Below are 243,793 nucleotides of genomic sequence, written 5' to 3'. Positions count from 1 at the left end.
TAGTGGGAGTCTTTCCACTGACTCCCACAGGGGGTGGATCAAGCCCTATGTGAGGAATAAAGCACTGTGTATTACGTGTAACCAACCACACCTCTCCCCATTTACCTCCTGCATTAAGAACTGCATCTTTTGCTTCTATGATAAACCATTTACGTGCTCCTGCAAATGAGGGTTAGGAGCATCCCAGGAGACAGATGAGGCAAAAATATTAATCAGAACAACATACCAAAGTTTATTGATTACTTCAAGCAGAAGTTTCTGTAACGAAAAAGGGCAAGTTGCATTCATAAAAGATAACATTCACATTCAATATCTGTTATATAAAGCAACACATGTATAAAATTGTATTTTAAGTGGGGAGGGGAGGAAGTAAGTTTGCAGTCCCTTTTTTTTTTTTTTAAAGAAGCTGAAAAATGTTTCTTCTCATCAACTGTGTTTTAGATACACCTTTTTATATGCAACCATATTTAAAAAAAAACCCATAGCTGAGAAGTTGGATGAGTGGCACAACAGTGATACTAATTATATCTTCCACTGGTAGGTAGGTATGCAAATTTGCATTTCAATTTGTATGTAATTCCTGACAATTTATACTATCCTCATACAAAGATTAGTTTATGAAAATGTTCACTAGTACTGTGAGCGAGTCTAGTTACTTTTCTTAACTTTCTGTGTCACTAATCAGTGTGATTAATCTGCAGGGAATTGTTAGAAACACTAACCGGTTTCCTTCAAGATTTTCCACCTATAAGCTCTGACTGACCTTTTAGCTCATTACTGAAATGTGCCGTAACAATACAACTTGTATTGTTTTATATGAACAACAATCACGGTATTACTGTGTTACTGTCAAATTATTGTCATTCTGAGCTATCTAATCTTTGGCAGGACCTCAGCTGCAGGACCTCCCTAATTCCAGAATTAATTCTTCTGTTCTCTCTTATACCACAGGTCCCCAAGAAGCAACAGATGTGGGGTTTGCTAGTTTTGAATCCGGAGGGTCATACCTTTACCTGGTGTACATCAGCATAGCTCTACTGGAGTCCGTGGACCTACACCAATACACTAGCTAAGGCTCTTGCTCAAGATAGCCAGCCTGCATTTCCAACACTCTACAGCTGGTCTTCTAGAGGTCTGGTGTTAATTCCAGCCCATCCTTGTGGATCCTCACATCAGTTTTGGTTTCAGATGTACATCTACAGTGAATGGTTCACTCTGCACCAGAATTAATTATTTGGAGATGGAAAGAGAAAAATTTGGTTCCAATCAAGCTTACTCTTAAAATGCAGGATAGTTATTCCCCCCTTCCCCTTCCATCAGTACTCCTGAGCACATGCCGCAATCCTGCTCTTGCTGAAGCCAAAAGGAAAAATTCAGCTGGCGTCAGCTGGAGCAGAATTGGATCCCAACAACGCAGAATGCTACACGAAACAAACCAGGAGGGAGGCGGTCCGCGTCGGACTTGGAATGGTCTCAGATCATTGGAAATCTGCCTTTCGGTGCCCACATTTTGAAGATTATGTAAACATACCAACAAACAGAACTGTGCATCGAAGCAGAAAGCTCAGAGTTGGCGAACAGACCATATTGTCAGTGTATCGGGTGGATGTGCCCCTCGTCCTCGAACGTGTAGGCACAACATGTTAGCCATCAACACTGGTGACCAGACAAGAGCTAAGGCTCCCTTCTGGTCCTGTGCGACGAGCCAAAGGAAAAAGGGCCTTGGTTATAGGGACTATGAAGGGGAATGCAATCCCCGCCCCTGTCCTCAGCAAGGAGGGGCTGAGCCGTGGCCACTTTTGCCGTGAATGGGGCTGAGCACTCCCCCATCCATGCTGGGTCTTGTGGGTTGGACACCCCACAGCTCCTGAGGCCTGCTCACATTTCCCCCCGCCCCATGTTGAGTAGCACAGAGCAGTCAGGACGTGCAGGGGTGGCAGAAGCCTCTCGCATGCAGTTTCCGCTCCTTCCCCTTGCTTTCCATGAATGGCAGGCTTTGTGTGACTGCTTAGATATAGATGAGGGTTTGCCTGCAATTACTGGGGGTAGGGGGAGAGAACTCGATCCAGCTTCCCCTAAGGAAACGTCCCAACTACTTCAGAGGCAGCAGGAGAGAGGCCAAGAGACTGAACAGCCGGTCGGTGTTTTTTAAAACCAAGGCTATTACCAGGCATAGAATCAGGTGCGCGGCTTTCTGATCACAGAAGCGCCAACTCCTTTCCAGCTTTAGAGTTTCCAAACTTTTTGAAGGGAGGGAAGGGAAAATCATTTTTTGCAAAATTCTTTTCTGTTGTTCATCGATATTTCATGGAGATGGGAATTTTCTGTCCAGCCCTAATTTCTAGTCTCTCTGGGCAGGAGCAAAGCAAAGCCTAAAGGTAAAATTGTCAAAAGTGCCCAAGTCCCACTGACTTGCAATAAGACTTGGGAGCCCCAGAAAATGGGACTTGCATACCTTGAAAATTTTTACCCCAAGTCTTTTTTTTCCGCTTTATATGGCACAGGGACACCTGGGCCATACAGGATGATGGGGGCGTCAACCTGGTGGAAAAATATCATTCAAAAAATAAAATGCCAATTGCACTTAATCTGTGCTCACTCAGGACTTTTTATAATCATAGTATTGTTTTCCTGCACAATAAAAAACAACCAGAAGTTGGTTGCCCAGCATTTTACCTTTATGCTGTGCACACGTGGCATTATTAAATCAACATCTTAACGTGCAATTTTAAAAAAAAATCTGCGGATTTTAGAACCCAGTAAAATGTTACTCAGAGAGCCAGATGCATTTATTCACTTATTTTTAAACTGACCTCCTCTTTTGTTGATGCAGATCATGAAGATTGCAGATTTATCTGGTATTATTTGCAAGCACAGTCAATGTCAATGGGTCACTTAAGGCCTGGTTGTGACTACCATTCAGGTCTTGAAGGTGTCGAAACAACGGCAATTACACTCTGAAACCATTCACAGAAGTGTGAGCATAACTACAGAGGCCCAGTTAAGCTTGGGCTGAAAACCTGCCACAACAGAACTTTTATTTAAGATTCTTTCCTGACTAAGGAGATTTTCATGAGTAATAAAGAAATTCTGTGTATTTTCAATACAGAAGGGGAAAGGGTTAGTTATTATGTCTTTCTCCTGTTCCAGAAACAAATCTGGTAACGTGGAAAAGAAGTCCTGCCATATGAAAACTTTTCATTTCTGAGGAGCTGATCAAAATATTTGTTCAGGCTGACACATGCTTCTGCATTTTAATAAACAGAGAACATTTAACAGCTCTAACCCTGCTGTTCGCAACTGGACATTTCACACCATCAACAGCTCAGTCCGTCAATATTTTCAAGTACTTCTGCTGCGTGGATTTAAATGCTGAACTTTTCTAACAATCACTTCCCGGCTTCAGCTGCTGGTGCACAACTCTCACGAGCAGCCACGGGAGCTGTGCAAGATGACAGAACACGGTTCTAATTTCGGGTCCAACCCAACTTCCATGATGGGAGCCTTTCCAATGTCTTCCACGGGAGTTGGACAAGACCGTGATTAAGCAGAAAGGCTGTGCTACTTCTTTGGTCAGGCAAAAGAATAAGACTTTAGTGGCCATTCACTGCTGTTGGATGAATCTGTAATGGAGGAACCTCCTTCTATTCAGTGGGCATAAGGAGCATCCATGTGTCTCTAAAGTTTCTATTGTTCCATTTTTATGGAATTCTAGACGTCCTTTTCTCCACTCCCGATTCCATGGACTTCTTATGTCCCAGACTTTTCTATTTTCAGACTTTGAAAAAATAAGGGCCGCAGCTGCTTGGTCAGCAAAGCTGCTTACAATACGTGTCATTTTAAAGGAGAACTGTGAGTTCAAACACACGGCTTGTCCTGCGGCACGACAAGGTGCAGTGTTTAAAGTTGTTGCATTTGAGGTACCCTGAGATGGTATTGTTGTGTCAAGTTAGTAACAGCGTCTTTGATCTTCATTTCAGAAATGTATCCATTCTCCATAGGTTTATAGGACAATAGCATAGGCAGATTAAAGGGTACAGTCTGTAAAATTAGAAGGGAAAAGATGGTTTACTATAATCTTTACATTCCAAAAATCATAGTTGTGTTATTCTAGACAGCCAAGTATTAGAATTTGCTAGGAGAATAACAGGAATGGTGATAAAAAGACAGTGATAAAATGCCAAACTGCATTCACAGTGAAGGGGAGAGAGTACTGTGACAAATGAATTTGCACGGTTTTCAAAACGCTACATTAGGTCAAGGATTAACTTCTGACTTGCTCTCCCCTGGGATTCTCATATTAATTCAGTCCAGCTGCACCTGGTACCACACTGATTTGTGAAGGGAACCGATCACATCTGATCTGATGTTAATGCAGGCAAATATTTACCAAGAGAAACTCCTGTAATATAGGAAGGATGGGATCTTTCCCAACGAATAGCACTTAGTAGACTAGGGGGAATTTCCTCCCTTTTTTAAAGTTGATTTTTTTCCTGGCTGCTTCTGGTCTAACATTACACATATGCATAGAATGCACAGCTCCAGTCGAATAGGAGGTGAAAGAGGCTGATATCCATCAAGAGGTGTAGAATAAGGCACGAAAAACTCACTGGCTAGTGTATGTGACCTAAAAAGCAGAACATTTAGGAAGCAATATGCTTCCCAGATGGAAAAATTATTGCAGCATTTAACAACTGAAGAAGTGCGTAATGTCTCTGTGGGAAGATCCTCAGTCAGATCTGAGTGATCAGATGGCTGAAGCTGGCTACAGGCATAAATATTTGACATGCATGTAACACCCCTTTTCCATAAGACTTCTCCCAAAGTAAGCAGCGTGGCACACAATTTAACAACCACAGTCTGCTGGGATTGGAAACTGGGCTTCCAAGTAGCCGACATCTTGTTAGCAGGATTCCTAGAGCAACCAACTATGCAAAACGTGAGGCTCAGATGATCAAGCCATCCTTTGGCTGCTGGGTGTCTGCAACACACTGGTGCTCTGATGGGACAGGGGCTACTGCAATATCAGGGTTGCCATCACTGCTTCGGTGCTCCTGCACTGCCCCCAGGTGAGTGGGGAGCACAGACCTTCTGCAGAGGCTGTATGCCTCAGGGCGTCCACACAAAGATGGGCAAATTATTTGGACCAATGACGCCCTCAAACATCAAATATTTTTCATGGATTGCTGAAAATGTGGAAACAGCCTGTTTTCACTAAGAATTTTTGGAGTGGAAATAGGTGCATTTTTCTGTGCCTCAAAACCGTGATAACATTTAAAAACCTAGCCATCTCTATGGAACCTGGCGTAAAACAAAAATCTGGGTGGCAGAGAACTGCCCCAGCTGGTGACACATTTCCTGCAAAATTCAGCCAACCACAGTGTGACTTTGCCCCACTCACCACTGCAGTTCAGAGAACACTCAGGGGTGCAATGGGATTCCAACTGACTAGCAATGAGATTAGCAGACCTCCGGGCCTAGTACATGTGAAAACCTCACCCCAGAGCAGCCTATAGTCCTATCAGAGGAGGTGGGCCATTTGCAGGTCTATTTATTTAATCTGGTATGCTGACCAGGCTGCGTGGTCTATCAAAAGAGGAAAAAAATTAAAGACAGCAACTGAGCCAAATGAATCAGACTGCTTGAAAATAACAGCATGCAGCATCCCTAAGTCCAGGAGGTTGTAGAACAAGGGTTCTCAAACTGGGGGTCAGGACCCCTCAGGGACTTGCAAGGTTATTACATGTGGGGTCGTGACCTGTCAACCTCCACCCCAAATCACACTTTGCCTCCAGCATTTATAATGGTGTTAAATATATATTTTGAAGTCTTTTTAATTTATAGGGGGGGTTGCACTCAGAGGCTTGGTATGTGAAAGGGGTCACCAGTAAAAAAGTTTGAGAGCCACTGGTGTAGAACAATCACGGAGTTAAATGGAAGTGACATTTTTATTCTTAGGGCTCTGTTAATAAGGGCATTTATAAAGGGCAGCACCCTCCATTTTTAGCCCACTGGTAGACTTATAAGTAAGCAATCTTTCATTTGGGACAAGACCCCCTCCTTCCTCAAAGTAAGTGTCCGAGCTGGTACTGAGAACAGCAATCCTTGTTTCAGTACAGAATAGTTACACTAAGGAACAGCAGGGTTAATACTTGGGAGTATGAACATCCAGACTAGCACAAATGTTTACTAACGAAGACCAGTAAAAGTAGGCTTTTTAACCTGGAATCTATTTGCCTCAATGGCTCCCTTACTTGCAAATTTATATACAAATACCTTAGGAGGAACAAGAAGACACTTGTAGCAAGGTTGCAGCTTTGTGCTGGCACCTGGCACTGCCTGGCTATGTGACATTTCTTCTAAGTGTGAATGAAATTTGGCACTTTTATCGATTTCTACAGCTAGAGGCATAGAGAGTGATTCTAAATATGATAATTAAAAAGCCAAACATGTACTATAGTAATTATATGTCTATATACACACACACACAAACACAAGTGTGCTGTACATATAATCAAATACAGTACATGTTTAGATTCAATTCTGTTCACATACATTAACATTTCTTTCTCTAATTCTGACAGAAAAGCATGCACTTACAAAAAACCAAACCCATAACCTTTGAATTGATCCAGATGCAATAATGGAGTAATTTTAATCATTGGGATTTGGACATTTCATTACAAATAATTGAGTATTAAAGTTTTATGATCACTGTTAACATAATTTACTGACTGTATGTTCAGTCTCAGTTGTCTCAATATTACTGAAATAAACTTGGCTTATGCCAATTATACTGTGCATTTTAATTACATACAGTGGGAGCTTGGAACTCTAAAGAATCTGCACACATCTACTGAGGTTCAAAAAAGTTGTTTAGATAGCTCCAAAGATTAAAATGTACACCAAGCATTGCACCTTTATGTTTTGCAAAGACAGGTGCCCCACACCAACAACTGAGAAGATTATAAAACCTATATTTTAATTGATTTTTGGAACATTTGGTTAATCTGTGCCTTTAAAACCATCCCAATTCTTTTGGACAGGGTACCTGTTACTATACATTAGACTCGTCTGAGAATGTTCTTAAAAGAAGAGGTCTGACAGAAGGTCTGGACGACAGTGAATCAGATTCCTTCCTATTGCTCAGTTTTTTCTGTAATAGTGAGGCAAAAATACTTGAAGCACATGAGAAATGTTCATCTACCCAGTGGTGTAACAAATAAAAGAAGTCTTATTGAATCATTCTGTAAGAAAACTTTAAGTTAAATAATCAAAAAGACTAACCCAAGACATGATTTATAAATGCCAAGATTATGAAATATTGGCCAAATTTTTCAAGTATGAGTGCCAAAGAGTAAGGCACCTTTGGTGAATATGAGTGGTGTGTGCCACAACTTTGAAGATCACCCCCGCTTATTTAGATGCCCAGTTTTGAACATCCAAGTTTGGAAGTTTCTCAGAGAGGGAAAGAATCCATCACCCTCTGCAGTAGTATTTTTGGACACTGAGAAGTATGTGGCAAACACAGCAAGGTGAAAATGAAACCAGCTAGGAACATGCATAAAATGCTCTGGTATCTTACCATCCCCATAGAGAGCAGCTGCAACTGAGAATTGCACTCAGCATAACTGGTACAAAATCTTTGTTTATTTTGTCGAAACTTTATAGCTTTACGAATAGCAAAATACATTCTTTACTGTCATGTGAGTAAATATTGTTTTGCTAGCCAAAGGAATGTGTTCAAGAAGTCACTGCTAGCCTACGGAATTGGCCAAGTGCGAGATGGACTGTTTGCATACAAATCAAGTAACTGGGAGCACAATCAAAATAAAGTAGATTTTTGTTCCCATGTTTCGAAGAATGCTTTATCTAACGCACTCAAACAGGCTCTATGGGGGAAAAGTGGGTATGTAAAGACAGGGAAAGATCCATAGTTATTTCTCACAACTCCATGAATTTCCATGGAGCTGCACTGGTTTACACTAGCTGACAATCTGGTCCAAAATGCAGATTGTAAGTCCCCTGAGGGTGTAACCTGTCTTACGTCTGTCTGTCTGTCAAGCACCATGCACACCTATGGGTCGTATTAAATAATGAGGATGCATGCAACAAGCACAGCTGAGCTGATGTGCAGCAAGTTGTTGTAAAGCTTTAAATAACGGGATAGCGACACCAAAGGGAAAGGGGTAGACAAAATACATTTAAATGAAAAGGTACCTTTAAAAAACCGTTTATTGCACAAGCAGATCTAAAAACCACAGGTTATCATGGTTATGCATTCGGAGAAGGAAAAAACAGCAGCACAAGCAAACCTGTACTGATTGAGAAAGGAAATCACCTTATTCATTCCAAGAAAAGCTGTGATTGCTGGAAGTTTGAGAGAGCATGAAGATAGTGGATGGTCCTGAAGAAGGAAGGCGTTTCGTTACCTAGTTCGCAACAGCACAAAAAGGTGGAAAATGGCAGCAGAGAGAGAGAGAAATGCAGAAACCAAAAGAAAACATGAATGCACTTTGCATTTCAAAACACTTGCACAGAGAAGCATTGACAAATACAGGCCGAGTGAATAGCAGTGCACTGAAGAGAAACATTACAAAATGGGACCGCTCCAGGGGAAATCCCAGCATGGATTTTGATAGGGTCAGGATTTCACCCGCCATTTTTCAAAGGAGAGACAGGAGTCACTGCTCTTGCTATTCAGACGCACTGGCTTTTGAAATCTTAGCCAGCACGTTGGAAGTTTAGGCACCTGAATAAGTGGATTTTCGACTGAAATCAGTGGAGGCTGCGGCTCCTCGACGCCTTTCAAAATCAGGCCATTTACTTAGGCGTCTAGTTACAGATACAAGCGTCTAACTTTAGACCCTCATGTCCAAAACTCTTGACTACAATTTAGTATTGCTCTTGAAACATAACATCTTGAAACCCCCATCTTGTCTTTTTTATGTACATACACACCGGGGTGGCCAAACTTACTAACCCTCCAAGCCACATAACGACAATCTTCAGAAATTGGAGAGCCGGCACACAGCTGCCGGGGCTCGAGGCTTCAGCCCCACTTCTGCTGAAGGAGGGAACCACCAAACTACTATGTTGGATGGTAGGTGTCTTGCTTGCCTGTGTGAGCACAAGGGATGAAATCCTGTCCCCAGTGGGTACATCTACACTGCAGACACGAAGCCTGGGCCCTGACTCAGTTTGAGACCAAGCTCCCCTGCTGTCCACACCCAAATCAGTCTGACGTGAGTCAGCGAGCAGTCAGAACCCAGGTTCTATGACCTGGCTAGGGCACTGGGTCAGTCCAAGTCCTGGTGTGATCTGGGTCCAAGCCCTGTTATTTTGCAGTGTGGACACAAGACAAGCTGCAGACCCAAGTCAGAAGGGCTGCATGGTGCCATATGGATGTGTTAACACAACTGTGATACCTAGGTCCAGCAACTGTAAACCCAGGTTACAATGCAGTGTGGGTGTTAAAGCACAGGCTTGGATGCACCTAGTTCACAATCCCAGGTCCCGCAGTCCCAGGCTTAAAGTGCAGTGTAGACACACCCCAAAGAAGTCAACAACAGAACTCCCAATGACTTCAGAGGGGTCAGGATTTCACCCTTGGTGAGGAAGTTCTAGCCAAATCAACAGCGGCCCGGCCACAGCTTGGTCAAGGACGCACCTTTTACGCACAGACCAGCCAAGGGATTTTCAATGACTAACTTTTGGGACACAATGCAAAGCTGGAACAACACCCCCCCCCCACCAAACTCTACCCCAGAAGGAAATCTTGGCACCAGACTCCTGATCTACTAGATGCTGTCACCTAAGTGCCTACAAGATCCAAATCCTGCTCCCACTAAAGTCAATGGGATGAGGTTTTAGACCCGAGTGTCTTTTCAATCACCAGACTCATTATACCACATTTCTCCCACCTTGAGGAAACTTCCTCACCACCACTGCTGAGATTAAACCATTCTTTTCCTTTGAAATTGGCTCGTCTAACTTCCTAGAAGTCATTAGGTTATATTTTTAGGGTCTTAAACAAAAAACGAAAAAGAAAAGAAAAATTCTAACATGGTGACTCAAGGTCTTAAGAATTGGATGTCACCTACCACCCACCAAGCTGGTTAGCCTTCCTTATAAACTGAAGGGAACACAGGATGAGGACAGATTTTTAAAGAAGAGTCAAATACTGGGTTTCTCGTCTTTGTTCTGACCCATTAATGTTCTCAGAACCAATGTAATAAAGAGTTAAAAGGAAAACAAACACAGGCTGTTGAAACCTGTCTGATAAACATAACAAAGATTCCAACAGTTTTCATTGCTTATAAAATTGAACACTAATAATTGGTTTCACAGATTTTGTTATTTCATAGGCACATGTATTGCACTATCAATATTGTGCCAAGGGAATCTAGCAAGTGTTTTAAGGAAACATCTTTAAGACTTTGATATTTTTAGATCTAGTTAAATACCAATTTTTGGTCAAAATACAGAGACCAGAGAAAAAAATTACCCTGAAAGAAGTGCATAGAGCTTACAGTAAAGTCATACAGGATACCAGAGAACCATGAGAAAAATCTCTTCTTCCTAAACTTCAGTATTTGAAAGTAATTTTACGATTTCATTGAACACAAATTCTGATGAAACTCAATGTAACCATTTATGTTTTAAATGACACTAACATTCTTTTACATTTCGGGTCATTACATTACTAATGACTGCTTAGTAACCTGCTGCTTAGAGATGTGCAAACAGAACGTTGAACCTAAATTGCTAATATACCCCCTCTGAAAATAAATACATGAGTTATGGGAGGAACACAGAATGACAGGCTAAAGTAGCTGAGCATTAGCAGGTGTTAGTAAAGGAGGAGGAGGAGGAGGAAGTGGTGGAGGTGTAGAAGGACGCGGCTAAGAGCTCTGATGTGATGTTGCAGAGATGTTTTTAACGACTGCAGAAGCACATAGCAGGGAACATGAACTTTTCATTTTCGTTAACATAGAATCATATGACTGGAAGGGACCTCAAGAGGTCATCTAGTCCAGTCCCCTGCACACTCATGGCAGGACTAAGTATTATCTAGACCATTCCTGATAGGTGTCTGTCTAACCTGCTCTTGAAAATCTCCAATGATGGAGATTCCACAACCTCCCTAGGCAATTTATTCCAGTGCTTAACTATCCTGACAGTTAGGAATTTTTTCCTAATGTCCAAGCTAAACCTCCCTTGCTGCAATTTAAGCCCACTGCTTCCTGTCCTATCTTCAGAGGTTAAGAAGAACAATTCTTCTCCCTCCTCCTTGTAACAACCTTTTATGTACTTGAAAACTGTTGTCATGTCCCCTCTAAGTCTTCTCTTCTGCAAACTAAACAAACCAATTTTTTTCAATCTTCCCTCATAGGTCATGTTTTCTAGACCTTTGATCATTTTTGTCGCTCTTCTCTGGACTTTCTCCAATTTGTCGACATCTTTCCTGAAATGTGGTGCCCAGAACTGGACACAATACTCCAGTTGAGACCTAATCAGTGCGGAGTAGAGTGGAAGAATTACTTCTTGTGTCTTGCTTACAACACTCCAGCTGATACATTCCAAAATGATGTTTGCTTTTTTTGCAACAGTCTTACACTGTTGACTCATGTTTAGCTTGTGGTCCACTCTGACCCCCAGATCCCTTTCCGCAGTACTCCTTCCTAGGCAGTCATTTCCTGTTTTGTATGTGTACAACTGATTGTTCCTTCTTGCACCATCTTCCATGCACTTTCTAACCACAGCTGTGCTGGCTTTCAATGTTGGGGAAGTAGGCAAAGATAAACTGGTGCTTTTCACCAACATTCAAAGACAGTTACCACCATTAAAGCTTGCAGCAGACAATTTCTATTTTACAAACAGCCCCTCCCACCACTCTTCCCCTTCTTTTAGCAGAGTGAGACTGGCCTTCAGGAAAAACTGCATCATGCATGGGAAAACCCAGTGTCTTTCTTGAAGAGACAGCAGGTAGTGATAAAGAAAGAGGACAGCCTGGTGGTTAGGGCTCTAGGCTAGGACTCTAGAAAACTGGGTTCTAATCCCAGGTCCACCACAAACTTCCTGTGTGATCTCGGGACAAGTCAGTTAGCCACTGTGTCTCAGTTCCCCAGCTGTAAAACAGGCCACGGGGATTACAGTGGATGAGAAGCTGGATATGAGTCAGCAGTGTGCCCTTGTTGCCAAGACGGCCAATGGCATTTTGGGCTGTATTCGTTAGTAAGAGCATTGCTAGCAGATCGAGGGATGTGATTATTCGGCACTGGTGAGGCCACATCTGGAGAATTGTGTACAGTTTTGGTCCCCCCACTACAGAAGGGATTTGGACAAATTGGAGAGAGTCCGGTGGAGGGCAACGAAAATGATCAGGGGGCTAGAGCACATGACTTATGAGAGGTTTCAGAGTAACAGCCGTGTTAGTCTGTATTCGCAAAAAGAAAAGGAGGACTTGTGGCACCTTAGAGACTAACCAATTTATTTGAGCATAAGCTTTCATGAGCTACAGCTCACTTCATCGGATGCATACTGTGGAAAGTACAAAAGATCTTTTTATACACACAAAGCATGAAAAAAATGGGTGTTTACCACTACAAAAGGTTTTCTCTCCCCCCACCCCACTCTCCTGCTGGTAATAGCTTATCTAAAGTGATCACTCTCCTTACAATTTGTATAATAATCAAGTTGGGCTATTTCCAGCACAAATCCAGGGGAGAAAACCTGGATTTGTGCTGGAAATGGCCCAACTTGATTATCATACACATTGTAAGGAGAGTGATCACTTTAGATAAGCTATTACCAGCAGGAGAGTGGGGTGGGAGGAGGTATTTTTTCATGCTTTGTGTGTGTATAAAAAGATCTTCTACACTTTCCACAGTATGCATCCGATGAAGTGAGCTGTAGCTCACGAAAGCTTATGCTCAAATAAATTGGTTAGTCTCTAAGGTGCCACAAGTATTCCTTTTCTTTTTATGACTTATGAGGAGAGGCTGAGGGAAGTGGGGTTATGTAGTCTGCAGAAGAAAAGAGTGAGGGGGGATTTGATAGCTGCTTTCAACTACTTGAAAGGGGATTCCAAAGAGGATGGTGCTAGGCTGTTCTCCATGGTGGAAGATGACAGAACATGGAGCAATGGGCTCAAGTTGCAGTGGGGGAGGTCTAGGTTAGACATTAGGAAACACTATTTCACTAGTCCTGGAATGCGTTAGCTAGGGAGGTGGTGGAATGACAATGACACAGGAGTGACACAGTGAGAGACAGGGAGCCTCTCACTAGGTGCAAATGGTGCATTGCTACCCTGAAATCTCTCAGGTGTTTAGAAGAACGGACGCGCCTCTTCCAAACAAGGGAAGTGTTGTGGTATATTCTCTCATTCCTTACCTGATGGTTTTTCCTTTTCGCATTTTTAAAAACTACTAGAAGAATCTCCGGGAAAAGGCTGATAAAGATAAGGAGAATTATGGCCAGCCAGGCTGAGATGGACGTCACCATATGAGCAAATATAAAATACATTCGTTGCTGCTTCAAGAAAGGCCTGAAAGAGAAGGGATACAAACAGGCTCAGACAATACAATCAGCCACTGCAGTTTTCCAGCGAGGTGAGATTCAAATGAAGATTAGCACTTTCACGGGACACATTTTCATACGGAGGAGGAAGGGGGATGTCTACATGTGTAAAGAGGGCAGCGCTTGTGCCTGCAAAGATCCCCGTTGCCGCTGCTTTTATTTTACTCTCTCTTCTAATTCTCATCTGGCTGCTCCGCAAACTACTGAAACTACTCTAGAAGCAAATAGTAGCTCCCTCCCAGCAAAGGCTTGGAGCTTCTTTTCCAATGCCATCCTCCAAGCCAGACACTATTTGTCACAGTCACTCTCCAGCTCCATCCTTGAATTCTCTCCTGATTCTTCTCCTCTTGCTTCTACATCAGCAACTCCTTCTCTGCTCTGCTGCTGTGTGTCTCTCAGACAGTCAGCTTTTGCCCCTACTTGATGTAGTTTCAATCACCATTATCCATGCTGAGGGCTCCTGAATCTCCCTCACTATTCAGTCTCCCACCTTTGACAGTCCCACACCTCCTGCTGGCCACCCTGTGTGGACCCACAGCTTCCCCCTCCTCTTCTCAATCACAGGCAGATGCGTCACTGCCCTCCCTGGAATGTGATGTTTTAGGGCTTGTCTACACAAACACTGAGTCTGTGGCAAGCTGGGGTTTGAATCTGCTCCCACACTTCAACTGCCTATGTAGACCCTGCTGATGCACATTAACAGTTCATTCGTGCCCTTTGATCTAGTCCTCTTTGTAAGGAAAGCAGATAAAAGCTCAGTAATAAAGAGTTATTGTGCATTGCTGGTATGGGGTAGATTCACAGCCCAGCTTGCCGTGAACTAAATCTTTGGGTAGACGAGCCCTTATTCAAACTCTTTCCTCTTCTCCATTCAGACAGGCCACCTAACCATGTCTGTTTTCCCCCTAAAACCACAACTCTAGGTGCAGCCCTTCCCTCTCCACTCAGCAGCTGAAGCCCTTGTCCAGGCATTCAGTATCACACCTTCCTCCTCAACTCCTGCAACGCTGGCATCCATCGTCTCCTGCCTTTCATCCTACTCTCCACCAAGCCAGCCAAAATGCTGCTGCCAGGTCATGCTCTCCTGCTACTCTGACCACATCACTCCAAGGCCCTTCTCAGCCCCGCTACTGTCTGCACCTCAGCTCTCATGAGTGTTACTACTCTGGCCGCCTGCTGCCTTAGATGTCCCTTTTGTAACCGTCTATGTCTCAGCTACATATGTATCCGGGCTTTGCTTGCAACACTCTGCCATTTTTCCTGTTAGCTGCCGCCACCACCTTCTCCTTCAAAATCTCTCCTTCGTGCTCTGTTTCTACCAGTGTAAAAACAGACTAACTATTGAAATCAGTCGTTTCCCCTGATTTCAAGTGGTGAAACTCAGAAGAGAACTCAGCGAGAGGGTCTCTTTTCGTTACCTCTCATCTTTCCAACAGACAAGCTAGATCAGGTCAAACATCCGTTAAATGCACCAATGCGCGTATGTTACATTCAGATTGTGCTGGAGTCAGAACAGTATTTTTGCAGCTGGCCAGAAACTCTGGGATTATGTAAAAAAAGTTAATCCTGAATCTATTCCAACTGCTTGTTGGAAAACACCCCCCAGGCAGGGATTACTGCTCTCTAAACACACACAGTTTCATCTTACATTGCAATCACCTCATGCATTTTCAAAACATGTTTACTTCGGCTTCTCTTTGAAGACATTCTCAATTACCTAACTAAACGGTAGCGCGTGTGTAATAATTAGACTCTTCGGAGAGTCATCGCTTGTCATTTTTCCTGCCTGTTTTTCTCTCCTACCCCTATTCCCTTATTTTCCGTCTCATTTTTGACTGGGGGGGAGAATTTTCAAAAGTGCCCAAGTCTCAATTTCAAAAGTAGGCACATGGGAGCCGAAGCCCATTGGCTTTCAATTAAATGTAGAGTCTAAAGAGCCTATAGCATTTTGAAAAGGAAAACTCTGAAAATTTTATCCTGATCTCCACAAGGCCAAATCAGCTTTCACTGCTTTTAAGGTTTCCCCCATATGTTATCTCCTCACTATTTCTCGGTCATTAACATTTGCTATGATCTTAATCCCTGAATACTAAGAGCAAGGCATTTTGATGCCATCTCTAAGAAGCAAAGACAAACACTGACTTCTGAAATGAGGTTTTACCTTGTGTAGTCTGTACAGTAAAATGCACAGAACATTAATATTAAGGAAACTATTATTGAGAAAAGTTACCCAAAATACATCATTTTACCTGAAACTTGGACTCAAGAAGAGCTTTCTGAGATGGTTTTTAGTGGTGGAAGTCCAGAGACTCAAGGCCCCCAGAGGGTTAATTGTATCTTTCCACCTCTCCTGATGACAGAGGGGAACTGACAGATGCATGGGAAGGAAGCCTCATACATAAATGAGGACAAGAATTCTAAAGCATCAGTTGTTTAGCATTAGCTCAAAATATTTAGCTATGCAAAGTAAACGCTCCAGTGGAAAATTCATGAATTTCAGCGTAATGAGATAGCTGGTAAGATTACAGACAAACATCTGTTTAACATCTTAGAGTCCAGAGCAAACGATGCCCGTAGCCCTGAAAGTTACCTGAGCTTGTTTATTAGCAGACAGAGACTGAAAAATGGACCCAGCACCTACTGGCTTGTGGGCAAAGCCTACAACTCAGGGTGCTGTCCCTACCAAATAAAGGAATACAATGGCTGAGTGCTGTTTATTGCAGGGGGACTCAGTCTGAAGCATATTAAATAGAAAGTTGCCTAACAAGTTTAGTTTACTCTGGTTCACCTGCTTTTGTTAGACCCGTTGGGTAAAATGCTAGTCCCACTGCAGTCAATGGGAGACAGGCCTGTCTCTTCCTGGCTTCATTCCACATTTTCCCCCTTACGGGGTATCACAGAGTATCAATTCCTGCATTATTTCCGTTGTCTGCTTCCTCTGTTCTCCTTCCCCCTCCACTAGCATCTTTCCCACAGTGTGTGCTTCATCTCCACTACTTTTTCTCTCTCTCCCCCTCCATGTCACCCATCCACCCACACAGCGTTTGAAATATTTACTAGGACAAATTAAGATGATGGCCTTAACATCCAAGAATACCCCCAGGTAAGAAACCAAACCCCCTTCTTCACCAAAGCTCTTGGATTCACGCCAACGTGTCATTTGTTTGCAAGCTCCATCTTTTGTAGACCCCAGCGAATAGGTGTCTGATCAATCCAAACTCTTCTGGCCACTGGAAGGGGAAGGCCCCCATTCCCCTACCTTCCCTACCCCACTACACATGACCCACAGCTCCCTGGTTGCTGCTCAGGTAATAGTGGTCTCCACTAACCTACCTACTAGCTTTCCCTAAGGAGTAGGGAAATTTAACCGGGGTCTCTTAAGTGACCCTGTTTCCCACAGGGAACTCACAGTAGCAGCAGTGAAAACTGACAAGATTCAGTGTCAATTTCCACTTGGTTACGACATGGGAAAGCCATGAGCAGCAGCAGCATTAGAATGGTCTGTCTGAAGACTGAGGAAGACAGCTCTGCATCATATCGCATGTGAAAGGTTAGGTTTACAGCCAAGGGGCTAGAAACTCCATTTTTGTTTTTAAAGGTAAGCTTTGCTTCTGTACAGGTTGATAGAAAGCTGTTCCAAGCAAGTACGATCACCACAAGCAAGTGGCTTTTACAAGCTCTGTTAATACACAGTGAGAGTTCCTTGACTTATCTCAAAGGATAATGAATCACTAATTCCACCATCACAAAAACAAAACAGAAAACAAAAAAAACATCCCCAGCAGTTAGGTATTACTGCAGTTGCCATGAAACAAAAAATAAGACAGTTTCACATTTGGAAACCATCATCTAAAGATGTTCATTAGCAGACGTACCAACTTTAAGCTCAGTCTGCTTCTTGGTGATTTTCTTCCACACAGTTTGCACTATTTGCTGTATATTAATCAGCATCTGATACTAAAACTACTTACTGATTTTAGGGATCTACCATTTTAGATTAACAACATTTCCCACCCACAATCACTCGATTCCTGCAGTCTCATCACACCCATGAATTCGGCCATCTCTTTCACACAATGCAAGCACTGCACAGTCACCTAAAGACAAAACAAAAAAATCACTGAAAGAAGAAAGATACTTGCCAAATGATTCCTCCCCAAAAGAACGAGAAAAAGACATAAAAGGCTAAGGAGCCCCAAATCACAAAGTGGTTCATCCAGGTCCAGAATCGAGTATCTAACGCTAGCTATATAGGTGAAAACAACAAATGGAATAGTAGTTAGTTACAAAGTGTATCTCCAGTGCCATATATATCACAAATTTTTCTTCACATGCAGTAGAGAGTCTCCTTCCATTCATGTAGATGTCTAAATTCACTAGTCAATTGTCTCTTAGCAAAGGTTCACCAATGGAAAAACTTGATGTGCACATTGGCACAACACCGACAAAAGACCCTCCCTGATGAGCTTTAAGTCATCACTGAAAGGCTTCACTGAAAAAGCCTGACACCACTCAATACTCCATCTGGGAAATGACTGTGTTGTGAGTATATTCTTCCCACACGCACCACTTGCTCTTCTGAACAATGGGTCAGAAAACTCTTGTAAGGTCTTTGGTGAAAAGGCTGCATCTTTGATGCCTAATGATGCCTGGGAATTCTGTGGGGAACAAACCGGGGGCTGACGGATGTAACAACATGATGCTCTCTTGCTTGAGGTAACGGACTGGCAGGCAGTAGCAGACTCAAACCTCAAACCATAATCTAACCTTTACAAGGGGACAAAGACTGACCCTTTGCCAACGCAGGCTGTATATAGCACACAGTTCACTGCACCCTGGATCCTTGATAAAGACTTTGGGTTCTACTGCAATACAAATGATTAAATTATTATGATTTGGCAAGTGTATTTTTATGGCAGAGCTCCAACTCATTGAAAAATACTGGAGCCAAGACTGGGTAAAGAAAATTTTTCTGTTGTATCTCTCTCCTTTCCTGAGCTGAAAATCCCAGAGGTGAAGGTAGGGAAGAAAAGGCAATAGAACAAATTCATAAGTACTAGGGGAGAGAACAAACCCACACATGAAAAATCTAGACGAGACTATAAATTGTGAGAGATACATTGTACAGTAAAGAAATGACGGACATTTTAAATATACATAAGAATCGAAGATCCAAAACCTTAAGGAAATAAATGTCACTGGTACATTATAGCATAAAGTGTATAATTTTACACTACCGTACACACAAATTTATTTCCGCTATCATCTTTCAATGGCATATTGAAAATAAAGGAAAGTTCTAACCTTCAGAGTGACGGTGAACACTAATATAGTGAAAACAATAGTTCCAAACGTCCAGTTCCCAAAAACCTGAAAAACACATTAATCGCCATATGTATCTCTTTGTCTTGTTGGAAAAACAAAACAAACTACACAATTAGTAACTAGAGTGGGTAAAATTCAGTCGAGTGACTTATTTTAGAGTCAACTATACAAAGTTATGTGCCACCATATGCTCTTGTAAATCTAGCTGCCCATTACAATATTCCTATGCCATGCAGTACCATACAAACAATTAACTTGTTGTGACAGTAACAAAATCTTCTACCGACAGCCATGTTTATCAAGAACGTAAGTCACTTGGACCACCTGTAGTTAGGTGATTTACTCAGTTTGTGCTTTCTTATAATACGGAACCCATAACAGTAGCCGTACTTTTCGTGTAACTTTGTTCCATTTACTGAACATACTGATTGATATTTTCAAACTAGAATATTCTGAGTTTGCTTGTTTCCAGATACTAGTGACTACGCACAACAAAGAAAAGCAGATACTGCATATATATCCGAATGATGGCAATGAATGGGACAGATGCTTACCACAGGCTGTCAAGATCTGAATGCATACATTAAAACAGAAAGTGAAATGCAAAAGTTTTAAAAAATGCAAAAAAATTAAAGTTAATAGGAGCGAAAAAGGATTCAATTGAACATACATGGATATTATGATTAATTGCTGGTAGTAGTCCTTACAGTCCTAAGTAGTTACAAAACAAGACATACCCACTTAGCTCGTTTTCAGAGAGTCACGCAGGCTCAGCCTCTCAAATCATTTACAGAGCATACTAGCGCAAAACAAATTCATTTGAACAGAACAAGAATGATAATAGAAAGTCACCCTTGACGTATGTACGGGCGTTGCAATTACAGTACACTGGGTTAACTGTGTTATAAAATGAAACTTATAAAACTTTTCCAAACATTCTATGCATACGTGTTTTAGATCTACATGAAATCAACCCACAATCCAATAGCTTCTCTCAGAATATCAACTTTCGAAAGAGCTCCTTTGGCATGGTTAAATTTCACGACAAACCAGAAGGTTTGAAGTTGACGGGCCTCATCCTGCTATCATTCTGCACACAGAACTCCCCCTAGAAGTTTTGAGCCAAGTCTAAGTAGGAGATGGTCTCATGGGTTTGACAGCAATCACATTTGTATATGGGGTTGTTGTACCTAGACAGCATAGCCATTTCTAAATTGTTTACATGGCAAGCTGGAAGAGGCTTCACATACAGAGAATAAAAAAAAAAAAAAATCTTTCCTAATTTGGTTTACAGATCTAAATTATTCCTGCTCTACTAAGGGAACTCATGACTCCATCATAAGACAAGACTCCAGACACATTCCACTGACTGATACAAACACATACTATACAACGTGTACAGAAACACACACACTAATATAGTCAACGGGTTTATTTTTATTTTTTTACCTTTCCATTATCTTCTAATGATGAATTTTGAAAAAGAAAGTAAACTCCAAAGAAAAACACAAGTCCTTCAAAGGTGCCTAGAAAGGTCCAGTATAAGAAAGGCTTCCACTGTAACATGGCATTATCGGAAATTTTCCTGTCAAGAAACAGAGTGGCATGAAAAATCACTTTCACTTGTTCAGAATCTTTCCACTGACTTCAGTGGGGGTTGAATCAGGCCCTTCATTTTGGTGGCGAGATTTGTGTGACACAAAAGTAAGTGTCTCACTCTCGGGAGAGAGCACAAACTATCTGAGAAAGCTATGACCGCTGTGGCTCAGCATATTAATGCATTTCCCCCCTTTCACTTTCAGAGAAGTCACTTCAAACCCTGATGCAGTCCAAACTGAAGATAGTGGGTTGCGCTATTATTCTATTCCCATGTTACAAAACTACTGCACAACTTAGCACCTGTAAATTTCAGCAGCTGAATTTTAAAAGAGGGCAGTAATAAAGGAGTAATTGACATGATCAAATGAATTGCTAGCCTCTCGCCATTTGCTCCTGCCTAACCTACATTTTTCAAAAGGTAAAATTTCCTCAAGTTCAGAAACATTAATCCTAGATATTGTGGAGCTAGCTGCTTTCCCTTGTTAAGGAAAATGCTCGGGCTGACAGCAACCTGCTGAACTGTATGCAAAATGTACATGAGCATGGGGGATTTTGTTGGGGCGGGGTTAATTTAGATACGAGATCTGGCACTTAAAACAACAGTCATTACAGGGCTCTGGGACACTTTCACAGAGGGCTCTGCTGATGTTGTTGTAGAAATGAGCTCCCTCTGGTGGAATATCTCAGTGTACCATTTCTTCTTGTCCATTTCCAAAGAATCCCAGAACAATGCACTTATACTAGAGGAACGGAGAGATTCCAAGCACTGCAGGCTTTGATTACTGCCATCTATAAGTAACAGTTGCTGGATAGAAAAAAAAACAGGTTCTCCCAAAATCTCTAGGAAATATACCCCCCCATTCAAGAGAAGCTTTTATAGTCTTTTTATTATTATTATTATTGCTGGGATTTGGAGGGTTAGCTGGAGCTAGAAAAAACAGAACAAAAACCCAGCATGTAAGTGAAAAACAGCAACTTCCCCAACCCCCTCCCCTTATAACTATAAATATATTACTTCAATTTCCAGCAGGCTGGATTCTGCAAACAGCTGTAGCACTGAACTATAATTATCGTTCATAACACAAAAAGAACAGGCGTACTGGTGGCACAAGTCCTCCTTTTCTTTTTGCAAATACAGACTAACATGGCTGCTCCTCTGAAACTGTTCACAACCCAGAGGCTTACTTCAGTCCCATTATGATGTGGCAAAGGCAATGCAACAATAAGCCGAAAGAGGAAGACGTTCTGTAATTTGTGTTTCTGAGAGAAGGTCGTTTCGTAACGGGGCTAACACTTGAGGTCAGGAAAATCAACGGAGCTTCTTTCCTGCACGTTTTATTTGGTCTTTGCATGGATGTCCTGCAGCGCTTTTTCATTCACAGGATTTTTATAAAAAGAAAAGGAGTACTTGTGGCACCTTCAAGACTAACCAATACAGTGGCTCAAAATTCAAGCTCTGCAGAGCAGCCACTCGGCATTGCCTACAGCAGTTGAACTGCAGTCACTTTGTAGTCAGCCACACAGGCAAAGTCACGAGGATTCAAATTAGAGCCAGCTTCTTGTAAGATTAATTGATTTTTCTTTCAGGCTCGCCTCCCTTTGTATTCTCACCATTCCCTAGCCAGTCAGGTGAGTGCATTTGCTACACAGTGTTCAGCAAGGGTCTAAAAACATGCCATGGTGTTTTGCCAAATGGAAGGAGGGTAGCAGAGGACATTTGCCAGTCAGACACTTGAGCACCTATTTCAAAAGCAGGCAAAGTCCATCGCATACGTTTCCTTTTTGAGATCTAAGGCAGATTACATTCTGACTCCACACGAGTGCCTGGTGAATAGTGATAGCTGGCTCCTGTCTGGGACAGGGCTGTTGGCTCGAACAGGCCGCTGCTACCATGACAGATGCCAGCCATACAGCTTGGCGCACTTTCCTGTCCTGCACAAATACCACAGTGACAGACACAGCGTAAGACCCCGAATAGAAAAGAACGGCGCAAGCCTGAATTTGTTTCACTCTAAATGCGGATGATAATCTCTGCAGTTTACTTGGGGGCATGGGCAACCGGAAAACTGGGATCAGCTGTGTGCTGACAGTATGTTAATAAGAGAGTCTGAGAAAAAAGTGCCTCCTTTAGCCAGTGATAAAGGGATTGCGACAGGTGTGTGTGTACACCAGCGGCTGGTGGAGAGGAAGGGGAGGGAGGGAGAGAGAGAGAGAGAAGATTGGAGAATCTATGCATTTGGTCTCCCATGAAAAACCATAGGCTCTCTGACAGCCTTTACTAAGGAAGGTGGCAACCCCCCAGAAAAGAAAGACTTCTATTAACCAGCACTTTTCCCTAGCAATGTTTATACTTTGTTCCTGAAAGCTATTGTGGGACCAAAAGTCTTTGGCATTTAGCACTTGAAGTGCGGATTAAGGCCTTGTTGAGGGAAATGTAGGAAGACATGGGGAGGATTGGGAATAAATTAACACCAAGTACGGATCTAGCTCCCTACATGCCAGACTTTCAGAAATATGCATCTCTTTGAGTGAGTGCATCTCTTCTCTCCTCATCATGACATGCCTTCCGCACTCCCATCACCTGCTCGCATGTCACTGGCTGACTCAGGAATAATACCCACTTTGTACAAGACACGGCAGTAGAGGGGCATGCTCCCTAATTTCCCTTTCCCATGGAAAGTGAAATTGCAGTCATAGCACGGCACACCTTTGCACCAATACAGCAATGAGCTTCTGCCTTGTTTAAATGTATTGGAGAATGCTACAGTGAATGAGGGCCCCTTCAAAATGGCTACAGATAAGCCACAGGACCTCAGAGTAACACGCTAGTTCCAAGACTCATCTCAAGTGACAGAAGGACCTGAGCCTTTTCGGTACTCTTCTGTTCCCTCCTGCCACTTCGCAGAGGCGGGACTGGAGTGTCTGGAGATCAACAGTGTCAAACGTTGCAAAATTAATCTTACTAACAAGTCTTAATCTCTGCCAGAAAGTTAATGGCAAGAGCATGCTGGGAACTTGCAATACCCTTTGTTACTTACATATACAATCTTGGATCTGAGGTCAGAGTTTCAATGTTGATATGCTGCTCCAGTAGACTGTAGGCCAGGATAGGTAGTGATGTGAAGCAGATGTTGTACATTGTAAGGTAAGCAGCATCATACAGAGGCTTAAAAAAGGCAGAAGGGAGTGAATAATATTAACAGAAATGTCCCCCTTTACTTTAAAAATTTCCCACTAAAAAGAGAAAAAGCTTTCCTATTCTTACCCTCCACACACACAGGACAGTTCATATTCTTGTCAAAGCAACAAATGAATGACTAATTTAGCCCAATTCATGCTTGAAGGCAACAGGGTTAAAGGCAAGTTGTATTTGCCTTTACCGCTGTTACAGTTTAATGACAAAAGTCCTGTTTCTGCCCCAACTGAAGTCAAAAGGCAAATTTCCAGCAAGCTTGATGGCTGCTGGATCCAGCCCAGTGATACTTTCAGATTCCAAATTTAAAATGAGGTTCCTTCTGTTAATCAAACACTCCCCTGCAGTCTCATTCTTCACCTTTAATATGGGAGCTGGAAGGTCTAGTATAAAAGCAACTCGAAAAGAAGTCTAAGAGTGATGTGGCTGTCATTCTGAGTATTACCAAGAAGCAGGGATCTCAAAAAGACAGTGGCTGAATTTGTATCAATTTAATACAGTCTTTCAGCCACTTTCATTATGTTCCCAGTCTTTTCGCTCAGGTTCAATGAGGGCCACTGGAAAGTTGAGCTTGAGAGCATACATGGGAGGCTTTGTCAGTGAAGCAAGCCTTTTTAGGTTGTAATTAAAGAGCAGTTGAGCCCATGGGATTAACAAATTAAAGTGGCCTGGTTAAAATCTTGGACTTATTGTTTTAGGAGTGCAGCATGGGAAGGTAGGAGGCAAAGTGATTTTAGAGCAGCCACTTCCTACCTTGTCAACAGCTGCTCTCTTGTTTGGATTCTAATTAATACAGTTGAGATCTCCTAAACCACTTTAACAAATGCACATGTTCTGTCCTCGGCACCTGCTCTCTGAAAGATTCCTTGTTAGACTACGACCAAGAAAAGCCTCTTTTTGTTTCAATGGAAGTCATTTTCTAATTGCCTGAATGGTTTTGCTCTTCCTTCTGATTGCTCCTGGGGCAACCCAGAGACAACAAACAAATGCACAAATGAGCACAGGAACCCCAAACTGTTGTTCCAAAACCTTTTTTGTTTTTTATGTTGGTCACATCATCCCACCTGTCACAAAGTTCTACACAGCTGGGGCACTCGTTTGGACTAGTCAAAGACAGGTTCACTATTCTATTTGAGACTAAGTCCTCAACGGGTTCATTATTTTAAAGCTTATTGTTAAAAAATAAGCTCCTCTACTTAGTCCTGTAAGAGACATTTTTAGTACAAGGAGATACAATACTGTGGCTTTGTTCTTTTATAAAATAGAGGAAGTGATGTCAACATGAGTTAATAGCAAGACTTTCTAAAAACGTTCTCCTTTTACTTTTGGAAAATGCCCACCTGTGCATGGTTGGAAAAAAAAGAACAGTTTGGAAATTCTTTTTTAAACAAAAAGTTATACCTCAAATATTTAATGTTCCAAATCTGTTGCTTAGCAATTAGATTACAGTTTCCATTAAGTGGCATCTTTGATAAAGTTAGTTGGAGAGCACGCAGGATAACAAAACCAAATCTCAACTATGGAATTTCACTTTCTGACAGTTTAGAGTGTGTTTTTATCAACTTGTTACTGGAACATACCTGTTGCGAGAATCCACAGAAGAACTGATATAAAAATTGTGGTAAAATGAAGCAAAGGTTCTAGAAAAAGTAGAGACAGATTTTAGTAGAGAAGCATCTTGTGTTCTTAAGAGCCGTTTGATTTTTAAATATAAATCTGAATTATGCTTCACATTTACTGTATGATCATATAGAAAACATTTAAGGCTAAAAATTTGGCTACGAGACATGAAGCTAATACTACTTGGATTGTAAACTCTTTGGACCATCTCTTTGTTGCTATGGAAAGACAAACAATACAGCTTTAATATTTACAGTGGGCACTTTAATATTTACAGTAGAACACTGGAACAAGCCCTACAGCAGAAGATTAACACACAGATTGTGTACAGCCCGTAACCGTAAGACATATATTACTAACTATACCACTAATGATGTATTTTTTTAAAGCTACAAAGAAAAATGAACTACAAAAAAGTACTACAAAACAAACTTTAGTGGGCTTTGCAATTGGTCAGGGAAAATGCCTGAGTAGTGTTCAATGACACAAGCTTTGTTAGCTGACTGGAAAATTCTTACCTTATAGAAGAAATACTGTACAAGGTGTGCTATTCTCACGTAATATAAATGCCCGTGTCCTAGTAACAATTTTCTTAAATGCTTAAACCTCGGCACAGCATAGTCACTGTTTCTTGCTGCCTGACGACCTTCTTTGCCTTTTATACCTGAAAGACACATAAATGTGGTGAGCGATTGACAGGGTGCTGGAATTTAGATTCAGACCAGCCACTTGATTTGCTAACACAGTTTAACCTTCCAAATGACAATAAATATATAAAAAAAGACTTGCCGATTTCATAACGTTTATATGAAGGAAGCACTTGTCACCTCCCCCAGGATCCCAACGTGCTCGGCAGACTGCCATTCAAAACAACAGTGCCATTCTGGGGCGGAGATCACCAGACAGGTGAACTAGGAAGTAAAATCCTAACTCTCCAAGGATCATTACTGTCCTTCACAACAGTACGGTCTTTTATTTTGAAGTTCTTATCCAGCAGGCCCTAACAAAATAAACTGCAAGGAATGGAGTTTATCAGATGGTTAAAGAGTGGGAGTTGAGTTTTGCCTGCATCCTTGCCAGCATTTAAACATGTAGTTCTATGCATTCTAGTTATTTCACTGCAGATACTTAGAATACTAAGCCTTCCCCCTTATATAGCTGAGCTCAAGACAGCTGATTTTGTTCAACTGACAGGTACATTTAGTGAGGAAGTCATTTCAATGGCCAGGAAGGATGACCCCATCTTTTCTCTTCCATCCTTCCCGTCTCAGTGACAGTCAAGTTCTCTAATGTTTCGACTACCTCTGGCAGCATTGGAGAAAATCTCAGATTGGTTCCAACATGAGATCAGTCATAAGAAAGGGGCGAACACATTAACATCATTGGAAATCAATCTTTGGAAAGTAGATTTTGATCCACTGTGGTGAATTACAACCAGCTGTAGGCAGCAAAACAGCATTCCAATGAATTTACAAACATCCAGTTAAAGAATATAGGCCAATTTCAGCACACCTGGGCTAATCAGGTGCTAATCCAATTAAGTTTTCAGGCCCAAAGCTAGCAATGATGAGAAGAGTAGAGAAAGTTATACAGTTGGTTTAACCTGGTGCCCAGTCCTGTTTCCATTGCCATCCACAGCAAATCTCCATTGATTTCAAAAGGGGAACAGAACTGGGCTTGAGTGGGATACAACAGGAAAAGCCAGAGAAAGGTGCAAGAAAGCGGGAATGAACCAATATTATCTCACACCTTCATCGCTTTGACTGCTACATTCCCTCCTTGCAACAATTTGACATTGAAATTGCACTCATTTTATACTGATTGCCAAATTGATGCGAAAGCATTATTTTGCCCCTTAAATCTGCTGTCTGACAAACTGATCCATGCAATTTGCATGACCCCTGAATTGGGCCCTGTATTTTCTGAATGGAAAATGTAGCTTATTTACTTATAAATCGGCATCTTGCTTTAAATAAAAGTTTCCCATGTACCTTGAGCAAGCAGCAAATATTTTCTTCGGGAGGAATCCTGGCTATTTTGAAGTCAATGGCAAAAACTCCCATCGGCTTCAATGGGCCCTGGATTTAACCCTTAGCATTCAGAAACAGTTGTTATATTTTACAATCCTGTAATCTAAACCCTTAAGAATTGATTTCTCATCTTGCAAACATGGTACAGGCAGAACATGTTTAAAACCTTTCATTGGACAGCTCTCTCATATTTTCAGCAGTGGGAAACTGGACAGGCATTCCTTGTTACCAGAAAATCCCTGGCAAATCCCTGTACGCTGCACGAAGAGTGTAGAGCCATGTGTTTAAAGATACTTCGAGTGCATCAAGGACCTAGCATCAATGCTTCATGGGTCTGATTTGGCTCCTGCTTTATTCAGAGGGAGTTTTGTCAATGACTGCAATGGGAGCAAGGTCAGGACATGTGAAAGCGAAGGCGTGAACTGAACAATAAATAGGCAAGGCTGTAGGCTAAACAGACTTGGGCAAAGTTTTCAGAAGTGCCTCTGGGGCACTAATGGGTCTGATGCCCTGTTTTACTCTATATCAAGTAAACAAACCATCAGCTTCTACATTTCCATACATTATTTTCCAACTACAAGGCTTAAAGGCCATAGTACATTCTATCTATTTTGTATTTTACCTATTTTCTTCTTATGAGGAGGCAGTGTGGCCTAGTAGAAAGGGACTCCAGAGACCTGGGGTCTATTCCCAGCTCTGCCATTGACCTGCTGGGTCACCTTGGGAAAGTCACATCCCTTCTCTGTGTCTCAGTTTCACCATCTGTAAAAAAGGGCTAATGATACTGAGCTCCTTTGTGAAGCGCTTTGAGAGCTATTGATGGAAGGAGCTGTACTAGAGTGAGGTATTATGATTTCCACACATTTCTCACCTATTCCAACATGTGCTTCCAAGATCATGCTAACATCATTGGCACCGTCTCCTACTGATAGTGTTATTGGATTGCCCTTGGTGTTTTTCACCATTTTAACAATCTAAAAAAATTCAAATACACAACAGGTCAGCAGAAATGTCCAAAGAGTCAACCGTTCTTTCAAGCACTCTTGAATAACTCAGCACATACAGTACTGGCCAGGAGCCAACAGCCTCACAAGTGTTTTTTTCTGGTTGAAAAAAGTAAGTCAGATCGGCTTTTCAACAAAGTGATTCAAACTAATTCACACCGGGTTGAGATTCAGTGCAGCCTTCATTTTAAAGCCTGTGAGGATTTTCTAGTTGTCCTAAAAGCCCACCCAACTACATCCAATTCCAGTTAACACAATCCAACTGCGGCCAAGCGAACTGCAACGGGTCTATTTTTTTCCCCTCTTTTCCCTTTTAAGCAGTTTAAGATCGAGGCCTGAAATAATCCCACTGAAGCCAATGGGAGTTTTATCATGGTCATCACCAAGAGCTGGCGCTGAATTAACTTTGTAGAGCTGAAATGCCGGGATATAAATTAGTGGTACCCTTCCTTCCATTCCAAATGTCAGACTCTGCCCTCAGTTACAAGGAGGCGACTCCCACATGTGGCACTAAGTCATGTCGCAGCTGGTCACATCCTATGTACCTAGAGCAGTGCAGGAAATACACGGTTTATGCCCTTTTTGACACTTTAATCAGCTGTTGAGGAAAAGTCAGAAAATCCGGTTCTCAGAGCTTGGAATGGAATTAAATAGATTAGTCTGTCCCTTTATTTATAGGTGAGTTGAACATCAAAGCTTTTGTAAAAATAGTTTCAGGAAACAGTCCGTACATCTATGAAAGACAAGATTGTGGCAGAAATACACCATAGCACTGAAAAGGCTCCAACACAGCCAAAAAATAAAATAAAGAAAGAGTCAGGTAAGTGATTTTTGTTAAATTTCATGGTTCAGGAGACAGTCTGTTAAATCAAAGTCATCAGAGGATTTATAATAGACTTGCTGAAATACCTCTGGTAGCATCTGTCCTTTGGAAAAGGAAATCAGATCGCACTCGCTGAAGGTCCAGTTGCATGGTACACATTTTTCATACTTACATGATTTTTTCCTTTTTTTTTTTTTTTTTTTAAATTAAGAGGTTTTACTTGTATACAGCAAGACAGCTTCACTTTAAGGTACAGAACAATTGCTTCTCACATCAGAGTAACCACTTAGCCTTGTTTCCGGTGGGAACCTTTTGCATCTAGAGCAAATACATTCTGGAGCATTATCTGTGCTTAGGTATTGGAAGACAGCTGCTGGCCCAGCTTGCAGCCTGTCAAGGAGCCAAGTTCTGCACTGACTTATAGCCCGTGCAACATGTGTCCAACACCTCTGAAAAAAATCAAACCACTGTGTATAGATGCCTAAATATGGATTTTGGAGCCCCTCTATACACACGGAGATTGGAAAGTTTGGAGCTATGATCCAAACTGCTTAGTTGTTTTAACTACTGAAGTGTGCTGCAAATAACACTCAAAACAGCATGTAGCCGCTGCCTCCTGCAAAATGAGCCCATCAGCGTACCGATAGCACCTACCTGGGCTTTCTGCAAAGGAGCCATCCGACAACATAGAACTGCAGCACATTTCAGGCAAATCTGTAGAAAAATGCTTTTGTAATTACTGGAACTGGAATCCTGGGAAGGATTTAATATCAGCGACAGCGTTGAGCCATCTACAATCAGTCCATATTCTTGACTCACTGTCCAGCTTCTATAATACAAACAGAACAAGACGACTTGAAAGTCTGAGCCTTACATTTCAAAGAAGTCAATTTAGTCGTTTCTGTGTTATCTGAGCAACAAAGAAATGGTTTCGAAATGTAAACAGGTCTGATTGCTGGAGGTGAGTGTGTGTGAGCGTGTGCATGCGTGAGTGTGCGCATGCTCAGTTAACTCAAACGGCTTGCATTTAAAAGGAAAAACAGGGCATGCCCAAGTACTGCACAGTTATGTTTGAAAAATAGGAAATAGGAAAGCCGGGGACTGTTTGCAGGATTGGGGCCTCTCTGCCTATAATGTGATTCAGGTGAGGGACAGTCATCCTCCCAAGCAGTCCCCCTGAAATCCAGAGCTCTTCCCCTGCATACATGGAATTGCAGGACCGAGGCAAAAGGACCCTTCCTTCTAAGCATCTTCACCGAGGGCAGTTATCCAGACATAAACTGCCCACATGCTCTCTCGCACCTTTTAAGCTTTCCGCTATTTTTGGAGAAATCCTGCAGCAGCTTTTTATGATACTCTAACAACAGCTCGTGTAATCGATCCTCTTTCCTGTTGCTGTCTCCCATCGTTTTTGCGGTCAGCTCCAGTAATTCGGTGTTTGTCTGGAAGAGCCTGGAGGCATAGCAGGTAGATTTTGCAGTTTCCATCTTGTCCCCGGTAAGCACCCAGACTTTCATGCCTGCTGTTTGCAGGGCCTCGATGGTTTCCGCTGCGTGCTCCTGAAGTCTGTACATTGAGGCAATACATTAGCCATCTCATTTACCTTAAAAATACCATTTCTCCTCAGAATTCATTGAGAATGATTTGTGCGTGTTACAATGAGCCTGGGGAGGATCTAGGTCTGAAAACCATCAGCCTTTACTACCTCAGATAAATGACCTAGAGGCAGCAGCAGACAAACCACCCTAGCTAACAGAGGGGGACAAAAGTCCCACACTACATGAGTATGGCTTACAGATTGCTAAGCATTTCCACTGGGAGCAAATAAACCCACATGTTGTTTACCAAAGAATGACTTATGTACCAACCATGTCATCTCTAGCTAAAACCAGCATAGTACTTCGCCAGCATAGTACGTCGCCAGCGGACGTTAATACCACCAGTGCTATGTATCACACTTTGCACGTGGCTGAATCAAAAAACCCACCCAGCAAGGCAGCTTTCAGATAAACTTTAAACTGAAAGAAGTCTGACTCTATTGCAGCACCCTCTGAACAAATTCCTGTAGGAAAGTAGGCGGGAGTTTTGTGTGGCAGAGTATGGGGTAAAGTTTGATGGGCAGTTAGACCCAGGATGGGCTTCAGGAATGGGTCCAATAACAATACTTTTCACGTAATAAATCCTATTTATTTTAGCAAACGTTAACCATTTAATCCACAAAAGCTGACAGCTTTCCTCATTTTACATTTGGGAAAGATGAGGGAGAGATGTTAAATTGTTTGCTCTAGGTCACAGAGGTTACATCTATATGGCAACTCCCACCCCTACCTCCCCTCCCCAGAAAACAGGCAGTGAGTCTCATAGCATGGAGAAGGGGGCGGGTTTCAGACCCAGAGCTCCAGCTAAAGCCTGAATGTCTACACAGACTCATGCGACGTGCTGCCTTGAGGGGTTCTTTGCTGTGCAGGCACGGCCAGAGGGATTTAGGGTTAGAGCCAGGATTAGAATGTAGCAGTTCCTAGTCCTACATTCAGTCACTTCACCCAACTCTTTGACTAGTGCCATAAAACGCAGAGTGAAAAATAAACGACAGCCTAATTTACACATACAGTTACTGCAACTGCACCTGAGTTTGTATTGGTTTGGTACATAAATTAGGGGCACAATGCTGCATGCTTTTCTGAAAAAGTAGGATTTATTGATTAAAATGTTAGAGTACTTACTGTTTAAACCAGTATATTTTTAGCAAATAGGCAATTGGTTTTGGGACGTGCCAGGAAATAATTGCTTTAGACATTCTGTCTTCTTCTTAGGACCAGCACATAGCTTTCAATAAGCACCATGGTGGATTGTTACGGCACAGACCGTTGCTCAATGGTCTCACTTTGGTCGTTCACCCACCCTTCCCTCGTTGTCCTGAAATTACTCTCAGGGTAATTTCAGACTGAGGGAGATACAGACTACGCTATTCTGAACAGCTACGGCATTCACATTTCATCTGCTTGCTTGCCACCGTCTTACCTGTCTTCCACAGCAGTAGCCCCAATCAAATGCATGTCGGTCTCTATGTCATCAAAAATCCTGGCCATCTTTTCTTCTCTGTCCTGTAGAGCCATTTTTGCTTCACTGAGCTGTCCATCAATTTTTTTATAGTCCTCTTGAGTTAGTTCTTTGAAGGCCACACAAAGAGTTCGATATCCATCCTTGAAACAGAGAAGTGGATATGTGCACTAAAAAACACCTTTTAAACAGCCCCGACCATAGAATTTTCACTTTCTGCTTCTACAGGTCACTCAGTGCCTGCAACGATTGGGTCCAATGTTAGAAGTGATTCTACATCTTAAGGACCATTTCCTCTTTGTTTATATATTAATCTCCACACACGGAAAACCTTGGACATAGAACATCACAATATGTATTATAAGCCGTGGAACTGAGCATCTTTAGCAGTAATAAGGTCACGAGAAATACGAAATTGTAAAACAAGGCTGTTTTAAAAACCACTGCAGTGTAAGAAGAAGAGGACCAACCAGAAGAGATAAGAATGAATACTAGGACTCATCTACACTACTCGCTGGACAGGCGGGCAACGATTGATCCAGCGGGGGGGGGGCCTCAATTTATCGCATCTCGTATAGACGTGATAAATCGACCGCTGAGCACTCTCCCTTCGACGCCAGTACTCCACCAGAACGAGGAACGCAAGCGGAGTCGATGGGTGAGCATCAGATATTGACTTACTGCAGTAAGTAGATCTAAGTAAGTTAGATTTATGATCTAACTTCACGTAACTGAAGTTGCGTATCATAGATTGACCCCGTGCGGTAGTGTAGACAAGCCCCTAGTCTTGGCACATTCAGAACTAACTATAAACCTCTTCTCTCAATATAGCTCAATTTAGATAAATGCTTCTCAAAACAGCACACACACAAAACAAAACTAGAAACTGATTCAAGGATTTCTCCATAAGGCTAGCGAGGAAAAAAAAGAGAGAAAATGTTATTGTTATTTTTAACTCCTTGGGAGATGATTAGATCCTACAGGATTCAGGATCATATAAGCAGATCAGAAATTAAATGAAGTTGGAAGCCAGAAGAACAGAAAAGGAAACAAGTCAGATATGGACTTCAAAACAACAAGAATTAAAGCTCACATTTTCCTCAACCCAAGGTCAGAGCTTTATCTTCAGAGAAAGGCTTTCTTCCAACAAGGACAAACCTAGTTTCGTGTACATGCTTACCATTGCATTACGTTCTACGTGCACTTTAGTTTGTTGTATTTCATCTTGTTGTACTCTTGGAAAAATAGAAGAGTCTGCTCCTTTACAGAATAGGAGGAACTTTCCTAAAACAGAATTAAAAAGAAGATTGAAGCATTCAAAATGTGTCAAGAGATTTAAAGGCCATTGTCTTCAATGTGCTGTAAACTTAGATGGAAAGAAGAACTATGGCAAGGTTGCAAATGAAGCTGTTATAGGCAGGGCTGGAAATGCTATTAAGGTTGCCACCTATTATTAAGGATGACACGCCCCAGTATAAGACCACGCTTTCAGCTGCTTATAACTTTGCCAAACGCTAACCATCTGGGCTGTAATTTTCCAGGCTGTGGGTGTCTGCCTCAGGCTGAATTTTTTGACGATTTTAGCCATTTCTGAGAACGAACGCTCTAGTGCCTTTGGAACAGAATCTGTCCCCAATGATTCTTTCTGCACTGGGCACACTTCAGCCTGAAGCTGAGCATCACCTTGCTTGCCACTGCAGCTCTCTGCTGCTATGGGCCATGCCAGGTCAGCACTGAGAGCAGGGAGCCCCCATCTTTCCGATGCTCTCAAAGCCCCGCCCTGGCTGGATGTAGGCAGCATGGAGGAGCAAGCTGCCTAATTTGAATCCAGAGCGGGCAAGAGCCAAGGGTATGGGGGGGAATGGGACAAATTAGGTCACCTTAATTTGACCCTCTTGTGCGTATACATTATGATAGAGCCTTTAATGATGTGATCACATATTTTTTCCACAGGACCCCATCTGTATTCAGTGCATGGGACCCTGCTATGGGGATGAATCAGGGCTGTATAGTGAAGGAGGCTATTGTTTGTAGGTTCCCTGTTTCATTGGTTACAGAAGCTGGAAGGGGTGTGAACGAGGCCGGGGACTGCAGGAAGAGACAAGAGGGTCTCGTGGTTAAGGAACTTTAATAGTGTCCTGGGGAATTGGGCTCTACCCTGTCTCTGCCATCATCCTAAGTGATGCTAAACAAGTCACTGAAACCAAGCTTTTCACAGGTGGTCACAAATTGTGTGTTGCTTATTTCCTAGATGCTCCATCTGAGATCCTGGAGCTTGATTTGTAGAAGAGCTGAGAACTCATAGCTGCAACTGAAGCTAATGGGAGCTGTGCTTTGGACATATAATGGGCTATATAATGCTGAGTGCTCTCAAAAATGAGGCCTTATGCATTTCATATCAGGTGCCCAAAATTATTGGACACTATACTCTCTGTGTCTCAGCAGCCACAGCTGTAAAATGGGCTTAATATATCCCCTCATCTCACAGGGGTGTCGTGAGAATAAGTTCACTAATATTTGTGAAGCACTCAGGTACTCAGCGATGAGCGCCATAGAAAAGCCCAAAAGGAAATTATTAATTCTGTATTCACTCATCCTGGTGGTCAATCAATTACAATTCTGTAAAATAAACAGGGGCAAAAATATATGCATCCAATCATAAGAATATCCAATCCCAGGAGTTTATCTTAGAGATTTGCTCTAAATACTTCAATTCAGCATCTTATAAATGGTTTGGAATGTATTCTTTTTGATCCTGCCATCTATCAGCTGTTTCAGATGTATTACAGTATTCCACATTCTATGTACTCAGGTCTCTGAGTTGTGGTGCAGGTGGATGCATGCACATGTATTATAAAGAGGAGATATTAATAGCTCTGAGGACCCATTTCTATGGCCTAACCAAGTCAAATCAGTTCCCAGGGATGTATATATCCTTGAGTTATTTAGTTGCCACACAGATACACTGCAACAAATTCATGCCTGGTGTAACTTCACTGATGTCAGGGTTACACGAGGGCTAGATTTGGTCCATCACAAAAATGGGCAAACGGATTGAAAGTCTTAACAAAGTTAGCATGCGTGGCAAGCAAACCCCACTGATAAATTAAAGATCTGGCATTGATAATTATTCTTCCCCCAAAGCTATGCCATAGCACCTAAAAACCAGCACAACTTCAGCTTAAAATAAAAAGCTGGTGGAGTTAGAATGTAGAAAAGCATCTGAAGCCACCAATTTCTAATTCTTTGGGCACTTTTAGATCTCTAAAAGCAATTTTTTTTAAAATGACCAATTGGATTATTTTTCAAATCCATAAAAGAAAATAAAAAATTGTCCTTCCTCACTCAGATCCCTTAGTTTGGGCTCAAATGGGGTACAAAATTGCATGGTCATGTTACAAAGGAAATGCTGGCAAATGCCATACTCCGACAAGACTGACATTTTTTTTTATAGAGCAGCAGAAGCATGTCAGAAAAACTGCACCTCGCTAGGACTCTGCAGTGGGGTTTCCTGTAGTGTTAGCATGGGCGTGCACAGTAAAGGTCTATCATAAATCCGACCACTGATCTCATTAGCACACTTCAAGGGCCAAGTTCTCATATGCAGGTGCCTCTGTGCTTGTAAAATGTGTACCAGTGCAGTGGGTGCATGTACAAATCAACAAAAAGCACACGCCATTACCAGATTTGCATGTGCAAATGAGAGATTTTTGGACGCTCAGGTGGCGTGCAAGTGAATTTTGCAGGTGAGGCTAAGGCCCATGAAATATAACAGGTTAGCTTTTCTGTGTTGTAATGGGAGGTCTTTAATACATTCTCAGTACAAGAGTAAATGCAGACATATATTTGATACACAGTGGTACCCACTGTTTTAACAATACCTGCACTGGTTTTCACAATAACACTCATCCGGCGGCGGACAGGATCAAAGTTTAATACATGAAGAAGCCGATACCTTTAAAAAGGAAAGAACAGAACTTAGAAATGTGAGGAAAAAAATTAAAAATGATATTCAGTAAAAGGTTGTAAGCTAGAAGAACATACTAAGAATGAACTGCAGAACTCTCTCTATGCCAGACTACAAGTATCAGGTGCCAGCTGACCAGTTTCCTTATTAAAGATATGGTACAGGTAGTCAAGCTACAAGTCATTTATACATGATAGGTGAACAATGCCCACTACCATCATTAAGAGCCACGTGATCAGATAGAGCGCACACAACTGCTGGGGCATTTCAGGGAAAGCAGGGCTGAGTTATTGTTTGCCTGAAAAGAATGCACATGGACATGTTATTTTCATTTTCTTTAAGACAGAGTCGCACTTGGTTTAAGATGCTTGTAAATTTAACAAAGCTGCCGCACATGCATTCACAGAGTATGGAGATTCCCTGTAGAAGTTGTTTATGGACCATTTTCTTGATGCAAGGCTGATGTGAACAAGCAAGATGTATGCTTGGTACATGATATCATGCTTGGCTGGGGCTCTGAGATATGCGACTGGCAACCACATAGCACCAGGTTGGTTGGAAGTGGGAAAAGCTAGTTAGGACCTTCATGAGCCAGCTGACTGCTCAGGGGCTGAAGGTCCTGACTGGAACACCCAGCTGTCAATCAGGGCAAGCAGCCTACTAGGTTGGCTGAACACCAAAAGCAGTAAATAGGAACTCTGAATCCTCCCTTCGTATGGAGAAATTCAACATGAAGAGAAGTTGCTAATAAGACAAGATCTAGGAGGGCATCTGGATCAGGTAGCTATCCTTCAAATGGTGTATATCCCTTGGGGTTTACATGAACAGTTGCCGCACGGTAAGGCCGAATTATTTTCAGTCCAAGAAGGGGTTAGGGTTGGAGCATGTTTATGCAAAGATTTAACTTTGTATGGTTGAGGTTTATAGTAGCATCAGCTCTCATACATTCACCATCTAGGAGGTTATCGCAATAATTCACAGATCCAAGAGAGTTTCCAGGTTTCAAACCGTGGTGCAGGATATGGTCAGAGGACCTTGTTTTAGGCTTTGGTTGATTTGTTATTCAGCAAAAGCTGCAACCAATTTAACCTCTCAGCCAATTCTCTGCTGCCAGGTGCTCTGTAATTCGGACCGGCTTTCATGCAGAGCAGCAGTGAGTCTGACAGCCCGTTGCGTTGTTTCCACCCTGCAGCATTTGCCGTTTTTCCTGAGTTTAATCAGCTGGCACTTGGCAGATTGTTCAGTTAGCGTGAGCAATATTCCTCACCACAATGCAGCTGCGCTTACTTTTCGATTTCGTTCTTTTGGTTTTGTACTTTCATGAAATCATTTTCATGTCCTAGAAAAGTGAAACCATACCTGTCAACAAACAAGAGGACAGAAGGACACTGAAAACACTGTTACATAATTTACATTTGTAACATTTTCATTTCCATATTCTGAAACATGACCTGGGCTACAGAATTCAGTCCATGTATTTCAGTAGCTCACCAGGCTATTCTCTGCGTTTCCTGACTTGTACAATCTTAAAGAGATGTGGATCATACCCTAGAAAACTCTGAGGTCTCTATAGGCCACGTGAATTAACACATGTGCATACTGTGTTACATTTATGGCAAAAATAGATCTGCTAGGTCTGCTATTATGCCTCCAAATAGTAATAAGGTAATACAAGTACATCAGAAAAGGCTAACAAAGGTGGCCTTCATAGGGGCTGCTTTGTCTCCTGCCACCCCAAAGAAAGAAAGTAATTTTGCTTTGATACACATGCAGTATTCATTGACTGCTTCTTCTACAATGTAACAGAACGTCCCAGGGAACTTGGATAGAGTACGGCTCTGTTTAATCAAGCAACTTGGGACACCATTCTACTTAACAGAAGCAACAACATACACTGTGACATGCAAGTTATGATTCCCAAACCTTTGCTTATTGTGAAATTATTCAGTAAAGATAAAAATATTGATTAAGCACAACTCTACTATGGGCCTGATCCAAAACCCACTGAAGCACAAAACTCATTCCACCCATGGAAAGACTCCTGTTGACTCCAGTGGGCTCTGGACCAGGCCAGACAAGAGTTTCTCCCGTTGTGCTTTCTACACGCTACAGTTCTCCTTGTCAATTACTGGCCTATGAGCATTTTATTATGAAAAACTCATAGGGCAACTTTTGGGTTCCATTAAGTCGCACTCAACAGCACAAGTTACAAGAGTAAGAAAAACCTTCAGTTCTGAAAACAAACTCAACGCCCTTACTTTTTGGCACCTTTTACCAAAGCTATTTCATCTGGTGAAGAGGAGATATAGGTACTGCACTCCTGGTTTACTATCAATCCATCCACATTGTCTCCTTCTTTGATTTGAACTGTATGGCACAGACACAAAGCACGGAGGAACAGCTCTTCTCGACACTAAGCAGAGTCAAAATACAGGAAATGAGTTAGTTAGCGTCTTTTCCTGCCCAGAGTACCAAACAGGATTAATTTTTAGTGATAACTAGAATAATGGTTATTTTTACTTAAGCAGCTGAATAATCACTACTGGGATTTGGTCAGAATTACCAACCTTTTAGGCTGGAATATTCAAAGGAACCAATGTAGGTTTGGCACCCAAATTCTAACTCCGTTAACCACCTTTGAAAAATCTCACCTTTAAATGGGAACTTCATTTACATGGTGTCTTTCATCCCACAGTACTTTAAAAATGTACCTACATACACCACCACTGAATTGCCTCAGAGATGGAGAGTAGCAACCAAACAGCACAGCAGCTAATAGGATGGGAAACTGAGCCAAGGACATTGAAGCAAAGCCGTACTCTTGCAAAACGTGGCCTTGTATTTTTAACAGCCCCACAATCAGAAAGGAGCTCTGTTCAAATGTAACAGAGCACTAATTCATTTTAGCAGGATGCAGGGGTAAATAAAGATCAAACAAGGCCGACAAAAAGATCAGCACTCTGGTTCAATCATTTATTTTATTGCAATGCGTGCAATGCTTCTAGTTCTCTGCTGTGATGCCACTGTAGCAAAGCTAAAGCTTGTCTTGGTTAGACAAAGGATAGGATTGATTCCTGAAAATGGGTATGTGCTCTCCCCTGCGCTTGTCATTACTGCTACACAAACTCAAGGTACAGTGTCCAAGAGTAATAGCTAAAGCTGGAACCTAAACCAAACCCTCAGATCCAAACCCTCCTGAACTTGGGGGGATGGACAGAGGAACCCAGTTGTTCACAGTGTCTCAAACGTGGGTTCTGAACACTGCCAAATTTAGAGGCGTTCAAAACCGGTGTCTGAATTTTTACACTTGTGCCCATCTCGAGTTATTGTTAGCTCTCAGAAAATTGGATCAGAGTGAAAATATAGAAGTTACCGAAGGCCAGTTCTACCTTTAGTGCTTTCCCATAATATGTCATGGGTCCGTCCGTGTGAGAGAACCCATCCACCTCTGACATTCTGCTGCTGTACTTATGCCCATCTATGCAGCACTCAATGAACTTCATGCTGTTTTCAGTAAGGGTTCCAGTTTTGTCTGTGAACACATACTCGACCTAAAAGAAAGGGAGAAAGTCACTGTTGTACTTTTTCTTTACTACATTCCCAGCTTTCATTGCTGTCTAAAAGAAAGAAGCTGTGGCAGCACTGAAAATAGGAGAATAACTGGCAACTTAATTAGTCAGACCTGATCCAGGAGAGAACCATTGGCACTTGCTTAACTTGGGCTTCAAAGTTTGGAGCAAGGTATATTAATACAAAGAAAAGACAATATTGCACCCATTCCCAGAACAACTTCTCTGCTTCCAATTCTTTACACAATTGCTCTGTTTAGTTTTTACAACTCTCAGAGAACCTGTCTTATGGCCCTTGATTACTCCCCCTCAACCATCTGTTCCCCCAGCTAGTCTCTCTCAGATGGTGCTGTACACAGCACTGAATCCAATAAAGCAACATATAAAAGACCAAAATTTAGATTTTTTTAAAAAAAAGTTTTGAGCAAACCTATTGATCTATACAAAACGTTTCCATTCATTTTTCCAACCAAAAAATAAAAAAACACAAAGAGAGAGATTCCATTTTTCTTTTAAACAAATAAACATTCCTCTGCAGTGCCTGAACTCAAATGGGGAGGTACCAAGAACATGGAAATAAGAGGGATTTTTATATCAAAGAAAATGGAAATTGATTTCACTGATTTTCACTGTCCCGGCTGAGAAAAGTGCAACAAGGAACCACATAGTATAACACTGCGGAGAGTAAACTGTATTTTGAAAAGCACAGCAGTTACTTAATCAGCACTAGTAGTACAAACCCATTTGTTTGCTTTATGGGAGTTTTATGTTGACAATGCCAATTAAATTAGCTAACAGTTGTTCCAAACGGAATGGTTTCAGAGTAGCAGCTGTGTATCCACAAAAAGAACAGGAGGACTTGTGGCACCTTAGAGACGAACCTATCTATTAGAGCATAAGCTTTCGTGAGCTGCAGCTCGCTTCATCGGATGCATCAAATTAAACGTTTTCTTTACAGGAACAAAAGTAGGGCGTGCTACACTGCTGTGGCTGACCAGAGTGAAACGTTAGCTACTTAAGAGTCCCAGCAGAGCAGAGAAAATAGTAGCAGGACAGTTGCATATCAAATGCATGCAGTGAAAGATTACCACTTTCCTCACTAACCTGCAAAGAGAAATCTTACAGAGAATTTTAAATTTTTAATTAATTTCATGAAAGCAAACAAATTATTGACATGCACTTAGGGTCTGACATTCTTCTGTGTGGAAACAAACCACATGATACAATTTCTATTGTACATGCAATTTATAAGCTCATCTAGTTTTCAGAAGCAAATAGTAGCACACTAACCCTAAATTACCACCAAAAATAGTTACACAGTTATGTCTTGACAGGTAGACGAGTGATTAGCAGACAGACAAAGGCTTTTAATTAGGGAGAATGATTAACTACTGCAGCAGGGACTTTCTAATGATTTTTTAGAGCTGCTGAAGGCTACAGTGCTGACACAAATACAGCAATCAGGTCTCTCTCTCTCTCGCTCCAAGGCCAAGATTATAACAGGGTTCAAAAAAGAAACAGATAAGTTCATGGAGGATAGGTCCCTCAATGGCTATTAGCCAGGATGGACAGGCATGGTGTCCCTAGCCTCTGTTTGCCAGAAGCTGGGAATGGGCGAAGCGGATGGATCACTTGATGTTTACCTGTTCTGTTCATTCCCTCTGGGTCACCTGGCACTGGCCACTGTCGAAAGACAGGACACTGAGCTAGAAGGACCTTTGGTCTGACTCAGTAGGGCCGTTTTTATGTTCTGTCCTGCCCTGCAGCCACATGTGACTTCTTTTTGTTTTAATTAATTTATAGAATAATGTTTTTAACTTCTACTTTAGATGTTCTCATTAAAAAGTTAAGGTTAATCTGGTACAGTGACAACAGAGCATGATTAAATCACTTCTAACAGACTTCCTCTAACGGTACCCCAAACCATAAAAATGGCTCTCAACCTTCCCAGACTACTGTACCCCTTTCAGGAGTCTGATTTGTTTCACCTCTCTTAAAAACTACTTGCTTACAAAATCAGACATAAAAATACAAAAGTGTCACAGCACACTGTTACTGAAAAATTGCCGACTTTCTCGTTTTTACCATATGATTACAAAAATAACTCAATTGGAATATAAATATTGTACTTCCTTTTCAGTGTTTAGCACATAGAACAGTATAAACAAGCCATCGTTTGAAATTTTAGTTTGCACTGACTTCACTAGTGTTTTTGATATAGTCTGTTATAAAACTAGGCAAATATCTAGATAAGTTGAAGTACTCACTGGAGAACCCCTACAGTACCCCTGGCTGAGAACCACTGCCATAAATCCTCTACTTGGATCAACACTCCAGAGCTTTTATGCCTCTAGATTTTGGATATGGGAGCATTTCCCCAAGCATGCAGAGGTTTCTAGGATGGTGAACAGAACCAACAGAAGGGAGGGAATTATATATTGTATACAAATCTAAATCCACACAAATATTGCACCAGAGCTTCCTATCAATAGGAAACAAAGCAAAACAAACAATGTCATCTGTCTCTCTAAGCACCAATCAATGACGATTGTTTCCTAATCAAAGCACAGATAGAAGATGAACCCACAGCCTTTGTGGGCAGGCATGGGGGGTAGGGGCCAGTATGCCTCTATGCTCCAGTGATTCTTGGCTGCTAGAAAAGCCCCTGGACATGGAAGGCAGCCAGATGAAACTAAAAGCAGAGACAAAACTGCTCTAAGTAGCACCATGGCCCAAATTAGCTTCAGTTCTGGCCCACAAGTTCTACAGGAGGGATTTCACTACAGCTGTTTTAGTCCACGGAAGAGTTGCAGTTTTACCATGAGACACTGTCCATGCGTCCAATTTTAACTTGGCACAAATAGGGAGCATGTTCTGACCTGACCAAGTTCTTCGTTGAGGTCCGAGGTATTCACCAGTGCTCCTTCCTGGATTTCTTCATCATACATCTCCTTATCCCAAGCAATAAAGAAGGAGCCCAAGAATTTTTGCATTTCTACAGTAACGTACATGGAGACCGGGATAATGAAATTGAACAGAACCATAAACGACAGGAAGTCTGTGAACATTCTTAAGATCTGTAAAGGAAAGGAAAAAAAAGGCAGTGTGTGCCAATCTGATATCCAGTTCAGCCAGACACAGATATAATCGACAATAGCAAATTCAAGATTCTAATTAGATTTTCTTCTTCAGTGGTGAAAAGAGAACTCAATATGAAAAATAAAACTCTAGAGAAAACTAAGGGTAATGGACCAAATTCTGCTCTCAGTTCCATCTTGGCAACCTCACTGACTTGCATGGAGTTGTAAAGGCATAACCGAAGAGAATTTGGCCCACGATGGCATTTTATTTACAACCACAAGGATCATCTAAGAATGTTCCATCCAAACACAGTTCTGTAAATATTACAGGCCTGATTCTGATCTCACTTTAAAAAGTTTAAATCAGGAGAAACTGCTCTGACGTCAGGAGTGCTACACCACCGTACTACTGGTGTAAGCGAAATCACAAGGAGGTCTCCTAAAACTCTGATAGGAAATAAGGTAAGTTGAGACACAAAGCCAACGTTTTCAAGCCTGGCTACCGAAAACCTCAAACACCTACATCCATATTTAGACACCGAATGAAAGTGGCCCCGGTCTAAATTTATACATTCAAGTTTGAAAACTGGCTGGAGTTCAGATATGCGTCAAGCATCTGCTACTGTGTTTAAGTATATCTAGGTGGCCAAAATTCTATTGATCTGTCTTTTGCCAGCAAATAAGAGGCAGCCATTTAGAAACACAAATAGTTGGCACACACGTTCTGTAGGAGAAGAACACCACTACGTGAGCAGCTTTAGCGTCTGAGTCCTCCTCAGCTGCGTTTTGCTCAACTACTCCCAAGCATTCTTGCACATAGGTAACAAGAATGGCACGTAGCAGCTGAGACAGGAAATAACTACAAGCAAAAGAAAAAAAGAGCTAAGAGATTGACAGTCCTTTCCTTGGTATGTATTCCAAACAATATGCAGGGAAGACAGGGGTTGGCAGATTAAACAAAACTGTCAGAATAAATAAGGCTGGAGGAGATCCTGAAACACAACCCCATTTACCTTGAACGCATCTCTTTCCTTTTTTGTCTTTTGGTTATACCATGGCTCATCATTAAATGGATTACTCTGCCAGACGTATTTCAGAGTGGTGCACACCGTAGCTTTACTCACTAAGATGCATAAATACACCATCAAGAAGGCGTTGATTGATCTGAAAAATAGGTTTATTTTTAAAATCCATGCAGCTATTTTTAATATTCAGTCAGGCAAGCAATCAGGGTTAGACTATTCTCATTTTTAAAAGGGAAACTCTAGAGTACTGCTTTTGACAGGCCTGATATTTAGGGTCAAAACCAGGATTTTTAATACTTCTCACCCAATAAAGTAAAGCATAAGCCTGGAGTCATACTTTTTAAAAGTTCTATTAAATGCTGTAGCTTTTTAGGAGACACGCTTAACCCAATATACAGATTTTCTACTCAGTGTATCGGAAACAAAAGGCAGCAAATGATGGGGTTATTTCTGCACAAGTGAACTCATAAGGAAACAAACAGTTTTTATAAACTTTTCTCTTTCTGAAGCACACTTACTTTTCTACAGCTGAACGTTTTTGTGATTTTCCTTGGTAGTTCAAAGCCATTTTTGTTTCCATTCCAGTATAAACCGCAACCCCTACAAAACATTAAAGCATTGCTTGTAATAGTTCCCTTTCTGAGTTGCAAGCCTTCCCTTCACTTGTCAGTGAGGCATATTAGCGTTTGCACAGTGCTTTAAGATTCATTATCCACAGACAGAGGTATTACCCAAGTGTTATGCATTTTATTTAAGCAAGGAACCCCCAATGGTATTGAATAATGCTAACACAAGTGCCACAATACATCTTCTGAATGCTGATGATAGGCATGAACTCCTGAATAGTTTCCCAGAGTATAATTTATTTCTGTATAAAGTTTGTTAAATTTAGCAAACACTTTAATCTATCACAATTGCTTGTACAAACTGATGGGGGGAGGGGGGGAAAAGAGAGAAGGGTAGCTTCATATAAGTGTATATGTGCGAGGGTATTAGTGGAATTGGCAAACAAATTTATTGCAGTACGGATTATTGCAGTTCGGATAGTTATTTTGAAAAGGCCTGGGTGAGGGGGAGAAGAGAAGGAGAAGTAAGGAGAAAAGCAGATACAGTACAAGATCCACTCAGAATGTGATATTGACAGTTAGCATCCTGTAAGTCTAACTGCTGACAAAAGTAAAAGGAAACAAATACTGGGAAGGGGAGAAAAAGAATCTCTGAAAAATCTAGACCAAATTCAGTACTGGTGTAAGCAGGTGCAAGTCCACTTCACTTCAATGGAGCTACAGACATTTACACCTTGGCTCAGTTTTAGTTCCCTAAAGGATAGTGGAACCATTAGCAGTAAGCAGCACGGAGTTTATAAAGGATACCTTTTTGCCAGACAGACAAACTTCACTGCTTTTTGGACAGAATTACAGGTGTTAGTGGATGGACATAAAGTACTGGGTGTACAGCCAATAATTTTCATAAGGGACTTGCAACTTGAGACACTGTAAAGGGGTCCCTACATGGCAGTGCTGATATGGGCCTCTTTAAAGGTGTCACAAATAGATCTGAATGAATAATTGATTTTTTGATTTTTATTTTTATTTTTTTTTGGTTTGGGAGCTGAACTGAAAAAATCTGATGTGATTCAAACCCAAATCATTCTTCAGAAATATTTTGTCCATCACAAACTAAAAACAATTCATTTTGAATCAACCAAAACATTCCAGGTCAATTCAAAAGTATTATGTTTTAATTATTTTGAATTTACAAAAACATTTTGGTCAACTCAAAATAGAACTTTTTATGGGGTGGGAGGGGGGCAGATTTTCATTTCGATTTGGCCCTGTTCACACACACACACACTTTTTTTGACATTTGAAAAACAATTCAAAAGTTTGGGAGCCCTGAAAAACAGCATTTTTCAGCAAAAATTCTATTTGCCAAAAAAAAATAAAGTGCCCAGCTTTAGTTTCAGGATGGGCTCTCAAAAAGCACAAGTAATTTCTGAAGATCCTGGTCAACATATTCAGATTTCAGTTAAACATCTGACACGGCAGCTCATGAAATCTTACTCTCAAAATCAATTCATTAACTTGTGTGTGAGCATGAGATATGTACAGAGCACTGAAAGCAGCAATGTAGATAGGACTTTTCCATCACTAGATGCTCCGACAGACATTTAGATTTGTTTGCTGACTTCATTCAGTTATCCATCAGAACGATCAATAAAAAGCTGTTCACCATAAATCTTCTTTGTATTTTTTAAAGTAGAACCCTTCAGCAGCAGGCTTTCGGGACCCAAAGACCTAAACACGGGAAGAGTTATAGTATCAGATTGCTTACAAACAATTTCATTCCACCTTGTGTATATTTTATACCCACAGTTAAAGCGAAAGTTTGTTTTTTTCTCTTACATAAGGGATTAGTTTATTCTCACTGTATTTTTGCCTTCACATCTATATTTACATTTGTGGTTTCTTATCTCTTATCACACAAAGTATTACTAGTATTCAGACTCTCCAATGTCTGACTCATTTCAGAATTCAAGCCGAGATTTTCAAAAATAAGTACCTGATGCTAGTGTCTAAAACCCATACTTAGAGACCTAAACAAGTGGACTCATTTTCAAGAGTGCTAAAAATCGATGCTGCTGTAAAATGTTTTACTTATTTTTTTGCTCCCATGTTGCTCAGTGTGTTCTATAATTCCTTAAAAAGAAAAGGAGTACTTGTGGCACCTTAGAGACTAACCTTTAAGTGAGCATAAGCTTTCGTGAGCTACAGCTTATTTATTCTTATTTCCCTTCACGACCGCTTGCCATTTCCACTTTTAATCCTAATTGGGTAGCAGAATTTTTAAAGGCGAGAAAAGTTTGTCAGGTTTCAAGCATCCCTCAAAAGTTCTGTATCGCAGTTAGTATTTGAGACTACCATTTCTCTCAACTTAAGAATCTGAGGGGCACATCTGCTGGCACCTCTGCTTGAACAGCGAGAAAGATCACAGGCAGGGTTAGAGGTGGCCATTTGGTTTTCAAAGCCCTCCTGTCACTTTCTGTGCTGTATAGGAGATCAGATTAGATCATCACAAAGGTCCTTTATGGCCGTAGAATCTATTATTATCTATTATCTTGTAACACTGTCCAAAACTCTTGGGTTAACGGACATGCTTGCTTCCATTTCCATCTGAAATCTATCTTTCACTGCTTCTTGGATTAAAGTTTGATCTTCTTCTCTACTTTAAAATTTGGCCCATTAATTTTGCAGCATTGTTGGTGAGTTGGTGCTTTCTCCTGTCACATATGTACAAAGATGTTAGGATGAAACATGCTTTTATAATACACAGCTGGAATAAACAGACTAAGTTAGTCATCTCTAGACCTTCTAGTGTGTCTTTTTCTTTCTGTCTGTTTGTAGAGTGTAATCTTATTAAGGCAGGGACTGTCTGTGTTCAGGCTTTATACAGCTCTGAGCACATGGCTGTACTCACTAAATAAATAGCAATAGGAAAAATAGTTTTGCAAACTTACGTACATATGTTGCTTTGAAAAAAAAACAAAAACATTTTGTGCACAGAAACAGCCTATTTGAAAGACCCACAATCAAAAACCTTCCCCTCAGGAAATCTACATTCTCACCCACCCTCTATTGTGTCCCAGTGATGTAGAAAATTTACTGGTCACCCAAAACACGGGCTGCACCTAATTAAAACCCGAGCTCTTCGGCAAAGTGAAGGGTGGGTTTGCTGGAGAGCAGATGTTGTGAGCACATGCCCAGTACATCACTCTTTGCTTCTTCTGGTTCTGTTTTAGCAAGTCAGCTGGAGTGAAACTGATGGGGGATCCTGCCCTCCAAGAGCTCAGAGAGCAGGGAGCCTGTCAGTTTCATTTATCTGCCAGCTCACAAGGATGATTCCAGCAGAGGTGATAGAGGATGCAGAGGGTTGCACATTTGCTCACTTCCTATAAACTCCCGTATCGGCAATCCCAACAAACCCAACATCCTGGGGCATTTGTTGGAGGCTGTCACAGCTGAAGGGCAAGGATTTTTAAGAGGGCCTGCTGCCCTCATAAGAACGGCCCTACTGGGTCAGACCAAAGGTCCATCTAGTCCAGTATCCTGTCTTCTGACAGTGGCCAGTGCCAGGTGCCCCAGAGAGAATGAACAGAACAGGTAATCATCAACTGATCCCTCATTCGGAATGACTGAAATTTTCTCAAGTCACTAGAACACATAAAACCAAACTGCAAAATGAAAGAAGAAAGGTAGGATAAGGAAGCTCATATTTCAGATCCATAAATCTCCACAACTCCTCTTTGATAAGAAGGATGCTAGGATCTATCAAAAAAGAAAACAACCACCACCTGCAATTAGTAACAATGAGCTAAGTGAACTAACCGGGCTACAGGCTCCTGGTTACTTCTGTAGATGTTAATTCTTCCAACAAATCTGTGATCAAAATATATAAGAGGACATTTGTTAACTAATGTTTGCTGCATATTTAATTACAAGGAGCCATCACAAACATAAGGAATGTGTCACAACAGGCAGGTGGGAAGAAATGAGCAGGTTAGCACACATCAGAGTCTTATGCTCTTAGAGAGACAGAGCTTTGGAAAGAACACATTACGCAGGTCATGATCCAACAAAGTACTTAAGCACATGCTGAGCTTTATGCGTGCAAGGAGCCCCATTGACTAGAATGAGGCTGTTCTCTGCACCTTGCTGAATTCAGGCCAGGGCACCAATGGCTTTCCATCCTTAAAATTGTTCAGGAAGGTAACAAAGACATGTTTCTAAGCAGGCTTACACCCAAGTTTGTAAAGGCATATGGGCTAGTGACACTCTGGTGCCCTAGCACCTCCCAGGGCAGCTGCTTTGCCTAGAAGTCAAATTTCCAGGAAGATTTGCCGGATGGCTCAGTAAATTCTCCAGGAACATCTACAAGTGTTACCATAAAAAGGCTTTCATTCCTTGTGGACAACATGATGACGACCACTCTTTTGAACTCCAAATGCAGCCTATTCAGCTGGAACGAGAATTCAGTGGCTCCCTTAAACTATGTTAGACGGGTACCAACGGCACTCTAGTTTGCCCGCTCAAAGGACACCAAGTGATGGACCAATGACAAGGACCAGTTGAGTACCAGGAGTAGTGGCTGTTCCCGTACTTACTTGTAGAGGTCAGATTGAGGCTGCTCACATTCAATTGTGGCAGTAAGGGAGTCGATGTCGTCGTCTGTCCGGAGCCCAATAGTATCTCGCACTGCGTAATGCGTCTAGGTGGAGAGAGCAGCAAGAGCTATTACAGAGTCACACAACTCCACTGAAGCACAATAACAGAGAAGGTCTTTGCTCAATGAGTAGTTATAGCTCATTACTTAAAACACTGATGTACAATGAGGCTTGTCTTAAGCGACCACTCAAGTAACCCATCAGTTGTTTAAGGACAGGGCAGGAGGACATGGATGGGTCTTCTAATGAAAGGCAGAACAGGTTGGAATTTAATATGCTTAGGAAATACTTTGGACTGGTCTGGTAAGACAGAGGGTTACTTAATAAGGGAGGTCTCTTGTACCTGCCAATAAATTATGAGAAATACTCCTCCTTCAGGGCTGTCCTAAGGCATGCTGAACTCCTCCAACACCTGTTTACTTCAAGAGATAGCTGCAACAGCTCAACAGGTGTTCAGCTCCTCTAAGGAAATTGCCCAGTTCTGCTTCTGAAGGTAATTAGAAGATAGCTCTGCTGCCAGGGGAGCAGGAACAGTATTGACAGAACCAAGAGCTATTCTTAGCATCAACTGCTGTGCAAGTTCCTTTCTCACAACTAATTGGAAAGCCTGGGAAGACTCCAATTCGCTATTTTAAAGTTCTATTTATAAAAATGACTTAGAGTTCTAAATTTCAGTCAGCAAGATATATTGCCTCAATCGGTCTCCATAAACACATTCACTAAAAAGCTTTCTCACTTTTTAGCCTTGCATTCCTCTTCCTGCAATTGATGGTTATAGTTATAGTGCACAAATCATAGGAGGGAATTAACAGCATTTTGAATATCAGCGTTGAATGATTTTATAGTAGAATGTCTGTGTCTTACGTCAAAAATTTCACACCCCCACCCCCACAGGACAAGTAAGCCTCAGTTACGCTGTTCTGCCATTTTCCCCACTCTTCTCCCTTGCCCCCCCAAACTCTGAGTTTTCTTCTTTGTTATATCAGCATCCAGGAAACAACCACTGATGACCAAGCAGAAACAATATAAGATGCTTATTGTAGAACCTTAGTGTCACATGTCAAATGCTCAAAGTCAGGGAATGTGTTCCGGTTCTGAAATTAACTTAGCCATGTTGCACATCCTTTTATATTTTATGGCATACATTTGAACCTGCTTTAATATAGGAAGGCTTACTTTAGGGTTGTGGCGCTTGAAAGCTCCACTCCTTTTTGCTAACCTATCCACTGAGGTTGGAGACCCAGTGCTACTTGGCTTGTGAAGTTCGTAAGATGCACAGGAGAAAGGCTCACTACTGCAGAGTTGGTGAACTCTATATAACCAACAATATTTCAACACAGAGACCAGCTTCCATGCATACATTTCTACATTACCTAATGGCTATCAGTATAGATATTAGCCATGGACCTGATCCAACACCCTCTTAATGAATGAAGATACATACGCCCACTGATTTCAGTGGGAGTTGGAAGGAATTCTACACTGCTAACATTGTTCCACAGCTACCAATGTTAGTACAAATTACTCCTGTGCATGAGTGAAACCAAGTTTTCATATCCTTAGAGGGGGGTTTCAACTGGGGGTGGGGGGGACAGGGAGAAAGGTAGAGGGAATAAATTAGAGAAATAATTCATCCTCAGTGAGGCCTACCCAACTGGTACAATTTCAAATCTCAGAGTTCAGCCCTTTTGACTCATGAATATGAAAAAATACATCTTAATTTTCTGCCAATGGGAACAGAGTATATTTTAAATGACTAGAAGGCTTTTTCTGCAAAGCAATCCGGAACAATTCACCTATGAGTTGATATCAAGCATGAGGAATCTCAGTCACAAAAAAGGGGAGAACTACACATAAGTGCAGAGAGAGTGAAAGCACAGAGTTATAGAATGAAAGCCCTGATAAAATCTCAATTGCAAAGGTCTCTACAGGTGACTGCTATAATAACCAGCTGAAACTGCAGTGATCTATTTACTAATTCATTAGATCTTTCTACATGCGTACAGAAGATGAAAGTGGTAACCTTCTTTAGCAGGATAAATGATACAGCATGCAGATATATCTGTCAGGACCAACACAGTTTGGAATAGTGCCATTAGGAATAGTTACTTAAAACACACAGACCCCCAAAAATAAAAAAAAAATCCATAGAGCACTTCAGCATTGAGTAACTGGATGAGAGAGGTTAGGAAATGGAAGCTAAACACAACCAATTCACAATCAGAATGTGTGATCCCAAAGCGTTCTCAAACTGAACTGGCAGACACACAGGCTGACTTCAACTGCAACTAAAACAAAAAAAACCTGAGCACAGAGGAGCCACTGCAGTGCATTAACTCTGCACTCTAGACTACTGCCTGAAGTGTTTTCATTCTTGTTACCTTGAAATTCGACTCGCCATCCAGACTTGCTGTCGTGACGTAACAGATCCCATCGTCATTACTCGATGCCAAGAATATCAGATCACAGGGGAAGGTTTCGTCTGCTTTCACTTCTACAACGTCTCCAACCTGGAAAGAATGCAACTGTGTTTTTTTAATGATTCATTTAATCAAGCCCTGAAGGAGATGACTGCGGTTTAATCGGTTTATCTTGTTTTATCCAAGTCTAAAAGAAAGGAAAGATCCTCTCCGATCATGGGAATTTGAAGAGCTTTTTAAGCTTACCACGAAAAAAGTACAGCAATTGTGCAACTATCCCAGATGATTTGCCACCCACATGCTAGAACCGTTGCTCAAAGCTAACCATCAATACTGCATAATGCTAGCAATACGCTACCTGCCTGTCTTACTCGGTCTTACAATGTTTCCATATTTAACAACTTTCACTCACTTCAGTAGGACCTCTGTGGAGCGATGGTTTGCAGGACAATGGAATTTGAAGTTTGAGGGCCCTTGGAAGGGGTTTAACAAAGCTATGAAATTATTTCAATATAGAGCAGAAATATTTAGTAATGTAGTCTGACTACAGATCTTGGCTTTTCTCCTTTAATTATCTGACAGTACGCTTGATGATTACCCACCAGAGCCCTTGTTCATATATGGAGCTCACACACATACCCTTCGACTAGACTTTCAAGTGGAAAGCTTTTTCTTCGGTTACGACTATTCTGTAGCAGCTGATGCATATACTACGTTTCCTCAATACCTAGCTTTGGAAAATACTTGTTACTGGATGGAGAGGACACTGCATCTGCTGTGAGGAGATGGAGCAGAGTGAACTTTCCTTTACACTTGAGATAGTACCCAAATAAGTAGCATTTTTTAAACGTATATTTTCTTGATTTTTCTTCCTTTCATTTGTTGCTGAGGGACCCTGAGCCACGCGCTTGACAATGTGTAACAGAACCCTCTGCTCAAAGACCTCACATCTCCCTCCGCCCCAAGAGGAAAACACAAGTCTGACCTTAAGAGCCCCTCAATGAAAACTGGCAAAGGGGTCACTGGGCTGTCACGGTAACTCTTGACAGGCCTGACAAACTCACTACACCTAGCATCCTGTTTTCACAGTATTTCTCCATAAAGAATGTCATATGAGGTCTACAATGAAAGCCAGGCTCATAGTGGTCATTAACACTGAGGTGAAATGTCTGTACAAATGCCATGGAAGAAGTTATGTATACACAGACTGAAAATACATTCCTAAAAATGTCTGAATCAAGATGGGGTTGATAAACAGGATTCTGCCAAACAAAGGACGTATTATCACCTGTCTCCCTTGGTCCACATGTAAATTAAGCATTGTAAAGCAACAGAATGGAGGCTCCATTTGCATACGAAGTCAGTATACCAAGGAATAACCCCCCCGGGGGTCATTCTGACGTGGGTGACCAACAATGAATTTTGGGGATATAAAGGGAAAGGCAAAAGGAAACCTCTTTATCCTGTACCTAACGAAGTGCAATTACGTTCATGAAAATGAGATCCCAACCTGCCCTGGCTGGAAGCACTGTAAAGGACCTTTGGGTGAGAAAAGATTGCTTTTAGACTGGTGGTTAAATTAAGTTTAATCTCTAGAAAGCATGTATTGATTTTGTTTCATATGTAATCCATTATCCTTGCTCACCATCTCTTAAATCTTAGCCTTTGATAATAAACTTAGGCTAGTTTTCACTATACATATATCTTAATAGTTAATCCTCCATGGAACCAAACAAGCTGGTGTGTATTCTGTTCCTCTGGGGATAGCTTACTCGGTATTACTGTGGCTTTGTCTACGCTGGCAATTGAACAACAAAACTTTTGTCTTTCAGAGGTGTTAAAAAAACCAAAACCACACACCTCCCAAAAGACAAAGGGGGAGGGGTGGGGAGTATTTTGTCAGCAGGAGAGCAGACAAACAGCGGCTACACTGCGTGACTTTTAGCGGCATGGCTGTAGCGACAAAGCTGTGTAGTGCAGATATAGCCTGTGAGTGTTCAGTGGAGAAGGGACAGAACGCTACAGGGAGACATTTCAAAGGGGCCTGGGGACTAGGTACACGTACTGGTAATCTGCAAGGCAACGCAAGGGCTGCCATAGCCCAGAGGAGAGAGGCTGAAGAGCTGGTGGCATCAGGGAGCTGCCACAAGAAAGACTCCCTCTTGCTGGAGGCTGGGGATAACAAGGTGACTCAGTCCTGGGCACCCCAAGAACTGTACCAACAAGCCACTAGCAAGTATTTGTTCTTCCAAACAATTCTATCCCAATATTAGAGCACCAAGGATAAATCTCCACCACAGATTAAACGAACCATCCCAGCTCTGTAAATTGAACTTGTTAGCTAGGGTCCCTTTCTAAGCACTCAGGATCATTCTCTCCCAGGCACTCTGGTCCAGCTCTGCCCTCCGACAAACAAAACTCCCTCTGATTTCAACCGGCGTGGCACACCTGTATCCAAGTGTAGGACTTGGCCTGAGAGATCAGCCCAACTCAGCAGGAACGCAGATTAGGGTAATAGACACCTCCTTACAATTTCACATAAAAATGTATAAAGAAAGTAGCCATCTAGCATTCTACAGTGAGAGGTGATAAATCAGCTAAATCTCTGCTAGCAGACATCTTCCCAGACGTCCTTGGGAAGCTAGGGATAAAGGAAGGACTGCCTGTTCCAGTCACAAATGAAAAATTATCAAAGATAAGTTACTCATCAGCCCCACCAGTGAAGTGCATGCATGGCAGCCTTTCAAAGAAGTGATCAGACAAAAGCCAAGCAAGCACCTGGTTATTAACTTGAATGGCTCGTAAGGTTTCCAGTCTGAAAACATACTGAGGTTTAGGGAAGAGGATGGAAAGGAAAAAAATAACAACTGCAGAATTAGGCCCTTAGCACAGTCAAGTATTCAGCCATCGCGTCAGATTCTGCTACCACATCAATGGGAGTTTTCCCCAATGTCTCACAGGTGCATCTCTCTCTCTTTCTATTAATGGTTACCTTGATTTTTTCGCTGTGTTTTTTCACTTGCTTTGCATTTTCAACAATGAAGACGCTGCTTTTATTTACTTCCTTGTCAGCTCTGTGTCTCAGCCAGTCCTCATAGCCCTAGACACACCAATATACAGGTAACACAATCAAGCCCAAGCGGTGAAGTAAATAAATAAATAAAGTTGTAAGAGAGAGGGAGATAAAAAAGCGAGTAAGTTAAATTGTCATCGGAGCTCCTTCATGCATGCCAGAACATCGACCAGAATAGCTCTGATTGAACCAAGTTAACTTTTAAAAACTTCAGCTATACATTTGACAGATTCAGAACAGACTAAAACACCACATACAAAACAAATCTACAGGCACTGCATGCAAGAAACATCTAAATTGCTGTGACATATTTCTATTATTCTCAAGATTGGCAAGAATATGCTGATAATGTGAATAATATGCTTAGTGCCCCGTTATTCTCACTTTTCCAGTCTAACACTGGAAAAGACTTTCTCTCTCTTCAGTCTCACCTGAAGAATACAAAAGCCAGATTCGAATTTTACTCTAGAACTCCCTTCTGCTCCTCAACTGATTCCCTTTACAAAAGTATCAAATAATGCAATTTAAAAAGGGGTGTGTAGGGTTAATTTTTTTTAATATTACTCAATGAAAGAGGTCTACAAATGTTCAGGACCAGATATTGTTTGAGTGGAACTATTCCAGTTTTTCCATTGACGTCAGAGTAGAAAAGAATCTGGATTTACATCATGCTTCTGTAACCTCCAAATCAGGCCCAAAGTACATTTTAAAAAAGGAAGAACTAAAATTGTAGGAGTGCAGTGAACGTAGAGGTAACCATCAACAGCAAGAGCTCACAACATGACTTTAAATAAATACACACACACACACACACACAGAAACAGACTACAAAAGCCATACCGAAAATGAGAAAATGCAATCATAAATCTACAAAAATTGGACAGAGACCTTAGGTTCAGCACAATATCCAAACTTACTTTTTTATTTCTAATTTTAAGATAAATAGATTTCACCTTGGTTGTGTTTCTCTAACCTTGGCCCTCTACTATTTCAAATATATGTAGAGTCAAGTCTATATGTCTTTATATGCCAAATCTCTCTCATTCATTCTGCCATGAACATACTTAAAAACCCAAAGCAAACACACACACAACTGTAGCAATTTGGTGCTCACCCCCATGCCCTCATGAATCGAAAACATTACCTGTTTGATAGCTGTAACAATAATCACAAAGAAAAGTGGAAGTCCACTGGTTATTGGGCTGGTTGGTGTATCTACTATGACCTACAGAGAAAAATAAATAAACTGGTGTTATAATTTTTTGAGGGAGTCACTATTAAATGCTATCGTTAGATGATTCATTCAACACATTCTGTATTAAGTAACACAAGCCCCAAATATGAACATGCTCGGGAGGAGTGGGCACTTGGAGTGTATGGGGGAGATTTACATAAGCACCTTAAGAATTGAGGTCTACAAATCCCACTGAAAGTCAATGAAAGTCTCCTAAGTGACTATGAAATTTTGATCCAAAGCAGACTGAAGCAGTTGGACGAGTTTCTGTATCAAACTGGGCCTAGAGAATGCCGTCTGAAAGCTTCTCAGTCACGCACCTTTGTGGTGGGCCTAAGCAAGGGGCATTATGGGTTCAAACCAGAAAGTTACCATGCACCTGTCTACAGACACACTGTATAATCTGCACCAAACATGGTCAGTCTCAGCCTGACGATCGAACAGCAGGGCCAGCACTGCATACCATTTTTAACAACCACACCATGGACCATTCTCTAGTACCATCAATAGAACCCAGACTGTAATTGTCAGAATGAACTAAGATGCATTTTCCTTGCTCCTCCTATTGTGATGGTGTCTAACTGGCCTGTTCACAAAATCCAATCATCTGCAAGGGGAGGCCCGGCTTCAAGGGTGTTCTACGTGCATGGACAGGGCAAGTGGGCTTAGTGCCACTGACTCTTTCCCCACAGGGAAGGGCAAGTGCCCAGATGATCCACTGGTTGGCTCCTTTAACAAGAGGGGAGGGAAGGAGCAGGAGGGTCGGGCATGGAGTGGGAATGGCAAAGCGAGGCAGGTCAATATGCCCACAGCGGGGAGCAGAACCCAGCCAGCCCTGTGAAGTGGCCAGCTGCGAGGGAGCGGGGCATAACGGAACCAGATCACTGTTCTGGCTCCACTACACCACTGTCTCCAACCCACAGCTCCTTTCAAAGGATGGGATGTGGATTCAGAAGCAGCAGTCAAGCCTTACAGGAGGGCTGGGTAGGCCACATTAATTTGATTTTTTTGTGGGACAGAGCTATACTTGGGGGTCAGTTGAATTCTGGAGGGAGTGGCAGGGTGTGATTTATTGAGGGGGAGAGTGAAACATGCATGGATTTGGGTGTGAAGCACAGGAGTTTCTCATTCAGGCTTAGTGCATGCATAATGGCTGGGTCAACTGTGGGGACTAAATCCAGGACCTCTGGCTCTAAATGCATAAAAGCTGCTAATGCTAGATCCACAAGACCAGGTCAATTAATTCAGATGTAGTAGAAGAGACTCTAACCTATACCTGGCCCAGCCACCGCATTCATAGAATCGTTATAGATCTTCTGATTCTATGAGCTTCCTAGAAAGAGACTGCATGAAGGTTCGAAAAGCTGTGTAAGGACAGGAAGAGGAGAGAGCAATTGGTTTGAGATCATCAACAGAGTTTGGCAGAGTTGTACCTCTCTTTTCTGCCCTAGGATAGCTTATGTGATGCAAAGAGCAACACGAAAGGAAGCTGCAGGAGTTATGTGGAATAAAGAAGAAGTTCACAATCTTGACTTTGCAGAGGACAGTGTTCTGTTGGACACAGAGGACAATGGCATGAAAAAGTCCTCTATGACAAACATAAGACCACCAAAGTAGGAGCAGGAATCAGCCGAAAGAAAACCAAGGCCAGGATGATCTCTGAAAGAGGAGTCGTCAGTGACGGTTCATATGTGACTGACAGTGAAGAATACGGTGTGGTTTATGAGTATGTCTATCTTGGAAGCACAATCAGTTCTGACAGCCACCTCCGCTATGAGGTAGAAGCAAAAACTGGGAAGGAAAGTGGAGCTTTTTGGAGACTGGCAAATATTTGGAAAAATAAGGAGATTCACACAAGAACCAAGATAAAACTATACACTGTCATTGTGAGAGCCACATTCTTATATGTTTCTAAATACTAGAAGTCCAAAACAGGCAACTTAACACATTCCACCAGATATCTTTGTGGGGAATACCTGGGGTCTGTTGGTGGAATAAAGTATCTAACGATGCATTACAGAGGACTGGCCAACAGACTGTAGAGGCAATGATTTGAGAAAGAAGGGTGAATTGGTTTGGGCATGTTGTGAGGATGTCAAAAAACTATATTCCTAAACAAGCCCTTGATGGAAAAGAGGAAGGCAACAGATGACATATTTAAAAAAAAAAAAAAAAAAAAGTTGAGAAAGATGTCCCTTTCCTGGAAACAGTGGAGCAAGAAACATGGAGGTGGAAACCCTCACGTGTTCACAAGGCACGAGAGGACAGAGCACCACGCCGTGTTAGTTTGGATTACACTTGGATGAGTGGATTTCTCGGACACTAGAAATGGAGTGCAAAGTAGGGATATCCCCCCACCAGAATGCTGGAGGTCCGAAGATTCTTTCTTATTGCCAAAACAGCTGCTAGAGAAGATTAAGAGACAAAGTACTGGACGAGGAAGGGTGAAGCAGCAAAACACAAAATATAGAAAATACAGTTTAAAAAAAAGAAAAAACAGCGACAGAGAGGTGGTTATTCTGGCTCCCCTCAGCCAGTGAAGATGGAGACAGTCCAGCAACCAAGAAACTGTCTTCAGAGAGAAGACAGTGCTGGGCAAAGCAGTTATTTGCTCTTAGAGCTGGGAGTCACCTCTACAGTCCTAGAGACAGAGCCAGGCCCTGGAAGGTTATCACTGGCCCTCCAAGATAAAGGCTAAATTTACATTAAACCAATTTTTCTGATAAAATAAATCCCTGGACAGAAGCATAAGCTCAGAACGTGACCCTGAACTGGCACAAGAGGAACGTCACATTTTACCTTCCGAGGCCTGCAAATCAGACTGAATCATGAAAAGAATGATTTAAACATGGCACAAAATCCAGGACTTGTCTTCACTGCAGTGTTAGCTCAAGTAACCTACCCTTGAGTTAATGCCTCTCAAGTTAGCTAGATGGGTGTGGTTTTTGTAAATGTGAAATAGCACAAAATTCACCCCTCAGCAGCAGCTGACCAGGCTTGGCTCTCCACTCCGGGCAGTGTGACTTGCAGCACTGCTCAGGCTAGCCCAGGCTCCCTGCTGTCATGACTGGAGTGGGGAGCTGAGCCGAGCCAGCCCCGTGGGTCAGGAGCCACAGGAGTTGTCGCTGTGGGGTGAGTGTGGGGTGGGCTCTCTCTGCATCCCCTCCCAGGGCCTCCTTCCTCCCAAGGGGCAGGGACAGAACCCTCCTCCCCCACCCAGGGCTACCCATCAGGTCACAATACCCAGCGTGGGAAGCTGAGCCCAGCCAGCCCCGCAAGGGCAAGCACTGCAGGGTGAGTGTGGGGTGGGGCTCACTCTGTGGAAGGGGGAATATATAAATGGAGATGGGGACGGGTCCCTCGGACTAATGGTTTTCAGGGCTAATGGGGACTGGAGCGGGTGAGGTTCAATAGGAGAGAGGGAACAATAAGAGGGCATGGGAGAGTTAGAAAAGGAAGAAGTCAGGGTTGGGAAGAGCCATGATGTCCCACGGGGTTTGTGGCACTGAATGGGGATGGAGATGGAAGGGTTATTTGGGGGCTGAAGTACTGGGTAAATTTCAAGGGGCAGGCGACCATAAGTAGCTGTCCAGGGCATTTGGGGGTGGCTAAGGGGGTGGGGAGTTTGCACCTGCACAGATGTATTTATAATGTGAGTGGTTCAACGTCTTGTGGAAAGTCACTGACATAGGTTTGGACTCAGATACCAGAATGTTAGTTTATCCAATACCATTATTTGTGGCTCATGTACCCTGTGGTTAGTGTAGGCAGGGGTTGTGTAGGCCAGTAGTCAACAGGCAGACTGCGGGCCAAATCCGGACAGCCAAACACTTTTGAACAGACCACAAAAGCTTATTATTTTTGCCTTATTTTCTCTGGAGCCTGGACCCTGACTATACCTTGACCAAGAAATCGAGACCTTGACAAAAAATAATTGACTATTCCTGACGCAGATTGTGACAGGTTTTTTTTTTTTTCCCCCAGAGGATACATGGATTGTAAGACAACAAACCACAGAAAGAGAATCTGTAGAGAACTCTTTTATGTCAGCTTTTAATTCCTAAAACCTTTCAATACCACGGAATAACACCTAATAAAATCATGTAGTATACACAAATTGGGATTTTTACACTGTGTTTATTTGCACATGGTCATTTGAGGTATTTTATTCATGTAAATGTAATAAAAAGAAATTCATTTTGTTCATGAAAAAATATTGTAAGAACAAGAAATTCCGCAAAAATAAAATGAAAAATGATTGAAGAATAAAAAGAGTGTCAGAAGGCTCTAAAAGTGAGAGCAGCCGCACTGCAAAACGTTACGGTGGCACACAGCAATCGGATTAGCAGCACAGAGGATCTGTTTCCCTGCTGCATTATTAGCTTGAGTGTCAGCAGTACTTCAGCTATAACCCACACCTCCGGGTGGATCAGCTACGTGGAGTATAAAACACCACTTAACTGGTGGGTGTGGATGGGAGTCAGGTATGGGGCACCACTACCTCGAGCTGACACTGCAGGGAAGACAAGCCCGTAGCAAGGAAAGCACATAGCAGGGCAGCTTTGAGACTTTAATTAAACAGTAGGAGGACCCTAGAGAATGGGAACTATCCATTTCTATTGACCTTATCATGATTCAGCCCAGTTTTTAGGGTATAGGAAGTGTGTGCTCATTGAAACAGGTTTATAACTAGGAGAAATTAAAGGAATCAGAAAAACTAAAACCACAGCAACACAAAGATTTGGCATTCAGCATTGGTTACATACTCTATGCAGAGCTGTTTACAGAATAGCCAGATTGGTTTATATGCACTGCTGCTGGTGATGTGATGGGGGCATAATCAGACAGCCGAACGGATGCTGCATTGGGGAAGTGAGTTTGGAGTTCAGACCAAACGAGTTCTAGAATGAGAGACAGAAATAACTAAGCATATTGCACAGGTCCCTAGCTGTCAGAGACCATAATCATCAGTACAGCTCCCCCAGAGAGCACCTTAAAATGCCAGGGGGCCGAGGGGAAGCATACTTGGGCAGATCGCTGCATTGCAGGCACAGAGTTCCCAAACTAGCATACACTACGTGAGTCATCCTATTTCAGGGATCCCGCTGATTGTGGTGGGCGGTGAGGCAGGAATAGGGATGGAGGCAGATGTACTGGGTGACAGAGGAGAGGGAAAGCGCAAGGGAAGTTTACCAGAAATGCCTCGTATTCATATAAACAAAAAGCCTCTGTTTTGCTGCATCTATTGGTGTTTCACTGGAGCTCTCATGAACAATAGAATCTGTATTCGTGGTTTTCAGTTCTTTGTAAAAAGCTACGTTATGCACAAAATGTTTCTTATCTGTCCCCAGGAAGCTGTTTTGAGACAGTCAGCACATATTAATCCCTGGAAATGGCCTTAAACTGTGATTTTTGCACTCTTTATGCAAAAACACCCCTAACAGAGACAGAAACGGTCCTGTTTGTAAGAAGCCAAATTCACACCACATCACCGTACAAGGAAAGCAATGACAACACCTGGCCATCTGAATGTAGCTAAAGTATTTACATTTACCAGTGGTAAATCCTAGACGGCTAGGGATTTTCAGAGATGGCAGTTGCGTGTTTGCATGCACACAGGGCCAGTTAGGCATCTAAGGTATGTCTGCGCAGCAAAAGCTGTGTATGGACTAACCCACTTAGTTAGCTTGAATCTGGCTAGCCCAGGTAATAATCGTAGTGAAGATAACCCAGCGTGGGCTAGTGAGCCCAGTGTGTACCTAGGGGCTGTGACAGGATTGTACTACCTAGGCTTTAGTCAATGGTGTGCTGTCTTCACCACTTTTGTTACCTGCACTAGCTGGATTCAAGTAGCTCAGGTAGGCAAGCCTGAGCATAGCTTTTACTGTGTAGACATACCCTAAATGACCATATTTATGAAACAGGTCATCCCCCTATCACAGAGAGTTAATTTTCAAGGTCTGCCTGCCCCCAAGCACAACGGTACAGTTGTTTTTAGTAAAACTGAGGCCCTGTGAGGTAAAGCTTTGAGCACATATAAACGTATAGTGCCTTCTGCTATTCCCACAGCCACCGACCGTAGAACCTCAGAGTCACAAACACCTTGGGCAGGGAGGTTGTTTGAAACTCAGAAATGTTTGTAACTCTGAACAAAACATTATGGTTGTTCTTTCAAAAAAGTTTACCACTGACCATTGACTTAATACAGCTTTGAAACTTTACTATGCCAAAGATAAATGCTGCTTTCCCTTTATTTGTTTAGTAGTTTACATTGAACACATCACTGTGCTGTATTTGCTTCTTTCTTGTCTCTACTGCTGCCTGTTTGCGTACTTCTGGTTCCAAATGAGGGGTGTGGTTGACTGGTCAGTTCGTAACTCTGAGGCTCTACTGTGCCAAGAGCTTGCCATGATGCATACGTGAGCCTATTTTGGTTATATTTTTGTTCATATAGATCAGGGATGGGCAAACTTTTTGGCCCGAGGGCCACATCTGGGAATAGAAATTGTATGGCAGGCCATGAATGCTCCAAAATTGGGGTTGGGATCCAGGAGAAGGCCAATGGGAGCTGCGCGGGCAGGAGTTGGGGTGGGGGCAGTGTGCAGAGTGGAGCCTGCTGGCTGCCCCTACACATAGGAGCCGGAGGGGGGCCATGTTGCTGCTTCCGGGAGCCATGTAGAATGGCCCCTGACCCTGCTCCCCAGCTGGAGCGTGGCAAGCTCCAGACCCCGCTCCCCAGCGGAGCTCGAGGATCGGATTAAAACAGCTGGTGGGCCGGATCTGGCCCACACACCGTAGTTTGTCCATCGCTGATACAGATATTTCATAGGGGAATTTCCATATTATTACCATATTCCATATACATCCCCTGGAGTACAGTCTTCCCTTTTGTGAAACCCAAAGGCAAACTTTTGAGAAAAAACACAGCAAAATAAAGATAGAAACAACTTCAGAATAAGCTTAACCTAAGACACTTGCCTTATAACTAGGATCCAGCAAGCAGTTCAACCTGCATCTGTATTTAGAACAGGACTTCAGCAGCATAGTCTGACTTCATTTTAAAGTAACTGAGTCCTGCTAGTATATGAAGGTTTTTGTTCAGCTGTTGTTTCTACCCAACTGAATTCCACAGTTCAGGAAGCACCAGACCATTCTCTTAGTCACTCAGAAGTATTTTCCAGTTCCTAAGCTGCCTATCTCCTTCATTTCCCCATGTTGTTAAAAAGGTGCTGACTATACATATCCAAACTCAGCTTTATTTGCAGGAGTTAATTTGCTTCAGAGGAGCAATTATCTAGATAATGGTTTCAGTAGATGAATCCAGGGAATGCCTTATTAATCAATCAAGCAACCAACTAAAAAGGTATTTTCATGACCGTATATTTCATGTGTGTTTTCAAGCAAAGAAACATTCCCTCCCCAACATGGACTTGACCCTCAGCCACTGAAGTCAAAGGACTTTTGGACACAAGGCCTCAGTGGGAGCAGGATCAATCCCAACACAGGACTGAATTCAACATATAATTCCTCTGCACGCCTCACTCAAGAGTCTGCTGAACCCTTCACTTATAAGGGAGCACTTAGGGCAATTCCATTCATTTAAAGGATCAAGGGTCTACCTTGAGAAATGCCATTTATGGCTGAAATGTTGGTGTCGATCAAGTTAACGTATGTTTAAATGAATGGAATTGCCCTAAGGGCTTATTAAAGATAAGTGAAATCTTCAGAAATTCCAGAAAGAAAAGTGCCTGGCAGCTGTCTGTTAGTGACCTGTATTAACAGTATCAGGTGTGTTTTTGATCTCTAATTCAATATGTGGGTTGTTTTCTTACTTTAAAACACAGTCACAGTATTTGGAACAAAAACAGAAAACAAGAAAAATGCTCTTTAATCCATCTGCATACAATCAATTTCATAGATAGATCCCTCGTCTATGTCTAAAAGGGGTACGCAACTGAACTGCCAGGAAATATGTCAACGTCACCCAGCTAGGTGACTAGGTACACTAACACATTCAGTTATTTCAGTCTCCCCAAACCCCATTAAGAGGGGCAGAAGATAAGATGTAATACTGTGACTTCAGACTATCAGGTATGCCGGAGGGACATTCTGACTTCGGCACATTACTCTGGTACATATGCAGGCCAAGTTCACTTCTGACAAACAGGAGTGGTGCCAATGAAATCCAATGGAGATGAATCAGCTAACCCCAGAAGTGAGTTTGTCCCTTTGTGTAAAACAGGCAACATTATGCACAGCCCACAGGAATTATGTTGGGATCACCTATTTCTGCAGCAGTCACTGAAATCTTTATGGCTGAAGTGGAGCATTACGCTTGATAACAATTTACAGGGCATCCAGTTTTTTTAAGCTGTAGCATAGCCAGATGCTTAAAAACCAGACGCTAAATGACCAAGGGGAGATAGCAAACAGGGGGCAGCAAACATAGGAGTTTTGAGACAGAGTTTGTAAGAGGAAGAAAGAATAAAATCACCGTGGTTCGAAAAGGCCCCATTGCGGGTGCCAACAGTGCTCCTGGCTTCTCCACCTGCACCTGTGTCTAGACAAAGAACCCGCCTATACCTAGGTCCTAGTGTGGGTTTGCAGAGACTGTGGCCTGCACTTCCCCAACACAGAAAGCCAGGCTGGGGAGACCACCCAGGGTGAGAGGTGCCTACTCAGGAGGCAGGCAGGAGACCTACAGGAGGAGGGGACTAGGCTGCGGAGCGTCCATTCACACAAGGAATTCATTGAAAATATGCCTATGGAGACCTCCAAGATGGAGGGAGCAATCCAGCTCGAGAGGACTGCAGCAGTACCATCAGGGAAGGACGAAATGGCTCCTTCACGAGGAGGAAGCTGGCTGCTGCCTACTTCCGGCTAATTCCCATGACTGGAATACTGGTACAGAGGGGACCAGCTTCTTCAGGAAGGACAAGCAGGGGGGAAAAAAAGGAGGAATGGCAAAGATGTATACACGGGCACTGAGGTTGAGACAGAAGTGGAAAACAGACCTGTTGAAAGTCTCTGGGTAAGGATAAAAGGGGTAAAAAACAAGGGTGATGTCATGGTAGGGGTCTATTATAGACCCCCTAACCAGGAGGAAGAGGTGGAAGGATCTTTTTGTAAACAACTAATCAAATCATTGAAAGCACAGACTTGGTGGTGATGGGGGGACGTCAACTATCCAGACATCTGTTGGGAAAACAACAAAGCAGGGCACAGATTATCCCACAAATTCTTCGACTGCATTGGAGACAACTTTTTATTACAGCAGGTGGAGAAAGCAACTATGGGAGAGGTTGTTCTAGACTTGATTCTGACAAATAGGGAACTTGGGTTGGGAATTTGAAGGTGAAAGTGATCATGAAACGACAGAGTTCATGATTCTAAAGAACGGTAGGAGAGAAACCAGCAGAATAAAGACAATGGACTTCAGCAAACTCAGAGAACTGGTAGGTAAGATCCTGTGGGAAGCAACTCCAAGGGAAAAAAAAGTTCAGGCAAGATGGCTATTTTTAAAGAGACATTATTAAAAATGCAAGCGCCAACAATCTCAGTGTGTAGGAAAGATAGGAAGAATAGTAAGAAGCCACCCTGCACTAACCAGGAGATCTTCAATGACCTGAAATTCAAAAAATAGTCATACAAAAAAGTGGGAACTGGGTCAAAGGATGACATGTATATGTACTATATATAATAGAACCACCACCACAAGCATGTAGGGATAAAATCAGAAAGGTCACGGCAAAAAATGAGATTAAACTAACTGGGGACATAAAGGGTAACAAGAAAACACTTTACAAATGCATTAAAAACAGTGGAAAAACAAAGGACAGAGTAGGCCAAGAGAAGACTGAGTGGGGGACATGATAACAGTCTTCATGTATGTAAAATGTTCTTATAAAGAAGAAGATGATAAATTGTCCTCCTTAACCACTGAGGACATGACAAGCAGTAAATCTTTAATTGCAGCAAGGGAAATGTAGGATAGTATTAGGAAAAACTTCCTAGCTGTCAGGATAGTTAAGCACTGGAACAAATTACCTATGGAGGTTGTAGAATCTGTCCCTGGAGGTTTTCAAGACCAGGTTAGATAAATACCTGTCAGAGATAGTCTAGATAATACTTAGGTCCTGCCTTTTGTGTAAGGAACTAGATGACCTACTGAGGTCCCTTCCAGTATACATTTCTATGATTCTATAGAGAATATTAATAAAAGTGAAGTATAGAGGTATCAATCAACTTAACCCCTTAGAGGACTGCTTTATTGCAGACTACCATATGTAACAGATCTAAGATTTAATTTACTAGATGACTGGGCTGAAGTTTTGCATATCTGGTTTTAACCAGTCAGTTAAGTATTTTTGAAAAACCACAATGTTCAGTTATAAAAAAAGTGGGAAATATACTTCACTGTGTTTCATCCGAATTTTATTTAAAAAAAAAATCCTCTTTTTTGTAAACATATTTTGGGAACTTCCCTGATTTTTCAGCTAACGTAACAGAAAATGAACACTCACATTTACCTGCATTTACCCTAATCCCAAAATCAATGCCCTCTTTACATAGAAATCAGAGCAGAAAAAAAGACTAATCTTATTACATCACGTGTATGTCTGTAATTTAGTACGTATAAAATCTCTTTACAAAAATCATACCCTTCTACATAAGCACACACACTTAGTAAATGCTCATCTGAATAGTAAAAAAATCCAAATGATGGACTGTCATAAATATAAAGGGAAGGGTAAACCCCTTTGAAATTCCTCCTGGCCAGGGGAAAGCTCCTCTCACCTGTAAAGGGTTAAGATGCTAAAGGTAACCTCGCTGGCACCTGACCAAAATGACCAATGAGGAGACAAGATACTTTCAAAAGCTGGGAGGAGGGAGAGAAACAAAGGGTCTGTGTCTGTCTGTAGTCGTCTTGGCCGGGGACAGAACAGGAATGGAGTCTTAGAACTTTTAGTAAGTAATCTAGCTAGGTATGTGTTAGATTATGATTTCTTTAAATGGCTGAGAAAAGAATTGTGCTGAATAGAATAACTATTTCTGTCTGTGTATCTTTTTTGTAACTTAAGGTTTTGCCTAGAGGGGTTCTCTATGTTTTTGAATCTAATTACCCTGTAAGATATATACCATCCTGATTTTACAGGGGGGATTTCTTTATTTCTATTTACTTCTATTTTTTATTAAAAGTCTTCTTGTAAAACACTGAATGCTTTTTCATTGTTCTCAGATCCAAGGGTTTGGGTTTGTGGTCACCTATGCAAATTGGTGAGGCTTTTTATCCAACATTTCCCAGGAAAGGGGGGGTACAAGTGTTGGGAGGATTGTTCATTGTTCTTAAGATCCAAGGGTCTGGGTCTGTAGTCACCTAGGCAAATTGGTGAGGCTTTTTACCAAACCTTGTCCAGGAAGTGGGGTGCAGGGTTTTGGGAAGTATTTTGGGGGGAAGGACGCGTCCAAACAGCTCTTCCCCAGTAACCAGTATTAGTTTGGTGGTGGTAGCGGCCTGTCCAAGGGGTAATATTTTGTACCTTGGGGAAGTTTTGACCTAAGCTGGTAAAGATAAGCTTAGGAGGTTTTTCATGCAGGTCCCCACATCTGTACCCTAGAGTTCAGAGTGGGGGAGGAACCTTGCCATGGACTGTGCACCTCTTCTGGCTTTATTGAAATCTACACAAACTGTAACATTACCAGGCTGCTTATTATATGGAGAAAAATGTATGGTAAGATGGGAGAAATAATAAAAAGAGTTTCAATCCTGCAGCCATTAACATATGTTTTACTCACATAGGGTACGTCTACACAGGAGCTGGAGGTGAAATTTCCAGTTTCAAGGAAAGGTACCGACACTAGATCTGACTGAGCTAGGGCACTAAAATAAAAGTGTAACGACAGTCTAGTGGGAGGGGCTAGACTTCCTAAATATGAACTCATCTGAGTATGGTATGTATTTGAGCAGCTAGCCCCTCCCTCTATAGCAGCTACATTTCTATTGTTAGCATGCTAGTTTGATCAGAACTAGCACGAATATGACTCCTCGAGATGGAAATTACACCTTCTAGCTCCAATGCAGATATATTTATGAGTGATCTCCTGGTGCTTTTAGTGTTAATAGGGCCCTTAAATTGTAACAATAGTCATCAGCACATGGTCTGAGATGGCCCCAGAAATGTTACCAGTTATGGTATTTTGAATGTGTGTGCAGGAGACAAAACATAGCTACTAAAAAAAGATGTCATACGCACCAGTAAAGAACCAGTCTTGAGTCTCAGTCCTTTATGAAGTTGTGTCTAAAGCTTTGAACAATTGGTTTAAAAAATAATAGAAATGTTGCAAAACTTTTATTATTTAAAAGTGCCCTTACCTGCACAAGGAAAATGATAAGGAAATAAAAGTTGGCAATTCTTCTAAACTGTTCAAATAGATTCTTCGGAAGAAAATTCCAGACCGTGTACTGCAGGGTGAAAGAACAGAGAGATAAGCTGGGCAAATATTACCAGCTCACAAATGTTCAAATGTCAACAGAACCAAAGATCAACAACCCTCACAAAGCTTAATTTACTCAGGGATTGAGAGTTAAAGAAGGGGAATATATGTTTAGAAGTTTCCTAAGAAATAAGATTTAGTTAATATATATTAAAAAAAAAAAGTCAAGTAGTTATATTGGATAGATGTATCCCTGCTATAATTTTACGGATGTTATACCCAGGACAGATTTGGCCCAGGGTGTTAGTTCTCTTATTTTTGAGCCTCTTCAGAAACTCACAATAGCACTAAGCAATTCTAACGGCATTTTTTAACATGCCTATCAGCATTGTATCTAGGCTCATTAGACTAAGGGGGCACTTTGTGAGTAGCTGCTACATGAATGCACAGGGGGAAACAGCCCAAGGAGTCTTCCTCTACTGTTTCTCTCACAAAGAGGCCAGACATCACTGAGGTCATACGTTCTATGGCATCAGGGACGAAGGATTCTTAACCCTTCTCCAGCCGTCGATGCATTAAAAAGGACAGGCAGAGCAGCAGAAAAGTGCCCTAAGAGCCGTGGACCCAGTCAAGGGAGAAATCCCCCTGGGCAAGGACTGAGGAAAATAGCTCCAGGTTGCCTCTTTAAACTCAGCAAAGGAAACACCGGGTGTGATGCTGGGGGAAGGGCTGCTGGAAGTAGCAGAGCTGTGGAGGGTCTAGGGAGCACTGCCACCCACCAGGGACAAACTGCTGTAACTCCGCTAGGTCCGCAGGTATGTCTAAATTATTCTGGGGCCACTTTGACCCCTGCAGAACTGGGGAGGCCACAAAGATGCGTTGCAACTCCATTGAGTGGATGTCTGGGGCCTTGCAGGCCTGTTTTCCAGTGGAGGGGAAACCTGCGGTGCCGAGTGTGGATATATTCGAAGATGAACACACATACAGCTGTCCTGAAATAAGACGGTCAAACAGCACACAGGGCAACGCCGCCTTTCAGGATTCTCAAACCAACATCCAGGCCTGGTTCACAGAGAGCAGCAAAATTCTCCTGCTGCTTGCACAGCGTCCAACCCCACCCCTGGGACCACAGTTTCTACACAAAGACCTCACTAACAAAAACAGCACCACCATCACCATGCGTCTGCCCAAGACTGACTGATTGCTTGCACATTAAGAAAGAACTTGGAACTCTATGTCTAACCGTGCCACCAGCAGGTTAAATCCAATTTACCCCCTGAGCTATGAATTCTGGGCTTCATCTCTTAGAGGTGTAACATACAGAGTCTTGCCCTGTATTCCATAACAAAGCTACTTGAATTCTTCATCACACTGGGAAGGCGGATGAGGAAATTCTGCAGCAGATCTGGATAAACTCCAACACGGAAGTTTTATCTGAATTAAATATGAACGAGAACACCGTTCCCACAGAGTGATTTATTTTATATTAAATTCAGCTCGTTTTTGACCTTAAGTTTTGGATTGCGTATGTATTGCAAGTTTTTGCACTGACAATGGCCACAGCATGGTAGAAGTTGGTGGGGGAAGAGAGAGGAGGTTTTCATAGCTGGGTGGGCAGCTACTGGGACTTCTGGACCATGGAAGTAGCTCGGGATGGTAGGATACAGACATTAGCTAGATGTTGCGACTAGAACATCAGCAGTGAAATAGTTAAAGGAGCATCTCCAGTGTGCCTTATTGCCACACAACCGAAGAGACAGGTGGCCTACATCTAGGGTGACCAGATGTCCCGATTTTATAGGGACAGGCCTGATATTCAGGGCTCTGTCTTATATAGGCGCCTATTATTCCCTATCCCATCCCGATTTTTCACACTTGCTGTCTGATCACCCTACGTACATCTACAAGGTCAGTGGAAAAATTAAAGCCATGCTCTGGACCACATGCTGTCCTTTATCCATCCACACCCATCCCTTCCTCTAATGTCAAGTGAAGCACATGGTCCCTCTGATGGGCAATAACTTCCCTATAATTGCACTCCTGTCTGTGTGAGGCCAACACACACATCCTCATAAAAGGCTGCAGTGTAATAGGACTGTAGCCCCTGAGACCCACACTGGGACTGAAGACAGACATATGCGCAGACTGACAACCACCAGATTAATTAAAAAGAAAAGGAGGACCTGTGGCACCTTAGAGACTAACAAATTTATTTGAGCATAAGCTTTCGTGAGCTACAGATCACTTCATCGGATGCATTCAGTGGAAAATACAGTGGGGAGATTTATATACATAGAGAACATGAAACAATGGGTGTTACCATACACACTGTAACCAGAGTGATCACTTAAGGTGAGCTATTACCAGCAGGAGAGGGGGTGGGGGGGATGACCTTTTGTTGTGATAATCAAGGTGTGCCATTTCCAGCAGTTGACAAGAACGTCTGAGGACCAGTGGATTCCACTGAATGCATCCGATGAAGTGAGCTGTAGCTCACGAAAGCTTATGCTCAGATAAATTTGTTAGTCTCTAAGGTGCCACAAGTCCTCCTTTTCTTTTTGCGACTACAGACTAACACAGCTGCTACTCTGAAACCAGATTAATCGTTCGCTGCCCGACCTTGAGTCTAAGGTTATTGCTTAGAAAAACTCAGTGAGCTTAGAATTAAACTGGTTCAACAGAACAAGTCTAGCTCTGATAGATCATAACACATTGGAGCTAAAAGCTTGGGTATGGAATAGACTGCGTGAAACTTCCGGGACTTCACTAAAAAGTCAATATTTGTACCCCCATTACAATTCTTTCCCACAGAAAAGCCGAAGTAGCTGTTTGACTCCTATATCGCACTTCCTCTTTCCACAGGCAAGAGCAGTGCCAGTTGTCACTTAAGCTGAAAAAACGTCCACCTTCATCTCTGCCCCATCCCACCCCCCAAAATCAATTTTTTCCCCCCTTTACTTTTTTTCTGTTCGGCCTGTGTAGCTTGCAGATGGAAACAAACAGTTTATGAAGTCAGCAGCAGAGAACTCTGCTTCTCCAATTGTTCTGGAAGACAGAATCACAATCAAAAAAACCTGTCGCGATTTCACTAAGTTAACTGAAGGACGGGTGGGAGGCAGGGTGTGCAGGAGGGGTGATTTTCTAATATTAGCTGACACACCTGCTTCAAAAGTCAGGTTAGTCCTAGTACCACCATGCTTCACCCAACTACCATTCGAACTCTAGCATGAGAACGAGCCAACGTTCTCATGAACATCTGCAGTTAGAGGTGAATGTGTTCTGCTCATTGGAAGGTGGGGGTCCGTACTTCCAGATTACGTACAATAGTTTTAGCAATACAGATTGAAAGCAGGCATCATGCATCAGACAACACTGAAGCAGGAGGAGGGTAGGGAAGGTTATCAATGTTGAGGTCTTGTATCTTGCAAGTTATCAGAGCTAGGGATGAATGCACCATTCAGGAAGTGCCCTCAGTCCAGCTGTGCTATTTTGCCACTGGGCACAAACATAAGAACTGCAAGTTCTGAAATTTAGACTAGTGTCATTTTCAATCCCTGGCTCCTTTGACAGACTACGGTCTAGATTTATCCCTGGCTAGTTTGCTGAAGACATGCAGTCGTGTTGGATCCCAAAGCCCTCCCACATGGGAGCAGGCCCATTAAAAGACTAACCAAAAAAAAAAGAAAACACCACACACCATACCTATTCCTGAGTTCAAGGGCTATAGGATAAGATTCACAGTAAATATATCTAGGGGTATTAGTGCCATTTACTCGATTTGTGCTTAGCAAAAAAATGCTTCAATCCTATGGTATAATGGACCTTTAACTAAAATTAACAGGCTAGAGCCTCGCTTCATTGATCATAGCCGCTAAAAGGGCTCCTCAGGGATCTAGCTGTAAGTCTCCTTTGTGCTGCTGACTTAGCAAATGTCAAGATCTGGCCCACTGGGTTTTTGCACTTCACTAAATACAATTACACACCAATACACAACATAACTACATGTTCCTTCTTCTAACTTTACACTTTGAAATCTGGCTTTCTTCATGGACTTATAAACTAGAGTATTGTCTGGATTCTAATTTTTCCAAAAAAAAAAAATCAATTATTCGCAAGTTGACACCCCCTCCTCCCCACAACTGGAGGTGGTTAGGGGAAAGAGTACAAAAATCAATGGGATTCATGCCTGTAAATAGCTTTTAGCGCTGCATGGCACACGTCAAAAGGAAACAATGCTCAAATAATGAAATTTTTCTCTCTGCTGTGAAGATAATCCCTTAAAATCTTGAGACTCCATACTCTCGCTTTTCTCTCTTTAAAAAAAAAAAAAAATCAAAGGAACTGCATACATGTTTGCTATTGGAATACTGCCTTGTTGCCTTGCTTGCAACTGGGTTTCTCACCTTTTTTTTAGGGGTGAGAAAGGGAGAAGATCACTGAATCATTTGTTTTGGAAAAAAATAACAACATGAACTTTAAAAGCAAGTTTAAGAAACAAAACTGGTCAAATAGATGAACTTTCTGTGTCCTTTAAAACAACAAGTCCCTTTTCCAAGAGTCGTGCTGACATCATTAAAGAAGGGGAGGAAGAGAGAGGGGGGAAGGAAGAGTCCATGTCTACCAAATATAAGAAGGACAAAAATCAATAGAGAAATAACTTTAAAAGAATCAATGGAGTTTGACACAAGATTAGTGTTTTTAAAATAATTCTAGTATTCACTAAAGAAACAAAAAAACCCAAATGGATAGTCCCCAGTGGCACAATCTTGCAGACCTAACGAAGAAAAGTCAAATGGAGTTTACCAAGTCAGCCTGCAGGAACTGGTCCCTAGCACAAAGTCAGTTCTGGTTCTAATGCAGACATCAGAGGGACATAAAAGGCAGCAGACATTTAAATTGTTTGGAGCAGAAAAAAAAAAAGCCAACTGTAACCTTTAAATTATAAAGTACAGTATGACTCAAGTCTGTAACTATATACTGGGCAATCCCAAAACCACCTTAGTAACAAGCTAAATATACATTCACCCAACTAGCTTAACAATAGCTGATGCCAGTTGTCTGACATTGCATTTCAATTTTTCCAAGTCTTTTGAAATAGCTTGATAGATGTCAAGTAAAATAAAATCAACCAGAAGGAAGATAGGTGTCATCACATTGTGTTTGCAATAGACAAATGCTATATTAATAGAGTACTGCATGGTTTCCTCTTTATTCAATGGAAAGGCCAAGTGTTAAAATACACACTGTACTAAGTTATTTTTGTCCTACTTGAAAAGAAAAAAAAAAAATCTAGAAGCACGACAGTTATCTGTCCATTTTTAAAATAACCAAACAAACCCCAAACGAAAACCTTGTAAGTCACCAATCACAACAGATATGGTCTTGCCTTTATATTTTCACTCTCCAAACAATGGAGACCCAGAAAACATTGAAGCAGGTACTAATCTTTGTGCCTCGATATTATTCAGCACACAGGGCGAGAACTCATGTGTGCATTCACTCAGTGGGCATTAATAAGGAAGAGTATATACAAACCAGTGGTTTGGTGCAAAATGAGCTTCCAAGCTGCTTTCAGATTGCACCAGGTAGATCATAAAGTAGACTCAGAAGGAGGTATCATAATATGCCCATGTGTTACTAACAAATGCAATTCTAACACCATTTGCACATCTCTCCTAAACCCAGGTGGGACATTTTGTGCAAAATTAGAGAGCAGAACATAACATTTCATCCCCAACCTCTCAATAGAGGGGTTCAGAGAGAAGAGTCTCTTTAATACAAGGTACGTGATTTTAGACTACCACCCATAGTCCTATTAGATTAACAGTCTTGGTTATTAAAACTCCTACCGCACCGGCAATGGAACAGCTGAACACTGGGGCAATTTCTTCCTGCGAAGAGCATTTTAACTACTCAAGTATAGATTTCTGAGGTTTTAAATGTCAGGAAGCCACGACTGATGATGAAATACAATAAGGTTGAGGAACAGGAACAGAAATTTGCAAACTTTCCAGCTGATTAAATGACCATAGTGCAAGGATTAAAAGAACCAACTTACCTTGGATGAGACAATTCTATTATCACAGAATTTCTGCTCGATGTAAGCATCTGTTTCTGAAACTGGGCGGTGGCCAACAAACACGGTGCGTGTACCAACTCGTTTCTCTTCGCCAGCGCACTGTCAGAGACAATAAGGTAAAGGCAAGTTAAGTCCCTGGCTCTCAAGTTCACACATTTCCATGCATGTGTCCAGATAACGAGTTCCACATGATTCTGATGGCTCCCACACAGCCCTTCTAAACTTCCATTGTCCTGGGCTCTCTCATTACAGCGTTGAATGGAATGGATGCAGTGTAGGAGTGATTATATTCACGGTCTCCTATCTCACACAAGGGGTAATTATTACTTTTCCAAATACCAGAAGACCACATTTACACCTTTATCAGCCTTTCCTGGTCCACTGCGAATGCCTAAGATATGTATGAGACAAAGTGGGTGAGGTAATAATCTTTTATTGGACCAACTTCTGTTAGTGAAAGATACCAACTTTTGACCTTACAAAGAGCTCTTTCACCAACAGAAGTTGGTCCAATAAAAGATACTACTTCACCCACCTTGTCTGTCTATTCTGGAACCAACATGGCCACAACAACACTGCAAATAAGATAGGTAAAAAAGCAAAGTTTTCCTCTACATCTGAGCATTTCTATTAGTGGCTGGCATCTCTCAAGTGGAAATACTCCAATCTGCCTGAGTTGCCTTAAACTCCTACGAAGAAGAAACCTTTCCACTTTCTGCTTCAGGAGAGGGGCAATACAGTTCGAGGGCTTTGTCAGTCATTGCCCGGGGCTCCGTAATGGGAGCTATTTTGAGCTTCTGACCTCTGAACACCAACCTTGAAATCTCTTCTGATCTATGGCCAAGTCATTTCTAAACATTTTTGGATTTGTTGTTTCTTTTTTAATCTTCATATGTTCCGCTAAAACATCAGTGTGTGAATATTTAAGAAAAATTCTTCTTAGAGCTTGTCTACAGGAGCACTTCCGTTTACGGCAAGATTGGGTATAAATCTACTCTGAACACAAGGCACCTGTGTGGACTCTGCTGCCCTGCACTAAAAGTCCCCTAGTGCACTTTCATCTGCTCAGGGTAGAAGCATCTGCAGTGCGCCAAAAAGGCAGGTGTTAGCTGTATTATTAGAGTGTCAGGAAAAATTAATTATTTTTTTTTCTCGTTTAAGCATTCAGGTGCTCAAGAACATTTCAGCTGGGTGGTGAGCACAGGCAGAGAAACACAAAAGGGACTCTCTACCGTTTCAAAAGGAAAGGTTACATTACAGAGATTTTTAGGATGCAATGCTAATCTTAACTTAAAGTCTCAGCAGACAAAAAAATATTGTTTCCAGTCCTTGGAGGTGGAAACCATTGAGGCATGCTGTGGCAGGCACGGTGAATGATGGCAACACAATTCGGACAGTCCATCTGCTGGCCAGGAGGATCATACCCACGTCTATGAGCTAGGATATCAGGACACTGGAGGGCCAGTCCAACTGGTATTAACCATACCACCGAGTCTTGAGATTTTATCTCTAGTCTCAGCATATTTGGGGTTTATCTTGAAGTCACAGCTCCCGGTGTCATGTGATTAAAAAATGAAAGTGGAGATAAAAGTACATTTCTAGCCTCCACGTTTTCAAAGGACAGATTGAGAATGTGGAACTCTGGAAGCTGAAAATCCCAAAGGAAATTTTTTTTTTAATCCTTTTTTTTTTTTGGTTAATTTCAGGAGTTTAAAGCCCATTATGATTTTTGAGGCCTGACTCATCCTATTACAATATTGGGTGTTTCCACACTTCCTGTGTCAGGTCTCTCAGGTCCATCTCTCGCATCTCACATGTTTCCCCTCTAGTTGCACTTCTCTCCTTCTGTGCCATTCCAGTTGAAGTATGTTTTCCTTGACGGCTCTCTGTGCTATTCTCCTCTTTAAACACTGCATTTCCCAGACGAACCCGCCCGAATGTGGAAAATCCATTCTGCTCCCAGCCCCGGTTCAGGAAATCACTACTAAATAAGAGAACAGCTCAGGTAGTCATCTGGAAACACTCCCATGTAATCCCAGTTTCATGCAGATAGTTGTAGGATTCACGCAATCCCATAGTTACACTTTAAAGCACTACATCAATGTCATGAGGCTAAAATATGGCAGGCAGATTTCTTTTTTTAAACCAGAGTGAGATGCTACAAATGAATTTTAACCCACTGTCACACCTTAATTAAAGCCACTCGACCGGATAGCCTTCATAGTAAAGAGAACAACAGGACTGCAGGGTATTTATAAACATGTCAGCAATCCAGGTCAAACATGAAAAGAATTTCTCTCATAGTTAAAACAGACCTGTTACGCTCTCTCTCTCACACACACACACACATTTCTCCAACCAAAACCAAAGAAAACTCTGATGAAAAATATTTGGACCTGGAAGCACAAAAAGACCTCAAAATAATAAATTAAAAAAAACCCCACACATTTCCAGAAGGATATTAGTACTAATTGTTTGCACTGTAGTGGTTCTCCGAGTCTCCAGTGAGGATCAGGGCCCCACTGTGATAAGAACTATATAAACCCACAGGAAGGCACAATCTTTGCTCTCAAGATTTTACAGTCTCCTTTGCAGATATGCCCCACTTGTCTAGTGGTGAGAAAGGCATGAGGAGACAGCCAAACCAATTACCATTTCATATTCTGAAATATTTGTGCATAAATCAAAATCAAACACTTAAGAGTCCCACTGCCTTAAATTTGCTGCTGGAAGGAAAAGTCAGAGGGTTAGCTACAACTCAGTCACCAATTTCATGTACACACTTGGAAATTAATCCAGAATAAAGTCGGGTGTGAATTTAAAGTGCAATAACTATTCCAGAATAGCTCCCCCTGTGGATGCTCTTATTCCAGAATAGTTTCGCGTAATCCTCTTTGAAAGCATATTAAGCTAAACCAGCAAATGGCACTCTCATTCTACACGAGAGCTATTCTAGAATAGCTATTACAGAACAGTTATTGCAGTCAATTTCCAAGTATAGTGACAAATCTTGCATTATCTTTAATTTACTTAGTCTTTTCAGTTCTTGAGGGAATATGCAACTACATGCAAGTCTTTTTAATGCAACGAAGAACGAACTAAAGATAATATATGTAAAAGGCAAGGAACCTGAAAGCTCATTTAGTGAGAAGAGCAACACAACTTGGAATAGCTCTTATAAGTTAAATCCCAACCAGTTTTAAATGACCTTGACTCAATTAAATAGCAGGAAAAAGTGGCTTTTACAATTTTGCAATTAATATTTGACAGCTAAATCGATACATTACCATAATACAGATATATACTGGGTATTCGTTTGTATGATATGGAAGACACCAGTAACCTGTAGCCCTCAGAAATTCTCTACTTGAATGTGGAAAGCATTGGATGTGCAGTATACTGTTGGGCTGACACATTTGCAGTGGCTTCTGATTGGCAACCACACGCAAGCTTCCTGGATGATTACAAGTGACCATTTTAGAACAAACCACAACAATTTCTTAATTAGGTTCCCGTCCTTTCTAAATTCCATCTCGCATGCAAGATTTTCATTCATGGACTACACGGAGAAACTCACAATTGCGTGACCTTGAGAATTCTGTTCCCAGCAGTACTAAGCTTGTAGTTTATCTCCTGGGGTCTCCGAGTCTCTCTTTCTTGGTACTTAATGCTATGTACTAGGAAATTTTAAAACATGTTGAAAACCACACTGCTATGCTCAGAAAAGCAACATCATCATCATCTTCAAAGCCACTTTTCTAAAATAATCAGAGAGCAGGAAGTATCTGCAAGCTGTACACCAGGGCAGCTCCAACTGAAACCAAGACAGGATGACTAGTTTTCTACTCCCAACAGCCTGACACGACTGAAAGGAAGGAGCATCTTTGCCCAGAGACTGATGTACCTACCAGACTCTAAACCCAGGGGTGGGCAAACTACAGCCCGGGGGCCGCATCCAGTCCTTCAGACATTTTAATCGGCCCTTGAGCTCCAGCTAGGGAGTGGGGTCCAGGGCTTGCCTCGTTCTGCACATGCCAGGGCTCCGTGCAGCTCCCAGAAGCAGTGACATGTCCCCCACTCCACCTCCTATGCATAGGGGCAGCCGGGGGCTCCGCACATTGCCCCCGCAGCTCCCACTGGCCAGCAACTGCGGCCAATGGGAGCTGCAAGGGCAGCACCTGCAGACGGGGCAGCACACAGAGCCACCTGGCCGTGCCTCCGCATAGGAGTCGGAGAAAGGACATGCCACTGCTTCTGGGGGCAGCTTGAGGTAAGCGCCATCCGGAGCCTGTACCCCCTGAGACTCTCCTGCACCACAACTCCCTGCCCCAGCCCAGAGCACCCTCCTGCACCCCCAAACCCCTCCATCCCCAGCCCTACCCCAGAACCCGCACCCCCAGCCAAAGCGCTCACCCCCTCCCGCACCCATCCCCCAATTTCATGAGCATTCACGGCCCACCATACAATTTCCATACCCAGATGTGGCCCTCGAGCCAAAAAGTTCGCCCTCCCCGTTCTAAACAGTAGGGATTTGCCTGATTCTGCAGAATGCTTTCCTGACGCTGTCAGAGTTTCATTTTGAATGCACCTGTATTCCTCCTCCGTGATCCCTCAAGGACCCTCATTTAAGGTTTCCGGCTCTCAGTCATCACCTCTTGTGGGTGGAGACTTGTGTCCCTCTTCCTCCAGCCTGGAATTTTAAAGCTACAGAGTTCACTGCCTTACACTGCGATCCCCCAGCAAGGCAGTCTGTCTAAAGGCACGTCTCCCTCTAAGGGCTGTGAGCACAGTACTGCCGGCAGTTAAAAGTTGCCACACGGCTGCTCCTAAGCAAGCACCTTAATTCTTAAGGCAAAAGCGTTCCAGAGAAAACAGACTAAAACCAATAAAAGCTAACCAGACATCACCCATCAGTCTTAAGGGGCCCTGGTAGGCCAAAGTCTTTCCAACCCTTCCACAAGGGATGGGGCCCTTGAACAGCAGGTCCTGCCAGTTTGCTGCATCAGAAAGAAGGCCCTGAGTCAGTTTAAACCCAGCTTTTTTACATCAAAAGCCCTTCCGTTGTTGTTTGTTTTTCCCAGAAACCAACCACTCTGAACCAGTCTATGCAAGTTCCCTCAGAGGGTGGTATCTCTCTAGAGGTGTTTTACCACTAAGTCCGTGGTTCTCAACCAGGGGTACATGTACCCCTATACTCCAGGGGGTACGCAGAGGTCTTCCAGGGGGTACATCAACTCATCTAGATATTTGCCTAGTTTTACAACAGGCTACATAAAAAGACACTAGCGAAGTCCGCACAAACTAAAATGTCATACAATGACGTTTATACTGCTCGATAGACTATACACTGAAATGTAAGTACAATATTTATATGCCAATTGATTGATTTTATAATTATATGGTAAAAATGAGAAAGTCAGCAATTTTTCAGTAATAAGTGTGTGCGACACTTTTGTATTTTTACGTCTGATTTTTAAGCAAGTACTTTTTAAGTGAGGTAAAACTTGGGGGTACGCAGGACAAATCAGACTCTTGAAAGGGGTACAGTCGTCTGGAAAGGCTGAGAACCACTGTCCTAAGTGATTCACTTTAATCACCTCCCACTGTTTTAGTTCTTGAAACAGTTGTGATAACCACCCCGCCCCTATGGAGTAGGCCACAATCATATATAAAATACCTGGCTCACAGGGATAGATGCACTTAATACAATATATTTCCCCAAAGATACTGCATTTGCTTGCAGTATCTGTCACAGGTCTAGACCACTTTAAAACAGAAAATTAAGGGTATTCACATATGTAGCCTGTATAGAAAGGGTCTTCTCAGATTTTGCTGAATTTTCCAGACTCAAGGCTTGGATTTTAAATTAATACAGAAACGTTTCCAACTTTTGCTTGAAGGAATTAACAGCCAGAAAGGCAAATATAGCACTCAGATACCATACAAACTCCTCTTACTCTTTTTAATCCTTAGTTTAGGTTGTTTGCTTTGAAACTCAACCCAACAGTGCGATACGTTGAGCATGCGCCGAATGGCTGGCAAACACGCTCTCTGCTGCTGCACCGGTACATAGCTAACACACTCTGGCTTCATGGCCTAACATTCCACTCAGCTCAAAAGCCCCTGCTGCAGGAAACGCTTCTCAAACCACACACAAATTCCAGACGCAGAAAAGGCACTTGGAAAACTCACGCTAGATTAGCGGTGTCCAGCATTAGCTAGGATCTGAGGAAAGCTTGCAGCATCAATGGCTATTAGCCAAGATGGTCAGGGATGCAACCCCGTGCTCTGGGTGCCTCCAAGCTCCGTGTCATTTAGTCCAGATGCCGGGACTGGATGACATGTGATGATGGCTCACTCGACAGATTGCCCTGTTCTGTTCATTCCCTTGGAAGCATCTGGTACTGGCCACTGTCGGAAGACAGGATACTAGGCTAGATGGACCGTTGGTCTGATTGTGTATGGCCGTTCTTATTTAACGTAAAAGCCAAAGCCATGCACACTGAGCAGCGCGGATGAAGTATGTCTCAGAGACCAGCGATCCCTCTCATGCTCACCCCACTTACTCCCCACCTCCGAAACCACACATGGGGTCAGGGTAAGGCCAGGACGTCAGAGAGCTGCTCTGGGAGTCTCCTGCTCAGCTCCTCAAGTTGCCCCTCCCCATGCTAGCAGAGGGGGAGATTTTGCCCTACCTATGAAAACTTACTTGTAACTGGATCCACGGGAGTTCGAAAAGGTGGGTTTTCACACGGGCAGATGTGCCCACACACCTCTGCTGGAATGCAGCTTAAATGATCAAGATGAACTAACAATACAGGCTGCCTTTCTGTGAAGAAAAGAGCTGAGTGAAACGGGCTCCAAAAAATACCAAGAGCAGCACACACGCCCCAAGCCTGGCTTCCGAGCCTAGAGAGCAGTTACAGAACGATCAATATAGCGCCTTCATTTTTGCAAAAGCCAACAACTGCAGCCAGTATCTCTACGGTTACGTAGTACATTCCATCCTCAAGCAGGTCACCAGCTATCCACGTGCAATGCAGCACTGTCACCTCTAGCAAGAGCTGTGGCTGTCAGACCTCTCTGGACTGCAGAGCATGAGAATGAGAGAGAAGCCAGGAAGTGAAGATTACTGCACTGAAACTAGAGAAGAAAGCAAGGCCACAGACAAGTCTGTTGTACTGACGAGGCAACAGCAAGCACCACAAACCTGAGATCCTGGAGTGAGAGGCAGAGCCATTCACACAATGCCTTCTAAAACTGAAGAAGAATGCTGGACACTAGGAAGCAAGTCCCACAGTCTCTTTAAAGGCTCCAAGAGGGAGCAGACTGGAGCCAAATATGGTTTGCTATCATCTCTTTAGTTCAAGAGAGAGGAAATGAAAGCTTCCTGCACTGCCAGAAATGCACTCAGGGAACTCTAACCAGGATGTTGCAAACTTCCCCAATCAGAAAAAGAAACAATGAAAAAAAAGGAAAAATCCCACTAACAATTTTATGAAACATACGAGGTTCACTCCATAAGCATAGCCCTTCCTTGTTTGAAGAAGGAATAACGTACGAAGCACACAATTCTCTAGTTATAACAAAGACCATGTCTACCAGTTAGACAGGTCTGCCTCTTCTTCACCAGTCTGCATTAGTGTCAGTATTGAGTTTTTCAATTCTGCTTTGATTTTTCCTCCTCAATTTTTTCAATTGCAACAGCTAGTATAAGCATAAACCCCCTGACTAACCTGCTGCACCCCAGAGATCTGGGCAGAGAATGCCACAAGGAGAATGCCATAAAGCTCTGCCATTATGTGGTCCAACCAGCCTTCTCTTCCCAGCCTGGCTTGTCCTGCTTTGCCCACTTTCTGGTGATCTTCTGCACTAAAAACCTCACTCTATCCCACGAAATTCCAAGGCACCTGACAATATAGTATGTCAACACCAATAAAGACACGCACAGAGTGTAAAAGAATAAATGGACACAAATCTGACAACAGGAATCATAACATTCAAAAGCCAGTAGGAGAACATTTCAATCTCCCTGGTCACTCAATAACAGACCTAAAAGTGGCAATTCTTCAACAAAAAACCTTTAAAAACAGACTCCAATGTGAAACTGCAGAACTGTAATTAATTTGCAAACTGGACACCATCAGATTAGGCCTGAATAAAGACTGGGAGTGGCTGGGTCATTACAAAAGCTAAACCTAATTTCCCCAATACTAATTTCCCCCCACTGTTACTCATACCTTCTTGTCAACTGTCTGAAATAGGCCACTCTCGTTACCATTCAAAAGTCATTTTTCCTCTCTTGGTATCCTGCTGTCAATTGAATTGTCTCGTTAGACTAACCTCACGCTTGGTAAGGCAATTCACATATTTTCATGTATTTATACCTGCTCCTACATTTTTCCACTCCATGCATCTGATGAAGTGGGTTCTAGCCCACGAAAGCTTATGCCCAAATAAATTTGTTAGTCTCTAAGGTGCCACAAGGACTCCTCGTTGTTTTTACAAACAGTTGGGCAACCCACTGCAAATTATTCTGATTTTCCAGTTAACATGTAAGCGAATGCACATACAAAATCTTCTATGTAACTAACAAAAGTTATTTGTTCATTTTGCTGTGTAAATGAAAGCTGCTATTTTGACAATGGCACTAAATACTTCATTATTTTACAAACCATATTAACAGGTTACTGACTAATTGGTTGTGAAGGCTTAAGGAGACCTTAACTACAGTGTTCTCAGCAATTTAAAAGCAGAGGCTGCTGTTTTTGTGTGTAATATACACATTAATATGTGTATATTAGCAGAGAGAGAGCGAGAGAGAGGATTTAGGGATTTTTCTACTGTATTTAATCAAGATTTAGATTTTGCTATAAAAACCAAAAAGAAAATACATTGCTTATCTATGAGTCAAGCGTCAGTCTCATTGTCTGGTGGATCTACCTGTTTTTTCCATGTATGAAAGGCTAGTAATCAGCATGGGAGTTACTATAAGAAATGTCACAGCTTCCCATGGCACAAGGCTCCTCCACAGAGGAGATGAATCACACAATTAGATTTTTCCACTGGCTGCATTATCACTCTCCTCTGTAAGTGGCTGGGTGTTTGCAGGAGAGGTCAGGGAACAGGACCTCCTGAATATTTTTCAGATTTATCTTGCACAGGTAAGCAGTGGCAGATCAAATGTATTTTTATCTAAAGAGCATGGAAGCCCGGATTGTGGGGGGGAGGGGGAGAGATGAGTCTGGGGGTGGTCACTTCATCATTCCCGCAAAAAGCTTAGGGTAGAAGATTATGCTGTCTGTTAACATGATATTGCATGCATTCTCTCCCTGCCTGCTGGAAACACCTGCCCAACAGGGAGTGCATGCAGAGGTCCTGTTAATGCTTGGACGCCAGGAGGATCGGAAGACACTGGCTGTGCAGATGTACTGGCCCTCCGTACAAGGGTTCCAGCAATCTGTGGATGCCCCGAGATCCATGGAACCTCACCACTGACCAAGGGGAAAGGGCGTCTTGGCAAGTGAGGAAGATCAAGCACCCTACCTGCTTCACTTGAGGATGACCCCCACTCCAAGGGATCCCTCTTGAGATGTTTCAGGGCCACCACCAGCACTCACTCCACATTCAATTAGTCTCTACTGTGACTTATGCTGCTACCTGTAGACCTTCCAACAAAGCTGCACTCACAGTTGAGCTGCTGGGGATCAGGACCACCCCAACCCAGAGCTGCAGGGCTCCACATAAAGCCGATGCTCAGTGGGTTTTGAGGGTATTAGAGGTTTTTAAATCAGGTTCTGATAAAGCAAAAGCTCTTTCACAAGTGTTGTGCAAACGGGGCTGGAGGATTAGGAGTTATTAGGCCAACATACATGTACAACGTGGGAGGTCTCAAATTACCCCAGCCTCCTCCTTTGGCTATTACAATGCCATTTGGACAGCTTCAGCCTCTGTACAAGGGGTTGGAAATAGATTGCATAAGCTTATGATACCTATGCTGACTTGCAGTATATTATTCAGACACTAGATGTTGCCACTTGCTGTAGCACATATGCCAGAGAGGGTACTGCTCCTGGTCAACAAGGGAGACAGAACTGGAGCTCAAGCTATGTAAATTTTCAAACAATTGTAGATATAGTTGTAACTGTTTTCTACAAATCAAACACCTCCTATTAAAGAGGAGTTGTGATTCCATAGATCAAGACACAGTTAGAGTGGCTTTGTGGACTCCCCATGTCCCCAAAGCCACCTCCGTTGAGGAGAAATCTTGCAGGAAACTTTGAGCTCAAGCCTACAGACTTTTATTCACTCACAGGGTTTCCTCCAGATAGGGACAAGCTGGTCCTATAATAATGAGGTAACAGAAGGACCAGAAATATGTGAAAATGAGATGGGAGTGAAGACAGAAAAAGGAAGAGAAACTGGGAAAGAAAAGCAGTCACTTAAGTCTCACTCTCACAATGTAGGACATTCCCCTCACCTCAACAGACCAACAGCCCTTATGGTGCACAAGACCAAGAAATGCAGGAACAGGTCAGACAGAAAACAAAAGCTTAGAATCTATTTCAGCTGTGTTCCCAAACAATTATCCTGTCTTCTAAGCTTATTTTAAAAAGCCTATCAATCCATCTGGAGGTCTTATTCTATGCTCACAGACACACTAATCAACTTTCAAACTTGAAGTTCAAACTACATTTAGAGTTCAAAGGGCTCCTTTTAAAAACATCAGCCTAGAAACAAATACCAACTGTATTTTAAGTATTCACTCTCCATTTGATATTTTAAAAGACACGAGTGTGCTGAAGCTGTTCCACTAAGAGTCTTTATGTTAGTCTGCCCTTCAAAATCCACCCTGTGAAAGGCAAAAAGAAAAGGAGGACTTGTGGCATCTGAGAGACTAACAAATGTGTTAGTGTGGCACCTGAGAGACTAACACATTTGTTAGTCTCTCAGATGCCACAAGTCCTCCTTTTCTTTTTGCGGATACAGACTAACATGGCTGCTCCTCTGAAACCTGTGAAAGGCACATTTTCAAAGCCATGCACAGAAGTCAGATGCACAACTCGCATAACTCAACAATATGATCTTTTTGCCTAACCCCCCTCACTGCTTTGAGTGTGTATTACTTAGCTGTATACATTACAACAACACCAGAGCACTATTGCTACAATGTATCACCGTTTCCATCATGTACAAATCAAGATAAGCATTTAAACAGCTCTCTCCCCCTTTCCTAAACTTCTCTTTTAAAATATTTTTGTGGATTATTGCTGTGTTTCAAGTGCCCGCTTTTGCAATAAATTACAGCTCGGGCATAAAGCAACTGGAGGTAATGGACTTACTATACAAAGTAACCAGTTTTGAGTTCCAAACCCTCATCTCCTTTGGTAAGCCTATGAGAGGACATCAGCAGAGCAAAATGTCAGGGCTTATGGTTTTCTTCAAATCATTTAAGGGTTGTGGGGTTTCTTTCCCTGCATAAGACAAAGGATCAAGTATGGTTGCTGATAACACGTATAACAAATGGAAAATTAGCAATTCCTATGTCAGCCAATGGAGGCACTGAACCAGGACTCAGGTTCAATCCCTCGTTCACTGGGGGGCAGAGTGGGACTGGGTCAGGTGGTGCTCCCTCCCCACCCTCCAGGGGTCTTGCCCAGGCCCGTCACAGACACACACACAAAGTTTGGGGACCAGTGTTACTCTAACAGAAACAACAAGTGGCGGCTTTCCTGAGGCTCCAAGCAACAGAAAGAACCACGTGGGGAATATATTTGAAACAACTAAACTAATCAAAACAACTTCTAAATTCACCACAGCTGTCTCTTCACTCCACAAGGTAATCACAAACAGCTGTCCTAGAAAAGGATCTAATGGGGGGGAGGGGGGAACAAAAAAACCCCAGACATTTTAGAAAGTGAAATATGCTAAAAACTGAAGATACTTACAGAGCACACAACAATACAAAGCTTTTCCCCAACCGAAGGGAGTTGCAACCTACCCTAAATATATCCAAAAGGTATAGGAAATATTAAGTCAAGTTATTCAGCTTCGAATTTCTGAAGTAACAGAACAGTTTTAGGCCTTGTCTACACTCCAGGGGAAATTCTATCTAAGCCACGCAATTTGAGTTACGTGAATAGCGTAACTCAAATAGACGTAGCTTAGATCTACCTACCGCGGGGTCCACACTACGCGACATCAACAGGAGATGCTCTCCCGTCGACTTCCCTTACTTTTCTCGATGAGGTGGAACACAGGAGTTGACGGGAGAGCGATCTGTAATCGATTTAGCAGGTCTACTGCCGATGCATCGATCCCCTGGTAAGTGCAGACAAGCCCTTAGTCTAATTACCCTTGTATTGTTGCATTTACCAACTGATGCAGAAGGGGGAAAAAAACTTTTAAAAATCAACAATTAAAGAACACGCACGCACACACATGCACACGCCCCCCTAACCTCCTTGGCAATTTTCAAAAGTCAGCTCATCTACAGCAAACTAAGTATCGGGGGGTAGCTGTGTTAGTCTGTATCCACAAGAACACCGCGAGTCCGGTGGCACCTTAAAGACTTAACAGGTTTATTGATTTATTTATGCCCAAATAAATCTGTTCATCTTTAAGGTGCCACCGGACTCCTAGTTACAGCAAACATGGCTCTCTGTCTGAGTCTGTTTTATTGCCACATTTTATCACCCCATTTTTATCATACTGCTTGTAGCAGGTTTTTACGTGACTGTTTGCAGGCAGTTACTGTTCACAGAAGTGGCATTTTAATTAATACCTGACTGCAACACTTCTACAAAACGTTTAGTAATTAAGTAACTAAACAGACTATTCTTACCCACATGGACCATAATGTCAGCCATAGTTCCTGATTTATAGAGAATTCCATAGCTTTTAAACCAATTTAGCTTTGACATCAAACAGGCATTTGATAAAATGTGAAAATCCAGGGAAGCAAAATACTGGTTTTAAATTATTAAAAAAAACCCTAGCAAAATCAAAAGGAAAACAACCTCTGCACAAAAGCTGAGCAAAGATCAGTGTGGTATGACGCAAAGCGCATTCAACTAAACCAAATGCTTTCCAGGAGGAGGGATCATTTAAGTAGGGACAAGCTGGAAAGTTTTTCACTTTCACTGGAGGGTATGGGGTGCTTTGATAGCAGATTCTAATTGAAAGGTTGAAGTCCAATGCTTTAGCAGAGCAAAGCTGGAGTTTTAAACAAATATCCTTTCACCTGTATTCAGGCTCATGCTCTTCATATAATTTTAGCCCGAAAAATATAGCCAAGGTTGCAACAATTGTAACACCAAATGCAAACAGCATTATATAGAATCAACTTCTTTTAACACAGGTGGGGGGGGGGGAACCAATCAGAATTAGTTATGCGGTTATCATCATACGCCACCATAATAAACAGATAAATAAAATATAGCAGGGAAAATATATTTCTTACCCAGAGTGAGGATAACAAGGACTTTTTTATATGGCTTTTATTGTGAAATATATCTCAATAACATTGTGCTAGCAAAACTTATGAGCCTGTTTGCAATCTCCTTCAAACCACCTTAAACTGATGTTACTCCACAGATTTTGAGAGAGTCATTCTTGATTCCAACAGGCCTTATCACCCTCAAGGTATAAAAACTTCAAAAGTCTGACTGTTCCAGGCTTATTTGGAAGGGATGTCCATTTCTGCTAGTGCATGAAACTTAATACAGCTGAACTGTAAACAGCCATTTACAGGCCGCCCATCCAGGGCGATCAGGCAGGGAGTTCAATTGTGGCCAAGAAAACAGCTTGCAATAAGTGCTGCATGGTTCAGACTTCACCTGGAGCAAGTTTCATGTCACCTCCTCCGCCCACTGTCCAGTCCTAACTAACCTCTAGCCTGTGCTTCTGATGTGATCTATTTTCCTTGCTACGGATTCTTGACCCGAACTTTGGGAGCAGCAGACAGGCCAGTGAGCCAGGGCAGGTGATCCCAGGGGCTGGGAAGGGTTCTGGCCAGGGAATCCAAGAAGGCATGAGCGAGGGAAATCTTACTGGCTGCAACAGGTGAGCGAGAGGTCTCAGGGAAGGGAATGTGCCCCAAGATCATGGGGAGGAGAGGAACACTGGGTTTGATCTTTTTGAGGGGGGCTCAAGAAGAAGGCTGATCTACTGGGGGTAGGAAGGAAAGGATCAGTGATTCTCTTCAGGGCTGGGGGGACTGGCCTGAGAAACAGGGAAAACTAACCAACCAAAAAGCTGTAGTTTTTGCCAACAGGTTTTTAGTGCCGTTAATGAACCCTCAGTGCTTTGAGGGTGTTTAGAAACACACACACACCAAGGGGCTTAAAACACTCAGCCAACTTCATCCCTGGTGCAACTCCATTAGTGTCACTGGCGTAAAAGCCAGGAATGAATTTGGCCCATCCATTATCCTCATGCTCTTCCCTCCCCACCCCACCACTATCCCTTGTTTTCACAGGATGGACCCTTTCCCCAAGTGTTCTCCAAAGTGAGACATTACTGTCACACCACCTCAGCTGCCTGGATGGCTGGGCAAGTCTTTAGTCCTTGGACTGTCTGCATAGCCTCTCCCTCTCCTGTAGAGGCAACAAGGCACACCGGTAAACAAGGCACTGAGCCTGCAAACAGAGGAGATACGTGCAGATTTGCAGACTTGGAATAACATGCAATTGGTTAACTAAAACAACAACCTGGGTACAAGGAAATGGGAACAGAGTGTTGGTGCAATAAGTCAGGCAACATAACAAATATCCAGTGCTTTTCATCAGCAGATTTCAACACACTTTCCAAAGGAGGGCCCCATTGTACATCTGGAGAATCTGAGGCACAGAAAGGTGAAGCAACTTGCCCAAGGTCATCCAGCAGGCCAGTGGCAGAGCCAGAAATAGAATCAGGGCTCCCGAGTCCCAGTCCAATGCTCTATCCACTAGGCCACGCTGCCTCAAATAAATGCTTTAAGGAAGGGCTGTTCTTCCTTTCAGAAACGAGGACTTTTACACGGGGAAAAAATAGTTTTAAAGGCCTGAGATTACAGGAAAAGTCGACTTGGAAAACAAAACTACTTAAAGGGAGGGGCAGGGATAAAACAAACTACAAAATTGGAACAAAGAACTTGACTGAGCACAACCCTTCTCGTTGCCAAGAAGGATCAGCTGCTCGCCAGGCTCTAGAAGGGGAGATGAACCCACTGAGAGCAAAAAGAAAAGGAGTACTTGTGGCACCTTCGAGACTAACCAATTTATTTGAGCATGAGCTTTCGTGAGCTACAGCTCACTTAGTCGGATGCATACAGTGGAAACTGCAGCAGACTTTATATATACACAGAGAATATGAAACAATACCTCCTCCCACCCCACTGTCCTGCTGGTAATAGCTTATCTAAAGTGATCATCAGGTTGGGCCATTTCCTGCACAAATCCAGGTTCTCTCACTCCCTCACCCCCCTCCCAAAAACCACACACACAAACTCACTATCCTGCTGGTAATAGCTCATCCAAAGTGACCATTCTCCCTACAATGTGCATGAAAATCAAGGTGGGCCATTTCCAGCACAAATCCAGGTTTTCTCCTATCTCCCCCACCCCCATACACACACAAACTCACTCTCCTGCTGGTAATAGCTCATCCAAACTGACCACTCTCCAAGTTTAAATCCAAGTTAAACCAGAACATCTGGGGGGGGGGGGGGGGGTAGGAAAAAACAAGAGGAAATAGGCTACCTTGTATAATGACTTAGCCACTCCCAGTCTCTATTTAAGCCAAAATTAATAGTATCCAATTTGCAAAGAGCAGTTTGCATTCTGATCAACAGCGAGCGCGCAAATGATGAGCCAAGCCTTACGCTTTGGAGACTTCACAGTGACCTGGAGGGAGACCGTGTTTCCTCTTCTTGAGGGTTTGGCTCGGCCATCTGATGGCCCTCCTGATACGTGCAGTTGAAGTGGAAGTGATCCATGCCATGTGCCTGGAAATAGTCTCTCAATCACAAACAAAGCGCTTTGATTCAAGCTGCTGCAAAGACAACTAGACTCGCAAAAGGAAACTACGGCTAACGGCCCTCAGGTCTCCCAATGGGAGGAAGGGTCACTGGGGCACAGTCTTACTGTAACCCCAAAGGATCCCAAAGTGCTTTAGAACTCCAGGCTCACACAGGGCTTAAGAACGCCACACACCAGCATGCCCTGGAAAGGGATGGGGAGAGAGAGAGAGGAGGAAGAGGAAGTGGAGTACAGAGATCTTCCTTCCTCCCTCCAGTTCAGAGACAACAGGGGTAGAACAGAGGTGGAAATGATTCTAGCTCTTTCCCCCAACCCCACCTCAGCAACTAAGCATCTTTGGAGAGTACAAGAAGAGAGACGTCTCAGCCAGCACATAGATGGGGGCAGCTCAGGGTAAAAGAAAATGCTCCTCTCCTCTGCAAGATGGAGGGATAGTGCCCTGGGAGAGATCCCAGCATCCTTCGCACTTACCAGCGGCTGTGGACGGTGGGGAGGATGGGCTCCTTTCCCTTGTAAGGACCTTCACTGGTGAAGCCTCCACCAACACCACCTTCCTCTTCACTACTATGGCCCCAGAACAATAATTTCAGAGATGACCCGTCTTTAAATGCTGCCCCGGTGAAGTCCCACAACCGGGGAGGAGAGTGAAAAGGGTTTTCCCTGACACGATGTACCAAGTGGGATCAGAGCACAAACCTGTGACCTGAGAGGATCTCTGGATTTGTACTTGTCAATGGTGCGGCCAGGGAAGATGAGCACGTGCCCTCCAAAGCCTGCAATACCCAGGAGCAAAGACCTAGGAATAACACAACCTGGGTATCGACACAGCTCAGGACAACGATGGTCAGTCTCCCTCTGTAGAACCATTGTTTACGGTTCGATTTAGAACTCCAGCGTTAGGCAAGATTAGAACCACCCCATCTCACAGCATATAATGCATGGGACTGTGCAGAAACTCCAGACTGACATTCAGTCTCTAAGCACTCATGATTATATCCAATACTGGGAGCTCAGCACGTTGTTAAAAGTTACCAGAAACTCATGTGATTGCACACGCTCTTCTCCAAAACACTTACCAAAAGCAAACCATCAGGGCTCCATGGGTGGTGGAGACAGGAAGCTGCCCCTTTAACCCGAGTTTTCTGCCACTAAATGACATTTAGGGCAGGATTCACTTCCGCTCCGTACGATTAGAGCGAATTGCAGCTTCACGGCGTAGTAGGGAGACCAAGGCATGGAGCCGTCACTGAAGAGAGCAGCACAGAACTTCCACCCTGTGCAAATGCTCTCAAAGCCAAAGGGGGTGAAGCCGAAGCTCCCTGCAGATTCCAAAAACTACACTTGAGGCAGACACTCCCCAAAGCCCAACTCTAGGTATTTTTAACTCCTTCCACGCAAGACATTTGGAGCTCCTGAACAGCCCAGCAATACAAGAGCAGGAAGCGCTGCGAGTGTACTTCTCTGTTTTAGACAACAGAACAGAGGAGTCTAAAGAGAGCGACAGTGGGAAACTGCTCTTCACCAACAACCCTGCCACCACTGCCCACAACTGCAGTGTCAGGACAGCTGTGTGTTGCAAAAGCCCATCGCATCCGTTACCACAAAACCAGCCACAGTCCCCAGAGCAGACACTGGGATGTTCTTCATTAATTCCTGCTGTTACATGGAAAACGCTGCTCATGCTGACATAGATGCCATGGCGTTTTGAATGAACACACTTGGACTCTTTCGCCTGTCCTGCTGGCTGGCTTGCTTGCGAAACCCAACACTTACATCACAGTCCAAGTAGCATTTTATTTTATTTTTGGCAGCACAAACTAAAAAGTTTGACCGCTGTGTTGACAGTATATGAAGCTCGGTGTCACATGACAACTTGAGAGACAAGAACTGAAGCTGGGTTTTAAAGAGATCCTGAAGGATGTACAGAAGTCATGAAGAAAATCTAATGTGGTCTCTTCCCTTTTCAAAAATCCAACCCCCTTCATGCTCAGCTCACATCTCCCACTGCAGCCATTTGCAGGCTCCCTCGGAAATCCAATAAGCATTTCCAAGAAAATCCAGTGACTTGATCCAACAAAAATGAATGCAAAGTGGCTTGGGGGGGGAAAAAAGTTCCAAGTTTGCAATTATCTAATTTGTCTCATCTGGAATGGCAATAATCTGCTGGGTTTTCAGTCCCTTCCCAGTTCTTTGAGAGCCTAGAGTTCTTGAACTATAAAAATACAAAATCTAAACATTCTGCATGGGATTCTGGTCAGTTTTTACTCAAATCTCTTCCATCGACAGCCATCCTCTGCTCCTGTCTGATTTCTCTACATTTGAACCAACAGGAATCTAATCTACCTGCATTGCCCAGGACACGGTTTGAAACCAACTTTGTTTCATCACCTGGAGCAGTTTTCTCCATATCCCATCGCCTGGAAAGTAGCCATACTTCAACCAAAAAAAACCTCCAAAAACACTTCTACCACCCAGAGGCAAGGTTGTGACCTGTCACAGTCAGCTGGTAAAGAGAGACTTGATTTTCAGAGCCTCTGACAACCTGCAGTAGAAGCACTTTCCTCAGTAATCTGTTTCCTGATCAAAGGGCTTGATCCCAAGGCCACTGAGTCAATGAAAACAATGAGGAGTCCAATGGCACCTTAAAGACTAACAGATTTATTTGGGCATAAGCTTTTGTGGGTAAAAAAACCCACTTCTTCAGATGCAGGGAGTGAAAATTACAGATGGAGACATTATACATGAAGAAAAGGGAGTTACCTTACAAGTGGAGAACCAGTGTTGATAGGTCCAATTTAATCAGGGTGGATGTGGTCCACTACCAATAACTGATGAGGAGGTGTCAATACCAAGAGAGGGAAAATTGCTTTTGTAATGAGCCAGCTACTCCCAGTCCCTATTCAAGCCCAAATTAATGGTGTTAAAATTTGCAAATGAATTTTAGTTCTGCAGTGTCTCTTGGAAGTCTGTTTTTGAAGTTTTTTTTGCTGAAGGATGGCTACTTTTAAATCGGTTATATAATGTCCAGGGAAATTGAATTGTTCTCCTACTGGCTTTTGTATGTTACCATTCCTGATGTCCAATTTGTGTCCATTTATTCTTTTACGTAGAGATTGTCCGGTTTGGCCAATGTACATGGAAGAGGGGCACTGCTGGCACATGAGGGCATACATAACGTTAGTAGATGTGCAGGTGACTGAGTCCCTGATGGTGTGGCTCATGGAGTTGGGTCCTCCAATGGTGTCACTAGAGTAGATATGGGGACAGAGTAGGCAACAAGGTTTGTTACAGGGATTGGTTCCTGGGTTAGTGTTTCTGTGATGTGGTGTGTAGTTGCTGGTGAGTATTTGCTTCAGGTTGGGGGGCTGTCTGTAAGCGAGGACTGGCCTGCCTCCCAAGGTCTGTGAGAGTGAGGGATCGTTTTCCAGGATAGGCTGTAGATCGCTGATGATGGCCAGTGGTGTTGTGTTATTTTCCTTGTTGGGCCTGTCCTGTAATAGGTGACTTCTGGGTACCCGTCTCACTCTGTTAATCTGTTTCCTCACTTCCTCAGGTGGGTATTGTAGTTTTAAGAATGCTTGATAAAGATCTTGCTGGTGTTTGTCTCTGTCTGAGGGACTAGAGCAAATGCGGTTGTATCTTAGAGCTTGGCTGTAGACAATGGATCATGTGATGTGGTCTGGATGAAAGCTGGTGGCATGGTAGGGAAGTATAGTGGTCAGTAGGTTTCTAATATAGGGTGGTGTTTATGTGACCATCACTTATTTCCACTGTAGTGTCCAGGAAGTGGATCTCCTGTGTGGACTGGTCCAGGCTGAGGCTGATGGTGGGGTGGAAATTGTTGAAATCCAGGTGGAATTCTTCAAGGGTCTCCTTCCCATGGGTCCATATGAAGAAGATGTCATCAATGTAGAGCAAGCAGAGGAGGGGCGCTAGGGGATGAGAGCTGAGGAAGTGTTGTTCTAAGTCAGCCATAAAAATGTTTGCATATTGTGGGGCCATGCGGGTACCCATAGCAGTGCCTCTGTCTTGCAGGTATAAGTTGTCCCCAAATCTGAAATGGTTGTGGGTGAGGACAAAGTCACAAAGCTCAGACACCAGGTGTGCTGTGGCCTCATCAGGGATACTGTTCCTGACAGCTTGTAGTCCATCCTCATGTGGAATATTGGTGTAGAGTTTCTACATCTACGGTGTACATAAGTTACGTTTTGTTTTTTTATTACAGCTTCAAATCAGCTGCCTTCTGGGAAAGAGAAGAGATAGCTGGCTTCAAAAGTTCGCTATTTTATTATCTTATTTCATTAGCATTTTCAGTCTGTGAAAAGGAGGCCCGAGTCTGACCTCACGGCTGTTCTCCAACAGCGCCAATCCCATGGCTTCAGTGGACTCACGCCCAATTTACACCCATGTAAGTGCAAGCAGAATCAGGTCAAGCCCTGCTATATTTAGTTCCAAGTTTCAGTTTACTGCAAAAACACCACACACAAAAGAGACGCTTTTCACCCTTGGGCTGTGAGACTGGGAAAGTCCCCGTGCAAGCGCAAATTGGGATGAATGAACTGAGAAATGAGCATGATTATGGTACTACACTTCAATAGTTGCAGTAACACATGGCTCACTTCATTAACCAAAGCAGGCTAGGGTGATCTAGGGAATCAGCACTTAAGCAATTAATTTCTTGCTTGAAAAAAAAAAACAAAAAAATACATCCCAGAAAACATGGACTTGTTAGTTAAAGTCATTCTAGTTCACCAACCACAACATTTCTACCCCTTCAGCCCCAAACACGGACTCTTTTTTCATAATTTTCCACAGCCAAAGTCGGCACTTATCGGAGACCACGTATTTTGTGCCTGCCTACCCCAGCCCCGAATTTGTCATAGTCCATTTATTTCCCCTGTTAAGCAACCAAAGTTTCTTATCTATTAGCTGCTATGCAAAGCATTTTATTTTACACAGCTGGTCTCAACCTTCAAGGCAGTTTCAGTACAAAGCCCAGTGAAAAGAGCAGAAGGGGAAACCCAGCCTGTTACAAGATACCAGCCACCCCTCTCTCCATTTCCACCCCCACACACGCACACACCTCCCAGGAACCCTCACTGCTCAGTCAGTCCGAAATTACAGCATTCTAAGATAGCTATGTCTATTTACACGTACATATGTGAAAACCAGTTTTCAGAGGTGCTGAGCCCCCAAAACTCTAGCTGCAGGCCACACAAGTTGTCTGTGCTCAGTATCGGCCCTGGGTATCTCAAAAGTTGGGAACCCCAAATTAAGACGTATTTGAAAAGGTCGGCCTAAGTCACTTTGATAGATTGGTCCATCAGCCCTCACAGACACAGTGCCGATCCCAACACATCATTCATGTTGTTCTAGCCAGTCCTTCAGCCACCTGGTGGCCAGGCTGTCAGTGGCAGTTGGCCTAAGTAACTTGCTGAAATTCATGCAATAAGCCTGTGGAAGCCTAGGGAAATTATCCAAGTCTCCCAGCTCTCTTCCACTGGCTCATTACTTCTATACATTGAGGATCCAGAAAGTCCTCTGTACGTACAGCAAGAGCTATTTTATAGGAGTCGATTTAGAGATGCTTGGTGCAGGTTTATGGCAACAGCAGTAGCTGTCTGTGGAGGCCAGTATTTGTATTACTGGCCCAAAACGTGGCTATGACTAACTTTGCTCACGCTGGGTTTAACTTCACTTGTGTACGTCATGGAATCTCCTCCGCCACGATACATAGCTTCATGTCTGGGACGCTGGTGCAAGACAGACTCCCTAAACCTAGTGGCAGATGTTCTCCCATCCCCTCAACGATCCTACTATTCCCAGGACGCAGGGCTTTTCTTCTCAAAAACAGGTCTCCTAGTTCCTTCTGAAGATTTATTTTATCTCTTTTTTTAGATAGTGTGGGGAAGTGTCTAGGTTTCAGGGGACACCTCAATTCTTCACATCTGTCAGGTGGACATGACCTCTTTCAGTTCAGACAGGAAGCCTTCAGCTTCCAGTGACAGAGCAAACATCCACCAGTCATCCCATTTCCCCGGCAATAATTTAAGGCAGTGGTTTTCCTGGCAATAATTTAAGGCAGTGGTTTTCCTACCTCTTCCTTCTGTGAGCCTCAGAGAGAGAGTTACTCTCATCCATCAATCGCCTTCCCCAGTTGGTTCTCAACGGGTTTCACTGGGGTTCTCATGCAGTGACCTACCGAAGTGTCCTGAATCTATGCCACAAATATATTAGTGATCAGCAATTGTATCAGGGCAATATCACACTGTAAGTAGCTCAGTCAGAAGAGAGGAATTTTGCACTCTACCTCCCGTTGTTTATCCTCAGGAAATCCTTTTGGCTCCGGTTCCTATCAGGCTGGCTAAGGCAGCTGTAAGCCATGCCCAAGAGAAGACACATGACCTCATCTGCCTCACCAGAAACTGACAAAGCCACCAAACTGAAGAAAAGCAGCTGCCGAAGAGCAGAGACTGCACCAAAGAGGAAAATAAAGTCACCCACAGGAAGCCTAAAGACTGTGTTAGCCTCAGTCTAAAGGCAATAACCTAGTGGCTGCTTCCAATCTAGGCACACGGCACTATTCCCATGTGTAAATGCTTTGGACATGAAAATTACCACCCCTCTGCCACCAACTGGCCTCAGTACTATACAGTCCTAAGAGCTTCTTTCACTGCAGCAAAAGCAAGGGTATTTCTCGTCTTATGTGCTCCCCTGTAAGGAGAGCAAGGGTCAGGAAACCTCTCAGAAAAGAAGTGGCCAAACCATCTACCATGACACTGGTTACCTGATGAGATATACCAGAGGAATCAATCCATATGGCACAGTCAGCTTCCTCCATACACTCCCACGAGCTTTGCTGAAGCTTATCTTTCTGGCGAGGAAATCTAGGCGTTTCTTGGCCCACAATTCATAAGACAGAAGTTTCTTGACACCAGACTTCCCTTCTAGTAAGATCTGAAATTACTGGAACATTTCATTGGTAACTGGAAAGTTCCATTTCCATCAATTCAGTTTTGTTTAGGGAAACAATCTTTCTGGAAGTACTGAAAATGAGCTAAATTTTCAGATAATTCAAATAGGACAAACCTCTGGACACAGGGTCTAATTTCAACACATTCACCTAAATGAACATTGACACGGTCACTTGGAGGGAGGAGAGGCGAAGGAAAAAAAAAAAAAAACCAAACAACAATGAATGGTCTGCTCAACAAAGCAAACTATGTCTAGAATAGCAATAGTGAATTTTCAACTTGGCTTTACAAAACTTGTTAGAGTTTGCCTGCTACTGAGTGGAAGTTCACAGTGGAATACTAGGCAATTAAAGTAACACTTTGACATCAGTAAAAAGAAAAGGAGGACTTGTGGCACCTTAGAGACTAACCAATTTATTAGAGCATGAGCTTTCGTGAGCTACAGCTCACTTCCTCAGATGCATATCGTGGAAACTGCAGCAGGCTTTATATATACACAGAGAATATGAAACAATACCTATTCCCACCCCACTGTCCTGCTGGTAATAGCTTATCTAAAGTGATTTCCAGCACAAATCCAGGTTTTCTCACCCTCCACCCCCCCACACAAATTCACTCTCCTGCTGGTGATAGCCCATCCAAAGTGACGACTCTTTACACAATGTGCATGACAATCAAGCTGGGCTATTTCCTGCATAAATCCAGGTTCTCACATCCCCCCCACCCCCATACACACACAAACTCACTCTCCTGCTGGTAATAGCTCATCCAAACTGACCACTCTTCAAGTTAAAATCCAAGTTAAACCAGAACATCGGGGGGGGGGGGGGGGTAGGAAAAAACAAGAGGAAACAGGCTACCTTGCATAATGACTTAGCCACTCCAAGTCTCTATTTAAGCCTAAATTAATAGTATCCAATTTGCAAATGAATTCCAATTCAGCAGTTTCTCGCTGGAGTCTGGATTTGAAGTTTTTTTGTTTTAAGATAGCGACCTTCATGTCTGTGATCGCGTGACCAGAGAGATTGAAGTGTTCTCCGACTGGTTTATGAATGTTATAATTCTTGACATCTGATTTGTGTCCATTTATTCTTTTACGTAGAGACTGTCCAGTTTGACCAATGTACATGGCAGAGGGGCATTGCTGGCACATGATGGCATATATCACATTGGTGGATGTGCAGGTGAACGAGCCTCTGATAGTGTGGCTGATGTTATTAGGCCCTGTGATGGTGTCCCCTGAATAGATATGTGGGCACAGTTGGCAACGGGCTTTGTTGCAAGGATAAGTTCCTGGGTTAGTGGTTCTGTTGTGTGGTATGTGGTTGTTGGTGAGTATTTGCTTCAGGTTGCGGGGCTGTCTGTAGGCAAGGACTGGCCTGTCTCCCAAGATTTGTGAGAGTGTTGGGTCATCAAAGAAAATAACAGAACGCCACTAGCCGTCACCTTCAGCCCCCAACTGAAACCCCTCCAACGCATTATTAAGGATCTACAACCTATCCTAAAGGATGACCCAACACTCTATCAGCCACACTATCAGAGGCTCGTTCACCTGCACATCCACCAATGTGATATATGCCATCATGTGCCAGCAATGCCCCTCTGCCATGTACATTGGTCAAACTGGACAGTCTCTACGTAAAAGAATAAATGGACACAAATCAGATGTCAAGAATTATAACATTCATAAACCAGTCGGAGAACACTTCAATCTCTCTGGTCACGCGATCACAGACATGAAGGTCGCTATCTTAAAACAAAAAAACTTCAAATCCAGACTCCAGCGAGAAACTGCTGAATTGGAATTCATTTGCAAATTGGATACTATTAATTTAGGCTTAAATAGAGACTTGGAGTGGCTAAGTCATTATGCAAGGTAGCCTGTTTCCTCTTGTTTTTTCCTACCCCCCCCCCCCCGATGTTCTGGTTTAACTTGGATTTTAACTTGAAGAGTGGTCAGTTTGGATGAGCTATTACCAGCAGGAGAGTGAGTTTGTGTGTGTATGGGGGTGGGGGGGATGTGAGAACCTGGATTTATGCAGGAAATAGCCCAGCTTGATTGTCATGCACATTGTGTAAAGAGTCGTCACTTTGGATGGGCTATCACCAGCAGGAGAGTGAATTTGTGTGGGGGGGTGGAGGGTGAGAAAACCTGGATTTGTGCTGGAAATCACTTTAGATAAGCTATTACCAGCAGGACAGTGGGGTGGGAATAGGTATTGTTTCATATTCTCTGTGTATATATAAAGCCTGCTGCAGTTTCCACGATATGCATCTGAGGAAGTGAGCTGTAGCTCACGAAAGCTCATGCTCTAATAAATTGGTTAGTCTCTAAGGTGCCACAAGTCCTCCTTTTCTTTTTGCGAATACAGACTAACACGGCTGTTACTCTGAAATTTGACATCAGTGGAATTGTAATGAAAAGTAAAATTTAACCCAAGAGGTACAACTCTGAGATGTAACATCACTGCTTGGCCTAACAAGCAAGGAATAACATAGCCTTGTCCTAACACTGCAGAGAGCCTTTATATAAGCACGATAATCAAAAATATTTTTAGATTATTATTTATAAAATGGTTATTTTCTGTATCATTTCTCAGCACTGTATTGTTTTTTCTTAAACCAAAACAGCAGACACAGTATAATCAGTGCCCGGCCAAACTTACTTTTGTTACTTCTGACAACCAAATTTCTAGTTTTGCTGTCCAAAAGTAACAAAGAGAACCCTGGACTTATTAACCTGTCTACTATTAAGTTCCCTAAAGATATGCTTTGTTGATTTTTATTTCTCATGCCACAGTATAAGGAAAGAATGTGAACTGCAAGAGCACATGGCAACAATATTACCATCATGCAGTTAGACATCTGAACACAGTCACTGCAAGAGTCAGGAAGCAAAGAGAGAGACCAGTAAACACAAACGCCTTTAGAAAGGTTCTCTTCCCATAGTGGCCTTTGTTTTAGTGGGATGCAAATTAGTTACACAATTTGGGTCCAATTCTACAAGCTTGTGTTCATGCAATAGTCGCCACTGTTACCAACAGGAAGGCTTGTTTAAGTAATACTTGCACCAAATCAGCCTGCAGGACCAAACCTTTATGCTGCAACGGTAGTTGGTAGAACAAATTGTACCCTTGTTTCTCACACACACTCCCATTGACAAAAATAGGACTTTTGCCCAAAGATGAGGCAGAGTTATTTACTGAAGCTACTAGCATTCTTAAAAATCCACAAATATAACTGATCCATTTGGACAGTTTAACCTCTGGGCTGCAGTTTAATGTTTTTGATTCAGTAACAGGCAGCTCCTCCTACAAGAATAGCTAGCATATTACACTCACAAACGGCAACTATGCATAATTCATTTTGTCCTCTTTAAGAAGTTAAGCCTTTCTAATTTAGTCTTCGTGAACTGCATCGTTGTCATTGATTCACTATTTCCTATTTGGAAAAGTCAAACTAGTTTTAAAAGGTTAGCCACAGTACAACATTAACAGCTCTTAGCAAGTTGCTTACACACATTTTTTAAAGTGCAAGCCTACAAACATTTCCACTCAAAGTGCAGATCAAACTCGGAGCTGACACCAATACAGTGTTTGTAGAACAGAAACCCTCAAAACCACTCCCAGCCGAAATGCAAAACCAGTAACACTATAAGCAAGAGCTTTAGCTGTGTCCTTTGTTCTTTTCCCCACATTATATCTGTATCTACCCTTTTCACTGTCCAAGCACTACAATAAGAAGTGATTTGTGAAACAAAATTCTGACTATAGGCCCAAATTATGTGTTTGGTTACTCTGTAATCTGAAGCCACTAAATTTGCAAAGTTTCAGAGTAACAGCCCTGTTAGTCTGTATTCACAAAAAGAAAAGGAGGACTTGTGGCACCTTAGAGACTAACCAATTTATATGAGCATAAGCTTTCGTGAGCTACAGCTCACTTCATTGGAAAGCAGAAACAGGACAGAATCTCTCTAGTGGTGATGCACAAGTCAGAAAGAACACACCTTGACTTTCAGGTCACATAGTTTCCTGAACTAGCAGGTATAAAATACCACCTTTGTTTGCACATAGCAAGCATGACCAGGAGTCACAGGGACACACACTAATTTTTGCAGTCATTTTCAAATTAGAACTGCTCTTCAGATCATTTTAATAGTTGTGAAGCTTTTGTAGATTCAAAAACATAAGGCAGCATGCACCGTATTTAGATCCTCCTACACACCAACTGATAGTTTTAGGCATATTTATGTGCGAACAGTGGGTTTTGATTTTGTATACCATCTTTTATACCAAAAGTATTTCAAAATACTTTAAAAACTGAATGAATTGGCTTTGGGAAGTTAGTGGTATCTCCCACAACTCTAGATACAAGATTAAAAATACATCATCAAATTCTGTTCATAATTACTCCTAGGCAGCCCACTGGAATCAAAGAGAATCACACAGGTACAACAGCAGAATTTATCCGACTGTTGCCAAACTACTCATTATCATTTTAAGGTAAACCAAAATGTTTTTAAAGCTATTAAGTCACTATAATGGTAAGAAAGTATTTAATACAATATAGGAAAGATGTTTTGTAAAATACATTGCTAATGTTATCTTTTCTTTCTGCAGGTCACCTTAAACAAAGCCAGAGCTACAAATCTTTACTAAGCCAGTTTGTCAGAAGCAGATTTAGTCCCAGTGCGGTCTTAACACCTAGGTTTCCCAGAGTTACATTACAATCTAATCCTTCCTAATGCATCTGGATTTCTTATATTGTACTGGGAATGGATCCAGAAACTACAAGCTGATCTGAATGCATTAACAAGGACTGGATGAGATCTTAGTGTTGTTACTTAATTAGAATGAGATCTTACTGGTGCAAACAAACCCAGGTTTCATCAGCAGTAATATCATAGAATCCAACATCACTCTGTAAGAGAAAACTAAATTATGTAGGATTCCTATGTTTTATCAGATCCAGTGCCCCTTATGCCAGTCATGTTAGTTATGTTGGGGTTTAATACAACCCAGATACAAGCAGAGAAAGCACACTAAAGCACACTTTTAAATTTGAAATAAATAAATAAATAAATGTACAAACTAATCTTCAAAGAATGCAAAAGCCCCAATCCTGCAACTGGATCTGCATGTGCAGGTTATAACAAACAGAAGTGGAGAAGTTAATAAAGCAAGGCCTGGGTGCCCTTGGTATTTGCACATTCGAATACCAACTGCATGCAAAAAGTACAGCAATTTCAAACACCAAAGAAGGCATTACATTGCGTATGCACCTTATTTTATAAAGATCTAGCTGCAAACATCTACACCTGGCCATACCAGGAAAACACCATACATTTATATTACTGCCCCGGTGGTCTCTTCTAAGGCTTTGTCCACACTGACAACTGAATGACAAAACATCTGTCATTCAGAGTTGTTAAAAAACAAACCAACCAACCAACCAACCCCAAAAGACAAATGTTTTGTCCATGAAAAGTGCAGGTGTGAACAGCACTTTGTTGGCAGGAGCGCTCTCCTGCCGACAAAACGAAAACCGCTCGTTGGAGGTGGACGGGTTTTTTTGGCTACACTGCACGCCTGTTAGTGGCACAGCCTGGGGGCCGCAAGCAGGACCAGTATTAGACTCACTGGGCCCAGGAAGAAAGCCATAGCCCCGCCACTCAGGGCTGAAGTCCGGGGCCCCAAGCCCTGCCTCCTGGGGCTGAAGCCAAAGCCTTTAGCTTTGCGGGCCCCCATGGCGTGGGGCCCCAGGCAATTGCCCTGCTTGCTACCCCACAACGCCGGGCCTGGCTTTTATATGCAGAAAACCTATTGTTGTGCCACAAGTCAGCCATGGAGTTTTTATAACACGTTGGGGGTGGGAGAGGAAGGGGTTCAGGAAGAAAAAGGTTGAAAACCCCTGCTGTAGACTGACCCTCAAGAACCCTAAGGGAGGGAAGGAGAAATAAATAGACACCAGCAAACTAGCTCTTCAGTTTTATTGTTTTTCAAGACTCCTCTCAAGTCTTTGTGATAAACATGAAGATGATGCAAAACTGCTACTGTAACTTAGCACCTCTAATGCCTGTCCTAACATAGTCAAAGGGTATAAACGTTACAGCCTCAAGGTCAGTATTCATTCATCATTGGCCAATCGATGGCTTAAAAACATTCAGCACTGGGAAACTTGCCTGAGCACGAGAAACAGGAGCCCCATATTTCTGCAGGCACACCATATACTTGGCTGCAACGATTCCTCCATCAGATACTTCTCACCGTGTTCTTAAACCAGACACGTAGCAGTGGAGGGAGGGAGTGCCATGGAGATAGGTCTACATGTATGGGTGTACACACACACACACAATCCCCTAGTGGCAGATAGATTGTCATCAACCTCTTCACTAAAGGAGCAACTTCCTTCCTACTTTGAAATCCTTCACTCACCTGCCTAAAAGGAGTGGCAGGATTGAACAGCCTTGGAGGCCCAGTCCCTGCACTAGCCCTGACCCATCCCCATGGCAGAGTCATGCTCCCACTGGTTCTCTGGGCAGGTCCCCAGTGTGCCACCTCTCTATACGCTCACCATGCGCCTGTTACCACAACCCCTTTCTGCTCCTTTCCTTTCTTGTTCCTCTCCACGCCTCCCAGCGGAGGGGGGCAGAAGGCCCTGAAGAATGTTATATTTCTTTCACCGGATTAAGCCACTTGCAAAACCTGCCAGGCAAGAAACCGTTCCCTTGTCCCCCCACCCCAGACCTTGGAATGCAAAACGCATACTTTTCAGATGATCCACAATGAAAAACAGGTTTTGATTTAAATAAATAATCAGGCTAAGGAAAAACAGGCTGTTTTGCAATGTTAAAAGAAAAGGTGCCTTCCAGTAGCATAGGGTTTCCCCCCATGCTTCGGAGCATATATTTAAAATCTGGTAGGAAGACAGTCTTTATGCCAAGGATGACAAATATCAGGGGGTAGCATCTGAAGAAGTCGGGTTTTTACCCACGAAAGCTTATGCTCAAATAAATCTGTTAGTCTTTAAGGTGCCACCGGACTCCTTGTTGTTTTTATGCCAAGGATGTGCCTTTTGCTGTCCTAGAAGGATCCATTGAAATTTAGCCAACATATAATCGTCTCATTTGGAGGAGGTGGGAAAAGCGGTTGGGGGGGAGGGGGGGAAATGTAGTTTGCAACTTCTTAGAATTTAGCAGCTGAAATCGCCACATGCCCTGGATCATGTACCCGCACCTCAAAACCCCTGAGGCTGATCAGACTGCACATGTACAATCCCCACAGGGTGACGGAGCATGCCCCAGCACACACCTACAGGCGTACAAAAGGACCTTCCCTGTAACACTCCCAGCCAGGGTGGGGCCATGCACATGAATTGGGGTCCTGTCTTTCCAGTACTCTCAATGACCTCTCTGCTGGCACCCAGGCAGCGTGGAGGAGTAAGCCATCCAACTGAAATACAGAGTGAGCAAGAGCCAGACTGGGGAGATGGAAAGGAGTGGACAGACAACCTGATGAGTCGTGGAGTGGTTGAGCAAGAAGACTGGGGCGAAAGTGAGAAACCTGATGAGCGGTGATTGGCTAGGCAAGGAGAATGGGACAGTGAGGGGAGCCAGGGATGAGAAAGAGACAGAACAGGGACAGGGATGAGTTAGTGGGGACAGGGCAGAAGGGGGTCAAGCCTGGGGGAAATCAGAAGAAGAGAGTCTGTGCCCACTAGAACACACCTCCAAAGCCCAGGATGGAACCCAAGATTCCAGAGTCTCACCATTCCTCTGCTGTCAGCAAATACCCGTGAAACCCACTAGCAAAACACGTTACATCCCATTGTAGTGTTCATCCACACAGAAGAGGACAACCAACTACAGCTATCAGTTACTCCATCAGCTCAAGTGGCAGGGGTCTAGGTGGTGGATCTAAAGGTTACAACCCTGCGGATGTCCTATATGGAAGTCAATATGATGTCACATGACAGAATTTCTGTTTTTTCAGCTTGCTTATTTTTAAAAAAAAAAATCCCTAGGGAATTACCCAAAAGACTACATTAAAAGAACATTATTAAGGTTGCAAAGTCAAGCACTCAGAAATTAGGATATGCCAAATTAAGGTTGCCCGTGCAACCTTAATTCAGACTCCTTGTGCGTATGCACTATGGTACAATCTTGAATTACGTGATCACATAATATTTTTTCCACAGACTCCTGCCTCATTTAATACACAGGACAGACCTGCTCTCAAAATGAATTAGGAATGTACAGTAAAAGAAATGGTTTTCTCGAGGATCCCTGCCTCATTTGCTGCAGAAATTGGAAGATGTGTAATAAACAAGGCAGGGAATGCAGGAAGTAGCTGAACGCTACTCTGGAGAATCTGATTCTATCCCTACCTCTGACCCAGAGTTCCTAGGTGATGCTAGACAAGTACGTCACTAAAACCAAACTTTTGACAGGTTGTTACTTTCACAGCATATTCCTCAGTTTCTGGTTGCCCAACTTGACACCCTTAAGCGCGGAGAGCTCACAGCTGCCACTCAAGGGGAGCTCTGCTCTGAACGTATAACAATCTATATAAAACTAAGGACTGTGAAAAATTAGGTCCTAGTCATGTCAAGTTAGGCATCTAAAATTAGTAAAAGTGATCCCTTAATCTCTCTGTGACTTGCCCCCCCCCTCTGTAAAATGAGGATAACAGCATCCCCTCACCTCACCGGGGGGTTGTGAAAATAAATCCACTAATGTGGTCATGAGCAGCATAGAAAAGCCCATAGGAAATTATTAATTCTGCCTTCAGAGCAGGGTCAGAACACTGTGCAGTAGACAAGTCCTAGGGCCACACACTGAACAATGAGAAAGCAACATATTGAACAGTTTTTCATTTACGCGAGCACAGTCCAACCTGTGCACTAAATGAGGCTGTCAATACAATAGCATGTGATCATGTAATTAAAGACAGTCTCAGAAAGCAGATGCACAAGGGGACTGAATTAAAGCAGGAAGCCTTAAATCTGACATTTCCCAACCTTCTGACTTTGCCACTGTAATAATGTTCTTTTAATTTAGTGCTGCGTGTAGTATTGCATATAAATTAAAAACAAGAAGCTACATTTATGCAAGCTTGCAGATAAAAGTCCTGAAATGCAAAGGGTTAATAGTACTGCCGATTGTGTGGACCAAATTCTGCTCACATTACATGCTTGATTCCACTTTGTAACCTCCAATTTGGCCCAGGATCTGTTAAAGTTTGGGTTTAAACGGCCCAGGGTATTGTTTCCGAACCTGGGAATGTCAGTCAAGTCCTGAGGGGGCAAGACACAGAGATAAGAGGGGAGGGTGGGGGAAAGCTGCTTGATTGCAGCTCTACCCCACCCAACCGATATACGCTTCAGAGTTATCTGCTTGACTCCAGCCCTGCAGCTGCTCCTAATGCAGCTGGCTGCGTGGGACCAGTTCTTGTGCACATACATGGCTGAAGGCTTGGGCCAGTGGGCTGCTGAACTAAGGAATTACCACAAACCTCATCACCTTCCAAGCTAAGTGCAAAGCGCTTTTCTTTGACCTCGTCTGCGCTAACACGTATAACAATGTGTGTGTGTGTGTTACTTTATAGCCCTGGCTGGGATGATTTAACTGGGAATTGGTCCTGCTTCGAGCAGGGGGTTGGACTAGATGACCTTCTGGGGTCCCTTCCAACCCTGATATTCTATGATTCTATGATAGTAGCCCACTCCAGAGCCTGACAGGTTCGCCATAACGCCATCCAGAACCGCCTGGTGGAAGCCATCACACCGCGCCTGGGGGAGGTCGCCATGAACCGCGCCATCCCCGGTACTGACAGCCAGTTGCGACCTGAAGTCATAGTCACCGACGAGGCCCAGCAAAAGATCATCCTCGTCGACGTCACGGTCTCCTTTGAGGACAGGACCCCGGCCTTCCGCGAAGCCCGAGCTCGTAAGCTGGAAAAATACGCCCCCCTGGCCGACACCCTGAGAGCGAAGGGCTACGAGGTGCAGGTGGACGCTCTGATCGTCGGAGCCCTGGCGCTTGGGACCCCTGCAACAAGCGTGTGCTGCGGACCTGCGGGATGGGTCAATGCTACGCACAGCTCATGCGGCGCCTCATGGTCTCGGACGCCATCCGATGGTCCAGGGACATCTACATCGAACACATCACCAGCCACCGACAGTACCAGGAGGTGTGAGCCTGTACGACATCGTGCATCAACTATGGGAAAGGGACTGAGAGACTTCTTCCATTGGACCATATGAAGTGGAACCATAAACCCACTGAACATTAAATCCCACCAAATGAGGGTAAATCCATCCTCATCATCGTATCCACTCATTATATTCCACACCTGAACATAGCCATTATATGAACAACATACTCCCATATCTCAATGTCTGTACTTTGACCCGTTAAACTTTTACCCCCAAGCGGGGAGATTGCAGATTATGTATTCCTTACGCCACCCGTTCCTAAACCAAATTTCACACCCCTTGATAATCTGTACCTTATTCCCGGATAACCAGAAACTTCTGTGCTTAAACTCTGTACCATTTTCTTTTTACTTCAACATTATTACAATATCCAAACCAGAACACTCTCCTGCACACACTTCACCTCCTGGGGAAGAGGATAAGAGAATACGTACATGACAAACATTAATCATGTTGCTTAACATGCTTCTGAAAAGCACTCAGATACTACGGTGAGGAGTGAGGTATGAAAAACAACACAGAACTTTGTCCCTCTTGTGGTGCTAACTCAGCCACAAGAACACGTAATTCTCCCAGCCTCACGGACACAATTGATGCCTTTTCTTCTCTCCACACCCCTCAAACAGCAGTGACTGAAAAAAAAAAATGAACATGGAGAAAATGCATAAACAGGGGGGAAGGGACAATAACCATACCACGCATGGCATGGTATGGGACAAGTTGTGGAGGGAAGGATGGGATTGAAACCTATGGAAGAGGGGGCTTCACACACACAAAAATGCCATTGGGAACCAGTGGCTATAGCCAAATACAACATTCCCTACTCCAGCAAGAGAGCCAAAGTCAAAGGGCAGTTTGCTTGCGTAAGGACTACATAATTTGGCCCAGTGCAGAGTTATGCAAATCCACACCAGCAGAGGGAATAAGTAAAACCCTGTAGTGTTTACTTGCTTTTAGGTATGTGCAGTAATTCTAAAGCGAAGTTTAAAAAAAAAAAAAGGGGGGGGGGAGATACGGACTCTCCTCTGGTGAAGGTCTGCCACATGCAAAGTCTGAAGTTGCAATGTTCAGCTGTTGCAAAACTTTTACCTGAACTTTGGTTTGGTTTTTATTTGAGAATTAGGAGAGCGTGAAGACAAAGCATGAGAATAAGGGGCTTGTCTACACTTACAGTGCTGCAGTGGGCCACTGAAGCACTTAGGGAAGATGCTGCCTGTGCCAATGGGAGAGCTTCTCCCACTGGGGGAACCCTACTCCACCTCCCTGAGAGGCAGTAGCTATGTCATCGAGGAGAGTGTCTATCCCGGGGGTTCTCAAACCGGGGGTCGGGACCACTCAGGGGGTTGCAAGGTTATTACATGGGCGGGTCACAAGCTGTCAACCTCCACCCTTAACCCCGCTTTGCCTCCACAATTTATAATGGTGTTGAATATAAAAAAAGTGTTTTTAATTTATAAGGGGGGTGGTAGGGGGTTGCACGCAGAGGCTTGCTATTTGAAAGGGTTCCAGAGTAGCAGCCGTGTTAGTCTGTATCCACAAAAAGAAAAGGAGGACTTGTGGCACCTTAGAGACTAACAAATTTGAGCTGTAGCTCACGAAAACTTATGCTCAAATAAATTTGTTAGTCTCTAAGGTGCCACAAGTCCTCCTTTTCTTTACGTGAAAGGAATCACCAGTAAAAAAGTTTGAGAGCCACTGGTCTACACCAGGAGTTGGGTCAGTATAACTGCATCACTCCTGGGTCTAGATTTTACACACCCCTGAGCAATGGAGTTACACTGATCATACATTTGTAGTGTAGACCAGGGCTTAGTTGAGATGAACCCTTGACTGTAAGTTAAGACCTCTGAAAATCAAAGGCAAACAGACCATAAATTACCACATCACGGCCTATTCAATTACATGTGTTTATGTTAAGATACTCTGACTGGGAATGCTTACACTTGTAATCTGAAGTGCAGGTTTACTTTGCCTCCCACCTCAAATTAACTAAGGGCGTGGCTACGCTTGCGAGGTACAGCGCAATAAAGGAGCCCCAGACCCACGTAGAGCACTCTGACTCTGCAGCTACAGCGCTGCTGGTCTCCACCTTGAGGAGTGGAATAACCTTTGCTGCGCCCGCCCGCTGGAGCGCTGCGGCACCAGTGTGAACGAGGTGTTGCTTTCCTGCCCTCTGATCAGCCTCCAGAAAGGTCCCATAATCCCCTTAAGTGGCCACTCTTGTCATTGTTTTTGAATCGCTGCAGGAATGCGGATATACCCTTTGAAAGCTCTGACTTTCTGACTGCTCCAAGACAAAGCAACCATTACTGTGGAATGCTGCGTGTGAGAGAGAGAGGTGGGGGGGGGGGGAAGAAGGGCGGTCTGCTGCTGTCTGAACTTACAAGTCAGCATGCTGACATGTTCTCTCTCTCCCCCACATACACACAACACACTCCCTGTCACACTCCACCCCACCTCCCCCCATTTGAAAAGCACGTTGCAGTCACTTACATGCTGGGATAGCTGCCCATAATGCACCGCTCCAAGTGCCGCAAATGTGGCTACGCCAGTGGGCTTGAAGCGGTCAGTGTGGACAGACTGCAGCGCTTTCCCTACTGCGCTCTCCAAAGGCTGCTTTAACTCAAAGCGCTCTCTGCAGCTGCAAATGTAGCCATGCCCTAAAGCTGCATTCCCAAAAAGCAATGAAATAGTGCTTGCCCTGCCCTGCCTTGCCATCATTACATGCCTAGGGTGCTCTGACTGTCCTCCTACCTTCAGCAGCCCTAAAAGTCCTCTTGTGGTGCAATAATGCACACCCTGGAGTGCCCCACTGCCTTTATTTTTAAAGAGATTCCTGATTTTCTCTCTCTCCACCTTCGCTTACTCCTTAGTGCGGACAAAGTGAAGCCAGCCTGGCTGTGAATCACACATCAGACAGAGTTCCAGGAAAATTCCCATCTGTTACATGCACATAGAAAGCAGAGGGGAATGAGAGGGGAGGAGGCGAGGAAATTGGAACAAGAAAGAAATAAACGACAGGGTATCAGAAGGCAATAAAAAGAGACAGCTGAAGGTGAGCAAGACACGCAACATACCAGAGAACCACCAGTGCATCACTCCTGGACATTCATTATTATGGCATCCAGAAAACAAACACATTATGTTAGAACATAATCTATTGCTGGGTGCGGACAATGAGATAGACAGCAGAAAACTTAACAGAGCTATGCTTCTGCCTTCTCCCAAAATAGCTCAAGTCGACTGACCTTCAGGGCATGCTTCAAGGCCTATTTACTGAGGCTTTTCAGAAGGGGCTGAGAGGAGCATGTTGGGGGAGGGGAGAGGAAAGTTTTATAGGTTTTATGGGCTTGCTGCTGCTTTAGATTGGTTAGTCTCTAAGGTGCCACAAGTCCTCCTTTTCTTTTTGCGAATACAGACTAACACGGCTGTTACTCTGAAACAAATATTACTCTAAAAACAACAAGAATCTAAACTATAAAAAAGAGGCACATGTGGACATAAAAGCCCGGGCTCAGAAGGAAATCTGTGGGCTCTTTGAAGATCTTAGTGCTAAACACTAATTTCTTTCCTAAATTTTTGAAAGTAAATCACAGAGACGGTTCTTCCCACTAAGCCAGACCACAGATGATCCAGTGATGTTAAGGGATTTACATTATGGTATCACTGGTGTGAAGATGGTCAAACTCTACGCTCAGTGTCCCGCACGTAAGCCTCGCAACTACTAACAAAACTCCAAGAAGGCGATTTAACTAAACCAATCCATTTGGTATTACACAATGAAATAATCTTCAGAGCACAACTACAGCAAAGTGTAACATGCCCAAGAAGTCCAGGGGAGTAAAATTTAAGACCAAATAAAACGGGGTTGTAAATTACTGTCCACTTATTTTTTTAATTCGAGCACCATTCGAATGGTAGCCGATTTAAAATGTGTATGCCAACTTCCCTACTTTTAGATCTTTCACATTCTTAAGGAGGGTAAGAAAAACTTCACGAGCCAGATTCCAGCTTCATTTGCAGGATGTAAATTCAAAACAACACTCAAGCCAAAGGAATTTGCCCACGTTTACACCTGTGACAATTAGATCAGACAGCGACCTAAGTATATGTTCTGTTGGTCACAGGATAGAGAGACACAAGGTGAGTGAGGTAATATCTTTGATTGGAAAACACACTGCTATTGCTATAGGACTTCGGAGGAGACATGGCTGAAAAAGCCTAACCACTGTGCAGCATTAGCTCATTTTAAGTCATCTGATTTGGACAAAAAGAAAAGGAGTACTTGTGGCACCTTGGAGACGAACCAATTTATTTGAGCATGAGCTTTCGTGAGCTTCATCACTCCGATGAAATGAGCTGTAGCTCACAAAAGCTTATGCTCAAATAAATTGGTTAGTCTCTAAGGTGCCACAAGTCCTCCTATTCTTTTTGCGGATACAGACTAACACGGCTGCTCCTCTGAAACCTTTTAACAGATTATATTTCAAGCTGGCTGTATCCCTTAAAGTAGATTAACAACTATGTGCATCTGATTCCTCCATGTACTGGGTCCAATTCTGATCTTACTAACAAAGGTGAAGTCATTGACTTCAGCAAAATCACTTTAAATTTACATTTATGAAATGAAGATCAGAATCCTGAAATTTTCTACTTGCATGTAGGCAGAGTTGTGGAACAGCTCCAAAATAAACGACATATTCTGACTGTACCCTCTCCCACTACTGGTAGTTAATTTCCTCCCATTCTTTTTAAACCTTACATAAGAATACATCTACAGGAAGAAAACTGAGCCAAGTTCAATAATCAATCTCATTGTTGGTAAGGGAAGAAACACTTGTTATATATAAGCTGTGAGATGCATGTGAAAATGGGGTTTTAATATTCATTGCCATTTATGAGCCTCTGGCAGAAGCCATCTAGTTGAGAAGTGACAGCGTCTGTCAGAGTAGCTTTATCCTTATGTCAGACAATCTTCCACCCATTTTAATTGTGGTACTGAATTTTTCTGCAGTGCTGCTGCCATGACGTGCAAGTCTCTTCAAAGACCAACATTTCCAGAACCCACAGGATGGGGCACTGGAAGAGGAGTCTCTCTGAAGATCTCTTTGCAGAGATCCCCACATGTTGCTCCCTCCAGGAATAGGCTATAGGACCAGCCTCCAAATCTAGGAGATCTCCTGGGATCCCTGAGGCACACCCAGGCAGAAGCCCTGCACCTCCACACTAGGTCTGGCAACCCTCCACACTCCTTAATAGGGACTCCATTTGGCTGCAGCTGCAGCCAGAACCTCAGAAGAACAATGCAGCCCAAGGCTTTTATTTTTCAATGTTTCTCACTCTTATGGCCATGCTGCCTTCCTGAGCCTACACAGACAGTTCCAGTGTCTCTGCTGCTGCTCATTGCTTAGCCAAGCAGAGTAAACTAGCAAGACTCCAGCCAGTTGCACTGCTGCTAGTCGGAATCCTGGGACTCAAGAGAATCAGTTTCATGCTGCTACCAGTTGGCAAAACTGAAAGCAGTAGCAAATATAGGAATTACTCATAGTGTAGGCAAAAAGAAAAGGAGAACTTGTGGCACCTTAGAGACTAACAAATTTATTTGAGCATAAGCTTTCGTGCGCTACAGCTCACTTCATCGGCTGCATAGTGTAGGATAACCCAAAAGGAAAGACGGCTGGGAGACAGAGTGGCAGACCACCCTACCCCCGCCCAGCAAAGCAGCAGCCAGGAAGCTGGTCTCCATTCTCAACCCCTTCTCTGTGGGGAAGACCGGGAGTGAATAGAGAAAGCGCCTTCATCCTTTCAGCAACTGGGGGTAGTGGTGGAGCTTTAAAATTTGTCTCACACCTTCTAGCCAGAAGCTGAGTCAGCACATGGAGAAGGTCCCCACAATCAGAGCCCAGGGACATCTTCCTGGCAGAAACTCCAGCCTCCAGACCCTTCCCAACACCTGGTGCCTCACCATGGCACTACCCCTGGTGGGGCCTCTCCTCCCTTTATCTTTCACACCTGCCTCTAACTAGTAGGTTTAGCTTCCAGTTGGTAGGTACCTTGTACGTTTCTGAGCCCCAAGCCAAGCAGGTCAGAGAAAATTCCATTCCAGGTTTTTCAATCATTCTTTTCCCCCCTTGTGCTTTAGAGGAAGCTTCCAGTCATTTCAGGCTGGAGGTTGCAGAGCAGCCTGAGGCATCCTCCAGTGCTGCGGCTAACACTGCCTAAATCTAAGCACTAAAAACAAGACCATGCTAAGATTGTTTTATAAAAATTTAACTCATTGCACTCATGAAAAATTCACTCTGTCGGAGAGATTAGAGTCTGTCCTTAAGGATGGTGAATCTCAGTATCCCTGGAAGATGTCGCACGGAGTGTATTTTAAAGGTGGCATAGGGAGGCACACAAGGAGGGGGGAAGAGGAAGAGGTCGGGGGTTTTTTAATCTTTAATGTCGTCAATAGTCTAGACATTCTGATTTTTTTGTTTGGGTCACAGAAGGGCAAAAGAATGCTCAATAGTGCTTTACAATATTTATTTGGTAAAAATTACAAACACGACAAATGTGTAAAAGTTAGCCACCAGTGACAATGCAGGGGTAGACCCTGTGCAAAGTGCAGAGTCTGAGCATTATTGCAGTAGATTGTGCCCGTTTATTTAGGAGTGTAATTTCCAGCACAGTGCAGAGCTAACCAATTGGGATTACATCGGGGTTTATATTTTTATACACCTGTATTGAAGAATTTCTGGAGGCCAAATTATACCTCTCAGCTACAGGTCTCTTGGTCAGAAGTGTAAAATTGTTCCAAAGATGTTGCTATTGAATCACTGGACTTAATTATGTTTGAGGGAGAGTTGAGGGCTATATTTGAGGCACTGGTTTGACTAAGGTTTTGACCGAAGCGTGGCCTTAACACAGCAGCACTGAAAATAATAATGGCTAGTGTGCACACTTTTGTAGTCTATTTTATATTTGTGCCTGAGACATTGGGTTAACTTCATTGTGCAATAGAAAATACGGTCGGTGGTCACCACTAACATTTCAAAACTGCAGAGACAAAGCTGTTGGCTCTAGCTGTAATGCATTGAAATACATCTCCCAGACCTTGACTTGAATTTAACTCAGCCTTGTGCCAAATCTAGGAATATTTCTCTGCTCGCTCAACGTTTTTGCTGTTTGGCCACATCAAGAAAACTTCTTCTGGAAGAAGTATCCCATCTGCAGCAGCCGAATTCAACTCAAAGCATTCCCTCCCTCCCCCCCTGTCATAAATATAAAGGGAAGGGTAAACCCCTTTGAAATCCCTCCTGGCCAGGGGAAAGCTCCTCTCACCTGTAAAGGGTTAAGAAGCTAAAGGTAACCTCGCTGGCACCTGACCAAAATGACCAATGAGGAGACAAGATACTTTCAAAAGCTGGGAGGAGGGAGAGAAACAAAGGGTCTGTGTCTGTCTGTAGTCGTCTTGGCCGGGGATAGACCAGGAATGGAGTCTTAGAACTTTTAGTAAGTAATCTAGCTAGGTATGTGTTAGATTATGATTTCTTTAAATGGCTGAGAAAAGAATTGTGCTGAATAGAATAACTATTTCTGTCTGTGTATCTTTTTTGTAACTTAAGGTTTTGCCTAGAGGAGTTCTCTATGTTTTTGAATCTAATTACCCTGTAAGATATCTACCATCCTGATTTTACAGGGGGGATTTCTTTATTTCTATTTACTTCTATTTTTTATTAAAAGTCTTCTTGTAAAAAACTGAATGCTTTTTCATTGTTCTCAGATCCAAGGGTTTGGGTCTGTGGTCACCTATGCAAATTGGTGAGGCTTTTTACCAAACCTTGTCCAGGAAGTGGGGTGCAAGGTTTTGGGAAGTATTTTGGGGGGAAGGACGCGTCCAAACAGCTCTTCCCCAGTAACCAGTATTAGTTTGGTGGTGGTAGCGGCCAGTCCAAGGATAACGGGTGTAATATTTTGTACCTTGGGGAAGTTTTGACCTAAGCTGGTAAAGATAAGCTTAGGAGGTTTTTCATGCAGGTCCCCACATCTGTACCCTAGAGTTCAGAGTGGGGGAGGAACCTTGACACCCCCACCCCAGGGGAATTTTTACGTAATTAGTTAGTCCTTATGGAACATTCAGGCCAGCTATGAGGATTTCTTTTCTTCTTTTGCGGTGTTTGCTTGAGATTACAGTTCTGAAGTGAAAAGGCTTCTGTCGAGAACTGGTAGACTCTACAGTATCTGTAGGAGCGTTGGGAGTTGTGTTCAGGCTGACTAGCCATTATTAGTTTCAGAGCTGCTGTGTTATAACCATGCTTCAGTCAAAACCTTAGTCAAACCACTGCCTCAAATATAGCCCTCAACTCTCCCTCAAACATAATTAAGTCCAGTGATTCAATAGCAACAACTTTGGAACAGTTTTATACTTCTAACTAAGTAAGCTATAGCTGAGAGGTATAATTTGGCCTCCAGAAGTTCTTCAGTTCTCCCACAATACACATGTATAAAAATATAAACCCCGACATAATCCCAATCGGTTCTGTTAGTTCTGCACTGTGCTAGAAATTACACTCCTAAATAAACTGTCTACTGTAATAATGCTAAGACTCTGGGCTCCACACAATGACTGCTACACAGGAAAAACGAGCAATTACAAAATTCAGCCCAAGTAATGAGATCACAATGAAAAGCTCAAAGCAGGTTCAGTGGTACTGAAGGTCTTTAACATACTATTTGGAGACAAAAAGAAAAAGAGTACTTGTGGCACCTCAGAGACTAACAAATTTATTTGAGCATAAGCTTTCGTGAGCTACAGCTCACTTCATCACGAAAGCTTATGCTCAAATAAATTTGTTAGTCTCTAAGGTGGCACAAGTCCTCCTGTTCTTTTTGCGAATACAGACTAACACGGCTGCTACTCTGAAACCTGTCATTATATTTGGAGACAAGACATACTTACCAGACCTACTGGCTGGCACCTTTACAACTGCTTTAAATTAAGATGTATATCCACGCTATTGGGATTATCAGTAGCTAACTGCTTTTACAGATGAGACAGGGTCTGTCAAAGCTTAGTAGTGACAACTCTTCAGATTCAGACCCCAAATCTGGACACAGATGAGGAACATATACATTTAAGAACACTGGTGTGCTCTGACCATAAGTAGGCTTGAAAGGATTCGATTTTTGTCAGTGAAGGTCAATTTCACCGTACACATACAAACCAACAAAAAAAAATTCATTAATGATAACTGAAACTGCCAGATAGGCACATTAAGAAAAATGCTCCTTGAGAAATTATTAGAGTTTGATTTAAGGATATTTACTTTACATATTTTGACATGATGTTGACAATTTGAATTTTAACGGTTATAAGGCTTTAACTTTTTGAATCTCAGCGTCTACTGTCAATACATAAGTGTCTGACACCCACACTTATTTCCCACCACTGTAAAAATATACATTGATAAAAACTGAAAAAAAGCTTAAAATCCATGTCACCCAACTGTGAAAATTTAAACCCCAATGTTGATCTTATCCGTCAAAATTATTTAAAAAAAAAAATCGAATTTTGCTAACCCTATCCATAATTAAAGACATGAAAAAAAACCCTCAAAAAAAAAAAAAGATTGTTTTTGTTGTTTTAAGTCAAATGAAATCAGCTTATTTTTGTTGTTTACAGGCACTAACGTTTTCAATGCAAACACTGCAGCCTTGCACAACTGAAGAAGAATTAGAAGGCGAAACTCACTGATTTAGTTTCATTGGCAAAGCAGAATGAAGTCCCGAGTGTAAAACACGTTAGGTGCAAAAGGTGTAAATTTGATTAAATTCTTTCAGTCTTAAGAACCAAGATATTAGGAATGCACAAGCGTTTTTTTGTTTTTTTTTAAAAATAGACATGCTTTTAATATGACCTCGGAAACACTTATTTTAAAACTTTTTTTCCTATGAAGTAATGAAGACTTGTTATAAAGTACAAAAATGCACAGTTCAGGTCCTGCTAACAACCTTAACTCTGAACCCATAATCTCATCCATCCTGAAACTACAAATTAACACCCCTTTAAAACTTGGGTGAATCGGAGCCCTTTAAATAGGGTTCTGTATGTTTAATGTCCCCATCCCACCTGCAGAGGTAGCTTTGCAGAATCTTTCTGAGTACGTGTAGACAGTTTTGACTGAAGGAACCATTCAGCACTGCCCTTTCTGCACGTTGTGTATTAATTTATAGTGGCGTACAGGAAATGCAAAATATTACTGTTTTGATTTGGTAGCATTTCACATCCTCTTTACACCAATGTAAATGGCTAGACAAGGTGCAGGACAATGGTGAATCAGGCCCAGAGAGGGCAGCTGGGTACTAGGTCAGAGAACTTCCAGAAAGCCTCTCTTCTGGAAATTGTCCACATTTTGTGACTGTGTCTAGTAAACAGAATAGCTTTTTCTTCAACTGCCTCACTCAGTTTCTCCTCTTCAGCAGAGGTCCACTGACCACTGAAAAATGACCCAAGGAGCCACCATACTGCCAACAAAGAAAACCCGATCTGCATTTGCAAAATGAAACAACCTCTCAACCCCGTGTTGAAAATGCATATCTCCCACACGCTGCACAAAGGCTGCTGAGCAAGAAACAGCCGCTGGTACAAATGACAGTGAACCCCCCTGGCATGAACACGTCATCTGTCATCCTCAATACTCAATCCAGAAACAGCCCTCTCCCCCATCAACTCCTTTGATATAAACAAGGCAGCACAATCTACATCAGACCTCTCATATATGCAGGGGTTGTAATACCCCACATTGTCACCCCAATACACTTCAAAAAATAAGAGATTATGATACATGCTCACTTTGCTTCTGAAAGTACACGCAAGCCACACAACATAACACTGCGCACATCATGTTACCCTATCAGATACCAATTTAAACAAGGAAATCATAAATTCCAACAGGAGGTGGGTATACTGGGTCAGAATTCAGATTTGCCAAAGAACCTTTGCCACACATTTCCACACAGACATGTGAACACCCCAGCTCCCCCGCACCTCCGCCAATCCCACTGTAACATTAACTTAGTATTTCTTAGCATTCAAATGTTTCATTTTGTAACTACACATTTCTAATATTTTTTCCTGTACAAGTCTTTAAACCATACTGTCTCTATAACAAAGTTCAATTGGTATTATTTGTTATTCTAGGACAATCTAATGCTGAAAAACATGAAATAGTGACGCAGAACTTCTAGCCAGATGTAAATGGCTTTTACAGCGTTCCAAAACAAGAAAACAATAGAAATTCTGTCAAAGATAAGCAAATATTCACAATATTCAAGGAAGGATTTCATCTAAATATAGTTTCTAAACGTTTCCGTAACAAGTAAACTGTAAAAAACAAAAAAACACAACACCCTAGACCCTGAACAGATCTTTACATCAGGTATTGTAAACGGTTAGTTACTCAGAAATTTTCTTCCATAAAGATTTAAATAGTGTCCAGTTCAGGTCCTTTTTTCATCCCTGGAAGAATTACAATCCAATTGCCCACAACTTCAGAGTGTAAGTAATAACGGATTTGTACTCTGCAGAAAGGAACAGCTGTTGCAAAAAAAAAAAAAAAAAACCACCTGGTCTAACAGCTTGCAAAGGCTAATTTGCTCTAGTGTTACTCTGTATTCTAGCAAACTGGCTCCAAACTTACTCACTTTTGAGTTCAGCACTCTGTTTTTACACTTCATGTAAATGTAACTCCTGTTCCTTTTGTGCGCAAGCATGGGTATGCTCGAGGTTCTGTTGCAAGCTTCTGAAACTTTGTTCCTGACACCAGGCAGTGATGTGCCTGGAGGAAAAGCTATGCCCCCCTGCAGCATCCTCGTCCACATTCCTAGATCACCACCAGAGACACACACAGTAGAACATCGGCTAAGGGCCACCTCCAAAAGGCAAGTCCCTGTTTTACGTGACCATGTAAATTATCTCCAAGGTTCCTAGTACAATTTTCTCTGATCTTTAAATTCCTCCACTACCAGGAAACCGATTTTTGCTGGTTTGAGGGGAGGTTGCTTAAAACAGGTTTCCCATTCCGGACAGCTTCAGCTCCTTTTGCCTGTCCTGTAAAGTGGATGTACAGCATATGCACATATTAGGCAGTTGCCTTGGTTCCTACTGCCATTAGCCCCATGATACCTGCAGGCATAGCCACAAAGAGATGCAGAAAAGTCCCTTTATTAAGCCTTTGTATTCAGTGTCAGTGACCACTGGAGGTGACCATTTGCTTCTGACAGAGGGAACAAAAGACAGAGATGGCACAGACAATCAAAAGCCAGATTTTGGTCATTATTTCTGCAGGATCAGGAGGAATTATTCACCTGCCAATCCCATCGAGCCTGGTAGGCTACAATCAGCATTTAGGGGGAAGGGAGAGCAACCTGGTTTTTGTTGTTTTTTCCATCCTGCACCGTGCCTTCAGTTTGATGCATCTGGAGGGGCTATCAGCTCCTGGGCTGAGGACATGCACTGTCCCTTGGCGGGACCGCATTTGGGGGGCTGGAGAAGGAGACATGCGATCAGCCCCTAATATGGGGCAATGCCCAGTGCCTTCATTTCATTTCACTGGGGGGGACTGGCGAAAGGGGTTGCTTGATCAGCCCGTGAGCTGCGATGTTGCCAGGTGCCTTCCCGACACTGCACCGGGCCCGGGGGCTGGGGGGGGGGGGCGTGCGCCCCAGAAGCGGTCCCTGCCCCGCTGCGCCTCTGAACAGCGAGCACCAGCCAGAGAACATGGGGGGGGGGGAGGGGGTACTTACAAAGCGATTAATGCTCCAGCGCAACATTGCGAGGCGGAGGCGGCTCAGGGAGTCAGGCAGCCGGATAGTACAAGCCCCGGCAGGAAACCACTGCGGCGGGCGGAGCAGCGCCAGGGCCGGCCACAAGCTTCCCACCTCCCCGCGCCCCACCACGGTCACCGGCGCGCAGCTCCCAGCCGCATTGCCGCCCCACGCCGGGGGCTCTCCTTCGCCTGCCGGGGCGCCGCCGCTAGGCTCCCCCCGGGCGCCGCCGCCGGGAGGCGGGCACCATGGCCAGGCTGCGCCGGGCGCCGCGCTTGGGCTCCCTCCCCGCCCACCGGCTCGGCTCCAGGGCGCGGAGACGGCCCCGGGGACTGAGCGGCTTCTCCCTCCCGCCAGCAGCGGCGGCGGCACCGGACGCCACCCCGGGGCCCCGCTGCCTGAGCTGGGGAGGGGCCCGTGCGCTAGGGCGCAGCGCTCCCAACCTCTCCAAGGCTCAGGGCGCGCAAGCCGCTTCCTGCGGGGAACGCGCCTCCGAGCCCCCCCCTCGCTTCGCCCCTGCGCCCAGCCACCCCTCCCCGCTTACTTCCACTTTCTCTTGCTAAGTAAGCGCGCCTCCCCCTATAGCTTTTGTCTGGCTGCTTCTCGGGAGGGGCGGGACCTTCCCTCGAGCAGCCTGGGATGTGTAGTCTCCCCACCAGCCCGAGAGTCGCCGCCACCGCTCCAGCTAAGCCCTGGGGCGGGGTTGAAATATGGTTTCTAAACGTGCTCGCCAGGAGAGCTCCTACCGCGGGAGAACACACCGCAGCTGCCGCAGGGCAAGGGCAGCCGCCAGATCGCCTGAGCTTTAGATTATTTTAAAAATAAATACAAATAAACCAACATCATCCTTTATTTTCCCCTATTGTGACCCTCTATGTTGGCAACCTCACTCCGGTCAGCATGGACACGTGGTTCCTGGACTGCTTTGCACGTCTAGAGCCACCACCGGCTGGCTTTACTCGCACAAGGATTGCCCCTGAAGGGCCTGCACTCCTGGGGAGAAATTATTCATTTATTGAGCACTGCTGGACTGACGTGCCAAACCCTTGTATCGACTATTTGATATTAAGAGGCACAGCAATATCCCAAAAAGTGGAAAGATTACAGGAAATAGCAAAATACTACCAGAAGTAAACTGTTCTGTGTTCTTCATATACCTAAGTACAGTAGAACCTCAGAGTCAGATTTACAAACTGACTGGTCAACCACACACCTCATTTGGAAACAGAAGTACACAAGTGGGCAGCAGCACGCGCGCACACAAACACACACACACACCAAACACAGCACAGTGCTGTGTTAAAGGTAAACTTGTTAAAAAAAGGGAAAGCGGCATTTTTCTTCTTCATAGTAAAGTTTCAAAGCTGTATTAATTCAGTGTTCAGTTGTAAACTTTTGAAAGAACCGCCAGAATGTTTTTCCAGAGTTTACAACCAGCCTCCATTTAGGGTGAGCAGACAGCAAATGTGAAAAATCGGGACAGGGGGTGGGGGGTAATAGGAGCCTATATCAGAAAAAGACCCAAAAATCAGGACTGTCCCTATAAAATCAGGACATCTGGTCACCTTACCTCCATTCCTGAGGTGTTTGTAACGCTGAGGCTTTACTGTGCTATCAGTATGGCCTAGTGGTTAGAGCACAGTCTTAAGCACAGTCAGGGTAGCTTGGTTTCTAAATGCTGGCTCTGGCCTGCTGGGTGAATTTGAGCAGGTCACTTTTCCTCTCTGTGCCTCAATCAAAGGGAGATAAGGATAGGGGCCTGCTTTGAGATCTACCACTGAAAAGTGCTATATAATGATAGTATTGTTATGTGAGTAAAGGATGGCATATCAAGCCCTCTAGTTATTTGTTATGCCCTTATTGGTAAAAATATAATCTATAATAATATTATGTACAAATGCAGAGTGTAGGGCCCAGTGGGAAAATGGTATGGGCTCATGTAATTAAAGACTGTATCATAATGGATATACAAGGAAGCCAAAGCAAGGTTGCCCAGGCAAACATAGTTCTAGCATTTCCTAAATTCTGAGTGCTTGAGTTTGCAACTGTAACTTTTTTTAAGATAGTTTTTGGGGTGTAATATCCTGTCTTTTAAAAAACAAACAAACATAATTTCCATCATGTGGAACTATAGCAACTCCCCACCTGGGTGATCAGTGGACTTGGGATCTTTAGAGCCACAGCACATTCCTCTACTATATGACCTAACAGTCTAACTGGTAGCAGTAGAAGGCTGTTATCTTTCATGTAGGTCAGCCACCACACTGAACCCAGCTGGTTGCTAGATTGCAAAGGAATGTTCAGAGTCAATAATCCTGAGTTCAGTTCCACATTCTGGAAAGGAGTGTGTTTATAACCCCTTCTGTCCTTGTTTCTGTCATTCTGCTCCTATTGCCTGTCCCCTCCCAGCTGCTGTCCCACCTCCTCCAGCTTTTACCCATCTCTCCCATCCCCAGCCTGTGTCTCTGCCATCTACTCCATCCCTGCCTTGACTCCCACCTCATCCTTTCCCTTATTAATCTATCACCAAACCCTCACTGCTGCCACCCGATCCCCAGTTCCCACCCATTTCTGTTCTCCATTTCTTATCCTCCCCCTTCCATTGCCCCTGCCTATCCCAACTCCTAAACTCCCCACCTCTTCTCCCCGCTTTGTACTTGAGTCAGGGCCCCACCTCCTTTTCCTACTCGTTGCCTTGACAACAAGAATGCCAATATCGGGAGCCCAAGAGAGAGTCTCCCTGCTCTCAGTTCCAGCACTTCGTACCACAATGGCCCTTGAAGTCAGGAGGAGCAATTGCAGGCAAGGTCATGTTCAGCCCCGGGATATCACACACATAGTCTGGTCATTCCATATGAGCTGGGCGGAGCTGGAGCATGCTCAGTGCAGACAGAGACTTTAGAGATTTTAGCTGCCAAACACTGAGAAGACTTTAGTGAGCAGGTGCAAAGTAAGATTTTTCAGAGGCATATAACCTGGCCAAATGTGGATGGCTTTTCATGGAGATGGCAAAGGGCACATTCCCGACACCAGGCTGACTGCCCCTGCAAAATGTCATGTCTATGGTTCCAAAGTATGGAGATGCTCAAGCTTCGCATCAAAACAATTGCAAGTTGTTGTTTTTTTTTTAAGGGCAGAACAATCTATTTTTCCCTGAGCTCGTTCTCAGAAATGGCTTGACCATTTTAGCTTGAACTTCCCCCAAAAAATTCAGCCTTAGGCAGACACCCAGTGAGGAAAATTTAAGTCTGAACAGTTTAAGTTTGGCAAAGTTAGAAGCAGCTGAAAATAGGGTCTTCTAACAGAAAGTGTCGGGCAACCTTAACTATAGGTGTTGCTACACATGCAGCCTATAATCACAAGTAAAACCCATAAAAATAGGTATTTTTGACATTTGTTACAACGAATGCAAAGCAAAAGCCTCAGAAAGCTCCAGGATATTTAGTTTCACTCAAGTTTTGGCTTGTATTCCAAGAAACTCTTAAGTCTAGAACTTAATATTTTTAAGTGTATAGCATTTTTAAACAATTTTGTTTAAAGGGCTTTATCCTTTTTAATTTTGCCATAATGGCAGGGTGATTTGAGAGGGTGGATTAATAATTTTTCATCATATCTTCTCTCACTGTTGTTTCTAGAACAATATCATTTCCTTTTTCATTCTGATAGATTACTTCTCCATTTGATTACTATTCCATTTATGTCAATAAAAGTCTCTCAGGCTGTATTTTGTGTGAGTCATGCATCTCGGGGGTCCTTGCAAGACTCTTTGTAGCCTGATTCTGGAACAAGAACCTTATCTTCTGATCTGATCAATTGGCTAACCTATAACCTTTATTATATAAACAGTAATATTAATCCCCTACAAATCAGGGAACACCTAAAGGACAAGCAACCTAAAAAAGGCACAGAAAAAAATCCCTCAGGTTTATTGTGAGGGAACAGGCCCGCTGTCAGCAATTCTGGGACCTAGGGCAGAACAATCAGTGGGCCCCCATGCACAAACAAACTGCGCCCGCGCAGACATGGTCTGCCTGACATTTGGGCAGTGGTGCGCCTATGCTGGCTGGTGCCCAGGGAGCTGCCGGCCACACTGCTGGGCACGCTTTTCCGGCACAGCCACAGCTTCCACTTGGCAGCCAACTGTCTAACTGCAAAAACCCAAAGGTGCTGGGTGCAGGATCTGAGAGGGAGCTTGTGTGAGGGAGGAGGTGCAGGCCCTGCGAGGGAGTTTGGGTGTGGGAGGGGGTACAGGATGCAGGCTCTGGGAAGGAGTTTGGGTGCAGGCTCTAGGCTGGGGCAGGGGTTTGGGGTGCAGAAGGGGGTCAGGAGGTCAGCGCTTACGTCAGGTGGCTCCCGAAAGTGACCGGCTCACCCTTCTGGCAGCAGCTCCTAGGCGGGAGGTCCAGGGGGTCTCAGTGCGCCGCTGCCCGCAGGCAACACCCCGGCAGCTGCCATTGGCCGCAGTTCCTGGTCAATGGAAGCTGCAGAGTCGGAGTTGGTGCTCAGGACAGGGGCAGCGCGCAGACATCCCCTCCCCAGGGGCCGCAGGGATGTGCCGGCCGCTTCCGGGAGTGGCACAGAGCGAGCACAAACAGGAAGCTTGCTTAAGTTGGGGGGCCCCAGGCCCTTTTAAATCACTTGGCCCCCCCCTGTCAGCAGGCCTGTGAGGGAAAATTGCAATGGTAGAAAGTTCCTTGAGAATGGGCTCACCAGAAATCAGAATGTGGGATTGGGCATATCAGGGACTAGGGTAAAAGTGAAGGTGGTACTGGGGTTATTGTAGGGAAAACCTCATCAATAAATAAATTATCAAATAAATTGGTTAGTCTCTAAGGTGCCACAAGTACTCCTTCTCATCAATATAGACAATCTGGGAGCTCAGACTCCATTCCTGTGAGCTATATATGGATTAGACAGCATGAATAATATGGTGTCCTCCCTCATCTCCGAACATTGCTCCTGAACCTCCCATCACTAGAGTAGGTAGGTTTGTATTTTGGTCAGAGACAGTATACAATCATATGCTTCGAGTATTAAATTTATTCAGATCTTTCCTCATACAGAATAATACACAGGCCAGAATCTCTTCTAATAACGCTGCTTTTACATGATTCTGGCCCATGAGCCAAAGCACTTCAGCATGTACATTGACTTCAATGGCACTTAAATATGTGCGCTTAAAGGTAAGTACATGATGAAGTGCTTTGCAGAATCAGGGTTTAACTCTCCCTCTCATCCAGCCTCTGTTGACCCAGGTCACCAGCTTAGATTTATATGTCCCCTGACGCCCATGTACAATCTCACTTTCACTCAAACCATCTGCTTAGGTTTTATTGCTTCTAGCAATCAGGCACGTTAAAAAAAAATTAAAAAATCTCATATTGCCACTGCCGTACAATCAGCCCTAAAGCACCATGTGGAATGAATTTTGATGTTTAAAATTAAAGTCTTCGGAACTTCTATATGGTTTTCATATTACCTCAGAAATTTGAAAAATATGCTAAGGGAGCATCCTTCAGTCACAGCTACAATTCACACAAGCATCTATGTCTGCTGCATAAAGTGGTTGTCAGCAAGGCGACAGGTCAGTTTTGCCTGGCCATTTTCACAGTCCCGCAGGCTCTAGAGTGGTCGTTTGTCTTGGTTTATTGTGTCTCTCAGTCTTGTCTTGTCCATTGGAGAGGCAGACTGAGGTCTTATTTCCTTCATTCCTTACTGCAAGAGTGAAATGGAAGCAAAAATTGACTGAAGGAGATGCATTCACTTTCCAAAAAGGGTTCTCCTTTCCCCTAAAGCTTTGGAATTTGACAGGACTCATCTTTGTCTCTCTGTCTAACATTAGGCCCAGAAGGAACTAGTATGCGAGACTGGAGATTACAACAGCAGTGAGTTTTTGTGGCTTGCTGGGGAGAGGCTGTTTTGTCATTCTTTGGCATAAGGGCTAAGTTGTTCACAAGCCGCTTTCCCCTTCACTTCCGTTTGCCCTGGGTGTCAGTAATCTTAGGCCAGTGGCAGTGCAGACATTGAGCCCTTTGACTCCTTATGTCTGTCTCTCTTTCACACTGGCAGTCAACAGTGAAAACTGCCTAGCACTGGGAAGGAGGATTCTGACTACTTCTCAAGGCTTGAGCCTAGCAACTAAGGACCTGCAAATAATCCTGTCAGCTTCTGCTAGATGTGTTGCAAGAGGCAAATTCAGCTTTTTTCATCCTCTTGCTAGGGGAAGACATGGTTAGTGTGGGAGATGTGTTCTCTGATTTTCTGAAATATTACAGTTGTTGTGTGACTTCCTCTAGCATCAGCTTTCTCCATAGGCAGAAATAAATACTTGCATGCCTTTGTCGTCATGAAATGACCCTCCGCTTATCTTACACAAGTCAACACCAAAAACAATATTTGAATCAGGTGAGATATAGCCTCATAAAAATATCTTCAACAACTCCTCTGTCTCCATTGCTGGATTGCCATTGTTAATTGGCATAAGGAGAGCCTCTACTAGAAGAAGTTATGTCGTTCGTAATAGCGGTTGGGCAAAAAATTGCAGCAGCAGAATCAGACTTTGTCTCTCCCTCTTCACATGTTCAGGCATCAGTGCTTTCAGATGCTGGAGAAGAACTCCTTGAGCACACAAGATAGTCCTCGTGACATTGCAAATGTGTTTTTGACTTTGGCAGAGTGGAAATGCAAGTTTCAAGTGCTCTGGCTGTGGAATCGGCACTGCTGTTAGACCAAGACCTGTTTTTATAGCCCAACCTGACAGCGTTACTAGAGGCTGGTAATGTCAAATCACTCACTAAGCTTTGATTTGCTGATCTTTCACACTGGGAAGGTTCTAATGGCATAACCCTGGAAGGAGCTTTATGTTCTGGTGATAGGACAATTCAGATCTCATTGCAAAGTCAGTGAGTCTGGAGGGCAAAAGCCTGAGCTTCTTTCTTCAAAATCCTAAAAATGTACAGATCACTTTTATTTAACTTTTTAAAGCAAGAATAATACTGTATTGATCTAAAAAAACAACAGTCAGCTTTGCTACACTTAAACAGGAATTGTCCAGAACTTTTACCCAATAAGATAAGATCTACAGCAAAAAGGAATAAATCCGAATCTTGCACTATGATAAAATGACATGAAAATAGAGGAAATCTTAAGAATTCCCATATTACATACAGAGATCTTTACCAGGAGGGACCTCATCTGGGCATTCTCATGCAGCCTAAAACAGCAATGCATGGGCAGGTAAAGTGCCTTACAGATCCAGTGAGTGAGGCAGGCCAGGGCAGGATATTAGCAGCATGCTAGGTCAGGTTGCATGCATTTTGCACTCTGGGGTGCACCTTCTTGCATGTGCTGCATTCTCATGGCAAGCATTGCTAGGCCATGCATGCTCTGGGTGGCAACATAGATATTTTCTGGATTTTGTCCCACCCTCATTTCTTTTAGATATAGTCTCATCCAGTGAGCCAGGTGTACCATAGTAGAAATCCCTCTGGCTACCACATTCTGCATAGTGCACTGGATCTCCCTATTTTGCTTCCTTTTTTCTGCCTTGTACATCTGCACAGGCATGGCCAGGATTTATGGTTTGGCGTTTCAATAAGAAACTACAACGTGTTAATCTCTGAGTAGATGAACCAAGCGAAAACCTTGCATGAAAAAGCAGCATTTTTAGCCTGGCAGCCTTCAGTCAGATTTATTGCCTTTATACGGGCAGAAATCTCTCTCCTTACTAGAATATCTCTGTTCTGTTACATATTTAAAATAAAGGTGGCACCAATTGGAATCCTTCATACATTTTTAAAGCACTCTGTGTGGGATTACATTGTTACTTATCTTCCAGAATGGAAATACAATAGCAACAACACAAAGATGGACAGCAGATCAAGACAATTATTTTTAAATGCAATTGTTAACGAATGTAGTGAAGATGCTCTCGATCCCAGGTGGGGGCCTCTTCAATTTAGATTTAGACAATTCCTCCCTGAAGTAATCACAAAACACTAAACTTCAGGGCCACACATTGTTGTAATGTTCTGTTCTCAGCATTTTGTTGGCCGATTAATAAACTCCATGTTCATACCACCATGCAAGTTAGTTGCTGGGGATCTGATCCAAAGACAACTGAAATCAGCTGGAATCTTTCCATTCACTTCAGTGGGCTCTGAATCTGCCCCTGAATGCTTAAGTAGAATAGTACCCATATTTAGGATTGATCTGTTACTCGTAGGCTGGTGAGGTAAGTGAATTTTAACATTTACTTTTCTTCCTTGGTCACAAGCTTATGCTGAAGAAAACAGCAACACGTCAGGATTATCGAGACAACCACCAACAGAGCACTCATGGCAGCAATGATTAGGTCTCGCTTCATGAATCCAGTATCCCCTTCTGCTTGATCTTTTGATAAGCCTTCTAAAAAATAGAGTGTTAAATCGCTACCAGAGTTTTTCTTTAAAAATGCATCATGTCGCAGATTAAAAAAGGGGTTGAATCATTGGAGTGGCAGGGCTGGATTATGAAAACACAAAAAATGTATGATAGAATCCCCTTTATTGGTACCCTGGTAAGCAGCTCTCTTGCTGAACTGGGATGAAGGCCAATGTACAATGCATTCTACTGTAATAACTAAGCCAACTGCTCCGGAACTCATTGTTCTTGAGCTGCAGAAAGCCATTCAGGACTTTAGGAGTAGCTAATTGCCACGTTAGTCACTCTCCTGAATCCTAAGCAGTGAAAGCAGAGCGCCAACCAAAGGAGTGCACCCCCAACATACCACATGAAGAAAGAGGAGAGAGTGCCGAGCAAACTGACTCAGGAGTGTGGAAAATGCTGGAATCAGTTTCCTAAATTCTCTTTCCCCCACTGGTATATAGAATCCGAATCCTCCTAGAGTAAGAATATCCTTCCCTTCCATTCCAGCCCTTAGAAGGGAACCGTCATCCGTCCCAAAAGTAAGGGATGTGAGGGGGAGAAGGAATGAGCCAGTTCTGAGGTTTCAGAGTAACAGCCGTGTTAGTCTGTATTCGCAAAAAGAAAAGGAGGACTTGTGGCACCTTAGAGACTAACCAATTTATTTGAGCATGAGCTTTCGTGAGCTACAGCTCACTTCGGTAACACAGTATTCCCTAGTTATGCAGTGTCACAACACTGCAACAGCAGGAGGTCACTGTGACAATTCTTTTGTGGTTCTTCTGGACTCAGATAATGACATGGTTCTGCAGCTGTTAGAGGTCTCACTCCTCCAAACGGCAGCTTGATGACACTCTCAGTCCATTTAAATGGTAACACTACTGTTGTCTGCAAGCCCTTTAAGTTAACCATCTAAAGAAGTGTGAGTTGGTGTTAGCAGAACTTCATACTGTGTATTGTGTACTTCCATGCACTATTATGGATGCTAAACATGGGAAACAGCATCCAAAAAACCATCTACCTTTGCAGGAATCCACCTTCAGGTCTCAGAAGGCCAAGGAATATCTGCCGAGTTGGCTCAATTTCTCACTGGTTCTGGAGCTTCCCTGAGATTTGAGTGGTGAAGGGGTGATTATGTAATTCTGGGACATGCTGGACCTTGGGAAACTTGCAAATCTAGAGAAGCCAGCAGCAAACCATCGCCCAGAGGAGAGCACAGCACACCCAATAGAATATAGCGGGCAAATTGCTACTTATTACTATTAGTGCAGTAGCTTTTCTGCTGCCTTCCCACCCACACGCCTGCTCCCACTGCTTGGGTTGTGGAGGAACAGATCCGGAAGGGGTACTAGTGACTTGTTCTCACCAGGCAGCTCTGTCCCTGGATTCAGTGAAGAGAGGGCAGGGAAGGTGAACAGGCCACTTTCAAACACCTGCAACTCTCCTGCGGAGCTCTCTCCTCAGTATTTTAGAGCATTACCGGATCGGAAATAGGGTGAAACATTCGTGTTTTGTATGGACGTGTCAATATCTGCTGTAAATACTGTATTCTTATAATCATTTAAAACATCAGCCTGAGATTACAGGCTGTCAGGTTGAGCGCCATACCTTCAGAAGAAGCTGCTGGTTCCCTTTTATTAGTTGTGGAGCAATCACATATTAAAAAAGAGAACAGCAGAAAAATACTGGTGTAAACAGCCATGCTTACTTGCTCGTCCAAAGCATGCTATTCATACTGTTTCTATTTGCTGGCCAATACGCACTGTATTAGCATCACTGTATGAGTATTATGACATCACTGACATACATACATAACTGCTGACTGCATAACTGAATCAGTCATGTAAAACTGAAGGTATAAGAAATCCTGTTATTTTAAACTATGCATTTAATAGATCATTTGTTATTTTTAACATTAGGTTAATCTAGCATCCACTTCTCTTTATCATAAAATATGGTGGTATATTGGTAAAGGTCTCATTTTAATATAATCTGTCTCATAATTGGTGGGCGATATAAAATATACTCCATGAACAGTACTTTTAGCTGTAATTTAACAGCCAAAATTGTGTTATTTTATGAATGGTTGGAATTGTTTTTGGTATCATGACTAAAGCAAAAAGAAAAGGAGGACTTGTGGCACCTTAGAGATGAGCAAATTTATTTGAGCATAAGCTTTCGTGAGCTACAGCTCACTTCACTGGATGCACACAAGTACTCCTTTTTCTTTTGTGAATACAGACTAACATGGCTGCTACTCTGAAACATGACTAAAGCACAAGTTTTAGGTTCTGATACCAAGCTATCTACTTTAAAATGGCTGTGATCGTCAGTAACAATTTTAAAGAAAATTATCTAAAGGAATCTAAGAAAGAGCCCTCTTTCATAGCAGTTAGGAATACACACAGAGTAACCACAAACCACTGTCTGAATTGTTTCTTTATGAAAGTAGATGTTAGCCATGGAGTTAAACAAAGGGCCTACTTGACTCAATGTGTTGAAGTGCAGAAAAACAATCTAATGCCATTTGACATATCTTTTAAAATGAGCAGAGTGCAATAAGCCTCCATCTATCTTATCCTAACCATATCCAGGGGAATTACCTTCTCCAAAGAAATAAAGAAAACATTATATTTCAATTACATAGACAGTCATTACAATCAAACCTTTATTAACTTTCTTACCTCACTAAAGCTCACAAGAGTGCTCAGGATAGTAAAATGTCATCAAAGCATATCCCAAGAAAAACTGCCCCTTATGCAGAAAGACAAAGCTAGATGACCTGAACCTATGGCACGATGTTCAGTCATAGATTGGAACCATTATTCCTAATTATTAGGAGTTAAATCCAGAAGTACCTTCTCAAGCAGAACTCCCATGGGATTTCAGAGGGAGTTCTTAAGCATGAAACAAACTGCAGGATTTGACCTCAGATTTGCTATCTTTATTGGTTATGTCTATTTTTGCAAGTGAATGTTATTGGTAAAAGGTACTGGATAATTAACCCTGGAAACTAAAGTCCTCAGTTTAGTAACACATATGGCATAGGCAGTAGTAAGATAAGCTTCCACACAGGACCATGCCAGTGATCAAATTCTGCATTCCGATGTGCGTTTTTAACTCCCGCTAACATCAATGGGAACAGTGGGAAGAGATCCCAGGGCAGAATATCACCCAGCATGCCTCAGTTTTGACCTAGAGCGACCTCAACTAAAGTCAAGACAGAGTTTATTCTTCACGTGAATTTAGTTATTGACCTTTGCTAAAACTGCTAACCAGCGTGTAAAAAGCAAGTGTTGCGGGACTGAGGAATTGGTCAACGCTACACTCAGCTGATGTGGCAACTCATGGTGTCGGACGCCATCAGATGGTCGAGGGACATCTACATAGAACACCTCACTGGACATCGGCAATACCAGGAGGGATGAGCTGGAGTGCCAATGAGAAGCGCAGTAAGGAAAGTAACTGAAATACTTCTCTGATGGATTGTAATGGAGAACCTACGCTAATTCTCAATTACTGAGGAACAATCTTCACTCACTGATATATTTTGCTTTCCACAACAAACTCTCTGTACTTTTCATGAGTGATGTACTCAAATACTTGGATGCTAGTATCTAAACTGTATTCTTAAATTTATTCACCCAAATTTGGGTTATTGCTGATTATGTACTATATGTACCATATGACTTTTAAAAACAAACTTTGTATTTGTGGCTAATCCAAGCACTATACCCAGATGTACAGACACTCTTTTCGCAACCTAAGTATTATATAATTTTAACATTAGCTCAGGGTAGTTTCTGGGATGTGGACAATTTTAGGTACTGGACTGACCCTATCCATTCATTTTATATAGGCCATTCAAGAGTCTTCATCTACCGCAACATTTTTTAAATGTTGATAGCGGTGTGGACTTTGAACTATAATTCTGGGTTTATATAGTAGCCTGTTCTACAAAGTATGTAAGTAACAAAGCATAAAAAAGGGAACATTTTCATCATCAGAACTAGAGACAAATGGTAGCACAAACATTGGTTTGCAATGTTCTTTGCTTGTTCTGCCATCATGTGGCCAGTAGAAGAATACGTATATGATGAGATATTTGCCCTTTGAATGCAGCTATATCTTAGCTCCTGGAAGGAACATATTAGATTGGTATGTTGGGGCTTTTAATAGCCAGTGATTTTTGAAGATTTTTTTTCTGCTTTCATTAGAGTTGTGTGAAACTAGGTAACATTTTCTCAGAACTCAAAAAAAGGGAAACTTTTCAGCATGTGTAGAAATATAACCTTAAAACCACAACAGACTATTTCTTGCCAGATCCTCAGCTGGTGCAAATAGTCATATCCCCATCCAAATTAAAATATGTTAATTTACTCCCACTCAGGTTCTGGCCTTCTGTATTTCAGCGCATGCAATGTAAAAGCTATGTTGATTTTTAATGTCCTGATGTTTTTAAATAAATCTCATAAATCTCTCATTGTTTGGATTACTAACCTGTAACTAACATGCACTGTAGGAATAGCCAGCTAGCTGCCAGCAGATTGCAAAATTCCACCTAATATTAGGTAAGAGGATGGGAGAGGGGAAAGGAGTAGCTTTTGCAAAGAGCGACTGCAGCTGGTAGACTTCCTAAGTAGCTTCTGTTGTCACTAGACACCTGAGGCTCTCGCTCTGGCTCCAGTTGAAATCCCACTGAAATACAGTCCTGTAATAATGGCTTCAAATAACATAAGTGGAAACATTTAAGCAATGTCTGACCTGTGAGATACTTTGTACAATGACTCTCACCATTAGGTCAACACAGGCTTTTTGCAAGGAAGAGGGTGAGGTGGAGAAAACCTAGGTAATTTACAAAAACAAAACATGAAAGACAAAACAGAAATTCTGCTTAAAGGTTACAAAAGAGCTGGAGTACCTCTCCTGCCAATCTTGATACAAGGACCAGTGCTTTGACCATCGCAATAAGGGCTGCAGAGAACATAATATGTAGACTGCAGGCTGCACTCTGTCCAGGCTTCCCTCCTGACTGCGTCTGTCATCTCCCTTGCCCCCTCCTTACTCCATACCAGTTTCCCAGCTCCTCCCTGTAGCAGTGCAGATGCACCGCTGTGGCGCCTCCTGCTGGTTGTGCTGGGAATTAGCTCTTTTGGGCCACCAGGGCACCTTGCTTGCCATTACTTCCACTCTCTCCACCATCTGGACCTGCATCGCTCTCAGACTGCGGCGCCCTCTTCGGGACACAGCCCTCCAGCTCTGTGCCCCAGCCCACCATCTCCCTCTTTTCAGGGTAAAGGCAGGCCTCAGTCCTTCCACTTGCCTCAGCGGTCAACTGCAGTCTCTCATCTAGCCCCTGGCTTCAGGGGAAAACTGCAGTCTGGATTTAGGCCACTCTCCTCATTAGCAAGCTTGGGTAAAGCGGGGAGGGGGAGACCCAGACCCGCCCACTACTCTGGGTCCCAGCTCAGGGACCCTATAACTGCCAACCACTTACTGCCCCTCCTCCTATGCCTGCTGCCTACTTCCCCTGGGCCACTTCCCCCATAGTCCTAGCACCTTCCCTGCCTTTGCTTCATGGCCTGTCTGGCCATCGTCAGCCAAGAGCTCCCCTATTGCTCCGCTACCCTGCCCAGCTCTGCAGCATCCCCAGTACTCCTCAGCAGACATTCCTTCCCCCTTGCCCTCCAGGGAGAGATTACCTTCGCTCTGCTGAGCAGCCCTTTATATATGGGCTGCTCCAGCAAGCCTTCTCTTGATTGGCTCTCCCAATGAGCCCTTTCCTGATTGGCTGGGTTCTGTGCAGTCTCTCCGAGGCTGCCTTAACCCTTCTCCTGCCCGTGTGGGGCAGCTGCCCCACCACACTCCCTTATATGTGGGGAGTAAAACCTTACTCTGCAAGTAGCCCCACTGATTTCAAGAAGTTTCCTTGTTTTCCTTGTTTCACAGACGGCAGCCTAAACAATCAGGTCAGACCATTTGTGTTTGCAGGTAAAATCCAGTACAAACACTTCCCATTCTTCCTAATCCATAACAGATGTGGTTGACTTTGAAATCCAACCTACAACCCGTTAAATGCCAACCACAAAGTATAGGGAACATGTACCAGATCCCTCCAGCAAATGCTGAGATGTTCTGGCTCTAGGCTCTAACATTCCATTCAGGTGAATGGACCCTGCTACAGGAAACTCTTGTCAAACTGCACACGAATTCCAGATGCAGCAAAAGCTCCTTTAGCGGTAGCCTGCTTTCAGGGAACACACCCCATGCTGCTACCTCATAGCCTCTCCCCCAGCCATTCCACGTCACAGAAGGGGAAAGCTGGTATTTGTTGACATGGTCATCGTCATCTTACCCACAAAAGCGTGGTTACCCCCCCCCCCGTTTCCCCTGCACCCCTTCCTGCACCCACATGGAGCTGGATGCGTGGAGCAGCTGCTCGCTCCCCCCTTGAACGCTAGGGGGCTGTGAGGGGGGAGCGAGGAGCAAAATCAGGACTCCCTGCATTCAGGTCACTTCCCGACCTGGGCTGCGTAAGGGGAGGGCAGAAGAACAGCAGCTCCTGATGCTCACCTCACAGCACAACCCAGGTGGGGAAAGTGACCTGGATGCACGGAGCGCATGGTGTTGCTCCTCGCTTCCCCCTCACAGCCCCCTAGGGGAGCACAGAGGAATGTGGGGGTGGGGGGAGCAGTATCTGTATGTCATCGCTGACCCCCCTCATGTTCCTCCACTGTGAGGGAGGAGCAGGGAGAAATCTGGGCGCCCCCCACACGGCGCTCCCCAGCCAGCCGGGAGCAGTTTCTAATTCTACGCCGGCAATGCTCACCTCTGCGCTGCTGCATGATGCCCCCTTGACCATGGCACCTCTGGGCGGTTGCCCGGGAGGCCCACCCCTAAGGCCAGCCCTGGAAGAGCAAACTGTGCCACACAGCACACCTATCCCTCCCACCCTCTCCCACACTACAGAATAACTTGCACAAGGAAAGGAGAGGAGATGTGCTCTGTGGGTGAGATCGTCAGCTGGGGTGAATCAGCAAGTTTGGGCACCTGGTTCAGGGCAACAGGGTCAGCAGCAGGGGGAGCTCGGAGAGCTTTGGAACAAGAGGGTTTCTGAGGCCTGGGACAGTGTATTTCATAGGGCCCAGGCATAATAGGGTAGGCTGAGACAAGGAAGTGGTTCAGGAATTGGGATGGGGAGAGGGACTATCCGTATAATAATCAGGCTTTCAAGCAATAGCTCCCACAAGATGAATGTGGAAAGGAGAACTGCTCCTCATCCTTCCCTCGCCCAACACATATGTGATCAACTAATCCACATTGCTCAAATTTCAGATAGGGAGTCCTGAATAATTGCAACAGAGCAAGAATTCACTACAAATGCAAAAAAATGGTGGGCACAATTTGCTAATAGTTAAATGTCTAGCCATCTACCCTGTGTGGCCAATCTAATAGCTAGACATTTAGGGGGACGTTTTCAAAGGCATAAAGGCCAGCAGTTAGACACCCAACTCATTGGGAGTTGTTGCTTTTGGCACTGAAGATCAGCCCCTTAATTTCTAGCACTTGCACTCTCTATTAATTACATCCCTAACACTGAAGGCAGTTTTTAAAACAAGTCCCATCTCTTGGGGAAGGGCCTCTTGAAAACCATTTGACAGCAGGTCCTTTGCTAATTTGGGATTTGTTTGGATGGAGGTCCACAGATGAGCAATGGAACATTCACGGGTTTTTTCCATGTCATTAAGAAAACTTTATCTCTTATTCAGTGATTTTATTCTTCTTGCATGACTTTAAATAACAGCTACAACTGATCAGTCTCATTGTTAACCTCTTATCCCAGTCTAATATTTGAAGTACTCTTGGAAACTGACATTGGACGGTCAGTTTGTACAGCCCATCTGTTCACCGTGGAAAGAGCTTGATTCATTAGGTCCTGTAGTCCTTACTATGATTGGGGAAAGACTGGAGTAAGTTCACTTCCAAAGGAGATCTCCGTATTTTAAAGATTGAAGACATTGATGGGATGCAATTCTTTGTGTGGGCTTCCATCCACACATAGCTCAGAAAATACTCAGTTGTGTACTTTTTTTTCCTATTTAAATTTTTCATTAAAAGGGACATAGTGCATCAGAGGGATACACATGGAATATCATTAACGTCTGGTAAAAGGTAGATCGTCTGTCACATTGCTGTGAATGGGACAAAAATGGTGCTCCCAGAATCACCGCTTCCTTCTCCATCTTCGTATTTGTATTCGGGATTGCCCATGGAACCTCTGGAAGAACTTCTGGAAGACCCATAAAAGAGATTGTGTTGTTCCATAGAAAAAAGGCTTCCTGACTTTGAGAGGGTAGAAAGAAAGCTTTCTGGAGTATGGCTCCTTGCTGCTGAGAAAACAGCCCCAGGGTCAGTGTATGCAAAACTGAGAGCAGATTCATTGGAGGCTGGTCGTAATGGTAGCACATCGCCAGGCTGTTTATAAATCGGTGATGTTTGTATGAGAGAGGTTCCTTGGGAGCTCCTCTGTTGGGAGGCAGCTAATTGCATAGCCTGGGAAGGAGACAGGACAATCCTTGTTTCAATGTGATGCAAGTGAGACTTGATGGCAATAGATTTCACTTCTTTCTTCAAAGTCCTACAAAAATAATAGACCTATTTGATTTCAAGCTGAACCCCCTTCCCCCCCACACCACCACCACTTCATTGACCTTGAGAGACCAAGAGAGTATGCCAGACAGGAATCAAACAGGAAGAGTCATCTCATCCTAGCAACAACAGTTTATCTTTACTAATGAGGGAAGCTGCATAAAGAACTGGGAGAATGTGGGCAGAGCCAGGCAGGAGTGGAGCTATAAACTTTGAGTAAACCTTCAATAATTTAAGCTCTCACGCCTTTCCCCTCCCCATGCATACACCGTCTGGGCTCAGACACAGCTCCTAAAGAGGTCATTCTGGCCCTCCACACTGTCCCCAGACAGAAAGTGGCCAATAGAGGATGACGGGTCCCAAAATCTTTGGGCACAAACTGCCTTCTGCATCACTAACCTGATCCAGGCTAGGGGAAACCTTGCCTGACTTGCCAAGGAAGAGGATGCCCACCTAATCTGGGGGCCATTCAGATTACTTGCAGACTCCCCAGTGATGCTATTGACAGCTACGTCAGCATTTTCAAACTTGGGTGTCCATTTTCAAATGTGGGGGATCATATTAACACCCACATGGGTTACTGGCAAGGTTGGAACCTGTGTGGAACATCGCACAGACCTGCCACTTGAGCTAATGAAGCCATTGATAGCAGTAGTAGGTTGTGCTCTATGTGGACCAGCACTAGCGGGAGAGGAGAGAGACACTTTGCCAGCAGGTTTCACAGCTATTTGCTGACAGTAGAGGAATGGCAGGACTCCAGAATCTCGGGTTCCAATCCAAGCTCTGGAAAGGACAGTGCTCTTGTGACTCTTCTGACCCATCCCATACAACCTGTCCCCATTCTGTCTCCTTCCCACAGCTGGTTCCTTGTCCCAGTTCTATTGTCCATGCCTACCCAGTCTCAATCTCCGCTTCTCAGGCTTCTCAGCCCAGTCCCTTTAACCAGTCTCCGTCTCCAGGCTCACTGTCCAAGTTCCAGTCTCACCCATTCCCCACATCCAGTCCCAGTCTCCTTGCCAGCCAGTCCCAGTTCCCCATCTGCCTGCCCTGACTCCTTGTTCCCAATCTCCTTGCACTGCTAGTCCCAGTCTCCTTCCCTGCTCCTCATCTGATATGTTTCTCCTGCCCCCCACTAGTTCCCAGTCCTATTCTCCCTCCCCAAGCTCTTTAGCCAATCACAGTCTCTTCCTACTCCCTCTCCAGCTTCTGGCTCCAGGCTCTTCCACCTATGGCTCCTTGTTCCTGTCTTCTTGTCCAGCCAATCCCAGTTTACCCGTCCCCCAGCTCCTCATCTGATATCAGTTGTCCCCCAGAGCCAACCGGCAACCAGTCCTCTCCCACTTTCCTCCCACTTCCAGTCCCAGTCTCCTCGCCTAGCCCAGTCCCAGTCTCTCTCTCCACCTCCAGTCCGACACTCCTTGTCCCAATCTACTCCTTTCCCTCCCTCTCCTCCAGCTTTTGTCTCTGCTGCATTTGAATCAGACAACTTCCCAGCCCTACTCCAGCCCAAAGCAGCCATAAGAAAAGTCTTCACCCCTGTAACCCTGAGGGAACATGTTCAATTGCTGTGTGGGGATGGCCCAGGACGAGGCTTGAGCATGCTCAGCAAAGATGGAATCTTCAGAGATGTAACTGCTCAAATCAAGACTCTCTAAAGAGCATGTTGCAATCTGCAATTTCTCACAGCCTTATAACTTGCCCATATTTGGGTAGCTTTTCACGAGGACGGCAAAAGGCATGTCTCTGACACAGAGAGCCAAATGTCAGATCTCTACTTCAAAGCATGGGGGCACTAGAGCTATTCAAAGAAAAGCTCATCTGATTCTTTTTTTTTAGTCTGGGCAAACAACATATTTTTCACAAGCCTCCTTCTCAGAAAAGGCTGCACTGGTCTCAGAAAAATCTCGTCCAAGGCAGATACCCATCGTGTCACACTTCAGCCTGAATGGGTAAAGTTTAGTAAAGTTATAAACAACTGAAAACAGGGTCTTATAATGGGAAGTGTCATTCAACCTTAATAATAAGCAGTGCTACTAACCTTTTCTATAATTTAATACACACACACAGATTGGCTCATTGACTCCTTTGAGCATGGTGAAGCCATAAAACATGTTAAAAGTATGCTCAGTGATAGGGTGAGGGCCTCAGTGAGACCTGGAAGCACCATGCTGAAAAGCACCAGAAAAAGAACCCCCTAATTAATTACATCCAGTGCTTTAAACAGATCCACGAGCAGGGTCCGTCCAAACCCTGCCCGAAGGACCCAGGTTCCCAAGACACAAAGCATGCGCCACGCAGTGGAGTGGAGGTTACAGAATGTTGTAAAACTTACGTGTTGTCTTTTGTCACCAGTTTGTAATGAAGGAAACTGCAGCCCAGAATGAGGAGGAGGGAGATTATCAAGAAAACACTCATTGCAGCGATTATTAGGTCTTGCTTAAGCTTCTGACTCTCCTGGGATTCTTTTCCTAGAACATTTTTTTCAAGAAAGCATGAGCTAAAACAAGGTAAATGTACCGTTGTCTCCACTGATGTGGCCCCCGATCAGTGGCCTGCCTGACTGTATGGGAACAAATCCAGTGTCATGGGCTTCAATGGCTGCACCCAGGGCTCCTTAAACATGAGGCGCCAAAGGGTCACACTGGCAATGAATGGCTTCCCGGGGGGTCCACCACCATAAGGACAGTGCAATGTTCGCAATGAAAGGTCCACCTGTCTGGTTGCATTCAGACCCTCTCCTCTATGCCCTGGCCTCTCTAGTGCGGGTCTCCTGTCTCTCTAACCTCCCCTCCTAGCAGGGGAGACCGAGAGGGTTTCACCTCCCTGCCTTTCACATTTCTCAAAGTGGGATGCTCTTTCCTGTCTTTCTCCCCCACAGGGCACGGGGAGGCATTTCTCCTTCTCCCTCCATCATCTTACCCTTTAGGGCTGATGCTGGGAGTGTGGAGGAATCCCTAGGGCTCTTTTCCCTTCCAGCTGCTTCTATCCCACTGCTGAATTTCTCCACCACACGCTGCACTGCTCACCACACAGCCTGCCCATCTGATGGTCTGTGGTCTATGTTGATCTGCCGCAGCGACAGGGCGAGCCAGTGAAGCACTAATTAAATCTACAAACATTACAGAGGAACACGCAGAGTGCTGGAGAGGCGCATGCAAAGCCCTGAAGAGCTGCGGGATGATGATTGCCCCAAACACTGGGTGAATGGCAGACATAACTGTCTGTTTAGAGGGCAAACCCAATCAGAGGGGTTGGAAGCTGTCAATTGGTGCCTGCTAGTTTAGCTTTTCATTCGGTCCTTTGTGCTTCGTATGTTGCACCCATTCTCTTTTGTGGGTGCTAAACAGTAGCGCTGGATGGAAGATGCATTGTTAATGGAAATTCAAAACCTGAAATATTTTGATTTGGAAATGTCAATGTGGTGACTCCTGGGAGTTGTAGTTCTAGTGCCTCAACCTCCTGTTCTCCTCTATAGGCCAGGCTCCCTGAACGGACTCCATCTGCCGTAATGCAACCTGGTCTCCCCTTTTGGAGAGAGGAGTCCCTGGCCATGGTGCACCGAGAGAGGGGAAGCCCAGTCCATAGAGGAGAATGGAAGCATGAGGCAGGTGTAAAAATTTTATTAAGATGATGATTAAAAACATTTGAACGGCACAGACTTCAAGCGTAGAAGTTTCTGGTTATCAGGGAATAACATACAGATTATCAAGGGGTGCAAAGTTTGGTTTAAAATCGGATGGCACAGGGAATACATAATCTGCAATATCCCCAACTGGGGGTACAAGGATAACGGGTGAAAGTACAGACATTGAGATATGAGGGTATGTTGTTCATATGATGGCTATGTTCAGGGGTGGAGTATACTGAGTGGATACGACTACAACTCCCATAAGACACTGCAACAGCATTTCCAAATTGGAATATTTTATTTTTTTTCTGGCCAAAATATTTCAATACTGGGCATTCTGTTGTTGTTTAGCTGACAGACAAATTAGTCGAAAACCCAATTTAATGTTAAAAAACAGTTTTGATGGAAACTTTTCAGCCAGCACTATGGTGCCCTTCAAGGACACAATGGCTCCTTCATTCTCCCCAGATACAAACAGGCCACTAAGCCATTGCTGAAGCTTCATATCTTATAGGCCTGACAGTCTCTTCTGGTTCAATCTTTTTCTTCTAAAGTAATTTTGAGTTTCTGCAAGACCCAAGGTAAGATGATAATTGAGGATCGCCCATAAATTTAGGAAGCTGTGGAGTAATCTATTCTGCAGTCAGCAGCCAGACATCTCCCAGGACAGACAGTGGCAGATATAAAACACGAGTGAGATACCACCAAATGTATGAGACTCCCTGGAGTTCAGGGAGAGGATAGTTGTAGTGTGAAGAAAGGAAATTGTGAACTAGAAGGATGAGTAGGTGGGACGAAGAATAATAGAAGGTGCAAAGAGACAATAATTTTTATAAATCCAGAAAAGTTTTCATCGTCTGTGAGGCTTATTCAAGGGACCATTTGAGATTCACTCACCCCTGGACGGAACCGGTCCTAAAACATTTTAAAGACACAGTTTTAAACATCAAGTACCTGGATGTCAAATGGACTGAGGTTCTGAGAATCTTCGAATATTATCATGACTCCAGTGGGATGAAATGTACAACCTTAGTTTAAATGTCACATGTGCTCTAAATTCATAATTCTGTTGCCATTACTTTTGCCCCTTGCTGAGTTTAGCCACCTAATTGCCAGCTTTCAACCTGGCCTAGAACATTTTGCTCTGTCTTTATCATATTGTTACGGACAGTGACATCAAACGATGTCTCATCTTTAAAAAAGGAGTTAGCAGACTCTGCTCTAAAGACGATGCTGTGTCTGCCTGACCTCAGCCTGTGGTTATAAGGTTCACTGAGCACTGTACCTTCCGAAGGAGTTTGTCTTTTGTTGGCTGTTCCGCAACCAGAAATTAAGATGGAGAGCAGGAGAAAGATGATGGAATAAACAGCCATACTTGTTTATCCATGTACTGTACCCATGCTGACTGTGTACTGCCACCGTCTTAATGTCACTGTTAACCTCTTATGACATCCCTAGTATTCTTACAGACATTCTGACAGCATAATCTCCTCATGCAGGCTCAAACCCTGGATGTGCCTGGGAGCAAATAATTGGAGATATTAATAAATTCAACATCTCAAAAGTAAAACAAAAAACACTCCAATACTAGCTTTAGCATAACAAATATATATATAAATATATAAATATATATATAAATATATATATGTTTATTGCTTTTCATTCATTTTTTTCTGTCTACAAAATTCTATAGTTAGTTAGTTTTACGTATATGTTAATACAGCAGGGAAATGATCTATTTCTGATTATTGCTAATTCGTATTCCAAGAAGACTCAGAGACACCCCCCCACCCATGAATTGGACCCCCATTGTGCTAGGTGCACAGAGTAAAAGACAGTTCCTGCCCTTTACAGTCTAACTAGACAACACAGACAGAGGATAGGGGGAAGGAGGTATTTGCTATTATATTATACCTTATTTTTATTTGAGCCAGTTTCTGCACTCCTTACTCATTCTTTACTCTTGGAAAATGCTCACTGCACTCAATGGAAGCCCTATAATTTTAAGAATCATTGGCAGGGGCACTAGGGTATGTTAACATCATTGAAGCCATGAGGGAAGAATTATTTATCAGTACGTGTGATTGGTCAGAACTGCCCTTTCCACAAGACAGGGGCTCTGGGATGGGTGGGCTGGTAGGGGATGGGAGGTGGGCAGGGAGAGGGCCTCTGGGACAAATTGGGCTGTGTGGGGGAGGGGAGGCAGGGGCTCCCAGGTGGTCGGGCTGTTGTGGGGGAAGGGGCTCTGGGCTGGTAGGACTGGTATGGAAGGGGAATGGCAAGAGCTCCAAGATGGTCAGAATGGTGGGTGGGGGAGTTAGGGGCTCCTGGATGGTGGGGTGGGAGGAGGCAGGAGCTCCAGGGGGGTTGGGCTGGTTGAGAAGGGGAAGGATCTCCAGGACAACAGGGCTGTGGGGTGGGAGGGGATCCAATATGAAGATACACGATCATTCATTTGCTTTTATAAACAGTTTGATTTTTGTTACTTCAAACACTGCCTTTGTTTAGTAGCTTATTTTTTTTAAGAAAAAGAAACCAATGAAACGATTTCTAGCATATTACACTTATTTTTGTTATTTGTGATGTCCCTTTCTTCATCCAAGTGCTTGATTGTGCTATAAAAATCATGAAACTTTTATGAGCCGGATCTCTCCAGTTTTCATTTTTCTGTTTTACTTTTCTGATACACTTGTGACTGTGATAGTTTCCAAGTTGCACTGTCACCATTTCTGATTGTCACACCCGTCAAGGGGCGGAGTCTGTGTATATATGTGGGAATACAAAACTACATGAGTGAAAGAAGGGAAGCGGGTAGGAAATTTGTCCACTATCCACTTAGAGCAGTGACCTCTGAAAGGCACCCACAGTCTCCTGCAGGCATAAGACCCGAGGCAGACAATAAAAGATCAACAAAGACAGATGAAATCCCAAAGTCAGGGCTCGATTGTGACAGTGTTGTGAGTCAAGGCAGCGTCTAGCTGTGCTGTCCCAGGAGCAGCCCAGGGCGTGAATTGTGATTTGGAGAGTCACCGTTCAGTCCCTGCTTCTTTCTCCCCTTTTACTAGGGGGCAGTAATCTCTGCCAGCCCTTTACTCCTCCTTCCCTGTCAGTTCAGCTATGCTGGCTGGCACATTGCAAAGTGAAGCCCAGGGCTATGCTCATCCTTTGCCCCTGCCCTTCTGCCTAGGACAGGGAGCAGGAGCCCCGTGGAGGCTGCTCTCCTGCTTATGCTGTGACCTGCAATGTGGGGAGTACAGGACACTAAAGGGGAGTTCTAGCTCCCTCACTCCCCTTTGCAGGCATGTCGGCAAGTGCCAACCTTACCCTGCATTTAAATAGGTGATGGGAGGGAAAGACTATTTCTATTGCCACTTTTTTTGTGTCACGGGATAAAATAAGGAAGTGGCATCTTCCAGTAGGGCTTGTTCTAGAGAGCCCTGAACTGCTCCAGAAAAACCCAGAACCTCCAAATGACTCTCTGCTGAGTCTAGTGTTATCAGCCATCCAAATGTGGATGGTTTGTATTTGAGGGGGGCTCTTCTGCACCCTGTACCCTGGGCCTGCCAGATATTAACAGTTCCCCAAATATCTGTGGAGTTAACATGTCACCATAGCAGGATGTTGCCTCATGGACATTTATGCTCGATGAGCACAAGGTGTGAAGCCCCAGGATAAAATGAATTGGTCTTGGAAGATCAACATGAATAGGTGGGAGGGATCCTTATATATAGGTATAGCTGGCACTTTATAAAGGTTCAAGTAAGAAACCAAATATACTTCATAGGGCATTTTCCTCCAACTTTGGGGCCTAGACTTCTAGACCCCATCCTCATTCCATTGCTTCTCCCTTGGTCCTAACTTTCCAAGGGACACATGCTACTCCGCTGCCATCTCCACTTCCATCAGCCCATATATTCAGATCCATGGGTCAAATCCTAAGGGTCTCTGTGGATTTCCACTCATTCCTTACTCAGGTAAAACACCCATTCACATCAAGTGACAGTCTAAGTAAAAACTTCATGATCTGTCCCTTGAGCAAAGCATAAGCCTCTGTATCCTATTAACATTGCAGCTGAACCTAAAACTGTAGCTTTGTGCAATGATCAGAGATTATTTCCATGTGATATCTCTGAAAGTATTCGGGTGTTTTAATATTCCCCTTCAAGTGTTAAGCTAGGTAGTAATAATTAGGAAAAAAAAACCAGCCCCTATAAAACCATTTTAAATTGATTGCATTGTGACTTCCTGCCTTTCCATCACTCTCTTTTTAGTCACTGTTCCATAATGGTGATAGTCCTAAATGGCTTGGATGTAGTCTGTTTTTGAAATGTTTTAGCTGCTTGGCCCCCTCACTTTTGCAGTCCTTCTGGCACCACAAGTATGCAACACTACATGCAACGCAACGTGACCCGTCTGGATGTAAAGAGGCAAAACACTCTCGTCTCCCCAGCACAAAGAACTACATGGCTTCCTAGTTGCAAAAATCGTTTAAGACACTAGTTCCCAGAACACCCCCCACCCATAAACGTGCCCCCTTAAAAAACCATAACCCAGGAGTGGGAAAGTTTGATAGGGAAGGAAACTGTCCTTAGCAAACATTGCTATCAGCATTAAATGATTATCTATTGGCTTCCTCCTGCTTCCCCTAACCTGTAAACACTGTTTTTTGCCATAGGCATACTGAGGAAGTCATGCCAAACACAGCAGGTTTACAGTAATCAGCTGCCTGCAGAAGACTGTGCTCAAAAGAGCCCTCGGAAGATGAAAACACCCGTGCTGCCATGGGAGATCACAGTGGCACACAGATTCCGTGCTCTGCAGAAAACATTAACTAATGGAACCATCTGTGGATCCAGGAATTTGTGTTTCATCTTTGGAACTGTGTCACCAAAGGTGATCATTCCACCAGTGATGACTGCTGTGCTCTCCACTCCACTGTACCTGGTACTGAACCCACAACAGATTCCTCATCTCTAGAAGATGCACGTGCAGCTGGAGCCCTGTGTCTTTCAACAAAAAGCAAAAACTAATAGTGACTGTGTGAGAGCTCCAATTCCAGGAAAGTAACAAATCCAGAGACTAAGAAGGGAGGGAAAGTGCTTCAAGACAGCAGACTCCCTACTTCTGCACAGGAGATCTGCACACAGAGGGCGACACAGCATGTGCATCTCATGAGTACAATCCAGACCTAAATTATAGACTTTCTGTAGAGTCGTTCTGATCAAGTCCCCCTGAACCAAGCACAGACTGTGTCATTGCCATGCAGCCAGCCATCCTCTAAAATCCATCAGTCCCCCAACATTTCCACACACACTTCACCCTCCCCCACTATATCCCTATCGTTTCCTAAATTCCATCAAAGCCGAGCGTAATCTTCAAGAAAACTGAATATAATAGTTTACGGATATGGTATGTGTGTGGTTGTCACTTAGCAACCATGATGCTTTTGAAACAACGGTCAGATCCTCAGCTAAAATAAATCAGCGTTGGCTTCTTGATGGGCCGAATTGCATCAGTTTATATCAGCTGAGGATGTAGCCCAAGGTTTCTGGGTTTTGACATTTATTTGATTTCCTTTCCTCTGTCACTAATTTTAGACTAGTCGAGTATGAAAAATGCAATCATAGAATATCAGGGTTGGAAGGGACCTCAGGAGGTCATCTAGTCCAACTCCCTGCTCAAAGCAGGACCGATCCCCAATTAAATCATCCCAGCCAGGGCTTTGTCAAGCCTGACCTTAAAAACTTCTAAGGAAGGAGATTCCACCACCTCCCTAGGTAACGCATTCCAGTGTTTCACCACCCTCATAGTGAAAAAGTTTTTCCTAATATCCAACCTAAATCTCCCCCACTGCAACTTGAGACCATTACTCCTTGTTCTGTTATCAGCTACCACTGAGAACATTCTAGAGCCGTCCTCTTTGGAACCCCCTTTCAGGTAGTTGAAAGAAGCTATCAAATCCCACCTCATTCTTCTCTTCCGCAGACTAAACATTCCCAGTTCCCTCAGCATCTCCGCATAACTCATGTGTTCCAGTCCCCTAATCATTTTTGTTGCCCTCCGCTGGACGTTTTCCAATTTTTCCACATCCTTCTTGTAGTGTGGGGCCCAAAACTAGACACAGTACTCCAGATGAGGCCTCACCAATGTTGAATAGAGGGGAACGGTCACATCCCTCGATCTGCTCGCTATGCCCCTACTTATACATCCCAAAATGCCATTGGCCTTCTTGGCAACAAGGGCACACTGTTGACTCATATCCAGCTTCTTGTCCACTGTAACCCCTAGGTCCTTTTCTGCAGAACTGCTGCCAAGCCATTCGGTCCCTAGTCTGTAGCGGTGCATGGGATTCTTCCGTCCTAAGTGCAGGACTCTGCACTTGTCCTTGTTGAACTTCATCAGATTTCTTTTAGCCCAATCCTCCAATTTGTCTAGGTCCCTCTGTATCCTATCCCTGCCCTCCAGCATATCTACCACTCCTCCCAGTTTAGTATCATCCGCAAATTTGCTGAGAGTGCAATCCACACCATCCTCCAGATCATTTATGAAGATATTGAACAAAACCGGCCCCAGGACCGACCCTTGGGGCACTCCACTTGATACCGGCTGCCAACTAGACATGGAGCCATTGATCACTACCCGTTGAGCCCGACAATCTAGCCAGCTTTCTATCCACCTTATAGTCCATTCATCCAGCCCATACTTCTTTAACTTGCTGGCAAGAATACTGTGGGAGACCGTGTCAAAAGCTTTGCTAAAGTCAAGAAACAATACGTCCACTGCTCTCCCTTCATCCACAGAGCCAGTTATCTCATCATAGAAGGCAATTAGATTAGTCAGGCATGACTTGCCCTTGGTGAATCCATGCTGACTGTTCCTGATCACTTTCCTCTCCTCTAAGTGCTTCAGAATTGATTCCTTGAGGACCTGCTCCATGATTTTTCCAGGGACTGAGGTGAGGCTGACTGGCCTGTAGTTCCCAGGATCCTCTTTCTTCCCTTTTTTAAAGATGGGCACTACATTAGCCTTTTTATAATTGTGTAAATCTAATACACTTCTTGCCATTTATGCAGTCAGTTTCCTTTTGGCATTTCATTCAGCTGAAACAACAAAGCTGGCCTGGACAGTTTCACTGGCTTGTTTCACTTTCCTTTTCTCATGCTCTATATGAGCCATGTTGCAAGGAGAATGGTTACATTCCCCCAACATATTTTCATATATTTTAAAAAAGGATCTGGGGATCATTCCTCTTAAGTTGTGTAAACCCCCTTTTCCTAAACATAAGGGATCAATTCTGCAGTCCAAAGACTTCCTGGTCCAATATTTCCAGCCTAATCTAAACTGACAGCATCTCTTTAATTTGGATACGGTAATCCTGTTGCTTAAGATGCCTCAAAAAAAGGCTTTGAGCCTCATCTTGCAGGCATTTTCAGGCACTGTCTAAGGTGGGTGTTTTACTTGGAGGAGGACTGCAGGACTGAAGCCTTTGTTATATGAAAGTAAAAAACATCAGATCAAATATGTGTTCTATCACCCAGGCCTAGAGAACAAAGTGAACTGAATGACTTTCACCCAGATTGATGTGAATTGTGGAATAAGTGTATTGCACACACAACACAGATAAGCAGCATATTTTGTTCTTTAAATGATAGGTTCTGCAAACAAGTAAGTGCAACTTGGAATTAGTAGGAAACTGAAAGATGTAAAGGAGAGCACCAGGGGGAGCTGTTTCCCAGTTTGGAAGGTTTCCTAGAGTTACTGAGACTTGTAGAAAGTCCACACTAAGCCCAAAAAGAAAAGGAGTACTTGTGGCACTTTAGAGACTAACCAATTTATTTGAGCATAAGCTTTCGTGAGCTAAGCTAGCAATAAATTGGTTAGTCTCTAAGGTGCCACAAGTCCTCCTTTTCTTTTTGCGAATACAGACTAACACGGCTGCTACTCTGAAACTAAACCGAAAGCTTGTCGACCTGATTGTGATTTCACAGAATCATAGAAGGTTAGGGTTGGAAGGGACATCAGGAGGTCATCTAGTCCAACCCCCTGCTCAAAGCAGGACCAATCCCCAATTTTTGCCCCAGATCCCTAAATGGCCCCCTCAAGGATTGAACTCACAACCCTGGGTTTAGCAGGCCAATGCTCAAACCACTGAGCTATCCCTCCCCCTCAATGCTACTGTACATCAGGACTAAGTCCATTAAGTTGCCCTGTGTAAAACTGACATTATGGAAGAGGAGAATCAGAACTTATAAGAGAAGATGACAACACTGACAATCAGCTCCCAGCTAACGACCTCTAGTGATCTCAGTGGTTTCACACTATGATTGATTTCCAGGGGGAAATCATGTTTTGCTACTGCTACTCCTCTCATCTTACTATTTGTAAATGTTGCTATCCATGGGGCAAACTGTACACCAGCCACATACAAAGGGGGGCATTAAATTGGCCCCAGCCATTTAGTACAATGGAAAATATTACCTGGAATTCAGTAACTGCAAATGGGTTCATTTAATTTTAAGCATATTCTAATTCTATTCTAGACAGTCAGGAAAAACATCTCATCCAGATAACCAAGGGTACAGCAGGTGGCGCTCCACCATTAGCAATGTTTGAAGAACTTGCTAGAGCCCAAATCAAGCACAAATCAAAAAACAGACAGGTAGAAAATATGTTTCCTTCTCATTATCACAGCTGCCCACCATGGCCAGCAACATATTATTAAAACGTATGGATACAAAGCCATAACATTACAACATGATTCTGACAATTGGCCAAAAAAAAAAGACAAGACTAACTGTTCTAATTAGTAGCAAGTGTAGAATACTGCTAGAACAGGGGCTAGCCACTAGTGACTCCTTTAGAATAGTTAAATGAGACAGGTTACCTTCAATTTAGCAGTTTAGCTTGCTGAAAAGTCACACATAGATCTACTGCAGTAGCAGGCATAGATCAGCTTTGCTGTATCCCATCTGAAGCTCTTAAAAAAGGGAAAAAGGATATATTGGAGCTGACAAGAACACAGGGCAGATGAGCTTAAGTATGAGGGCAGTTGTCCCCAAGTATCACCAAGAACACAGGCTCAGAAAAGAATGTTCCGTAATCAGAGACAGCAGGTTACACTGGCTTTTTCGATTGGGTTGGAGTCACTTCTCCAGGTGAACCGCATCAAATAGCACCATCTAAATTGTGGGAAATATCTGGGGTTTGTATCGTGGGGAAAGTGGAGCTCGCGTATGAATTTTGTTCTCCCACCCCCCCCACACCCCTGCAAAAAAAAAAAAAAAAAAAAGTGTGTGCAATTCTACACAAATTTATTTTGCCAATTTTGCCGCCTTTCTCCAAATTTGCCACTGTGCTGCCAGCACCCTCACAATTTGAGCTATAATTATTGAACAATATTTATAAACAAGAGAAACAAACAGTAAAGAAATAAGTTGGACCCCTACCTCCCTTTGTGTTTAACTAAATTAAATAACTAAGTTAGCATCTGGGGTCTGGTTCAACCCCCATTAAAATCAATAAACTTCTTCAGGCTCCTCTTATGGCCTTCAATGGGCATTAGATCAGGCACGAGCACGTTAGAGGTTTTTCAAGTGCCAGCCACAAGATGAGAGAACTTCTCTGGTGAGAAAGTTACAGCAGTTATATGACTAACTGCACTTGTTCAACTTCTCCAGTCTGAACTTCTGCTTACCTACTTTCCAAGACAATACAAGAAATATAATATATTAATGTAGCTAACAAGGACACCAAAACCAGACACAGGACAAATACTGCACACCTCCCATTCATTTCAGTCAATTAATTAATTCCTTCAAGTAACATATTCTTTGGGGTGACAAACATAATCAACAATTTTTATTAATGCTCTTCCTTGCCAGTCAACTGGTATTTCGAGAAACACAATTTCTGCCCCTGGTGCTGGTGGTTGCTCGTCTTGCAAAACCGGATGTTTCAGACAAGGAGCTACCAACAGCTGAAGAACACCCTTGGCTCTGACCACTCGTCCATCCCTGGAAGCCATCCCTGCTGGATGGAGATGGTCCTCTTCTTTTGGCTTCCAGGCTGGCTGCCTCTACTGGCTCAATCTCCTCAACTAACCTTGTTTTGATTTTTGTGTGTGATGAGAGTGCTGATGCCTCTACTGTAATCTCTAGGGTAACTGCAGCTAGTGATGATTAGCACCCTTCAGTAGAGAGGACAAGCAATGGATGGACATGGGAAATGACTTACCTTCTGCTGCCCTCACCCCGAAGAAGTGACTGTTCAGTTCAAGATGAAGGGACATCAATGGTGGGGAAGTTTGGGGGACCTTTGCCCATGCTGAACTGTATCCAGGGATGCTGGACCAATTTTCATAGTGGGGGTGCTGATGATGGAAACCATGTATTTTGTATTTTTTGTTACTACTTCAATCAAGGGAGTGCAGCAGCATGCCCAGCACCCCTAGTTCCAGCACCATTGACTGTATCTACTCTTTAGATTATGAGAGGATTTCAGTACCCAGGGCTGCCAGTCTAACACTTCTTCTGCATTCTAAACAAAGCCATTGCAAAGTGATGTCAAGGAGGGAAACCGATGTCTGTGCTGGGAGCAAGCTGATGGTTTAGCCACTGAAGAGTGTGAACGAAACTTTTCATGCAGCTGGTGTATTTCACTATACTGCACATGGTGTGCGACCATTGTGGGATCTTATTAACATTAATCAGGACTTAACAGGTAAGTACTCCAGCCGGTCCGTTGCAATCAAGAGAGAATTCTCAACCACCTACACATCCTTTCTTATTGCTGGGTTTAAAAAATGATACCGGAGCTAAATATTTTGTATGCATTAAACATGTTAGCTTTGAGACACTGGCCAAAGTCAGCATTGATACAAGCCCTCAATTCTACTAACGGGAGTGTGGTTAGATCAGGCCTGAATTTGGCCCCATATATTTCAATAGAATAATACAGTACCATTTAAAATGCATTTTTTTAAAATGTGCATTTTTAATCAAGGAACTTTTTTTTTTTAAAACAAAGAACTTTTCACAAGAAGATGGGAGAATCTGCCTGATGAAATATTGACTGTCTCAATTCATATTAGGCTCCCAAGCATCACTCTGAATTGACTAATGGCCATTACATCAAATAGATTTCCACCTTAATCTTTAGTTCTTGTCTGAGTGATATTAATACACACTGTTTATCATTAATGAACATTAGAACGTGATTATAATACAAGTAATTAATGCCTATCATAAATGTCTGCAAATACAGTGCAATAATTGAATATATGGTTCATGAATCACTACCACAATTAAATTCCAAATTTCCTTACTGCGAACTACATCTAGAGCTGGCCTACACCGCAAATTTACATCGGCATAACTGTGTCTCTCAGAGTGTGGAAAATTGACATCCTTGAGAGCTGTAGTTATGCCAATCTAACCCCCCCTTCCCCAGTTTAACAGTGCTAGGTCGATGGAAAAATTCTTCCATTGACCTAGTTACCACCTCTCAGGGAGGTGGATGAACTACGCCCATGGGAGAACCCCTCCCATCAGCGTAGGTCGTGTCTGTAGCTGTGTCGCTGTAGCATTTTAAGTGTAGACGTACTCTCAGCTAGAACAGTTTAAGCTAGTAAGACACTTTGGGACTGTTGTCTTTATTTGTTGTCATTAGCGCCTGTATTGAATCGTTTTAGAATTTGTATGCAGTGTTCCATATTTAGTCACACAAGGCAGAGATGCGCTTTGGAGAGAGGCCCTGGCTTTATTTATTGCTTGTGTTTTGATAGCAACTGCCTCGTATAGTAAGGACCTGGTCCAAAGGCCACTGAAGTGAATTGGAGTCTTTCCATTGACTTCAATGGGATTTGGATCAAGCCCTAGATGTTTCACAGAAATTAAAATTAACAATATTTAATACAAAAATTTGAACTTTCAATATACTTTAGAAGTAACTAAACATCAACAATGAAACCAGCCTGCCGATTAACAACAATATTTCCAGTGTTTCTAATCCATTGTCCCACTTCCCTTCCTTACATACCAAAAAGAAAAGTTGGGCTATCCAAAGCTTCAAGGACCCTTCTATATCCACTTCCTATCAGCAACCTTGTACAGCAACAGGGCTCCACTGATTGCCAATATGCAAGAAAAGGGAGATGGTCTCTTGGGAAACCAGTCTCTAAAACAAACCCTTGAATTCCATGAGGCAACTTGTTGGCAGCCAGTGCAGATTTTGGAGCACTAGTGTAAGGCACTCACTGTGCAACACATCGGAGGGGGTGACCAAATTGTTCACATTCTTCAAGTAAACCAAGTCATTTTTGACTCACATAGTACGCTAATTTAATATTGAGGTGGCACTGCATGGATAAAGTCCACCTCTAAAAAGAAAGGTTGAACTCTTCTTGCCAGGCACAAATGAAAAACCATGCTCTTGGCCAGAGCTGCTAAGCTGATCATCCATCAGCAACCCAGTATCTAATGAAACAGCTAGACTTCAAACTTGTGATGTAACTGGAATGGCAGATGGTGCTTACAAGTTTCCTGCCAATACCCTGGAGACACAAAATAAAATCTGTCTTGTACTGATAGAAATGAAAACCTTCAACACACACTTATGTATATATATGAAAAATATTTATCACACAAGAATTTTCTCTCTCTGAAACCGGACAGTTAAAAATTTGTAAAACTAGACTAAAATGAATTATTCACATTCCTCCCTTGCATGCTTGATAACATTTAAAAATCTGCCTTCCACATTTGTGTCTGTGGAGTTACATTTTTTCAACTGATTCAAACTATTGTGCAAATCCTGTAGTCAATGGAAGACTCCTGCCAACTTACATGGCAGTTGGATCCAGCCTTTACGGTTCAGAAAGGTCATTTGTACAGTATGTTTGTGACCTTGGGAAGGTTTTAAAAGTAACAGAAACTTCTAATTTGCTCTGTCTCAGGTCTGGTCTGAAATAGGTCAGATTTGCTGTTGTTCAGGGCATGCTGCAGGGCAAGTTGTTTTGCTTTGTCATGAACGACAATTTGGGGAAATAGACTTATTGGGCAACGTGTTGGGCTGTGAACATGGATTATTTAGAGCTGCTGTTTGGTAGAAAGGATGGCTGATTGAAACTGGCATTTGATTTTGTCATTTAAAGTTATTGGTGGGGTGCTCAGAGCTGGTTGGTTAGTTTAAAGGAAAAGAAAATAAAAATAAAAATACCAAACCTTCTTTAAAAAAAAAGATCAGACAGCTTCAGGCAACACAGTTGTCGTCCTGTATTAGAGATTTCTCTTTATTTAAATTAGCTGGGTCCAAACAGCTTTGCCAATAGGACCACTCTGCTGCGTTGGACTGTCGTATAAGGTTGTTTCTGTCAGCCCCAGTCCGTGTCTGCCTTTCTAAAATGCACATCTGAAGGGAAACCTGAAACTTACCGTTTTTTGACTAGCAAAGCGGCACTCACTCGGCTTCTCCAGGGGATCTGGACATGTTTATCCTGCCTTCACCTAAAGATATTATTGTCATGTTTATGTGAAAACGAGCAAACTCAGCACTCTGATCTCTGACTGTCGTTCAATACCACATTAACAAAAAAACCAAAACCACAAGAATAAAGTTACACACTGAAGGACTGAGATGAACCCACCAACAATATCATTTCACTGGTGCTGACTTTAACCGGTGAAACCAGTGACTTTGAATCGGTCCAACGGGGGGTGGGGAGGGAGGGAATAACACAGGATCTTCAAAACAACCTTCCTCTTTAAAAGGAGACCAACACAGGAGATTTTTAAAAAGTGGGCTTGTGCCCTTTTCTGACTTTTTCTGATGTATGGTATAAAGAGGACTGAAAGGCTCATGTTCCCCGCCCCCAGCCCCCAAAAAAGATTTTGTTTCTGCTTGTTTTTACTTTAGAAATACAAGCGTTGTCGCCTCTGGTTTTGTAAGAGAACTCCCGGGATGAATCCGGGGTGGATTGAGTTCTTCCTTAGCCATTCATTGAAGGAGGGGGCGATCCTTATCAAAGAGATCTGTTCTCCCAAGCACTGCAGTAGAAAAGGGGTTAACAACAAATGCCACACAGTATTTTAAGTAGTCTGAACAAGTATCACCTCCCTGCTCAGCTTTTATTGACATGGTTTCTCTGGCATCATAACCTGGTTTTCCCCTCGCCCTTTGGACCTTCCAGGATAGACAAGACCTGAGTTTCTAGCATAAATCTCCCAGCAAATAACAAAAACTTTTCAGCCCTCGGATTTCTATAAGCAGCAAACGGCCAAAACTCATTTTCCCCCTTTGCAAGTCCCCTTTAAATACAATGAGATCTGCCCATTCTTTCTATGGGTATAAATACTCCCCTCCAATTAACAGGGTGGAGGGGAATAAATGGGACAGAAAGGACCGGAAACCCGTGGAAGAGATGAGCACCCAAACACTTCCATCATGACTCGGAGGTCTATGATTTCCTTCTTCTTCACCATCATTATTATTTATCTGTATTAAGGCAGCACCTGGAGGCCCTTCCAGGGGTCCCGCTGTGCGTCGAGCTGTACAAACACATTCCCCACAAAGATGTACAGTCTAACTAGACAAGTCACACAACGTGTGGGAGAAAGAAAGTGGGGAAATGAGTCACCGAGAGAGGCACAGAGATATTAAGGGATTTGCCCGTGGTCACACAGGAAGTCTGTGGCAGAGTCCTAGATCAGTGCCGAGTTTCAGTCAAAGCTGAGTATTAGATGGTTAACGCTGATTACTTTTAGGAATGCCAGGAAACCGATGTTCACCAAAGCCCATTTTCTTTAGCAGCATTTAGTGATATGTACTGCCAAAACACTGTATCACCTACAGATCCTCTTTACCCCTGGCTACAGAATTTGCCCGTGACTGGGAGGAAAGTCTCCACAGGACTCTTTACAGACACCACCGCACCAGTGCCTACTTATCCACCAAAGGGGTTTGTCACAGGGAGGAACTTTTGAAAAGCAATATTCTCCACTAATGTGATTCTATCTGCAACTTTGGGGGAACCTGTGAATACCCGGGGAGTCAAGTGTTTCATACATAAACAACTAAATAATAAAACCCAGCTATGCCTATTGGCAGGTGCGTAGCTCTGTTTAGAGCAGCCCCTGACTGAAATGAAGGCAAGTGGAGAAAGTTAAAATCTTGGGCAGTTGTTTTGAAAATACCTTACCCCCCAGCACCCTTTACCATCTGTCTGCTACCCCTCAAAACAGCCACCTCCCATCTTCCCACAGGGCCCTATTGTCTGGAGTTCCTGTTTCTCAGGGGCGGAGCTGTGGGAGGCAGCCATGGGTGCTATAATAGGCACCTGCGGCCTGCACAATAGGCTGTGGGTGCTTGTGGGAGAGACAGATTGATGTATTGTGCGCGGGGGAGGAGGGCTGTCACTTGAATCCATGTGAACCCAGACTTTAGGGGCAAGGAAGATTGACAGCTTTTGTAGGTTGCAGTTCTCTTTCAAAGCTCCGCTTTAATAGACAGTAAGTTAGGAGGCCCAGACCTTCACTCCCATAATTCTAACAGGGCAATCATGAGCACTGAGAATTTCTTCTTTTTTCCCCCTCTCTCTTTCCCCCTTGTTATGCATCAGATGATTTCAGTGGAGGAATGTGCAGCATTAATTAGAATTTGTTAGCAGATACCAAGGGGAAAAGTTTCTTCACAACAACTATAGGAGGTGTCACTGCTACAAAGACTTTTTTGTTTTCTCTCTCCATTACATTATCAGTGCAATATGTAAGGTAGTGATTCTTTTCATTTAAATTAAGTGGAAAGCTACTAAATCTTGTTTTATTCTCCAAAAAGAAAAAGGTCCTTAACACTTATCTTTTAACTTCTTTTATTTTGTAAGGTTAGTGTTTACTTTTGCTTTCAGTCCTCCCCATTTACCAGCCTATAGGGACGTGTATCCAGTTTTGTGTTATTTAGTTCGTACAATTATAGGCGAGTGCAACTAATATATAGGGATTGTCGTCAGATTAAAAACAAGGAATGTTAAGGTTTAAAATCAAAACCTTATTTGAAATGACATCTAAATACATAAGTGCAGCTATCCTTTACAAAGACTTTCGTCAGTTACTTCAACTTTTTAAAAGCATTTGAAACCTAAAAATTTTTTGCAAGTATATAAAATCACAGAAGGAGCTTAGAGGAAATATTGCTTCGTATTTTTTTGTTTTCAGTCCTAAAATTATTTCAGTTTGCCACTCTCAGCAGCAGCAACAGAAAAAACAAGTATTAGCTGCTACATTTTAAGAATGTATTTTCATTTTAAGAAGATATTTGGTTTTTTCTACCATCACATATTTAACTAATTTATCTAGGAATAAAAGGAAACACCCCCACCCACCCACTGCCCTCCACCCAACTAAAATAAGGACTGGTTGTAACAATGAGTAAAGCCTCACATATTATTCTATAAAACAATATCACATTTGTGTTTTTTCCTCGTTAGATTTGAAAATTACCAATTTTTTAAATGCATAAAGTTCCATTTCTTAAAAACTTGTAAAACACACTAGCGAGGGGGGTGTATTATTGACTTATTTACTAACTTGAATTGCATGTTGTAGTAACTCTTTTTATGTTTACCCTGAAAATATGCAGACAAGTTTTTTTATTGCATTATAAACGAAAGGCAACAGTCAAATCAGCTTAAAAAATCATTTTGCTATTCATTTTCTAGCATTTGTTCTGATCTCCATAGTATTGGCGTAAATCAGGAATTATTCATGGAAGTCAATAGGCCAGATTCTCAGCCGATGTAAATTGACTTTCTTGAAGCTACACCCATTTACATCAACTGAGGATCTGGCCCAGTTGAGTTAAACTCGTGTGAGTGAGTGAGATCAGAAACAGTTCATATCATTTATACAAAGTGATTTTCTGAATGGAAATTAATTAAGTAGAAAGCTAATTGAAATATATTTCACCCTCTGGAATTATATCAGTATGCAAAGGAAGAAACGAGGCTGTTAAGTGTAACGCTCTCTTACAAGAAAAGTTCAGACTAGGCACCTTAACAAATAGTTATATGCAGTCTTTATAAAAGGCAGAGATAAAAATCATGGTGTTTGTCCCCTTTTTAAAATTTCAGGACTAGATTCAAGATTTCACCATTTTGGCCATGAAAATTGCATAACACCACTAGTCTGCTGGAAGGTACTAATTCACTAATTAATCAGTTGCTGAAACCAATTGAATAAAGGCTCTCAGACAGACAAGCAAAGCCTTACCAGAGCATTCAGCCATCTCAAAGACAGTGCAGTCTTTCTTGTAGGTTTTCAGTTCATAAATAAATACATTTTAAAAGAAAAGACTGATGTCCCACTGTAAGTCAAGTCAGTGCCAGTTTTTATGATACGAGAAACAAAATTGAAAAATAGGAACTGTTTGTGTGTCTAGGGTGAGTTTTTTCTATTTAGAGCCCAGACCATTTATTACTAAGGGCCCCAGAACTGGCCTTGTTAGAGCTGCAATAAGTTGGTGCTACTCTGGGACTGCAATGTTACGCAGCTTGTTCTTGCAAAGTTTTCCTCGGCTATATGACTATCTGGTAGCTCAACCCAAGTGCTGGCTCCCCTTTTTTTTGGCCGATTGTGCCTCTCTCAGAATTATGCATCCCTCATGCATGTAAATGAGAGGGGTCCAATTACACATGGGGGGGGCGGGCGGGGGGAATAAAAGGTTTAATGAATCGTAAAAAAGCAAGGATTGCATAGAAAAAAGCACAATCTCCCCTCCCCCCGGCAACGCACTTTAAAAATGTGCATTTCTCATTTTGAGAGTGATAATAAAATGCAGAGAAGTGACCATGAAAAAAAGTTGAACAAATAAAACCCTTTTATTGAATTTATTATTGTTCGCACTTGAAATCTGTGAAATATACTTCGGAGGGGAAAAAATAGCTAAGCATGTAACTTACGTTCTTGTAAACAGCCTAAAGAGATACATTATGTTACTGTCTTAACTACTTCTTTATACTCCGTTCTCCTGTCTGGAGTTATACCAGTCAAAAAAAGATGAGAGTATGTCCTTTCCAAATTATATATAAATAAATAAGAAGGAATGCTGTAGATTTAAAGACCACAGAGTGAATGGAAGCTAATTATTTGTTATAAAGTCCAGATTGTAGATACATAGGTTAAGCAGTCTAAATTATATGATTACCTTCCATGCCCAATTGGCCCTGAAATTAGCAGTTAATCACAGTCTACTCAAAGTGAATTAATGTTTAGATAACGTGTTCTCTGATACACTTTTTTGGGAGAACTAGAGAAAAACAGAACAGTGCTTTCAATATTAAATCTGCTTTATGTGAATATGTTTCAACAGGACATTTATAATAAATAGATTTACAAACAGTCTGGGAAGTTTTAGATGTCAATGGAGTTCATTAATTTCCTTTTCCAGCAGACAGAGGGTAAAGATTCTTTACCTACGGTTGGTAAAATGGGCCACTCAGCTCCCATTGACTGTAGCAGGAGTTATGCATGAATATGTGCTTGCTAGCAGCTGTGAGAAGAGATGTACCTGAATATGATCAGATGACAGTGGCCTCCCTTCTTCCAATACAATAATGGGGGTTGATTTTCAGAGGTACCGAGAAGTCCCATTTCAAGTTGCAACCGATGGCATCTGCATGTGCTTAGCATCTTTAAAAATCAGCCCCACAATTTCTTCATGCTTTAGGGCTTGTTTACACTTCAGAGTTATTCCAGATTAAAGGAGGCTGTGAATTTAAAGTGGAATAGATATTCCAGAATAACTCCAATAGACAAGCCCTTTCTAACTTGCTCCAGTTCTGAAACACTGGAACATTTCAAGAAGTTTAAGAAGCTGGCACATATGTTTAGCTGTAGTGGCGAATGAGACTCATTGGTAGCATGTGGAATAGAAATAAAGACCTGCTGCTTTGCAGAAATAAATTCTGGGTTACTTCTGTATGGGGGTGAGAATCCTTTGTTTTACTGCTGGTGACCCAGGCTGTGATGCCAGCTGGTGCACCCAGTGTGACTTGTAGCTGAGTTTAGTATTCGAGTATCTGAATGTAGCTGCCAAAATCATGTTTAAAAATCAGCTAAAGGGTCCGAAATGTGCCTTTAGCTTCTGTGAGTGGAGGAGCCCCTAACTGCACAGAGAAGCTTTTGTCAGTAACTGTCATTGCTTCCTGGGCAGTGGATACTTCTGTTGAATCAGCTTTCCGCAAGTGTAGAGAGGTAGACCAAGGCAGCAGGGCTCTCTTAGGAGGGGAAGCCACACTATGTGGGACTCAGAGTTTCCTTCTCCCCACACTTACATAATCCATGGGGCTGGGAGGCTACACCTTTGCGTCCTCCACTTCTTCCCAAGGGGACTTTCCCACTGAGGGTTTGGTTCATCTGTGAAGTCCACTATCCCCCCTCCTCAAAGGCACTTTCATAGGATGGTGCCATTTAGTTCCAAAATCCCAAATCATCAGCAATGTGTGCATGTGTGAATTTAAAAATGACAAGTAAATTTTACACCAATAGAATTGTGCACAGCAGATTCCAGCTGGACATCTCTCTCTGAGAGTAACATCCTGAGGGCAGGCTTTAAAAGGAGTTCTGAATACCAAACAGATCTTCCAAGTGTCCACAGCGACCCTGGATTGCCACCTTGGGAAACCCCCATTTGTAAATCCATTATCTGAAGCATGGAAATGACCGAGTAACTCAGCAGTTCACTGGGCTGAAATGAACCTATTTGCCTTTGTTATTTCGCTTCCTCTGAGTTTGAGTGAACCCAAAATCTTAAAATGCAATTCCCTCAGTATCACCTGGTTTTGTTGTCACAAGCATGCAACACCTTGTATTTCCTAGGACTTTTGGGCTAAATCAGCCTCATTGCACTAACGAGATGGAACCCTTTTGCCAGTTTGTTAATGGCAGCAAGAAGGGCCAGGTTCAGTATGTTCAGGGTCTCTCTTGAAGAACAACAAAACTGGCTTGAGCCCTCACCCAGAATTCTGGGAAAAATAAATAAATCTTCCTCTGATTGCAGCCAGAACTCCCCCTACCCCAGCCCCTTGCAAGTACTCTGAGTCTACATGCAAAACAAGGGTCTCTTTCCATCACTCCCCACCCACCACAAACCCCACTCACACTCAGGTCGGGTCACTGAACAGTAGGGTAGTCTGGGTGTTCGAGGGTGGGGCTCTCTGCAGATCTGGGCCTGCTGAAGCTGCTTGCCTAACTCTACCTTGAGGTTCCACTACCTGGTCCAGCTTTATAATTCAGCTCACTTTAAGTGCTGGAAAGGAGGGTGGGGACCCTCAATGAAGTCACTTTACTGCCCTACTGGTTTTCCACCGGGGAGTTCTCTCTGTGCCATAGGATCCTCAGAAGGGGGAAGCCAAGGGAATCTAGGACTCTGGAGCTGAGTCTTGGGGGTTGGGGGAGGGAGGAATTAAACTCCTCTCATCTATTTCAACTTCAGATCGCAACTGGAAGTCTTACTGGAAGACAAGCTTTAGACAAAAGCAAGTTATGGGGCTCAATGCAGGAGTACCTGGATTAAATCCTACAGCCTGTGTTACGTAGGAGGTCAGACAACCTGGTCTAATGGTCCCTATTAGTTCAAAATCCTCAAATCTCAATCTGTTGGGAGATTCATGTTTAGTGAGTCTCCCTCTTAAAGATGCTACAAACAGGGCACCTTTTCAGCGAGATCGCAAAGCCCTGTGGTAGGTGTAATCCTAGCATTAGTGTCAGATTCTGTTCCTTTGCTGGGCAGATAACATGTACACCCTTTAATCACAGCAGCAGTAGCTAAAGTTGTGACAGGGGAAGTTGCTTGGTGGTTTCACGGATAGGAACTGACATTCTCCCGTCTGAGTAAATTAGGAGAAAATCACTCACGTTTCTCCACTGTCATGTGGGTGAAACAGATTTCTCTGAAGAAGTTTTACTCTCACCCAGTTCACATGTCATGGTGTATAAAGGGCCAAACTCTCCTGGGAGAGAATGGGATTTGGGGGCCTTGTATGGGGAAGGGGGTTTACGCCCCTGCATGCCATGGAGCCATTTGTGGGAGGGCTCCCTGGCCCCCAAGACACAGATGATGTAGAGGAGACTGATTTTAAGGGGATTATGGTGTGTGTGGGAGAAATATATGAAAAATAAATTTAAAGTGCTACAAAAATGAATTTTAGTCCTTCCTTATCCTCCATAACTCTAGGTCGGCAACAGAATTAGTCAGATTCAAGTTTTGGTCTCGCAAAAATTATATCTAGATGCATGTAGCCATGTAATGTGCAGTACGTACATTTTGTATGCGATTTTATTCTATACTGAGATCATCTGAAAGTTTTGAACTATGAAAATTACCTACTTCCACTTTATACCAAATGAATTGCAAGGGGGAAGGATTGTTAGGTGGGATAAATCTATCTCTATAGTATATCTAGAGGATGGAGCATGGAGCTGGGAGCCAGGAATACCTAGATCCTGACTATCCAGTCATTGGCATGTACTCCCCTCCCAGTCGTCGTAATACATTTTTAAAATTGGTTTCTCGTGATGCACGGTGTCTGCCAGAGCTTCAACAGAAGAAGGCATTTTATAAATAAAATTATTTCTCTATCTAAAGCTTTGGGATATCGACTGATGAAAAGTGCCATATAAGAGTTAGGTATTTATTATTATTATTTTCTATATTTGCTTTTATCTGAAGAAACTACTTTGAATTTCATGCCATGTACAAACTAGACCTTTAAAAAAAATGTTTTTTTTACCCCCAGCCATGGACATAGGAACAAAGTGTTTAGGACAACATTTTCAAAAGCCCATTCTTAGATGCTCCATTTAAGACGCCTAGGGCCTGAGTGCGTGGAGGACTCCAAATAATATCCATGGAGAAATTTCTTCCTGCTTCCTTACCACTGGTTGAAAACATGCTATCCTATGTTGTTTTCTGGGGATGGTGAAGTCCTAGAAAGGACACTGTTCATGTTCTTGTGTTTTCTCACGATCATTTGGTAGAACAATGGACCATCCTATGTTCATACTTCCTCATTTGTTGGGTACATTTTTGGGAGATATGTTCTCTACGTTCAGTGCAGGAGAACAGTACTTTAACAACTGATGGACTTTTGGATCTCATCATAAAACACACTGTAGAAAATCTCAGTACGTAATGCTCTACTTATTCACGAGTTATCTAATTTTTTCTGATAGAAGAGAGACAAGAAAGAAGAATATCTATTCATAGGACTACCAGCAATCCCTCACATCATTCCTATAGCATACACGCAGCACAAAGAAGTGATTGTTTAATTTTTACTAGAATCCCACTGCTGTCTTTTATCTGCAATTTATCTCCCCATGTTTCTTCATTTAGGGTCAGACTGCTCAAAACGATCAACATTCTGCATTGTGGTGTGGAGTCGGATAGCAATGTGGAAGTCCGTTTCATCTGCGACTTCATTCTCTCTGTAGCAAACAGGCCTCCCAAAGTAGGTGGCAACAATTAGTTCTTTTCCAGATCTTTGGCAGAAGTGAACAGGAGCAGGAAGGCCGTGGAGAAAAACAAAGATGCAAGTTACACCAGATCCAAGGGTGGACTTGACAGTGAGACTGCTTGGTGTGCTCCAGCACGTCTCGCACTATTCACTGCTTTCACTTTTAAAAGCCCACATTTTCAAAAGTGGCCTCTAATTTTGGATGCCCAATTTCAGACACCCAGGGCCCGATTTTCAGAGATGCTGAACACTTGCAACTCCAAATGAAGTCAATGGCAGCTGCTGCCATTACGCACCCAAAATTAGAGGCCTCCTTCCAAAAGTCATGGATTACAGTCCTCTTTCCCAGTGACAGATCAAATTCTGCCCTCAGTTACAGCCATACAACCTCTTGGTCTTCAGTGGGGTTGCACAGGTATAACAGGTCAGCATTTGGTACTGAGAGTGGTTTCAGGCAAAAATGAATGCACAGTGAATGGTATAAGAAGTGACAGCGTGCTAAAAACAAGCCTACCCACCCATATATATTTATACACAAAAAGCTTAATTGTGAAGCAGTTATTATTCTCTCTACACCTACACTCATGCGCACGCACACACACACATCATATCTGATACCAACTCTAAAAAAGCAAGGAATAAAAACTTAAGCCACCTAACCACACCAACCTTCTTCTCCTCCATCCACAGGCACACACTTTACTGTCACCATAGCTACCATATGCCACACACTACAACTTTAACTCTTCCCCCTTACATCCTTCTGCACACAACCCTTTACTAACTTACTTCCCCCCCCTCAATGCTAGCAGTTGTGGATGTTTGGCAGAGTAATTGGTTGTACTGGGAGAGGGTAGATTGGTAAAGGTTCTGTGAAGGGTGGAGAAAGGGGATGATGGAAAGCCAGTATCCCAAATCCCATCTATTTGATCTCCAGCTCCTGGAAAAAGGTTGAGCAGTGATCCATTTCTAACTTCTCTCCTGGACAAGGTGATGAGAAGAGAACCAGGGGGTTGAGTTTGTGTGACAGTGGTTCACAAAACATAGGGGTGTGCTCCCATGCTCTGTGCTTGCAGCATGCCACTCTGCCTATCAGGTGGTTCTTGGCATAGAAATATACACATGCCTTTTTGTCTGGGCACTTCGGAGAGCAAGACTTGTGTACATTTTAATACCTTGGCTGTTCCTGAGAAGAGAGCAAAGGGGGACCGCACAGTGTGTACACACTCGCAAACCAAAGGGCAGCTGATATTTCTCATTTTTGGCCTACCAGTTTTGGCACATGTGACTTAAAGTTGCCTGTGAATTATGTTCTCACTAAACAATTCTATTTTTCCAACTCAACTTTTGGCTGTCCTCACAGAAGCATTTGCTTTGCCTTTCTAAAGAATGCATATTCAAATACACTTTAAAGATTTTTTTTTTAATGGGGAAACTTTAGGTAATTAAGGAAATCATGCACCATGCCATGTGGGGGCCTCCTGACAAATACGACTTTGGTGGCCATGACCCTGGCCAGAGGAGGAAGGCTCTGATGTCACCTCATACCCAAGTCCCAGTTTCACGGATAGTATCTCTGAATGGAATTGTCTAAAGGAGATTGTTCCTTGTGAACAGTTCACATGGTGGAGTTTGAAGGGCTTGTTTCACTTGAAGCCCAGCAGGACAGAGCTGTTTGGAATGAAGCATTCAGTGTGTTCTGTTTGGCTGAAAGCTGTCACCGTGAACAAGTACTTAGCAAACAGCATGAACAAGGATTTGAACTAGAAAACTAGCAGGGCCTTGACAACATTGTAATAGTGGGCTTGTCTGTTCAAAGCTCGTACAATGGTGCCTAGGGGCACGCGAGGAATATGGGAGAAACAGAAATAGATTTTTGTCATTTTAAAAAGCAACAAAATTATTCTGCTTTTGCCTTGTGTCACTATGTACTGCCCTAGCCCTCTGGGGCAGCGGGAGGGGCAAAGTCTGGCTCAGAGGGATGTAGACATCCAGAGTATTATTGGACCCAGCCAGTGGATCGATTGATTAACTGAAGAGCACAGCCTAATCTTTATCTAGGGGCCTGTTTTGTCATATTTTTATTCCTCTTATTATGACCATAATGTTAAAGCTTTCTAACTTTAGGCTCTCAAATCCATATTTAAGCAGCTAAATCAAAGTGGCCTGAATTTCCTCCCTTGAATTCAAAGGTCACTGCAGTCACTCAACACCTCTGAAAATCAGGCCACTTTCATCTAGATGTCCAGACATGGGCTTAGGGGCCTAACTGGAAACATCCCTGTTGGCCTTGGAGAGCTGAAATTAAATTGGTGGTGGGTTTGAAGCATCACAATAAATATTAATCAAAATGAAAAATCAAAATTTCTAATGATTGTAAGAGCCTTCCTCCTGGGCAGTCAAGTTGGAGGGGATGGGAGAAGGAGGGCAAGCTTCAAGGATGGTGAGAAAAAGGAGACTGGAGTCCTTCAGAAGCATTAGCTCCAGTCTGAACTTGCACAATGAACAAAATATAAATCACTGGAGAAAAACTGGTGATGTTTACAGCTTAGGATAAACTACATCCAAAAGCGTTTGCATTAAAAGATGGCTATGTAGCTGGCTGGATAGTCTAGTCAGTGGGAAGTCCGCATGTGATTGAAAAAGTGTTTGCCTTTAATTTTATATATATACACACACACACACACACACACATAATACATACACACACAATATACATCCACATGCATTTTAATTTTCAGGACTTCCATATAATTTGCTGGATAACTCCTACCTGACACACCATTCCTTTGTCACTCAAACATCCTGCAAAGCATCCCCAGATGCCAGATTCACACTACTAAAACCGAAAATAATTAGGCAAAATTGTCCATAGTGAATAATAGAGGAGAGTTTAGGAAGCTGATGTTTTAAAATGTAAAACAAAATTTCACAAGTGTTAACTTTATTACTTCTTGTTACCTACACATGTATTTATAACGTGCTTGTGACCATGATCAGCGAATATGTTCCTGAACACCACTGTCTGCCTACACTGGGTGCAAAGGGACATTTAAAAATGTGCTGACATGCTGACTACCAACGGTATGTCTATGCTGCAGTAGTAGAGTTCTGCCCCTGCAGTTCTGCCACTGTAGTGCAGTGGTCTAGGTGCTTCTTACATCGATGGAACGGGGTTTTCTGTTGGTGTAGTTAATCAGCCTCTTTGAGAGGCAGTAGCTAGGGCAAAAGAAGAATTCTTCTGTCGACCTAGTCACATCTACACTGGGGGTTAGGTTGACCTAACTACAGCACAAGCCCTGAGCCACATAGCTAGGTCAATCTAATTTTTAAGTGTAGACCAGGCCCAAATGTGTAAAACCCACCTTATTTTCCTAATTTGGTCTTCTTCTCATCCAGGGAGGATTAACAGACCTTTCCATAGGGGTTTTCTGTCAAGCTCGTCCACCCACACAAAATACCCACACTACCCCCTCTAGTATGCTAAAGAAAGGAAGCATCTTCTTGATTTCAGATTATCAAGTCCTTCAACATGTTGCTGAGCCTTCAGTCATTCCATCCACACCCTCGTCCCACGGTCGAAGAATGCTACTAAGCATTTGTATAAAGACTGACAGAAAACCCCAAAGTGAAGAACCTCCCCCTACTATGTAGGTTTAGGCCTTCACTGCCAGAGAGAAAAGAGCAACACCTCCCAGCTTGCTCATGGAGCATGTAGTTTGAACCCTCTATATCCAACCTCCTTAGCACCAGGAACTCTTCACAACTGCAAGGACAGGACTGTTCTCAGTACTCCTGATGATTTTGTTATTGTGTGTAAAGCCAGTAGAGGCACTGCTAAGTGGCAAGTTGTGGGATGAATCAGGTAGTAGTCAATCCATGAGTACAACCCCAAAGTGACTATATTTGCTGTTTTTGTCCAGGTTTGAAGATCGTCTTTTATCACCTTTACCTTCCTCATGTGGGGATGTACTGTCCCTCTTCCAAGGATGTAACCCAGGCATCAAATGACCCGTTGGGCTCAGAAATGTGTTGTGGGATTGTAACGTGTTTGCTGATGTTCCCAGCTGGCTCCTCTGTCTGATAAACCTTTCCCAAGACTAGCTAATTGTAACAGAAGTTTGTTCTCTTCAGATGGTCATAAAAGAAGTCCCTTCTGCCCTGGTGGTAACTCCTTTTGTCAAGAAAACCAATCATGTCAGACTGTTCTTCCAATGAGATTCCCAGGGACACCCGAGGCAAGTCTCAGATCTTCTCTTCCATGTTGAGAATGTACATGAACTGTCTTTCAAGCGGTCTTTTTTCTTCAACTCAGGTCTCTTATTACATCTGGTGGAACTCTGACTTCCCAGCCATGCAGAAGTTTGAAAGAAGAGGGCTAGGATTTTTATAAGTGCCTAAGTGGCTTAGTTCTTATTCACCTGACCCCAAGTTCCTTATAGATAGGGCCCTACCAAATTCACGGCCATGAAAAATGCGTCACAGACTGTGAAATCTGGTCTCCCGCCATGAAATCTGGTCTTTTGTGTGCTTTTACCCTATACTATACAGATTTCATGGGAGGAGACCAGCGTTTCTCAAATTGGGGGTCCTGACCCAAAAGGACATTGCAGGGGGGGTCACAAGGTTATTGGGGGGGGTTACAGTCAGGGCCATCCCTAGCTATTCAGGGGCTCTATTAAGCCCCCCCCCGAGGGGGGGGCAGGCCTCCCGGGGGGGGGGGAGGGTGATCCCAGGCCTCCACGGTTGGGAGTGGGGTGGGGCTGGCTTGGGGGGTAGGGGAAACCGCCCCACAGCACTCACCGGTAGCGCAGCTGGGGCCGGGTTGCTGCACTTCCCGCTGCCGGTGAGCGCAGGCCCGGCCCTGCTGCAGTCCTCAGGGGAGTGGGGGCGGGGCGGGGGCGGGAAGAGGCTGGGGCTGGGGTGGAGCAGGGGCAGGGGCCATGGGGAAGAGGCGGGGCAGGGGACGGAGCCCCAAATTCCCTGGTGCCCTACTCAGCTGCATACTTTGCGTACGGGCAGGGACGGCCCTGGCCACGGCATTGCCACCCTGACGTCTGCGCCGCCTTCAGAGCTGGGCGGCCGGGAAGCAGCAGCTGTTGGCTGGGCACCCAGCTCTGAAGGTGGCACCATCACCAGCAGCAGCGCAGAAATAAGGGTAGCAGGGCCGCAAACCCCCCCCCCCAACACACACAATAACCTTGCGATCCCCTCCCCCCAACCCCCCCCCCACACACAGCCTCTTTTTGGGTCAGGATCCCTACAGTGACAACATCACGAAATTTCCAATTTAAATAGCAGAAATAATGAAATGTACCATTTTTAAAACCCTATGACCGTGAAATTGACCAACATGGGCCCTGAATTTGGTAGGGCCCTACTTATAGAGGAACCACGCTAAGTAAAATTCTGGTCATTCATGATATCCTCTGAAATTCCTACCCTGGAAGTGAGCTATATGAAAGCAACTACCTGGTGACCTTTCGGGTTCCCCTCAGAGGTTAGTGATTCTGGACAGCATGTGACATAACTGCAGAGGAGCAGGATGTAGTTATAGCTCGTCTATCTGGATACTAATTCCCGCCAGCCCACCCCCACTCCCCCCAACATATGCACTGCCATTCTTGTGACTAATCTCTCTGCTGTTGGCAAAGGCACAACTCTTGTACGTCTGCAGTCTTCTAAAACTTACAATAAGACTTAGCATGTATATAGCACCTTTCATCGGCAAAGTTCCCTACAAGCATAGTTCATTCTGGCACTCTGAACAGTCTGGACAATAGGGATCTGCTGGTCAATTTTTTACCAGTCCATGTGCCTGTCCGGGAAAAAGTGCCCCAGCTGGAGTATGATCTCCTTGGGGACAGTAAATTGTTTTCCCCATTGTTTCCTGTACAAACCATATTGCTCCAGTATATACTATTAGTCTTCCCCTGGATCAGCTGTTTTGAATCCAGGAATTCCACGGTGCAAAATGGCCGTAAACCAGCCTGTTCCTGGACAGTCTCTTCCCTCTTCTTGTACAGGGGGAAGTCTCCACTGCTTTCTATTCCAGCCACCCCCCAGTGTAAGCAGAGGACGGGATTATGTTGGGGTGTCCTGAGGCAGAGAGGGAATGGGAGGAGGTGGGATAGAGCAGGAGCTCCAGTGCATCTGATCCTCCACTAATATGAGGTCCATTGTGGGCTTTATGCCAGCAGCGGAAGTTAAGAGTGTGCTCACTGCTGCTGATCAGGGAGCCACATCCACTCCCTGCTTGGACATAGCCCACAGGGTGGAATTGGGGCCATCAACTCATGACTTGCTATGCTCACTGCCTGCAAAACAGCAATAGTGACAGACGGATAACACAACTGCCTTCATGTCCATTCCTGTGCAGGAATGTGCAACAGAGCAGGGTGTCGCTGCTTTTAGTTGTTATTTCATTACACACACACTATTGTAACTGGAGGAGGGTACTTCCTGTGACAACACTACCGCTGGCTAACTGCTACCAGACAGCCTTCCCTTAAAGACAAGGTTTTTCTTCTTGCAAAGTGAGGAAACAGGATGTGAGCTGATTTTATAGCATACCAAAACATCCCCAATAAAACTTTAATTGATAAAACTAATCAAAGCTTTTATTTGAAAAAAAAAAAAAAAAGAAAATCTCAGATACAGTTGCTTTGACACATTGGGTCAAATTCATTCTTGATGAAGTAAACTCATTCACTTTGGTGAGCTTGCACCGGGGTGAATTTGATCTATTGTCTTTGTCAATAAAATTCTAGGGTAAAAAGGACCCTATATAGAGCCAGGCCTAGAAGTAATTGCTAGTTAATCAGCCAATTAACTGACCCAACAAGTAAAGGGAAGTAGGGGGAAAAAAGGAAATCAGTCAAGGTATGGTAGAGAGTAATTCTTTAGGGGTTAATGTTAGAAACCCTTTGAAAGGGATTATGTCCTACCTTGACTGATTTCCTTTTTCTTTCCTTTCTCTCCTCTTTCCAATTTGTAATTGCTGGGTCCCCTAATTGGCTGATGAACTGCTTATTACAGGCAGACCTGGAGGTATGTAGGGTCCGTTTAAGCATGGAACCTTACTTAACTTACTGAAGCTATGCTGAACATGGCAGTGTTTATATAGCTCGTTTGTTTCACGCGTTTGAATTTGATCTGTTGGAATTCAAGCTGCATTTATGTTTTAGAGGATTCGGGTTTAGCGTAGCTGCTACGTTAATTATTTCACAAGAGGGAAAAGCGTAAGGACTTTTTTAATTCAAGAAATTGTTATGTAAACACTAGCAACTGTGATTTTTGCATAACCTGAAATTATAGTCTTAATTCTAAAAACAATTCTGTTAAGAGTTAGCACTATAAATGAATATTTGGTGAACTAGAGTTTACAACCCCTAGGTACTATTGTAATAAAAATAAACAGCAACTATAGTATTAATGATACCTGGAAGGATACTAGGACAAATTGTTAACCAACCAATTTGTAAGCACCTAGAGGATAATAGGGTTATAAGGAGTAGCCAGCATGGATTTGTAAAGAACAAACCAGGCCAAACCAACCTAATTTCCTTCTTCACCAGAGTTACTGGCCTAGTGGATGGGAGGGAAGCAGTAGATCTGATATATCTTGATTTTAGTAAGGCTTTGGACACAGTCCCACATGGCATTCTCATAGGCATACTAGGGAAGTGTGGTCTAGAAGACATTACTATCAGATGGGTGTGCAACTGGTTCAAAGATCATACTCAAAGAGTAGCTCTCAATTGTTTGCTGTCAGACTGGGAGGGCGTATATAGTGAGGTCTTGCAGGGATCAGTCCTGGGTCCAGCATTATTCAATATTTTAATTAATGACTTGGATAATAGAGAGTGTGCATATAAAATTTGCAGATGACATCAAGCTGGAAGGGTGACCTACTTGTGTCTTCCAAAATGTATCATTCAAAATGTCTTTGACAAAATGGAGAGTTGGTCTGAAATCAACAAGATGAATTTCAATGACGACAAGTGCAAACTACAACACTTAGGAAGGAAAAATCAAATGCACCACTACAAAACTGGGAACGGTTGGCTAGGCAGTTGTCCTGCAGAAAGTGATCTGGGCGTTCTAGTGGATCACAGACTGAAGAAGATTCAACAATGTGTTGCAGTTGCAGAAAGGGCTAATATAATTATGGGTGTATTAACAGGAGTGTCATATGTAAGATGTGGGAGGTAATTGTCCCACTCTATTCGGCCTTGGTGAGGTCTCAGTGGGAGCACTGTGTCCAGTTCTGGGCTCCACAGTTTAGGAAAGAGGTGGGCAAATGGGAGAGAGTCTGGAAGAAAGCAACAAACATGATAAAAGGTTTAGAAAACCTGACCTGTGAGGAAAAGTTAAAAAACCTGGGAATGTTTAGTCATGAGGAAAGAAGACTGAGAGGTGACCTGATAATCTTCCAATATGGTAAGGGCTGTTGTAAAGAGGATGGTGATCAATTGTGTTCCACGTCTTCTGAAGGTAGGACAAGAAGTAATGGGCTTGCTATGCAGGCAAGGGAGACTTAGGTTAGATTTTAGGAAAAACTTTCTAACTTTAAGCCCTGGTCTACGTGAATAACGTAGCTGAAGTCGACGTACTTAGATCAACTTACCGTGGTGTCTTCACCGAGGTGAGTCGACTGCTGCCGCTCCCCCGTCGACTCTGCCTTCGCCTCTCGCAGCGGTGGAGTACAGGAGTCGACGGGAGAGTGCTCGGGGGTCAGTTTATCGCGTCTAGACTAGAAGCAATAAATCGAGCCCCGCTGGCTCGATCGCTGCAGTGTAGACATACCCTAAGGTAGGTTATGCTCCAGAATAGTCTCCCAAGGGAGGTTGTGCAATGCCCATCATTGGAGATTTTTAAAACTAGGTTGGACAAACACCTGTCAGGGATGGTCTAGGTTTACCTGGTCCTGTCTCAGAGCAGGGATCTGGACTTGATGACTTCTCAATATTCCTTCCAGCCTGACATTCTGTGATTCAATAACAACCACTATTTCTCCGTGGTACCATTATTGGGGCATATTCACCCAGGGTCTATGTTGCCTTCCATCAGTACTGATCCTTGCAGAGGGGGTTTTGTGGAGGTGGAAAGTGCTATAACTTCCCTTCCTCTTAGGCCTGAGGGACCTAGCACTGAGCAAACACTGGCTGCAGAGGGGGCTTAGCTAAGGACGTCAGGGAAGTACCGATTTAGCCCATGCCCTCAGCAGCCATGGGGTTCTTATGCAGCTCCAGACGGAAGTTAAAATCTGTTCTTGGAAACCTCAAGGAGAGTAGTCAATGGGGCTGCTGACTGCTGTACTTCAGGCAAATCCCCCATGGGACATAGCAGGCCATGCCAGCAGAGGGAGGCACATTCTATCTTATTGCAACCCTGTTCTTTTTTTGTTTTCTGGTCTTTTAACCGTGACACAGCAAGAGACAATGCTGCTACTCTAAACATAAGAGGAATAATTACATCCTAGCTAGATCATGCACTAAATCTGTGAAGCCATGAAGGTACATACGTATGTGAGTGAGAGAGAGAACTAGTTTCATATCTCTACCCTCCTATAGTTTTTGGTAGGTCTGATTTTCTTCCTCTTCCATTGCTTCCTGGCTGACTGCTAACACAGCATGGCAATAGAGATAGGCATCCACACTCCTGAGTGAGAATCTTGGATACGAGAGCCACAGAACTGGGATCGTCTTAGGTGGCCTCCTCCAAACAAGCACCCTACTCCAAAACTCCATCCCTGTCCTTTTGCTTCGAAAGAAAGTTTGCTATTTTAGTGCCACTAAATGTTTTGTGATGATTTATTTCCCCCCTGCTTTTAGCACAGAGGGGATGACTCACTGAGGCTAGCCAGCCCATCCCCAATTGCTTGTAAATCAAGAACTGATCAGGAAGTGATATATTCATCTCTAACTCCTGCATAAAAGTTATTCAAGTATTTTGACAAAATAAGTGCTGTTTACTTTATACATTTTCTGCTAATTGTAAAGATTTCTGCAAACCTAAAGGAACTCATGGAATTTACGGGATTGTGGTTTAGCTATTGAAAGTATAAAGGCATGCTAAATTAAGTTGATTTGCCTGTGAAAGGAACGCGTCCATTATTCATGTCAGGGCCCTGTCACATCAAATTGAGAGAATGAAGAAAACCCTTTTTTATCAAAGTTTAGAAGCAAGGAAAAAAACCAACCATTGAGGGAATGAATTTCAATTGGGAGAAAGTCACTCTGAAAGCAGGGTTAAAAAAAAAAAAGGTGGGGACTTGTCTAATGTGGAAAATCAGCAACGGGTAGATTGATTTAACTTTGGCTGGAACTTCTTATACAGAAAGCCAGAATGAAACTTCTTAGAGCAGTGAGTAGCACACATAATCTTGGTATCTCTCATGTGTAAACTTGTCAAAAGTAGTTAAGCTGATTCAGGTTTAAATCTTTGCAGATCTCTTTTTTCCTGAACATTTAAAAAATAAATTAAAAATAAAACAATATATTTCCCCATGATTCATATTTTGAGACATGAATTGGTATAGGTAGTTTGCTAGGCATGTATTTCACAACAAATTCTAAGCACAAAATTCCAAAGAAAGAAAATGTTAAAAGCAAGATTTTTTTTAGTTGTGGCTGATGTGTAAAACTTGATATGCAAATTTTAGTGCTCTCCAATGACAAATAATGGGCTAACAAGGGATTGATAGGACAAAACACACACACACAGGATTGTTCCCTGTACATTTTAAGATTGTCCATTATTTAATGCTCCATTTAGCCAGCAAAAAATCTTGCCTGTTTTTTATAAAGGAGCAGTCGTGTATCATAAGATATATGTATGTGTGCACACATACAACACACACACCACACTATTGTTCACATGTAAAACTAAATTGCAAGATCTACATGACTGGTTTGATATACAGAGAGTGTAATATGAAGTTTGTAGTTGTGGGATTTGGTTTCTGCTGCCTGACTGTTTATGATTTCTAGTGGAACACATTTGTTTGTAAAAGCTCACAGAACCTTCTCACAAGTACTGTTTTCACCAGAATTACGTGTGAAGTAGTATTTCACAAGCTCTGGCTCAGAACATACATTTGTTTTATACTGAAAACCTAAAAGCTGTTCTTAAAAAGAAGCCCTGTTATGTCTCTGCAACTATTGTACTGTACAAGTGGTAACTCATCAGCTTGTCTGCCAGGCCTGCATATAACTCAGTATTTTGTTTTTCTCCATGGTCACATATTCTTGTTTTTCCCAAATAACAGCCTTTATGTTAATGTATTTTCTGCTTAAACGCTGTTATTTTAAAGATGCTTTTACCACATGAGCCAAGCCAACACTCTCGCGTGCTCCCTAACTTCAAAGTCCGAAGCTGGGGAGGAGAATCCAAGTCCCAAATGCTGGATGCTGGTGATCCTGTAGGATCCGTGGCTAAAGTTAAGTTCTTGTGTGTAATTGAAAATTGCAGCCAGCATAAATAGGAGTTAGTTTGTGGCATTCTGACCACAAAGGGCATTACTTCTTGGAGTGGCTGCATCATGGTAAATAGAAGGGCGGGGGGGGGGGAGGGGAAGGGGAAGGGGAACTAGAGAAACATTGTACTGTGGAGGTAGCACCAAGACAAGGATTAATGGCCAGGGGAATTGTATTTTGTGTGCTTTCAGCAACATTACAATCTCCCCAAAGTGAGTGTTACTAGTAAAGGGGCCAGTAGAGAGGGGTCAGTGTGTCAAGGGAAATGGAAAATCAGGCTCTGTCAAAGGCAGGAGATTTTTATTCTGTAAAGAATCAGCAAATTGCTGGTTTTTTGGTTTGTTTATTTAATTTTTAGTACTTAAAATTCGGATTAATTAAAAGAACTCTGTTTCCTTTTAGAGGGGATGAATAACAGGAAATGATACAGGCATGACACATGACTGCCATTCTCTGGCGACTTATGTTGTGGCCACATACACCAATGCATACATTGCTTTACAACATGCAAACCGTGTTGTGTTGGTGACATATTAGGTACACACAGAATCAGATTAACGCTGTGGTATTGGGCCTCAGGCAGGCCCCCAACGGAGCGGAACCACAGGGGGTGGATGGTTGTAAAATGGCAGGCACAGGGACCCCGCCTCTCCCCCGCCCTCCTGCCCACACACACAGAGAAGCACCACAGGACTGGGATCTCCACCAGCTGTGCATTGCCCAATCTGGAAAGGTGGTTTAGGATCAGCAATTATGCACAGGGAGTGGTTGGGTTCACGACATCGTATTTACTGTGGTATTATCGCAGTAGACATTATTACTGCAGCACCTGGGAGCCATAGGACCCCATTGTGCTAGACCCTGGACAAAGAAAACAAGGGTTCATGCCCCAACCTGCTTACAACCCTCAGAGAGGGACAGGGGAGCTCCCTTGCATCACACCAGTGGGCTGGGATGACTTCTGCCGTGCCTTACACAAAGCCTGTTGTTGACTTAGACTTTGTCCCAGGGCCCTGGGTGAGGGTGAAAGTTAGTTTCACCATTAATAAGCTAGGATTGGCAACGTCAGTTCTTTGTTTGCGCCCCACGATGCTATCTGTTGATTGGCCCGCAGACCCTAACACACAGACCAGCGTCTTGTCAAAGCGTACACGGCCCCATACCTTTCCCCGACAAGCACAACTCAGAGCTACCTCGCTCCATCACTCAAACCTTTGTTTTCTGATATTATAGGATTGATATTCTCTATACCAGGGGTGGCCAACCTGAGCCTGAGAAGGAGCCAGAATGTACCAATGTACATCGCCAAAGAGCCACAGTAATACGTCAGCAGCCCCCAGTCAGCTCCCACCCCGCCCCCCTGCGCTCCCAGGGCTCCCACCCACTGGCAACCCCGCCAATCAGCACCTCCCCCTCCCTCCCCACATCTCCTGATCAGCTGGAGGCTCTGGGGAGGAGGGGGAGGAATGAGGGCACAGCAGGCTGAGGGGAGGGGGCGGGAAGGGGTGGAGGGGGGGCAGGGCCTGGGGCAGAGCCGGGGTGGAGCAGTGAGCACCCCCCGGCACATTGGAAAGTTGGCGGCTGTCCCTCCAGCCCCGGAGTCGGTGCCTAGACAAGGAGCCGCATCTTAATTTCTGAAGAGCTGCATGTGGCTCGGGAGCCACAGGTTGGCCACCCCCAGTCTACAAGCTCACAGAATGTGTCAGACCTTTGCAATACCCAAAGGCACAACAAGGCGCATTAAGAACAGAATGATCTGATCTCTGAATTTTCTTGCAGGCTGGATGGCTAAGGGGATCAGCACTGGGATGCGCAGCCTTCCTCCTCTAGATCATCAGTTCAAACCCAGCCCATGTTGGGAGTGATCAGAAGGCATTACAGCTGTGGGCTGTTTTCTGAACCTATGTGTAAAAGCGTTGGTAGCATCAGGCCCATTCCTGGTGGATGTCATGTGACAATTTACCACCAGTGGTATGCATCGGCAGTCTCAGCAGAGAGACCAAGGACTATCACCTTACCTCCATCAGTGGCCTCCCTAGGTTAGGGCTGAAACAGAGCATTGGCCAAAAAGGTAGACTCAATACCACTTGCTTTATTTGTTCTATGGATAAATGGGGACCCAACCTCCAGGACTGTCCCTTCTAGTACCTTTGACCAATTAGCTCCTTACAGTTTTAAAATAACCCAGACATTGAGACTGCTGAAATCACTTTTGAGCCCTTCTAGGTGTCGGAATGATGGTCTTGTGGCTAAGACACTGGACTGGTACTCAGGAGATTTGGCTTCAGTTCTGGGTTTTGCCACTTGCTTCCTGTGTGACTATGGGTGAATCACTTAATCCTTCCATTTCTCAGTTCCCCTCCCATAACATAGGGATAATAATGCTGACTTTCTCCCTCACTTTGCCTTCTCTATTTAGATTGTAAACTCATCACGGCAGGGCCAATCTCTTGGCATGCATATGATCAATGGCTAGAAAAATAGGCCCCATTCTTGACTGAGATCTCCAGGTACTACACTGTGATACAAATTATTATTAAACATATCAAACAAAGAGATACTGTCCTTGTTCCAAAAACATTGTGAATTTAAGCAATACTGGGGGCTGTTGAGAGATACTCTATTCTCTCCTGGGCAGACCATTTATATCCTCCACCTTATCACAATTCTAACTCCAGCTCTGGAAACTCCAAAATAATGGGGTAGAGACATTAACATACAACAGAGGACTGTGTCCCTATTACATTGTCTGTTGATTTTGTTGTTGTTGAATTATTCATAACATAACAACTTTAGAATTTATTTTTAATGGTAATTATTGAAACCAGAGTTTAAAATTTTGTGGAGTTATAGTTAAGCAAGCATATTAATACACGTTGTTTGCAGTGCTGTAGCAGCCCTGTTGGTCCCAGGATATTAGAGAGACAAGGTAATATCTTTAATTGGACCAACTTCATTGGTGAAGGAGACAAGCCTTTGAGCTTACACAGTTTTCTTCTTCAGGTCTGGGAAAGGTTCAGAGTGTCACAGCTAAATGCAAGGAGGAACAGGTTGTTAAGCAGAAGGAGTTAACCCATGTTGCAAGAGACCATTCAAGGTGAAGTGGGCAGCTAACACCTCTGCAGTCGCAGGACAAAGGCGAGTTAGTGGGTTATAGATTTTTGCATGAGCCATAAATCCAGTCTCTTTATTGAGTCCATCCGTGATTTTTAGTGTCTAGCAAAGTTATGAATTTAAGCTCCCAGCCTTGTCTCTGTCATCAACAGAAGTTGGCCCAATAAAAGATATTACCTCACCCACCTTGTCTCTCTAATATTAGTACATATCAGAGAATAGTAGGAAAATGTAACTGAATTTAAATAAAATGCACCCTGTAACACTTATTTGCATTTGAGATAAACCTATTGTTAATTGATCAAAAACAGAACATATAAATGCGAAGAGCTTTGCTACCAAACAAATGAATCATCTTTTAGAAAGGGAAAACTCACATGACAGTATCCATTTCTGAATGAGTCACAGGCAGTAACAATTTACCGCTCTAGAAAAAGTCTATTCTTTGAGTCAACGGTCTTCATCTCTAAGCATCAAAGCTGATCAGAAACTGGAGTGAAAAAAATGGCAAAACTTCAGAAAATTGCCATTTTTTGTTTAAGTTCTCCAACCACTCAGTTCTACTAAGGATACATAATATCCTCTCTCTTTTCTCTTTTAGTCCTCACCCTTGGGCTCTGCTATTTGTACGTAGTAAAACTTTTCTGTATCCCCCTTTTTTTTTTTTTTTTTTTTACTGTTGTAAGAGGTAATTCTATTCTATGTGTATAATTACACATCACTTCTCGTTTACTGCACGCTGCAGTATTTTTTTAAAATGGTATCAAAATTAAGTTACAAATAGAAACTTAACTTGAGACATTCTCCATCATTATTCATCTCAACATACACACTCCGAAACTTTGCACATTTATAACTCAGTGTCGCCTCTGCACCATACCACTTGAAGACATGCGAGTTCATTTAAATGCTCATCTGCTTTTTTCTCCTCAGAAGTTGGGCTGTTTTTACGCCTGATGGTTAGAATGAATTAAATATTTTGAACTCATCCATCAGATGGGGAAATGGTCCCTGAATTGATGAGAGTGTTTAACAGTTAATTGAACATTTCTATTGTGAACTTTCATTGTTCTAAAGTGCAGGGGACAAAGAAAAGAGGATCAGGGAAACATTCTCTCACACCACAAGTATTTCTATCCTCTAGAGAGCTGCCAGAATTTAAATAACTGAGGGCATCTTGCTGTGTTAGTTTTTGGATATTGAAAGTACTCCCATGATCTGAAAAGTACTTTCATGGGACGTACAAGCTCACTCTGAAAAAGAAAATCGATAAAGCATTTTCAGGGACCGTATTGTGTTCATGCTCATCTTACATATATATTGGCTTTTCTAGACTTCTAATCCAGTTAAGCTCACTTCTGTATCCAGTGGTTACGTGTGTATATACCCACAACAGCCGTCTCTCCCTCAGTCCTGCATACAGTGCTTTACTTAGTTTGTCCTGTTTCAGAGTAACAGCCGTGTTAGTCTGTATTCGCAAAAAGAAAAGGAGTATTTGTGGCACCTTAGAGACTAACCAATTTATTTGAGCATGTTTGTCCTGTTATTGAATAGCATGCTGAGTGCCTATATAGCCACAGCATGCAAACTGTTAGCTGCCAAAGCTGGGATTTTCAAAGGGGCCTAAGGGAGTTAAGCACTCTGCTGCCATTGAATTGCCATGTGATTTGTGCACCTAATTCCCTTAGACACTGTCGAAAATTCCAGCCTAGCAGCCTAAAGCAAGGAAAGGATGAAAGGAACCAGACTGGAATGTTTCACCTGGAGGTTCCTCTAAGAGTCTTCAGGATCTTTCCCTGACTTTTACTCCCTCATCTTGTAGGCCTTGTACCCCTTCTGGGCACATCAGACTCCTTGGATCAAGCAAAGGCAATCTGTTTTCAATCTGAGATTGTCTTAAATTGTAGCTTTACCATTTTCATTCCCATGGTCCTGCTCCCTCCACTGGCACTTCAACTTCTTTTTCTTCTTTTCTCTGTCCAAGATACACGAGACATCATACAGTCCCTTAAGAAATTGACCTGCTCCCTTGAACCTTTTCCTTCTCCTATGCTAAATCTTGTCTCCTTTCTCTTGTACCTCATATTGCCACCGCAGTTAGGGTTCCCACCTTTCTAATTGCTGGCAATCAGACCCCTGAGGCCGCGCCTCTTACCCCAAGTCCCTTCCCCGTCACTCACTCCTCTCCCACCACCTCTGTTGCTTGGTGGATTGTCTCCACCTCCCTCCCCCCACAGCTGGGCTTCCTCTGCTCTGGGGCTGGGATGGGAGCTCCTGCAGCCTTACAAGGAACCTGCCCGCAGGTAGAAGGTGGCTCTGACTCCAGGGGCTGGCATGGGTTAATGACCCACCCCGCGATAACTGGACTTTGGGTGTCCGGTCAGTGCATCTGACCAGACACTGCCAGATCCCCTTTTTGACCTGACTTTCCAGTCTAAAACTGGGCACCTGGCAACCCTAGTTTTCTGGCACTGTTTCTAAAATGTCAAAACCTTTCAACAATTTCAAACCTTTTTTCCTCAACGTTTTTTTCAAGTGGGGAAATTTGCTGAACCTGAATCTCTTTCTCTAACAGTTTTAGTCGGGACAAATGGGCATTTTTTGATGAAAAACCAATTAATGGAAAAATTCCCAACCAGCTCTCGTCAGAACTGTACTTACTAGGTTCTTCAACAGGATTATAGCTAGCAGCTCAATATTCATACATGTGGACCAAACATTGCTGTCTACATTGGCCTGTATAGCCCCCTTCCAAAGATTATTGTGCCATTAGATGCAGAGGTTTAGCAATGTTCATTAAAATCCTGGTGAACGGCGTACACCCACAAATCTGCAGGCACACCAAAAGGTTTGTTTCCCTAAGGAATTAACAATATTTACCGCAGCGCACATGCATAAATTTGCTCGCACTTAAAACACCTCACGCTCCCGGTAGCACAGGAGCATTTCCAATACACTACACGGGGAGCAATACTGCTGCCTTCGGGAGTGTTGGATGAAGGACTTTAACCGATGTGTTTTCATATGCTTCATTACTTACATAACTAAGTTTGCAACTGTCATTTCTTTCTCTACCATTTTTTGCCAGGTCTGTATAGCAAATCTGGATTTCCCCTCTCTTTCCACCAACTGCATGTCCCAAGAGACTTGAAATACCCACGGCTCCGTAGCTTTACTTTGTCATTTTTGCACCACCCAGGTTCTTGGCACAGTTCTGGGGTTAGGATTTGCTAGTTTACTTCTGCTCTCTCTGCCGGATGCACAGCAGAAAAGCCAATGCTACAACGGGTTCACATTTTACATGAAGTATCACGGGTTCTCTTTTCCTTCATTACAACTCCATTTGTTTGTTTGCCACAGTTAGCAGTTTACAATCAACACTGAATGACGAATTCAACTCGGAGTGCCACGGACTGCCCTGTGTCTTGTTGCTTCACGTCAGGTCTCGATACAAATAAATCTGTGGGAGGCCATTTTGGGGTCAGTCAAACTGATCTGGATAAAATGGCACTAACTTCACTCCCAAACTGAAACATGTGCATGCAGGTGCCAAACTATGAATATATTATTTACACAGTATATTAAACCAGTATCTTTGCTGTAGCTCGACAGAGTTTGTAAATTAAAGGGATGGTTTACAGATTAGGAGTGGGATTTTCAAGATGCTCTGTGGTAGCTTAATTCTGCCCCCACTAAGTCAGCAGAGCTAGGACAATACTCAGTGCTTTTGAAAATCTCACCCAGTAATAATACCCTTCATTTCACCCATTCTCATCTGTCTTGTCTGGTTAGATTGTAAACTCTTGAGGGCAGGGACTGCTTCTTACTATTTGATGGCACAGCACCTGGCACAAGGGGGCCCTCATCTCAGCTGGGGCCTCTAGATGCTACCAAAATAGAAAGACTAAATATCATAAATCGCAAGCATGGGGGCAAAATTATGGATCCCACATTCACAAAATAACCCAGAGCTGGCGAGTTTGTAATTTATCCCCAGGACACTTGTGGATGCCCTGCTTTCTTGGCAATCTCTCAGGACTCTATTTTGATCTGTATCATAGTCAGACCTTGAAGAGTAAAGGCACTGTAGATAAAGTGAGCAAACAAGGCACTCTCAGTATGGGGGCCTAGCTATGAAATGAGCTGCCAGAGCAGATAAGTCTGATCACATCTTTTCCACCATAACTGGAAGATTCTTCATATACGGACCCCAACAGAGCTCCCTAGAAGCTGGCAAAGAAATGGACATGCCATGAAGGTAACCCTGGCCCTCACCCCTGTGGATCGCTCTGTTCCCAAAAGCTGCAAACTGGCTTCCTCCCTTTGAACCACCTCTCCTTCACTCTCTTCCCCTGCTTAACTCCTGTTTAGAGCAGATCCTCTATTGAAGCATTCTCTGCAGCTGCTATGGGGTAGAGCACTACAAGCCTCTTGGCCCTCCACTGCTCCTTCACTCCCATCTGTGTGGGAGTCTGCAAGTCCTATTTTATGCTCAATGGGTGTTGGGCACCCAAGTGCTTTTGAAAGTCCCACTAGGTGCCTAAATACCTTTAAAAATTGGGCTTTTCATGCCTATCACTAAATTAGAAACAAATCCTTCGACACTGCCTCTCTGACATGGCTGATTTGTACCTGAACCCATTTATTATGGAGTTGAATTCAAAATTTCATCTAGCATATTGAATTCAAGCAAAAGAAAGAGCTGGAACCTTCCCCTTTGATCTGCCTGAGCAGTAACTAGTACACCCGGATAATGGCCAGTTTCCAGGATTGTCAAGCCCAAGCATTCAAAAAATCATCAGATGGACTTACAATTCATGATTTTTTAAAACATATTTTGAGTTTTTTCTCATTGCTTTCTGAGCCTTCCGGGTGCATTTGAGCCACATATTCAAGCTTTTCTATGCAACCACAAGTTCTAGAAACTTGAATGTTAAAAAATAAATAAATACTGAGATTTTCTGGTAATCCCTTGACTCCAGGAGCTGAGGCTTTAAGAAAAACACCAAATATCATGAACCTCATGCTAAAATCGTGAGTGTTAGCAATACTGAGAAGCTTGTCTGCAAGGTGGGGTAATGTGCTCTATGGGGATTTTATTTTTAAAACTCACAAATGGGTTGAAAATTCATTGGTCTATATAGGCCCTGCTGGTGCACATTAAAGGTCCCCTAGTGATCATTGTCGTAGTGTTGTTTCAAACAGCACTGTGTTAAAGCACACCAGTCGGGTGTACAAGGATCAATTAACATGCAGCACATTAGTGAGCATTAGAAATCACATCCCTGCAGACTGCAATACCCCACTGCATAGACAAGCCCTGAGTTTATAGTCAGTTTTTGATATAGTTAGAGTTCTGAGATAGCAATCAGATCAGAGACTTGAGTGCAATTCAGCTAATTAATTTTAGGCATTCGACTCATATTTATTACAGAATTTAACATTAAAATTTTAGGATAAAATTTTCCAAGACAGGTATCTAGCACTTGTCATGCACATGTTGCACAACTACCCATTTGCAAATGTGAAGATTGCCTTTATAAGCGGAAAGGGGGCATTTATGGATGCAAATTAGCCCACAATCTTCCATCCTGCATGTACCCATACTGGATTGCATACACACTTGCAATTTTCCAGAACAGGTTTTTGGAAGCCCAGTGTCAATCTGGCCCTTAGTATTTAGACTATCAATACTGTTAATATCTCAAGGAAGCGGAAGAGAGTTCAACAAAGTCCAGTTGAGCCAAAATGTAACTGTGTTGTTGGTCTAAAGAAACTCAGCCTGGCCTCTCCGCTGCAGCTGTGGAATGCTGAATGCGGTACCCTCCACCACCTATGCAAAAAAACCTACTTTCGGAGCCCATCCAGTCTGATCGCTATCCTCTTTATATCAATTAGGCTCAAGGGGATGACACTGATTGACTCCATTTCACATGTTCAGAGAGGCTGGTGACGACAGAACACGGGTGTGGATTCTTCCCCGGTAACCAGAAAGATGTGAGTTCAGTGCTTCTGATTATTAAAGGCCAGGTTTTTAGAAAGTCTCATTGTGCTCCTGGCTTTCCTGTGCCATTATTGCAACGGTGTATTTTCAAACGATGAGCACACCACAGCATAGCTACTGGGGCTTCGCTGAACGTTTGAGCATGCACAGACTTTAGTAGCATATGCAAATAAGCATGCAATTTGGCTGCACAGGAGAAATGGTTTCCGGTGGGCCATGGGGATAGTAATGGGAGGAAACTGAACAAAAGAAAATTTAAATCCAGTATTAGGAAACGTCTAACACTGAGGTCTATCGGATTGTGAATCAGCCTGTTAAGTCAAGTGGTGGGAGCACCATAGTGTCAGGAAAAGTACACTAAATCCTTGAGAGAGTGTACTGCACTTCTAGGAAGCTAGCCTGTGCCGGCTGGTGGAGGAGCGACAGATTCAGTAATGGTTTCCCAACCCACTGGCTGGGTTGCAGGGGAATGTTTGAGAGAGGCAGGGGCGAATAGAAGGTGAACACGTGCTCTTTTTAGGCAGAGTGCGGCCTACCTCCCATTGTCTACTGTAGGGGAGCCAGGGACTGTTGTTGGCGGGCTCTGGCTGAATTCAAGTTCACTGGATTTTACTGATTATATGGGCTCCCCTCATTTATTTGGATACCCAATGCAACATTGTTTTCCAGCTGTAAGGTCTATGGTCTAAATTCTTCCCTCTCATTTACATGTGCCACTCCTTTTGAAGTAAGTCAAAGGGAGTTGATATGAATGGTGTTAAGCATATGCTTCTAAACTCCGTTGTGTCGTTAGAGTACAGACCTTAATACGCTAATCCGTTTACAATTTTTCTTTTTTCCGCCCCAATTAATTATCACATTATCATCCCAGTCACTCTCTCCAGAACTAAAAATCAATCCTCTCTACCATCTGAAAGCTTGGAATGCCTCTCTAACTATTTGCGTGATAGTGGGTGCTAATCACGTAAGAATAATACAAATCAAGATGGCAATCCAGAAAGATGGGATTTTAATGTCCAATGCTTTCTTCCTGCCAGGGCTCGAAATGCTCAGACATGATTGGAACAAATGCTTTTAACATCAGTAAACGTTTCCAAGAACCGGTCCTGGAGCAGCGATCAGAAAGAAAAGAACGAGATCCCTGGTAAATTTATACACTTGTGTCCCAACAAAATTTGTTTTTCTTCCCCTTGCTGCTAGTTAAAGCGAGACAATCTCAGGCAGTTGTTGCGTGGTGACAGTGGAAATCAAGGGACTTGCACATTTATCTAGTTAGGAAACATTTCATACCCCTGTAGTATGCTGAGACAGTCCCACGCATTGTAAATGGTTCTTGCAGTTTGGCGCCTCCTAAATGGTTTAATAGACTGTTATAGATACTGATTGTACAACAGATTATTTCAGACACTTTTGAGATTCATATCTTCTAACAAGATAGGAGGTTCTGATGGGGGAAAAAAAGAAAGAAAAAGAAGGTGGAGTTACACAATGGAGCATAGTAATCACTATTCTATAGGGGCTATTGAAAGATTTGAAGATATAATGAGTGCGAGTAGCTTTGCAGATTGTCCAATCAGAGCATCAAAAGGTATTCTGTATCTTTATGCACACACAAATATTTACAGATCTTTTAAAGATCAAGTCTGGCATTATCGGTTTACGGGCTGTATATTGTCAATATACACGGTGACCTCAGAAAAGCCTGTGTTCTGCTGAAGAAATGCTATGGTATGTTCGGGTCTGCTGGATCTCCATAGAGTGGGCCTGGAATGCATTGCTGAACAATACCCAGAGCTGCACAGAGCCAAGAATGAAGGGCAGCAGAGTTTGATAACCACATTAAAGCACCACCAACATCTGTTCTAGCCAAAGACAACACTATCTCCAGGAATTAACCTTCTGAACCACTTAATCATTAACCTCAGCAGAGAGAAAGTTAGACAACAAGACCCTATTTGTCAGGAGCCCCTCAGAGAGATGCGGCGAGCAATATTTTACTGAGAACAGCGTGAGAAGGACTTGCCCAGCTTTATACATTTTAAACACAGAATATATTTGTGTGGGAAACAAGGAAACAATGGGTGTAAATAAACAGCTGATCATACCTTGAAGCTCCCATTCATTTATCCTATTTAAAATGGGTTGACTGTCCTGCACTGCCAGAAGTAACAACACTCCCTCTAAACAATTTCAGACACTTAATTCCTATTAAAGAAATAGCCCCTCCCCATCCCATCCCATAGATGGAAGATTTAGAAAAGCACAGTTATGGTACAAATTCTAACTTAAGCACATACTTCCCTATTCAATTAAGTCTATTACTGAAATAGAGATTTGGTCTGAGAGATTCATGATCAAGAAATCCGTTATTATTTATTGGCATTACCATAGCACATAGGAGCCTCAGTGGTGGACCAGGACCCCCACTATATTAGCAAAGCATTTTTACTTTACGATTGTTTGCTAATACAGTATCTCAAGACCACCCTTTGCATCATGCTGATTTGTCTATACGCTGAGCAAGTGCCCTCCCATGCGATTAACATTGTTAGAGTGGTTGTCTGTTTGTTTAAAGGGGGATTTCCCACCTGCCCCCAAAACCATGTTTGTAGCAAAACTTTGTGCCACAGTGCCTGGGCCTGGTGCCCCATGGCTCTGCCCCCATGTAGTCGTTGACAAAGGAGGGGTAAAGCACTGCTGCATTGGAACGATCATGTTGTACACCCGCTCTGCATCAGTGTCAATGACCACAGAAGGTGCAGGACAATGGAGAGTCAGACCCCACCTGCACTGTTGGATATTGCCAACGCTGGTGGTAAATAAAATAAGTATCATGAGGGTTAATGGTCTAAGGCGAGGCTGCCATTTTGCAGACAGCCCTTAGGAAGGGGCAGTGCAGAGCTGGATAGCTCCAGGAGCAGACTAGGGTCTAGTCCCCTATGTGCTGAGACCAGCATTGCAGGTAGCAGGTGGGTATCCAGGACAAGTGGCAGTCTAGCCCCTTCTGTTTGTACAGCAATAGGAGCATGTCGTGTGCCATATAAATACGAAATATTATTACGTAAACCCACCTCATCCAATGGAACCACAATGGCGCCACCGTGTGTTTGCGTGGAGAGACGGGCTTTCACACACATAGAGGAGGGAGGAAGGTTTGGGCCTGTTTCAATGATGGGACTGGCTAACATTTACAGAGGGAATGAATAGTACAGGTGATCATCAAGTGATCCATCCCCGGTTGCCCATTCCCAGCTTCTGGCAAACAGAGGCTAGGGACACCATCCCTGCCCATCCTGGCTAATAGCCATTGATAGACTTATCCTCCATGAAATTATCTAGCTCTTTTTTTTAATCCTGTTATAATCTTGGCCTTCACAACATCCTCTGGCAAGGAGTTCCACAGGTTGACTGTGCATTGTGTGAACAAGAGTCAGAAAAGAGTTGTAAAACTTCCATTCTCCTTTGGCTATCCGTCCATTTGGGGATGTTTCTGACATAACTGGCTGTCTTTCTTCCTCTTCGCCTGCCTTATTTTTTATATATATTCAAAATCAATAAAAAAATGAGCTTGGAAAATAGGTCTTCGCCCACAGTGACACCAAATCCTGCAAGGTGTTTCCCAGGCAATTAGGTTTTCTAACAGGTTGCTTCATTCACTGTAGTAAATGCTCCTGCAAATTGATTTCTTAGGGTTTATTGCTTTCAATCCCCTGGGCCGATTGTTGCAGTTCAGAGGTTGAGCGGTAGAACTGCTTTTAAACCACTTTCTGCTGAGGTTGCTATACGGTAGCAGCAGCAGGCCAGGCACTGATCCTTTCACTTGGGTAGCTGAACTCATTAAATGTGGGTAATTAATTGGAGCTTTGCAGGGCTCCTTTTGTAAAATCGGCAACAAGCAAGTCACAGAGGCTGCATTGACCGGCCCCCCCTCACCTGAACGCCCTGCCCAAACACCTGCTGCTCATAATTAAGATCTATTGCCCACATTTACATAGCCTGATTTGTATCTCCCAATGCAGAGAGACAAAGGAAAGCAGTTATTGAAGTAAAATGATGGTTGAAATTATGCTCAGGGTATGGCTTGCTTGGGCAGCTGTTTGTGCTAAAGGACTCTGACATGAGTGTTTCTATTTTAAAAAGTATATGTTTTGATTTAATTTAAAGAAAAAGCATGTGGTGATTTCACCCGGTGAAAGATAATAGCCCTTTCATTAGATAACGAGAGTCAAAGAAGCTGCAAACTTAACAGCTAATTGCGAGCTTCACTAATGCAGAGGGCTGTGCACAAGTAGCTGGCTGCAGAGAGCTTAACAGTCAACTTGGAAAGCATGTCTTTTCCCCTCATTTTGGATTGGCTGCTCAAGTTTATGCATTTGCTTGAGAGGGGGAAAGAGCCCTGTAAACAATTATACAGACTTTGGGCATGTGTGCGCACACACACCAGGACAAGATGAAAACCATCTATGGTAAATTTTAACCTGGATTCACCTGTGAATAAGGACTTCACCGCCCCAGGACTAGGCTCCAGGATTCACCAGTTCTAGTGCAGCTCATAAAAGACAATCACTGCCTTATTTTAATTGCTCCCATCAAAAATGAGATTGCCAGTGCCAAATTTCTCTGAGGAAAATCCAGGAGGGAGACTGGTAAGGTGGGTGACTCCCCTTCTTTCCAGCCCTGAGTTCGGGGACAGTGCACTCCTTGGGTTGCTACCTCTGAGGTACAAAAAAAACCAGGACCACCAGGATGATCCTGAGACCACTAAACTGGACAGTTGGCTGTGTACTGAACACCCTTACGGATTTCCTGGGACGGCTACCTCAACAAAGGTAGAAGAAGGTGAGCTCTGTGTGGCTCAAAAGCTTGTCTCTCTCACAATAGAAGTTGGTCCAGTCAAGATATGACCTCACCCATCTTGTCTCTCTTATATCCTGGGACGGACACGGCTACAACCACCTCATTCCTGGGAAAACCTGAATAGGTGACAACCCTGTGCTCTTCCCCTGCCTCTCCACAAAGAGCACACCCCCCGCCCCCCATATTTATTTATTTATTTATTTGGGGGGAGGGCAAGTCTCTAAGAACTCATTTGTAAAAGGCCTGGAGGACACAGAAAACTTCTTAGGGCTGGTATTATCGGAGCAGCAGCCTCTACTGTAACTTTATGTACCGGCAGAGGTTGGTGCACTTCATGAGCAACACCAGTTCCACTCTCTTGGCAAATTCACCAGCCTGCCTTACACAAAGAGAACAGCCTAGAAGATAACAGATGCCATTCAAAGAAGATCTCATGATGTCACGCCGTGCCTATGCTCTTAAAAAGACAGAGGGCCAAATCATATCAGATACCTCAGGGCTAATGCAGAGATGAAGTCAAAGTTCATAAGGATTTTCGCTACTGTAATTGAGATCAGAATCTGGGCCAGAAACCTTACCCTTCCCTGCCCTGAACCTCCTTTAGGTCTCTCCACGAGCATGCACTGAGAAGAGCCTTACCCCTGTCTGACTCCCCTTTGCCATCTCTATGAAGGGCTTAGAACCCGTTTCAACCATTTACTCTTTAATTCCATGTTTTATTTACTTTATAACAAGGCACTGACGGTGGAAGAAGCTCTGGCTCCATTTTCCGTATCCTGTACCTCTAAATGCAAGAATCGCCTGCTGGCAAAAAGTGGTAGAGTGGGGGTAGGAATCAAGAGCAAGGACATTTGCTAACAGAATGTTGGGAATCATTAAGAAAGGGATAGCTAATAAAACAGCAAATATCATATTGCCTCTATATAAATCCATGTTATGCCCACATCTTGAACACTGCCTGCAGATGTGGTTGCTCCATCTCAAAAAAGATATATTAGAATTGGAAAAGGTTCAGAAAAAGGACAACACAAATGATTAGGGGTTTGGAATGGCTTCCATATGAGGAGAGATTAATATGACTGGCACTTTTCAGCTTGGAAAAGAGAATAAAGAGGGATATGATAGAGGTCTATAAAATCATGACTGGTGTGGAGAAAGAAAACAAGGAAGTGTTATTTACTCCTTCTCATAACACAAGAACTAGGGGACACCAAATGAAATTAATAGGTAGCAGGTTTAAAACAAACAAAAGGAAGTATTTTTTCATACAACGTGCAGTCAGTCTGTGGAACTCTTTGCCAGAGGATGTTGTGAAGGACAAAACTATAACAGGGTTCAAAAAAGAGCTAGATAAGTTCATGGAGGATAGGTCTATCAATGGCTATTAGCCAGGATGGACAGGGATGGTGTCCCTAGCCTCTGTTTGCCAGAAGCTGGTAATGGGCAACAGGGAACAGACCACTTGATGATTACCTGTTCTGTTCATTCCCTCTGAGGCACCTGGCATTGGCCACTGTCGGAAGACAGGATACTGGCCTATATGGATGTTTGGTCTGACCCACTATTGCCATTCTTATGACTGTGCACCCCAATTCCTCTCACCCAGACTTTATGGGATTTTTTTCTTTATAATTTTCCTTAATCAAAAGTCATCTAGACTGAAAGCACATTGTTGGGTTCTTGTACCTTCTTCTAAAGAGCATCTGGTGCTGGTCACTGTCAGGGATAGGACACTGGATTAGATGGACCTCGGGTTTGATCCATTCTGGCAATTCCTATGTTCTTTGATGGTGGGAAATGTTAAAAGAAGGGAGTTCAGCCCACTATGCCAATCTAAAATTGTGCCTTATCTCTGAATTTCCTTGGTTGTGGGGATTGAAGCTCCAGACACCAAAATTCCTAAGTCACAACACTGCTGCTGAAAAAAAGTCTAGGGATTTTTTGGTAGTTCAGTCTTCAGTAAAAAAACCAGAGGTTCTGTGAAGGGATAAGTTACTAAACTGTATTAAAATATACACGCAGGCATATGCCAGAACTAGAAATAAAAAGAGCACATTATTATTTATCTGCGACATAACTTCAAAATAAACCCTTTGGAATACCTGTTCAGCAGGCTGTGGCAAATAAGAAAGACAAAGAGAAACACAACACCGGGAGTCATTAATCTAATTAATTAACCCCATGACATTGTCATATGAAGAATTTATCTGGCAACCAGCAGAAGCAGATCCCCAATCATTTCACCATGACTTCTTCTGCAGATTAGCAATCACACAGGCCCCCTGCAGTTGACTGTTAACACTGCAAATGATCAGAAATTAATTAGCCAAATGCTGTGCACCCATCTGAATGTTTTTGTTTTAAATAACGGTTATGCAGCCATGTTTTCTGACATGTGGGGAGAAAAATGTTAGGGTTGAAACAAATAGGTTGCACCGCTGCTTTCTGATGAAAAAAGAAAAAAAACCCAAACTTTCAGCAAGCTGCATAACAGCCTTTGGGACAATAACCAAAAACACTGGTAAACAGAAATTAAACAGCATACCCTGAAAATGAAGACATATCCAAATCAACTCAGAGAGGCCTATTATTTTTGGAGAATAAAAATAATTTGATTGGCATACTTTTCAGGAAAAGAACAGGAGAACTTGTGGCACCTTAGAGACTAACAAATTTATTTGAGCATAAGCTTTCGTGAGCTACAGCTCACTTCATCGGATGCTGTAGCTTACGAAAGCTTATGCTCTAATACATTTGTTAGTCTCTAAGGTGCCACAAGTCCTCCTTTTCTTTTGGCGAATACAGACTAACGTGGCTGCTACTCTGATACTTTTCAGAGGAATTAAGTTTGTTGTTAAGCTCAGTTGGGATGGGATTAAGTTGCTCTGTAATCTGCATGCGAGATATTTATTAATTCAGATCCAAACCAGCACGTCAAATTGAAAAGCACGATTTTAAAGTAGCTGAAAGATGCATCATGAAGCTTTTCCTGATTGCTATTTTCAGCATCCTGACAGAGTTGCAAACAGTGTAACTCCAATACGCAGAGAGGCAACTTGACACAACACTCAGTGCTTGTGGGGAAGCATGCAAGGCCTTGTCTAAAATAAATTCTTAATAGCCATATGATTCTAACAAAAGCAGAAGAATTCTCTCTTATTCATGAAAGCAACTGTCCTTGTAAAGGGAATTTCCATTTCTTGGGAAAACGAGGATTGTCCATGTTTTAATTGTTTCATATCAGAACAAAACATTGCCATCATGGAATTTCCAGCAAAACAATCCATTCCAGTGCCCGCCCACCAGCTGGGGGAGCCAGTCAGCCAGCAGGCAAGCGGGGCAGTCAGGGAGCCACCTTGGGTTTCCATCAAAAGGTTTTTTTACCCCCAAAAAGTGTCAGAAAATGTTCAACCAGCTTTACACTTAAGTATGTGTTTAACTTTGAGCATGGGCTTAAGTCCCATTGAAGTCACAAATCAGTTAACTCTTTCTGTAGCTAGAACCAAAAATACAGGCAAAATCGTTCACTAATTGCATGCCTGCAGTGCTGAGAAGAGACCCTTACAAACCTGTGGCTCCAGAAACACAGGCCAACAAGTTAAATAAACAGCTACAGCTCAGCCAGAAGAGGCAACTGCTCAAAAGAAGGTTTGACTTATACCATTAAATAGATAGGAAGGTAGAAGCCAGTGAGTCACCTTGTCATTCCCATCATTAGATGAAGGTTTCTAATCATCAGAGGAGTGAAGTTTTGGAATAGCCTTCCAAGGGAAGCAGTGGGGGCAAAAGACCTATCTGGCTTTAAGATTAAACTCGATAAGTTTATGGAATCATAGAATCATACAATATCAGGGTTGGAAGGGACCTCAGGAGGTCATCTAGTCCAACCCCCTGCTCAAAGCAGGACCGATCCCCAATTAAATCATCCCAGCCAGGGCTTTGTCAAGCCTGACCTTAAAAAACTTCTAAGGAAGGAGATTCCACCACCTCCCTAGGTAACGCATTCCAGTTAGAGAGAGATGGTATGATGGAGGAGATGGTATGATGGGATAACATGATTTTGGTAATTAATTGATCTTCAAATATTCATATTTGAGCTTTTAGGGTGCACGTCAGAACGCAAAGGGCATGAGAGGGAATGAGGGAGCTGCCTTCAGGAACCTTGCAGCCTGGAGCTGGCTTGCTAAATGAGCTAGAGACACCTGGCATGGGGTGGGACACTCAACCAGCTGGTTCCTTATGAGAGAGCTGAAGCACTTGTTTGAGAGGGCTGACTCTAGGAAGGCTACAGTGGAACCAGTGCAGAGCAGGACAGCTGCCAGCTGAACTGCAGGGCGGGTCGCCCCCTAAAACCTCATAGGGCTCTCTGAAGAAACCCTTTTGCTCACCCAGACTCCAAGGTGACAGCCATGACTTGGGACAGGTGTTTGGGCTGCTGGAGTTTTACTTTGGAGTTGTCTGAATAAACCCAGAACCCAGTGAGGGTGGTGATCAGACGAGCAAGCATGTGGAGTCTCTGTAATAAGGCCTGGAAGAGGCAAAATAAATGGCAGAGCAGTGCAGAGGCATGCTGGCCATGAGAGGGCACTCAGGGGCAGCCAACTCATTTAGAGTGCACTTGGGTCACATTTCCAAGTTTCTGGCTTCAGCCAGGAGGGTTAGAAACTTACAAGGTTCTCACACATGGTACCTACATAATTGTAGGTCCTGGGGCTGTAAGAAAAGCAGCAAACATCGTGTTGGGATGCAATAAAATGAAGAGAGAGGTGACAATTGCTAAACTCCGCCCTAACATGCAGAACTGGCGGCAAGAGATTGGAAGTGGCCACATTTTCTAAAGGCCTTTAAATCCACCTGCAATATTTGTTGTGTGTCAGTCAGACAAGCAAATGGATCAGCCTGCACATACTGCAAAAGGAATTTTAGAAGCCCTTGGAATAGTTGACCTGCCGTGTTTTGGGCACATGGTACTGAATAGGGGCTTTACTTTAAAGAGAGCCTGTTTTTTCACTGGCATGAAATTCGCAGTTGTGCAAGTATCATAGAATCATAGAATATCAGGGTTGGAAGGGACCTCAGGAGGTCATCTAGTCCAACCCCCTGCTCAAAGCAGGACCAATCCCCAATTAAATCATCCCAGCCAGGGCTTTGTCAAGCCTGACCTTAAAAACTTCTAAGGAAGGAGATTCCACCACCTCCCTAGGTAACGCATTCCAGTGTTTCACCACCCTCCTAGTGAAAAAGTTTTTCCTAATATCCAACCTAAACCTCCCCCACTGCAACTTGAGACCATTACTCCTTGTCCTGTCCTCTTCTACCACTGAGAATAGTCTAGAACCATCCTCTCTGGAACCACCTCTCAGGTAGTTGAGAGCAGCTATCAAATCCCCCCTCATTCTTCTCTTCTGCAGACTAAACAATCCTAGTTCCCTCAGCCTCTCCTCATAAGTCATGTGTTCCAGACCCCTAATCGTTTTTGTTGCCCTTCGCTGGACTCTCTCCAATTTATCCACATCCTTCTTGTAGTGTGGGGCCCAAAACTGGACACAGTACTCCAGATGAGGCCTCACCAATGTCGTATAGAGGGGGACGATCACATCCCTCGATCTGCTCGCTATGCCCCTACTTATACATCCCAAAATGCCATTGGCCTTCTTGGCAACAAGGGCACACTGCTGAGTCATATCCAGCTTCTCGTCCACTGTCACCCCTAGGTCCTTTTCCGCAGAACTGCTGCCTAGCCATTCGGTCCCTAGTCTGTAGCTGTGCATTGGGTTCTTCTGTCCTAAGTGCAGGACCCTGCACTTATCCTTATTGAACCTCATCAGATTTCTTTTGGCCCAATCCTCCAGTTTGTCTAGGTCTCTCTGTATCCTATCCCTGCCCTCCAGCGTATCTACCACTCCTCCCAGTTTAGTATCATCCGCAAATTTGCTGAGAGTGCAATCCACACCATCCTCCAGATCATTTATGAAGATATTGAACAAAACCGGCCCCAGGACCGACCCCTGGGGCACTCCACTTGATACCGGCTGCCAGCTAGACATGGAGCCATTGATCACTACCCGTTGAGCCCGACAATCTAGCCAACTTTCTACCCACCTTATAGTCCATTCATCCAGCCCATACTTCTTTAACTTGCTGGCAAGAATACTGTGGGAGACCGTGTCAAAAGCTTTGCTAAAGTCAAGAAACAATACATCCACTGCTTTCCCTTCATCCACAGAACCAGTAATCTCATCATAGAAGGCGATTAGATTAGTCAGGCATGACCTTCCCTTGGTGAATCCAGGCTGACTGTTCCTGATCACTTTCCTCTCATGTAAGTGCTTCAGGATTGATTCCTTGAGGACCTGCTCCATGATTTTTCCAGGGACTGAGGTGAGGCTGACTGGCCTGTAGTTCCCAGGATCCTCCTTCTTCCCTTTTTTAAAGATTGGCACTACATTAGCCTTTTTCCAGTCATCTGGGTCTTCCCCCATTCGCCACGAGTTTTCAAAGATAATGGCCAATGGCTCTGCAATCACAGCCGCCAATTCCTTTAGCACTCTCGGATGCAACTCGTCCAGCCCCATGGACTTGTGCACTTCCAGCTTTTCTAAATAGTCCCTAACCACCTCTTTCTCCACAGAGGGCTGGCCATCTATTCCCCATGTTGTGGATACCCAGCGCAGCAGTCTGGGAGCTGACCTTGTTCATAAAGACAGAGGCAAAAAAAGCATTGAGTACATTAGCTTTTTCCACATCCTCTGTCACTAGGTTGCCTCCCTCATTCATTAAGGGGCCCACACTTTCCTTGGCTTTCTTCTTGTTGCCAACATACCTGAAGAAACCCTTCTTGCTACTCTTGACATCTCTTGCTAGCTGCAGATCCAGGTGCGATTTGGCCCTCCTGATTTCATTCCTACATGCCCGAGCAATATTTTTATACTCTTCCCTGGTCATATGTCCAACCTTCCACTTCTTGTAAGCTTCTTTTTTATGTTGAAGATCCGCTAGGATTTCACCGTTAAGCCAAGCTGGTCGCCTGCCATATTTACTATTCTTTCGACACATCAGGATGGTTTGTCCCTGTAACCTCAACAGGGATTCCTTGAAATACAGCCAGCTCTCCTGGACTCCTTTCCCCTTCATGTTAGTCCCCCAGGGGATCCTGGCCATCCGTTCCCTGAGGGCGTCGAAGTCTGCTTTCCTGAAGTCCAGGGTCCGTATCCTGCTGCTTACCTTTCTTCCCTGTGTCAGGATCCTGAACTCAACCAACTCATGGTCACTGCCTCCCAGATTCCCATCCACTTTTGCTTCCCCCACTAATTCTTCCCGGTTTGTGAGCAGCAGGTCGAGAAAAGCTCCCCCCCCTAGTTGGCTCCTCTAGCACTTGCACCAGGAAATTGTCCCCTACGCTTTCCAAAAACTTCCTGGATTGTCTATGCACCGCTGTATTGCTCTCCCAGCAGATATCAGGAAAATTAAAGTCACTCATGAGGACCAGGGCATGCGATCTAGTAGCTTCTGCGAGCTGCCGGAAGAAAGTCTCATCCACCTCATCCCCCTGGTCCGGTGGTCTATAGCAGACTCCCACCACTACATCACTCTTGTTGCTCACACTTCTAAACTTAATCCAGAGACACTCAGGTTTTTCTGCAGTTTCGTACCGGAGCTCTGAGCAGTCATACTGCTCCCTTACATACAGTGCTACTCCCCCACCTTTTCTGCCCTGCCTGTCCTTCCTGAACAGTTTATAACCATCCATGACAGTACTCCAGTTGGGTTCTCAAAATCTCTCTGAGAGAGAGAGAGAGAGAGAGAGAGATCATACTCTAGAACAGGAATCAGCAACCTTTGGCATGCAGCCCACCAGAGTAAGCCTCCTGGCGGGCCGGGCCGGTTTGTTTACCTGTTGCATCTGCAGGTTCAGCCGATCGTGGCTCCCACTGGCCACGGTTCGCCGCTCCAGGCCAATGGGGGCTGCAGGAAGCGGCGGCCAGCACATCCCTCGGCCCGCGCCACTTCCCACAGCCCCCATTGGCCCGGGATGGCGAACCGTGGCCAGTGGGAGCCGCGATCAGCCAAACCTGTGGATGCAGCAGGTAAACAAACCGGCCCGGCCTGCCAGGGGGCTTACCCTGGTGGGCCGCGTACCAAAGGTTGCCGATCCCTGCTCTAGAAAAATATTACAAGATTTGCTTCAGTTGATGTTACCAAAATTTAAAAGGAAATAATGTTCTCAGCGGATTCCACCATGAAAAATCAACTTTTGAACAAGTTGTCTGTAAACCAAAATGACAATACTTTGTTTATTTCTAGATCAGAAACTCCTTTCATGCGTTCTCCTCCGACCACAGATCCATTATAAAACACATGTCCTGCTTTGCTGAAAAAACAAAACATGGAAAAAACATGATAAGGAGCAGCTTTAAGTACAATTTTCAGAACAACATGGTTTTTGTTTTCTTGCGCTTTCCTGAGTGACTTGTCATGTCAGATAGTGTCAGTCACATCCAATTATGTGACTTTACGACTCCGAGACATAAGGCTCCATGACTGATGCACCTCGATGTAATGCATTACAGGATGACTCACCCTCTGGGAAACTTAAAACAATGCACTTTTCAAAAAGGTTAACCCCTGGATGCTGGGAGTCAAATTTTGTTGGAATACATCCCATTATTAGTGATATGAGAGATGTTGACCATTGGCTTTAAGATATAAGGAAAAATCATGATTTTTCAGAAAACGGATTGTTGTTTACAAAGTTTTTATTCTTTTAACAGACTTTAACTGGCAATATTTGCATTGGATATTAATATACGTGAAGGTGGCTCAATATCCTTAATAAGAAACAGTAATTTTTCTTAAATTTCAGAACTTCTTTCTCAACAGCCAAATGTGATAAATGGAACCGAGCATTTCCTTGCCTCACTTATCCCTTTCTCTAATTCACAAAGTCACATGTGGTAACAGGTTTTACCTACTTATTTCTAAGAAGAAAAAAAGTAGATGTTTTGCCTAATGATACTCTTATATACCAGCCACTACTCAGATGTTATAATCAAAAGGATAGCAGACAGTTCTCAAATTGAATAATTTACAAGTCATTATGGCTTCACAGTGGCATGTTTTGTGGCTATGTATACAATGTTTAAGTAAAATATTAATTGCACCATGAAAATTCTCTTTTTAAAAATATTAAATTGTCATTTGTAGCTTCTTTCCCCTTTTATTGCAAAAGGGCTGAGAACAGTGGGATACTCCAAGCTACCTTTCTTCAGAGTTAACATATTCCCCGACACTTTGGAAGTAATTTGATATTCATTTTATACAGACAAAGGAATACAGCGAATGATACATGTATTAGTATTATTCAACACCGATTTCTGCTTTTTTTTTTTTAACAAAATCTATATCTAACTAGAATTCTTAGCTAATCTAACAAAGGTGAAATAATTGTTCTGTATTAAAGTAATGTCGATATTTTACTTTTAGGGATAACACATTTCAGTATTAGCTATTATGTCTCACAATAGTACTGGATACTTGCACCACCGCGTGGTGATTGGGCCTGGAAATCATATTCTTTCCTCTACACAGTCTCTATTTTTAGCTATTTTAACCCATTTTTAGAAAAGACTAAAATCAATAAATAAAATGGAACAGATTATAACCACAGCCTGTTAAGAATTTCCATACCTAGCTAATGAAATTCTCAACCGCGTGTGGTCAAAACAGGTAAGTGAAGAGCATGGCAGCAGCTAAAAGAAGTTGCATTCTACCTGAGATTCATTAGGGACATTTGTTGACTATGCACCTGCCATTTGGGTCCTTGCTTCCATAGCTAGATTGAGGAGATACCACTCATATACAAGAGCCAGATTCTCAGCTGGTGCCAATTGGCATAGCTTTCATGGAGTTGCACCAACTGATACCAGCTGAGGATCTGGCCCTATGTGTAGCAGCAAACCATACTTACAGTCAAGACCCTTAGGCAAAGCCACTAGAAACCTCTTCAAGGACCACGTCTGGTGTATGCACTATTGGCTACAATCTTCAGTTTGATCCTTACTGCCGGGAGCTGGCTAGAGAATCTAAAGCAAAAGGCTGGCAACAACCTTTCTCTCTCTCAATGAGCTGCACAAAAGGCTTCAGAACAATTGTTCCCAGTGGGAAGGGGAAAACTGGAACAAGAGACGCCTATGAACCTTGCACTATTGATTATCTGCACTCAGCTAGGACAGTAGTAAGCACTGACAGAACTATGGCCCATCAGTGCTTGTCAGGGTTGCTATGTGCACTGGGGTAGAAGGGCCTGGGAGCACAGGAAGAGCTACCAGAGATGAAGGAAATATTTATAGATCTGGCTCTTGATAAGAAATTGCTTGAAATTATTTAGAATCAATCTAGGATTTTCCAAGTGTGAGATTTATGGGGCTCTGCTGAAAGCCCTGCGTTCAAAGGACAGGGTTAGGAGACAGCTGTCAGAAGGAGAGGAGCCCAGCCTTTGATTTCATCTGACTTCACAGTGTGAGAGGTTTCTGGGGTTTAATTCAGCCTCATCCCAACGATGTTTGTGAAAGTCACTAGAGCTTTGTGAGCTCGAAGAAGGAACATAGACTAATGCCACTTGAAAATAAATACACAGCTACAGGTTTGCCTGTGCGCTAAACCTTTTTCTGGAAATTAAAATGTACAGCAAGAAGGTTTAGATTCTGTATTCAGAAAAATGTTCATGCCGTTGCAGCTTGAATGTAAACAGAGTGGAAAGTCTACATGATAAATTCCCACCTGTGCCAAACACTGTTATCTTCTTCCCGTTTCTTATACCCTCTTCCACTCACCTGGAACCAAACACTTCCCCTTTGCTTTATCTTATCTAGAAAACAAGGAAATACCACTAGGTACATGTAAATATGACCTTTGTGAACTAGGAAAAAGCCATCTAATGTCATGCTTTGTGGCTCCATTAAACCAATTAAAGATGCATCTTGGATTCTGACAGTGTAGTAAAAGAAAATATGCTTTGTAATGTGATTTTTTTTTAACTTAAAGTAAATGATGACAAATATTTACCCCTGTGCTGACCAAACCTTTATGAAATGTTCTTAATTAAATACCACACCGGCCTTTAAGCCTGGCTTTTTTGATTTGTGAAACATTTTCACCATGTTTAAATCAAGTGGTTTAATGTGAGAATCTTACTGCTTTAGGCATAAGTGGGTTTAAATAAATAAATAGTCAATAGTCTGTAACAAGATGGCTAAGGAGTTTTCTTTACTTAATTTAGAGCCTGATGTAAGACCTAACTGCGCAGAAGAGCAAATACTGCATGTTGGTATTCATGGTATTTCCTTCTGGTGTGTGATTCCCCATGGAACTGTTTAGGGGTTTAAAGTGGCCATTAGCTTTTCCTCTAATATTTCCTTAACTAAACGCTACTTTAGGATTAAGCTTTGGTTTAACCAGTAGCAGATAAAATAGTCCACAATTAATTTGATCCGGGTGCTAACTAGCCTCCCAGACCAGAGAGCTTCCTGTGGATTGTAGGCTTCTGAGTTAATGAATAACAGCCCATATGTTACCCTCTGGTGCTGTGTGGAGGGGAGACAATCCAACACAATATAGCGTGGAGGAGAGGAAGCAGGATGCTTACCCCCTCCGAAAAATGGCCGATTAAATAGATCCACAGTCCCTGGGCCATGAAGAAAACACAAGCAAGGAATCTCACTAAGCATCAAGCTCGTTCCATAAGCAGGAACCCAGTTAAAACCAGCAGAGAGAGTACTGTTCAAGGCTTGCTATGCACAATTCTCAGCAGGGCTAAGCACCCAGCTGAAGTCAGAGGAAGCACCTCTGAAGCCTAGCACCACAGATCCTTGTCTGTGAAGACAGAGCACATTTTCCTAGCAAGCTGGAGATGGAGAAGGCATTTTTAGTCACTAGTGCTATCTGGTCATCTAAATTATGTGCCAAATAGGACTCAGACTTCTGAAACACTTTGGCAAATGTTCGGGGCGGTGGGGGTAAGGGAAGGACACTGCCTCAGGTAGTTCTTTAGTTTTTTCCTCCTTGGTCTTGCCCTGGTTGAGTAGGAGCCAATTGTTCTTTATTCGGGTGCTGATCTCCCAAAGATGTTGCCACATCCTTGGATTTAGTGCCGAGTCAATAATTGAGGAGTTTGGTTTGGTTTTATTCAGTGGCCAAATCCAGGGGTAGGGGGGGAGAAATGGTTTCTTTAGAACCAAAACTGAATATTTTTGCTTCCCTCCCACCCCAGAAACAGAAAAAGAAAAAAGGAAAAAAAAAAAAAGTTTAGGTTGATTCAAAACAACATTTTGTTTTGGAAATGTCAATCCAGAAGAAAATCTCGAAAGGGTTCATCTTAAAAATGTCAAAACGAACCAATTCCACATTAAAGGAATAAAAATGGTTATTTTTCCAGCTAAATTTGCAAATAGCTTTTGTGCCCCCCAAATGCATTTTTTGGTAAATTTACTATTTGCTGAATACATTTCTCCCAGCTCTTCTTGCAATGCCTTTAGTTACATTCATTGAAAATGAGATCTGCAGCACCCTATTTCTGGCAGCACAGTCCACAGCATCTCCTCGCCACCCAGAGTTCTCCCCATCTTTCCCTGGCTCTTCTGCTCATTCCCGGGGTGACCCTGGGAGAGTCATTTTCTCTGTCTCTCAATTTCCTCATCTGTAAAATTAGGATAATATTTATCTACCTAACAGGATGATCAGGGGACTAAACTCATCAGGGCCTAAGTCTTATTTATACTAAGGATAGGTCTACACTTATAATGTTGCATCAGCACAGTTGTGGCATTGTAGAGCGTACGTGAAGATGCTCCTACACCAATGGGAGAAAGCTCTCCCATTGGCGTAGTTAATCCACCTCCCCGAGAGGTGGTAGCTTTGTCGAGTGCTGTCTACACCGAGGGGGCGGGGGTTAGGTCAGTATAACTACGTCACTCAGGGGTGTGGATTTTTCACACCCTTGAGCGATGTAGTTATCCTGATATAGGTCTATAGTGTAGACTGGACCTCAGTCATGGTCTACACAAGAAAGTTGCAGCAATTTAGCTCAAAGTGCGATTTTTTAAAAACCATTTTAATTAAATTAGTGCACCCCTTCTCCCGTGTGAATACTAAGGATATGTCTACACTACTAAGCTATGGCTCAGGAGTGCTGTACTGTAGATTGATGGAAGGGGATTTGGAGTAATTTTCTTTCTAACTTCAGTCTCAAAGTCTCTCTCTTGTATTCGTGTCTTGTCTGCACAGAAAAAATTTATTGTTTTAACTATACCATGATCGTTAAAGCAGCACCATTACTCCCACCACGAGCATCCCTGCAGCTGACCTAGCTGCACCTACAGTGTGGATTATGTCAACCAACTACATCTCACAGGGTGTGAAGTTTTTCACAGTCCTTAGCAATGTGGTTAGGTTGATCTAATTTTTAGGTGTAGGCCAAGCCTAACAGTGATTTAGTAAAAGTTACTTCATTGATTTAGTTTAAGTCAATTAGGTGTCACTTTTCAGCTAACACAACCTAACTCAATTCTGCACCATAATAAAAGCATCCACACAGGGGTTTGCACCATTTTAACTAAATTGGTTTAAAACCTCATTTAAGTTAAACTGGTGCAACTTTCTCACAAGGCCTAAGGCCCAAGTGTGAATTCCTTTATCATTAATTATCACAAACCATCACCAAGTACTCCAGAGCTTCAAATGGAAAGCACTAAAGAAGTGCAAATTGTTATTACATTAACTCATTTCCACTGGACAGCTGAATATTTAAGCCTTGTCTACCCACAGGTATTGCATCAATATCAACTCTTTTGACATCAGTGGTATTATTTTGGTTAGGGAAGTGATTTTTCTGTTGAAATAACTGAAATCAATACAACCTCTAATGTGGCTTAGAGGAAGTAGGGGAACGCCCTGGAGAGTTTTCACAGACAGGTTTCCTAGCCATTTTGCTGGGGAAGGTGTGTTTTGTGAAAGGGGTAATCAAATCCTCACACTGAAAACACCTCAGCCAGCAAGCCTATTCCCTTTTTCTTTAACCTGTCTCATTCAGGAAGTCACTGGCAGCACAGTTAAGTTAGCAGCATGCAATGTAAGTGAGCTAGCCACTGGTGTACCTGAAAAAATGTTTCTCTTTTTCCACTTCATTGCTGAGGTCAGGAAGCCACCTCCTCCCTCTGGGCCTGTCTCACTGCAGAGGGGAACTGGTAGCAACTTCTCACTGGTGTCCTTGGTTACCTGATCTAGGATGAAAAGAAGTTGTGAACTTTTGAGGAATGCTCTGCTGAGACAAGTTTGAAGGCTTGCCCTCAGGTGTGAAGATGAGATTTTTCTAGAGATACCCTGCCAAAAAGGCAGGCACTTTTCCATGAGGTGACATTAAAGTGCAATGACCTTTCATGAGGTTCTCTGTCAGTACTGCGGAAAAAGTGAAGTGAAGGGTTCAGTGACCGGATTATGCAGGCAGCAGGAACAGCACACATACTATTTCAAGCTTCCTCAAACATTTTGCCCTTGTGTCTTAACTCCCTGCCGGGAAAGACCCCTTCTTGGTGTGAAAAGACAGTGCAGGTTCCATGACCAATCTTCTGAGGATTGAAACTGAGGGTGGATTTTTATGGCATGCTGCTTCATCTACTGGAAAATGAACTCAGACCAACACATTCCACACAGGCCACCAAGTCAGCGTCAATGCTTTTGGGTCACTGCCAATCTGTGCCAGATTAAAATGGAAGATTCCGGGTCCCAGATCTTGTTAATAATCCCACACCCACACTCTCATTTCTCTGTGTGTATCAGTATTGTAGTCATCTAGGTCCCAGGATATGAGAGAGACAAGGTAGACCAACTTCTGTTGGTGAGAGAGACAACCTTTCAGATTTACACAGAGCTCGAAAACTTCTCTCTCTCTCTCATCAAGAGAAGTTGGTCCAATAAAATATGTTACCTCACCCACCTTGTCTCTCTAATCTGCCAATCAGCCTTTCTGAAGCATCCATCACCATGACTTCTAAGCACTAGCAGTCCTTGTGTCTAGTTGCGTCATAGCTCGGTTAGTTTGTGTCACAGTCTTAATATTATTTACACACATTCCTGTTGTGGATGTTGTAAAGGGATTTGCATAGCACAGCAGCCAGCCACTGTGGATTCCTCAGTCCAGCTTCACAAGTCTGACCAGGATGGATGAGTGATAAAGTAGGAAAGCTTAGCGTACCAACAACAAAATCAAACCCTGATTGTGAATGATTGTTTCGTGTCCACTCCACCTACAGCAGAGTTAGACATTTTCTCTGAAGAATAAGTAGTAAGTAAATCACAATAAGGTTCTAGGAAGCCAAGTGCTTAGGTAAATAAATCAAGTAGCCTTATCTGCTAACAGAAGAACGAGACCCAGTTTAGAAAGGTCACTAACTTTAAAGACAGGTAGCAAGGATAAGAGGAGTCAAAAGGATCTCCTCTCTCTCTTTGCATTAACATACCATCAGGGAATGAGAGGCAAACTTTTTACATAAAGCACACATACAGGGAAGATATTGAAAATTCAGATTCTGACCCAGTTGTCCACATTCTGCTGTGTTACATGCCTACAACACCACTGTCTTCAGGGAGTCAGCTAGCACCACAGGTATACAAAGGGCTTGACAAACATTCTGCAAGGCAGTATGACATATTGCCGGGTAAAGTGGAGTTCAGTGATATAAAAGAGAATACGAGCTCTGTTTTGTTATAAGATTCCCCTCCCCCCATTCTCTAAGTTAATTTTTCCCATTAAAGAGATAGCTATGATTAAGAAGTACTGTTCCTCTCCACCAAAACCAGGAATTTACAAGGGCCTTTTGCAAAGCTACAAGCTGGTAAGGGTTACTAGTCTGAGAAAAGTATATAAATATTTCTAGGACATCAGTGGAGAAAAATGAAACCTATGACTTTTATGGATGACAATTATAGATATTATAACAATCTTGAAATGGCCAAATGCTTATCAGGTTTATATAATTTTAATACAATGCTTTAGGGGAGCATGAAACATATTTACCTGCTCTGCAGAACATGTAATTTAAAGAACATTTACTCTGAATGAAAAATGCAGGTATTACTGCCCCAGTTCCTCCCCATGCCACACATGCACAAAAGGAAATGCGGGGAGAAAATGACTTTAATATTGATATTTTTCTCGTAATATAGCCTTGTTACAGAGCCAGGATACAGAGCACAGCAGCAAGTTACTGTTGTTGGAAGGCCAAGGGAGACTGGTGTTTAACTTCGTGTTATGCTTTGCAAACTGGGGAAATGGAAACATCAACTAAAAACTAAAAGGAATGAAACCACAGAGCAGGAAATTCTATGACTGGTTAGAGAACCAAGGGCTAGATTGTGCCTGCAGGAAAAGCCCTGAGCAAAGGGTGCTACAGGAATTGCACTACCCTAGGATTAGCCCCAGGCAGGTACAATTCCCTTCCCTGCTTCCTAAATATGATCATTGTTGTCATTTATTGTTTCTATGGTGGGAGCAACTAGGAGCCCTCATCATGGACTAAGAGCCCATCCTGCTAGATAGTATTTGCTCTGGTATGTGAGGGGAAGTGGGGAGGGAAGGGCAGTAATTTATTGGGGCTGTGCCAGCAGCAAATTAGGACAGCCCTGTCCTGGCCAGTGAATAGGGGAAGTGGAGTCAAGGCTCTGCCCAGTTCCCACCCACCTTCTGTGGGAGGAGTAGGCAGGTATGAGGCCTTCATAGTTCTTTATAAGTAGTACCTCCACCGCCACGGACATTCGTTCCTTAGATCAATCCAACATATCATCTGCTTCTTTCCCTTCATCTCCAAAGAGCTTTGGGAACCAGCACAGGAAATTACAAATGAAAGAGTTTGCTACAAACCAATTTCTACTCACTACGACTTATAATTTTATTGTCTTGGTGCCAGGAATGCGAAGTTGCCTGGTTCCACAAGGCCTGGATCCTGCAATTGCTTCCTGCTGTGCGCAGGCCTGCCATGGTAAGTGGCTCTACTGTCCGCGCTCTGGGGCAGGGACCATATCTTTCTTACTAGGTGTCTGTGCAGCCCCTAACACAAAGGAGCCCCCAGCTCAACTGCTACTGTAATATAAGTAATAAATAATAAGAATAAGCCTCCAATTCAGTTACACGATGTGTTAACAAAGCCTCCACCAGCTCGAATTCCTCAGGGAGTTTGAGCTCATCGAATTCCAGGACAGATTTTTCCATATGCAGGTTTTTTTCCCTGCAGAGGGGACAGAAAACCCAACCACTCTGAGCCCTGGTCTGCACTACGAGTTTAGGTCGAATTTAGCAGCGTTAGGTCAATTTAACCCTGCACCTGTCCACAAGACCAAGCCTGTTTTGTCGACTTAAGGGGCTCTTAAAATCGATTTCTATACTCCTCCCCAGTGAGTGGTTTAGCGCTAAAATTGACCTCGTTGGTCGAATTTGGGGTAGTGTGGACGCAATTAGACAGTATTGGCCTCCGAGAGCTATCCCAGAGTGCTCCACTGTGACTGCTCTGGACAGTGTTTCAACTCAGATGCACTGGCCAGGTAGACAGGAAAAGCCCCGGGAACTTTTGAATTTCATTTCCTGTTTGGCCAGCATGGCGAGCTGATCAGCACAGATGACCATGCAGAGCTCATCAGTACAGATGACCATGCAGTCCCAGAATCGCAAAAGAGCTCCAGCATGGACGGAATGGGAGGTACTAGAGCTGATCACTGTATGGGGAGAAGAATTCGTGCAGGCAGAACTATGATCAAAAGAAGAAATCCTAATATATTTGCCAAAATCTCCAAGGGCATGATGGACAGAGGCTACAACAGGGACACATGGCAGTTCCACGTGGAAATTAAGGAGCTCAGGCAAGCCTATCAAAAAACAAATGAGGCAAACGTTCGCTCTGGGTCAGAGCCCCATACCTGCCACTTCTATGATGAGCTGCATGCAATTCTAGGTGGGGCCCCTACCACTACCCCACCACTGTCCATGGACACCTGCAAGGGGGGAGTCTCACGCAACAGGGATGAGGATTTTGTGGAGGAGGAAGATGAGGAGGATAGGCACAGCAGGCAAGCGGTGAATCCCTTCTCCCCAGCAGCCAGGAACTGTTCATCACCCTGGAGTCAACACCCTCCCAACCCTCCCAAGACGGGCTCCCAGACCATGAAGCCAGAGAAGGCACCTCTGGTGAGTGTACCTTCGTAAATATAATACAGGGTTTAAAAGCAAGCGTGTTTAATGAGTAATTTGCCCTGAAGACTTGGGATGCATTCGCGGCCAGTACAGCTACTGGAAAAATCTGTTAACGTGTCTGGGGATGGAGAGGAAATCCTCCAGGGACATCTCCATGAAGCTCTCCTGGAGGTACTCCAAAAGCCATTGCAGAAGGTTTCTGGGTAGGGCAGCCTTATTCCATCCTCCATGCCAAGACACTTTACCACACCAAAGGGACATTCAGAGGTGCCTGTTCATGTTGGGCTGTTCGTGTTTGGCTGACAGAGAACTTCCCTGATACTAGCCCCGTGGTGGGGGTGGTGGGTGGTGAATCAATCATCCCAGAGAATTGGGTGTGTGTGTGGGGGGGTTGGGTTGTGCTGCGCATTCACCCTAAAACCGCAGCCCCTCCTTTTAAATGGCCAACCCAACGGGCTTTGCTTGGTATAGGAAAGGAGGGTGCTGCTGTTTGAAACCATTCCCACATGTTATGAAGGTTGAAGAAGCCAAAACCCTTTGCCTTACAGTGGCTGCCTGCAAGCCAAATTCTGTTGCACAGGCGAACGTGTGTGATCTCTCAGACCAAACTGGCAGACACTCACTATAAGAAGCAAAATGCGACCCTGTACCAAAAGCACATGTGCTATGTAATGTGAATCGCTTGATTCAGTGTGAAATAGTCTTCCCTTTGGTCTCTAAAAATGTATCTTTTTAAACAGTACTCTCCCTTTTTTTCCTCCCGCAGCTGCAAATGTTTCTATGTTCCCCCATCATCTCCGTCCCAGAGGCTAGCGCAGATTAGAAGGCGAAAAAAACGCACTTGCGATGACATGATCTCAGAGCACATGCAGTCCTCCCACACTGAAAGAGCTCAGCAGAATGCGTGGAGGCAAACAATGGCAGAGTCCAGGAAAGCATTAAATGAACGCGAAGAGAGGAGGGAGGAGCACGATGAGAGGAGGCAGGATGCAATGCTGAGGCTAATGGGGGAGCAAACTGACATGCTCAGGCGTCTGGTGGAGCTGCAGGAAAGGCAGCAGGAGCACAGACTGCTGCTGCAGCCCTTGTATAACCGCCTGCCCTCCTCCCCAAGTTCCACATCCTCCTCACCCAGATGCCCAAGAACACGAGCAGGGAGGCTATGGGCACCCAGCCACTCCACCCCAGAGGATTGCCCAAGCAACAGAAGGCTGGCATTCAATAAGTTTTGAACTGTAGTGTGGCCTTGTCCTTCCCTCCTCCCCTCATCCACCGCCCCAGCCAGTGCTTCCCTACTCACCCGCCCCTCTTGGGCTACCTTGAGAGTTTCCCCCCTATTTGAGTGATGAATTAATAAAGAATGCATGATTTTGAAACAATAACGCCTTTATTGCCTCTGAAAGCGGTGATCAAAGGGGGGAGGTCGGTGGCTTACAGGGAAGTAGAGCCAACTAAGGGGGTGGGTTTTCATCAAGGAGAAACAAACAGAACTGTCACACTGTAGTCTGGCCAGTCATGAAACTGGTTTTCAAAGCTTCACTGACGTGCAGAGTGCCCAGCTGTGCTCTTCTAATCACCCTGGTGTCTGGCTGTGTGTAATCGGCTGCCAGGCGATTTGCCTTAACCTGCCACCCCAGCATAAATGTCTCCCCCTTACTCTCACAGATATTGTGGAGCACACAGCAAGCAGCAATAACAATTGGAATATTGGTTTTGCTGAGGTCTAACCTAGTCAGTAAACTGCGTCAGCGCACTTTTAAAATGTCCAAATGAACATTCTACCACCATTCTGCACTTGCTCAGCCTATAGTTGAACTGCTCCTTACTACTGTTCAGGGTGCCTGTGTATGGCTTCATGAGCAATGGCATTAAGGGGTAGGCTGGGTCCCCAAGGATAACTATAGGCATTCCTACATCCCCAAAGGTAATTTTCTGGACCGGGAAGTAAGTTCCTTCCTGCAGCTGTTCAAACAGACCAGAGTTCCTGAAGATGCAAGCGTCATGCACCTTTCCTGGCCATCCCACGTTGATGTCAGTGAAATGTCCCTTGTGATCCACCAGTGCTTGCAGCACCATTGAAAAGTACCCCTTGTGGTTAACGTACTACTGGCTGCCAAGGTGCTCCGGTCCCAAGATAGGGATATGCGTTCCGACTATTGCCCCACCACAATTAGGGAACCCCACTGCAGCAAAGCCATCCACTATGACCTGCACATTTCCCAGAGTCACTACCCTTGATATCAGCAGCTCAGTGATTGCGTTGGCTACTTGGATCACAGCAGCCCTCACAGTAGATTTACCCACTCCAAATTGATTCCCGACAGTGTTGCAAGCTTCCAGAGGGCTATAGCCACTCGCTTCTCAACTGTGAGGGCTGCTCTTATCTTGGTATTCTTGCCTTCAGGGTACAGGAAAGCAAGTCATAAAGTTCCATGAAAGTACCCTTATGCACGTGAAAGTTTTGCAGCCACTGAGAATCATCCCAGACCTGCAACACTATGCGGTCCCACCAGTCTGTGCTTGTTTCCCAGGCCCAGAATTGGCGTTCAATGGCAGGAACCTGCCCCATTACCACCACGATGTCCAAATTGCCAGGGCCCGTGCTTTGAGAGAAGCCTGTGTCCATGTTCTCATCACTCTCGTCACTGCGCTGCTGTCGCCTCCTCACCTGCTTTTGCAGGTTCTGCACATACTGCAGGATAATGCGCAAGGTGTTTACAATGCTCACAACAGCAGCGGTGAGCTGAGCGGGCTCCATGCTTGCCATGGTATGGGGTCTGCAGGAGAGCAGAGTTGCAGCGGAAGCGGAGGATGACGATGGATGCCATGAGAATAGATATTTATACAGAATGACGAGAGGACCTGCGAGGTGGATTCATGGCACCAGGAGAGCAGGAGAGCAGAGTTGCAGCGGAAGCGGTGGATGACGCCAACATGGAGAAATTTGCTATTGAGACTGAGTTCATTTACAAGAGCAGGAGAGCAGAGCTGCAGCGGATGATGATGGTTAGCAGTCCTACTGCACCGTCTGCTGACGGCAGCACCCAGGACACAACAGCAGCGATGACGGCGAGCTGAGCTGAGCGGGCTCCATGCTTGCCGTGGTATGGCGTCTGCACAGAAAAAAGGTGCAAAATGATTGTCTGCCCTCGCTTTCACGGACGGAGGGGTGACTGACGACATGTACCCAAAACCAGCAGCGACAATGTTTTTGCCCCATCAGGCATTGGGAGCTTAACCCAGAGTTCCAATGGGCAACGGAGACTGCGAGAACTGTGGGATAGCTACCCACGGTGCACCACTCCGTAAGTCCATGCTAGCCATGGTAGTGAGGACGCACTCCGCTGACTTAATGTACTTAGTGGGAACATACACAATCGACTGTATAAAATCGATTTCTAAAAATCAACCTCTATAAAATCGACCTAATTTCGTAGTGTAGACATACCCTGAATGTGCTGAGTTTTCACATTGTTAGCTCTTCACAGCAATGATAATACTTTGGGACTCAAGTCTGCCAGGGGCTGAACTCTGGCTCTGATCCACCAAAGCACTTGAGTACACGCTTAACTTTAAGTACATGAGCAGTCCCACTGAAGTCAACGGTGCTTTGCTAGGTCAGGGCCCAAGAGCTCAGCACCCTGCAGGATCGAGCCCTCTGTTTGTGGTTGCACAGCACCTGGCATAAAGCTCCTGTAAATGGATATGTGCTTTCCTCTACACTAATAATTTCTGCTATACAAACTCACTGCTGTATCCAAGACAGAATAGTAGTTAAAGATGAAATCGAACCCGAACTCTGAGCTCCAAACCTTCCTGAACCTGGGGGGAGGGAGAGATTTGGCAGAGAAACCCAGTTCTTCAAAGTGTCTCTAATGGGCTGAACCCAGAGGTTGCTTCTGAACACTGCCAAACTCACAGGTGTTCAAAATCTGCATCTGACTTTTTACACTTTGGCCCCGCTCTAGCCATCATTAGCTCTTGAAAACTGGAGCAGACAATGAAACAATAAACGTCACTGATGCCCCATTCTATCTTTTCGGGGCCTGTACATGTGAGAGAACCCATCCACCTCTGAAATGCTGCCTTTGTCCTCGTGTCCATCTGTGCAGCCCTCAGTGGACTTCATAGTGTTTACTGGAAGGGTTCCAGTTTTGCCTGGGCACACATCCTCAGCTTGAAAGAAAAAGAGGAAGTCACTGCTGTACTTATGCTTTACTACAAGGCCAGTTTTCACTGTTGCATGAAAGAAAGAAGCTAAGGCAGCACTGAATAAAGGAAAGTAGCTGATATTTTATAAGTCAGACCTGTAACCTGGCCACAATGCTTCTGTCCACGCTGGCCCACCCAAGAATGCCTCTTTGCTTGAGGGGAGCAGTTGGCATAGATCAAGCTCTGCTCATTGTATGCTACTCCCCAGCTGCCACACGAGAAAGCTCTCTACTACCTTTTGCACCATTAGAGTGGCCCTCAGGAGACAGAGCCACAATCAAGGATTTGGCCCCAAGATTTAAGCCACCTCCTACCAATTGCTCTTGGAATTCCTCCCCAACATTTCCTCAGCCAGCTATGAGAAGAGGTTAAAAAGTCTGGTCTCAGTCTGGAACTGAAGATGGCATTTCCCCAGAAATCTCTGCTCATACACAGCATCTGGTTTGCAGGGAGGTTCTGCATTTTACTCTGGGCTGGTTCACTGAGGTGGAAGGAGGTCAAATGATTTGCTTGAGGTCATACAGCAAGTGAATGGCTCAACAATGAGCCTCTTACAGAGGAAGATTCTCATTATAATTAGTGCCAGTGGACATGGAGGATTTGCCCAAGAAAAATAGTATTGTCCAAGACCCAACTGCCATCTCCCCAGCTAGCAAAGGAGAGTTAAAATATCTATTTGCCACACAGACACCTTGATCTTCTGGGCCCGGGAGTGATCAATAGAAAGATGTGCCCACTACTTAACAAGAAGTAATCTAATTTTATAGGAAAGAGAAAGGAGGAAATAGGGAAGCAGACAAAACCTTTAGGTAACCATTCTATTATGCACATGACACTGAGTAACAGTGTAATCCTAGTGTTGCAACCCTTGTCCTTCCTATTGTCTGTTACTCTCTCTCATTGCATAATGCCTGAAATTAGGCTCTGGTCTGCAAACAGATCCCTGCACCCTTTGGCTTCAATGAAGATCTGCATAGGCACATGGATATATCAGCTTGCAGGATCGGCTGTAAACTCTAGTGTTTGTTCTTCAATTGTTTGCAAAGCATTTGACACACGCTAATAAATATAAATAGCCCAGGTGGCTTTGGAAGAGAAGGAGAATCCATTGAAGCCAATGAGAGAAGGGAAAGTTTCACCACTCTGCAAGATGGGCTTTTCTATGTGGTTTCATGATACTCCTGGGCACCCAGACACATAGGAATTTCAATACTAATCTTTCTGAATGTGCAATAATCCTCCAGAAACATGCATTGCCTTCTTGGGGTTTTCAGAAGTCAGCTTGATATAATTAGATTTCCCTAAATAAGAACACAATAATATTATTGTTTGAGAAGCTCCTCTTCTGATGAGATTACGTTAAATCAAAGTCATATTCACAGCATTATTTTGGCCTACTGCAGCCGATTGCCACACCGGCTTAATTTCCTCCTCTACCTCCCTGGCCCATCATTTGGGACATTTTCCTGACGTTTTATTAGAGGGTGAAGGATGTGCACTAAAACAGAGCTTTTCCAATCTGTACTGCCAACAACATTTAAAACGTTTCAAGTTCATACATGTATACGAGAGGCAACAAAGGGAGATGATAATTTTGCCAAATCTTAAAATGATTTAATTTAAAAGGCCTTCCTTATCAGCTATAGAATTTCACAGAAAGGTTTCAGTTTATACAGAAATCAGTGAAGACTGAGGCTTGGTCTACAGTTAAAACGTATACTCTCATGTGGAAAAACCACACCCCGGCTGACATTCCTATGCCAACAAACACACCAGTATAGTCACAGCTATCGCATCTCAAGTACATTTCTGTTGGCATAGCTAACATTGCGCAGGTAGGTGGCGTTCCTACACTGGCAGAAAAACTCCTTCTCTCAGTGTAGGCTGTGTCTACGCGGGGCTTATGCCAGCATACCTATGCTAGCATAGGCTCTGTATTGTAGCCATAGGACGAATTTTCATAGTTCCATCCTTGCATAATAGTATTAGACCTAAAAAATATACTTCCCTTTCTGTCTGGAACAGTTTGAGGACAACTATCATTTTGACATAGATACACATGCATAATGAGAATGATACTGAGCTCCTTTGGAAAACACTGAGACCTGCTGATGGAAAATGCTATATAAGAGATAAGTAATATGATTATATACACATGTCTTCACATACACTTATTAGCTATTTAACTAAAAAAACCCTGTAAAATATATTTGACAAGTTTTGCTTAGATATATTAAATCTACTTGACTCAATATCATGAGTGGAGACCTCCCCTTCTTATTCAGAAAAACAATGAGGAATCCAGTGGCACCTTAAAGACTAACAGATTTATTTGGGCATAAGCTTTCGTGGGTAAAAACCCCACTTCTTCAGATGCACGGAAAGCATTGTAAGATAACTCCCTGCTCTTCATGTATTTGTGCCTGTATCTGTAATTTTCACTCCATGCACCTGAAGAAGTGGGTTTTTACCTGCAAAAGCTTATGCCCAAATAAATCTATTGGCCTTTAAGGTGCCACCAGACTCCTTGTTGTTTTTGTGGATACAGACTAACACGGCTACCCCCTGATACTTGATACCTTCTTATTCAGCACTCTGTCTATAAAATAATACCTCTTTAAATTCTTCTTACATAAGGGACCACTGCTGCTTTTGTTGAAACTCATGGCCAAACTCCCATTGATCTAGACCAGTGGTTTTAAACCTGTGATCTGTGGAGCTCTGGGGTTCTGTAGACTATGTCTAAAATTTCCAAAATGGTCTGCCTCTTCATTCAAAAATTTTTTAGGGGTCCACAAATAAAACGAGGTTGAAAACCACTGACTTAGACAATAGCACAATCAGGCACTGTGACTCCTAGATATTCCTGCTTCCCAGCATCTGGGAACAGCCTTGGCCGGATCTGCAGCCCCTCTTGCTTCTATAGTGAATACTGACTCACCAGTCCTTGTCTGCACCTTGGTGTGTTCCAGGAACATATTCATTTTCTTTCACCTGTTGATCTCAGTTTGGGTTTGAGGAGGAGGAGGATGGCATAATGCGCAGCAGCACTTTATGATCACTACTTGTGATCGCTCTCCGAGTCAGCTAAAAGCATGGTGTACTATGCCTCTGGAGTCCATATGATTCTCGATCTCATACATTTCAATGAGTCTAAAGACTGCAGACAGTCTTAAAGTGGATGCTGTTACTACACTAATGCCTCCTTTGCTTACAAATCCAGTTTGAATCTGTTCATTCTAGGGAAGAAGATATCTAATAAGAGTAACGTTTGACTTCATTTTGCATTGTGACCATTCATGCTATGGCTGAGATGGTTTAATTGGGGATCGGTCCTGCTTTGAGCAGGGGGTTGGACTAGATGACCTCCTGAGGTCCCTTCCAACCCTGATATTCTTTGATTATATGCCATGAGTGATCAATTCAAATGGATGAGGATCACTCAAAACTCACAAGAATATTTCAGTGTGAGAATGTGAGGAAAAATAGCTGTCTTTCCTGTATTTCATGACAGAATCCAATAGGATCTGATCTGGCTCCCCTTAGCAAAACTTTCACTGTAGTTAATGGGAAAGGAATGCAAGATAGGGTATTTAATGCTTTTGTGTCATTCCTCTGAAACCAATAATATGTGTAGTTCCAGTAAAGTTAGAAACTTCCATTTTGGCTGATGTCATTCTAAGTTGTTTTCTTTTTGCAGCTTAGTCATGACTTTCTAACCACACATTTTAAGTGCTCCACCTCACATTTCCACAGATGCGGTTATTAATAAGGAAGTTGTTAGCGGTGACCAGTTTTAACCGGAGTCCAGAGAATGGTACGAGACTGTCAGCAAATCACAAGAGCTTATGTTACTTCATTCTGTGAAGCCTCTGAATTTCCAGGGAAAAGCTACAAATTCCCTTTTAGTTGATGTTAACGATTATGAAGTTTTGAGGTCCGAATTCTAAGTGGGGTTTTTACCCACAAAAGCTTATGCTCAAATAAATCTGTTTGTCTTTAAGGTGCCACCGGACTCCTTAATATTTTATGAAGCCATTGGATGGTCTTTCTAGCCTATTCCAGTCAATACAGGTTTCTCATCACAATAGTAGACCTAAAGACAGTTAGAAGCAGAGATTCCTGCATCCCACCACAAAAAAATTCCGTTATTAGTTTGAAAATGCCCTTGAGAAAATAACTTCTCTGCCTTGGGAGTCTCTTTTTCAGAGAGGCACGCACAGTTGGTTATTGTCCCTATATTCTCCCGACATCATTAATGCAAATCCCACATGGTCCAGATCCTGAAAATACTACTATGCACACGCTTATAATTGTGAGATGGCCCACTGACTACAATGGGATTACTCGTGGTGGTAAGCCCTGTACTCATTTGCAAGTGTTGGAAGTACCTGTCTCTTGAATGACAAAACCAAAAAAGTGTCTCATGGAGCAGAGGAATACCTACGGAGAGCCTCTCTGTTCATATGATTTATGTCAGCAGTTGGATAAAGAGAAGCAACTAACATTAACTTTTGCTTTGACCAAAGCAACTAAACAGCCTACCTTGCCAAGAGCCCAGTCTGGCAATCAGACCTACATGCGTGGAACCTTCTGTCCAAGTAGAGATGCATAGTCCTTAAAAAAAAGAGGGTGGGGGGGGTGAGAAAACCTGTATTTGTGCTGGAAATGGCCCACCTTGATTATCATACACATTTTAAAGAGAGTGGTCACTTTGGATGGGCTATTACCAGCAGGAGAGTGAGTTTGTGTGGGGGGGGGGCGGAGGGTGAGAAAACCTGGATTTGTGCTGGAAATGGCCCAACTTGATGATCACTTTAGATAAGCTATTACCAGCAGGAGAGTGGGGTGGGAGGAGGTATTGTTTCATGGTCTCTGTGTATATAATGTCGTCTGCAGTTTCCACAGTATGCATCCGATGAAGTGAGCTGTAGCTCACGAAAGCTCATGCTCAAATAAATTGGTTGGTCTCTAAGGTGCCACAAGTACTCCTTTTCTTTTTGCGAATACAGACTAACACGGCTGCTACTCTGAAAATAGTCCTTACTGGAACTTCACATGGGCAACATGGTCGGACCACGTGGATATGATTCTACTGTTCTTACCCAGAAAAAAAACAAACAAACCTCCCCACTATTAAAACGATTCAACACCTTTCTCGTTACAGTTCAGTTTCTTGTCTGCTGACATCAAGTCATTGATTTAGGGCATGTCTGCACTGTATTGACATGCCTGCCCTGCTATACGGTTGCTCGTGTAGCCACTCTATGCCGACGGGAAAGAATTCTCCTGTCGGCATGAAAAAAACATCTCCACGAGCGGTTGTAGCTGTGTTGGTGGAAGAAGCTCTCCCGCCCACATTGCACTGTCTACATTGGCACTTCTTCCGGTGTAACTTATGTCGCTCAGAGGAGTGGGTTTTTTACAAAAGCGGTTGTGTAGACATAGTCTTAGATTTTCCCCTTTTCTTTTGTAGCTGTGAAGAAAATCTCTGTCTAAGGAATAAATTGCATTGTAACAGTGAAGACCCCTTTCGTTAGTTTAAAATGGAGAGCGCTCGCAAAAGCACCAGTGCTGAACAGGTGTAACTTACGGCAAATTTGGCCCAAAGAAAGAGCATGCCTGTGGCTTTAAATAACTTTAACATTGCTCTATTTTTAAAATGTATTTATTGTCATTTCTACAGTTTGGGGCAGAAAACTAGATTTTTTAAAAAAAAATGTTTAAAAATGCAGTTTTGTTGGTGTTGCATTTTATTTTCGATGCCTCACTGAAAGCAGCTGGAGGAAACACAGGCATTTAATATAGGCCAAGCAAAGTTGATGTAGGTTCTAGTTTTAGATTTTAAACGCTGTCAAGCCTTGGGTCCCTCGGAAGAGCCAGAAAGAGTTGTGATTTTGTAACTGACCCGTGGTTTCGATGTATTTTAAAGGGGGAATATTTCTCTCCAGCTTTGTAGGAAAATCAATATCTTGTTTTCAGATGTGTAAATGTAGTCGTCTCTCTAAAGTGCCCTGGTCAGTTTACCACACGTTCAGCAGCTGCTTCTTTCCAGGCTATCCCACGATTCCCAGGCTATGAGGATTGACAAGGCAATGATAAACTAATGTGCCCCCTTAGCTCTGTGCACTGCCCATTGTTCCAGCAGCTGAGACCCTCTGCTTCTATTTGCTTTCTCCCACATACATTATTCAACAGCACAGGAAAAGGCCAAGAACCTCTTTCATTCAGGAATTCTGTATTAAAATAATCAATTTCAAACTGAAGCGGGGAAGGGAGGCTTGCTACAGGCCAGGCCTATTAATAAGCCACCAGTCTCTGGCATTTGCATTGGAATCATGCTACCATGCAGTAATATATTATTATTTTTCTTTTCCTTTTAGAAAAAAGGGGCAAAACAATTGTTGGGGTTTTTTTTTTTTTTCTTTCTTTCTTGGCTAAAATGTTGATGTTTGGATGTTAATGCTTATGATGGAACTGGTGACACACACTACCATGAGAAAGCATCACTTTTCTGATGCTAGAGTGTGTCACCAATTCCATCATAAACCCTTATTTATGAGGGCCTATCTGATAAGAATTCCCTGGGCTAAAACTTGGTTTAGAAGGTCTGGGCTAGAAGGGAAATGTGCAATTTTAAAATCAATCAATGGTTTTGATATTAAAATTTAATTCAAAACTTTTCCTCCCGCCCCCACCCCCTCGTTAGCAAGGAGGGAGGAAAAGCCAAATCAGTGATTTTTGAAAGCCATTTTTTAATTATTATTTGCTTTTCATGCTAGAATGTATAATACGTCAAACAAGATATTTAGCAGTGTTAAAGACATACACCTCATGAGATTCAAGTAAGGTATCTTACCCCTGCTAGAAGAGGAACAGGAGAATAAAGACATAAAAACTACTATTCCCTTGGGGCATTGGAGTACTTTGGTTTTATTTTTTTACCACTTTTAGGGAGGGGGGAAACCTGGTTTTTAAAAAAAAGCTGTAAACAAATTGTCACCCTGAAGGCCAGATACACGTGCAACTCCATGAAGGGTCTCCCCACAGGATCAGGCCCTGAACTTTAGAGTCTGCTTTTCCCAGTATTGGCCTATTTAGCTCTCTGGGCCCACTCCTGCACTCATGAGTAAAAACCACCTACCGCACTTAAGTGTTGAACTTTCAACCTTAACTTTTCATTTCCTGATTTGCTTCTCAGCTTTAGCTCTCCATTTTATACCCAGTTTTATAGGGTGCAATTTTTGTTTGATTTTCTGCCAAGGGCCCCACTCTTGATTGAGGCTTCTACGTTCTACTGTAATATAAATTAATATAATGACAATAAAAGAGAGCTCAATCCAATGGCCACTGAAGTCTGACTATTGCCTTCAGTGGGCATTGAAGAGGGACCATAGTCTCTTTCCTATCTTTGTTTTCTCTCTTTTCTGGGGTTTTATCTGCTTAACATATTTTTATAAAGTATCTGTTCATATTTCAGCTTTGCATCCCTGCTGAATGATGCCCAGCATTGTACCAAAGCTACTTGTGCAAAGGTGGGAGCTGACCCCAGTTCTCTGTGATAAAAAGATACCAATTAATCTAAAAAGATAACGTGTATGATACTGTAATTCGACTCATCTGAATGTACAGAATGGAGATTTGGCCAGCCACAAGAAAAGAAATCAGTGGGCTTTTCACCGCAGAAATGAAGATATTGAGGTGGTTAAATGGTAGGACGCTCCATGACAGGAAATGAAATGAGATTGTTGTGAGGAGCCCAATCCCTGGTGCCCCAACTGAGGACAACTGAGGAAGGCTAGGCTAGGCTAGTATGGACATAACCAGAGGAGACCTGAGCATTGTAATGGTAGGATGGCTTGTGCAACGATCATTGAAGAAATCCAAGGGGGAGGCCAAAGACTCAGTACTTGGACCGGTACACTTTAGAGAGACCAATTTGCATGACAGCCAGGCGTACAATCATGAGGTTTGGAAAAACTCTATAAAAGTTGCCAACTCCTAATAGGGAAGTGGCGAAGGAGGAGGAGGAGGAGAAAGACGATGACGACTTTGCACTCCTGCTGCCTCCTCCACTCCAGGATCTCCAGGCATTTCACAAATACTCATTAAAACTCAAAACATCCCTGGGAGGGAAGGCCTATTCCGAGTTTACAGATGCAGAAGCTGAGACACGAGTCATTTAGTGACCTGCCTAACGTTGTTTGATCTTTTGTGTTGGAAATTTGGGGTTCAGGCCTCAGCTGTGGCTGAGCTCTGCTTGGTGCCACTGAAGTATTGGGGGGACAAAGGTGGCTCCCCAATTCAGAGGCTAGTTCAGCTTCCAGTCAGTGCAACTTGGAGCAGGCTCAGTGCAAGGAACCCCAATCTCCGTGGATTGCTGTATAGCAGCAGTGCTCCATTGCGACAAGGGACTTGGAAGGGAGTGGTATAGAGCTGGCTAAACTGGCCTTTGCAGAGAAACTGAAATGTACTTCCTACGTATGCTCCTTTCATGTGTTCAAACTAGGTACCTGATTAGTGCGAGCAAATGCAGTTTGCATTAAGAAGTCTGGTTCTTTATGCACATACACACACAAACCTGGCTGTGAAAAATGTCCAGGCAAAACTTGTGTGTACAGTTTGTGTACGCACAATTTAAGAAGCTGCTTTTGAAAGTTTGAACCTTCAGGTTAATGCAAAGAAGTAATCAAACTCTGCCCCTCCCCCAAACCAAACAACCCCCCCACAGTCTAAGCCCCCCCCCCAACAACAACACAACTTCACTTTGATGAGAGTTATAAGAGGATTTTTAATCACTGCATTTTAAATGTTACCACTGACACTGCTAGTTAAGTTAGCTACACCTAGTTACACACATCACAGTTCTTACAGGAAAATCCATCAGATCAGTTTGGTTTTGAAAAAAAGACACATTATAAAGGCTAAATATAGATCATGATTTCCATTTAGTGTCTCATTGCTTTAGATGAGCTCAAAATTACTCAGCGAGTGAATAAAAAGTGAACTTTAGTATAAGACCCCGAATGTCCAGCTTCATTAAGATCATTTCTGCTAGGGCAGAAGGAGCACCCTCACAACTATGCCATCTCTTGTTTTTTTACTCCCAGGATTTACGATATTTAAGAGTTTGGTAAGAGGTGTGAATCACTTACTGACCAAACACTAAAGCCTTTCATTGTATCAAGCATTCCCATGGCCTGAACAGCCCACAAACTCACTGTTCCCCATGGAAAGCAAACCGCTCTCTTTTTGCTGCGAATGCTCTCCACACGGTGCGTATGCTGTGTGGGTGTGGGGAGGATGTGAAATCACTACAATTATGCGGCTCAGTGGTTATCTGGCTTAGGTACCTTGTGCAGGGCAATATGGAGGCATAACACTTCCCCTTCCTCCTCGGGACAAGCTACTCACTTTACTGGTCTGAACTCAGTCTATGGGGGTCGCTATTCCCTCTCCCATGCAGTTGGGCAGGAAGTGGGGGGAGCCAGGGCTGCACCCCACAATGCAATCAGCCGGTGCAACTGAGGCAGCGCAGAGAGGGAAATAAAGCTGCCCCAGGTATACAGCTACCACATCTTGCTTCCCCGCAGAACAAAGGGGAAGTGGGGCTAAGTCACACTGCATACCCTGGTCTAACAACACGGTGCCCATTACTTGGAGTTGGTGGTAATGCGTCTCTCTACCTTATCAGCTGGAATTCAAGTTTGCGGTGAAGTTGGAAAAGCTCTTGGAGAGGTGGGCTGCGAGGAGGTCAATGCTTGTAAGTCTTTGGCAAGGCACGCCGTCAGTTTTGATATGTTCTCCAGTGGCCAAATCTGTTCCAGTGTTGCCCCACTGCCTGGCTCCTGGCCATGTCAGACACCTCGCCACAGCAACCTTCTGTCACAAGAGCCACACTCTGGTTTTCATGCCACTCCAACAGGACACTGAAGAATTCCCATGGAGTTTCTCCAATTAAAAGACAACCACTTTGACCCTCCTATTGATTTCCCTGGGAAACCCCCCCACACATCTGAGGGCAGTAGTAGGTCCTTATTGTTTCTGTGAGGAATCCTGGGCATTCTGTTATCTAGCCCCTTTTATTATTATTGGTTTCATCATAGAACTTGGGGGCCCCAGCTGAGACCGAGGCCCCTTTGGGCTAGGGGCTGGACTACCCCTAGAGAAGAGACAGCACCTGCCCCGAAGAGCTTACAGACTAAACAGACAAGATCGTTTGAGAGCAGGCAGGGAAGAGAGGCTCAGAGAAGCTCATGGTCCCATAGTATTCCTGGCTCTGCCATTGGTCTGCTGAGTTCCAGTTATCTGCCCTGCCTGTCCGCTGGGCCTGACCGATTCAAAGGTGCTCAAAGACCCATTTTCCTCTCACTTCAGAGTTAGCAGTTGAGCCTGGCTAGTGATGCAGTTTAACGCACTTTCTTTCTCTTTTGCTTCGTCTACACTATGAACTAAGGGGTGATTCTCCTGCTTGTAGACACAGACTCATGGTTGTTCTCCTTGAGCTAGCGTGAGTCAGGGGCAGCAGAACGGGGGTGCCAGCAGGCCATGGCCCCCTCCCAATTTTAATTGGTTGTAAGGGCGAGTGACAGGGGGAGAGGGCGGAGATAAGCGAGCAGGAGGCGGGGTCTCAGGGGAAGGGGTGGGGTCACAGGGAGGCTAGCTCGCGCGAGTATGCATATACAAGCAGGGGAATCACACCGCTAGCTCATAGTGTCAACGTAGCCTTAAAGATTGTATATAACTTAGCCCTATTGCTCCAAATGGGTTTGTGCCTTCCAAGCCTGGCCTTTCTTTTCAAGAATAACATTTCTGCTTACCACGGCTTTTCCCCTGCTGACTCATCTTTTAGCCTTAGGGAGACAGGAAATACTTATCCTAAAACTGTCCCAAGCCCTACCTTTGCCCACGTTCCTTTATAGTTACAAACCTCCGTGTCTAAACTGAGCTCCCAAACAGCATTAAGTCTCTCAGATGGACGTGGATTAACTAACCAGAGTTAGCCCCAAAATATTTCTAGTCTGAGTTAACTACAGACCACTTACAAAGCAAATATTTTGAAGATTTGGAAACCTATGAATTGTGATGCCAGAAGGCATTGGGCCATTGAGTCTTGTTTCCAGCCTCTAACATCTACCTGATGCTTCCGAGGAAGGGATCCTCCCGTGAAACACCCAAATTGCAATTTGATTAACGGTAGAGAGAGAGGGGAAGGGAAATTTTCTTCCTGATTCTACCTACTAATTAGCTCGTAACTTAAAGGAATGATAAACCTTGTGACTTTTTAAAATCTGTTGCATATTGTTGAACAGATTTTTCTCTCTCACTTTGATATCAATCCACAGTAACCCCACGGAAGTCACTTAGACTCGATGCCGGTATAAATGAGAGCAGGATCTAGCCCTGTAAAGGCAAAATATACAATTCATACTCATGGCAATATTTACCTTGTTTTAGAATCTTGCTTTGCTCTGTGCTTCAATGATTGCTCATTGCTATACCTTTGAAGTAATTCCTTTTTATTTTTCAGCATGTGAACTTTCTTCTGCAATTTATAATCAGAGTTTGAAGGAGCTGGCATATAATAATATACCAGCAACCTCCTTCTGCTGTTTTGCTCACCAATGGAGCAGAGGGAACTTGACAATTGTTCAGAGCAAGTTACACTTTGGGGACAGTACAAGTTGGTAGAGGGAGCACCAGAGATGAGGAAAGTAACCAACACCGCAGGATGGGAGAAGGACGAGAAGCAACCAGAACGGAGACAAAAAAGCATGTGGTCAAAGAGAGAAAGATCAAAGTCCTACATATGAGCCCCATCTGACAAGGAGTTGAACTCCTTCCGGGACATGCAAAGTGCTCTCAACTACCGTTGATACTCAGGGGTGCTCAGCAAGTGAGGGCAGAACATTCCTGAGCTGTGCTGACTGCAGAGATCACCAGTGACCGTGCACAGATACCTTGGTGCTGTGAGGTGCTGTATAAACTATACGCGCTGCGTTTGTTTAAAAACAGCCATATGAGAGAGACAAGGCGGGTGAGGTGATGTCTTTTATTGGACCAACTTCTGTTGGTGAGGGAGACACGCTTTCCAGCTACACAGAGCGTTTCATTTCTATAAAAGGTCAAAATAAAATAGTTTCAGAATCGGGACAATTGGGGACAAAACAAACGTTTTGAAATCTTGGCCTTTCCCACGGGACGGATGTTCCATGTTTCAACTGGCACCACTTTTCACATTAATGTCGTTCATTGTATTTTGGTTAGGAGCAGCATTATAAATAGAAACTCACATGATCTATCACGTCAATGAGGTAGCCCCACAAGCGGTTACATCCTACAGGCCCAACCCCAAAAGGTACCAACTCCTGTTCAAGCTATCCAGTGGCAGTGGACGGTGCCCAGCGCTTCATAGGACACATCCTTGCCAGTAGTAGAGTGAGCTATCGTAATATCACATCCTTGCTGCTAGGACGGCTCTGGTGACAAGCTGACCACCCTCTGCTCCGACTGCCTCTCCCTGGGAATTGAGAGCCCTGGGCAGGATCTGGCCCCTAGGGTACACAGCTCTGTTTCACAGTGTGAGTTGTTTAAAATGGGATAGTGAGCCCTAGTGATGGAATAGTGCTAATGCTATGGGATGCCCTCATCATGCATCTAGAGAACTGTGGTCTCTCCAAGTTGAAGGTAACAGGGCATTTTCCTCTGCCATTAAGATCCCCCACACATCCTAGATGAGCACATTCATGAGCTCCTATTATCATCAGCGGGAGGGGGAAGGGGAGAGTCCACGTCTGTACGTGTTTTCTGTGCTAATCTGAGAGCTGGACCAAATCCCAGTACTTGGGTCACTTGTACACAGAGTTCTCATTGTGAATAAGGGGTAAAATGGCAGCCTCTCAGTTGCACTTTGAAACTATGCATTTTTTAAAACTTGTGTATGCATAAGCCTCTTATTTAATGAATGACTCCCTTTGTATTTACATGTTCCACCATCCACGGAACAAATAGGGTTTAGTCGTTTGAGAGTGAAAACTTCTCGTCCTCAAGGGAGAGGAGAAAAAAAGAAAAAGTAACAGCTATTTTATGGAGGTGGTAAAAATGGATTAGTCTCTCGGTTTCCCGGATCGTACCCATCCTGCCGTGGATGCAGATATACTGGCTTTGAAAAACAAACAAACAAACCAACCAACCCTTAGCTTTCCAAAACAACCTTATAGAGACAGCCAGGAAATATTGCCATGTAAAGTGTAACCAAAAATGAACTGAAATCATGTTAATTCAGATCAGAAAGTTGACAGGAAAAGTTGCATGGGTTATTTTAGACAGCTCTATGTCACTATCTAAATTAAAACGGTTTTATCAGACATGGCTGCCTCAGAATCTATTCCTTATGTTGTTTTTTCCTTCCCCGTTTAAATGCATTTGGCATTGTTTGTATTTATTTATTATTTCATGGATTTCACACGTGACAGGAGTCATTTAAAAAGGGATCCAGAGCCAAAGACAGGAATACACCTAAAGCGGCAGTTTTAAGTTGTCATGATTTCCAAATGGAAATAGTTATAAATTAGTTCTGGGGCTCTCTGACTCATTTATAAGAGTGGCTTAAGAAACTCTTCAATATTAATTAGTAGCCTGTGAATTCAGTCTATGCAATTATGAGATGACAGTTCTTTGAGTATGAAAGAGCTAACTTATCATATTTTTGAATTCACCATCTAGAAGCTTGAATATTTTTGTATTTCCATATTTCTCAAGTAGCACTTAATTTAATCTCAGCCCCATTTCTTTCAATAAACCATTGTTGCATCTCTTAAGCAGCACAGCTTCCTCCTCTAACTCATCTCCCCGTGAAATTGGTTTAATGAAGCAGAAAGGTATGAAGCATTAACAACACTGGAATTCATGTGGTAGCACTTCATTTTTCAGAGGCACTCACATTTCCTACCTAATTTATAAAATCAGCACACAAATGATTTTTATCACAGCCATTACATCAGTATAAATTACTGCCTTTTCTATAACACGGCAGTTAGTCAAACTGTTGAAATGATATCTATTAGTCATGAAGGGGAGGGGGAAAAACCTGTAGGAAAGATTTAGTGTAAAATGAGGACTGATAGCAGCCTTATTGAAACACTAATATTAATTTACCATAATGAACCCAGATGGAGTATATTTTTGCAAATGAACATTAAACACCACACAAAGTAAAGCAAATGGGTCAATTTGTTATGGACCGAAAGCAAGTCAGCAAACAAAACTATGCAGTATGACAGGCAGCCAATGATGCAATCAGTCAATAGTTCCCCATGTCCAGCAAGGCCCAGCCATCGTCCCACACTCTTCCCAGGTTTCTATATTTGTCTCATTGTCCTGTCTCCGTCATTTGGTTTGTGTGCACTGCAGCTCCTTCAAGTCATATTTATCCTCCTGTGTCTTTCTCGTGGACTCTTACCAGCTGGCATCCTCACTGTTCTTATTTCCGTCCAGGCTAACGAGAGTCGGCTGACTGCCACCCATGTTGCTAGACAGCAACAAATCACATGCCACTAACTGGGGGGGGGAAGAGCTTTGATTGATGTCCTCTGCTTTCTAAATGGTCAACACAGGGCCCAAGCTGTTCTCTCAGGACCTGAATCGTGGCGCGTTACGTGGAGCATGTAGAAAAATACCTGCTAACACCACACATGGACACGTCTCATTTTGAAAATACCTGCCTCTTCAGTGCTCCCCCAGAGAGGTCCATCCTTGACCACCTGATCCTCTGCTTCTCCTACAAGTTTCTCCAGGCTCTTTCCTTGCCACCACTTCATGCATGAGTCCCTCCTCAAACTATTCTGTAAATTCACCAGCATCGCCTTTCTCAGATCCCTCCCTCAAGGCCTGCCTTTACCATGATGCCTACTGACCGCCCACCATGACAGCCACCTGATAATGGCCAGACAGAGGGCCAGCAAGGTAAACTGAATTCTCTCAGAACCATCAGAAGGAGGGATAGCTCAGTGGTTTGAGCATTGGCCTGCTAAAACCCAGGGCTGTGAGTTCAATCCTTGAGGGGGCCATTTAGGGATCTGGGGCAAAAATTGGGGATTGGTCCTGCTTCAAGCAGGGGGTTGGACTAGATGACCTCCTGAGGTCCCTTCCAACCCTAACCTTCTATGATTCTAATGCATGCATAGCTGCTCTGTGGTCTGACTGCTCTTACACCCACTTGTTGCATCGAATCTTATTGTAAACTCCAACCGTATTGTAAGCTCCAAGGGGCAGCGACCATACCTTCTGCTGCATGTTTGCATAGCACCTAGGACAATGGGGCTGTGGTCTGCCTGGGCCCCTTGGGGGTGCTATGGTTATTAAAGATATTAAATAATTAACAACCACAACAAAACCCATGAACCGCAAAACATGCAGGCCGTGTGCAGTTCAGCCAAATTACCCCTGCTGTGTCTGAACCTTAATGTTCCATGTCCTGACTTTTGTGATCTTAACTGGCTAGCTTTTTTCACTGCCATAACATAGGGGCTTTTTGCACGGATCTCTCTATCCTCCAATATATGTAGCACGGGCATAGAAGTGGCTACTGATGGCACCTGGTGGCTAAAGCAGAGAAATGCCTGGAAATATGAACAAGAAAGATGAAGCCGGGAATAAAAGAGCATGGAAGATAAAACCAGGAGTTAGCAAAATAGCTTCTTGCCGTCGTGAACACTGGAAATAAAAGAAATGTTGCTACTGGGAGAATAGTGAAAAGTCTTACAAAGCTGTTTGTCTGATGCGTTGGATAAGATGATGCCATTATGCCTGCTCCTTCCCCCAACAGGCATGCAAAAGAGGGGAGAGGACACATGACGTCTATTTCCTTTATATTCCCCCTCTTTCTCTGTGGCAGTATATGTTGGGATCCTGGTATTAGCAGCCCTGCTCTCTGCAAGGGAGATGTGCCATTGTGTCAAGGGGCTGTCGCTCCTGTCCCACTAGGCACTGATCTGCAGGGATACTTGTCCATTGGCGATAGCGGTTGCTGCACCTTCACCAAAGATGTTACAGCTTCTGTTACTAACCTGCCACAATTGAGTCCATTGGCTCTGCCCAGGGAGACCAACTCCTGTCCAGTTTGCAGAAGGGGTCCATGGCCCCCCGTCAATGACTGTTTCTGGGGTAGCACAGCAAATGGAAGATGCATTTTGATTCGAGGAAGCTTTTCTTAAATTTCGTCCTAGATATTCCCCTCAAGAACCTCAGGAGTGAGCAGCGGGAGACACAGACCAATCCTGCAGATTTGCTGTTAGGTTGCAACAGATCCCAGAGCTCCACTTCGCTTTTACTTCCTCTTGCAGGCCCACAGGCAGCGGGATGGCAGACACAGGCTCCTACAGACTCCTTCAAGCACAAGTCCAGCTCCAGACAGCCATCAATATGGCATTGCAAAATGCTGACTTGAGCAGAATTAATGGGATTACTCTCTTACCTGAGCTAGAGGTAAAGTTTGGACCTGGGCCTGTCAGCACCACAGCACAGATCTCTACCCGCTTGAGCACAAAGAGTGACCATCAGCTGGTAGCAGTAACAGGTTGCTATCCTTTAGTGGACCAGCCAATAGAGGACCACGACACAGTTACACTAACTTGTTCGCTAGCTTTGCCTATGCCCCCACCTGCCAAGCCTGGGAGACCCAAACATGTCTGGGTTCAAGGATGCCAGAAGGCATGGAGGGTGCTACTGCTTAGTACTTGAAGGACTCTTGAGCATTCTCTCCTCTCTGACAAACCTGGGCACAGTTTGGGGGGGATTTCCACAATTTTCTAGTGGCATTTTTTTTTTTTTAAAAAAAAGAACCAGATATGGCCCTGGGTGCAATCAGTGCTCGGGGACAGAGATACCATCTGGCCAGAATCAGATTCCCAGTCCCAATCCTACTTACATGGAAGAGTAAAAATTGCACAGGCATAAGCTCCCACAAACCCTGTTGCTCCTTAAAGAGGATTCCAAGGCCCTTCAGTCGCAGCAAACTATGGGGAAGTCAGGGTGGTTTCACAAGTGCAGATAAGCTAATCGGACTCTCATAATCTGATGTATAAGGGTGACGTGATTAAGGGATGGCAGAGGGCTCTGGGCATAATCAGGCCAGGTCTACACTACAGACCTATATCGGTAGAGCTACCTTTTTTTCCCACACCCCCAAGCAACATTGTCATACCAGCCTCACCCCGCCCGTGTAGACAGAGCTATGTCAATAGGAGCGCTTCTCCCACCGAAATAGCTACTGCCTCTCGGGGAGGTGGATTAACTACGCCGTCGGGAGAAGTTCGCCCATCAGCATAGTAGCATCTTCAGTAAAGCGCTACAGCCATTCAGTTGCACCACTGTAACGCTGTAGGTGAAGACATGCCTCTGATGACACACAGTATTTGTTATGGAGAAGAGGTATTACCGGAGGCATATTCCGAGTAGAGAGATGGAATCGAGAGAGAGAGAGAAACAATTAGTAGCTGGAGAAGAAACACAGTACAGGGTATCTTAAATTTTCCTTTCCAGGCTAAATACTTGGTTTTGTAGTCTGACCACATACCTCTTTCCAGGCAAGGTCTGATTCTAACACCCTGGTTCAGGCCAAGGACCACTTTGTACCAGGAGTTCTATTAACGTTCCAAATGAGGCAGGTCTATTGCCAGAGTTGGTAACATTCGACCCGAGTAATTGGCTCCAGTGCAAAATCCATGATTTCCAACCTCTCTCGGACATAGGGGAACTCTTCCTAGACGAGATGCTAAGACCTCTGCATGGAGACTTTACCTCCTCTGGGTATTACATCATCCTCACACAACTTACTTCTCCGTCCCTTTGGTGCAATCTTTGGTTACCAAGGTCCTAAATGTGAGTAAGGGAGGGATGGGCCCTGACCACAGAGCTCTTGTATGCATGGTGCCAAATCAGACAGGGCTTCCAGGACACATTCTTTGTCCCCCCACCCCTCCACACACTCTCTTTTCAACTTTTTCTTTTTTATAAGTGTGTGTGTGTGGGGGGGAGTAATTCAGTCACACACAGACCAATCCTGCTGCTATTGAAGTCTTTGGAAAAACTCCTGTTGACTTTAATGGGGCCAGTATCAGACCCTAAATATGTGTTACTGATATAATGTTATAAGGCAATAAAAATGGACAAAAGCTAATCAATATCAAATGTAATTCCATTATTTCTCATTAACTTTGGTCCTCCGTTAACATCAATAGGCAGAACAAAGAGTCTTTATGTTGGTGCCACAACTTAACAATGCTTAAATATGGGGCCCAATTCTGCAGCATGTTCAGGCCCTTTTGTCCTAGTGAAGTAGCCAGTTTAGCTGGCGACTGAGGGATTCCTCTCCCTTGGCTCGCAGAGTCCTGGGAGTAGGCCTTAAGCCATCCCACTCTGGGCTGCTGACATAGGGGACCTGGCTGGGAATGTACCCAGGCACTCCTGTGATCCCTGGATACCATAAGGGCCCCTTCCGACTGTTGGCAGCCATCTTAAGTCTGTTCTAATCTAGGCTGGAGACTGATCTGGTGCCAGGACATGCTGAGCACTCCTTGGCCACACCCAGCCATCTGTCCCATGAACCTTTGTTTGAAAGTGTGAAATTATATGATCTTTATTATGTATTTGAAACCCCAACAGCAATCAGGGCTGCAGTGTGCTGGACACTCTTCAAACAAATAATAAGGGACATCCTCTGCCCCAAGGAGCATACATAGGCATGAGAGATAAAATTCGGGAGGATGCAGAGTCAACAGATGAGTGCCAGAGCCAGGAACAGAACCCAGTACAGTTCCCCATTCATGAGAGCACCAGCTCATAGAAAACTGAAGAGACACATTTCAAGTTCTGGGAGGAAAAAACTAACCACCGACCGTGGAAAAGCTTGCAATATGAAATCCCTGAAGAGTAAGGAAAAAAAGCAAAATGTATGTCTGCCAACTAGCCTTAAAGGTTGTCAGCAGATTAAGGTGAGGTGTTTTCAAATGGAATCAAGTGTCTTGTAGCATGTCAAACAAATGGTTGTACATCTCTTGTATAAACAGTAAGGCAGAAAAGCTAAGTCTAACTTTCCTAGGGTCTATTCAGAGTCTCTCACGTACCGTATCTGCAGCTGTTGAAAACGGAGCCAAATTAACAGGCAGATGAAGATCTCGACAAGTAGAACTCACATAGTGTAAAAGCAGAAATAACAAGCGCGTAGAGTAAACCAGAAGCATTTGCCTTCCAGCTCTTCCCTGGACCTATTTTAAAAGGCTGTGCTATACGTGGCATTTTCCACGGCAAAAGACACTAACGTCTGTGGGATGTTTTAACAGCTTGTCATTATCCAAGAAATGTCGCCAGCTCATCACATACCCCGAAACCAGCAGAGACATAGGGTTCAGTTTAAAGGCAATGAGGCATCAGTTCTGTAACTGTCTCAGTTTTCTGCTAAACATGTCACAAGGTTTGTCCATTGTCAGATCCTGCACTAAAGCATCCAGAAAAATGTCTACCAATTATATAGTGGTATATAACCCCCGGTCCCCGCCCACGCAACCTCCACACTCTGGAGAGAAATGTCTAATGCAGCCTTTCTCCTTGTCAATTTTTAATTCTGACAATGTTATTTTAGGGTTACTGATGAAATTTTGTATGAAAGAGGGTATTGATTCACTCATCACAAAGAATTGCATGAACTCTTCATACAGATGTAAGAAAAATAAACCATTTTGCAAGTTAAGTTCTGGACCTTTCAGACTTGAGGAGATCCCTTGTATACCTAAATCCAGGAGAGAATGCATTGGAAACTCCCTTTCACAGAATTAGGAGCACCATTATGAAAACACACCCTGTAATTCAAAGAAGCTGGGACTGGATGATGGATCACTCGATAAATTGCCCTGTTCTGTTCGCTCCTGCTGAAGTGTCCATCATTGGCCACTATTGGAAGACAGGATACTGGGCTAGATGGACCATAGGTTTGACCAGTTATGGCTGTTGTTATGACTTTGCAGAACACAGTTTGTAATAATATTAATGAGTGGGTATGTTCAGCAGCTATGGACATAAACTTTGAAAAAGTCTTTTCATCTTCTTTGAAAAACTCTGCTATAAGAACGAGACTCACCGACACTGATACCCTACCCTCTTCTACCCAATAAACCCTACAAAAAAGGGAAATTAATAGAATCTAAAAAAAATCCCGACTCCAAGAAGAGTTTTTACCCCAAAAGGGGAGAAGTGCCCGAGACTCCAATGAAATCCACTAGGGACTTTGATATTTTTCACGAAAAGACACCAGATACAATAGTGATGGGCAGCAGGATAAAACACTGAGATAAATAGGTAGACAGACAGCTGAAGCTTGAGTTAAAAAAAAAAAAGTGTTTTATTGTCTTTTGGGAATAGTCAAACTAAACGTTCATTGCCTTTACCTTTTTGTGTAAATAACTTCCTTTTCCCGGGGTGTTAAACTTTAAAATGCATGGTAGCATTCTCAGCAATATTCAGCCGGTGGTAGGATTAAAGGTGAAATCAGTCACAGAGGGGCAGCCTACTGCTGCTTCACCAGTGCTGTGGCTCTAATCTCTCTCCGAGAGACTAAAGATCATAACTGATTTACTTCTCTTCCCTGGGGAACAATTTTCTGTAGCCTGAAGCAATCAAGAGACAGACTGAATTGGCTTTGATACCCATCTGCCCTAGGGGGAAAGAGACCATGAAAAGTTGCTAGGTTGTTGCTTCATTATATTTATAATTAAATAAAACTATGACAAATCTGACAGGCAGATTTTCCAATGATACCAGTTGGATGGGTTTTAAAACTCTTCCCATTTACTGTAATTGACATACAGTGGTGATTCCCAAACAGGGAGGAAGGATATTTTTCAAAATAAAATCAATTATCTGTTCTCTGTAAGAAGAATTTATCAGTAACCCATTAATCAAACACCTTTAATTTCCCCACTAATCAAAGAAGGTGAAGACTATCTTTTAAAAGATGTCATTTTGCAGCATTGGGTAAACAGGGTTTGGTCTGATTATATTTTCCCTTAATTGTGGATCCTTCTAGCCTAAGATTTCAGGAACTCTTAGCACCCAATATCAACTTTTTTTGCTGAAATGGTTTTAATATAAATGAAAAAAACATTTAAATGTAAAATTTAAAAGTATGCAGATTATCGCGGAAGGAGAGTGTGGGACATTGAATTGATTTTAAAATACATTATTAATAAGAAGATATTATAAATCCATGCAGGTTAGTTAGTAAGTTTTATGTTATACCCAAAGGAGGTGGCAAATTTTGCTTTGATCTCAATTTAATGCAGTCCCAGTGAACTTAATAGAGTTGCATAAGGTATCAATCAGGACAGAATCTTCACCTAAAAGTCAGTTCAATTTTCCTTTTAAACTTTGTGTTTTCTAAAGGCCTCAGGGCTCTTGGTTGCTCTTAGTACAGTGATTTCAAAGGTGTCCTTCCCTTCTTCGCAAAATATCCTGACATAAAGCACTGTTATATGGTTTTATATAAAAGACTAGACAGCTCATTTCTGGTCCCGTGCTATACTGTGTTAGGACCAACAGAAAACTTTTTGTGGTACATATGCTTAGTCAATAACTCGTCTCTTCGTTATCACCTTTCACATACCAATGTGGGAAGCTTAACATTGAAATTCCAGGCATGGTGGTTGTTTTTTTTCCTTTTCGAAATAACCTATGTTTTTGTTGTCCGGTTATGTCACCAGAGGATGACATCTGACATCATCAGAGAAAGAGGCTCAACTGAAGGAAACTTTCTACTGCTCCTGCTAAGCACCTAACATTTTCAAAGCAAGGTTCAAACATTCCAGAGGTGTAGAGCAGGGTTGTTTATCCCCATTTTACAGATGGAAAAACTGAAACACTGAGATTAACAGCTACATTTTCAAACACAGCCATTGATTTTGATGCCTAACTTGAGACATCTTGGGTTTTATTTTCAGAGGTGCTGAGCACTGCTCACAGCTCCTACTATTTCAACCAGATTTGGGGGTGCTTAGCACCTCTGAAAATATGAGCACCTGAAATCAATGTCCTAATATGAGCATCTGAAATCACTGATTACTTTGGCAATGCAGGTCTCCTTGCGCATATAAATAGCTTAATTCTTTGTCACACCCACCATCAGCAGCAAGAAACTGAGTTATGTTTGTCATTGGCATAAGAGATGGCAGAAATACTTCCAGTTCATTGGCCCAGATTCCCTGGTGCACTCAGTCACAGCATGGGGCACAAAGGAGATCATTATGGCTTTCTGATTCTGAAATCCAAGCTTCAGTTTAGAGCAGCCCCGGGGCATCTGAGCATCTACATAAAGCACATTTACACACACTGCTGATTGTTGGAGATGCTGCCAGACACCAGCTAGTCTGTGCTGCATAGTTTTTTAAGTGGTCACAAGTTACAAAAATATTAGTGCAAGATACACAAAAGTCTTTCCCTAGTTCTGCAAACAAAGATCTGCCTCTCTCCACAAATCAGTTGCCTGGAATTAGTAGATTTCCTGATTCTGAAGTCCAAGCTTCAGTTTACAGCAGCCTGGAGCATCCAAATATCTACGTGCAGCAGATTTGCAAATGCTGGTAATTGCTGGAGATGCTGACATGCGTGATTAAGAACAGTCTAACTGCCTAACAGGGACTCTCTTAAAAATGCACTTCAGGCTAATATTTCTGATATAGAAAGTCATGTCGTAAAAGAACATCTACCGTGTTATTTTATACTGAGACGTGAGCGGTCGTAATAAATTCCAAAGCTTTTTAATCAGGCTTCCTAACTAATGTTTCTTATATTAAAATAGCAATTTTTTAATTCCTGATTTTTCCTATTTCTCATCTGCGCCTGCTTTTATTGAGATAGCCACAGGCTGTAATAAGACGGCCATGGTGTGTCAAGCCTCTCTGTACAAAGGAAGGTCTGTCTAAGCCGGCTACTCATCCACATGACATGATAGCTCCCCTTTCCTCCTTAGCCTTACTTTCCCAGAGCGGTGACAGAAACCACATTGCAGGACTGTCAAGATCCAGAAAACTGATTGCTAAATGCTAATTACCTTGATTATGTTTCCCATCCTAAATGGAGACACAGGCTCCAAGTTCCCAGCTCCTCTCTAGCTCGTTAAATCAACACATGGAGCTTAAAACATACCTGCTATTCTCAGAGCCCATCCTTGAGGTCCTGACTCAAAATTATGGGATTTTTGCCTGAGTGCAGAATTGTGCCCTTGATCAGTTCTTCAAACTCACAAAGAAGTTTTCCACTGGCTTGAAAACAGCAGTCTGAAGCCTTTCCTGCTCTATTTGATGAAGAGTATTTTAACATAGGTGATCTTGTTTCTTCAGCAGAAATGGCAATAATCACTTTGACTGAAAAATGTCAAACCAGACTTTACTAAGTACTAATGTATCATATTGTAGGGGACAATTCTGCTCTGGCAAGGCAATGGGTTTGGGGCCAGTTAAGGGCTCTCAGCAGTACAAGATCCAGCACCATATGATCCAAAAGATCTTTGTCTTCTCTAGCATCCAAGGACCAAGCTCTGCTCTTATTTCTTCTGGATTTACACCATCATAATAACAGAGCATGATAACTCCATAAGTCTATGGAGGCAGCACTGTCTAGTGGGTAGTGCACTAGGCTTCCTGAGGTCTACTCCCAGCTCTGCCACTGGCCTGCTGGGTGACCTTGGCCTAGTCACAGCGCCTCTTTGCCTCAGTTTCCCCATCTGTAAAAATAGGGATAATGACACCCACCACCTTTGTGAAGCGCTTTGAGAGCTACTGGTGACAATGCTAAGTAAGAATCAGGCATGCTTATTTGGTAGCTGATACTCTGTTAACCCTTGATTTGCACTTAGGATAAATCAAGAATAATCACATGTATTTTTGTTTGTAGACAAAATTAGTTCTAATATTGGTTTCTGCCATGCACCCCTGGGAGGCCAAATTCACCCTTCCCTGCAGGGTGACCTGATGTCCCAATTTTATAGGGACAGTCCTGATATTTGGGGCTTTGTCTTATATAGGTGCCTATTACCCCCAACCCTCATCCCGATTTTTCACACTTGCTGTCTGGTCACCCTGACTCCCTCACTCTGTGTAACCCTTTTGATTTTAAAGGGACAGCCGTTTTAACTCTTTTTTTCCCCTGAACTCTCCTTTTTAAAATTAAACATCTTTGCTTCTAATGCAACAAAGGGCTTTCTAGTTCGCTGGCAATGAATAAGCCATACTACAGAGGTGGGCTTTTTGTGTGGGGAAGGGAGTAATTTTTATCTAGTTCTGTTACTTAGCTGATTTTTGAAGAAGGAAAATTATTATTATTTTTACAGAGAAGAATAAAAAATTATCACCATAAAATGCTCTAATTTTCTTTTCCTTTAAACTCATTTTTCTAAAGAAGATAAAGAACAATTTTAAAAAGCCCTATTACATTGCAGAACATGTAATTCTATCGCTTCCCTTCTGTTGTTACCTATTACTCACCAGGTGAAAGCAAAATGATTTCACAGCCCTCAGTCTATCATTAACCCACTTAGGAAATGAGCCCAGAGGGTAAAAACACCAGTTGCCAGTCTACACTGGACCTCTCCCACTGCAAGCACTGGTGCTGTATCAACAAGGGTAGAATCTTAGAAATTCTTCAGTGCAGACAGGGCCTAGCAGCACAGGCAACACCCTGCCTGCAAGGCAAGACCTTTGCTACAAGCTTGGTTTGCAGAGAAGGCCATTTTGGTGTTGCTGGGAGGACTAATTTATCATGAGAGATAGGCCCCAACAAAAACTGAAAAGGGGCGTGGGTGTCAAAATCTGGACGTAGATCTGGATCCCAAAACCTGGATTTTGTCCATAGCCCCACCTTTTAAACAGCTCTGAACACCCCCACACTTTGGGATGTCAGGAATCTGGATCTGGATCTTGCAGTCTAAGGGCTGAGCACCCTGAGGCAAAGGCTGTGTCTACTTATGGCTATTTCAGCATTAACTAGCAACAGCTCTCCTGCAGTTCTACAACAGCCAGAGTCAGGCGGCAGAGGTGATGCGAAGGGGGTTGGGGGGGGGGGGCGACATAAGATGAATATTTACTAAAGTAAAATTTTTTTCCCTTCACGAGATAAGATGTCAAGAAACACTGTAAATACCAGAGGTTTGTTCGTGATAAATCATTAGTTTTATAGTAGTGCTTTGGCATCAGAGCGTGTAATACTGCTTGCTTTCTTAGTGGCATAGAAACACAAGAGTCTGCCTATAAACATCTGTGTATTTCTATATTTTCTGTCTACACTATAGACCTATAATTTATTAACACCAAAAACTAATGATCCACCTCGGAAAGATAAAACAGGGAGATAAGAAAGTTGTCATGTTCTTTTTACCTGCTGCCAAAAGGTAGGGACCACCTGTCGGCTTGAATTTCCCTTGCAAATTTTCTGGAGCTGCAATACGGAGACTGCACTGTTGGTGCCTGCTTTCTCTCTGATTAGCCATCATTTGGGACCACTGTTCAACGGATGGAGCAAATGACTGCAATGAGCCGGCATTTTCCACCTCCCTAGAAGATGGCTCCTTAGAATAATCTCCCAATGCAACAGAAATGCAGTTTATTTCTCCCCCTCCCCGCCACTGAAGAACAGAAGAATTTGTAACACTGGGTTTTATTTCGCATCACATCCAGGGAGGAGGACATGGCATTGCTGGAGGATCTCGGGAAAAGATTAGAAATGGGCCAAGTTAGGTGGCCTGGATCAAGAATCTGTTTTTTCAGCGTGTGTTAGAAATGTCCTGCTATTATTGGGACAGGGTTTTGTTGCTGGGTTTTTTGGTGCCACGCTCTAAAGCCCTGCCCGAAGGAAGAATAGCAGAAATGAAGGACCGATGGTCAGATCAAATATGGCACAGCCTTTGTTCCTGCATTTTCTAGAGATAGCAACATTTTCAGTGGTGGATAAAGCAATGCCCACGTATCCAGTCAGTAAGGCCCTGGGTGAAGTTGGGTCAAGGAGTGCTTTACAGAGATGAGGTTACTACGGTGATTACAGGGTGCTATATGGATGGGAGGGTAATTACAAACCAACAGCAGCTGCCCTCTCTTTTCCCTCTCTCTCTGACACCCTGGGAAGCTACCGGTTCAGAATGCCATTGCCTGTAATGGGCTGGGACCCAGGCACCACCTGGCCACCACTCTGGAAGAGCTCTTGGGTATGCCAGGCAACCAGGCCTGCTGTTGTTCCTCACTTGATATCATGCCCTCCTCGATTGATTTTCCTGATATAACCCTACCCCTTCTGCTCCTGACTTGTACACGTTCTTCAGTGTGCATCCCCTCTGAATCTGGCCCCAGGCCCTGCTAAAAGACACTGCGAAAGCCTGCCAAAGAGCTCGGAGTATTTTAACATTCTTCTCCTTTACCTGTTTTGTTTGCACAGGTGAGTCGCCCAGTCCTTGGAAAATGAGAAGAGAGAGCTTTCCGGGGGTCGAGGGGCTTTGCCAACTGTTTTGTTTAAGAGGAAGCAATTAAGCCTGAGCTTGAACTCACTGGAGTTGAGTCACCGAGGAAGTCACAATAGGTCTAATGAAACTAAACAAATATCAGGGTGAACTTTCAGTTCCTATTCAGGAGAAAGCTCTCAGAAACCGGCTGTCACAGGAGAGGAATTCTCACCATCTGGGTTACTCAGACAAATACACTGCCAGTGAGTATTAGGAATGCATCCCAATCTTCCATAAAGCAAAACAGATACAATTGAAATGCAGAGGGCCAAATTCTGCACTTGATTATGTCAATGGTCAGGGAAACTCATTTGATGCACAGTACCTGCCCAAATTATTCCTTTCATTATTATTTCTTATTTGTATTGCTGTCGGGCTCAGGATCCCCAGGCATGGAGCAGGACCCGATTGTACAGACACAAAACCCCGAAGAACTTACAGGCTAAATGATTTCAGTCACTTTTGTTATTTAAATGACAACGAAGTATGAGGATTCACCTTTAAGGGCTACTCCTCACCATTTTCCCCCTTCCCTCTTCTATTTGGGCTTAAGGGCATTTAGATCAAATTTCACAGCAAGACCATCCTTCCACTGCATGGAAATGCTCCTAACATGTTGTTTATGCAGCTTCCTGCCCCTACATTCTTCTTTTAAATCTTTCTCCTACGTGGGGCCTAATCCCCGCTTTCATGGAAGTTAGCAGCAAACCTGGCCGACTGCCATGCTCAATGTCTTAGCTCGCTATGAGTGCTGCAACCCAGTTAACAAGGGATTATAGGAGGAGTCAGGAAAGGTGGTTTCTCTTCCCAGCTCTGCCATTGGACCTTGGGAAAATCATGGTACCTCCCTGCCTCAGTTTCCCCCATTTTCACAAATGTGGATAATGATACTTCCTTCTTTGCAAAGACATATGGAGGAAAAGTGCTAGATATGAGCTAAATATCATTCAAGGAAGGAATAAAACCTGCTGACTTCAGTGAGAGCAGGATAAGGCCAGAGAGGTCAGGAGTTTATTAAACGTGTTCCATCACTAGATTATTGACCGAACATTACGCCCCTCGCTTGCTCTTCTCCATTCATTACAAATGGCTAACTCTCTTTACAATATGGACTAAGCACAAGTGAACATGTCTGGAATATGCAAAGGGTTATTTCTGTCGGACGTATGCATGCTTTTTATAATCCCTCTCTTATTCAGCTTTTTTATTTTAATTAAGAAAACAATATGTTATTATTTAAGTCACAACATGCCACACAAAATAGCTACAGAACATGGTTGGGGGGAAAGGGCGACTCATATTTGTCTTGAAATTGCTCATACTAATTTTTGTCTGGTCTCATTAGTCACCTTTTCTTCCCAGTGTTTAACGACCACAGCAAGTCTGTTCAACCCACAAGTCCCTGCTTTGTCAGACCCAAGCTCAGTGTTTGCAAATACACATTTGACTGACAAGCGAAAGAGCTACATCCTTCTTCAAAAAAATGTCCTTGTGCACTAAAAAACAAGCATGGTTTAGAAGTTTCTGATTTATGAGCTAAGTAGGATCAGCATCCATTTAAATCAAATCCCCATGGAAACTTGTATTTCAAACCATAAGCCTGAAAAAGAAAAGGCCAATGTCAGGTTACCAATGGGAAGACAATCTGAACATACACAGTCTACTGAAAATTTAACCCAGGAGGGAGGGGAAAGAATACATCGAAAGCTAAAACGGGCACAGGTTCTCTGACAATTTTATGAGAGAATCTATATCTTTTTATAAAAACAACGGCACCTTAAAGACTAACAGATTTTCACTCCGTGCATCTGAAGATGTGGGGTTTTACCCACGAAAGCTTATGCCCAAATAAATCTGTTTAAGGTGCCACCTGACTCCTCGTTCTTTTTGTTGATACGGACTAACATGGCTACCCCTCATATATCTTTTTATAATTACCATATAATGAAAGTTAGCCAGGAAGAATGGATCTGCACGCACCAAAATGAACTACGGTATGTATATATTCTAAAGAAGTGAAAGATACTAGGAATTGTTAACTTTACAGTCTAAAAGCAGCGCTCTGGCTTTTGCTATTCAGGCAAATTCTTTAATTACTCCAGATATCTGATCTTAACGTCCTTCAGGCTGGGCTCTTCCCTAACCCATATTGTGAATTGTACATATGTGGTCATAACAATTATCAGTATTTGACAGGTATTTAAGGAAATTGCCGATTGTTATTTAAAATGAGCTGTCACAAACAATTCAGGGCAAGACATGATGATTTGCTGAATTGTTACAATGCCAAACCAACGTGATTACATTATTTTGAGCAGCGAGCTATTTATTTTGGATTTAAAAACCACCCAATACAATTCTTAGACTCATGCTCATCTTATTTTTATAGGTTTCAGAGTAGCAGCCGTGTTATTCTGTATGCGCCAAAAGAAAAGGAGGACTGACTTGTGGCACCTTAGAGCCAATTTATTTGAACATAAGCTTTCGTGAGCGACAGCCACTGAATGCATCCGATAAAGTGAGCTGTAGCTCACGAAAGCTTATGCTCAGATAAATTGGTTAGTCTCTAAGGTGCCACAAGTCCCCCTGTTCTTTTTGTTTATTTTTATAGTACTATCACTTTCTTAGAGAAATAGGCTACATGACACCTTCACAATTCTGCTTCCCTGATTGGCATTCTTTATGCTGCACAGTTTAACAAACACTTAAAAATAACGTTACTGCTATATTGAAGCGAGACATAAGAGATGGTGAACTCAAATATCAATGGCTTCTCCAAGGTCAGTGACTGTTCTACACAATGTATTTCTTTACGCCCAAAGCACTGTGTATATAAAATGTGGAAAAACTACATTTCAAAAATGTTCCTGATATTCCACTCCCATTAACACTGGTGTAAATCTGGAGTGATTCCACTGAATTATCAGCATGAGAGCGCAAAATCTTACCCCATGTAATTTTTCCCCCCTGCAGATTTCAAACTTGTACTGTGCTTGTCTCCATTCTAACAGTTCAAGTACTGTAATTTTCTAATCTTTCTCATTACTACCCAAACCAAGAAGAGTTAAAAACCACTGACGTACCAGCCAAAGATATCTGTTGCAATTGGGATGAGACTGCAGCCATTCAAATCCAATATCTATGAACGAAAGGTGAGATGATAATTGCCTTGCTCCCTTACTATAAACTGGTAATTGCTGGTGCCTGTAATGGTCATCCGATATTCTTCGGTAATGTTAGAACATTAGTAAATGTCCTCTACTATTCCAGCCAACTATGTTCAAACAGGAAAAGTTAGGCAGCCATTTTTTTTTTAAATCTGACACCAAGCAGCCTAATTTACTATTAGTGTTGTATTATTTCTCCCTATGAATGAACTCCTACAGGATCCTTATCTGTTTAGCTTTTATCTTATTTCCAAAGTCTTCCAACAAGTTAGATTGCAATTACAAACTGGGCTCAGGATATTCAAATGACAAGCCTTTGATCTCTGAAGATGCATACGATGACCGTTGTAGATTTTTTTGTAGCATTAGAATGGTTAGTAGGAACAGTGACCGATCAGTTTTCAAGAGTTTGGTAGTAAAATTCAGAAGGAAGGGTGAGGAGAAAAAAAAAAAAGATATTCAAGGATTATGTTTTAGACAGCAAGAATATTTTAAGAGTAACTCCTCATGCTGAAAGGTGTAGAATCATGGAAATGTAGGGCAGGAAGGGACCTTGAGAAGTCATCAAATCCAGCCCCCTATGCAGAGGCAGGACCAAGTAAACTTAGACCATTCCTGACAGGTGTTTGTCCAACCTGTTCTTAAAAACCTCCAATGATGGGGATTCCACAAGCTCCGTTGGAAGCCTACTCTGGAGCTTAACTACCCTAAGAGTGAGAAAGTTTTTCTTAGTATCTACCCTAAATCTCCCTTGCTTTGGAATAAGCACCATCACTTCTTGTCCTGCCTTCAGTGGACATGGAAAATTGATCACTGTCCTCTTTATAACAAGAAAAGGAGTACTTGTGGCACCTTAGAGACTAACAAAGTACTCCTTTTTTTTTTTTTGTGAATACAGACTAACACGGCTGCTACTCTGAAACCTCTTTTTAACAGACCTTAACATATTTGAAGACTGTTCTCAGGTCCCTCCTCAGACTTCTTTTCTCAAGACTAAACTTGCCCAGTTTTTTAATCTGTCCTCAAAGGTCAGGTTTCTAAACCTTTTATCATTTTTGTTGCTCTCCTCTGGACTCTCTCCCATTTGTCCACCTCTAGGATAGAGTGTGGCACCTAGAATTAGACACAACACTCCAACTAGGGCCTCACCATTGCCAAGTAGAACAGGACAGTTACCTCCTGTGTCTTACATACAACGCTCCTGTTAATACACCCCAGAATCATATTGGCCTTTTTCACAGCTGCATCGCATTGACGACTCATATTCAGTTTGTGACCCACTACAACTCCCAGATCATTTTCAGCAGTACTGCTGCCTCGCCAGTTGTTCCCAGCTGTGCATATGCTTTTTCCTTCCGAAATGAAGTACTTTGCACTTGACTTTCCTGAATTTCAGCTTGTTGAATTCAGACTAATTCTTCAGTTTGTCAAGATTGGAGGACAAGATTAGGATTTAAAACAAAGTGCTCAACCCCTATCTTGGTATCATCTGAAATTTTATAAGCATACTTTGCACTCCATTATCCAAGTCATTAATGAAAATATTGACTAGTACCAGACCCAGGACTGACCCCTGCAGGATCCCTTTCGATATGCCCTCCCACTGAGTGGTTTTGAGTGCTGTCTTTCAACCAGTTGTGCACTCACAACATAGTAATTTCATCTAGACTGCATTTCCCTAGTTTGCTTATGACAATGTTATGCGGGACTGTATCCAAAGCCTTACTGAAATCAAGATATATCAGGTCTTTACGCTTCTCCCCTATCAACTAGGCAGAAATTAGGTTGGTCTGGCATGACTTTTTCTTGACTCATTCATACTGGCTATTCCTTATAATTGGATTATGCTCTAGGTGCTTATAAATGGATTGTTTAATAATTTGTTCCAGTATCTTCCCAGTATTGCTGTTAGGCTGATGGGTCTATAATTCCCAGGGTCCTCACTGTTCCCCTTTTTAAAGTCAGTTACACTGTTTGCCAAAGAAAGAAAGAAGCAATTTTAATAAAAGAGCAAATATGAGTTACCCTCCAATGTACTTTCTGATCTCTGGCCCCTGGTTCTTATGCAGCCATGTTAAAGCAAGAGTCTATCCTCTGCCAGGTTGCTCCTAGGAAATTGAGAAGCCCCTTCAGCCCAGGTCAGGATAGCCTGTGGACACACATTAGCGCTCCTCAGGTACAGACAGTGCAAGTTCTTGGGGCTTGGGTTTATTGTTTTGCCACAGCCCTGGTGTTCAAATGTTGTTTCTCTTGTTTGGTTCCCACAGGGTCTGTTTTGAGCAGGTGGCTTTATGGACACAGCATCATTCACAGACTAGAAGGCCAACAACCTGCATTTTGACACACAACCCTCATCACCATTGCCTGCCAGTGACATCCTTCCAGTCAGACATGGGAGATCATGGTCATGCAGGGAGAGGGGAGCTCTCTAGACCCACAGCCATGGAGGGCTTTGAACGTTAGGCTAGAGCCCTTAGACTGAGCTCTGTATTAAATGAGGAGTCAGGCCAGAGAGTGGAGGTTTGAGCATCGGCCTGCTAAACCTTGGGTTGTGAGTTCAAGCCTTCAGGGGGCCATTTAGGGATCAGGGGCAAAAATTGGGGATTGGTCCTGCTTTGAGCAGGCAGTTGGACTACATGACCTCCGGAGGT

General features: G+C 43.4%; 1 protein-coding gene across 8 annotated transcripts; it reads right to left on the bottom strand.

Annotated features, from left to right (window-relative positions):
* Positions 1–208: 208 nt before the first annotated feature.
* ATP11C (ATPase phospholipid transporting 11C (ATP11C blood group)) lies at positions 209–120,876 on the bottom strand. 8 transcript variants are annotated; one of them, XM_084640295.1, is made up of 30 exons: positions 119,235–119,414; positions 74,318–74,437; positions 68,198–68,287; positions 55,735–55,815; positions 54,510–54,617; positions 51,479–51,607; positions 49,038–49,141; positions 48,262–48,312; positions 46,109–46,173; positions 44,395–44,476; positions 43,865–44,015; positions 42,651–42,848; positions 39,592–39,753; positions 38,461–38,615; positions 37,490–37,561; positions 36,117–36,190; positions 33,416–33,519; positions 32,197–32,378; positions 30,478–30,741; positions 29,830–30,004; positions 28,220–28,322; positions 25,837–25,982; positions 25,279–25,338; positions 23,544–23,671; positions 20,356–20,491; positions 18,886–18,951; positions 17,724–17,827; positions 13,396–13,549; positions 7,052–7,156; positions 3,909–4,041 (listed from the first exon to the last, which is right to left on the bottom strand). In XM_084640295.1, the coding sequence occupies exons 1-29, from the start codon at positions 119,409–119,411 to the stop codon at positions 7,058–7,060; spliced, it is 3,540 nt and encodes a 1,179-aa protein (XP_084496421.1). In that variant the 5' UTR covers positions 119,412–119,414; the 3' UTR covers positions 3,909–4,041; positions 7,052–7,057. The 8 variants fall into 8 exon arrangements, with proteins under 8 accessions (XP_084496427.1, XP_084496420.1, XP_084496425.1 ...); XM_084640296.1 differs by lacking the exon at positions 7,052–7,156 and adding an exon at positions 8,342–8,432 and having other exon boundaries at positions 3,933–4,041; XM_084640297.1 differs by lacking the exon at positions 3,909–4,041 and adding an exon at positions 8,342–8,432.
* Between the last annotated feature and the right edge of the window lie 122,917 nt (positions 120,877–243,793).

This window comes from Lepidochelys olivacea (genome assembly GCF_965140295.1).
Source record: "Lepidochelys olivacea isolate rLepOli2 genome assembly, chromosome: 9".
Lineage (NCBI taxonomy): Eukaryota > Metazoa > Chordata > Testudines > Cheloniidae > Lepidochelys > Lepidochelys olivacea.
The sequence above is the reverse complement of the archived record's forward strand: the minus strand, read 5'-3'. Positions and strand labels throughout refer to the sequence as shown.

Bases quoted from the DNA above. Each gene is read 5' to 3' on its own strand.
- ATP11C (XM_084640294.1), bottom strand. From the start codon at position 119,411: ATGTGGACGAGGATGCTGCAGGGGGGCATAGCTTTTCCTCCAGGCACA. The intron at 38,616-39,591 runs GTAGAACTGGCC...GACTCTGCTTAG, and splicing joins ATTATGGGAAAGCACTAAAG to TGTCGAGAAGAGCTGTTCCT. The intron at 20,492-23,543 runs GTAAGTAACAAA...GTTTCTTGACAG, and splicing joins TCAGATCCAAGATTGTATAT to GAAAATTTCCGATAATGCCA.